General features: G+C 39.3%; 3 protein-coding genes, 2 non-coding genes and 2 pseudogenes across 8 annotated transcripts; 3 read left to right on the forward strand and 4 right to left on the reverse strand.

Annotated features, from left to right (window-relative positions):
• Nucleotides 1-34644: 34644 nt before the first annotated feature.
• Nucleotides 34645-34785, reverse strand: LOC135277897 (U4 spliceosomal RNA). The gene has a single exon (XR_010345464.1). It is a non-coding gene; the product is annotated as a U4 spliceosomal RNA (small nuclear RNA).
• Nucleotides 34786-51930: 17145 nt separating this feature from the next.
• Nucleotides 51931-56803, reverse strand: LOC105732470 (large ribosomal subunit protein eL36-like). The gene is made up of 2 exons (XM_064383748.1): nt 56786-56803; nt 51931-52371 (listed from the first exon to the last, which is right to left on the reverse strand). Exons 1-2 carry the CDS (start codon nt 56801-56803, stop codon nt 51931-51933), a joined length of 459 nt encoding a protein of 152 aa, XP_064239818.1.
• A 9310-nt stretch (nt 56804-66113) lies between these two features.
• LOC135277757 (large ribosomal subunit protein eL8-like) lies at nt 66114-66975 on the reverse strand (annotated as a pseudogene).
• A 31193-nt stretch (nt 66976-98168) lies between these two features.
• LOC135277805 (kelch-like protein 2) lies at nt 98169-216876 on the forward strand. Of its 4 annotated transcripts, XR_010345408.1 has the most exons (16): nt 98169-98255; nt 110150-110275; nt 121944-122050; nt 132293-132414; nt 155849-156011; nt 188069-188178; nt 191173-191289; nt 193055-193204; nt 199478-199595; nt 203872-204069; nt 204483-204584; nt 206199-206327; nt 206981-207121; nt 211331-211474; nt 215063-215126; nt 215761-216876. XR_010345408.1 is itself a non-coding variant. In XM_064384062.1 (15 exons), exons 1-15 carry the CDS (start codon nt 98230-98232, stop codon nt 215074-215076), a joined length of 1767 nt encoding a protein of 588 aa, XP_064240132.1. In that variant the 5' UTR covers nt 98169-98229; the 3' UTR covers nt 215077-216876. The 4 variants fall into 4 exon arrangements, 3 of the variants coding, with proteins under 3 accessions (XP_064240132.1, XP_064240131.1, XP_064240133.1); XM_064384062.1 differs by having other exon boundaries at nt 215063-216876; XM_064384061.1 differs by lacking the exon at nt 215063-215126.
• Nucleotides 145678-145808, forward strand: LOC135277904 (U4 spliceosomal RNA; annotated as a pseudogene).
• Nucleotides 187166-187347, reverse strand: LOC135277884 (U2 spliceosomal RNA). Its single transcript, XR_010345459.1, has one exon. It is a non-coding gene; the product is annotated as a U2 spliceosomal RNA (small nuclear RNA).
• Nucleotides 216877-221448: 4572 nt separating the features above from the next.
• LOC135277806 (methylsterol monooxygenase 1) lies at nt 221449-238436 on the forward strand. Its single transcript, XM_064384064.1, has 7 exons — nt 221449-221580; nt 221810-221906; nt 227343-227628; nt 231827-231975; nt 232997-233123; nt 235582-235736; nt 237125-238436. The coding sequence occupies exons 3-7, from the start codon at nt 227374-227376 to the stop codon at nt 237318-237320; spliced, it is 882 nt and encodes a 293-aa protein (XP_064240134.1). The 5' UTR covers nt 221449-221580; nt 221810-221906; nt 227343-227373; the 3' UTR covers nt 237321-238436.
• The last annotated feature ends 23264 nt before the right edge of the window (nt 238437-261700 follow it).

Here is a 261700-nt window from a genome sequence, read left to right on the forward strand (position 1 = left end):
CCACTTGCATCTTTTAAGAACATTAACTTTTTTTCGGTCTTGCCTAATTTTTGTTTGCAGACACAGCTCTACGCCTAGGTAGAACCAGCGGTAAAATCCTACTCCACCAGCAGAGGGACAGGAGCAGAGTAAAGATACCAGTTTCCATGACATGTTTACAGATTTCACTAATGGGAAAACAAAGCAATGTTTACGGCGTTTGTTTATTTGTTTATTAAGACAGAGTCTCGCTCTGTTGCCCACGCTGGAGTGCCCTGGCACTACCACAGCTCACAGCAGCCTCGAACTCCTGGCCTCCTGGCCAGTCCTCCCACCTCAGCTTCTCAAAGTACTGGGATTACAGCTGTGAGCCACTGCGCCGTTGTTTCTTTTTAAATGGAGTTTTAAAAAGAAAAAACTTCAATGAAATTTTCAGAAAAATACATGATTGTAAAAATGTAAGCAAAGAAAGAAAGAAATTTTCTGTTGTTACCAGCTCTCAGAGAGAACCTTGGTATCAGTTAGAATATATGCACTTTCAGCCTAGCGTGGTGGCTCACTCCTGCAATCCCAGCACTTTGGGAGGCCGAGGCGGGTGGATCACGAGGTCAGGACTTCAAGACTAGCCTGGCCAACATAGTGAAACCCGGTCTCTACTAAAAATGCAAAAAAAGGCTGGGCGCGGTGGCTCATGCCTGTAATCCTAGCACTGTGGGAGGCCGAGGTGGGTGGATCACCTGAGGTCAGGAGTTCAAGACCAACCTGGCCATCATGGTGAAACCCCATCTTTAAAAAAAAAAAGAAAGAAAAGAAAAAAAAATTAGCTGGTTATGGTGGCACGCGCCTGTAGTCCTAGCTACTGGGGAGGCTGAGGCAGGAGAATCGCTTGAACCCAGGAGGTGGAGGATGCAGTGAGCCGAGATTGGCCTCCCAAAGTACAGGGATTACTGGCATGAGTCACCACTCCCGACCAGCAATTTTTTTTTTTCTTCAGCTTGAAATTTTTCAAAATAAAGTCTAAAGGGAAAAGATAGGCTAAAGGGCTTGCTTACGCTTTAGGGTAGGAATAATCTGTGATTACTCAGTATAAGCCAGAAGAAAGAAATGATATCAGGAAATAGAATTCTGAACTTTGCAAGGTTTAATAGAAGGAGATTGGTGGAGTTGGGGAATGAGGTTGTCAGGCAAGGAGGTACACTTTAGTAGGAGACCTTGACTTCCAGGAAAAAGATGTTCTCTGGAAAATCAAGAGTGACTCTGCTGAAGGAAGAAGGGGAACACGATCCAGCTTGTCTTACCGTTTGGTTTAGACCTTGCCTTGCAAGAATAGGTGCTATTTCATCTTTAGTCTGTCCAGGTGAAAATTAAAGAAAAGTATATAATTGCCACTAAAAGTCATCCATATTCTTTCTCAGGGAATATATGCAGAAACAATGGGTTAGGTGTAGGAATAGGATTATGTGGAACTCTGTCCAGTATGTACCACTCCCTGCAATGTATTTTATTTTATTATTTTTTTTTTGCAATGTATTTTTATAGTATTTCAGACATAGATTATACACAGGAATTAAAACTTAGTCCTCACAAGGAAATAGTATTAAAATCTCAGCCCATATAATGCTTTAATGACTGTTAAAGCAATTTATATAAACATAGACCTATAAATAAATTATTTTTATAATGTATCTGACACTTCATTTTTGTATGACTAAAGATCTTGGTGAATATTCTTGCATTTATTTGCCTATGAGGAATAAGGAAAGGAGTAGAGAAACTGTTTTCCTGCTGTTGGGGCTCAGAAGATAGTATTGCCCAGGCACAGTGGCTCACGCTTGTAATCCCAGCATTTTGGGAGGCCGAGGCAGGCAAATCACCTGACATCAGGAGTTCGAGACAAGCCTGGCCAACATGACGAAACCCTGTCTCTACTAAAAATACAAAAATTAGCCAGGCATGATGGCATGCACCTGTAATCCTGGTTACTCAGGAGGCTGAGGCAGGAGAATGGTTTGAACTCGGGACCCGAGATTGCACTGCTGCACTCCAGCCTGGACGACAGAGCGAGATTCTTTTCAGATTTAAAAGTTTAAAAATGCAACCAGCCTGGCCAACATGGTAAAACCCTGTCTCTACCAAAAATACAAAAATTAACCAGGTGTGGTGGTGGCAGGCGCCTGTAGTTTCAGCCACTCAGGAGGCTGAGGCATGAGAATTGCTTGAACCTGGGAGGCAGAGGATGCAGTGAGCTGAGATTGTGCAACTGCACTTCAGCCTGGGCGACAGCAAGACCCTGTCTCAAAAAAAAAAAAAGAGGATGGATAGTATCACAAAGTATGGTGCTTTTACATCCTGAGTGCTTGAAGTGAAGGACACGTTGGCAGGGCCTCCGAAGCAAAGTTTCTCTATGACTTTCCCCTACCCTCCTGTCTCCTGCTCCCCTTTCTCTCCCAAGGCAAGATATAGAAACTAGAATTCCTCTTCTCCAAGGCCTGTCATAGAAACTAGAAATATTACTGTAACGTTCCCCTACCTTCCTGCGTAGGAGCTGGCCGTAAAGAAATTCCATGACCTACCTTGTCATAAGACCTTTATTCTAGAAAGGGTCCTGCCTTAGTACTAAGCATTACAGTAGATGCTTGTAAATTCTTGTCCCTATATTGTACTGGAGCGAGCATAGAAAGTCAACACCAAGACAAAAGTATGCCAAATTGCAGGGCCTTTATTGCCGGCGGCCACGGAGGACTCTCATCTCTCCAACCCATGGCCCCGAAAGGAGGGTGTCAAGACCTTTTATGCCCGTAAACCACCTCGGGGGTGAGGGTGAGGGGTGGGGGTGGGGGTGAGGGGCATCAGACATTCCGAGGGCCAGTGGATTCCGTAAATCACCTCCTGGGCGGAGATGAGGGTGAGGGGCTCTGGACATTCCGATTGTTACTTAAGTGGTTCACAGAAGTCAAGATAAGCGTTAGTTTGCACAGTGCCTGGGTAGGGTGGAAATTACAGACCTTAGTTACTTATTACAAGTCGCCGGGGCCAAGACGGCGTGGGTTTGGACTGCTTGCCTGTCACACCTACTCGGTCCATTGTCATTTAAATCATTCCCTTTTTGTTCAACTACATTTCTACATAACTGCCCATTCTTCATTAAACCCAAGCATAAGAATAGACAATTTTCCCTGAGTCTTTGGGTCTTTATTTCTAAAGGCTCTAGGGTCACTGCTTTTCTCTTGTTAATGTAGATTTGTTATAGGAGTGTCAGCCATGACCCTGTGATGGGGAGGAATCGTATCACACCTTTCTGCCTCTATGCTACCAAATAGTTCACCATTAGAAGATTCTGGACTGAAGCCCCATCTTTCCTTCAAGTGTTGTCACTATCAGCATTTTTCCAGGCACTGTGCTCATTCCTGATCACAAATATTAAATTGTTAATAATATCTCATTGATTTTTTTCAACATCAAAATCTGCCCTTTATTCACTATGACTTCTATTATTCAGCCTAGCACCCCTGGTAACATGTCATACAAACAATAGGTACTTCATTGATATTTTTGTTGGTTTTAAAGCAGGATCTCTTTCACTACTGATATTGATCTTAATCTGCCTTTTAAATGGATTTATTTAATTTTTTGAATAGAGATGGGGTCTCACTATGTTGCCGAGGCTGGTCTTGTTCTCCTGGGCTCAAGTGATCCTCCCACCTTGCTCTCCCAAAGTGCTGGGATTATAGGCATGAGTCACCATGTCCAGTCTAAATTTATTTTTAATTGATAAATAAAAATGATATATATTTATGATGTTCAGCGTGATGTTTCAGTATATGGATACATTGCACAGTGATTGAATCAAGCTAATTAATGTATTCACCACTTACCATACTTACTTTTTTGCTTAGGCTGCCTTTTAAATAAAATTTTAGAATAAGTTGATCCTAGCTAGCTATTTCTACAGCTCTCTTAGGCTACCCTATGCCATTGTCAGAAATGCACACATCCAAAATTCTGTCTTTGGATAATGTTTTGTAGCTAAATCTCTCTTAGATACTCAGAGAGATGCCACTGAAAAATTCCTTTCAATGAAGAGACAAAAAAATGATCAACAGTTATTTTAGTGTATCAAATTATATTCACTTTATGTACTTTTTTCTAGAAATTTTTTTCTAGAAAGAATTTTAATGATATTGCAATCAATTAGAAACATTCCAGTTTCCTTTTATTTGTTTCATAAATGTTTGTACCTTTCCTTTTTTTTATTATTTTTATTTTTTTATTTTATTATTATTATTTTTTTTGAGACAGAGTTTTGCTGTTGTTACCCAGACTGGAGTGCAATGGTGCGATCTCGGCTCACCACAACCTCCGCCTCCTGGGTTCAAGCAATTCTCCTGCCTCAGCCTCCCGAGTAGCTGGGATTACAGGCGTGCGCCACCATGCCCAGCTAATTTTTTTGTATTTTTAGTAGAGACGGGGTTTCACCATGTTGACCAGGATGGTCTCGATCTCTTGACCTCGTGATCCACCCGCCTCGGCCTCCCAAAGTGCTGGGATTATAGGCATGAGCCTCCGCGCCCAGCCTTTTTTTTTTTTTTTTTTTTTTTTTTTTTTTTTTTATAAGATGGGGTTTCACCATGATGGCCAGGCTGGTCTTGAACTCCTGACCTCAGGTGATCCACCCACCACAGCCTCCCAAAGTGCTAGGATTACAGGCGTGAGCCACCGCGCCAGGCCCAAATGTTTGTATCTTTCAAAGCACCTGTACCACAAATAGAATCCAATTGTAACCAAACATTTGAAATCTGAGTGACAATGGACTCTGTCAGAGGTCTCAGGGCTTGTAAAGTTTCAGACTTGATATTCAGTAATTGTTCTCTTATTATTGTTTTCTCCTAAAGTTCTTATTATATCAAATCCTGGCATTTAAAAACACACTTATTTTTGAAGTCAGAGGTTTTTTAAATTTTGGTTTCACTGACTAATTCAGGAAGGAAAAAACAAGTTTGCTAAAAATCTCAAAAATAATGTATGTTTGGATAGACACCAGATATGTGAAGTTTCAGACCAAAACCATAATTTCTCTGAAAGTTTTTAGAAAACACACATCGAAACTCAGGGTTGAAATGGATTTTGTAATCTTCATGAAACTCAAGGCTACTACTTAGTAATTATAGAGCTGACCTTGTCTAATGTCCACTCACTCCTGATTCTTCCTTAATGCCGAGTACCAGGCTCAGGCATCCAGCCCAAGCAGTCGGCAGCATTCTCATGGGTGAATCGCCTTATTTCAGAAATAATCAGAAGATGGGGCTTCAAGTGTTTTGTAGTAATATCTCTTTTAATTAAGTTCTAGATAGTTAAGAAGTAAAACTTTTCTTTTACAATACAATTAATAATTCTGTGTGTTGAGGTCTAAAAGAATATTTGAAGGTATCCCCCAATGACTTATCAAATAATTATTTTGATTCTCCACACTGAGCTGAGCAGTCGCTCGCTCAGAGTGAGTGGCTCTGATTCAGTTCCAAACGATAAGAGGCTTTACCCTCTTTTAGGAAACTCATTCTCCTGAGTCTTGAGTCTTTGCATAACCCTTCTAGGAATCAAAGGGGTCTAATTCCTTTCCAACTTGACTTTTATATTTCTTTTAAAAGCAATCCCCAGTTGATGGATTATTTATTTTGAGACAGAGTCTCACTCTGTCGCCCAGGCTGGAGTGCAGTGGCAGGATCTGGACTCACTGCAACCTCCCCGTCCCAAGTTCAAGCAATTTTCCTACCTCAGCCTTCCAAGTCGCTGGGACTATGGACAATTGCCACCATGCCCAACTAATTTGTTTTGTATTTTTAGTAGAGACAGGGTTTCACCATGGTGGCCAGGCTGGTCTCAAACTGCTGACCTCAGGTGATCTGCCCTCCTGGGCTTCCCAAAGTGCTGGTGTGAGCCACCGCGCCCTGCCTGATGGGTAATTTAATAATGATGTTGAGAAAACCCACCAGCCATTTAGAAGAAAATAAAGCTGAATCACTCCCCATTTCTTAAACCAAAATTAATTACTAATGGTTCAGACTAAAACATAAAAAATAATTCAGTGGTTGGCTGTTGTGGCTCATGCCTGTAATCTCAGCACTTTGGGAGGCTGAGGCAGGAGGATCACTTGAGCCCTGGAGTTCAAGGCTACAGTGAGCAGTGACTGCACCACTGCACTCCAGCCTGAGTGACAGAGCAAGACCCTGTCTCAAAAAAAAAAAAAAATTTTAAAGAAAAGAAAAAAAGAAGAACTCAAACCAAACCAACAGAATTTCTAGAAAAAATATTTTAATATGGTCTTATAATACTTGTCATGCATGACCCCAAATACAGAAACAATAAAGAAAAAGGTTCAAGAAATTTGACTATATAAAAAGTTTGAAACTTTTGCATAAGAAAAAAGAAAATATGCTCAGTCAAAAGCTGATAGAAAAAGAAAAAGAAAAAAGAAAACATAAAGTGAAAATACAAATGACAACTAAAAGCAACCTAAATATTCATTATTTAAGGAATGAAATAAATAAAAAAACTATGGTATCTACACTTAGAAGACCATTCAACCTTCAACCATTTGAAAAACAAGGTAAATCTACATAAATTGGCAAAACAAATAGGTCTTTAATATGTGTGATATGTTACAAAAACAGGTTGCAAAATAATAGCTATGCTTTAATTTTATCCATGAAAAAGAGTACAAGTATAATCCCAAACTCAACTATTTTCATAGGCAAATATATGCTATGAAAGTTTACAGAGCCAGAAAAATTAAGCAAGAAAAAGAAATAAATGGTATTCAAATGAGAACAGAAGTTCTGAATCAAGGACCAGAGGAAAACGAAATAGAAAGGAAGAAGTGAAACTATCTCTATTCATAGAAGACATAATGTTAAATCTAATAAATCCTGGCTGGGCACAGTGACTCATGCCTGTAATCCCAGCACTTTGGGAGGCTGAGGTGGGTGGATCGCTTGAGGCCAGGAGTTCAAAACCAGCCTGGCCAACACGGCATAACCCCACCTCTACTAAAAATACAAAATCAGCCGGGTGTGGTGGCGCACACCTGTAATTCCAGCTGCTCAAGAGGCTGAGGCACGAGAATCGCTTAAACCCAGGAGGCAGAAATGGAGGATGCAGTGAGCCAAGACTGTGCCATTGCAGCAACAGAGAGAGACTCTTTCTCAAAAAAAATAAGATTTTTTAATTGAAAAGATTAAAAACCTGAAAGAATTCATGAAAAAACTATTACAGCTAATAAATTAATTCAGAGAAGTTTTAAGATATATAATCAACACAAAACTTGGAGGACTCCTACTTCCTGATTTCAAAACTTACTATAAAGCTACAGTAAGCAAAACAATATAGTGTAAAGATAGGCGTATAGCACAATAAAATAGTACAAAAATTAGCTGGGCATGGTGGCACAGGCCTGTAGTCCTAGCTACTCAGGAGGCTGAGGCATGAAAATTGCTTGAACCTAGGAGAAAGAGGCTGCAGTGAGCCAAGACCGAGCTACTGCACTCCAGCCTGGGTGACAGTAGGTAGGCTCCATTAAAAAAAAAAAAAAAAAAAAAGAAAGAAAAAAAGAATTGGTACTGACAAAACTGGAGATACACAAGCAATAGAATGAAGTTGGACCCTTTCCTTATTTTTATTTTTATTTTTTTGAGACGGAGTTTTGCTCTTGTTACCCAGGCTGGAGTGCAATGGTGCAATCTCAGCTCACTGCAACCTCCGCCTCCTGGGTTCAGGCAATTCTGCTGTCTCAGCCTCCCAAGTAGCTGGGACTACAGGCGCGCACCACCAAGCCCAGCTAATTTTTGTATGTTTAGTAGAGACAGGGTTTCACCACGTTGACCAGGATGGTCTCGATCTCTTGATCTTGTGATCCACCCGCCTCGGCCTCCCAAGGTGCTGGGATCCTTATACTTTATATAAAAATGACTCAAAATGGATTAAACATCTAAATTAAAGAGCTAAAACTATAAAGCAATTAGCAGAAAATATAAGGACAAATCCGTATGACCTTGAATTTGGCAATAGTTTCTTAAATATAACACCAAAAGGACAGATAGAAAAAAATAAGTAAATTGGACTTAATTAAAATTAAAAGGCCAGGCACAGTGCCTCACACCTGTAATCCCAGCATTTTCGGAGGCAGAAGAATCACTTGAGGCCAGGAGTTCAAGACCAGCCTGGTTAACATAGGGAGACCCTCATCAAAAAAATAAAAAATTTATAAAAACGTATTTATCTACAAAAAAAGTGTTTTTAATTGTCTAGGCATAGTGATACACACCTGTAGTCCCAGCTACTCAGGAGGCTGAAGTGGGAGGATTGCTTGAGTCCAGCAGATGGAAACACCATGATTACACCACTGCACTCCAGCCTGGATGACAGAGCAAGATCCTGTCTCAAAAAAATTATATCTTATATATAATTATATAATATATTATATGTATGTTTTTGGAACTATATATATAATAACAATAAAACTTGTCATTAAAGAGCATAGGAATAATAATAATAAAAAAAACCCACAGGAGTAGGCCAGGCGCAGTGGCTCACACCTGTAATCCCAACACTTTGGGAGGCTGAGGCAGGTAGATCACCTGAGGTCAGGAATTCAAGACCAGCCTGATCTGTATGGTGAAACCCCATATCTACTAAAAATACAAAAACTAGGGGCCGGGCGCGGTGGCTCACGCCTGTAATCCCAGCACTTTGGGAGGCCGAGGCGGGTGGATCACGAGGTCAAGAGATCGAGACCATCCTGGTCAACATGGTGAAACCCTGTCTCTACTAAAAATACAAAAAATTAGCTGGGCGTGGTGGCGCGTGCCTGTAATCCCAGATACTCAGGAGGCTGAGGCAGGAGAATTGCCTGAACCCAGGAGGCGGAGGTTGCAGTGAGCCGAGATCGCGCCATTGCACTCCAGCCTGGGTAACAAGAGCGAAACTCCGTCTCAAAAAAAAAACCAAAAACAAACAAACAAAAAAAACAACAACAAGAAAACCCAGAAGTGGATTTATATCCGTTGATTTGTATGTGCTGCAAAAAAAATATAGCTGTTAAAAATTTAATTTGTAATTATATATATTTGCTTTTGTATACTTGTGAAAGTTTTCTGCAAGCATATATAAAAACTATTAAAGATTATCTCTACTAAGTAGGACTAAAAATGTAGAAAAATATTTTCTTTTTTTTTTCTTTTTACATCCCTACCACAGAGCACTAGAATATGGCTCAGGAAAAATATTTTCATTCTAGTTTAAATTTTTCTACACTCTAAGATTGCTACCATGTATGACTTTTCAAACTTCATTTAAAAATGTTAAATTATACACATAATGCACTGTTACACAGTAAGCAGTCTCATGTGTGTCCTCCTCCTGCCTTTTTCTGTATACTTTTATGCCATACAGTTTCATGTTAAAAATATTTGATTTTTCTGTTACACATACATTTTTCATGGATTAAATTATATCATAGTTGTTTTTGTATACATATATACAAAATTGTATACATATATACATACAAAAAAAAATAGGCCTATTTTTTTAGACAAGGTCTTGCTCTGTCACCCAGGCTGGAGTGCAGCGTCATGATCTCGGCTCACCGCAGCCTTAAGCTCCCAGGCTCAAACGATCCTCCCACCTCGGCCTCTTAAGTTGCTGAGACTATAAGAGTGCACCACCAACAAGGTTTCACCAAGTTTCCCAGGCTGATCTAGAACTGCTGGGCTAAGGGCTCTGTTTCTACCTCAACCTCCCAAAGTGCTAAGAGCTGGGTTTTTTTTTTTTTTTTTTTTTAAAAGATCTACCTCATTTTTTTAAACTGCTGAATAGTATTTAAATTATGAATACTATAGTTAAACCAGTCCTTAAATAATGGATATATGGATATTTAGGCTGCTCAGGTACTTACTATTTCAATAAATGCTATAAATAAATGCACTTTTACTGCCTTTCTGGTATACACTTACCCCTCTTGGTGCATATGGAGAGGTATTTTTTCAGAGTAGGTACATTATTTTATAATTAAAAATACTTTGAAAAAGAATCATGCTTTGCAAAGTTAAAATTTCTTTCAGATATAACTCACCAAAAATATAAATAGAATATATATTTAAAGGGTTAAGCTGTCTCTCTATATGTCATTGGAAAGTAGCCAAAGAAAATAAAATGAAAAAAAAAAGACAAAAATCCACCCCATAGTCTATATGCCTGACACACGATCTTTTTTTTTTTTTTTGAGATAGAACCTTGCTCTGTTGCTCAGGTTGGAGTGCAGTGGCATCATCTCGGCTCACTACCTCACTGAAACCTCTCCCAGGCTCAGGTGATCCTCCTGTCTCAGCTGCCTGAGTAAGCTGGGACTATAGGCTCGCACCACCATGCCTGATTAATTTTTGGACTTTTAGTAGAGACGGAGTTTCAACACGTTGGCCAGGATGGTCTTGAACTCCTGACCTCAGATGATGCATCCGCCTGGGTGGATGCTGGAATTACTGGCGTGAGCCACTAAGTTTTTTTAATTAGTGCACTCAGCTGATTTTTTAATTTTACATACATATAATCAAACTTGGGGATTTGTAGCAGAAGAAATAAACAGGAATGTGGAGAGGAATCCTCAGGGACCCCAGAAGAAGAGGAGTTGGAGGGTGAAGGTTTCCTCAGCTCTGAGTAGGCCGTGACTCAGGGAGAATGGCCAAACTTGTTCATCAGAATCCATGCCGGTCCACACACTCACAGGCAGCTCCAAAATGCCAACTTCCCATTCTGTCCTAACAGTAGCCTTTCTCTTTCACTTGAAAGTAACAGGGGATCCAGGCGCGGTGGCTCACGCCTGTAATCCCAGCACTTTGGGAGGCCGAGGCAGATGGATCACGAGGTCAAGAGATCACGACTATCCTGGTCAACATGGTGAAACCCCGTCTCTACTAAAAATACAAAAAATTAGCTGGGCATGGTGGCGCGTGCCTGTAATCCCAGCTACTCAGGAGGCTGAGGCAGGAGAATTGCCTGAACCCAGGAGGCGGAGGATGCGGTGAGCCGAGATCACGCCATTGCACTCCAGCCTGGGTAACAAGAGCGAAACTCCATCTCAAAAAAAAAAAAAAGGGGGGACGAATTCTGCTGGCCTAGAGGTCTTAGTTCTCGAAGGAGGAACGCTGCCACCAGGAGACACAACTACGATTCCATTGCACTGGAAGTTAAGACTGCCACCTGGCCACTTTGACTCCTCCTGCCTGTAAGTCAACAGGCTGAGAAGGGAGTTACAGAGTTGTACAGTGTTGTGCAGAGTTACAGTGTTGATCACGTCCAGATGATCGACCCCAGCTATCAAAATGGAATCAGTCTACTACTCCACAGTGGAGGTGAGGGAGAGCATGAGCGGAGTACAGGAGATCCCTTAGGGCGTCTCTTGGTATTACCATGCCCTGTGATTAAGGTCAGTGGGAGACTACGACGGCCCAAATCAGGCAAGACTACAAATGTCCCAGACCCTTCAGGAATGAAAGTTTGGGTCACTCCACCAGATAAAAAAACACCCGACCAGCCAAGGTGCTTGCTGAAGGCAAAGGGAATACACGATGCGTAGTAGAAGAAGGTGGTCATCTGGACCAGCTACAGTCACGTGACCAGCTGCAGAGCCAAGGACCGTGACTGTCGTATTTCCTCTTTATTTTGTTAAGAACATGTTTGTGCATACACACACTTGTACTAGGGAAATATCTTCATTTTATTGCCTTTCTTTTTCCTTTATCGTGTGACATAAGATTTATTGACTTTATGTCAGCATTTAAGTCTTGTTAACTTTATATAATAGCATTTAGGTTGAGGATTAGCACGCTTTCAATTGTACAAAGGATAGCTGTGTTATGTTAGGCAGAGTTACAACCTTACTATTGTCTGTACTTGGAGACTAAGTATGATTTCAGGATATGTGTATGGGTTCAAGTTGACAAGGGGTGGACTCATGATGGTTAATATCAGGTGTCAACTGGATTGGATTGAAGGATGCCTAGACAGCTGGTGAAGCGTTGTTCCTGGTGTGTCTGTGAGGCTGTTGCCAGAGGAGCTTAACATTTGAGTCAGTGGACTGGGAGAGGAAAACTGACCCTCAGCATGAGTGGGCTCCATCTCATCGGCTGCTGGTGAGACTAGAACAAAGCAGGCAGAAGAAGGTGGGATACGCTGGCTTGCTGAGTCTTCTGGCTCTCATCTTTCTCCCGTGCTGGATGCTACCTGCCCGCGGACGTCAGACTCCAGTTCTTCAGCTTTTGGACTCTTGGATTTACATCAGTGGTTTGCCAAGGACCCTTGGGCCTTAGGCCACAGACTGAAGGCTGCGCTGTTGGGTTCTCTGCTTCTGAGGCTTTCAGACCTGGACTGAGCCACTGCTGGCCTCTTTCTTCCCCAACTTACAGATGGCCTAACGTGGGACTTCACCTTGTGATCGTGTGAGTCAATTCTGCCTAATAAACTCCCTTTCACACATACATCAATCCTGTTAGCTTTTTTCCTCTGGAGAACCCTGACTAGTGAAGTAACAATCTTAAATTCTTTGAAGGTATTTTTTTTCAGTTGGGTGTGGTGGCTCACGCCTATAATCCCAGCACTTTGGGAGGCTGAGGCAGGCGGATCACCTGAGGTGCGAAGTTGGAGACCAGCCCGACCGACATGGTGAAACCCCGTCTCTACTAAAAATACAAAATTAGCCGGGCATGGTGGCTCATGCCTGTAATCCCAGCTACTCTGGAGGCTGAAGCAGGAGAACTGCTTGAACCCGGGAGGCAGAGGCTGCAGTGAGACAAGATCGCGCCATTGCACTCCAGCCTGGGCAACAACAGTGAAACTTCATCTCAAATAACAAGGAAGTATTTTTTCTCATACCTTACACATATTTAACTGATGTCTATCTTTAATGAGAAATCAGCAATGTTTAAACTAGAGATTCAGAGTTTATACAATCTAAAAGAAAACCTTTAAAACTTTAAAAGTTTTTCTCATCTATTTAAATCCTAGTTTGCAACATTTTTTTCTGTCTGACCCCTAATAATAATTATTTCCTGCAGTCACTAAGACTTTCATCATTCTGCCTCATCAACCAAACTATACTCTAAGGTGTAATCCAGCTCACACAGCCCAGCATTGAATGCACGACAAACAGTGGTTGAATTGGACACAAAGAGAAACGAGGGGAAAGTTGTAAAAATAAGATACTAATGGAAGGTAGGAAGTGAGATCAAACAGAGTAAGAAAAATAGTTTAGAAAGAGAGATATGGCCGGTGCAGTGGCTCACACTTGTAATCACAATGCTTTGGGAGGCCAAGGCAAGAGAGTTGCTTGAGACCAGAGTTTGAGACCAGCCTTGTCAACATAGTGAGACTCTGTCTCTACAAAAAAAATTTAAAAATTATTCAGATGTGGTGGCATGTGACTGTAGTCCTAGCTGCTAGGGAGGCTGAAATGGGAGGATCTCTTGAGCCTAGGAGCATGAGGTTGCAGTGAGTTATGATTGTGCCACCACACTCCAGCCTAGGTGACAGAGGAAGATCCTGTATCTAAAATACATATATACATACATACATACATAAGAAAGGGAGAGAAAGAATGGCTGGGCGTGGTGGGTTATGCCTGTAATCCCAGCAGTTTGGGAGGCCGAGGTGGGTGGATCATCTGAGGTCGGGAGTTCAAGACCAGCCTGACCAAAATGAAGGAACCCTGTCTCTATTTTATTCTTTAATAATAAAAATTAAAATAAAATAAAGAAAGGGAGAGAAAGAAAGAAAGAGATGGAAAGAAGAGGTGTGGCGGAACAGTGAGAAGAAGCCTTAGGGGCAGTGAAGGGGCAGTGAAGGGCCAGCAGTCATGATCTTCATGATTGAGATCAAGATGGCCACAGGAGGATCTATGTGAAACACCAACAGGGCTGTAGGAAAATGCATAGTGCAGCATGCCCAAGGCAAGGCAGGGGAGGCAGCAGCCTCATCCTCAAACACCACTTGCTGACAGTGAGTGGCATGCTGACTCCAGGAGGTGAGCACATGGCCACGTGGGCGACGGGCTCCTGTCACGTTACCAGACCACCAATAGCGGTGGACTCGTATTTGAGCGGGTTTGCTGTGGTTCTTCTCAGAGCCTTGCCACTTTACTCCCATAACGCCCCTGGGTCTGTGGAGGATTTCCCATCCAGGGTACAACCATTCAATCCCAATAGCAATCTCAGAATTTCAGAGTCCAGAGGCAACAGAGGGCAACCGCTTCTCAGGCCACCACCTGATGGTACACCTCACGCCTGAGATAATAAAAAAAAAACAAAGTGTTTTCACCTCAAATTTTAGGGTCTGAATAGAAAAGTCCTTTTCAGGCCAGATGCAACAGATCACATCTGTAATCCCAGCGCTTTGAGAGGCCAAGCACTCTGGGAGTCTGAAGTGGGAAGATCACTTGAGGCCAGGGGTTTGAGACCAGATTGGGCAACATAGTGAGACCTCATCTCTAAAACCAAATAAAAGAACAAAATTTAAGTCCTTTCCAGAATGTCTACAGGACATATTTTCTTTGATCCCAAATTATATGATATAGATATCTGTTCCTTCCATCTCTAAAGGCTTGAATGTCGTCTTATTATTTTAGGGGGTCTGTTTATTCTGAGCACATTTGCCTGTGATGGCCTGTCTTCCTCCCAGAGGTGATGTGGTGTCAGGGAAACAGCCATGGAGTCAGAAAACTTAGCTTGAGCCCCAGCTCTCTAATTTACCCCTCTGATCCTCACTTACCTTATCCCTCCAATGGACAAAATGAAACTTACCTCATAGGGTGATGGTAAGGATTAAATCCCTTACTCTACATGGGATTGGCTAATATGAGGAACTCATGAAATTTTACCTTCCTTCCTGTCACCAACCCTCCCACTTCTGTATATTGTAAACCGCAGGAGAGAAGAGGTCAGGCGCCCACAGTTCTGTGGGGGATCCATCACGGCACAGCAGGTAATTAAATACTTGATAAATGGTTTTTGATTAAGTTCAGTGGCATCATAGCAGGTGAAATCACCTTGCTCAATTGCTCTGATTAGATGTTTTTCCTTGGCAGAGGTTCAGATGGCACCAATGCTAAATTTAGAGTGTTGTTTTGGCAAATCACATAATGATGCTTCAATTCATTTTTCCCCAAGATGGAAGGATAATTCTCTCTCTCTCTCTCTCTCTCTCTCTCTCTCTCTCTCTCTCTCTCTCTCTCAGCTTCTTGTTTTTCTAATTTGGGGAGGTTAGTTATCATACCTATCTTACTACTCTGCTTCTAGGCCTCTGGACAGCCAGATGTCTTGAATTTTAGGGCCTTTGGTCAATAACACAGTTATGGAACATAGAGACAGGAAGCGTTGAAGCTGGGGTTAGTCAGAGGGCCTGAGGAAGTAATGTGCCACTTATTACTGTCACCCGCCACCTCACAGGACGGGAAGAGAGGGGAAGCTACGGAGGTGAGGCTTTCAGAAGGAACCCAGACGGTAGCTGCCATCTTCTCATCCTCCTCCCTTCCCTGCTTTCCACAGGAAACCAGTTTATACCAGGTGTTTGTAGATTCTGCAGGATTTTCTGAGAACCTGGGGAAGAGAACAGGGCCTTCCTCTGTCCTGGTGGCTCAACCTTTTTCTCTCCTTCCCCGGTTTCGTCGTCTTCATGTGACACGCCAGCCACGCAGACGCCGTCCTCGCCGCTGCTCTCCATCCCTGATGACTTCATGCGGTGTACCCCTTCCAACATGGGCCCAGATCTGATGCCTCAGTGCTGAAGCCTCTCGACTAATTATGGAAAATGGACAATCTCGTACCCCTTCCACTTTATTTCTTGCCATGATTGCTATTTTATCATGTCAAACCAATACTCAAGCTCAGGCTCAACCGTTGCCTGATTCTCAGGTTCTTTGGGCCTATGTCCCCGATCCCCCAGTCCTTCGTCCTGTCACCTGGAATGATCCTTCATTTCCTGTCTATCTTAATGATATTTCTGTCCTCGGTTTTCCTTCCTCTGCTCATATTACTCCTCAATCTGCAACTTACTCTTATACGGCTCAAGCTGCCAGTCCTCCCATGTGTTTTCATGCCCCTGCCTTTTCAGATTCTCTTCCATCCACTTCTTTGCCTATTACCCCTTTCAAACCCTCTCCTTACTGCTTTGATTTGGCTTTAAAACAACTTTCTACCTATGAAGGACCTTCTAATTTACTCCCTGGTGAAACTTCCTATTTTCTTCGAGACTGGTCCTTGACTTACTATGGTATCAAGGAATCCTGGAATCTTACTTCTCCTGATTTCCCTGATAAGGACAGACCCCGTTGTTGCCCTACTAACTATTCTTTTGATCCTTCCCCTCCCTGGCATACTTGTTTTACCAAGCGTCAGGCTCTACGATATACTTTGCCCTCTGGCTTTACTTTGTATGACTGGTCTATCCCCATTCCTCTTAGTAATTCTGCCTCTCATTATCAAGTTCCCGGAGGCTGGAGCTCTCCCCTTGTCTCCACTCCCTCTGGCCGCCTGTTCCCCTACCTATGGCGACTTTTTACTGCTTTGGTACCTACTTATCACAAAGTTGGTTCCCGCAGCCCTGCCTTCACTTCTTCCTCCCCTTCTTATCACTATGTTAGAGCTTGTGTTGCTGCTCCTTATGCTCTTCTTTATGGTTCTATCAATATTACTTATGCCTCTGGACAATATTTTATTTCTTGCTCCTCCTGTACACTTACCAATTGTTTGGATTCTTCTGCCTTTCCCACCCCCACCATCCTTGTTGTTCACCAACCACCTTACGTTATGCTTCCTGTTAATATTTCTGGTCCCTGGTATGATGAGCGTAGCCTGCAGATACTCCATCAGATTCGGGACCTTGTCATTCGCCCAAAACGTTTTATTGGCTTGCTTGTTACTGGAATTTTGGCTATTGTTTCTATCGTGGCCACAGCTGCTACAGCGGCCGTAGGCCTTGCTCACAGTGTTCAAACTGCTACTTATGTTAATCATCTTGCTCAAAATGTTTCTGTTTCTTTGGGTACACAAATGGATATTGACAAGAAGTTAGAGGTAAAACTTAATGCTTTAGAACAAACTGTTACTTTATTAGGTGATAAGGTGTATAATATTCAGTCCCGTTTGCTGTTACACTGTCATGTTGACTTTAAATATATTTGTGTTACCAATACGCCCTATAATGACACTCAGTGGAAATGGCCTTTAGTTAAAGCCCATTTACAAGGTATCTGGAGTCATAATAATTTGTCCCTTGATATTCTTAAACTTCAACAGCAAATTCATGCCATTGATTTCTCACGCCAAGACCTCCCACGGGATGATACCATTGCTCGTGATATTGTTAACACTTTATCCTCCTGGACGCATGGCTTTCATCTGCCGTCCTTTTCTAGCATTTTGGCCATTGGCGGCTGTGTTCTTCTGCTTCTCATTCTTCTGCCCTTCCTCTTTTGACTTGTGTTCTCCCTCCAGCATATACAGCTCAAACTCTTTGAGCTACATTTAAAAAATAATAATAATAATGGGAGAATTATGGAGATCACTCCACCAGCATAGAGACCCCTCCGTGTCTCTGCCATGACGGAGTTAGAGCCCGGACATATTCTCCCCACGCTGAGGGCAGTCGAACTGAGGAAAAAAAGAAGGAAGTGATAGAGGCCTGAGTTTGCAGAAGCCTATTCTTGATCCACTGAGCTAATGGCATGTCTGGGTGAGGCCTGCGTGACTACGAGACTATTGTCTCTTGAAGTTCCCATTCTGGGCTGGTTTTATGACTCTGTCTACCTGCATTCACTAAATCCCGTGTTCACTCACATGTTACTAGAAAAATGCTACCCCTCAAATTATTGCTCAACTTGATGTTATTTACTGTAACTGTAGTCATTGATAAGAGGATAAGAATCTTAATAGGATTAGAATCTTTTGTTTGTTTTGGGTTCAGCGATCTTTAGACAAACCTGTATGCTACCCCCTCCCATGCTTACTTTGTAATTTTCTGTTCCCTCCTGATAAAACTTTTGTAATGGGACCTACGTCAGTCACTGTATGAAAAAATGTATATAAGCAACTGTGCACAAAGAATAAATCGCTAATCTGAGCATAGCTCTTATCAGACCTCCAGATCCATTTTTCTATCTCTCTTTTCTTCCGCACACTCTCTCTTCCAGGTATTAGGACCCTCTTGCTGGTCAAGAGATCCCTGGCAGATGTGCCGATCTCACAGACCCCAACAACTTTTCCCTCCTTCTCAAAAGCAAAGGAAATATTTTTTCCTTGATGCATTCATATCCATTCAGGTTTTTTTTTTTTTGTTTTTTTTTTTGAGAGAGACAGAGTCTTACTCTGCTGCCCAGAGTGTAGTGGTGTCGACTCACTGGATACTTGACTTCTTGGGCTCAAGTCATCCTCCTATCCCAGTCTCCCAAGTAGGTGGGACTACAGTCACGCAGCACCATGCCTGGCTGATGTTTAAATTTTTCATAGGGAGTCTCACTGTGTTTTTCAGTGTGGTCTTGAACTCCTGGATTCAAGCGATCTTCCCACCTCAGCCTCCCGAATAGCTGGGAATACAGGCCTGCGCTACCATGTCCGGCTAATGCCTATATCTTTTGTTGCCTGAGCAGGCCTCAGACCACCTACCCTTTCCCCCAAGCAGATTATCAAAATGTTTCTTTCAAATAAGCTCAGAGATCTCCCTAGGAGAAAGTATTCTGTGGCATGAAACTTTCTCCATCTCATCACCCCTTCTTTCTCCTCTGCTCCATACCACATCCCCTACACCACTCTAGCAGCTGCTCCGTAGAGTAAGCAATGAGATTTGGGTAGGATTCAATGCCCGTCCCTATGTTTTTGAGGACTGCAAACCATCTAGAAGCCTTAGGAACTGACTTACCTCATAATAGCTGAAGAGCTTGATTGTGAGGTCCCCCAAACCACGCTTGCATTCAAAGGTGCAGTTCTCAGACATCCCACTGGGTGGCGCTGTTTCTCTTTTTTTGCTTCAGCCATTCATTTGTCAGAAGGAGACGGCGGAACCCGTGTCATCTTTTCTCATCAAATAGGACAAATAGTTAGTGTTTCCGGCTAAGCACTTAGAGATAGATGTTCATGTTTCCTTTTAATGACGTATTTTAAAAGGCTTTATAGCGAATACGAAAGAAGCGAAGCGAGGTATTATTTGAATAGCACTTAGTACGTGTCAGGCATTGTGCTAGGAGGTTGATATATCTAAACACCCAAAGACTGAATTTAAAATATGAGACCTCCACTAATGTACCTCAATTGTCCTCCTCCTCCTCCTCCTCCTCCCGCCCCCCGCTCCACCAATGCCAGACCTCTGAGTGCAACATTAAGCTTTTGCTGTATACCTGTACACACTCCTCTTGGGGCAGGGGGTAGAAAAACGAAGCCACATCGCATAATCAAAATTCTTTAACTGTGAGTTTGAAAAGAGACATTCTAGGCGCCCTTATTTTCTCTTTTTCAAGACGGAGAGCAGGGAAAGGAGATTAATATTTATTAGATACCTACATGCCCACTGTATAGCTATGAGGTAAGTGATATCATGTTCATTTTATCTGAACCAAGGCTCACATAAGCCAGAAAACTTGATCGAAGTCATATAATTATACCAAGGTGTAAACTCCAGTATATGTGACACCAAAGCCCATGGTTTTCACTGCATATACATCAACGATAACAGCAACAGGCCAGGAGCAGAGGCTCACACCTGTAATCCCAGCACTTTGGGAGGCCGAGGAGGGCAGATCACTTGAGGTCAGGAGTTCGAGATCAGCCTGGCCAAATGGCTAAATCCCATCTCTACCCCAAAACACAAAAATTAGCCGGGTATGGTGGTGGGTTCCTGTAATCCTAGCTACTCAGGACGCCGAGGCAGGAGAATCACTTGAACCTGGGAAGCGGAAGTTGCAGTGAGCCGATATCACGCCATTGCACTCCAGCCTGAGCAACGGTGAGACTCCTCTCAAAAACAACAAAAGGAAGGCAGATGTTTCTGGTAGGAGATAATTTTTGTGTTTTCTGAAATTATTTTAAAATTACAAGATTGGGAAACTTAATATTACTGTGTTGTCAAGAAATTGATGTTATACATTCACATTTTTTAAAACAATTTTCTTCAATATTGCCTTTATAGAAATGTCAGACCACTGAAAATTTTAAACTAAATGGGAAGCAATAATAAAACTGTTTCATTGCAGAATTTGAGTCAGTTCATTCTTCTAATTTTTCAGCAGATGTTACATTCAGTGAGTCTGCAGATTTTAGGGAGTTTTGTTTTTTGCTCCAGGGAAAGAGATTAAATAATCTTTACATGCTAACACACCAGCATAATATAGATAAGAGAATAATTTCTCTTTTTTTTGAGATGTAAGTTATTGCTTTGTTTTTGTAGTAGTGTAAGATTTTAAGCTTCACCAATATGAAAAATAAAAAATTTTCTGCGCTATCTTTCACTGCTACATCTGAGAAGTCTCTGCTCAATTCCTACCTACTCTGTGAAGGAATTTCATTTGTCTCTCTGCTTCAGGTTTTCTTCAGCCTATCATCAGAAGTTTAAGGAGGGAATGAAAGCTGTTTCCTCAAGAGAATCTGTCTGATTATTAGAATATTTCCTTCTCTTCCACCATTTTCATGCTAAATTTAGGCACCTGACAAACTTAAGGGTATCTAACACCTGGTTACAGTTATCCCTGGCAATTCTGATGACCTTTTCCAGTACCTACTCCTATTAACTCAAAACAGTGATGAAGGCCAGGTGTGGTGGCTCACGCCTGTAATCTCAGCACTTTGGGAGGCCGAGGCGGGTGGATCAGCTGAGGTCAGGAGTTCAAGACCAGCCTGGCCAACATGGTGAAACCCTGTCTTAAAAAAAAAAAAAAGTTTAAAATTTTTTTATTAAAAAAAAAAAAACCAGTGATGAAATCAACCAGAAGCAAAGTCCCTTAGCATATAGGTATTGTAAATGTTCTATTTTTGCTTCAGATATTTATGAAACAACTTTTAAGATTTCCTGCCGTCTGTTTCTAAAAGGGAAAGGAAAGGGAAATGATTTGCAAGCATTTGAAACATGGTGTTTATATTTAGATTGTGGTTTAATCTCACATTTCTGCAGAATCTTTAGTTGGGGAAAGAAGGCTTCGGTAGTCGGTGTTGGGCCAATTCATTAGGACGTTTCCTCACGGTATTGGAGGAACATGGGATGATTCATTTTCATGAAACAAATATTTTTGAGTTCCTATTGTTTGCAAGGCATCATGCTAGACATCTTTTAGGGTATCAGTGTGTTAGTTTGCTAGGGTTGCCATAAGAAAGTACCAAAGACTAGATGGCTTAAACAACAGAAGTCTATCTTTCTTCAGTTCTAAAAGCTGGAAGTTTGAGATCAAGGGGGTGGCAGAATCGATTTCTTCTTGGTCCTTTTCTTGGTTTATAGATGGCATCTTCCGTCTTCACATGATCTTCTGTGCGGGCAAATGTCTGTGCACGAACACTCTCTTCTTAAAAGGATGCCAGTTATATTGGATTAGGACCCACGCTAAAGACCTCATTTTAACTTTTTTTTCTTTTTTTGAGACAGAGTCTCACTTTATCGCCCAGGCTGAAGTGCAGTGGCACGATCTTTGTTCACTGCAGCCTTCGCTTCCCAGTTTCAAGCAATTTCCATACCTCAGCCACCCAGAATAGCTGGGATTACAGGCGCGTACCATCGCACTCAGCCAAATTTGTTTTTGTATTTTTAGTAGAGACAGGGGTTTCATCATGTTGACCAGGCTGCTCTTGAACTTGTGACCTCAAGGGATCCACCCACCTCGGCCTCCCAAAGTGCTGGGATTATGGGTGTGAGCCACCACCCTCAGCCTGTTTCAGTTTATTCTTTATGATGTAGATGCTGTTACTATTCTTATTTTACAGTTAAGAAACTGAGGCACAGAGAAGTTATGTAGGTCTCACATATAAGTGAGTGGCAGAACAGCCAGGCAGTCTAACTTCAGCAAACACACACTCGATTTCCATGCCAGGGTGAGTGAGACTGTGTAACTGAGGAGGCAGCACGAGAAAGGGAGTGAAGGAGGAAGGTTTGAAAGGAAGGTTGAGGAGAGACAAGAAATTAGGTTTGAGAGGTAGATATCTGGTCAGTAAGGGCCTTGTCACCCAAGTTGTAAGCTGTTTTTTTTTTTTTTTTTTTTTTTAGAGATGGGGTTTCTCCATGTTGGCCAGGCTGGTCTCAAAACTCCTGACCTCAGGTGATCCGCCCACCTCGGCCTCCCAAAGTGCTGGGATTACAGGCGTGAGCCACCGCGCCCGGCTAAACTGAGATTTTTATCCAATAAGTGATGGGAGTCACTGAAGTGAATAAATTTATTTATTTATTTATTTTGAGACTGAGTCTGGCTCTCTGTCACCCAGGCTGGAGTGTAGTGGTACAGTCTTGGCTCACTGCAACCTCCACCCCGCAAGGTTCAAGTGATTCTCCTACCTCAGTCTCACAAGTAGCTAGGATTATAGGCACCTGCCACCACACCCAGCTAATTTTAGTATTTTTGGTAGAGACGGGGATTCACCATGTTGGCCAGGCTGGTTTCGAAGGTCCTGACTTTAAGTGATTCTCCCACCTCGGCCTCCCAAAGTGCTGTGATTATAGGCATGAGCCACTGCACCTGGCCTGAAGTGAATAAATTTAATATAGAAAGATCACTCTGGATTTACCATGATGAGTAGTTTGTATGTTTGTGTATGGGGTAGTAGGCTATGGATGGGGTGTGGCAGGAAATACAACAGTGTGTTCAGGGAAATCAAACAGAAGTCTAGAGCAAAAGTGCAAATTTGAGAAAGTGCTGGCTGATCTACTGGGATGAGTGTCATTAGTTGGATGGACGAGGGATGGGTAAAAGGGAGGTAAAAGGATACTCAGATATTTGAGTGGAGCCATTGATGGTGTCAATCATGAAGAAAGAGATCAAAAGAAGAGGAATAGTTTTGAGAAGCGTGGAAATAACTTCAGTTTTGAACCTGTTAAATTTGGTTACTGGTGAGAAAATCAAGAAGACATGAAGACTAGGCAGTTGGATGTATGCTTCGGGAGCTCAGGAAGAGAGATCTGGGCTAGAGATTTAGGTTAGGCAGGTATCAGTCTATAGATCTTAACTAAAACCATTAGAAAGCATCAGATGGTCCAGGCCCAAATCTTGTTTAAGACAAATCTTGGCCGGTCACAGTGGCTCATGTCTGTAATCCCAGCACTTTGGGAAGCTGAGGCAGGTGGATCACCTGAGGTCAGGAGTTAGAGACCACCCCGGCCAACATGGCGAAACCCCATCTACTAAAAATACAAAAATTAGCTGTGATAGTGGGTGCCTGTAATCCCAACTACTCAGGAGGCTGAGGCAGGAGAATCTCTTGAACTCAGGAAGCAGAGGTTGCAGTGAGCCGAGAGCATGCCATTGCACTCCAGCCTGGGCAACAAGTGAAACTCCATCAAAAAGGAAGAAAGAAAAGGAAAGGAAAGAAAGAAGAAAGAAAGAAGGAAAGAAAGAGAAAGGAAGGAAGGAAGGAAGAGAAAGAAAGAAAGGGAAGAAAGGAAGGAAGGAAAGAAAAAAGAAAGGACGGAAGGAAGGGAGAAAGAAAGAAAGAGAGGAGATGATAAGAGAGGCTGTTTAGAGCCAAAAAGAAAGAGGGCCAAAGATAAACCCTTAGGAATGACCATATTTTAAAAATAGACAAGGAGGCCGGGTGTGGTGGCTCCCATATGTAATTCCAGCACTTTGGGAGGCCAAGGCAGTAGGATTGCATAAGGTCAGGAGTTTGAGACCAGCCTGGGCAACAGAGTGAGGCCCCATCTCTATTTCAAAAAATTAAAAATTATATTTAAAAAGTCAACATGGAATAAAAGCAGCAACAGAGAACTATGCTGTCAAAAAAAAATCGAGGTAAAGTCAGTTAAGTCCAGGTAAAAGAGTGCTTCAGGAATGATTGGTCTATTGTTGACAGCTGCCGAAATTTAATTAGAAGAACCGAGCCACATCTGTCGTACTTAGCAACAAGGAGGTGCGACTGAGGTTAACAAAAGCAATCCAGTGTATCGGTGTGAGGGAAAGCCATATTACTGCTGGAGGAAAATAACCGTAAGATAGAGAACTGGAGACAGTGGAGTGGGGCTACTAGTTTAAGAAGTTTGATTGTGAAGGGTAACAGAGAGACAAGGTACTAAGTTGAAGGAAAGTTTTGTTGATATTTTCAGAAGAAAGAGGCCAGGTGTGGTGGCTCATGCCTGTAATCCTGGCACTTTGGGAGGCCAAGGCGGGTGGATCACCTGAGGTCAGGGGTTCCAGACCAGCCTGGCCAACATGGTGAAACCCCATCTCTACAAAAATCCAAAAATTAGCCAGGTATGATGGCGGGTACCTGTAATCCCAGCTACTTAGAGGCTGAGGCAGGAGAATCGCTAGAACCTGGGAGGCGGAGGTTGCAGTGAGCCTGGGTGACAGAGCGAGACTCCATCTCAAAAAAAAGAAATAAGAAAGAAGATACAGAGTTCACCTGTTCACCTACATGCTGATGATCAATAGGGAGGGAGAGGTTCGGGATACAGGAGACTGAGGAATAACTGATAGAGAAAGATCCTTGAGGTAAACAGAGAGAGAAGAAGCAACCTATAACTTGAATGTAGAGAGAGCCTAGGGGATCAGTGTAGACCTTTACATTGGTGGCTACGTGAGCCACGCCTCTCTTGTGCAGCCCATTCCCACAGGGACTGCCTCGATGCGTGATTCATTTTGGCCAATGGTATGTCAGCAAGTGTGATGCAAGCAGAGGCTGTTTGTACACCAGGGTTTGTGCTCTTGGAACACTTTTTTGGAAGCATCAAGCCGTTGTGTACAGAGGAAAAGAACCACCTCCCTCAGTCCAGCCCCAGTTACAGAATTTTAAGCATATAAATTGTCTTTTAAGTCATGAAATTTTGAGTGGTTAGTTACAATAGCAACTGAACCGAGATCCAGATGGGGAGTTACGCTTCCAGTACATAAGCTAATAGAACAAACCTCCTGCAGATAACAATGATAAACTCTGGAAATAATACAAAAAACAACTATCTGAGGCTCTGATGAATGAACAAAAGCAGTATGTTTTTTACTTTTCTGTGAAGCATGTTGAGAAAAAAAAAAAGAACTGTGACACGGTGTGTTTCTTATTTGCAGCTTTTTTTCTGAGTGAAGGGCACAGTCCCAGCAGAGCACAGCACAGCAACAGCTCCAGCAGAAAGACAGCCATGTTTCTGCTCTGAAGAATAAGCTTATGACAAACAACTGGGTCACGAGACAGAAATACTAGAACGGAAAAAGCTAGTGAAGGAAGCCAAAAATTTTGTACATAAACTTTGCCTTAATCTGGCTGACTCCTGAGCCATGCATGGCCTCGGACTCCAAGCTGAAGTGTAGCTGAATATAAAATACAGAGCTAAGATTTCACCTGCCACCCACAGTAGGTGAGTTAAAGTTTGCTGCTTGATTCTAGCCAAATTAACTGTCTGCTTAAACAAAATTTGATAATTTTGTTTATACAAAATAAACAGAATTTAACATTTATACAAAATAATGTTGATACATCTTTCAGAGAAATATAATAGAATCTAGAATCTGTATAGAATGCACCATGTCCAGAATACAATCCAAAATTTTTCTTTCTTTCTCTTTCTTTTTTTTTTTTTTGAGATGGAATCTCATTCCTTCACCTTGGCTGGAGTGCAATGGTGTGATCTCGTCTCACTGCAACCTCCAATTCTCAGGCTGAAGTGATCCTCCCACCTCAGCCTCTTGAGTAGCTGGGACTACAGGTGTACACCATCACACATGGCTAATTTCTGTATTTTTTTTTAACTTTTTATATTTTTTAAAGATGGGGTTTCACCATGTTGGCCAGGCCGGTCTTGAACTCCTGACCTCAGGTGATCCACCCACCTTGGTCTCCCAAAGTACTAGGATTACAGGCGTGAGCCACTGCACCAGGCTAATTTTTGTATTTTTGAGTAGAGATGGGGTTTTGCCACGTTGGCCAGGATAGTCTTGAACTCCTGACCTCAGGTGATTCACCTGCCTTGGCCTCCCACAAGTGCTGGGATTACAGGTGTGAGCCACTGTGCCCAGTCAAAATTTATTAAAATACAAGGAACCAGGAAAATGTGGCCCATCCTTGAGGGAAAGAAAACCAGCAGAGGTCAGCTATGAGATGACTCAGATGTTAGAATTTAAAGCAGCTATTATTAACTATGCTCAATGAGATAAAGGAAAATATTCTCGTAATAGAGATCTGGATAGGATTTGTAGTAGGAGAAGGAAACAGGGGAGAAAGAAGGGCAACTGACATACACAGGCAAGCTCTTTACTTCCCTCTGTCAGGTCCACAGCAAGCATTTGAATGTCCTTTCACGGTGGCAAGCACGCACCTTGGGAAGGTCAATGTGTATTTTCTTGAAAAAGCTTCTACTGATAGAAAAGTTACTGTTTCAAGGCAGAGAAAAATGGATCACATTTGAGTGGATGTTGTGGGTTGGGAGTAGGAGAAATGGAAAAGCAGCAGCACAATATGGAATCTGAAGAACTAGCCTGAAACATAGTTTAAAGCCGGCAATCGATTATATAACGTTAGACATATTTCTTAACTTTTTTGAGCCTCAAATTTTCTCCTTGCAAAATGGGGATGTTAATGACACTTGCTCTAAGAGATTTGTAGAGACCAATTAAATAAATATAATGTATGTGTAAGTATATTTTGTAAAGTATGTCTTAGAAATGTCAGTTAAACTTAACACTCTAAATTTGGTACAAGATATAATATGATAAGGGTTTTTATTTTGAAGAACATTTGGAAATAACAAAAACATAAAAATAAGTGTGTTTTCAGCTATGTTTTCTGTTGGACTATTTTACTGGAATTTTTTTGTCCAGCTACAAATCCAATTAAAGAAATTTAGTTTAGTTATTGAGAAATATAGTTAACTTTAAATAGTTTAAAAAGATAATTTATGGGTTTTTTGCATATTTTAGGCCAGGCACCAGTGGCTCATGCCTGTAATCCCAGCACGTTGGAAGGCTGAGGTTGGTGGATCACTGAAGATCAGGAATTTGAGACCAGCCTGGTCAATATGGTGAAACCCTGTCTCTACTAAAAATACAAAAATCAGCCAGGCATGGTGGCTGGCACCTGTTGCCCCAATTGTCCTAGCTACTCGGGAGGCTGAGGGAGGAGAATCGCTTGAACCCAGGAGGCAGAGGTTGCAGTGAGCCAAGATCACATAACTGCACTCTAGCCTGGGCAGTAGAGCGAGACTCTGTCTCAAAAAAAAAAAAAAAAAAAAAAAAGTCTGACTTTAAAACACTAAAAAAAAATTTGTGTGTGCCCCACCCTTACCTCTAAAATGTTTTCCATATACTATATTTTTCTCACATATAATGGTATGATGCTATGATTTTCATCTTTGTGTGTTTCCTTACAAAGTTCCACCTGTGAAACATTAACTGTTTCTCTCCCTCTTACCCATAGTAAGAAACTAATGACATTCATTGAGTATAAGGAAGTAAGTTTAAGACAAATCTTGACCAGTAGCAGTGGCTCATGGTACTTTGGCTACTAGCACTTTGGGAGGCCGAGGCAGGTGGATCACCTGAGGTTTGGAGTTCGAGACCAGCCTGACCAACATGGTGAAACCATGTCTCTACTAAATACAAAAAATTAGCTGGGCATGGTGGCGTGCACCTGTAATCCCAGCTACTTGAAAGGCTGAGGCAGGTGCATCACTTGAACCCAGGAGGTGGAGGATGCAGTGAGCCGAGACTATGCAATCGCACTCCAGCCTGGGCAACAGAGCAAGACTCTTTTTTTTTTTTTTTTTTTTTAAAAAGACAAACCTTATCAGCTATGTTTAACTAAAACATATTTAATTTAAGAAATTCTTTTTGCAAAGTAGTAAAAGATCAAGACACTATGCCAGGCACGGTGACTCATGTCTATAATCCCAGCACTTTGAGAGGCCAAGGTGGGTGGGTCACTTGAGGCCAGGAGTTCAAGACTAGCCTGGCCAACATGGTGAAACCCCATCTCTACTAAAAATAACCCCAAAAAATTATCTTGGCATGGTGGCGTGTGCCTGTAATCCCAGCTACTCTGGACGCTGAGGTGGGAGAATTGCTTGAACCTGGGAGGTGGAGGTTTCAGTGAGCCAAGATCACACGACTGCACTCTAGCCTGGGAGGCAGACCAAGCCTCTGTCTCAAAAAAAAAAAAAAAAAAAAAAAAAGGCACTAATTGACATTTCTGTAAGTATATCTACTTCTTTAACATTGAGATTATCACAGAACTGATCTTACAGGTACTATACACAGCTGGTTATGTTGTTTGGCTCAAGTAGTACTTAGATGCCTTTTTTTTTTTTTTTAATGTTGGGATCTGACTGTCTTACCCAGGCTGGTCTTGACCTCCTGGCCTCAAGCAATCCTCCTGCCTCTGCCTCCCAAAGTGCTGAGATTACAGGAGTGAGTCTCGGTGCCGAACCAAGATGCCATTTTTATTCATCCCGAAGCGGACTGAGATGAATATTTGAAATTTCACTGTCAGAAAATGGCATAACCCTTTGTTCCTTATTGAAATTAAACTATTTCTAAGGGGAGACTGTTTAACATTTTCATCACAATGTGTAGTTTGATGTGAGTTAGTTCATTAAATCTTTGCTTGAGTACGGAGAAGATGAATGTAATACGGTTCTTCTCCATATCACAGGTTCTCAGACTGTGTGGGCAAAGGCGGCCAAAATGAAATCCAATCACGAATAATATACATAGATATTTTTACAGGCTTCTGTATTTAAACGACAGGATATTGCTTCTAGAGTGTCTAACAGGCATCTCCAATTTAAAATACTGAAAAAAGAACCCTTGATTATTTTTTATCCTTCTCCTCTATTGACTACTCCTTATCACTGGCTAGAAAACAAGAAACCTGGAGGTCACTCATGTTAAAGTCAACAGCAAATCCTATTGACTCTAGTTGTAAAATATATTAAAAATCTATTTCCCAGGCCAGGCACAGTGGCACAGACCTGTAATCCCAGGAGGCCAAGGTGGACGGATCACTTGAAGTGGAGTTTGAGACCAGCCTGGCCAACATGGTGAAACCCTGTCTCTACCAAAAATACAAAAATTAGCTGGGTGCAGTGGCCAGTGCCTGTGATCCCAGCTACTCGGGAGGCTGAGACAGGAAAATCGTTTGAATCCAGGAGACAGAGGTTGCAGTGAGCTGAGACCGAACCACTGCACTCCAGCCTGGGCGAGAGTGACACTCCATCTAAAAAAAAAAAAAAATCGATTTCCCACTACCTCTTCTACCACCTCCCTAATCTAGACCATTATTACATCTCACTCGGACTATTTCAATAGCTTTCTAATTAGTTTTTCTGTTTCAATCCTTATCTTAATCCCAGTCTGGTTTGTTTGTTTATTTGAGATGGAGTCTAATTAGAAAGCTATTGAAATAGTGTAGGTGAGATGTAATAATGGTCTAGATTAGGGAGGTGGTAGAAGAGGTAGTGGAAAATAATTTTTTTTTTTTTTTTTTTTTTTTTTTTTTTTAGATGGAGTGTCACTCTGTCGCCCAGGCTGGAATGCCCTAGCGCAATCTCGGCTCACTGCAACCTCTGCCTCCCGGGTTCAAGCGATTCTCCTGCCTCAGCCTCGTGAGTAGCTGGGATTACAAGCTCCTGTCACGATGCCTGGCTAATTTTTTTATTTTCAGTAGAGATGGGGTTTTACTATGTTTAGTAGAAACGGGGTTTCACCTCGTGATCCACCCGCCTTGGCCTCCCAAAGTGCTGGAATTATAGGCGTGAGCCACCGTGCTCGGCCTTATTTTTTTATTTTTAATTTTTTTTGAGATGGAGTCTTGCTCTGTTGCGCAGGCTGGAATACGAGGATGCAAGCTCAGCTCACTGCAACCTCTGCCTCCCGGGTTCAAGCGATTCTCGTGCCTTAGTCTCCTGAGTAGCTGAGATTACAGACATGTGCCACCACGCCCAGCTAATTTTTGTATTTTCATTAGAGACAAAATTTCGCTATGTCATTCAGTCTTGTCTCAAGTGATCCGCCCACCTTGGCCTCCCAAAGTGCTGGGATTACAGACGTGAGCCCCCGCGCCTGGCCCCCAGTTTGTTTTATACATATCAGTCAGAGTAATCTGTGAAAATAAAAAACCAAGTCAGGACACTCCTCTGTTCAAAGTGCTCAAATGGCTTGCCATCTCACTCTGAATACAATCAGAAATCTTTACCATAGCTTTTAGGTAACGAGAGTAGAACATCAGAGCTTACGTTAGTCTGAGAGATTCTAGATCTACACCCACAGAATTCATAATTCTAACTGTCCTGGGGCCTTTGGACAAGGCATTTACAGTAACATAACCTAACATCGACAAAATGAGACAAAACCCAGAACCTTCATTTTAACACTGCAAGGAGAACCTCTAGGGAGGAGGCATAACTAACTAGCCCACTTGCTTTTTTTGAATTTTACTTTAAATTTGGGGCCCCCTTGCAGTTTTTTGTTGCTGTTGTTGATTTTGCTGTTGCCACCACCAGGCTAGGACCTCAGTTTCCGCATTTTGTAAATGGGGTATTAATTGTATCTATATCATAGGGTTATAAAACTTTGAACGAGTTAATAAATGTAAAACACTTAGAACCAGTTCTGGTACACAGTAAACACTCAGCATATTTTAGCTAACATTATCAGAACTGTATCTTAGTCCCTAACCATAACCATCTCATTCAGTCATAATTGGTCTTAACTCAAGTAGTAGCTAATTTCACTTACCTGTCATCAGTCATTGGCAGTTCATTTACATGGGCAAAGATAAAGGCTAAGACAAATTTATCCCAAAACATTTTTTTTTGTTGTTCGTTTGTTTGTTTTGAGATGGAGTCTCGCTCTGTTGCCTAGGCTAGAGTGCAGTGGTGTGATGACTCACTGCAACCTCCCCAGATTCAAGCAATTCTCCTGCCTCAGCCTCCCGAGTAGCTGGGATTACAGGCACGCACCACCACACCCGGTTATCTTTTGTATTTTTAGTAGAGACGGGGTTTTACTTTGTTGCCCAGGCTGCTCTTGAACTCCTGACCTCAGGTGATCCACCCGCCTCGGCCTCCCAAAGTGCTGGGATTATAGGCGTGAGCCACTGCACCTGGCCAGTAAATATAATTTCTAAATGATTAATTTTCATTGTGTTTTCTTAAAAGATTCTTTGTCTGGAATAGGGCCGACTTAATGAGAACTTTAGTACTTGGCTGCCTGTGAAGTGTAACTCAGACTTTCCTATCACACTGCACTTAGGAAACTCCATCCTGTCATTCTGTAATATGGCAAGAATTCGAAACGTTCTTCATGCACCACTTGGAGAACAAAGAGAAGTGTAAGCTGTGTGTTCAGCAGTTAACAAGCAGAGAAGAACAAGGGTGTTGTCAGAAAGATAAAAGGTCCTTTTTGTTTTAGGGACCATTAATCATTCAGTTTTGTTCTAATATTTGTCTTTGACATCAATTTCTAGAGAAAGTGCAGGATTCTAGAGAGTAACAGCCTCGCTGTACTTTGAGGGCAGTTATAAGGGACGTAACATGTGGCGTGAGTACTTTTCTACTCTCTGAGGACGTCCATCCTCCAACACGCAGCTGCTCTCCTCTCCTTTCTTCTCCTCTGCAATCCAACCCCTTACCATTCTATCATAGACTCCAAGCACTAACGCTACCCTCTAGTTGTCCAGGACTTCGAATGGCATATCCCATTCCTTGACTATTGCCCACCTCTTGCCACTATCCCTTTAGCCATCAACCACCCACCTCAAGGAGAACTTTTCCATCACATTTTCTCTCCTCAAAGCCCTGACAGGTGACTGCTGCTCACCAGACTAGTTAGCCAAAGGCGTGAATAGACAATATTAGCTTTTTTTTTTTTTTTGAGACAGAGTCTCATTTTTTCGCCAGGATGGTATGCAGTAGCATGATCTCAACTCACTGCAACCTCCATCTCCCAGGTTCAAGCGATTCTCCTGCCTCAGCCTCCCAAGTAGCTGGAACTACATGTACAGGCCACCATGCCCAGCTAATTTTTGTATTTTTAGTAGAGACGGGGTTTCACCATGTTGACCAGGATGGTCTCGATCTCTTGACCTCATGATCCGCCCGCCTCGGCCTCCCAAAGTGCTGGGATTATAGACGTGAGCCACCGCGCCTGGCCAAACATAAATTTTTATTGATTTTTAATTCGTATGCCCAAAAAACACTAAAATTTTACCCAAATCTTGAATTTGGTCAAAATTCTGTTTTCTTAGTATATTTACAAAGTTGTGCAACTATCACCACAAATTCAAAAATGTTTTCATCATCCCAAATAAGGAGATATTTTTAGAAAAAAATGTTTCAAATATTTATGTCTTAAAACATGCCTACCCTGTAAGATTGTGCCTAGTTATAAAAAAAAAAATAGATAAAATGTCCTTTAGAAGTTTAAGAACTCTTTTGAGTAAGAGGAGTATCCAAGGTAATTATACAATGACATCTTCCTGCAATTAAATTGATTATATTTATTAATTGAATTGATCGGGTTTTTGATTAAATTGATTATATAAGTAAAAGTGAATAGTTTGCAAGTATTTTGGTCTGTCTGCTAACGAAAAGAGAACAGTGTAATGGCATGCATGTTTCCTTTGAACAGCAACAAAAAAAAAAAAGAAAAGAGAACAGATGGAATAAGGGCAGTAAGAGAGAAAATATGTCCTTTCTTCAACAGTTTAAAATAGTTTAGTTATTTATTTTCAGGTAGCATGATAGAAAAAGGGATTTGAGTGTTTCATTTCAAATTATCTTGTCTGCAAGCAGTGGAAATGAGCCCTGGCCCACACTGCGCTATGGAGAGAGGAGGAAATGCGGGGGTGGGGGGCATCCCCCGAACAGACTGGAACGGGAGCCTACAGCATTGGAATGCAAGAAACGGTTCTTGTAAGCAACGAAATATTCTGAACCATTTCTCTCCACTTGCTGACCAATTTTCTGTTTCCCAAGGCACTCTGCAAAAAACTTGATTGTCAAAACTTCCTAAATTTTTATTAGCCTACAGTTTCAGCCACCTAGTGAGAACATTTTCCACTTCCCAAGGATTGGGATTGGTCCATTTGGAGACAGTTGGCCTTAGTAGGACCAATCCATTGCTGATTTTTTAGACAAACTTCAGAGGTAAGAGTGGGAAAGAGTTCCCAGAGGAAGAGATTTGGGCAAATAGATTTTCACTACAGTCACCTTTGATCTTTGTGGTATTATTCATCTAAATAATATTGTTACTGTTTGAAATTACCAGCACTAGCCAGGTAAAAAAAAGAAATGTACTGGCTACCTTGTTTAGAAATTAACTCCAGTCTACACTTCTCATATCCAATATTTTCTTTCAAACTTGAAGAAAGCAGTGGAACTTCATCATACATGGCAGAAAAATATGTAATATGTCCTCTATTCAAACTAGCCTTTGGATGAACTGTGATGAAAGCTAACTAGGAAATAGCAATCGGGAGATGATAACAAAGGCTCTGTTACTGACAGGCTCAGATATCCACGAGAGTTTTCCATCCCATCATTTAAATAATGAAGAGTCATTGGGAGTTGAAGCCAAATGCCTCCATTACCCAGCCATAATCTTAAAACAGAACAAAGCCATCTCTTGCAGAAAGTATTATTTCCGGGGTTCTAATAACAGTACTTAAAAATAAGTTTCTGTGTTTGTCATATTTTATGTGAAGAAGAGTTAAAATGTTTTCCATGAAAAACAAATGGCCAATAAAAAGTGTAAAAGTGTCTGCCCGGCATGGTGGCTCCAGCCTATAATCCCAGCATTTTGGGAGTCCGAGGCAGGCAGATCATTTGAAGTCAGGAGTTCAAGACCAGCCATGGCAACATGGCAAAACCCCGTCTCTACTAAAAATACTAAAGAAATTAGCTGCCCGTTGTGGCGCATGCTTGTAATCCCAGCTACTTGGGAGGCTGAGGTACGAGAATCTCTTGGACGTGGTAGGCAGAGTTTGCAGTCAGCCGAGATGGCACCACTGCACCTCAGCCTGGGTGACAGAGTAAGACTGTCTCTAAATAAATAAATAAATAAATGAAACTTCGTAGTAATAATATTGGCTATTTATTAAGTACTAACTGAATGTCAGGCACTTGCTTTGACAGGCATTATTTCATATAATTTTTAGAATAACACTATGAGATAGCTTTTTATAGAAGGGAAAACCGGAGCTTCAAAAAGTTGAGTAACTTCCCCAACATCACACAACTAGAGGGTGACAGGACCATATTTCAAACGCAGATCTGTTTCAACTTCAAAACCAACAGCTACTATACATGGCCTGATCTGCCTCTAGCATTGACCACGTTTTGCACTTTGATTGTGCAGACCCTCGTATACGATCCCTTCTCCCTGCAGCCCCACCCTCACGTTGGTAAATAATTGGATCTGAGTGGCCAGTGTTGTACTTTGTTTTTGTTTGTTTGTTTTTTATTCACTCCCCATAAAGACTGTCAAAAATTGCCAATGCTGACTGTATTGCAAGCCATCATGGCGGGGTATTGGGAAAAGTTTTCAATTAGCAATAATCACGCCTCGGATAAACCTCACTGGCTACGATACTGCCACTGTGCAAAGCTGCCAATTTTGTACTTGATGAGTAATCATCGGTTCCCTTTTAAGGCCAGGTTTATCTCTGCTCCTGCTGGCCATTTCTCAGCTTGCCATCCACCTTGCTTCCACCATACCTGGGCAGCTAGTTGACCACTTGTCATTCCTTCCGGGTTTTTTCTGTCAGCCTTATGGGGATGGCCTTGCTCGTGTCCTCTTCCCTACCCTTTCTTATTTTCCTTTTACTGTTTCTTTTCTTTTCTTTTCTTTTTTTCTTTTGTGAGATGAAGTTTCACTCTTGTCGCCCAGACTGGAGTGCAATGGTGTGGTCTGGGCTCACTGCAACCTCTGCCTCCCGGGTTCAAGCGATTCTCCTGCCTCAGCCTTCTAAGTAGCTGGGATTACAGGCATGTGCCACCATGTCCAGCTAATTTTCATTTTTATTTTTAGTAGAGACGGGGTTTCGCCATGTTGGCCAGGCTGATCTCGAACTCCTGACCTCAAGTGATCCACCCACCTTGGCCTCCCAAAGTGCTGGGATTACAGGCATGAGCCACTGCACCAGGCCTGTTTCTTTTCTTATTTTCTTTAGACACAGGGTCTTGCTGTGCTGCCCAGACTTGTCTCAAATTCTTGGGCTTAAGCAATCCTCCCACTTCAGCCTCCAAGTAGCTGGGATTTCAGCTGTGCACCACCATGCCCAGCCACTTCTTTTCTTAAAATGTTTATTTTTTTCTCATTTTTTTTGCACTTAACATGATGCTATGCACATAGTAGGTAGTTATTAGGTATTTCTTCAATTAAATGAAGTCTTCTTTCTGTAACAATTGTCATTCTATAATTTTATTTCCTTGCAGTGTTACTATTTCTCTGTGGCCTTCCATTGGGAAGCCTTATCAACAACTTTTCCTTTTTTATTAACTTTTATTTTAAGTTTATGGGTACATGTGCAGGTTTGTTACATAGGTTAATTTGTGTCATTGGGGTTTGTTATACAGATTACTCCACCACTCAGACATTAAGCCTAATACCCGTTAGTCATTTTTTCAGATCCTCTCCCTCCTCCCACCTTACACCTTCTGACAGGCCCCAGTGTCTGTTGTTCCCCTCTATGCGTCCATGTGTTCTCATCATTTAGCTCCCACTTACAGGTGAGAACATGCAGTATTTGGCTTTCTGTTCCTTTGTTAGTTTGCTAAGGATAATGGCCTCCAGCTCCATCCATGTCCTTGCAAAGGACATAATCCCATTTCTTTTTATGGCTGCATAGAATTCCATGGTGTTTGTACACCACATTTTCTTATCCAGTCTATCACTGATGAGCATTTAGGTTGATTCCTTGTCTTTGCTATTGTGAATACTGCTGCAGTGAACATACACATGCATGTGTCTTTACAATATAATGATTTATATTCCTGTGGGTATATACCCAGTAATGGGATTGCTGGGTTAAATTTCTGGCTTTAGGTTTTTGAGGAATTGCCACACCGTCTTCCACAAAGTTGAACTAATTTACACTCCCACCAACAGTGTAAAAGCATTCCTTTTTCTCCACAACCTCACCAGCATCTGTTATTTTTTGACTTTTTATTAATAGCCATTCTGACTGGTATGAGGTGGTATCTCATTGTGGTTTTAATTTGCATTTCTCTAATGATCAGTGATGTTGAGCATTTTTTCATATATTTGTTTGCTTCATGTCTATCTTCTTTTGAAAAGTGTCTGTTTGTGTCTTTTGCCCACTTTTTGATGGGGTTGTTTTTGATGTTTGTTTTTTTCTTGTAAATTTGTTTAAGTTCCTTATAGATGCTGGATATTAGACCTTTGTCAGATGCACAGTTTGCAAAAGTTTTTGCCCATTCTGTAGGTTGTCTGTTATTCTGTTGAGTAACAGATTCTTTAGTTTAATTTGATCCCATTTGTCAATTTTTGATTTGTTGCAGTTGCTTTTGGTGACTTCGTCATGGAATCTTCGCTCATGCCTATGTCCTGAAATGGTACTACCTAGGTTGTCTTCCAAGGCTTTAATACTTTTATGTTTTACATTTAATTCTTTTTTTTTTTTTTTGGAGACGGAGTTTCGCCCTTGTTACCCAGGCTGGAGTGCAATGGCGCGATCTCGGCTCACCGCAACCTCCGCCTCCTGGGTTCAGGCAGTTCTCCTGCCTCAGCCTCCTGAGTAGCTGGGATTACAGGCAGGCGCCACCATGCCCAGCTAATTTTTTGTATTTTTAGTAGAGACGGGGTTTCACCATGTTGACCAGGATGGTCTCGATGTCTTGACCTCGTGATCCACCCGCCTCGGCCTCCCAAAGTGCTGGGATTACAGGCGTGAGCCACCGCGCCCGGCCTTACATTTAATTCTTTAATCCACCTTGAGTTAACTTTTGCATATTGTGTAAGGAAGGGGTCCAGTTTCAATCTTCTACATGTGCCTAGCCAGTTATCCCAGCATCATTTATTGAATAGGGAATCCTTTCCCCATTGCTTGTTTTTGGCTGGCTTGTTGAAGATCAGATAGTCGTAGGCGTGCAGTCTTATTTCTGGGTTCTGTATTCTGTTCCATTGGTCTATGTGTCTGTTTTTGTACCAGGACCATGCTGTTTTGATTACTGCAGCCCTAGAGTAGCAGTTTGAAGTTGGGTAGGATGATGACTTTAACTTTGTTCTTTTGGCTTAGGATTCTCTTGGCTATTCAGATGCTTTTTTGATTCCATACGAATTTTTATTTCTAGATCTTTGAAGAATCTTAATGGTAGTTTGACAGGAATATTGAACCCATAAATTGCTTTGAGCAGTAGGACCATTTTAGTGATATTGATTTTTTTCTATCCATGAGCATGAAATGTTTTTCCATTTGTTTGTGTCATCTCTGATTTCTCTGAGCAGTGTCAACCGCCTTTTCTTTCCAGCAACTTGGCATTTATCTTTACATCTACACTAACATTACCCTTTCTCATCACCAGGGATTTCCAGAGTAATAAATAATCATTTTTGATGTGTTCTTATCCTTTTTGATCTTTTAGCTACCTTTAATAACATTTTTATGTTTCACTTTACCTTAGCTTGAGATCTAACTACTAACATGCTATTATTTTTTCTTTTCCTTCTACCTTCCTCTTCCTTTCTCTTTCTTCTTCACTAATATTTCTCTCGTTCTTTAACAGTGAACTATCTCTTAAATGTGGCCTTTGGCTTTGGTCCCTTTCATAATCACCTTCAGAATGAGTTATTCCAATACCCTGCCTTTCTCCAGTCACCTCTTCATAGTCATAATGAATATATATATATATATATTTTTGAGACAGGGTCTCACTCTGTCGCCTAGGCTGAGTACAGTGGTGCAGTCGTGGTTCACTGCAGCCTCAACATCCTGGGCTCAAGTGAGCCTCCTACCTCAGCCTCCCAAGTAGCTGGACTATAGGCATGCACTACCACACCTGGCTAATTTTTTATTTTTATTTATTTATTTATTTAATGAATGAGAGGTTCTTATGTTGCCCAGGTTGGCCTTGAATGCATAGCCTCGCCTCCTCAAGCCCCAAGACAACTGGCCTGAGCCACCGCAGCTCTAATTTTTTATTTTTATAATGATGGGGTCTTGCCATGTTGCCTAGGCTGGTCTTAAACTCCTGGCCTGAAGTGTTCCTCCCACCTCTGTTTCCCAAAGTGCTAGGAGTACAGGTGTGAGCTACTGTGCTTGGCTCATCATAAGTAGGGTTTATTTTTCTTTTTTCTAAGACAGAGTCTCACTCTGTCGCCTAGGCTGAAGTGCAGTGGCATGATCTCTGCCCACTGCAACCACCACATTTTCGGTCAGGCAATTCTTCTGCCTCAGCCTCCTGAGTAGCTGGGATTACAAGCATGTGCCACCATGTCTAGTTAATTTTTGTATTTTTGGTAGAGACAGGGTTTTGCCATGTTGGCCAGGCTGGTGTCAAACTCCTGATCTCAGGATGATACGCTCGCCTCAGCCTCCCAAAGTCCTGGGATTACAGGCCTGAGCCATCACACCCAGCATAGTAAGTAGTTTAAGCATAGGATTGCTTCCACTGAGTAAGAAGGTGGCAAAAGCAAAGAGGATATTTATTTGATTTCAACTTCTGCTGTGACACCAGAGTTTACCATGGTTCATGAAACTGTTTGTAGACTTGCAGAACTTATTGGGCAGATTAACAATCCCTATTTCCCCTTCCTGGTTTGGCTGATGCTGTGTTCGCTGAAACCTTTGCTACCTGATTGATCCCTCCTGCCTAGCCAGAGGTTCCCTTCTACGTACATCTGGGCGGACCTGTCAACACCTCTTTTCTTACACAAGATCAACTCTCTGTTCTCTATTTTCTCATCCCTTTTAACCCTCTATTCTCTAATGATCACCTGATTAAATGACTTGCAGATATAAAGGTCTAACCTCATTTCTCAGTTTTCTCCAGATTTGTACCACCAATTCCTTATGAGAGTCTCACTTGATTATCAACACCCGAAGCTTTACTTATCTGTCATCGGCTGGGTCATCTCTAGTCACTCTCTCAAAATCTCCACCAGTTACTAGCATCACTGTCAGTCTGGTGTACTTGGTATAAAGTCTTCATGTATATTTTTTGACTCATTCCTATTTTGTTTTTGCTTTTTGGGTCTCGTTCTGTTGTCCAGGTTGGAGTGCAACGGCATGATCTTGGCACACTACAACCTCTGCCTCCCGGGTTCAAGTGATTCTCCTGCATCAGCCTCCCAAGTAGCTGTGATTACAGGCGCTTGCCACCACGCCTGGCTAATTTTTGTATTTTTAGTAGAGTCCGGGGTTTCACCGTGGTGGACAAACTCCTGACCTCAGGTAATCCACCCGCCTTGGCCTTCCAAAGTGCTAAGATCACAGGCATGAGGCACTGCGCCCAGCCGCTTTTGATTCACTCTTCATTCACAGGTTGAATGGTTCTTCTTTCTTGGGCCTTGACAATCTTGCTGCCCTTGATGTCTCAATCTCATCACTTTTTGATGTATGGCCCTAGAATCCTTGTTTCTAATATACCTTTTTTTTCTCATTTCCTTTTATGCTGAATTCTTCAAATAATTTCTCTGAAACACAGTTTTCATCATGCCATTTCCCTTTTCAGAGCTCCACAGTTGCATTTTGTATGCCTAATCATAACAGATAAAAAACCTCCCAACTACATTAAGACTGCTCATTCACTTCGTTTTTTACATGCCTCGCCAAGCTGATTTTCTATCCCAGGTCTTATGCTCCATGCAAAACTTCTTACTTGCCTTCTCTTGCACCAACATAGAAAGATTATCCAAGGAAATCAAATATATTAACTCTCTCTGCCTGGGCAGAGAGTTGGCACCAGAGTTGGTGAAGAACATGTGAGTCAGCAGACATAGATTTACATCCCAGTTATGCCATTCACTTGTGTGACCTTGTTGAAGCAACTTCTTTGAGCTTGGATTCTTCACTTATAAAATAAAATCAATGGTACCAGGACCAGGTTTGTCGTCGTGAGAACCGCCTGAGATAATGTGTGAAAAAGTGTTTTATAAACCACTGGGCAATTGGCAAAAGTGAGGATGGTCAGTGAAATGGACAGCTGGAGGTTCAGAAAGCTGCTGGGTGCAATATGATTTTGTTTGGAGCAGCATGTACAATTTTTTTTTAATTTACAAGTTTTTTTTTTTTTTAGACCGAATGTCACTCTGTCACCTAGGCTCGAGTACAATGGCACAATCTTGGCTCACTACAACCTCTGCCTCCCGGTTTCAAGCAATTTTCCTGCCTCAGCCTCCCAAATAGCTGGGATTACAGGCAACCACCATCACAAACACTTAATTTTTGTATTTTTAGTAGAGATGGGGTTTCACCATGTTAGCCAGGCTGGTCTCAAACTTCTGACCTGGTGATCTGCCCACCTCATCCTCCCAAAGTGCTGGGATTACAGGCGTGAGCTGCCGTGTCCAGCCTGCAGTTTTTTTTAATAAGAAAAAAGACAAGACTCTTGAATAAAAAACATCAGACTTGCAGATGTCATTCTGCTTTGTCCCCGCCTTTTTCTTGAGAATCTGTTCTCTGCTCAACATTTTGGTTCATCATGACAAGGAATCCTGGCTCCTTAAAAGCTGGCAAGCAAAACTCTTGTCTCTGAAGATATTTAAATCTTTCTTGGCTCTTGATCGTTTCCTCTTGGGTGTTGAAATGAAACGATGCCTTCCAGCTTCTCTGAAATAGAGCTGGAAGACTCGTGATGCTCTGATTTTGATAAAATAATCTTCATAAATCACAGAGGTAATGGGCTGTGGTCACAGTTAATGGCTCCTCAGGTCTCTCTCTTCTCCTACTTTGGTTTAGATTCCAATTATTTGGATTGGAAATAATCTTTTCCAATAATATTTTCTACCTCTCTCTTCCCTTTCTCTCTCAGTTTTAATTAACTGAGGATATTGACCTGATACATTTTCTCTGTTATTTTCCCAATGCTTGCATTTTTTCTTGTTAGTTCTGACAGACCATCTGTCAAAATTTTGCTGGTTTCACAGCAGTTCCATGCTGTTTTTTTTTCTTTCCATCTTTTAAGAATTACACAAATGATACACAAATAAATTCTCATTGCAAATGGTTCAAACAATAAAATAATTTATAGAATAGTATTGGAGTTTCTTTTCACTCTATTCATTCCTAATTCCCTTACCAGAGGTAACCACCACTGTTAAACAGTTTGATTTATAACCTTTACTTTGTTTTCCATAAATCTGTATTATGGACATATACATCTTCTATGGATCTATGATGTGTGCTTTTTTAAAAAAATTTAATGTATCTTATGGAACTTTTTATGTGAAAATAAATGTGTCTTTCTGAATCTTTTAATGGCTGCATAGTTCTACATACCAATATGCTATCATTTCTTTATCACTTGCCTATTATTGGATGTCTTCAATGTAGAAAACCACTCCAGCAAATACCCCTGTGCCTATGTACATTTAAGCATATATCTGTAGAACAAAATCTTATAGGCAAAAATGCTAGGTTAGATGCATCCATTAGCATATACACTTGGTGATGGCAGGGATTTTAAAAATATATATGTTGGCCAGTGGCAGTAACTCATGCCTGTAATCCCAGCACTATGGGAGGCCGAGGCGAACAGATCACCTGAGGCCAGGAGTTCGATACCAGAGATTGAGACCAGCCTGGCCAACATGGCGAAACCCCGTCTCTTCTAAAACATACAAAAATTAGCTGGGCCTGGTGGCACATGCCTGTAGTCCCAGCTACTCAGGAGGCTGAGGCAGAAGAATCACTTGAACCCAGGAGGCAGAGGTTGCAGTGAGCTGAGATTGCACCATTGCGCTGCAGCCTGGGTGACAGAGCAAGACTCTGTCTCAAAAAATATATATATACACACACACACACACACACACACACACACACACACATATGTTTTGGGCCAGTCATAGTGGCTCATGCCTGCAGTCCCAGCACTTTGGGAGGCCAAGGTGGGCAGATCACTTGAAGTCAGGAGTTCGAGACCAGCTGGTCAACATGGCGAAACCCCATCTTTACTAAAAATACAAAAATTAGCCAGGCATGATGGTGGGTACCAGTAATCCCCACTACTAAGGAGGCTGAGGCAAGAGAATCACTTGAACCTGGGAGGTGGAGGTGTGCAGTGAGCCAAGATCATACAACTTCACTCCAGCCTGGGCAACAGAGCAAGACTCCATCTCAAAAAAACCACCCAAAGCAAAACCAAATATATATATATACACGTATGTATATATATGTGCATGTGTATATACGTGTGTGTGTGTGTGTGTCTGTGTATGTGTTTTGTTCACCACTGAATATCTAGTGTCTAAATTAGGAGCTGGCCCATGGAAAATACTCAAAAAATATTTGCTGAATCGTATGAAATAGTAGTGACATTTTAATATAATAATGTCTATTATATAGAGAGATTAAGGTAGAAACTCATATGCTTAATAAATAATGAAAAACATTTGATAAAATGTAACACACATTCTCGATTTCAAAGCAAGAATTAAAACAAAAAATTTAATATTTCTTCTTAGTTTGATAAAGAGAATATACCAGAAAACCGTAGCCAGTGCTGTACTTAATAGTAAAATAGTAGAAATATTTTATCTAAAGTCAAGAACCAAAATGAACCTGCATAATCAGTAGTACTATTCAACATTTTACCGGATATTCTAGCCAATTCAGTAAGACAAGTGAAATAAGTGAGGTGAAATTACTGGAAAAGGAGAGACAACCCTGTCACTCTTGGCAATTAATATGATTCTCTCTCTAGACAACCCAAGGTAAATCATAATTCACGAGAAAACAGAAACCATCAAACTTCAACTTCCTCATTTTCCTGTCACAAAACTACACACCTGCCTATGTGGACCTTCAATTTTTCTTTCTTCCATTTGGTTACAATGGAGTATCTATCCTTCCATCATCAAAAAGATGATTGACATGTATGGTACACTAAACTCAAGATGGGCACCTCCCTTCCTTCCTTCCTTCCTTCCTTCCTCCCTCCCTCCCTCCCTTCCTTCCTTCCTTCCTCCCTCCCTCCCTCCCTCTTTCTCTCTGTCTCTCTTTCTCTCTTTCTTCCTTTCTTTCTTTCTGAGACAGGGTCTCACTCTGTCACCCAGGCTGGAGTGCAGTGGCGTGATTTCAGCTCACGGCCTCCTCGAGCTTCTGGGCTCAAGCAACCCTCCTATCTCAACCTCATGAGTAGTTGGGACTAGGGCATTTGACACAATGCCAAGCTAATTTTTTTGTATTTTTAGTAGAAATGGGGCTTCCCAAGTTGGTCTCGAACTCCTGGCCTCAAGTAATTCACCCACCTCGGCCTCCGAAAGTGCTGGGATTATAGGTGTGAGCCATTGTGCATGTTTCTTTAGCTGAGAGATTTCCCTATCTATGCTTCCAATTGAAATGGAAATAATTTTTCTTCTTTTTTTTTTCTTTTTTTTTTTTTGAGACAGAGTCTTGCTCTATCGCCAGGCTGGACTGCAGTGGTGCAATCTCGGCTCACTGCAACCTCTGCCTCCTGGGTTCAAGCAATTCTTCCGCCTCGGCCTCCCGAGTAGCTGGGACCACAGGCACGTGCCACCATGCCCGGCTATTTTTTGTATTTTTAGTAGAGACGGGATTTCACCATGTTGGCTAGGATGGTCTCGATCTCTTCACCTCGTGATCCACCCACCTCAGCCTCCCAAAGTGCTGGGATTACAGGCGTGAGCCACCGCGCCCGGCCTTCTTTTTCTTTTAAAAAATTTTAGTATAATCGAATTCTTGGGGATGGGACTAGGGTCTTTGTAGACAAATCTGTATTTTATCTCTGTGGTAACTGGGCAATTATCATAGACTTCTGTATTGGTGTATAGTCATGGGGTGTTTTAATCCATCAAGAATCTGGATATGTTCCACTAAAACTTTCTGTAGCTATAATTTGCCGAGTTAAAAAAAATCTTGGACTATAAGTCTCCGTAGACAGGCCAAGGTGTCTGAGAATTGCATGTAATGCTATTAGAGGAATAACTAGCAGTAATTTGAATATGGAAGTATGATATAATTCAATTGCGCTTTTGTCTCTTATGAAGTGATTCTATGGAGCACAGCAGAGTCAACAAAAATAAAACAATTATTCTAAATAAACTTTCTAGGAATAGAATTATCTAACTATTCCATTTAATAAAGTTTCCTAATGATTTTGGCTATAATTTAGTTTTATTTTCAGATTAGTTTTCCTAGTTTGGATAATTGGGTTTTGCAAGAGAGAGATGATAGTTCGGTATCCAAGGACTTCTGAAATTGGAAGTCAGCCCTGAGACAGCCTTAAAATAAATGAATACACAAACAAACGAGCATATTGTTTGTTTGGCACAAGCATTAAAAAAAGGAAAAATCAACTCAAAAAGAGGAGGCTAGAGAAGCATTGTTTAAAAAAAATGAACAAACATGGAGAAGCAGATATTATTATCTTCCTTAAGTGTCCATTGATTGATCCTACTTATCAGGCTTGGTTGGATTTGTCGTGGTTCCTGAGGGAGGATGGGTTTGTTTATCTTTTCAAGATAGATGGAGTTTCTGGTGATGCTGATAAGGGGGCAGGGAGAGCCTTCTGGACTGGCCTGGTGACCACTGAACAGGCCCCAGAGACAAAAACTCCTTATTGAGAGGCAATTCCAGAATACCTGGGTTGAGGATTTTTAAAAAATTAGAATTATAATAATTGTTAGAAGAATACTAAGAAGTTTTAAGGTATAACACAATAATTAGGACATGTGGTTCAGTACGACAGTCTATAATATGGCATGTTAAATTTAGTGTAAAATAGAAAGTGGAAAAATGACTTCTCTTAACAGAGCAAGACAAAGGTGAGTTAGGAGGAGATAAATTGAAAACATTAACGTGAAATCATTGTTTGTTGTTTTTAGGACTTTACTGCTGTGAATGCAGTAATGAGTAGTATCTTGTCCGATGTCGTTCTGCCTCCTTCCAACAGTTGTGTAAAACAATCTCATATACTCCAATGCCCAATTCGTTTTTTTTTTCTTTTTTCCCTAGTATTGTTCTCTGTTAAAACAAACAAGGGATTTTCAAAAGATCTGATCCTATGTCTTGGAGCAGGAAAAATTAAGATGAGGCTAGAGCCTTTGTTTTGTTTTCCAGAAAGCAAAAATACTTTCAGAGGCATCTGAGAATTTATTGATTGATTCGTTATTGTTCTTTCTCCTGCCCCATTTGAGAAGCACTTGGATATTTAAGAAGTAAAGAGGCCACCCTGAAGAGAGGACTCTTAATGACAACTTGGAGAGTAAGGAGAGCAAAAAATCACCTGGTGACCTCGGAACAGGCCCCAGAGACAAAAACTCCTTATTGAGAAATTTAAAAGGGAGCAAAGACCACCTGGTGACCATCAAACATGCCAGCTGGGCCAGGAGAGGTGGCTCACCCCTGTAATCTCAGCGCTTTGGGAAGCTGAGGCAGGTGGATAACCTGAGACCCAGGAGTTCAAGACCAGCTTGGCCAACATGGTGAAACCCCACCTCTACTAAAAATATAAAAATTAGCTGGGCGTGATGGCACGTGCCTTAGTCCTAGCTCCTCTGGAGTCTGAGGCATGAGTATTGCTTGAACCCGGGAGGCAGAGGCTGCAGTGAGCCAAGATCGTGCCACTGCACTCCAGCCTGGGCGACAGAGGGAGACTCCATCTCAAAAACAAACAAAAAACCCAGACCATCCAAAGGCAAAACTCCTTATGTGGGGAAATTGGAAGTAATCAGACTTCCTTATTGTTGTTGTTATTATTATTATTATTATTATTATTGAGACTGAATTTCTCTCTTGTAACCCAGGCTGGAGTGCAATGGCACAATCTTGATTCACTGCAACCTCTGCTTCCTGGGTTCAAGTGATTCTCCTGCCTCAACCTCCTGAGTAGCTGTGATTACAGGCACCCACTAGCACACACAGCTAATTTTTGTATTTTTGGTAGAGACAGGGTTTTACCATGTTGGCCAGACTGGTCTTCAACTACTGACTTCAGGTGATCCACCCGCCTCTGCTTCCTAAAGTGCTGAGATAACAGGCGTGAGCCACTGCGTTCAGCCTCAGACTTCCTGGTTATCTAAAGCAGGCAGATTTCTTTCCTCCGCAAAATGTATAAGTAACTAGAATTTCTGTACATCTCTGAATTCCATGCTGAAACTCTTTGTGCAACCCTTGCTGACATTAAGGCACTAAAATGTCTACAAATGTAATCATTTATCATGACCCGTGTGGCTAACATGGTTCAAATTACCCTTAAGCTCTGGCCTTAAGATCCATAAATGCTCCTAAGGAAAAATCCACTGCAGGGTGCTCACTCCTTGCTCACGTACCCTGGCTGCAGAAGAGTGCACTCTTCTGTTCTTCTTTCTTTCTTTCTTTCTTTCTTTTTTTTTTTAAGACGGGGTTTCACCATGTTGGTCAAGCTGGTCTTGAGCTCCCGATCTCAGGTGATCTGCCTGCCTTGGCCTCCAAAATGCTTGGATTACAGGCATGAGCCACCATGCCCATCCTCTTCCTGCTTTCTAATAAACTTTCCTTTTTAAACCTATACTGTTGTTGGTAAATTTTTTTTACCAACCTGCAAGTCGACCACTTCCCAGTCCAGAAAAGTCTTCCTCAGGAACTAAACCACAAATACAACATAGGCAGCCAACAGAATATGTGGAATCAATAGACACTTAATTAAAGCTAATAAAATAAAATACTTAAGAATATAACTAAACTGCTGGGCACAGATGCAAACGCCTGTAATCCCAGCACTTTGCAAGGCCGAGGCAGGCATATCACCTGAGGTCAGGAGTTCAAGACCAGCCTGGCCAAAATGGTGAAACCCGGTCGCTACTAAAAATACAAAAATTAGCCAGATGTTGTCATACAACTACTACTCAGCTACTCACTCAGGAGGCTGAGGCAGGAGAATCGCTTGAACTCGGGAGGTGGAGGTTGCCATGAGCTGAGATCACACCACTGCATTCCAACCTCGGTGACAAAGCGAGACTCTGTCTCAAAAAAAAAAAAGAATATAACTAACCATCAAGGAGGTGAAGTGAAAGATCTCTACAAGGAAAACTACAAAACACTGTTGAAAGAAATCATAGACAGCACAAACAAATAGAAACACATCTCATGCTCACGGATGGATCGAATCAATGTTGTGAAAATGACCATACTGCCAAAAGCAATCTACAAATCAAATGCAATTCCTATCAAAATACCATCAACATTCTTCACAGAACTAGAAAAAACAATCCTAAAATTCAGATGGAACAAAAAACACCCCTCATAGCCAAGGCAAGACGAAGCAAAAAGAACAAACCTGGAGGCATCACACGACCTGACTTCAAACTATACCACAAGGCTAAAGTTACCAAAAGAGTATGTGGGTACTGGTATCAAAATAGGCATGTAGACCAATGGAACAGAATAGAGAACGCAGAAATAGAGCCAAATATTTATAGTCAACTGATCTCCGACAAGGCGAACAAAAACCTAAAGTGGGAAAGGACACCCTATTCAACAAATGGTGCTGGGATAATCGGCAAGCCACATGGAGAAGCATGAAGCTGGATTCTCATCTCTCACCTCATACAAAAATCATCTCGAGATGGATCAAAGACTTCAATCTAAGACCTGAAACCATAAAAAATTATAAAAGACAGCATCAGGAAAACTATTCTCGACATTAGCTTAGCCAAAAAGTTCATGATTAAGTATCCAAAAGTAAATGCAATGAAAGCAAAGTAGACAAGACCTAAGTGAATGAAAAAGCTTCTGCACAGCGAAAGAAATAATCAGCAAAGTAAGCAGACAACGCACAGAGTGGGAGAGAAAACTCACAAACTATGCATCGGACAAAGGATTAATATCCAGAATTTATAAGGAACTCAAACAAATCAAGAAGAAAAAACCCAAATAATCCCATCAAAAAATTGGCAAAGTACATGAATAGACAATTCTCAAAAGAAGATATACAAATGGCTAACAAACATGAAAAAATACTCACCATCACTAATTATCAGGGAAATGCAAATCCAAACCACAGTGAGATACCACCTTACTCCTGCAAGAATGGCCATAATTAAAAAATTAAAAAATAGCAGATGTTGGCATGGATGTAGGGAAACAGAAACACTTTTACACTACTGGTGGGAATGTAAACTCGTACAACCACTATGGAAAACAGTATGGAGATTCCTTAAAGAACTAAAAGTAGAACTACCATTTGATCCAGCAATCCCACTACTGGGTATCTACCCAGAGGAAAAGAAGTGATTTTATGAAAAAGACATCAGCACATGCATGTTTATAGCAGCACAATTTGCAATTGCAAAAATATGGAGCCAACTTAAATGCCCATCAACCAACAAGTGGGCAAAGAAAATGTGGCATACATATATATAACATGGAATACTACTCAGCCATAAAAAGAACAAAATGATGGCATTTGCAGCAACCTGGATGGAGTTAGAGACCATTATTCTAAGTGAAGTAACAGGAATGGAAAGCCAAGCATCGTGTGTTCTCACTTATAAGCGGGAGCTAAGCTATGAGAATGCAAAGGCATAGAGTGATACAATGGACTTTGAAGACTTGGAGGGAAGGATGAGAGGGGGTGAGGGATAAAAGACTACACACTGGGTACAGTGAACACTGCTCTGGTGATGGGTTCACCAAAACCTCAGAAATCACTAAAGAACTTTTCCATGCAACCAAATACCACCTGTTCCCCCAAAACTACTGAAATTAAAATGAAAAGTTTAATAAAATAAAGATAATAATATCAGATAAGTAGATTATTGGTTCTGAAAGTTTTATTTAAAAAAAACCAACACTGCTCTTGTCTTCTCCTCTTAAGTTGATATTCCCTTCTACTTTTTCCTATATTGTCTTTTCACATTCATCTACTTTAAGGTGGTTTTGATGCTGAATTCCAACTCCCAAGTCCAAGTTTGTACATGAACCTTGACTATCTGTTGATAGTTAAAGAGATCAAGATAATTCAAACCATGCTAAAAGGTCATTGTAATTCACTCTTATTTTCAAAATTTCCCACAAAGTGTTAGGATTGAGTTACCCAAGTTACGTGAATTTTTAATCTCAAGGTTAAAACGGAAAGATGTATCTTCTTTTTCCAAGGGATAAAGATAAACGTGAAAAGTGAGAATATCCTGTAGAAAGTGGGATGATACTAAATGGATGAACTCAACAGAAAACTGTAGCTCAGATGCTATTAAACAGAAAAATGTACTAGAATGTAGTGAAAAGCAAATTAACTAAAAGATAAGGGAAAAAAGTTTAATGTAATATAAATCCCAAGTAGATTCTTTTTTACAAGAAGATAAAATTTAACAATTATGTGAAATAAATGAATTTAACTGTTATGCGAAATAAATGAATTTAGGAACTGATGATAGAGTTAAATAATAAGGGGAAAACTGACATTAAAATATATGAATACAAGTAATATTTTAGAAATGAATGTACTTAAAGGAAAAACAGTGAGAAAAACAAGAATAAAACCAGCATCACTGCAGAGAAGGAACTCTGGCCCAGGAGGAGCTCTGTGCATTTGCCAAACCAGCCTGGAATCCCTCTCCTGGAGCTCTGGGTAAGCTGGTCTTGACAGCCTGTTCAGCCAGTCACAAGGGGACCTAACGCGGAGAGGTGTAAGAGAAGCCAACGATGCTTTAGGAAAATCAGAGCTTAAAAACTGCAGAAAAAGAAGATAATGTCTTGTCAAAGATTTGGGGGAAATGACCTCCATTCTAGTTTTCCCACCATGGCTGCCTCTTTGTGAACATGATAATATCAGAAAGGCAAAAATGTTCATTTTATGTTTGCTGAATTATATTGTTCTCTCCATTCTTTTTTTTTGGTAGAGATGGGGTCTTGCTGTGTTTTTCAGGCTGTTCTCGAACTCCTGGCCTCAAGCAGTCCACCTGCCTCGGCCTCCCAAAGTGCTGGGATGACAGACATGAGCCACCACACCCAGCCCTATCTCCATACTAGTCAGTGGTCATATGAAAATAGTAGTCTTGCTGCTCAAATATTACAAGGATTCTCCAAATGTTAAGACTCAGTTCATTGTGTTTCAATGTTTTCCATGTAGTCCTGACCACTATTTTGATTTCTATAACTCGTATCACACACACATCATTACATGAATATTAACTACCTATCTAAGAGAAGTGTTGAGCAATTGTTTATCTGGTGAATAAATGCATATTTGAAACCAATTGGTGTAAACTAGTAACCATGTTGTACTTTAGAAAATATATTTTTTCTTCCAAGTTATTTTTGGGGGCTTGATTTACTTGAACAATGCCCTAATCCCTCCATTCTTCCTGACTAGATGATCTGAGATAGATTATTGAAAGCACAGGTGTGGATGAGGTTCTCAGGTTAAGGGTGAACTTTGCTGAATTGGTAGGATCTGTTCTCATTTGAAGGAACACAAGCCAAATATAATTGTTTTGATTCACTGGTCTCTGGCTAGATTTCTTGCATAAAAAATAATAACAGAAGGCAATTAAACATATGAACAGACTGAGTAAAACTGTAGTGCATTCACCCTAAAAGTCAGCACACCTAAAATGCCATTCCCATGATTGTGAGATCTCATCACGTGTTCACAAGGTCTTGCAGATGTGTGTCTCTCAGAGAAGATGGTTTAATTTCATAAACAAACTGAAATCATACATGTATATGTAAATTCAACACATTCATGACATTGAAGCACAATTTTCACATATTTTCTATTTCCAGACAACATGTAAAGAAATTAAGAGGTAATGACAGTAAAAGGGTAATAATACATTCTACATTTGGCAACATAATTTTTTTTTTAACTAGAATTTCTTCTTCTCTTAACTAGAATTTTTTTCCCTTTGGTATTATTCTTGGTTGTTGTGCACTGAGTAAACTCCATAGAGATTTTTCTGGTTTTAACTATTACGTAAACAATTCACCTGGCTTTAAAGCCAGGAAAATAATGGTTATAATCAGAGTAATATGATCCTCTAGATTTTAACAGCAAAGTACTTGAACTGTAGTTTGTTGTATAAAATTAAGAAGCCCAAGATCTCAAGGATCAGAGAGGCAGACCAAGTCTAAGTATGGTTTTTCCAAATGTACCTATCCATCCTACCTCTGTGTACCTCTGCCTTGTTAGTTCTAGGCATATTCATTTCTTTTTTCTTTCTCTCTTTTTTTTTTTTTGAGATGGAGTCTCACTCTTCACCCAGGCTGGGAGGCATTGGCACAATCTTGGCTCACTGCAGCCTCCACCTCCCGGGTTCAAGAGATTCTCTCGCCTCAGCCTCCCAAGCAGCTGGGATGACAGGTGCGCACCGCCACACCCAGTTAATTTTTGTATTTTTAGTGGAGACGAAGCCTCATCATACCGGTCAGACTCCAACTCCTTGGCTTAAGCGATCCACCCACCTCGGCCTCCCAAAGTGCTGGGAGGATAGGCGTGAGCCACCGCGCCTGGCCGTGCGTGTTCATTTCTAGATCCGCCTAGATTTTCTTTAGACTTATTTCTCTTAAAGTGTAAGCTTGGTGACTATTTTTCTTTTTCTTTTTTGGGGGGTAGGGGGTCGAGCTGTTTACTTCAGGGAGAGGGCAGGGGAGCGGCTCTGTCTTTCTTGGCAGCGGCTTTGCTCCTGGCGGCCAGGACCTTGCTCAGCTCCTCCCGCTTCCTCTTGGCGCGGACGTGTGTCCCCACCCTTTTCCTGATGAACCTGAGGGCCCGTTCGTCCTTGGAGACCTGCGGTAACTCCATGGCGCGCAGCTCGTACGGGGCAAAGCCACACGCCTCCTGGATCGTGTCCCGCACGAACGTGGTGTGTTTGGTCAGACGCCCACGGCGGCGGCTGTGCCTGGGCTTGCTCACGTTCTTCGTTAGCCTGTGGCCCTTGTTGAGGCCCGCGGCCACAGGATAGCGAGGAGCCGTGGCTGCCGCCCTCCAATGGCGACCGTGGCGGAAGGGCTGGCGCCGCGCGGAACTCTGGGATATCTCTATTATTTTGCTTTTTAATTTTCCTGTGTGTCTCTAAAATGGAACTAAGGGCAAATGCAATGAAAGGAACATATTTTCCATCTTCCGACTCTTATAATGAGGGTTGGCAAATAACTATGTGGTACACATTTCAATTTAAAATGTTGTAAACAGTCAAGTTTATTATTTTAGTTTTTGATGCAAACTAAAATACACTTACATTTGCCTACTACTGGGCTTCTTTATATAAAACTGTTTATTGCTCTATATTGTCAACACATCAGTAAAGATCTTAAAACATATATTTTACTTGGATCATTTGCAGAGTAACCATGTGCTTCAATATGACTATCAAGATTGAAATAAAATTGGCCTCAAAAAAGGAGAGTATAATCTATACGTTTCTATCTCTCTTTCCACATATTTTCTATTTCCAGACAACATCTAAAGAAATTAAGAGGTAATGACAGTAAAAGGGTAATAATGTATTCTACATTTGGCAATGTGATTTTTTTTTCCTTTTAAAACAGAGTTTGAAAGAGTGTATTGTTTTATAAAGCAACTCAGATCACCTGGAATTTGAAGAGCTGCTATGAATACATTATCTAGAAATAATTCATTTGCCAAGTTGATGTGATTTCTATTTTTCCCCTGAGCTGGTTTCATCTCAATTCTTGACTTTCCCTTTTTTGGTAACAGTAGATCTTCTTCTTTAGTAACTAAAACATTCATTTTGTTATTTTGAACTATCAGAGACTTGGCTTATAGGCATAATAATTCAAAAATTTTAATTAAAAATTTTTTGATGGGGTAATGGGGAACATTGCCCAAATATGTGATAAAGACAAAAATATTTCCTCTTCTCTTTTTTGAGACCGGGTCTCACACTGTTGCCCAGGCTGTAGTGCAGTGGTGCAAGGGTCTCACCCTGTAGCTTAGCGGGGAGTGCAGTGGTGTGCTATGGCTCACTGCAGCCTTGACCTCCTGGGCTCCAGTGATCCTTCCACCTCATCAGACTTCTGAGTAGCTCGGACTACAGGTGAGCACTACCATATTCAGCTGAATTTTTTATTTTTATTTTTTGTAGACAGTTTTCACCATGTTGTCCAGGATAGTCTTAAACCTGGCCTCCCAAAGTGCTGGGATTATAGGCATGAACCACCATGCCGGGCTGGGACAGAAATATTTTTAAAGGGCAAATCACGTTTTTTTGTTTCTTTTTAATTATGTAAATACTTGACATTTCTAATTCCAGGATTCTAAGCAAGTAAAAGTATATTGAAAGACTGGGCTCAATGGCTCTTGCCTATAATCCCAGCACTTTAGGAGAGTGAGATAGAGATATCACTTGAGGCCAGGAGTTCGAGATTAGCCTGACCAACATCGTGAAACCCCATCTCTACTAAAAATACAAACATTAGCTGGATTGCTGGTGTGTGCCTGTAATCCCAGTGACTCAGGAGGCTGAGGCAAGAGAATCGCTTGAACCTGAGAGATGGAGTTGCAGTGAGCAGAGATCGAGCCACTGCACTCCAGCCTGGGGCAACAGAGTAGGTAAGACTCTGTCTTAAGAAAAAAAAGTATATTGAGAATGCTTAAATTTAAGCATTTCTAGTTAGTGACAATTAACATATTTATAGTAATCATCACTCCATTTACAAAGATCTAAGTTTTACCAACCATTTGCTTTACCTTGCAAACCCATCTGTCTCAGTCAGCATCCAAGGCAGACTCCGAACCAAAGGAAAAGCTAATTTGACCATCCTAAGATTCTTAAAAAGTAGTAGATTCTATATTTCTACAATATCTAAACTATGTTTTGTTGTGTTGTTTTGAGACAGAGTCTCACTCTGAGGTGCAGGCTTGAGTACAGTGGTACCATCTTGGCTCACTGCAAACCCCACCTCCCAGATTCAAGCAATTCTCCTGCCTCAGTCTCCCAAGTAGCTGGGATTACAGGCATGTGCCACCACACTCAGCTAATCTTTTAGTAGAGAGACAGGGTTTCACCATGTTGGCCAGGCTGGTCTCAAACTCCTCACCTCAAGGGAATCGCCCACCTTGGCCTCCCAAAGTGCTGATGTAACAAGGGTAAGCCACCTCACCTGGCCTATGGGTTTTCTTAATGCCCTTTTGTCCGCTAAATCCACATCTTTTTTACTGCAACACTTTTAGAGCTGTTAGAGGTGTTTATAGCTTCTCTGAGGACTTAAAATTAGATAAACTACCCCTGATTTCTTTTAATATCATTACTTCCTTCTTTTACTTCCCAAGATTACAACCAATGTCACCTTTCATATTTACTAAACATTTATGATATACCAAAAACTACAAAAAAAAAAACAAAAACAAAATTTCTTCTCTTGAGGTATTAGGTTGGTGCACAAGTAATTGTGTTTTTTGCCATTTAAAGTATTTGTGCACCAACCTAACAGTAACTTAAAGTATTACCTTACTTTGATCTTAGTGTGAGTATCTGGGAGATGTTTTTCTCTATCACATGTACACATATATATGTATTAGCAGTAACTACAGGAGTTGCAATCCACAATTTATATATATATATAAGCTAAATGTGGTGGCACGTGTCTGCAATCCCAGCTACTCAGAAGGCTGAGGCAAGGGGATCTCTTGAACTATGCTTGCGCCACTGCGGTTTTGCCTGGGTGACAGAGCAAGACTCTGTCTCTTAATTTAAAAAAAAGAAGAAGAAAGAAAAAGAAAAGAAAAGAAAAACGAAAAAAGCAGCTCTTCATAGCTGGGAGCTGAGCTGGTACTAGCAACTTCGCTTTAGGGCCGAGGCACTTGCGGCTAAGCTATGGATTCCTCCTGTTGAACATAAACAATCTCTTAGAGCAGTTAGGTGAGATCACTCTGTGTCCATGATGAAGTGAAACCAAAACAAGACCACTTTGTAACTGTGTTTGAGTGCAATGAAGAAAATCAAGGCCACTGTAAAACCAGAAAAATGATCAAATGCCCACTCATCCAGTAGAGTAACTGCCAGTTTTCTACCAATTGAATTTAGTCCTTTTTAATTTCTCCTGCCTTCTAGATAAAAATTATGATGATACCCAATAATGAAATTATTCCTGTTTCCTGACAGCACCCAATTCGTAGGTAATGCCTACTTTCTTGAACCCTTCCCCATAATACCTAACAAGCTGAATTCCTTGAGAAAGTTTCTTCTAACTCTGAAAGCAATGCCGCCAAAGTTCCCCATGGTGTGTGGTCTCTCTGGTTGCAATGAGCCAAGCCAGTGAACTCAGATTAGTTTGACTGTAGGTGTGTTACCGGTGGTCTTTGGCTGCAGCACATCAATGAGAGGCAGGCCCAGATTTCTATATATTTCTGTATATGTCAGATTTCCTATGTATTGTCTTTTCTGAATGCATCAGAATCACCAGAATCTGCGTTTAGAAATGATTTCTGGGGTCAACCCTAGATCATCTGAACCTCTGCTGAGGCACAGGACCTGCATTTGAACAAGGTCTCCTGGTAATTCTTATGTGCATGAATGAATGTGAACAACTGCTTGATATATTTTCAAAGCAGGCTGAAGAAGTGTACATCCAAGCAAAGCCAGAATGATACTATGCCCCTTACCCAAACGTGTACCCATCTTATTGGAGGATCACTTCCAAACTCCGCCAAACCTAAAAATACAATTTAGTAAATACAGTCGATCCTCCTCATTGTGCAGATTCTATATTTGTGAATTCCCCTACTTGGTAAATTTATTTGTAATCCCTCTAAATCAACACTTATGGTACTTTCACAGTCAATTGCTGACATATGCAGAGCATGGAAAAATTTGTCGCCTAATACACGCATATCCAGCTGAGGTCAAACAAGGTGACTCTGTCTCGTTTCGGAGCTCATGCTGAGGGCCAGAGCACGAGGCAGTGCAGGGTAGTGTGAAAGCTGCAGCTGTGGGCCAACTGGAACCGGTTAGAAAGCCAGCTCTCATTCACCTGTTAGCTTATTTGTGACGCTGCATCAGGCAAGTCACTTAACGCTTTCGAACTACGTTCATTCTCATTCGCTCTCTCTTTTCCCCCATCCCCCGCCCCGTGATTTTCTCTTACTTTGTTAAAATATACATAACATACAATTGACCATTGTAACTATCTTTAAGTGCACAGTTCAGTGGCATAAGTACATTCACAAAATTCTGCGACTATGACCACTATCCAATTCGAGAACGTTTTTCTCATTCCAAGCCGAAGCTCTGTATCATTAAATAATAATTCTCCATCCCCTCCTCCCTGTAGCCCCTGGGAAACTGTATTCTACTTTCTGTGAATTTGCCTAGTCTGGAAAACTTATAAAAATGAAGTTAGAAAGTATTTGTCTATTGTCTGGCTTATTTCGCTTAGCACAATATTTCAAGTTTCATCTATGTTGTAGCAAGTATCAGAATTTTATTCCTTTTTACAGATGAATAAGATTCCACTGTATGTATTACCACATTTTCTGGACCCATGCATCTGTTGATGGACATTTGAACTGTTTCCACCTATTGTGAATAGTACTAACATGAGTATTGGTGTACACGTTCTGTGAATTCCCTTGTTTCGATTTTTCAATTCTTTTGGGTATATATGTAGGAGTGAAATTGCTGGGTCATATGGTAATTTTGTGTTTTAAGTTTTCTGAGGAGCTGCATAACTTTTTTCCATAGCAGCACATCATTAAAGCATTTCCATCAGAAATGCACGTGTTCCAATTTCTCCATGTACTTGCAAACACTGTTTTCCATTTAAAAAATAATAATAACTATCCTACTGAGTGCAAAGTGGTTGTTTTCTCTTTTGTAAAATAAAGAAAGTAGAATCTATCAGAATGTCTTGCTTTCAGGTTTTAAGATTATACATGATGTGAGATACGCATACACACATGTACCCCTCCAATCCCTAGAAACTCAGTATATATGTCTTAGGAGCAATGGCTCAATATTTGCTAATTCAATGTTCAGTAACTACTTTATAGAACACAACTGCTATGAATAATGAAAATCAACTCTAAAATAAATGAATATGCATAAGAAGCTATGCAAGGCAGAACATGCCATCTGATGAACTCAGAGTTAATTGAGATTTCTCCTCTTTGAGGGATTTTTGCTGTCTGAGTAACAGTCTCCTATTAGTAAAATGAGAATATTTACACCAACATATGTTAATAATGTAGCACAAGGTCTGGAGTGTAGTGCACAGTGGAAATATGAGTTCCTATTAACACCCCAGGAATAGATCCACAGATACAGGCCCAATTACTACTGCTTTTCAGAGTGAATAAGCAAAATGAGTTGGAAAAAAATGTTAAACTACCTTTTTAATTATTTCCATACTAACCAATACAAACTTGTACAAAATATAAAATAGCAAATATCCAGACTGTTGCTACCCAAGATGATTTTATTTGTTATCAGATGAAAACAAACAAAAAAAAAATTTTTTTTTTTTTTTTTTGAGAGGGTCTCACTGTCTCCCAAACTAGAGTACAGTTTAATGATCTTGGCTCACTGCAACTTCTGCCTCCTGGGCTTAAGTGATTCTTCCACCTCAGCCTCTTGAGCAGCTGGGACTACAGTCATGTATCACCTGCCTGGCTAAATTTTTTTTAGTTTTAGTAGATATGGGGTTTCAGCATGTTCCCCAGGCTGGTCTTGAACTTCTGGACTCAAGAGATCCACCCACCTTAACCTCCCAAAGTGCTGGAACTATAGATGTGAGACACTGTGACTGGCCTAGAATTTTTTAAGAAATGAAACGTTATAGGTAATGTTGAAATGCTCCTGTCTCCCTCTCTCCAGTCCTATTTATTTCCCTCTGTTTCCAGACGCAACTACTATAATGAATATGGTGTGTTTCCAGTTAATTACTACGTATTTGTAATGCACATACAGAATTATAACATGACCATTAAGGACACTGACCCTGAAGCCAAGATATGAGTCTTTGCTCTACCACTTTCCAGCTATGTTAGCTTAGGATAGTTCTTGAACCTCTTTGTGTCAGTTTTTGTATCTATAAATGGAGATGCATTCGATTGAGTCTTCCAAAAAGTATATTCTAAGATGACATTAGACACCCAAACGATTTATTGGGGGAACACTTGTGAGAGAAAAAGAAGATGAAATTTATTGTCTATTGCTGCATAACAAATTACCCTCCGGAAGTTAGTGGCTTAACGCAATATGCATTTATTATTGCAGAGGTTTTGTATGCCAGGAAACTGGGAGTGACCTAGTTGAGTGCCTCTGTTTCAAGGTCTCTCAGAAGGCTGCAATCAAGATGTCACCCAGAAGTCTTGTCTCTTCTGAAGCCTAGAGTGTGGAGGAGCCACCTCTGATTTCCCTTACGTGGTTGTTGTATGGCTTGAGGACTTCATGGGCTATTGGACAGAGAGCCTTAGTTCCTACTAGCTATCCTACAAAGTCCTTCCTCATTTTTTTGCCACATGGGCCTCTTCAAAGAGTAGCTTATAGCATTGCTGCCTTTCCTCGCAATTCTTTTGTTCTTTTGAGACAGAGTCTTGCTGTGTTGCCCAGGCTGGAGTGCAGTGTGGTAATTTGTTATGCAGCAACAGACAATAAATTTCATCTTCTTTTTCTCTCACAAATGTTCCCCCAGTAAATAGTTTGGGTGTCTAATGTCATCTTAGAATATCAGCTTATTGCAACTTCTGCCTCCTGTGTTCAAGCAATTCTCCTGCTTCAGCCTTCTGAGTAGCTGGGATTACAGGTGTGCACCTGGATAATTTTTGTGTTTTTAGTGGAAACAGGGTTTCACCATTTTGGCCAGGCTAGTCTTGAACTCCTGACCTCAACTGATCCACCCGCCTCGGCTTCCCAAAGTGCTGGGATTACAGGCGTGAGCCACCGTGCCCAGCCCAACTTACCTCACAGTTAAGGAGAAAGCTAAGCGCTAGAGTGTGTTGAAGATGAAAACCACAGTGTTTTTGAAACTGACTCTCAGAAGTGGCATTCCACCTCTTTACTGCATTCTACTTATTAGAAGCAAGTCTCTAGGTCCAGCTAACACTCAATGGGAGGGTTACACAAGGGTATGGTTACCAGGAGGTAGAGATTGTCTGCCACAGAGCTAGTATATTCATGTATACATGTAGGGGACTTTAGAAGACCTGGCAGCCAGTGACGTATGTCTGATCCCTGAAGGGAAGAGGAAAGGAAGAGTTGAATTGCACAGATTCAGATGCAGCATAGTTTTAATAATATTTTAGCTAGATTGCTAGACCAAAGTCACCCATCAGAGGAGTCTCCATATAACCAGAAGAGTCTTGCCTTTAGAACCCTGCAATACTCAGTCGTTGGCCTAAAGCAGCATGTGGGAAATATTGTCTTAGAGTGAAAGAAGTGATGGAGTCAGCATAGAGTAGCTGGGTGATCAGTTAATTACACGCCCAGCAGCAGATCTGAGTGGCATATTTTCATGGCTGCAACAGGGAATAAAAGTAGTACCTCCTTCAGAGGGCCAGGGAATTAAACAAGTAGGCTATTTGAGGGGCACATAGAATAGTGAGGTCACATAGAATATGAGCCCCATATACACTCTAGTTATTTATTATTACTACCTCAAAAATATAGTATTGCTTTTTGTAGTTTACATTTTTGGTATTTCACTGTATATAATATCCTGCAGCTTGCTTTTATAATTCAGCATTATGCTTTTGAGGTCTCAGATTATTTGTTACATATTATTCTTTTTTTTTTTTTTTTTTTTTTTGAGACGGAGTTTCGCTCTTGATACCCAGACTGGAGTGCAATGGCGCGATCTCGGCTCACCGCAACCTCCGCCTCCTGGGTTCAGGCAATTCTCCTGCCTCAGCCTCCTGAGTAGCTGGGATTACAGGCACGCGCCACCGTGCCCAGCTAATTTTTTGTATTAGTAGAGACGGGGTTTCACTATGTTGACCAGGATGGTCTCGATCTCTTGACCTCGTGATCCACCCGCCTCGGCCTCCCAAAGTGCTGGGATTACAGGCTTGAGCCACCGCGCCCGGCCCTACATATTATTCTTTTGCAAACATTTTCTCCCCATCTATCACTTGTCTTCTCATCCTCTTGACATTGTCTTTTGCAGATCAGAAGTTTTTCACCTTACCAGTATGATCCTAGAGACAAAGCACAATCCAAGCAATAGCTACCAAGAGGGAGAAGTGGGCCCGTCAAAGCAGTAGTGGGTGGGTCAAGAGTGAAAGTCATGGCAACAGTTTATTTTTGTTAGATGTTCAAGGCATTTTGCTTGTTGACATTCTGGAGGGCCAAAGAATGATAACATCTGCTTGTTATGAGGGGGTTTTGAGAAAGTTAGTCAAAGCTTTAGTGTAAAAATACCTGGAAAAGCTTTCTTTTGTTTTTGTTTTTGTTTTTTGGAGACAGTCTTGCTCTGTCTCCTAGGCTGGAATGCAACCTCTACCTCCTGGATTCAAGCGATTCTCCTGCCTCAGCCTCCCAAGTTACTAGGACTATAGGTGCATGCCACCACACCTGGCTAATTTTTGTATTTTTAGTAGAGATGCGGTTTCACCATATTGGTCTCGAACTCCTGACCTCGTGATTCACCCCCTCGGCCTCCCAAAGTGCTGGCATTACAGGCGTAAGCCACCATGCCTGGCCTTGGTAAAGCTTTCTAAATGTGTTTAAGGTATGTATGAGTTCACGTGTCTTGGGTACATATACATTTTATTTACATAGTGTTATGTGTGAGTTGTCTCATTTTGTTTCTTGCTCTTTTCAGTCAGTACGTATTGTTGGGATAATCCACATTGTTATGCATTTATCTGGCTTTTTACCTCTAATTGTGATACTTCAAGTTAGGCATCTACTTTAGTTTGCTCATCTGTTTCTCCAGTGATGGATATCCAGATGACTTCTAACCACCTCCATCATCATCAGTACTGCAATGAATGGACTGATGCATGCCCTGTCATGGACCTGCGTGAGGATGTCTTTGGTATAAACATCCAAGAGGGAGACCGCCAGGCCATATATTATACTTGTGGTTGATTTGACTAAGCATTTCCAGACTCCTCTTCAGAATGTACATGAACCTATCTCCCATCCGTAGTGCATAGTCCTACAATCTCTTCAAAATATTATCCAGCTTTCTCATGTTTGCCAGTCTAATAGCTGCAAAGTGATACCTCATGGTTGTTTTAGTTTACTTTAGTTTTTAATGAATTTAAATGGCTTGTATATGTTTGTTAACCTCTTGGGGTTTCCCTGTTGTAAATTCCTTGTTCGTATTCTTTGCCCATTTTTCTACTAGGATTAATTCTTTCTCCTGTTCATTTGCAGGATTTCCTTGAAGATTCTAGATTAATTATTCTAGGTTAAACCCTTGTTGAATTCGGCATTGCAGTTATCTTCTCCCTGTCTGCTATGTGTCTGTTAATGCTGCCCATTATGTTCTTTTTTAAGTAAAAATCTTTTAGTTTTTGTAATCAAATTTATCAATATTTTGCCTTATAATTCTTGCTTTTAAAATTTGATTTTTTCCCCATTTTGAGGTTACAAGGATAGGTTTTTCCTCTACTAACTTTATAGTTTTCACCTTTTCCATTTAGGTCATTAGTCCATCTGGAGTCCATATTTGTATGCAATGCTAGGCATCCAGTTTTACATTTCTCCATTTGGCAAAGCACTTTTCCAACAATCTTTAGAAATAGTTTCTCTCGGCAGGGCGTAGTGGCTCACGCCTGTAATCCAAGCACTTTGGAGGCCAAGGCAGGTGGATCACCTGAGGTAGGAGGTTCAAGAGAAATAGTCTCTCTCTTTTAATTTTTTTAAACCCCTAGAGATTTCTAGCATATTTTGTTATCTGGTGGGCAAAATGCTCCTTTTTATTCTGCTTTATAAAAATTAAGACAATTTTTAAAAAGCAGATTACTGGAAAAATTGCAAAAAAAATTAAAACAGTATATATTTTTAAACTTAAATTTAATTTTATTATGATTATTTTTTGAGATGGAGTCTCGCTGTGTCACCCAGGCTGAATTGCAGTGGCTTGATCTCGGCTCACTGCATCCTCCACCTCCCAGGTTCAAGAGATTCTCCTGCCTCAGCCTATTGAGTAGCTGGGACTATAGGCATGTGCCACCATACCCAGCTAATTTTTGTATTTTTAGTAGAGATGGGGTTTCACTATGTTGGCCAGGCTGGATTCGAACCCTCCTAACCTTAAGTGATCTGCTCCCTTCGGGCTCCCAAAGTGCTGGAATTACAGGCATGAGCCACTACACCTGGCCTAAAACAGTATATTTTGAAATGTAAGATACACATACATAAAACAAAAATATAATTTCACAAATTAAGGAAAACAACTGTGTAATCAAACTAGGTCAAAATAAATTATCACTAGTTCTCCAGTATTCTTTCCCAAATATAAACTTCTCCCTCCCTTCAAAGAGCCATTCATATGGTTTGAATAGTGATATTTTCTTTGCTTTCCTTTACAGTTTTACTATCCACATATCAATTCCTAAACAATAGAATTGCTATTTTTTTTTTTTTTTTTTTTTTTTTGAGACGGAGTTTCGCTCTTGTTACCCAGGCTGGAGTGCAATGGCGTGATCTCGGCTCAACGCAACTTCCTCCTCCTGGGTTCAGGCAATTCTCCTGCCTCAGCCTCCCAAGTAGCTGGGATTACAGGCACGTGCCACCATGCCCAGCTAATTTTTTGTATTAGTAGAGACGGGGTTTCACAATGTTGACCAGGATGGTCTTGATCTCTTGACCTCATGATCCACCTGCCTCGGCCTCCCAAAGTGCTGGGATTACAGGCGTGAGCCACCGTGCCCGGCCCTTTTTTTTTTTTTTTTTTTTGAGACGGAGTCTCGCTTTGTCACCTAGGCTGGAGTGCAGTGACATGATTTTGGCTCACTGCAACCTCCTCCTCCCGGGTTCAAATGATTCTCTGCTTCAGCCTCCCGAATAGCTGTGATTACAGGTGCCTGCCACCATGCTTGGCTAATTTTTGTATTTTTAGTAGAGACGGGGTTTCGCCATCTTGGGCAGGCTGGTCTTGAACTCCTGACCTCCTGATCCACCCACCTCAGCCTCTCAAAGTACTGGGATTACAGGCATGAGCCACCTCTTTTTTTTTTTTTTCTAAGTGACAGGGTCTCATTGTGTTGCCCAGGCTGCTGTACTAGAGTGCAATGGCACGATCACGGCTCACTGAAGCAGCTTCAACCTCCTGGGCTCAGCTATTAGACAGCTAATATTTTAGTTAGGTTTATAAGTAAAATGGGCCTATGTCTTTTAAATCCTTGACTCTTCTTTATCTCATTTTGAAATTAAGAACTAATTTAGCCTCACAAAATCAGCCATTCATCTTTTTCTCTTTGTGCCAGCCAATTGCCTGTTTGCTTTCAGCTCCATTTCTGTCCTCCTATGTGCTCTGCCAGTACCTGGTTCATAGTAGAGACTTCATAAATATTTATTATGGGCCAGGTGCAGTGGCACACACCTGTAATCACAGCACTTTGAGATGCTGAGGTGGGAGGATCACCTGAGGTCAGGAGTTTGGGACCAGCCTGGCCAACATGACAAAACCCCATCTCTACCAAAAATACAAAAATTAGCCGGGAGTGATGGCATGCCTGTAATCTCAGCTACTGGGGAGGCTGAGGCAGGACAATTGCTTGAACTTGGGAGGTGGAGGTTGCAGTGAGCTGAGATCATGGCATTGCACTCCAGTCAGGGCAACAAGAGCGAAACTCTGTATCAAAAAAAATATGTGTTATGTGGAATGGGAATGCCATCAAATCAAAAGCGGGTCAAGCTTGAGTTGTTTGGGAGGTTGGCTGGCATTTCACTGACCTCACTCTTCTCGTCCTTGTTGCCTATTCATCTATTATCTGTCATCTTGCCTCCAGAGCACCAGCAAGAAAGGAAACTCATAGTTTCTGTGTATTGCCTTTTGGTTTTCTTGACTGTATCTTTTAAACATCAGAAATTTTTAATTATGATGAACCCCAGTTCATCAATTTGTTTCTGTTTTGGTTTGTACCTTTGATGTGCTCTTAGAAATCTTTGTCTAACCCAAGATCACAAATATTTTTTTCTACGTTTTCTTCCAGAAGTTTTAGCTTTTACATTAATTTAAGTTAAAATTTTTAAATTTTAGTGCATATGGGTTTTTTCATATAGAGATTCAATTATTCCAATGCTGTTTGTTAAAAAGACCATGCTGTAATCCCAGCACTTTGGGAAGCTGAGGTGGGTGGATCACGAGGTCAAGAGATCGAGACCATCTTGGTCAACATGGTGAAACCCCATCTCTACTAAAAATACAAAAAATTAGCTGGGCATAGTGGCGTGTGCCTGTAATCCCAGCTACTCAGGAGGCTGAGGCAGGAGAATTGCCTGAACCCAGGAGGTGGAGGTTGCGGTGAGCCGAGATCGCGCCATTGCACTCCAGCCTGGGTAAAAAGAGTGAAACTCCGTCTCTAAAAAAAAAAAAAGACCACGCTTCCTCAACTAAATGGCCTTGACATTTTTGTTGATAATCAATTGACCATATACATGTGGATGTATTTCTTTAGTTTTTATTCTGTTTTATTCCTCTGTATCTATATGTCTCTCCCCATTTCAATATCATGCTCTCTTGATTACTGTAATATTATAGTAAGTCTTAAAGGCAGGTAGGGAAAACCCTTTCCCATTCTCCTTTAAGTCTAGGCTTTTATCAGTAAAGTTGATTATTAAGTAATTTGGGAAATAAGCACCCTTCTCTATATATGAGCCTCAAAACATCTCTGTTCCTTTGCCTATCACTGAGCTTCACTGAGTTCAATGAGGTTAGAAATGGATGAGGGGAGGGATGGTGACGTTCCCATCCCTGTTAGTTGGCAGACCCAACCCGAAGCACAACCCCAATCTACCCAACCAGTATCCTCCATGTGTCCATGTGATCTATTTCTGACTAATAAGACATGATATTTCAGCTGTCACATCTGTCACACAAATACTTCCCTTATAAGAAAATCTTGGCAAGAAAGGGAGAATAGGTCAGTACAAATTCATCTCTACTATAGGAAAGAATCTTAAAATTTATGTCTATTAATAGTAAATAAATAGTGACATTTTCATCCTTGAGGACATATTTTATAACATTTTCCCCCACTGTGATTCCTGTTCTTATAAGAAATGCTACTAAAATGCTACATAAAAATGTGATCGATTACCAGGAATTCTATGGTAATGAATGATAGAGTTCAAGGGTATTGTACAAGCGTATGTCTAGCCCTACATAAGTATCATTTTACTACTATTACCAGTAATGACCTGAAAGTAGCAGTAATATAGTTCTGTACAGTTTATAAAAAAACAAACATTCTTCATGTGGTGATTGTTTCTCAAAGCAGACCTGTAAGGCAGATACTGAACTATCACAACTGTTAGATCACAAAAACCCTTAAAATGATATTTCAAAAATTAAATCCAAGTTTCTCAAAGACATATGGCTGCATACACAGTGATTGCAGGTGAGGGCAAACACAGAGGTAGAATTTTTCCTGTGTGAGAATTAAAATCAGTGCTACTGCGCCCTACAGTATTATAATTTCCAAATTAGTCAGTGTTCATTAACATACCCTATCAAATTGGGAATTCAGTATTAAACACAGACTTGATTATGTTTTTCTAAAAGATCCCCAGACCAGACTCTGACTGCCTGAAGTAACATGATCTTCTAGACAACAAAAACAAAAAGGTAACTTGGGTTTTCATTGGTGACTTGCGTGAGTTAGTGTGTTGTTGTTTTTTTTTTAAGAAAAATTTGCATTGTTTTAATTATTTGTATTTACAGAAAACTCAGCAGTGTACATTTAACCCAGTTTTGTGGCAAGTTCTTTAGCCTTTGCCTTTTCGAGCTTGGCGATGTGAGCCACAGACTTGGGACCCAGGACATTGCCTCCCCAGTGACAGTGGATCTCATCATCTCTGCCATTGTAATTGGTGCAGATAGCTTCTACCAGCTTAGCCAAAGCACCTTCGTCTTCCAAGTTAACCTGTGTGAAGGCGACAGTGGTGCAGGTCTTCCTGTGGACTAGACGTCCCAGTCTTGCCTTCCCCTTGATAATGCAGTAAGGGACTCCCATTTTACGACACAGGGCAGGCAAGAAGACAACCAGCTCAATGGGATCCACGTCGTGTGCAATCACCACCAGCTGAGCTTTCTTGTTCTCCACCAAGGTGGTGACGGTGTTAACTCCTGCTCCAAGGACAGGTGGTCTCTTAGTGGGGACATCCCCTTTGCCAGCAGCTTTCTTCTCAGCCCGGACCAACAGCCTCTGCTTCTTCTCTTGCTTTGTCTCTGGTCTGTACTTGTGGGCCAGCTTAAGCAGCTGAGTAGCTGTTTGGCGGTCCAGGGCCTGGGTGAACTGGTTAATCGCAGGAGGCACTTTCAGCCGCTTATAGAGGATGGCTCTCTACCACAGCAATCTGATATAGCGGGGCCATTTCACAAAGCGGGTGAGGTCTCTTTTGGGCTGGATGTCCTGCCCAATGCCAGAATTTTTAGGCCTTTTCTCAAATAGTGGATTCACCACTTTCTTGGCCTCCTGCTTCTTCACGACAGCGGGGGCCGGAGCCACCTTCTCCCCCTTGGCCTTCTTTCCTTTTGGCATCTTGGGCGGTGGGAAGAGAGAGAAAAAGCGTTGGTGTGGTTTTTAAGGATTGTAGTGATGAATGAGTGTCTCAGGATGGTTTTGGAGTCTGACAACAGGAACTACAGCCTTCTTAGGAAGGGCATGAAGCCTAGACAACACTTTTATGGATGAGAACACCTTTCTCTGACAAACAGGTCACTGTTCTCCTACACGCCTTCCTTTGCCTTTTGCACATCCTTCCTACCTGTCCACCTCCCAACCCATGCCAGCAGTTTTATCACCTTTGCAGTCAGAAAGACACAGAGAGTCCACTGGACTTGTGCAAACGTATTTTAAATTTATGTCTTCCAAAATGTAAAGCCCTTTGTTAGGAAAATTTTACAGATCAAGAATATTATTAGTCTGTCATTCTCTGGTGCTAATCCATGGTTTTTGGCTGGAAACTCCCATACATTTCTCAGTTTGTATAACAGGTTTAGAGTGTACTTTGCTCCTTTTGAAGCAAACTTCTGTTTTTAAGAAGGAATTTCAAAATTCTTAGGCTAGCCTTTGGAAAGAGGGAGGAAAAGGAGTAACTACTTCCCATCTGTGATGGTTGATTTTGGGTGTCAAATTAACAAGAATATGGGATACTCAGCTGGTAAAGCATTATTCATTCTCAATGCTTCAGTAGGCACTGAGCTTGTTTTTCCTCTGCTGAGAGGCAAACCCAAGTAGGTTTGCTTTTGATTAGAATGATTAGGCTGTTCCAGGGGTGACTGTGAGGGTGTTTTCAGAATAGACTGGCATGTGAGTCAGTGGACTGAATAAGAGAAGATCCACCCTCAATGTGACCTGGCAGCATCCAATCAGCTGGGGATCCAGATGAACAAAAAGGTGGAGGAATGGGCTGGATGTGGTGAGAGGCTGAGGCAGGAGGATTACTTGAGCCAAGGAGTTGGAGGCTACCCTGGGCAACACAGTAAGACCCCAGACTCTTTCTAAAAGAGGGGTTGGGGAAGAAAGGATGAATTCTTGCTCCCTCTCTTCCAGAGCTGGTATGCCCTTCTTTTCTTACCTTTGGATGTTAAAATTTGAAGTTCTCTGGGACTCAGACTAACAGACTCTCAGGCCTTCAGTCTCACACTGAGAGTTACATCAGCTCTCTTGGTCCTAAGGCCTTCCAACTTGCACTGAGCCATGATACCAGTTTTTCTGGTTTCTCAGCTTGCAGACAGCCTGTTGTGAGACTTCTCAGCCTCCATAATCAAGCGAGCCAATTCCCTAAACCTCCCTTCTCATATACCTCTCTATATGTGTCTGCTATCAGTTCTGTCTCTCCACAGAATCCTGACTAAAACACCATCTGTAACTCCTTTCCCCTCATTTAATTTTTTAAATGAGAGTTTTATTGAGATATAATTTACATATAATGAAATTCAGTCTTTTAAAATGGGTGATTCAGTGATATTTAGTATATTCAGAGCTGTGCAACCATCACCACTATCTAATTTGAGAACATTTTTATCAACCTTAAAAGAAATCTTGTACCCATCTGCAATCATTCCCCATTTCCCCACTCCCCTCAGTCCCTGGCAACAGCTAGTCTGCTTTTTGACTATGGATTTGCCTATTCTGGATGTTTTATATAAGTGGAAGGTGTAGGCTTTTGTGACTGGCTTCTTTCATTAACATATATTTTCAAGATTTTTATCCATGTTGTAGCATGTGTCAGTACTTCATTCCTTTTTATTGCTGAATAATATTCCATTGTCTGGATATAACACATTTAGTTTATGTAGTTATCAACTGATAGACTTTAGATTGTTACCAATTTTTGGCCATTATGAATAATGCTATGAACATTTATAAACATATTTTTACATGAACACATTTTTTATTCTCTTGGTTATTCATCCATGACTTCAAAATTTTATTGTAATTAAACTATTGTTTAAACAAAGTCAGATAGACTGTTTCACTCTCTAAGGGTGAATTCACATGTGATTTTTTCCATTTTATAACACATAAAATATTTTAAGTTAATTGACTACTAACTTACTCTTAGAAGTTGGACCAAAAAATGGTGGGACTGAAGAATTAAATGTTATAATACACTGTTTACAATGGAATTATAAATATAAAAATAATATTGAATATCTTGAACAGAAGCCAGAAGCACATTAAAAGACAGATATTCCATGGCCAAGTAGGATTTATTCCAGAAATGTAAATATGGCTTATAGCTTTAAAAAACCATGAATATAATTCACCATATTAATAACTCACAAAAGAGAAACCATATGATTATCTTGATAGATGCCAAAAATGCATTTAATAAAATTTAGCATTCATTTTTAAAATTCATACCCATTGGTTATTGCAAACATTCATTTTCTTTCTTTTTCCTTTTTTTTTTTTGAGATGGAGTTTCACTGTTGTTGCCCAGGCTGGAGTGCAATGACTTGATTTTGGCTCACTGCAACCTCCATCTCCCGGATTCAAGCGCTTTTTCTGCCTCAGCTGGGATTGCAGGCATCTGCCACCATACCCAGCTAATTATGTATTTTTAATAGAGATGGGGTTTCACCATGTTGGCCAGGCTGGTCTCAAACTCCTGACCTCAGGTGGTCCACACACCTCAGCCTCCCAAAGTGCTGGGATTGCAGGCATGAGCCACCAAGCCTGACCACTTTAGTGGTTTTTAAAAACTCATTAATGTCAGGAATAAAATAGAGGGGCTGCTAATATATTAAGTGAAGGAATCAACTAAGAGCTGGAGGTCTCAAAAGATTATTTTTCAGGTGATTTTTGAACAATATATACAAAATTAATAGTCTGATTATACACAATAAAATTACCTAGTTAGAAAACATATTGTAAGAAAACACACTAATTTATAATAGTGACTAAAATGTAACTTACATTAGAAAACCTTGACAAGAAGTGTTATGTAAAGAAAGCAATCAGGGCTGGGCCTGGTGGCTCACTCCTGCAACCCCAGCACTTTGCGAGGCCAAGGCAGGTGGATCACTTGAGGTTAGAAGTCCAAGACCAGCCTGTCCAACATGATGAAACCTTGTCTCCACTGAAAATACAAAAATTAGCTGGGTGTGGTGGCACACACCTGTAGTTCCAACTACTCAGGAGGCTGAGACACAAGAATCTCTTGAACTCAGGAATCGGAGGTTCCAGTCAGCCAAGATTGTGCTGTTGCACTCCAGCCTGGGTGACAGAGATTCCATCTCAAAAGAAAAGAAAAGAAAATGATCAAATTCTATCTATCTGATTCCAAATACAATTCTGTCTGATTCCAAAAACAATCACCATTGTGGATATATTTATACATATTCACTTATATGATAAAGGTAACATTTCAAAAAAAGTGGTAAAAATATTGATTATGCCATAAGGGTTTTGGACAACAGGTCAGTTATCTGGAAAAGATAAAAAAGATGAAGATTTCAACTCCTGAGTAGACTTGTGGTTATCAGGGGCTGGTGGTGGAGTAGAGTGGGGAGCCCTTGGTCCAGGGATACGAAATTTCAGTTAGACTAGAGAAATAAATTCAAGAGATCTATTGTGCAACATGTAACTACAGCTAATAACAATGTATTGTATACTTGAAAATTGCTAAGAAAATAGATGTTAAGTGTTCTCACCACTTAATAATGATAAGTATGTGAGGTAATGCAAATTAGCTAGATTTAGCCATTTCACAAAATATACATATTTCACATCAGGTTGTACACCATATATATATATATATGTTTAGTTGTCAATCACAAAAAAGATTTCAATTCCTTACACACAAATGTCTTCTAGATGAATCGTGGATGCAAGTGTGACTGATGAAATGTCAGAAGTGCTAGAAGAAAAATAATGGATATTTTCCCTTTAAGGGATGGCAAGCCTTTTAAAACAATATCACCAAAATTTGGGAACCAAAAAGAATAAGATTGATAACTTTGACTTTTTAAACTTCTGTGTTGCAAACAATCAAACAAAAAAGAAACTCACAACTCACACTACAAAGAAGAAAGAGAGAAAGAGGACAAATTGAGAAATATTTTTGCAGCATGGTCTATAACAAAGGGTTAAAAATATTTTAAAAGATAGTAACATTCAGAGCTGGAGATGGTCTCAGGAAATGAATACTTTCTCATCCAATTGGTGTAAATGTAAATTGGTATATTACTTCTAGAGGACAGTTTGAAAATATGCATAAAAATAACCCAAACTGCTACATACAGGAGTTAATCCAAAAGGAATAACTGAATACATGAGAACAGCTGGAACCATAAGGATACTCACTGTGGCTTTGTTCATAATAGCAGAAATTCAGAATCAGCCCAGATAATTAAGTAAATTATGGTACACACATTCAGTAGAATATGCTGCAGCCTATAAAAGAGAAAAGTAGCTCTGTACTGATACACATGGAAAGATGTCTGGGACAAATGATGGACTGAAAAGAAGCATGTCTCAGAACAGCATGTGCAGTATGATTTCATTTATGTAAAATTATGTTTGTCTATAAATGTGCATACTTGCATAGAGAAATGTTTAGAGGATATTCACCACACTGATATCAAGCTTTCTCTATGGTGATAAATTTTAGGTATATGTTTACATTCCTTTTTGTACTTTTCTGTTACGTGAGATTTTGTTTACATTGAACATGCATTATATTTAAAAAACAGTAAGTTGGTTTTAATATATTGCCCTACATGTGACGCCTTTCAATACGGCAGTGCATGTGTTAGCAGTCTGGCACAGACACGAGAGCAATGACCATGTCAACAGTATTTCTCCCCCAAAAGCTCACTTAGTCAGTCCTAAAGGAAAATGTAAAAAAAAACTCAGTGGCCAGAGGAAATACTAGAAGGTACCCAGTACACTGAGAAAAAAGGTCGTTCATATAGAGTCAGATAACTCCATTCCCTAGAATGTGGCCTCAAAGAGTTCAGGTAGCATTCATTTTTTATTGTTTGTTTATTTATTTATTTATTTATTTAGAATAGAGAGAGTGTTTTGCCACATTGGTCAGGATAGTCTTGAACATGGTGAAACCTCGTCTCTACTAAAAATACAAAAATTAGCCGAGTGTGATGGTGCACTCCAGTAATCTCAACTACTCGGGAGGCCGAGGCAGGAGAATCGCTTCAACCCAGGAGGCAGAGGTTGCAGTGAGCCGAGACCGCACCACTGCACCAGCCTGGGTAACAGACAAGAAATCCTCCTATCTCAACCTCCCAAAGTGATGGAATTATAGGCATGAGCCACCGTGCCTGGCTTCATGTATCCCTTTGAAACATTCTACCACCAAAATATCACATTTATATTCAAAAGTGACATTCAGTGTTCAGAAACTTAAGTTTTCTGAATTTGCAGACATTCTTGTGGTGAAATATTAAAAGGTAGTATATCACAAGACCAGAAAAGGCATTATTGTAAAGCATCATTGGCTCCCGTGAGAAAAATAAATCTGCAGCCAGAAGCCAAAAAATAGTATCATGGCAAAGCCAAGTACATTGCACATCATTGCCAGAAACATGTTTCTGGCAAAGAAACAAGAATTGGTAATTGAACTATCAAATATATTTGAAGAGGTTATTTTATGTTCCAGAGAAAATTGAATACCTTTAGAAGAACATTTCATCTCATTTTCCCTGACCTGAAGCATGTCCAAACACCAACATCTGCACGCAAGATTTCCATAATATTGAATGCAATAAATAAGTTCTTTATATTTCTTATAAATTTTTACATATGCTTACTTAGGAGGGTTTTTTTTGTAAAATGATGCCAACCGACATCCTCTAAAGAAAATTTTATCTTAAGTAAGTTTCCTTGAAACCATATAGAGTCAACAAAATTTTTTATTCTATTAAAACATGATTGAGAAATTTTAGACCCTGCCATCTTGAATTATATTTCTACCTGCAGCACTGTTAGCTTGAACAAATTTCTTTATTTCTAGATTCTGTCAGCCAAATTAAAAAAATTTAAAAAAAAAGGGTGGGGGAGAGTGAATTATTGTACTTCACAGGGAGTAGTAGGGCTATAATGAGATAATATTGATAATTTATTTTGATGAAAAAGAAAAAATACTATGAATAAACATTGCATATTGATAACTAAAAGTAAAAATATAGTTCCCAATGAAAAACATGAATAAACTTAATTATTTTCAATGTTTCACGTTCATAGGTGAATCCTAGCTCAGTGCCTTGCCAAGGAAGATTGAAAAAAAAAGTCAATTTTAGAAAGCTTGAAGTTCCCAAAGTCAGAGAAACGCACACAGAATCAAGCTTACTCCATTGTTCCAATTTGTTCAGCTTTATCCCTCAGTCCATCACTAACTTCTGGATTTTATTTTATTTTCCAGTACTGTGCATAGGCCAATTTAGTATGAGAGTTACAATGCAGAACCACATATTTTGCAAAGCAGATTGAAAACAGAAAACTTGTTTAAACTAGCCAAACAGCTCTCTACATCTTCTTTATCATGGATGGAAGCACAAGGATTCTGATGGGCTGTTAGTTTTTATTAGAATCTAAAGTCATTATTGTAAAGTTCTAGTATCAACTTAGAACTTAAACGTTTTCCCCAGGGACCAGCTACATCCCTATTTATAGCCCAAACTTTTGGTTTAATGCAATTTAGAATACCTATAACAATAACAATTTCTCTTTAGGATTTCCTTCTCAATTTTGACAGTTCACTAGTCAAGCTCCAAAGAATGGTACAGTTGGTCTGGTGATTCTCAAAGAGGGCCATGCTGGAAACTGGAGAGTCAAACCCCTCCACTCAGGATGGATGAAAGGAAAATAATTCAATATTGTATTTTTATGTTTTTGGAGGAAACACTTTGATTTTTGTAATAAAACTATAGAAAGCAAAACTTTGGGGAAAAACTATGTATATATGTTGAAAATGATTGAGAAGCACTAGCAAATACTAATAATTACTGTAAATCAGCTGGAAGCTTAAGAAAATTTTTGGCCGGACATGGTGGCTCATGCCTGTAATTCCAGCACTTTGGGAGGCCAAGGCAGGTGGATCACCTGAGGGCAGGAATTCGAGACCAGCCTGACCAACATGGCGAAACCCCGTCTCTACTAAAAATACAAAAATTAGCCAGGTGTGTTAGTGCATGCCTGTAATCTCAGCTACTCAGGAGGCTGTGGCGGGAGAATCATGTGAACCCAGGAGGCAGAGGTTGCAGTGAGCCGAGATCGCGCCATTGCACTCCAGCCTGGGTGACAGAATGAGACTCTGCCTAAAAAGAAAAAAGAAAATTTTCTTGGTGAAAGAGGTGACAGAGGGATGAGTAGGATCATGCAGTACCCAGAGTGTTCCGTTCCAGTTTCCTCCTTCATTCCATACTTGTCTAGTTCATGAGCAAGCTGTGAATTTGGATGGCTTAATCTGTGACTTGATTAGCTTGATTAAAGGCCGAGTTAAGTTGAAATATTTGGCAACGAATTTCAGAACTGAAGATAAACATCACCCTTGCCAAGAGGCAGTTTCAAAAGTTCATGGGTTTTGTTGATTGGGGCTAGAGGTGATTGGGAAAGTAAAGAGAGGGAGATTTGGTAATAAGGAAGGTGTGGGGGTGGGAAGCACTTAGTGACAGACAGAAAATTAAGAAAAAATGTACTTGATTTTAAGTTTAAAAAGTACCACAGAATCACAAATAATAAATCATCGTAAAGTTGGATCTATGGTAATAAGCAGAAAATGCTGTTCACTATAATGCACAGGGATTTAACATTTTGGGATAACAAGTCCATTGCTGCCAGAAACTGGAATTACAAAATAATCAAAAGCATATATAATTTGGAAGCAAATAACACAGCAAACATGAACGTTTTCACATTTATACCCGTCTGCTTCATAATAACTATGCTGAACTATTAGAGAAGAAATACATTCTCGAGAGAACAAATAGGGACATTCCGCCTGTATTCCATGGAGGAAGACTTATCTCAAGATACAAGCAGGGCCACTTGTGGAAGGATACTGCTCCTACCTTTGCAGGTTTTTCATGACCTTTCTCTTCAGGCAATGTATTGCATTGGGTCCCTTAATATGCAACTAGGTTTGTCTGGGCTGACTTATCTGGGTTAAAATATTAGATGTAATTCTCCATTTGCTATCCTTTCCTTTCCAAAATGCTTTGTTAAAAGTTATCAGTAGGTAGGTAAAATAGCTTAACACAGTGAAAACTCTAATTCAGAATAATTATCTGAAAGGCTCAAGTGAATTAAAGTCTGATTTATAAAGTTCTTTTTGATATCTACGAGTTTGTATTTTTAAGTTATCTTGGAATATGAGCTGATTCTCAGAAATTTCCAAGGGGAATTCATTTTGGACCTGTTCTAACAAACAGGTAAAATTCATTTTTAATTAGTTCATCATTCCATATGCAAATAAATGCTGCCATGGAATTTCAAGACTCCCTGAAAGGACTTCCTAAGGAAAGCGAATAGTTCGCTCATGATTTTTTTTCTCATTTATCATTTATTTAGCAAACACTTTCTTTGAAAAAGTACAAAGATAGTGATCTTACCCATGCTGGAATTATCTCAGCTTGTTAAATACAGTTTATTTAATGAGATTTTACTGAAATCTTCATCATTAGTCTTAACACACAAGAATGGTAATTGTATTATGTGTATAAACCTTGCAGAAAACATTCCAGATGTCAATTCCTTATGGTATGATTTTAGCTATTTATAGGACATTTATTTTAACATTAAACAGGATTCTGGAAAATTTTGTGGATTTTGTGTTGATTTGTCTAATGAATATTTATCTGTATCTTTTTCCTCATAAGCAACATCTTGGGAGATGGTATAGACAAAGGTAAGGGTCCAAATCATCAGTTGAAAGTGACAGTGAAAACAAACCACAGCATACTAAGGTTGGAGGCTGAAGCAGGCCACCCAGCAAAGTCCAGGCTGGGTCAGTGTACTTATTTGTTTTCATGCTGCTGATAAAGACATACCCAAGGCTGGCAATTTACAAAAGAAAGATGTTTAATGGACTTACAGTTCCACATAGCTGGGGAGGCCTCACAATCATGACAGAAGGTGAAAGGCACATCTCACATGGTGGCAGACAAGAGAAGAGAGCTTGTGCAGGGAAACTCCCCTTTTCACAACCATCATATCTTGTGAGATGTATTTACTATCATGAGAATAGCATGGGAAAGACCTCCCCCCATGACTCAATTACCTCCCACTGGGTCCCTCCCACAAGATGTGGGAATTCAAGATGAGATTTGGGTGGGGACACAGCCAAACCATATCATTCCACCTGTGGCCCCTCCCAAATCTCATATCTTCACATTTCAAAACGAATCATGCCTTCCCAACAGTCCCCAAAGTCATAACTCATTGCATCATTAACTCCAAAGTCCACAGTCTGAAGTCTCATCTGAGACAAGGCAAGTCCTTTCCATCTATGAGCCTGTAAAATCAAAAGCAAGTTAGTTACTTCCTAGATACAGTGGGAGTGCAGGCATTGGCTAAATACAGCCATTCCAAATGGGAGAAATTGGCCAAAACAAAGAGGTTAAAGGCCCCAACGCGAGTCCAAAATACAGTGGGGATGTCAAATCTTAAAGCTTCAAAATGATTTCCTTCCAGGTCAAGCTGATGCAAGGGGTGGGCTCCCATGGCCTTGGGCAGCTCTGCCCCTATGGATTTGCAGGGTATATACCCCCTCTGGCTGCTTTCACAGGCTGTCGTTGAGTGTCTGAAGCTTTTCCAGGTGCATGGTGCAAGCTGTCAGTGGATCCACCAATCTGAGATCTGGAGGATGTGGCCTTCGTCTCACAGCTCCACTAGGCAGTGCCCCACTAGAGAATCTGTGTAGGGAATCCAACCTTACATTTTTTCTTCTGCACTGCCCTAGCAGAGGTTCTCCATGAGAGCCCTGCCCCTGCAGCAAACTTCTGCCTGGGTATCCAGGAGTTTCCACACATCCTCTGAAATCCAGGTGAAGGTTCCCAAACCTCAGTTCTTGACTTCTGTGCACTGGCAGGCTCAACACCACATGGAAGCTGCCAAGCCTTGACACTTGCACCCTCTGAAGCCATAGCCTGAGCTCTATATTGGCCCCTTTCCCCATGGCTGGAGTGCCTGGGATGCAGGGCACCAAGTCCCTACCTGCACACAGCACAGGGACCCTGAGCCTGGCCCCCGTGACCACTTTTTCCTCCTAAACCTCCAGACCTGTAATGGGAGGTAAGACCTCTGAGATGCCCTAGAGACATTTACCCCATTGTCTTAGTGATTAACATTTGGCTCCTCATTACTTATGCAAATTTCTGCAGCTAGCTTGAATTTCTCCTCAGAAAATGTGTTTTTCTTTTCTATCTTGTTATCAGACTGCAAATTTTTTGAACTTTTATGCTCTGCTTCCCTTATAAAACTGAATGCCTTTAACAGCACCCAAGTCACATCTTGAATGCTTTGCTGCTTAGAAATTTCTTCTACCAGACACCCTAAATCATCTCTCTCAAGTTCAAAGTTCCACAAAAATCTGGGGCAGGGGAAAAATGCCACCACTCTCTTTGCTAAAACATAACAAGAGTCACCTTTGCTCCAGTTCCCAACAACTTCCTCATCTCCATCTGAGACCTCCTAAGCCTGAATCTTACTGTTCACATTACCATCAACATTTTTGTCAAAGCCATTCCACAAGTCTCTAGAGGTTCCAAACTTTCCCACATTCTTCTGTCTTCTTCTAAGCCCTCTGAATTGTTCTGACCTCTGCCTGTTATCCAGTTCCAAAGTTGCTCCCACGTTTTCAGGTATCTTTTCAGCAACACCTCACTCTTCTGGTACCAATTTACTGTATTGGTTCATTTTCACACTGCTGATAAAGACATACCAGAGACTGGGCAATTTACAAAAGAAAGATGTTTAATGGACTTACAGTTCCACCTGGCTGAGGAGTTCTCATAATCATGGCAGAAGGTGAAAGACACATCTCACATTGTGGCAGACAAGAGAAGAGAGGTCCTGCAGGAAAACGTCTCTTTTTACAACTATCAGATCTTGTGAGACTTATTCACTATCATGAGAACAGCATGGGAAAGACCTGCCTCAATGATTCAATTACCTCCCATCAGGTCCCTCCCACAACACGTGGGACTTCAGGATAAGATTTGGGTGGGGACACAGCCAAACCATATTAGTAGGATACCCTAGAAACCCGTGAGTGTGAGAAGTAATGTCAAAGCCAGTATACCATGGGGGGGTTAAATGCAGCATAATCATGGCAATGGCTGACAAACATATAAGTGGTGACTGTTTCATTATTAACTTAAAGAAGATAAATGGGAATAAATTAAGACAAAAAGAAGTGTTATAAAGACAAGATAGGTGGAAAAGATCTTGGTCAAGATCCAGGCAAATGTCAGCCAACTTTCAATTGAAGTCTGTATTGCACACTAGAACAGAGATGAGTTCAACTGAAGTCTATATTGCATACTAGAACAGAAATGAGTTCCATTGAAGTTTATATTGTATGCTAGAACAGAGATGAATTCATTGGAAGTCTGTATTGCATGCTAGAACAGAGATGAGTTGTGGGGGCGGAGGAACTTCCAGATCCTCAAATTTTCATTTATAAAGGAAAACTGAATCTCAGGGAGATGGAGTTACAAGCTCACCCCATGGCAGAAGTACGTCATTATTTTTCTTTATCTGTCATCTCTGCAATGGAAATCCTACCCATCCTTCAAAGATCAATTCAAAAGCCGCCTCCTCATTACCCACTTCCCTGTTTTTCCTAACTAAAAATGACCTCTTTCACTTCTGAATTTTTGCAAATGTTAGTAGTGTCTATATAACACTTTCTACTTATATTTTGGTCATTTATATGTAATATCTTAACTCTTGTAGTCTTCAGACTGTATGTACCATGTATGTGACAACGATAAACTTTTATTGATATGAATAAATGAATGGACCAGGCACAGTAGCTCACTTCTGTAATCACATCACTTTGGGAGGCCAAGGCAGGAGGATCTTTTGAGCCCAGGAGTTTGAGACTAGCCTGGGCAACATAGTGAGATCTTGTCTCTACAAATAATAAAAAATTAACCAGGTGTGGTGGCATGTGCCTGAAGTCCTAGCTACTCAGGAGACTGAGGCAGGAGGATTGCTTGAGTCCAGGAGATAGAGGCTGCAGTGAGCTATGATGGCACCACTGCATTCCAGCCTGGGTGACAGAGTGACATATTGTCTCAAAAATAAATAAATAAATTTAAAGACCATTTAATGGGCAGATTCCCTAACCGTGTCTGAATTTAAAAGCAAAACCGTTTTATCTTGTTTTTCTTGGCTTACTACCCTGTTCCTGTTGCAGGCTGCTTGAACTCAAAGAGACAGGTTCACTGATGAGTATGCAGGCAGGGAGGGCCTTCAACAGAGTATGCCTTCTTGCTGGAGAGAAAAGAATAGGGAAAAAAAAATGAAATGTACCCTGTCCTCATCATTTTTTCTCTTTTTCAGTAAACGACCTTCATGAATTCTACTTATTTCTCCCTATTCCTATGAAACCAGGAGGTAAGTTTTTTTAAGGTTTCTCCTCAGAGCATTCTATTACCTCTGTGCTATGATTCCAATAAATAAATAAATTCTAGGGACCTTTGGTAGACCAAAGGCTAGATGATGTCAGCTTCTCTCTGCTTTCTACTTTGAGTGACAGTCAGGTAGCAACAAATGCAACCCAAACAAGGCTAGTGTGGTGTGGGCAGCTAACTGATCATTTCAAAGTAAGAAAGGATGGATTTAAAACTTTTTCTGTTATTATGGTGATGGTAAAAGAGAAGTCATGAAATTACATTAAAAGCAAAGAGATGGTTTATACCTAAAGGAGGAATTAACAACTTGGAAATAGAGATGTTTTTTCCCTGTCAGCGAGCTCTTGTGAATTTAGAAACCCCAAGGAATGAGTCACTGAAAATGTCCCAATAGATAACATATTGTTAATCTTTTTCTTCTCCTAGAAAATTCGATGTGAGAGACTAAAAATCTAAAATAAAGTCCACTGCCTATCAAGTATCTGAAGAAACTAATGGTAGAACAGTGATCAAAACAAAATAAAACAATCAGCTGAGCCTGGAAAGCAAAGCAGATGGTCAAATTCTTAGCTACTTAAGGGCAGACCTGGGTTTTATTTTACCTGTGAATTCCCTTAAGCACTCAGCGGCACAGAGTAGGTGCTTGGTCTGTGTTTGCTGCAGTAAAAGTGTTGAGCCATGCTTGGTATAGCAGAGGCAACCATGTCCCTACGTTAGTTATCTCTCATATCAAGCATTTCTGAGTCTCTGCCAATCTTTTCTGTTCTTTGTACTTCACAAATTGGTGACAGAAGAGCAGATGCCCTTAGTCTTTTGTACTATCTGTTCTAAGCCTGGGTTTCACAGTTACTTCTTTCCTGTTTTGTGTGTGTGCTAGTGAAAAAGTGATGACTTTTCTGGTAAATGATATATGTCTCCACTGCCTCTAAAGATGCTACATCAAAAGACTTTCAAGACCCCTATTTTTCATGCCTAGCAACTATTATTGATTGGATTTGGGTCTCAGAGTTTAATAATTTCATTCCCAAATCTCCGGAGTGTAGAGAGCTAGGCTGGGAGGGGAGGTCCACGTTTGACTGAAATATCTGTCCCTCTTCTTCCCACTTAGACTTGTTTCACATTAATGAACCAGACAGCTCTGTCTAGAGAGCCTATTGCTTTTTTTAAAAAATTAAGTTTCTTGATCTCAAAAGCATATATTTTATTGTTAAAAAGTGATTGCAGAAAACTGTATGGAGTAAAAAGGGTGAGTGTTCCAATCCTTTGCCATCCTGTCATTGAACCCTTTCACTAGAGGTCACCGATGATAACATCCTGACCTTCAGAGATTCAGACAGATTACATCACTGCCAATGTTTGAAAAAAAAAAATCTTAGATTCAAAATAATTCTGTCTGCATGCCTTCCAATAGTTCACTTTACAGTTTTGATGAAACTCTGGTCAGGTACTATAAAGGATATGAAAGTTATTACTCCTAGTACATCCTGTGTGTGGTACAGACTGTCAAACGTACACCTTATATTATTCTTCATACATCCTGGATTCCTGGGGAGAGGGTGTATGATGTGGGCGTGTTTCGTGTGCTTGATATCTATAAATATACTCAGAGGCTGCTCAAAGCTGCTCACTGTTATTTCAGCACATTCACTATTCCCGGTTTTTACATACACCCGCACCCTCACAAAAAAGGAGTAAAACTGAATTTATTTCTGCTATCATGACCATGATTCCAGATAAATTGCTACAAAACTAGTCATCATTTTCTAGGTGTACCTCACCCCAAAGAGGCAAAATTAACTTCTCATTTTTCAGCAGCAATGTGTAGAACACTCTGTTTCTAATCATTTTCTTGACCTCCTTCAGGGCTGACTTCTGAGATACTGACTTCTATTTATGCCACTACCTGCCTTCTGCAGTTTGACTCAGGGATCATCTTCTTTTAGCTCGTGACTCTGACTCCATTTTTCCAATGAAGCTTTTCCCTTTTCTTTCTCTAGGAATTGCAACCCACAAGTCTTCCACCCACTGCTGCCTGTACCTTCCCCTTGCAGTATGCACTTATCTGGATGATGGGACCTTGACAGTGTTCGTGGTCCATCATGATCTGCCCCTATTCACCCAGCTGGTCTCACCTCCCACGGCTTTCTCATATGTAACATAGTAGTTAGGAGCGTAGATTCAGGAGCCAGCGTCTGGGTTCAAATCTTGGCTTTGTTTCTTATGAGTTATGAGTTACTTAACACCGTATGAACTTCATTTCCTTATCTGGAAAATGGGGATCTTTGTTCAGTTACCACATCACAGGGTTTTTATAAAGACAGTAAGTGGACTGTTGAAATAAAATGGCAACCCCAATGAATCATGCCCCCCTGAAACTACGCTCTGTGAAGTCCCCTTTGACATTGATTTTGTTTTGGCCATGTAGCCTGCTTTGGCACAAGCAGATATTTGATATGGGTTTGCAAGTTGAGTTTTGTACTCATTGGCTTACTATGTTTTGGAACTCAACCACCACCTGAAAAAGCTTAGAGTAGCCTGTTGGATTCTGAGAGATGCTTGTCTCAACTGACTCCATTCCCCCAAGTCAACTGAGACATGTGAGGGGTGCATCTGGGACTAGCCAGGCCCAGCTAACTTGCCAAGTGATTGCAAATACATGAGTAATTCCAGCTATTATATGGAGCAAAATGATGGACTTTACCAGCTCAAATTGCCAACTCACAGAATCTTGAGCTAATAAATGGTGATGGAGTCACTAAGTTTTGGAGTGATTTGTTAACCGATAGAAAGACAAGTGAGTTTTTACTTGGCACAGGCAAAGTATTTAGAAAAGTGTCTGACACATGGTATGTCAGTAATTGTTTATCATTTATCATTAGCTTGAGTCATAGGGGTCATCCTGGAAACTCTGGAATAGGCTGAGCCTTCTTATGCTTCCATGCCTTTGCATATGATTGGTTTCAAAAATGCATTCACTGACTGCCTACCTCCTACTTGTCCCTCAAGAAGGGGGGATATTTAAAATATTTAACAATTAGTATGGATGGGTACCATTAATCAGAATCAGGTGTGTACCACCTGAATGTCAGGTCTGCCTTCAAGACTCAGATGAAGCATCACCACCATCTGTCACCTGGGTTATTGTAATACCTCATCAGATTTCTCTGCTTCTCTTCTTATATCTCTCCATCCTCACCCCGTAGTTTGCTCTAAACATGGTTGTCCTTTTTCAGAGGAAATGATCCTTTAAAAATATGTCAGATCATATCACTATGCAGAGAATCAAAGCTGCAATGGTTCTTTGGTTCACTCAGAGTAAAATCTAAGGTCCTTGCAATGGTTCACAAGTCCTGCCACATCTGAGTCTTCTACTTCTGTCCCTTACCTCTCTGATTTTCTTTCCTTCCTTCACTCTGCTCCAGCCACACTGGCCTTCTTGTTCTTTCTCAAAAATCCTACCTTAGAGATTTTGTTCTAGCTGTTATTTCTGCTTGAAATGCTCATCCTAAAAGAACAGACTTGCCTAACTACTTTACCTTTTCCAAGTCTTTGCTTAAATACTTCTCAATGAAACCTAAATCGACTATTAATCTGCAACCTGCTCCCTAATGCTACCCTACACTCTCACTCCTCCTTTTACTCTTGTCACCTTCTGTATTAGTCAGGGACCCCCCAGAGAAGCAGAACCAGAAGGAGATACATATATATATATATATATATATATATATATATATATATATATATATGAATATATATACACAGAAGGATGTGTGTGTGTGTGTGAGTGTGTGTATACATATAGCCTTGCAAGGAACTGGCTTATGCAACTGTGGGGGCTGGCTAGGCAAACCAAGATCTGCAGGGCAGGCTGTCAGAAAAAAACAGACTGAACTCCTAAGCGCAAGCGAAGGCTGCAGTCCATAGGCAGAATTATCTGTTCTTTTTTTTTTTTTTTAGGGAAACCACAGTTCTACTTGTAAGTTCTTTCACCTGACTGGATCAGGCCTATCTGGATTATCTAGGATAATAGTCACAGCAACACCTACATTGGTGTTTGATTGAATAACTAAGGACTATAGCTTGGCCAATTGGCACATAAAATTGGCCATCATATCTTCTAATATACTACATAATTTTCTAATTTCTTATGTCTATCATCTTTCTCCTTCACTAAAATATAAGTTCCATGAGTACTGGGGATGTTTTTGTTTGCTGGTACATTTCATAGTAAATATTCAATCGACGTTTGTTGAATTAAATAAAACATTACATCCCCAGGAAGTCTTTTCTGACTACCCGCTGTCCCCAAAATAGACACCTGCCTACCCTAAGTTAGGCCACTCTTCTTTCTACCTCCTAGTTAGCTAAATCCATCCACTTTAATTAGACTAATCTAACCTCATTTCAAGAGATTAAGTAAAGCACCAGAAATAACTAAGCATCTTATGGTTTTATTAATTTAACTTACTTATCTCTTTGCTCCCATTAGCCTCCTGTTTTGCCTCTATTCCTTTAGATTTCTTCTACTTCTTTCTTCTATTCTACTTCGAATCATTGGGAAAAATAAAAAGGAGGATGTATTACAATGAAATTTATAAAAAGAAGCTTTACACTAAAGGCAGTGTTGAGTTGTTTGATGTCTCCACCTGCAGAAACAGTCTTTCAATTTAACAGCATGCCTCTATTTTACCAGCACTTATTAAGCACCAAATATGTCAGACATTGTATAAAGTACTGAGACCACAGAAATGAAAATCATGATCACTGCCTTCAACTTCGGTATAATCTTTAGTAATCACTAATTATCATATATTATCAATCATACAATTATTAATCTTATCAATTATTTACTATTCATTAATTAAGCCTTTATTAATTATTAGTTCATTATTAGTATACACAATGTTTGATACTTAAATTGGCTGTCGACATTGAAAAATTAGGCTGGGTGGGGTGGCTCATTCCTGTAATCCCAGCACTTTGGGAGGTCGAGGCTGGTGGATCACCTAAGGTCAGGAGTTCGAGACCAGCCTGGTTTCACATGGTGAAACCCCATCTCTACTAAAAATACAAAAATTAGCTGGGTGTGGTGGTGGGTGCCTGTAAACTACTTGGGAGGTTGAGGCAGGAGAATTGCTTGAACACAGGAGGCGGAGGTTGCAGTGAGCTGAAATCACACCATTGTACTCTAGCCTGGGTGACAAGAGGGAAACTTCATCTCAAAAAAAATTAAAATATTAGAATATTTTAGATAAAAATAAGAACTTCTAGCTTACCTTGAAATATGAAAAGATGTAACAAAATGGCCTGCATTTTTACATAGCATAAGCAGCTCAGATTTGAGTCATGAGGTCTCCATTTCTAATTCACCGTATTCACTACTATTATGTATTGCTTCTCAACAGTAAGGTCAGATATCAGTTGCTATTTATCACCTTATACCTGGACTGGTTAGTTATTTAGCTACTCTCCTGGCCTCCTGCATGCATTTGGTTTGTGGATCCCTGGTCTAGTGTGTTGTATTTGATAATAACTGAACACTTTTTAACTCTGTAAAATAATTCTGTTTCTATGATATAATTTGATGTTCACAATAAATCTAAGACAAATCTAAACCACTCTAATTTTGCATTACCTTGTGTAAAAAAAGTGGCTCCAATTTTTATACAAGGTAATGCAAAATTGGAGTGGTTAATTTACTGATTTGGAGTGTAGTGGTGGTTCTAGAATTTACATGTCCTCATTAGCTACCTTAAGTCTAAAGAGTATTGCAGAGGGATCTCACTCCCTTCCTCACTTCCTCACTACAAGATTTTAGACTGAAATATGTCCAAGATTGGGAGGGGCAGAAAAATAAACACAAAGTTAAATTTGGATTTTTTGTTTGTTTGTTTGTTTGAGACAGAGTCTCAGTCTGTCTCCCAGGCTGGAGTGCAATGGCACCATCTCTGCTCACTGCAACCTCCACCTCCCGGGTTCCAGCAATTCTCCCGTGTTCCAGCGATTCTCCCGTGTTCCAGCAATTTTCCCTCCTCAGCCTCCTGAGTAGCTGGGACTACAGGCGCCCACCACCATACCTGGATAATAGTTTGTATTTTTAGTAGAGACGGAGTTTCACCATGTTAGCCAGGATAGTCTTGATCTCCTGACCCTGTTATCTGCCCGCCTCAGCCTCCCAAAGTGCTGGGATTACAGGTGTGAGCTACCGCTTCAGGCTAAATTTGGAATTTTAACTACTACTTAAGACTGCGTTGTGGCTTTTTAGGATTAAGTGGCTGAAGGACGTTTCATTATCTGAGAGTCATGGGCCGGTTCAATATTTCTTCTTAGGATAGAAAAAGATCACACCAATGAATACATGTGTAAAGGGACAATGGAAGCAAAAATTGAATTTTTCTATGCAATCAAAATGTGTCATATTTATTCAGCTTACCAATTACACACAAGGTGAACACATACCACACACACAGATACTTTTTTTCTTTTACATATATAGGCTCATACTATATACAGTATTTTTTTTTGTTGTTGTTCTTAAGACAGGGTCTCACTCTGCCATCAGGGCTGGTGTGCAGTGACATGATTACGGCTAGTTGCAGCCTGGATCTCCCTGGGCTCATGTGATCTTCCTACGTCAGCCTCCTGAGTAGCTGGGACTACAGGTGCATGGTACCACACCTGGCTAATATTTGTATTTTTTATAGAGACAAGGTTTCATCAAGTTGCCCAGGCTGGTAGTATTTTCTAACTTGCTTTTTCCTTTCAACAATATGTCATCTTTTTATGACATTAAGTATTCTTATACTGTATCAGTTTTAGTGGTCCCATAGTAGTTTACTATACGGTGGTTTTATAAAATTTATCCAGTAACCTGTGGGTCAATTTGGGTTTCCAATGTATTATTATATAAATAAGTTGCACTAAATATTCTTGTAGCTGACTCATGTACATCTCTGAATATTTCTTCTTCTCCTTCTTTTTTTTCTTTGGGATGGAGTCTCACTCTGTTGCCCAGGCTAGCATGCAGTGGGGTCATCTCAGCTCACTGCCACCTCCAACTCCCAGTTTAAAGCGATACTATTGCCTCCACCTCCCAAACAGCTGGGATCACAGGCATGTGCCACCATGCCTGGCTGATTTTTGTATTTTTAATAGAGATAGGGTTTTACCATGTTGGCCGGCTGGTCTTGAACTCCTGGCCTCAAGTGATCCTCCTGCCTTGGCCTCCCAAAGTGCTGGGATTATAGGCATGAGCCACCGTGTCTGGCCATATGATTACTTCTTTAGGATAAATTCCTAGAAGTGGAATTGGTGTGTCACAGGATACATCTATTTTAAAAATTTTGATGTACATGTAATGACTCCTTAATCAATGCCCTTCCTTCCTAAATCTCCTAACTCCTAACTAGGTCTGACTACTTCAGTCAGATAAATCTCACTAAAATCATACTTGAATATTGTACTCCCTTGTTAAAAAGCCTCAGTGGTTTCTAGCTTATTAGATAAATTTAAGAGCTATGGGGAGGCCCTGGGAAAATATCTTGTCTTAACCTCTTCAATCTCACTTACTGCTCTTCAATTCCAGTTAGGGTTGACCTATAATTTCTGCCAGGTCCAACATTTCTATTTTGTTTTTCTTCCCTACATGAGGAAGTTGCTTCCTTTTCTCCTCTGCTAATCTGAATCCTATATGTTCCCTGAAGTCCAGATCAAAATATGCCTCTTCCAGAAACTGTTTCTGGAATAATCCCACCCCCAAATTATATTTGCAACCATAAATCATATTCCTCTGTAATTTTAGTATGTATATACTAAAATGTCTTCAGGGTGGGCAAGCTGTTTCTGGGCAGGTTATATTTTGAATCTGCCTCCACAGCAAACATACTGCTAAGTTCTGAATCTTGAAAAGTACCGTAAAATTGTACAATGAGGGCTGGGTACAGTGGCTCACGCCTGTAATCCCAGCACTTTGGGAAGCCAACGCGGGTGATTCATGAGGTCAGGAGTTAGAGATCAGCCTGGCCAACATGGTGAAGCCCTGTCTCCACGAAAAACACAAAAAATTAGCCAGGCATGGTGGCGGGTGCCCATAATCCCAGCCACTCTGGAGGCTGAGACAGGAGAATTGTTTGAACCCAGAGGCAGAGGTTGCAGTGAGCCGAGATCACGCCACTGCACTTTAGCCTGGATGACAGCGTGAGTCTCCGTCTCAAAAAAAAAAAAAATTGTACAATGAGTTACTGAAGAAAGTTTTTGAATATTCTCTGAATGCCTTTAAAATTGGTTATACACCAGTTTGAAATTAGGTAAATGGACTAAATGAGTTTTCAAAGAGACTTCAGCCATATTTTTCTAAGAGTATAAATAATTTTCAGCTGGCCCCATGGAAGATACCTTCACTTCCCAGCCAGGCACGTTGGCTCACGCCTATAATCCCAGAACTTTGGGAGGCTGAGGCGGGCAGATCACCTGAGGGCAGGAGTTTAAGACCAGCCTGATCCAACATGATGAAACTTCATTTATGCTAAAAATTCAAAAATTAGCCAGGTATGGTGGCAGGCACCTGTAATCTCAGCTACTCAGGAGACTGAGGCAGGAGAATTGCTTGAATTTGGGAGTTGGAGGTTGTAGTGAGCTGAGATTGCACAACTGCACTCCAGCCTGGGTAACACAGCAAGACTCTGTCTCAAAAAAAAAAAAAAGAAAGATATCTCCACTTACTCACAAAAATTATTTGGTATAAATCTCTCAAAGATTATTTAATCACCACAATTACCAAAGCAGTTGTTGGTGGTCACATGATGGATGTTGAAAACCACATAAGTGAGGTTCCATTGTATAAAGATATTTTTATTCGTAGCTTATGATATAAAACTGAACCAATGAATTTTAAAATTATCCTAGATACTGAACATTAAGACAAACTGATTCATTTAAAATACATAAATTACTTTCATTTCACCCACCCCAAAGTATGGTACTTCACTGTTCCAAAAATACTACACATTCAAATAAACTGTAATTATGAACACATATAGCTTCCCACAGTTAGAACTTTAAAAATGAATTGTGCCAAATAAAATGCATGTTGTTGCAATATTTAAATATGCTTTAAAGTAAATCATTATTATAAGTAGGTATGTAATTACTACGGCTTTAGGAAGGTTTAACTGGGAACTAAAACACAAAAGAATACAATTTCTAGAGCATTTGACCAAAATACAATGAATAGATACCCACCATAACTCAGCTCTCTAATCCCTCATTCCAGGTCTTCCTAGACAAGTTAATTGGAATGAAAAATGATAGATAGAAAAAGTAAAAATTGTAACAAAAGATAAGAAAAAATACAAATAGAGAATCTAGAAATATTAAGAACTTCAGGCAATGTAAAATCCATTTTTTTAAAAAAACTAATCTTTACTAAAGGAACAGTGGCTTTGAATCTTTCTCCCTAAGGATTAGATCAAAAATAAGATTTCCAAAAGAGCGAGTGTGTTTTGGTTAGAATGGAGGAGGAAGTCGTCTGTGGCACTAAGATGCAATGCAGTACCCACCTGGCACTGTACTATTTAACCTAATGCATTAGTCAACCTTCTAATGTTCACATTTTTTCCTAAAATTTGTATCCTTTTAACTCCTGGATGTACTGGCAACTGGCAGCTGAGCTCTCCCTGCCTGGGTCTCCCACAGCTACAGCAAATTGGCAGTAAGCCTTCCTTAGCAGCTGCTAATGAGCTGAAGGTACCTACAGCATGATTCCACTTATGTGAAACAAATACAAACCCACCTATTTCTATGTGTACCACATATGTATATGACTACATAGAAAAATGTTTGAAAAGATACACTTAAAACTGTTAACATGTGCTACTTCCGTTGAGGAGATTATGGGAAGGATCAATGAGAACTTTCATTTTATGGTTTGAATTTTTACTATAAGAATGTAATCATTTTCTTCCCAGTGGGGGAAAAAAAAGAATGTAATCATGTATTATTTGCTTTAAACTATTTTAAAAATTAGCAATCAAGAAAGCAGCACTGGGACACCAGCCAATGCCCAGAGCAATGTGAAGAACAATGCAGTTGGCCACAGAAAGCTGCATTACCAGTTTCTTCAGGGGCCAGTAACTTTATGAGAGTGAGTCTATCTTTGTACCAGGTGCCCTTGATCTGGTTAAGCTACAACTTCCTGCTGGACATTTTACTGGGATATCTTGAGGTTACTGCAAACTCTGTAGGCCTAAAACCACACACATCATCACCATCTAACCCATGTGACTTTCTTATTTTTACCAGCTTTATCATCGTATTTTCAGGCTACTTCGTCTTCCTTGCCCCCCCATATCAAATTAGTCACTGAGTCATGTTTATTCCACCATTGCCATTTGGCTTCTTTTCATTTATGCCAAAGTACACTACACTGCTTCATGCTTTTATCACACCAGGGATAAACTTTTGAGATGAAGTCTCATTCTGTTGCCAAGGCTGGAGTGCAGTGGCACCATATCAGCTCACTGCAACCTCTGTTTCTCAGGCTCAAGCGATTCTTATACTTCAGCCTCCTGAGTAGCTGGGATTACAGGTGTGTGCCACCACACCAGGCAAATTTTTCTATGTTTTAGTAGAGACAGGGTTTCACCATGTTGGCCAGGCTGGTCTTGAAATCTTGGCCTCAAGTGATCCGCCCACCTCAGCCTCCCAAATTGCTGAGATTATAGGCCTGAGCCACTGTACCCAGCCCACAGATAAACTCTTGTAATAGTTTCCCAACTAATTTTCCTGTTTCCAATCTCTCCCAGCTGTCATTAATTTTGTAAAGCAATGCCAGATTAAAAATCTTACAAGTAGAATTTGTTTATTCTACAACCTGGACACACACACACACATTCCTCCAATAATTGTCTGCTTACTCCACATAAAGCCTGAAAGGATTTATGGAATCTGATCTTAAAATGAACAGCTTAGCTTTATTTCTTAATTCCATTCTTGTGATCATTTGCCTGAAATCCTCCTTTACTATCCACTGAACATATTCTCTTTTCCCACTATGTACTTTTCTCTTTCTCAAGTGCTCAAGTCAGAGTTTATCTTACTTGTGAAGACTCTGTTGTCTAGTATTTTTGTTTAATTCATTTAATTTTATTTCATTAAAAAAAATTTTTTTTAGATGGAGTCTCACTCTGTCGCCCAGGCTGGAGTGCAGTGGCATCATCTTGGCACACTACCACCTCTACCTCCTGGCTCAAGCTATTCTCCTGCCTCAGCCTCCCAAGTAGCTGGGATTACAGGTGTTCAACATTATGCCTGGCTATATATTTAATAGATACGGAGTTTCACCATGTTGGCCAGGCTGGTCTCGAACTCTTGACTTCAGGTGATCTGTCTGCCTCAGCCTCCCAAAGTGCTGGGATTACAGGTGTGAGCCACTGCACCCAGCCTAGTTTATTTAGTTTTTAGAGACAGAGTCTGGCTCTGTCACCCAGGCTAGAGTGCAGTGGCACAATCATAGCTCACTACAGTCTTGAACTCCTGGGTTCAAGCAATCCTCCCACCTCAGACTCACAAAGTGCTGGGATGATTAATTTTATTTAAAATTTGGATTTATTTTTATGACTGAAGTTAATTACAAGAATCTTAAGGGGAGAATCCTTGTCCTAAGTTTCATATTACTCCTAACTACTGCGCCAGACTGACTCATCTATAATAGTGTAATCATCAAAGAGGGCATTCAATAAATTTGTGGGCTGATTGACTGATTGAAATCAAATAAACTTTCTCTGTGTCTTCTTTATTTCTGGGGACCATTGTTTATATGCTTCCAAAAGTAAAAAAGAATAAATTTGATAGATTGATGTAGTATTTATCTATTAAAATACACATTGCCTGAATTTTGAGTTGGAATACGTGTTCCTGGAGGTAAATATTTTAGTTGGTGCCAGTTCATTCATTCAACAGTATTTGTTGAATACGTGCCAGGTGTTTTGCTAGGTCCTGGAGATACAGCAGCTCATGCCTTCACAGAGCTTACGTTCCAAAGGAGAGAACAGACAATACATGAAATAAATAAGTAAAACACAGAGTTGGTCAAATTGTGTTAAGTGCTCGGGGAAAAAACAAATTAGAAAAGAAGTTTAGGGAGTGTTGAGGGTGCAGGGGGAGTGCTAGTTGCAATTTAAAATAGGGTGGTCGGTATTTTCTGTATGTGACATAGAAAAAAAGTTGATATACATATCAACTTTTTTTCTAAATGTAACACCATCAAGATTGGCTTGAATCAGTTTGCCTCAGAAAATATGACTTGGAATATTTTTCTCATGATTTAATTTTAGTTGGCTTTTAACAAAGACTTCAAAATGGCAGCTCAAGTTCATTTTTAGTTCAATGAAGAATAGTTCTCATACATATGCAGCCTGGATTTAATTCTATTTCTTGGGTTGGATTATTACCAAGATCTTAACAAGGAAAACGAAGAAATATGGATGCCTCAGGAATTGACTAACCACTTATATCCTGCATTAAACATGCTTCTCTGCATCCAGAAGCTGACTAGTACCAGATTAAGAACTAGAAAGGATTTCTTGGCAAAGGACCCTTTCTTGCAAAAATAATTCCAAGACTTGGGCTGAGCTCAAATTTTATGATTTATGTGGAAATTCAAGACTTATCTTTTTATATTACCATGTGAACAATTTAAACAAATAACACAAACTCTCTGAGGTATGGTCTCAAAAGGTCTAGAGTTTAAGAATAATATTTTTTTATCTCCTATCCTCTGCATTGTCCCTTATCAAAGTAAAGCATTCATTTCACAGTGTTATTCAGTAATACCTCTATTAATGAAAGACACATTTAAACATCACAACTTGTAAATAATTTTGTGATTAAAATAATATAGATGACATTGGAACGCATTCTAGGACGGAGAATAGGAGTAGGGTATAAAGATATTATTTAGCTCAAATAATACAAGTGTGGGGTTACCCCATGTCTAAAAGCCATTTGTTTTAAAGTGTAGTTCACTAATCATTCTGTTGGCTGATGTCCGATCATTTCTAAGTTTTGATTAGGGATGGAGAGAGGACACTGGAGATCTGTAGGTGACGTGAAAGGTGAGAGAAGTATTGATGCTAACATGAAAAAAGAGAACAAAATGGGAAAAATGAGAACGCCAAAATAAACTTATTTCACAGTTTTGTTTAGGGTCTGTGGTATTAACAGTCAGCTGTAACGGACAGGCAGAAGCTGTAGGGAGAAGTTTTTGTTTATGTGCTGATGCATAATTTGAGATAGAATGACAACAAGCTAATAATGCTTTGCATAATTTATCAAGAATTTTTACATGCTTTTTCTTCCCCCCAGCATTGCTGACTGTGTAGAAAGATGTTCAGTCCTAGATAATTCTATAATGAGGTATTACATCACCAGACTACATAAATAGATACCATAAAGCTATATACAAGTAAAAATAGATTAAGTAAATTTCCTTTTCTTAAAAAAGCACAGAGAAACTGCTTACCTGATATACATTAGTGTGAAATCTATTTTTGGATACTTCCTGTACCAGTTCCAACAGATTTTCAATTAAACTTTGCAGCAAACAATTTGCATTCATTTCTCCAGGAAGCTCAGATAGGATAATGGGGAGGTGTGCTGTGTTGGAAGTAAAGTTGATATATTAAAGACTACAAAAACAGGGAGGCAAGCATTTGAAGAGTAAATTGGATTCATGGAAACAAAGGACTCCATCAATTAAAGATTTTCTATTCATCTGGAGCACAAGACTCATATCACCCCACTTAACACCACAAAGCTTGTAATAAATATTTTAATGTATTGACAAATCCACTTGCTAAACAGCAAAGTATCACAAGAACATTTTGAAATGCTTCACAATATATTATGCATAAGTTTCTTCTAAATCAAAATATTAAAAGCAAAACCCCTAATTTAAAATTAGTAAAGCAACTTAAACTAAGTCTTTAGGATAGAAAATGAGACTTTTTAGAAGGCCTTTATCTTCTTTAGTATCTAATTTTGAATGAGTGAATCTTTTTGTACTTGCCATCTTTGCACTGGAAGGAATTACAAATATAGCATCTAACAGTTTTATATTCTTCAGTGAAGTTAAGTCTTTTCTTTACAGGAGTAATTCTCAGCTCCCAGATTCTTGCCATGAGATGTGTTTGTGCCTGCCATGTCATGTCATTAGTTCTATTGCAACATCTGATTTCAGCTCAATCTAAGAGATTTTTGCCACCAGGTACTGTCATGGACTTGTTCATCTGCATGTTTCCATTTTCTTTACAAGTGATACATTTCTATTACTTACATTAGCTTTAGATTAGGATTAATAATATGGTTAAGGAATTGTTCTATTTCAACAGTATAGCAGACAGATGGACTTTTGTAAGATCTCATCCCTCTGCCAAGGGTGTAAAGGGCTCAGCTAAAGAATGATGAAAATGTGGGTGGAGGTAATAACCTAAGCAAGGGGAGGCGAACACCATTGCATGTTCAGTCAGTCCTTACGTCAAGGGAAATGAAAAAGAGAAGACTTTGGTGGCCTTGGATAGCTGCTCCTAATCCTTAGTGTCCTTTACTCGAGAAGATAGTGAAACTGAGAGTCAAAGGAAGAAGTATTAAAAAATTTCTTCCCCACTGTAGCGTTGGATTTGGGCTCAGCCTGTCAAGCATTTTTGTTTACTTTCTCTTGTGAATGGAGAGACAAGGTTAAAGGTGGGGGCTATAACTGGCTGAGGTTACTTGGCCACATAAAGATGAAAATGGAAACGTTGGCCTTGTAAATTGCTGCTGATCTTAGGCAGGTCTGCTTATGTCTGAAAGCCAAGAGTTCTGTCACTGGCTTTTCAGAAAACATCAAAGACTCAATGTGGATTAATATTTTCAAATTGCTTTAAGATCTTTAGTGGAGATAATGGATTAAATCTTAGCCTGATCTAGATTTCAGGGTCTGGGTTCTGCTCTTCCTCTTCTCTGCAGGGAATGGGGTCTGGAGCACAGATATGGATTAAGATTGTCGACTGTCTTCATATCTACTTGATGTGATCACACTGGGAGACTAGAGCTTGTGATGTGACATTTAACTCCAAGTAAGGCTGAATTGTATGTGGGTAATGTACTTTCTCAGTCTACTTGTGAAGCCTACAAATGGGGGTGGTTGTGAAAGAAGAAAGGTTTGGGTTGACATTTAGCATGCTAGATGAGTTGGACCCCTTAAGCAGAGAGTTATGATAGACAAAACCAACCCAGAGGAGGGTGTGAGAGGGGCTATGGTTTGAAGATATGTGCCGATTTGTCAGATGAACACATCTTAATTTTTTAGTATTTATTTGTACACATATTTTGGGTGGGAAGATACAAAAGCAATAGAAAAGTCCACCTCCAACCCCCCCACCCCCTGCCTCAAAAGAGTTCCTGAAATGGCTGATGAGTCAGTCCTACTCACGGAGCTTGCATGCAGAAGGAAGTCAGGTCAAAGGTTTGGTAAAACCTAAGTTAGTATCTCCGCTCTAGGACCTAACCCAGTTCCTAGCTGAGTCAGGTAAGACTGATGGCCACAGAAATTTACAGAAATAATAACAGCAACTAACATTTATTAAGTGCTTCCATTATATATTTATGTGCTATATACTTTACATAAATTATTTCATTTAATTCTTAAAACGACTTTGTAAAGTAGAAAGTTTTATTATGGCTCTGAACAGAACTATCATACAGAGGAGTTAGCTCATGCTAAAGCATACTAAGGTTTTTAAATTTTTTTCCTGGAACCTTTAACTAGGCTACCAAGACACTTTCCTTGGATCTCTTTCTATTTCCCTGGCTGTTCCTTTACCATCTCCCTTGCTGAGTCCTCTTCCTCTTCTTTTTTAATGTTGGAGTGCCCCAGGACTTACTTCTTGTTCTACTTCTTTTCTGTAGCTACATAATCTAGTTTATCTCAATACCATCTGTATGCTAACAACTTCCAAATTTATATCTACCCCAGATACATATATCTAATTGTCGACACCTATCTTCACATGAATGTTTAATAGATATCTCAAACTTACTATATCTAAATCAGAGTTTACAAATACAATCTTCGTTCCGCACCCCCATATTCCTTTCTTCTCTATCTCCTCAATCCCCGCAAAGGGCAACTCCATTCTCCCCAGAACTCTGAACAAAACCCTTAGGACTATCTTTCTTTTATACCCTAATCTATCAGCTGTTCCTGTGTTCTTTACCTTCTAAACAGAGTCAGAATCTGACCATGTCTCTCAATCACTCGGACTCTAATCCAGGCCATCCTTACTTTTCATTCCAGCTAAGCTCATCTTCTTGCTTGCTCTCTTGCCTCCCTACTCATGTTGCCCACACAGCAAACAGTCACCTTTAGAAAAAAAAAAAAAACCTTTGTATTATGAACTTTTATTTATTTTGAGATGGAGTGTTGCTCTGTCGCCCAGGCTACAGTGCAGTGGTGTGATTTCAGCTCACTGCCACCTCCACCTCCTGGGTTCAAGCGATTCTCCTGCCTCGGCCTCCTGAGTAGCTGGGATTACAGGCGCCCACCATCACGCAGGGCTAATTTTTGTATTTTTAGTAGAGACAGGATTTTGCCATGTTGGCCAGGCTGGTCTTGAACTCCTGACCCCAGGTGATCTGCCCGTCTCTGCCTTCCAAAAAGTGCTGGAATTACAGGCGAGAGCCACTGCGCCCAGCCTATTATGAACTTTTAAAACATACACATAAACACACATAAATGATGATCACACCCCCATCACAAATTAACATTTTGGCCGGGCGTGGTGGCTCATGCCTATAATCTCAGCACTTTGGGAGGCCGAGGCGGGTGGATCAGGAGGTCAAGAGATCGAGACCATCCTGGTCAACATGGTTAAACCCCGTCTCTACTAAAAATACAAAAATTAGCTGGGCATGACACGCCTGTAGTCCCGGCTACGCGGGAGGCTGAGGCAGGAGCATTGCTTGAACCTAGAAGGCGGAGGTTGCGGTGAGCCGAGATTGCGCCATTGCACTCCAGCCTGGGTTACAAGAGCGAAACTCCGTCTCAAAGAGAAAAAATAATAAAAAAAAAATAACATTTTATAAATCTTCATCTATTCACTTCTCTCTACTTTTCCTGGGATATTTTCAAACAAATCACAGAAAAGTCATCCTTTTAATGATCAGATCAACCTACTCACCACTTTCTAATTGCTTCTCATTTAGTAAAAGCCAAGTCCTTTATCATGGCCTACAAGGCCTGGGTGATCAGTGATTATTCCCCGCCACACCCATTCCTGCCGCTGTCTTCCTGACTTCACTCTGCTTCATTAGAGGGTCTCCCACCCTCGCGGCCCCAGCCAGCATCATCTGGAGAGCTTGTTAAAGCACAGGCTGCCGGGCCCCACTCCCAGAGTTTCTGGTTCAGTAGGTCTAAAGTGGAACTGGAGAATTCATAGCTCTAACAAGTTCGCAGGTGCTACTGCTTCCAGCGGGCATACTTGGAGAACCACCAGCTGCATTGTTCTCCCTCCGGTTCCTCAACAAGGCAGGCAGGATCTTGCTTAGCAGCCTCCACGCTGCTCTTCCCTCTGCCCTGGGCATTTTTTGCATTACTCAAAGCCCACGTTATTCCATCTCTGTTTAACTCACACCTTTTGAGAGTCCTTCACTGACCACTCCTTCTAAAATCTCTTCCCCTCTCCTCATTCTCATGTTCCTTGTTGGCAAGCATCGCTTGTTTCTGTCACCCCGTCTAGATGGACAGCTCCACAAACAGAGTCTTGGTTTTACTGTCGCATCCCCAGCACTAAAACCTTGCCTAGCAGGTGCTCACTTCACTTGTCCAAGGAATGGATGGCATACTGGAGGGAGAGCCAGCTTCTTGCTTGGGACACTGGACAGGCAAATCATTTCTTCTCGCCTCAGTTCCACCATCTGTAAGGGCACTGATTGGTCATGCCTACCCTTCTCATCTCCCTGGGTATAGGCTCAAATGAAAAGAATAACGTGTACAGACGCCCGCGAAGCAGAGCACTAAGTGGATACCGAGCGTTATTACGCCGTGCGTTCGGCCGCCCTTTTTCTGGACGGAGAACCCCCTCCGCTCCCATTTTCCAGCGCCCCCGTCCCGGTGATCCACAGACCCGCTGTGGGCGGCCGCCGCCCGCGTCCCGGCCTGCGGGCCCGCGTCTGGGCACGCCCGCCCCGCTCCCGGCTGGCGCCCGCCCGCCTCCAAAAGCAGCAGCGGCAGCAGCGGCAGCAGCAGCAGCAGGAGGAAGAGGAGGCGCCGAAGGAGGGGTCCTCGGCCGCCGCGGGAGGCCGCATAGCCATCCCGTCACGGCGTCAGCGCCGGCCGGGGCCGAACCCGGAAGTGGCCGAGCCCGCGCGCCCGCCCGTCCCGCCGCCGCCGCCGCCGCCGCCGCCGCCGCCGCCGCCCCGCACTCGGGCGAGCGCGGGAGCCGCGCAGTAGACGGAGCGCGCCCGGCCGAGCGGGCCATGGCCGCGGGGGCCGCCGCCGCAGGTGGTGGCGCCCGGTGAGGCGAGCGCGGCGCCCCCTCCGGGGCGGATGGAACGTGGCTTGGCGGGCGGGCAGTGCCGGCGTCCGCGGCTGGAATGGTGCTGGCGGCGGCGGTCGGTGCCTGCGTTCTGAAGCCCGAGAGGAGCCACAATGGAGACGCCGCCGCTGCCTCCCGCGTGAGTGAGCTGGCGGGCGGGCGGGCTGTGCCGCTGCGGATAAGCGCGCCGCTGCGGCGCGTGTCGCCGGTCGCGGGCGCAGCTTGGGGTACGGCCGCCCGGAGCCGCCGGGGCCGGCGGGAGGTGAGAGATGCGGGGCGTGACGAGGCGCGGTGCCCGCAGTCCTGAGCGGACGCGGACGGAAACTCACCTTCGCCAGGCGGTGACTTAAAACGCTGCCCAGGATTTCTAGGGAAGGGTCTTCCCCACGCCAGGCGGATAGAAGATTTGGGGTGGGGCTGCGCATGGGGGACCCTGCTGGTCCTGTGTGTACCTCCCTGAAATGCATGGGCAGCTGGTGCCCAGCTTGCCCACCCCTTTCTAGGGGATCAAGCTAGGATGCACGGAGTCCGTTGAAAAAAGGAAACTGGAAAGTACCAGTCGTCCACTGTCTAAATGAATTGATCTTAGGTTGCTTGATTCCCCGAATTTCTAACAAAATTAATATCTGAGGAGCTTTTACAGCACTCTAAAATGAGCGGCGGCTGTTCAGGGCATGTGACCTCTTTTACCTGGCACGCAGAACGTTTTATCCAGAAATCAGAGCATCTTCTGTTTCCTTAGTACCTCGGGCAAATTAGTAGCGTATCGACCTGCCAGGCACAGGTGTCTTTTTTCTTTGGTACCCAAGTACATTCAAGATCACTGGCAACAGAATTATTTTCTAGAAATAATAGCTGAAACATGTAGAAGACGTTATTGCATTATTCAGAACAAGTTTTTTTTTTTTCTTTTTTTAATTTTAGTTTTTAGTTTTAAAAACATCTTGGTAAAAGTGGACTGTAAATACCCAGGAGTTTTGAAAATTTCAATTGTGGTTCCCTCTTCTCTTGGGAAGGAATAAGAGTCCTTTGAATCTGACTTTTTAAACTAGATACAAAAACCTAATCCTGAAGAATGGTGTACCTTTTCATGAGAGCTTATTTATGGAGGCTTGTCGTTCTCCGGTTAGATTTGGCAAGCTTCAACTCCATGGCACTTGTACCGCACCAGCCTCTTGTGGTTATTTGGCAGAATTCCAGCCAAAATAATAATGTTTGGCTTGGGTTGAATAATTTTTTGATGTTCAGCCCTTTTGGGAGAGCTAATGGGATTCTGGAACAACAGTTTCTAAAGGTGTGTTTCAGAATGTTTAGCTTGAGTGGAACAGGTCTTGGAAATGTAGGGGTAGATGATAAGACTCGTGGATTGGCCCTCTTGGGCTGACAGAAGCAAGGGCTTAGCCGCCTCTCGATAGCTGTGACTTTGAGGGCTCTGAGATTTAGTCATGTTCTTCAGCAGGCTGGAGGAAGGCACTTGAACCCCTAGGAAATATGATGGTGGATGGTTAACATCAGCAGAATGAACACATGGGGGTCTGCCCAGGCTCAGAAGCACTTGAGGCAGGATATGCTAGCTGTATTTAGACAACACATGGTATATAATATGTAACATGTAGGTATGTTATCTGTAGTAAACCTGCCTTCTATATATCAGTTCTTGCAGTTCCTTTTTACTTTTGGAACAGAAAGAACTAAAGGAAAGAACAAGGGAATCTTAGAACGCAGGTGAAAGGAAGGATGTGGAAAAGCAGGCAGGCTCTGGTGGAAGGGGATAGAGACACAGATTATTTAAATTGAAATAATAAGAAATGAAATTGATGTATGCATGCAAACACTGATAAACTGACTCTAGAGTAGATCAGCTAATCGTAATTTTGATGACCAGCACCATTTTTTTGGTATTGAGATTCCATCAATAGTGCTGGAACAATGAGAGGCTGAGATATAATGGAAAACCTGGAATGCCAGCATGGATGAAAGAATTGTTAAAACTCCTTTCAATCATGGGTGGCTAAAGTTGGTGAGACTTTTCCATTGGTTCTATTTAATTATAAATACAAATGGGTTTTTATTTTCATTTGATTCTATCCAGGATTAACCCTAATTCTAAAACTCATTGTTTGCCTTTCTGTGGATCAGAATTCGTTTTTTTCCTTGCCACCCCTTGGCCTGTTTGCCTCCACTCCCGTTAACATCCCTCCACCATGGATCACATGTGCTAGATTTGAGACATGCAGGCAGTATCTTTAGGAAGGAACTTTACTGGGCCTCACTGCCAGAGCTGGGCGAGGACAGAGGCCAGTGGAAACTATTAGGAAGACTCAGCTTTTCATAAAGTTAGATTTTTAGCCTGAGCTTTAAGGCAAAGAAAGATGTTTGACCTGGACTTAAAGTACCTTAGATGGTGTGGTTGGAAGCAGGGCCCCAGATTATCTTTGGGTTAAGTGTCTGTTTATTAATTCATTCAATCTGCAAATGTTTGAATGCCTGTCTCTGCCTGACACTGTGCATGGTGCTTTTGCTTATGCTTCTCTTTTAACATCAAGATTTACATTGCTCTCAGATCCCACCTCGTACTCCATTGGCCTGTTGGCACATTGTCTTGGAGGGATATCAGGCATCTGTACCCACCTTCCTGCTTCCTTCAGGATGGACTTCTTGGAATTAGCTTTTGATCTCTTGTGCTTTTTCTGTTCCTTGCCTCCAACTTCTCATCTTTTTTAATTCTCATATAATTAAAAAGTGTCATTGGACTATATATTTCTGCATATTGTTTTTTGCAACCTTGAGTCTATGTGGCATTTAGATTCTGTTGCATTTTGGGGTTTGGGTGATATTGAGACTGTGTTACATTTGCTTCTGCTCAAACCTTAAAGATGTGTAACTGAAAAATTAGATGTAGATTAGTAAAGGAATTTCAGATGGTAAACTGAGATGTGCGAAAGGAAATGTAAATTGACCAGCCCTGACCTCAGGAATGTATTTTACAGTCTGGCTTTTATAGTTATTTGTGTAAAGATTTTTACAGTAAGTTGAAGGAAGACTGAGGTATAGGCCTGAGTGCATTCCTTCGATCTTCTCTTACTGATCAGTTTTCTTAGCACTTGTTTTCTTTACTGACTCCATTTTCACAAGTTGGCTTACTCTCTATAAGCCTTGATTTTTTTGCTTTTCTTTAACAAAACAAAGCAAACGTCCCTCAGATATAACCATACCCTTTTTTCGGTTGATGATTCCACATCACTTAGAGATTTGTCATCAGAGGTGTTCATGCATAGGCAGACAAACAACTTGTTGACCGTGTTCTAAGGCATTTAGGCAGCAGAAGATTGGTTGGATTAGAGCAGAGGTTCTCACATTTTTGAATTTCACTGACCTGTAAAATTAAAAAAAAAATTGAAGTCTAGCAGAGAATTGCTGAGTTTTTTGTTTTGCCAAGTAAAATAATTATCTATGAAACAACAATGATCAACTATCACCATCTTTTTATGACAGAAAAAAACATTTTAACATCCTTCTTCAAACATAAGGAAGGATGTAATCTGACTAAACTTTTTAAATTAAAAAAATTTAGCTTTATGAAAACTTATTACATTTTCCTCATTTTGTCATAGAGCAGTAAAAAGTTCAATGAAGCCTGACATTTGCAGTCCACTGAACCAGATGATCTTTATTGTTCTTTCTAAGATTCAATTGCTATGAATTTGGAACCTTGCTATGGGTTACCCCAGTATTCATTTGTTTGTCTGTTGTAGTGCATTGGTGTGTATTCTTATTTTTGTTTAATTAAATGTACATTGGACATCTCTCATATCACAGGCGAATCTCCCCAGTGATAAAGATGTTTAAAATATTTAGGAGTAATAATGGCACACAAGTTAATGGTGAAGAAGACGTGGATCAATGTGTGTTGAAGGAAGTGTTGCATATAGGGACAACTTTTGAGGTGCATCTGGGAACTTGAGAATTGAATTCTGGAAATGGGTAGCATTTATGTAGTAGTTTAAAAAATTTCTGATACTGGGAAATCACTCTACCTACTCCCCGCAAAATGCCCCAAACTTTTGTTTCTGATGCACATGGTAGGTATTCAATAAATATTAGTAAATGTGCTTTTCTGAAGATGACTGTAAATTTACTCGTCTATGGCTGTTACGGATTTACACTAGGAGTACTTATGAAAACCTCTGAACTTCTTTCTTAAGATCAGGCAGGTTTTTTCAAGATGATCCAGAGAAGGAAATACACTTTCAATTGCATTTCTGTAGTGCTCTACCAAATCCAAATGTATTTACTGTTTATAATGAGGCAGTCTGAGATTTTAATTTATATTTATTGAGTGCCTACTATGGCCAAATTTTGGGGATTTCTCAGAAAACAAAGTTCCTTTTCCTATGATTGAAACTAATAGCAAGCAAATATGTAATATTGTTAGTAGTAAGTTCAATAAATAAAAACGAAGCAGAATAAAAGGGTAGAGAATAATAAGAATAATAGTTCAACTAGGATCAGTGTGTCTTTGACAAGGTGATATTTTAGCACAATCCAGAGGGGGAATGGCATTCCAGGTAGAATAGCAAGCACAAAGGCATTCTTGAATTCTTCTCCTGATGAGATAATTGCTGCAGTGAGTGGGTCAGTATAGTTTTTGTGTGTTATGCACTGTACTTTCTTACATTTCAGATATTGGCATTCGCTAAAATATTCCTTTGATCAGTTCCATTCTCTGATTTTACCTTGAAAAACAATCCCTGCATTTTATGACAGCACCTTTTCTTGTTTTCCTTCTCTGGTTTTTAGGTTGCTAAATGTTATTTGCATACTTTATAACTTTATCTCAATCTTGTCAACAATATTATAGTGGTAGGTGTCTTATTTGTCAGCTGAAAAAGTAGAGTTTAAGTTACTTTCTCAAGCTCATCAAGTATTAGAAAAACTGGGATTCTAATCTCGCTGTTGAATCACTTTTTTCTGTCTTGCATAGCTTCTCTTCTGTCACTGTTTGCGGGCAGTATTTCCTTGCAGAAGTAGGCCTCGGCCAGTTCTTTTCAATCAACTGTTAATCTCTAAGTTATAGCTCCATTTATATCTTAAGTCTGGGCTTTAGGTCTGTGCTTTGGTGTGGAATTTTGAACTTCTCACGTCTCTACTCTTAGCTAATACCTCTAAACTCAACATATCCAAAACTGATGTTTGTTCACAAACTGACTTCTTTTTATAACATTTCCACTTATTCAATGGGATAACCATTCTTCTGGTCCCTGATGACCAAAACGTTGGAATAGTCTTTGATTTCTCTCTCTTTTTTCATCTCCCACATCTTATCAGTCCCTAGGAACTGCAGTCCTGGTTTCAAGTGTCCATTCTGGCTGCTACTTTTCTGATGAATGGATTTCATTACTTGATACCTGAATTTTTTCACTGGTCTCCTGTTGAGCTCTGTGTATTCTCTCCTCACTCTTCAGTCCACATGCTGTTTTAACTGTCCCAACATCTTAGTCATGTGAAGTGACTTATCAAAACCAGAGACTCAGGCAGGCACAGCCTTCCATCATTTTATCTTATCTTATATGTCCAATATCATCATGTGCTTCCTCCAAGGTCCCATTGGAGCTTTGTCTCCTTCACAGAGTCTTTCCTCTTTACTCCAACTCATTCCAGCTCATCGTTAACATTTCTATAGTGTTGGTCACTGCACCTGTGTACTGACTTGTTCCATTCCTTGGTGGTTTCCCATGTATCTTCCCATTTAGATGGTAACTGGAGGAAGATCTCAGTTCAGCCTTTGTAATGTTTCTTACCCTTCTTAGTACAAGGTATGCAGTGGGCATCTAGGGAGCACTTAAAACAAATAATTTATTAGCTTTGGTCATTTTGAGTATTGCTATTAACTGAATTGAATATTATAATTAAAAATGAAGGCCCATAAGAGCCACAAAAATATATCTGCATATTCAGTTTAGCTCCTAAACTCAATTTTCTTCTAAATTTTGTTTATATTCATATAGTGCCTAGTGCCTATACAGCTACCTGAGATAAGATATTATTTTTGGCTTTCATATTACATTTCACATCAGACATATTTGTGAAATAAATTTTATGAGTAGTCTGAAGCCCAGAGAGGCTAAGTGACTAATCCAAGGTTGCTTGGTTAGTACTTGGCACAGACAGAACTACAATTTAGGGCTTCCTTCTGATTCTGGTCCTCACCTAGTACCTCTTCATTCAAGTGCTAGAAAATATATCCCAGTCAACTGAATTGCCGAGTCATATTGCTGCCCCCTTACCAATCAAGTGATGGCAATACTAGGAAGAGGGGCAAAAGAAACGTCAGAAATATAAGTGATAAAAGAAATGGAAATGTTTGAAATGTATCATCAACCTCCTTTTCCCTATTTTAGCACCTCACAAATATCCCACTCTGACAATGCTTTGTTAGTTGTTTACCAAGTTTTCCTTAGGAGATTGATCTTGCATAAGACATGCTTTTACCCTAGTCCTTTTCCTGGTAATAGTTGCTGTCAGGGACAAAAAGTGCCTGATTGTGTTCTGTTTGTCATGTAGGTGGGAGGGAAAGAGGGAGAGAAAGCTGAGTTGAACTGAAGCAGAGCTTTTTACAGCTCTATTGTTCTACTATCAGAGAGCAATTATACTCCAACTTCCATCAACCTCTCCACCTCAGACATCCCAACCTCCTCCTCCTGCCAGTGCTTCCCCACATGCTTAACATAAAGCCGCACAACCGAGTTCTGCAGGGAGAAAAAGGGTGCTGTTTAATACCTCCCTCTGCCTTTCAGTGAGTTCGGGCTCTGGTTTTTAACTGTTAATATATTTTAGTAAAGTTTGACAATTCAGACTTTTCTAGATGTTTCCTTTTCAGCTCTAGAAAATTGGAAAAATAATTTTTAACAATACATCTATATTTAAAGTATTCAGTGTCATTATTATGATATTGTCTGAAAGGTATTCTATGACTTGATGCAGGATCGGAAGTTTCTTTTTCTTGGATAAACAAGTAATAGAAAAAAATAGAAGTTTTTATCTCACAAGATGCTGCATATTCAGTTCTAAGGGTCTACATACTGAAGAACTAATCCAAGTTCTTACCTGTCAATAGGGCAGATGTTAACATTTTTAAGAAGCTGTATTTATTTGGTAATATGAACATACATTTGTAGATTAGTTAATCTACTGGTTCCATACCTAATAAAACTTTAAATTCCAGACACTTGAAGAAAATTTGCAGTGTGTCTCTTTGCCTTAGCTAACTGAAAAAATTGAAATCACAACCCTCCCATAGACCCAAATGTGTTTCCAGTTGAGAATGTCCTCTACCTTCACAGCCTCTAAGTAATATAGTGGTTATTTGTTTGAAGGATGTGAGAATATTTTGTTGAAAAACTATAGAATGACATAACAAATTTTAGTTAAAATATTAGTTATGGTTGACTCTCTACTTCTGATATCCTGGATTTGTGTATGAGGGCAATGCTAATAAGATGCCTACTTCTGAATGCAAATGTAGCTGGGAATACAGAAGAGAAATAGAAGAAATAATATAAAGTAGTGGAGAAACCTCAAAACAGTACAGCATGGATGTTGACTTTGAAAACAACAGCTGCTGACGCGAACTTGGCAGATAATTGTGAGTAATGGTGGGTGACTCATTGCAAGCAGGGGAGTCTTGCAGCTTTTGAGGTGAACAGTGAGAGGGGAAAACAGTGATGGTGGCCACCCAAGGGCCAAGTATTTATGTCCTAAATGTGAAAATGTCTTTGGTCCCCTGCTAAACTTTGCAGCTGCATCATTCATGTGAATTATTGCTTTTTTTTCCTACCAGAAAACTCTAGAAATATAAACAATCCGTATTTTCTAAAGTATTTAATCTGTGATGATTCTGGGGTGGGAGATAAGTTGGTGGTGGGGCATGTTATATGACTTGTGTTATTATTATTGTTTTTAAAAATCATGCGTTGCTGCCTTTACCCTTTTCTTTTTTACCCCTGGAGATGCCATCATATACATATACCTAATTCTAAAAAGGGCTTGTCTGACTCTTCATATGAGAAGGGGTGATTATTTGTGGCTTGCAAAAACTGCTTGGGTGATTCTGATCTTTCTCTTTCACTCTACTGAAAACCATTATTCCAAAGCCAATAATAAATATCTAATGAAATTATACCTCATTTCTGTGGTGTTCTCAGAATTGTTAGAGTAGGTTTAAACCTTTGCCTGGTTTGGAAATCTTGACTATTTGAGGGAGATGCCATGTTAGAGTCTTTATTTTCTTCCTCTCTGGGAATTCAGCTGTCATCAATAGTGTATTCTTAGGCAGAGTTAGAAAGTCACCTCATCTGAGAAGCCAACCTTTTTCAAAGCTGGGAATTTGCAGAAGTTAGTCACTGAAGGAAGGCTTTAGGATATCTATTACAAAACATAGCAGTACACTGGGATTCAAACCCTGCGAAACCAACTATTTTTAGAGTATGTGTTGATAACAGTAGGCTATTGGATAATTGCAAGACTACTTGAGGACTGTAACAGTTGAGGAAAGACTTAAAGGTGAAAGGAACTTGAAAAAAATACCTTTGTCACATATTTTAAAGAAGACAGTTTTCAGAATTGGAAGCTTTTTCTGGAAAAGGCTGCACTTTGCTTCAGAAGGGAAGCAGGGCAAAGGTGTAATTCTGGATTTAATGTGGTACAACCTGAAGGGCAAAACCTTTACCTGTCACTTAACCTCTCACTTAACTGGTTGTTCCTAGTATATGTACGTTTCTCTCATCTATAGTTTTAGACATTATGCATCGTTTTCTGTTCTGCTTCTGAATGAGAAGCCACCTAACACAAAGCCACATAGAGGGAGTGGAAAATTATGGAAAGGGCATTAGTTTTGAAAATAGACGTGTGCAGAAGGGGTGATGTATTTGTAAGAGGCTCTCAATACAGAGAACACTTAAGAAAATTCAGCATTTTTTCTTATTCCTTTAAGCCTTTGAATAAAGTCTTCTTTGTAGAGTTCCTGTAGTACATCAGAAAAAGCAGGAGCTGAAAATAGGTTTAAGAGAGCACCAATATGGGCATTGATTGTTGTATGGCAGCTGTCTTAAAGTGAATTCTCCAATGCAGGGATTTTTAATTCCTAAGTTCTTAAGCAAATATAAACACTCCTGATTCTTAAACAATGACATTCTTTTTTGGGGCAGAGTTCCTTTTGCTTCTACTTTCAGCATTGAAAAATTCTTTTATGATAGTTTTGCTAATCCTCAGCATACCATTCTTCCTTTGTGTCACCTTCTAAATTATTAAACTGGAAGCAGATATAGAAGAAGTGTTACCTTGCTATAGTATATGGACATTCAGTGTTACATGGTCAGGAAGTTTGCATGGGTTGCATATATCTATGCAGTTTCCCCTTTCCCTGGTTTCCTATGTAAGTAGAATGAGAGTATCTGTCTTAAACTATAAAGTGTTTCCTCAGTCCTCTCCCTCTAGATGTGAATGTTCTTCCTTCTTTTTGGCTTCTAGGCTTACCGATGCTTTTCCTTTCTTCGACTAGGTGTAACTAATTCTTCACACATACACCTTCAAGAGGCCTTAGGGAGTGGAGTGGCACCTCCTTATTTTCCCACTCCAGCTGTCGGCTTTCCCTCTGGAGGCAGAGTCTTGTGCTCCTTCATTTGTTAGGCCCCTTGAAAAGTCTCAAGTGGTGAGGAAGTAGAACTGATGTTCACTTGTAGTAGGCAAGCCCTCAGAGAGTCAGGTGCTTCAACTAGTGCTGATGCTGGGGCTTAGGGTTTGGTTAATTTTAGAGGTTATCTTAATGTTGAGTACCTGTTTTGTGACATCATGTACCATTCATGTAACCAATGATTCCCACATTTCTGCTTCCAGCTAAACTTTTCTCTTCAACTCTAGACTCCAGTATTTATCTGATGATTTGATGCCTTCACTTGGATGTTTGATATTTCAAAACTAGTATGTATAAAAACAGCTCTTGATCTTCCTATCTCAAACAGTTTCCACCTGCAGCCTTCCCCTGCCCAATGAACAGAAACTCAGTCCTTCCTCTTGTTCGGGCCAAAAGACTTGGAATCATTCTGACTTTCCTTGACATGTCATATGGTTGTGTCAACATATCTTGTTGGCTGTGTCTTCAGAATGTCCAGAACCCAGCCAGTTTTCATCACCTCCGCTGCTGCTACCCTCCCTAAGCCACAGTCATCTCTTACTGGGTTACTGTAATATCCTTTTAAATAGCTGCCCCCTCTTAACTTTTGACCTGTGTAGACTGTTCTCAACCAGCAGCCAAAGTGGTCTTTGGAAAACCTATGTTGGATTGTGTCACTCCTTTGCAGTGTCTCCCTATTTCACTCAAAGTAAAAGGCCTTTGGATGTCCTAAAAGGCCCTACATGATCTGCACTCCCTTCCCCTGCTCGGTCCCAGCCTTTTGCTCAAGCTGCATGGGTCACAGTTTCTGGAACATACCAGGCCCATATTGGCCTTTGCTGTAGGTATTACTTCCAACTGGATGTTCCCACACCCTCTAGTCTTTTGTTCAAATCTCAGTTCTCAACTAGGCCTTCCCTGAGCACCCTATTTACTGCAGATTACACCCCTCCACCATCCCCACATTTCTCACTCTCTTACCTTGCCCTGCTTTTTCTATTTCCATAACACCAGTTTCTAACATGCTGGTTGCTTCCCTGACTTGTGTTGTTTTCCCCTTTCCCCCACCAGACTCCAAGCTCTGTGAGGAGAGGGGTCTTTGTTTTATTCACTGATGTATTGCAGGTGCCTTAAGAATAGTGCTTGGTACATGGTTGGCACTAAAAAAAAAATTGCTGAATGAATTAATGAACGATAATGTTTAAAAATGAATCATCCTTTTAGAAACGGATCAGGAAAGGAAGAGAAGTGCAGCAATTAATAATGATGTTTGCTTGTTCTTTGATATATATACAAGTATGATATTTTTAGATTTCATTTTTTAAGCCTGATTAAAAAATTGGTGCCCTGATTTTTTGTAATAGCTTCATTGAGGTATAATTTACATACCATAAATCCACCTATTATAATTGTGCAATCCAATGATTTTTATTAAATTTATAAAGTTTTATAACCATTACTTCAAAAATTTCTCTTGTGTCTATTAATTTGCAGTTAATTCTCTGCCCCCCTCGTTGTGGGACCCTGATTTTTTTGGTTGATTTTTTGGTCCTAAGTCTTGAAAGAATAATTCATGTATCAATGCTAGTATAGCCTTGTGTGCTTAAAAATGTAACTAAATATTCATTGTTCAATGTAGGAAATGGTACTGAAACATTAGTGAAAAGAACAAGATGGAGAATCAGACTGGCTGTACTCTTACCCAGCCCTACTATTTACCAAGTTACTCAGACTATTCTCTTCATCTGTTAAATGGGGATAATAATAGTAATTTGCTCAGAGAGTTGTTGTGAGGATTAGCCAAATAATGAAAGTAAACTACTCAGCACAGTGGCTGCCATATGGTAAATACTCAATAACTTTTAACTAACATGACTAATCTCTTGTGAGTGTAGGTCCAAAATCTATGGAGTAAATATATCCTGGCAGGTGGAGAGCAAAATTTAAGTCAGATTCTCAGTTTCTGAAGTTTGTGTAAAATGTGATCCTGTTCTGTCTTGGTTTGTTAATAACGTGACTATAAAAGGTTGTAAAAACAAGTTAATTTCCAATGGAGATGATCGTTTCTCAACAGTTTTATTTGGAGATATCTGCTAAACCACTTTTACTGAATATTCTGTGTTCATCTTTGACAGAACTTTGACACCGGGGAGGTAATTATGAACTTTTTAATCGAAACCATAGCATCCATCAGAAAGTGTTCTGCATTGTCTTAACCTTACATTGGGATATTCTGTCCTAAGACTTCCTCTACATAAGTAAGGGAAGGAGACATTCATTGTATCTCTTGTAGCTTGATAAGCTGAACTAAATGATCTTTAATAAGATCTTTTTCTGTTTTTGTTCTTTTATTTTATGTACAGATGCACAAAGCAGGGTCATCAGAAGCCTCTCGATTCAAAAGATGATAATACCGAAAAACACTGCCCAGTGACAGTGAATCCTTGGCATATGAAGAAAGCTTTTAAAGTCATGAACGAATTAAGAAGGTATCATGATACTAATGTACATGCAACCATTGGTTTCTTTATTTTTCAGTCATTTGTAGTGAATATATAATCCACTTTCCATTGTTGCTTTGCCTGGTATAGGGAACATTAAAAGTTTTTTCTGCAAGTTTTTTAAAGGAAGAGAGCAAATAATTTATCAGAAGTATGGATGGTGTGGGGCTCCTCTATCACTGTGGTAGCCACTTAGCCACATACAGCTAGTCTGATGAGATAGTTTGGAGGTAAAAAATACACAGGTGATTTCTAAATACAAAAAAGAGAAATGTAAAATATTTTGTTAATATTTTTAAATATATTGATTCCATGTAGAAATGGTAATATACTAGATATTTTATATTAAAAAGAATATAGTAGGCCAGGCACAGTGGCTCATGCCTATAATCCCAGCACTTTGAGAGACTGAGGCAGGAGGATCACTTGAGCTCAGGAGTTTGAGAGCAGCCTGGGCAACACAGTGAGACCCTGTCCCTATTTTCTTTTTTTAAAGTTTAAAAAAAAGAGAATGTATTATTGAAATTAGTTTCTTTTGTTTCTTTTTACTTTTTTAATGTGATTACTACAAAATTGTGACTTATATTTCTATCGGATAGTGCTGGTCTAGGGCTTCTAATTTACCATTGCAAAGAATGTGCAAAGAAACTTTTAGACAGAGAAAAATGTAACCATTTTTTGGTGGGAATGGTTGTAGTTTTGGGGGGTAGTGACCTGCCTATTGCTGAGGTAATCCTCAAGTGTACCTAGAATCACTGCAACTTTTAAGTAGTATTAAAAGTTGATTGAAAAATGAGTAGCTTTTTCTTTTTAAATTAAAAGCCTAACGTATGTATTAATCATCTTGGTTTTATTTTCTTAGCACTTTATTAAAGATCCGCTTTTCTCCACCATTCCCTTTGTGAAAGTGCTCTACGTGTATCTATCTGAAATGCTGAAAGCCTGGCTAAGAAGGGATTAAACCTTCCCTTAATCTTTCTGTGCTTCCTAACAGCTCTCCCTTTTAGGCCCATCATTTGTTTGTTTCTTCTTTAATTAAATTAGTGATTCAATAAATATTTATCTGCTAGGTACTGTAGGTACAATGGTGAGGAAGAACAAATATGGTTGCCACCTTCGTGGGCCTTATGACTCACTGCAGGATGCAGGCATTCATCAAAGAGTCACAAAAATAATATATTCTAATGACAGTAAGTGCTGCAGAGGAGGGCTGCTCGTGCCAGGAAGGTGGGTAACAGTGGTCAGGAAAGGCTTTCTTGAGAAGACGGGAATAATTATGCTGATATCTAGAAGGAAAAGAAGATGAGGGGATAAAATCAGGATCAGAGTAGGGAGAGAGAGAACAGTGTTCCAGGAATGGGGAAAGCTGTGCCACATCTTAGGGTAGGAAGGAGCTGGCCTCACTGGAGGAACTGACACTGTTGCTGCAGTGCACGTGGCTGTGGAATCACACAGGAGAGGCAGCTGAGTTGGCGGGAGGGGCCATTGGACTGAGGTCCAGAAATTTTGGTCTTGATCAAAAGTTGCCTTGAGAGGAAGCTATTGGAGAGTTTTAAGCAGGAATGTGACCTGATCAGATGTATATTTTGAACACATTGGCTGCTGGGTGGAGAATGGATTGGAGAGCGATAAGAGACAGTTAAACTGAATATTGGATCATTTGATTTGCTTTCTGGTACCGCTTTGACAACATTTTCAAAATGTGGGTTTTCATTTATTCTTTGGGAGAATATATAGCTGGGATAATCCAGCAAGTCTGAGGGTGCTGTTACAGGTTTTTAATCCTGTTTTGACAGTAGTTATTAGAATGTAAAATGCATTGGTTACTAAGTGGAACTGCAAGAAAAGTAAGAAAAATAGTCTGGTTATTTTAAGACTGGGATCTTTAATGGCTCTATTTTCTCTTTGAGAAGGCTAAAAAGACTGACTTTTAATAGGACTGTTCAGATGTTCTTTTTCCCCACTCCTGTGGGTGGGGCAGGGGTAGCCTTGGCTTTCTGCTTGTGTTAATGTGAGTGGGTCTCTGTTGACCTGGGCATGACTCACTAAACTGCAGGGAAAGTAATACTTAGGTGCTCCTTCCCTTGAGGTGAACGACCTGAGTTTTGGGACAGACTCTCTGGTCTCAGGCCAAATGTTTTACTTCTTTGAGCCTTACCATAAAATGAGAGGAATGGACAGGATGGTGTCTAAGGTTCAGTGCTGCTCTGACATTCTCTCAGCCTATGAGACTTTTTTTCCTGCTTACCTGCAAGCCCTGTGGTGTCCTCGCCTGGTCCCAGGATTATTTAGCTCCAGTCTTCATTCAGCTGTTTGCCCCTTTTTGGATGTGAACTCTATTAACTGTGAAATAGTACCTTCTTGTTCTTTGTGTGGCACCCTTTCAGAAGCTAGTATGTCACTGGGCTGGTAGTTGAGGTTGATTTTCAGAACAAAGAATGACCTTTGAGTGGCCAGAGTGTTGGCTGCTGGGTGTTGGCTGCTGGGTCTATAATCTGTTTTTCTTTAAACCTGATTGTTTTAAGGAAAGCGCCAACCAACGGTATTTTTAAAAGTGGACTGTCTTTGAGGTTCATCAGACCTTTTTAAAAATATCATTCTCTTCCACTGTTAAATCTTAGAGCCATTTTGGGTAATTCTTAAAAACAAAAATCTCTGAAGAGGCCTATTCCTTATACAGCTGAAAATCATTAATTATTTCCTGTCATTTCGTCAACTTCCTGTTGCCAGAAAGGGTAGCTGAGAGTGGTTTCCTGACTTCTGGGAAAGGAGAACTTCCTTGTTCTCACCACTTTGCCCTTGGGCTCTAGCCTCAAAGTGGTAGAACAACGGCTGTGCACTGGAGAATGTTAATGTGAACCTTTGACTGATGGAAGCAAAATTTTAGGAGTAAAAGTCACTTTCAATTGTGGTTGATGTAAGATGTGGTTGTGGGAATGGGGGTAGGAAGACAGTTCTGTAAAGTTGAAGTTACAGAATTAAAATTGTTTGATAGAAAAATAAATAAATAAATAAATACTTTGTCACTGTAATGTTTATAGTATCCTAATAAACTTAATTTCTTCTGTGAATGGCTTACATATTGTTAATGACTGAGAACATTCTTATTCAATGTTAGCTTAATAAAGATCATGATAAGTAACAAAGTTAAAAAAAAAAAAAGAAAAAGTGCATGACATTTTATTGTTTTCTTAAACTAATTGTTTTTAGATAGGAGGCCCAGAGACCTAGCTTTATATCCCAGCCTGGTAAAAGCTTGAATATCTTAAAACTATCTGGTTTAAAAACCCTGCAGTCACATGTAAACAATGTATTCAACGAGTATTTGTGAGCACCTAATCAGCTAATATGCCTGAAAGGCTACGTGGGAGAAAAATCAGTATCAGACTTGGCCCATGCCCTTTGAGTGTCTAGAATGACATACAGAGAAGAAGATGAGGCAGTGAAAAAGTGTGCAAATCGTGGGTGCCCAAAAAGATTCTCATGGGAAAATTGGCACAGCTCACAGAGGTGGGCTTCAGTTAGGCCCTGATGGGAATGCAGCAGGATTCACTGAGGGGATGGAGTGGGAAGGTCTTTCCTGCGATGATTAATTACACAAGCCATGGAGGGAATAAACATCATCTGCTGGATAAAGTGAATCAAGGGTTCATCCTGGGGAGTCTTTGCAGAAAAGGTTAGGAAGCAAGAGAAGGGCAGAATTGTGGCAGGCTTAAACAGTATGATGAATTTGGACTTAATCCTCTGGGCAGTGGGATTCACAGAAGCCTTTTGAGAAACAGAGTATTATGCTAAGATTAATGATGTTAGAGTTGTAAAAAGATGGCTTTTAGGTCAGCAATGCATCACTGGTGGGAAATTCAGCTCTTAACTCTAAATTTCCCAAGCGTGGATGGGTGAAATTTTTCAAAACACCAACATTTTTGAAATCAACTCAATAGATCTTCACAGAGTGCTTATAATGTACAACACACCGTATTAGATCTATGGACGGGACAGAGAAGCAGACTGTACCCCAGATAAGTTTTTTTTTTTTTTTTGAGACAGTCTCGTTCTGCCACCCAGGCTGGAATGCAGTGGTGCATTATCAGCTCACTGCAACCTCCACCTCCTGGGTTCAAGTGATTTTTCTGCCTCAGCCTCCCAAGTAGCTGGGATTACAGGTGAGAGCCACCACACCCAGCTAATTTTCTGTATTGTTAGTAGAGACAGGGTTTTGCCATGTTGGCCAGGCTGGCCCAGGTAAGTTTTATTGACAAAATTAGATTGCTAGCTTTTGGAGATGACCAAAGAGTATCGAAAGGTAGCATTTTGTCTTTAAAATAAATTAAAAAAAAAAAAGAAAACTACTGTTTCTTAGGATATAGGATAAGACTGTACTTGAGCTTTAACTATTTCAATGAGTATTAGTGGTGGAGGCACAACGTATTAGCTTTATTTACAAGAAACAAGTCTGATTCTTAATATTTAGGAGTTGAAAGTGTTCAGTGAGGATGAATCATACGAAGCAATTCAAATGTTCACCTTTATATCCTGCATAATCCATAAATATTGAGTTGTTCATTCATAACAGCAGTTCTTAACATTCCACAAGCTGTCCAAGCAAAATAACCTGACATGCCCTCTTAAAGGAGTGATTATTGTGTTTTCCCTCCAGCATTTTAGACATCATGGACCTATATCACTACTAGGATTAGATTATCTGTTGTGTATCCATGAAAAATTTGATTTGTGGCTGTTGAGTTGTGGCTGAATTGTTACATGTGACTGCAGGGTTTTAAAACCAGGTAATTTTAAGATATTCAAGCTTTTACCAGGCTGTGGCTATTGTATGAATTCATACTTTGTTACTTAGATGGCAAGTGAATTAAACTGAACTTTTCTTCATAGCTTGCTTTATGTATGTATGTATATATGTATGTATTTTTATTTTGAGACTGAGTGTCACTCTGTCACCCAGGGTGGAGTGCAGTGTCTTGATATTGGCTCATTGTAACCTCTGCCTCCCAGGTTCAAGTGGTTCTCATGCCTCAGCTTCCCAAGTAGCTGGGATTACAGGCACATGCCACCATGCCTGGATATTTTTTTTTGTATTTTTAGTAGAGACGGGGTTTCACCATATTGGCCAAGTTGATCTCAAACTCCTGACTTGAAGTGATCCACCCGTCTTGGCCACTCAAAGTGCTGGGACTACAGGCGTGAGCCACTGTGCCCAGCCTCTTCATAGTTTTATAGAACCATTTTAAAAAAGGATTTTAAGAAATTACATGGGGTGTGAATGTTTTTTATTGCTCTAACGTTATGTATTTTTCTGAAAACATCATCAGGTTCTTTTGTTTTTGTGTTGCACTAAGTAGAATATAAGACATTCCTTGAAGGACAGAGTAGTTGGGAAGAACCCTCACATCCAAAGCAGACTTGCTTATTTGAGAAAGTTTGATACATTTTGAAACCTACAGCCTCAATTTAACTGGTAATATTCTACAGTACTTTGGAAGCATTCTTGATTGATTTCTTTTTAAGTGGTGTTTATTGAACATGGATAGAATCATTAAACATTGCACACAATGTGAAGAATGGATAGTAGTGAATGAATTTACTAAACCAATCTCCTTTTCTTCTTCCCTTTCTCTGTGGTGCCGAATACCCACCGCATGTGAGATACTGTGCTGCTGCAGAGATGCTTTCAGCATCACCTCTTAGCTTAAAAAAATCAGAGTTTACTTTGGCTATTTTCTTTTAGATTATTATAGTTAAGACTATCTACTCATGATTTATTTCACCAAGTTAAAAAAAAACTTAATAAGGAAGTTTGTACATATTTTATATTTTCTTTTCTTTTCTTTTTTTTTTTTTTTGAGACGGAGTCTCGCTCTATCACCCAGGCTGGAGTGCAGTGGCACGACCTCAGGTCGCCGCCACCTCCACCTCCCAGGTTCAAGTGATTCTCCTGCCTCAGCCTCTTGAGTAGCTGGAATTACAGGCACCTGCCACTATGCCCAGCTAATTTTTTTTTTTTTTTTGTATTTTTAATAGAGACAGGGTTTCACCATGTTGGCCAGGCTGATTTTGAACTCTTGACCTCAAGTGATCCCCCTGCCTCGGCCTCCCAAAGTGTTAGGATTACAGGCGTGAGCTACCGCGCCTAGCCCATATTTTATATTTTCTACTAATATGATCAAGCTTTTCTCCCACACGTTCAGAAACTCACCTCTGCATACTGTTTTCCCTCTGAAATCCTTTTACATTCTCATCTCTCTACTCTGCCTTCTCCCCACTCTTCTTTCCCTGTCCCAAATATCTTCTTTCACCTTACTTCTAATTATTTTTATCTTTTCCTTCTCTCAAATGTGACCCACTCGCTGTTCTTGCAAGTCCTCAAGTCTGAAGGCTTCCCTTCCCTGCCGACGTTCACTGATGTGCTTTCCCCAGTGTCATTTGTGGCTCTGTTTTACCGTTTTTTACTCTTATTTTGCTCTCTTGATCCTATCTGAAAACAGATAGATTTCTCTATTCTGGGACCCTTGACTAGTTTAAAGCGTTACCTAAATCATTGACTAAAGTAGGTTTTCCTATGATTTTCCAAGCTGACTGTCAGCCTCTTCCTGCTTTGTGTTTGAACATCTCAGCAGGTATAAATCTGTTGAGGGGTTGTGCTTCTTTTCAGGACTCTTACAGTGGTGGTGCATCTTAAACTCACTGTCTAGATTTTCCCTCTGCTTAACTGCTGCAAAATTCAAAGATGCTACCTACCACCATGGGTTTAAGAAGAAAAAGACAGCAGTGACCCTTGCTATGTGTTCTCTGTTTTTTTTTTTTTTTTTTTTTTAAATAGAGGTGGGGTCTCACTGTGTTGTCCATGCTGGTCTCAAACTCCTGGCCCCAAACTCTCTGCCTGCCTTGGCCTCCCAAAGTGCTGGGATTACAGACATGAGCCACCACACCTGGCTGACCCTTCTTAGGAGTTCTGTTGCTCTTTGAGGTTAGTGACATTTTAGCTAGTATGCCTTGTCTATTAAATAACTATGTCAATTAAATGTCAGTTATGGGAGGTTTGGTTAAATATGACTAGTTTAAATCTGTAGTCAGGAAGCCTTTTACCTCAAACAACTTGCCTCCCTGTCCCACCTCCCTAAGCACCGAGTAGTAACTCTTGGGGTGATACAGCCGTGTCCTGAGCAGCAGTGCCACATCTGGCTCACCTTCCGCTTCCTGACCAGTTTTCATTTCCTTGGCTTCTCACCTCCTCTCTCCTTTCTTTTTATGTCTTGCTCTTACATCTTTGTTCCAGTGCCTGATGCTGGTCATCTGGTACTCACTTTGGATACCTTCCTAGGCTCTGGTTTATATTTGCCCTGGGGACTCAGGCTCACAACTCATCTCACTAGCCCAGCTGCTCAGGTGTTATTCTAGTTCTGTGCCATGTGCCAGGAAGTGCTTCTAGGTTTTCCTAGGCACCTGAAGAAGAAAGGTAGATAGATGCCAAGTGTCTCCTCACTGTCCCCACTTTTACTAGAAAGTAATTCTTGTTTCATATGACTACTAATTATTTTTGATGTCTCAAAGCCTGATGGCACATTTTACTTTAAAAAAATTTTAAATTTCTGTGAGTACATAGTAGATATATATTTATGGGGTACCTGAGATATTTTGATACAGGTATACAATGTATAATAATCTTGTGAGAGTAAATGGGGTATCCATCACTTCAAGCATTTATCCTTGGTGTTATTAACAATCCATTTATACTCTTTTAGTTATTTTTAAATGTATCATTAAATTATTATTGACTACAGTCCCTGTTGTGAGGCATATTTTACTTTTAAGAAGATAGGCACTGTGCATTTTAAAAGCAGTGACAGGTTTTTAATTCATTCATTTTATATCGGAAAACCCAAGGATGTCTTAATATGTTCAGGAATGTTTCATGTTTTTTCAAAGCAGTTTTTTTTCTGTCCTGAGAAGGACCAATTTTCATGATATAATTTTTTTTAGGAAATGGAGTGCCTTTCTTTATTCTGTGCTATTTGAATTTTACATTAAGCCTATCTAACTCCTGTTCTTTTCCCTTTAGGTTTGAGCTTAGAAGCCACTTCATTCTGAAGCTTTCCCATAAGGTTGGGCCTAGCCTTTCCTGTGCATTTCCAAATACCCCATACTTGCCCCATCTTAATAATTGTGGGTTCATTTTATAATCACTTATTTCCTTGGCTCTCTCACATGGCTGTAGACTTCATACTGTCATGGCTTTTATCTTGTTTATTGTGGTAAGCTCACATAGTGCTTGATGAATGAATGAATAAATGCAAATTTTGCTAAATAACAACTTTATTTATTCCATTATTTTGAAGGCTTTCTTTTCCTACAGTTTATTCCCTCACTAGATTTCAAGTAATAAGAACATAAACTCAGAAATTCACTATGGAAGACTTTGCATATGGGCTGCTAAAACAAGTTTTTCTTATTTTTAGTGCCAGACTTTTCATTCATAGCTCTCTCACTCAAAAGTCATTCAACTTCTTGTAAGCATGCAAATTTGGAAAGAGGTAAGGGCCAGACTCAATGTACACGTACTGATACACACTCATTGTATACTCAGTGACACAAACTAGTAGGAGTTGGTCGGATCTCTCATCTCTGAATGCTGTTTTAAAATAATGTTATTACTGAAGACAGATAAAAAATTGAATGCTAAAACTAGGCATGTCCTTAATTTGTAAAGTGGCTCTGAGACCTAACCCAGGATGTGGCTGCATAATATTTTAGCAGTGTTTTAACCTTATTAGTTATCTAACATCAATTAATAAGCCAGTAAGGCCAAGTTAATTATGTAAGTGACAGCCAGCAGGTATTATGTTAGAAATTTGGATTAATGAATAATTGTAATTGAAGCCAAATGTAATTAATGGTGTGATTTTTTAAGGTGTTCAAGTGTAATTCCACTTCGGTTCCATATAAAGCACTAGGAGGGATTACTGACAAAAGGAAAACAGGCATAAAGATGCACTTGACTCGTGTTTGAGTTGTGTTCAAATCCCCAGGTCACAAAGGAGACACCTGCATTGCTTCATTCTAGAGAGACCATGCATGCTCTGCTGACCCTGCTCACCTCCCTCCAGAGTTTCTTTGCTCCTGTCTTTCTCTCTCGCCACTCTCTTGGCCCACAGTTGCACATTCTGCTTTACTGCTTCAGGTCTCCATGTAATAGTACATACTGTTATCTTTGGGATTCTTTTGCTCCTTCTTGATCCAACTAACTCTTACTTGTTTTTAGAACTCAGCTTAAGGTCAATAGCTGCAGGAAGCCCTTTCTGACCCCCAGTCTGATTTGAATGCGTTCCCCGCCCGCCCCACTTTCCATAACATCTTTATTATGGTGCTTTCCACTTTATTCTATAATTTTTCTGTTGCCAGTCTTTTTCTGCTGGTCTTCTTAACAGCAGAGATGGTCTTGCAGTACTTTGTTGAATGAATGAACAAACGTTTTAAAAAAGTATTGTGTAGATGTAGTGCTAAAAACCCACTAAAATTGGGCCTTTTATTAGCTATATATAGAACTTAAAATTATTTTTTAGTATACAGGATGTCAAAAAATAAATTGTTGTTATTTATAATTTATTACTTCTCTTTCCTGTTTTATTCAAACTTTAACAGATCTTAAAACCGTATAGCTTTAGGTTTTGTGTAGTGGAGGCTCTGGAGTCAGCCTGTGGATTTGAAACCTGGCATTGCCATTAGTTGGAGAACTTTAACCTTGGTTTCCCCAGCTATAAATTTGGGGATAAAAATAATACCTTGTAACATTGTGGTGGGCACTAAATGAAATAATACATGCAGGTAAAATTCTTGCATAGTACCTTCCTGAAAACACTACTGACACCACTGACTTTTCCCACCCTAGTTATGTGTGAACCCGTAGAATGCATAGAATTGCAGAACGGTTTTATATTCTCAGAGCAGATGGTAGACTTTGTCAGGGCTCCACAATAATCTGGAGGAATTATAAATTAGTGACACAGTGCCACCTTTTATGACTTGATATGAGACCTGCCTTATGTCTCATACAGCATCATGTGCCATTAAACTGGTAACGCACGAGCCATGCTATAATCTAAATGGCATAGCAAACTCATTGGCAATGAGGCCCTGGGATGCAGTCATCACTAATGCTGAGGTACTCTTTTTTTTTTTCCTTCCATTTCTCCTAAACTGGAAGGAGAATATTTACCAGTAGTCTCCAGAAAGTTTGGGCATGAACTTTATGGGAATAAGTTTGTAAGCAGTATGGACAGGTAGAAAACTTCATGGACTTGGTCAAGCTCATGGAAAATGTTGTTTATAAGCTACTAGAAAATTACGGAAGCAGGCAGGCCACCCTTGTAGGAAATATAGAACAGTGGAGGAGGGTGCCAAGTGTGACCTGCATGCGCCATGCACATAGACATAAATTCAGTGCTTGGTTATGTGAGGTGTAGAAGGGACGTTTGCTTTCACCACACCCATTTCAGTCATTCATGATATGACTACTGGCAAGGCAGGTTTTAGGCTTTGGAGCCTTCTTGCTTGTTGTGGAATAAGCATCAGCACTGTTTTCTGTTAAAAATATTCTGTGACATTCTTACTTACCTGGAGAGTATGATCTGGCACCACATATTAAATGTCAAAAATGCTTATCACATGTTTTTGGGTGAATTACAATGGATGTTTTAAAATTAGAAATATAATAATTATGGTTGCTAAATAATGGTTTGTTTTGAGGTAACAAAATGCTTTTTTTGGAAACAGAGTCTTACTTTGTCACCCAGGCTGGAGTGCGGTGGTGCAATATTGGCTGACTGCAACCCCCGCCTCCCAGGTTCAAGTGATTCTTCTGCCTCAGCCTCCTGAGTAGCTGGGATTACAGGTGTGGGCTACCATGCCTGGCTAATTTTTTTATTTTTAATAGAGCCTGGCTTTTGCCATATTGGCCAGGTTGGTGTCGAACTTCTGGCTTCAAATGATCTACCTACCTTGGCCTCACAAAGTATTGGGATTACAGGCATGAGCCACTGCACTTGGCCAAAATGCTTTTTAACTTTAGATATAGTATTTTCTGGCCTTGAAGTATGAGATATTTTGCACTGGTAAAATGTTATGACTAAGTTAAGCTTCAAATTCCCAAAGCCTTTTAAGCAGCAGGTATCATTGGATATAATTTTACCATTGCTTGATGAACTAGGGTCTTTTAGAATATTTTTATTTTTTTTGTTGGGGCAGTATTTGACCCAATTGAGTTTTCAGCATGTGTTTATTTCTTCATCTTCATGTCAGACTGCCACCTGCCGCTTCTGCTGCTACTTCTTATTCAGACAACTTCTTTCGCAGTCCACTGATGGTTTGCTGTCAGTAATTGCCTTTAGGTTGAGAAATCAGTAATCAAATTTAGGAAGATTTTTGTGTTAAACAAAGGCAAGATTCTGAACGAGGGCATGTTGGGCCTTTATCACAGCTATTTTCTGTGTACTTCATGTTTAGGGATCGTGTCCCAAAGGATGGCTGCCTTTTAAGTTAGTCTCAACTTGATGAGAGTGGGCTTTACTGTAGTATTTTTGCATAGGATGTTCAATACATTCATTGTTGATATTATTTAAATTTTTTCTCTCTGCTTTTTACACAGTCAAAATTTGCTATGCGATGTCACAATTGTGGCAGAAGACATGGAAATCTCTGCTCATAGAGTGGTGCTGGCCGCCTGTAGTCCTTATTTTCATGCCATGTTTACAGGTATGAAATACTTTAGTTATGGGCATTTTAAAAAATGTATTCAGATCTGAGCTTTTCTTACCACGTTTTCTTTTGTTATTAACATTTTACTTTTACGAAATGAAGAATTATAATGGAAGAAAATGTTCTTGCTTTGTTCCAAATTCCTCCTTGTCTTTGTTTTTCATTGTTGGGGATCAATAAGCCTATACATATGTACACTCACAATTTTACGCTTAGCTTTCTCCCTGTAAGTTAAACTTATGTATATTAGTTCTTGCCATTTATAATAGCTTTTTGGCACTTTGTTATTTTGACAAAAGAAAATTTTACATTTTAAAAAGTGATTTTCACATTTGTTTCATCTAGTCTTACATTGAACAAAAAGATATTTATTTAATATCCTTCATTTGGAAATATAAGACAATAGAGTGGTTTATTTACAAGGTTAGATTTTACTTTGGCAACTGTGAAAATATATGGAATGATTTTAGTACTTCTGGAAAAGAAGTAATTTATGTCTGTCACACTTGAACCCTTTACCCTCATTCTTTTTAAAAATATACTGTACAAAGAAATTGAAGTTTTTATGTGTTACATCAGTGAGCTTATAATCTTAGGGTATTGGTATGCCGAATAAAAAATACAAATAAAAATGTAGTTATACCAAAAAGCAAACATACAAAGCTCTTCTTACTTTAAAAACTCTTAAGTATTTCTGGTGCTACCATTTTACTAGATACTTCAAGGAATGCAAAAACAATGTGAACATGCTTCCTTCCCCAAAAGCTTCCTGTATAACTGGAGAGATGGGTGTGTACCCTTTAATAGGTAACAGTGTATGGAAGATCTGAGTATCCACAGTAGTGATGAGACGTTGAGGACCATGATGGGCAGCACTGAGAGAAGGGTCTCTGACATATCCCCAGACCTGATGGATTAAGGGGTTTACACAGATGAAGATGAGTGTAGAAGGTCAGATAGAGAAAATGGACTGAGTGAAAACTTTCTGTGTGTCTTGGGAGTAGCTGGGCGACCAGAGGCCCCTTCAGTTTACAGTGTTTTATGATCTTGCTGTTCCAGAACAGAGTTAAATCATAAGGAATGAAGAAGGATAGCAGGTGTTCTGTGAGCCAAGTTGAGGAGGTAGTTTTGGAGGGTAGCCTTTCAGTTGAGGTCGATCTGCAGTCAATACCCATTAAGTGAATAGTCAGATTTTTATGTCTTCGGGTTCACTTTAGTCTTCTTGATTTACATCTTATTTATTACTCCTGGACACTTTTTTCTTTTTTTTTTTTTCTTGAGATGGAGTTTCGCTCTCTTGGCAGGCTGGAGTGCAGTGGTGTGTTCTCGGCTCACTGCAACCTCTGCCTCCTGAGTAGCTGGGACTACAGGCACACCACCATGCCCAGCTAATTTTTGTATTTTTAGTAGAGATGGGGTTTTACCATGTTGGCCAGGATGGTCTCAATCTCTTGACCTCATAATCCTCCCATCTCGGCCTCCCAAAGTGCTGGGATTATAGGCGTGAGCCCCGGGGCCCAGCTCCTGGACACTTTTCTAGAGAGAGAGTCTCTAAGGCTTGTAAGAGAAGGATTCGATCTGGAATGTGTTGGCCTTCTTTAGGATTTCTTTTGTAAAGTGCTGTTCCCCCCTTGGGGGCCCTCCTTCAGGTGACACTGCTGTTGCCACTTACTTGTTGGAACTACTGGGTCTTTGGAAAACTTGATCAATCTGTGCTTCAGTTTCCCCATTTGGAAATGGAAATCATGATATTACCCACATCCTAGAGTTTGTGTAAAGATTAAATGAAATCATATGTGTGAATTTCTTAGCACTTGATACATAGAAAATGCTGTTAATTTTGGCAGCAATTACTATGGTCATCATCACTACTCTTTTTTATTCTACATTCCTGAATTTCTTAATATTCTATACAAGACTGGAAGGCTTTAAGCTAGGCTCTTTTTTGGATAAATGTTTTATTCTCTACAAAGTGACAACAGTAGAGTGATTAACTTATACCTGTAAGATCAATGTTAGTTTCCTTTCCCCTCAAAAGGCTTTGGAGACTTAGTGTCTTCACGTTCCTTGGGCCTTAGACATTCAGAGGAACGGATGCTAGGTAGAGACAGGAGAGCTTATTATGTCTTTAGCTCTCTTTTTTGTTTGCTTTATCATCTAAACTGCATTTTGGTTTCCCTCTTTTGTTTTGGTCTAATGGGTCTCTATGCTTCATGATTTAGCTGACATATGATTTATGAATATGTGAGCTTTGCCTAATGAAGGGAATGAGGCCCTGCAGACGTTCTGATTCTACAAGTATTTCTAGTGTATCGCAGCTAACTGGTAGGTAGGTGCTTTTGTAGTTCAACTGGTTTCTGCCTGAGAATACATTACCTTCTGTGCTTGGTCAAATTTTAGATGGCTGTGTGCTAGCTAATACAGCCATCTAAAATAGGATGAAAATAGGAATACTATTTTAATATCTGGCACATATACAAAATGTGAATTGAGTACCTAACTTGTATTTTCTTTACTAGTTTATTGAGGCATATTTTATGTATCATAAAATTTACCCATTTCAGGGCTGGATGCAGTGGCTTACATCTATAATCCCAGCATTTTGGGAGGCTGAGGCAGGTGGATTGCTTGAGCTCAGGAGTTCAAGACCAGCTTGGGCAACATGATGAAACTGCATCTCTATCAAAGTATAAAAAATTAGCTTAGTGTGGTGGCACTAGCCTGTAATCTCAGCTACTTAGGAGGCTGAAGTGGGAGGATCATTTGAGTTTGGGAGGTAGAGATTGCAGTGAGCCAAGATAGCACCACTGCACTTCAGCCTGGATCACAGAATGAGAAAAAAAATTACCCATATTAAGTGCACAACTCACTAATTTTTAGTAAGTTTACTGACTTATGCTGCCATCACCGTAAATCAGTGTTCTCACACAATGTTTTTGAGGTTCATCCATATCATAGATATTTCAAAGGAAGGTTTGCTTCTTCTTATTGCTAAATAGTATTCCTTGTGGACAGACCGCTTTTGACTTTCCATTTACCAGTTGATGGATGTTTTTGTGTTGTTTCAATTTTTGGCTATTATGAATAATACTGCTATGAACATTCATGTGCAGTTCTTTGTGTGGACATGTATTTTTATTTCTCTTGGGAGTAGATATCTAGGAGTGTAATTGCCGGCTCACATGGTAAATTTATACTTTAAAAATTCTGCTAAGCTGTTTTTCCAAAGTTACTGCACCGTTTTACATTTCTGCTGGCAATGAATGAAACTTCCTGTTTTTCTACATTTTTGCCAACACTTGCTACTGCTTTTTAAAAAGTTATAGCCCTTCCAGTGGGTGTTGAAGTAGCATATTATTGTAGTTTTAATTTGCATTTTCCTAATGACCAATGATGTTGAGCATCTTTCTATGGGCTTATTATTTAGGCTAAACTTTTAGGGTTTTTCACCAGTAGATGCTATTTTACTTTCTGGCAATCTTTGTACTTTGTATTTTTTCTACTTTTGAATCTACTGTTTAGCCAACAAGTTGGCAGAGATTAGATAAAAAAGATAAAGGCAGGGTGCAGTGGCTCGTGCCTGTAATCCTAGCACTTTGGGAGGGAGAGGTGGCAGAATTGCCTGAGCCCATGAGTTCTAAACCAGTCTGGGAAAAACAGGGAGACCTCATCTCTAAAAAGATTTTTTTAAAAACTTACTGATCATGGTTGCATGTGCCTGTATTGTCAGTCCCAGCTACTTGAGAGGCTGAGGCAGGAGGATTGCTTGAGCCCAGGAAGCAGAGGTTGCATTGAGCTGAGATCGTGCCACTGCCCTCCACCTGGGCAAGAGAGTGAGAATGAGACCCTATCTCCAAAAAGGAAAAAAAAAGACATGGAGATTGGGTCTAGGTAGTTTAGTGTATGTATACCCATTTAAGTATTTGCCAGAGTATGGTATTTTATTTCTTTGTTTTCATGGTCTGAAGCCCTGTTAAGCCTTTTTTTTGGTAAAAACTGTAGTGAGGCTAACAAGTAGACCTTTGGATGCTTTCATTCCACCAAACATCATGTACATTTTCATTCTCTTGCTCAGGGACAGGGAGTTGCCCTACTCTTTTGTTTTCCTGTGACTATCTAGGAAATGGGTAATATGCAGAGGTTTTTTTTGGCTCTATTAATCTCATAAACTGTAGATGAAGTTTTCATTTAAATGATATCACTTAAGAAATAATTATGTTACTCATCATAGTTCCAAGTATTTGAGTAAAGAAGGGAAGTGAAAAGTAATTTGTGATGTAGTCACAGGGTTTTACTTTGTGAAGTATGGGCCTATTTAGAGCAAGGCCAGGTTGTTTATTACTTAAGAAAGAACATACCAAATTGGGTTCTTGTGTTTTTAGATTACTTGTTGGTTACAAATGTGACATTTAGAAAGCTGTTTGCTTAACAAATACTTGTGAGATTTATTTGTGCTGCAGGCTAACATTTCTGAAATCTGGTGGGAAGTACTGAATACTGAATTTTTATTCTTAGCCTTTTTTTGGTGTACTTTTTGATTTCTTTTGTCGTATTGAACATGATTCAGTAAAATAAATTAGAATAGGAAAAGACAGATTATTGTTTGAGTGATTAAGAAGTGAGATTTTAAATAGCTGTATACATGGTTATGTTTGTCTAAGATTCATGCTTTTATTCATCAAGGAATATTTATTGAGCATCTTCTCTGCTAGGCATTGTCCTAGGCTTTGGGGCTTATAGTGATGAATAAAACAAGTAAGTTTCTGTTCTCATGATTCTAGTTAGGAAGAAGAAGAAAGCTTAGACAGTAAGTAAACACACAAAGAAAAGATAATTTCTGGTATTGATGATGGCTCTGAAAATAATTAAATAGAATGGTACACAAAGAACTTAAGTTGGAATATTTTAGGCTGCTTATAACAGAAAACTTCACTCATACTGGTTTAAATAGTAAGAAAGTAGGCTGGGCACCAGACATGATTGGATCTATAGCTTGAGAATTTCATCAAGAATCTTCTTCCTTCTGTCTCTCTACTCTGCTATCTTCAATAAAAATATCCTATGGTTTGTTCCCCTCCTAAATGAAAGATACCTACAAGAGTGGACCCAACATCTCAAGGAAGGAGGACTCTCTTTTAGGAGCTAAGAATCCTTTCTCAGAAGTTACCCAAACCAGACCAAAACTGGCAGGGCAATACATTTACCATGATGGCATTAGATTAGCTGTAGAACTGGAGAGTTACATACTCTGACCACCGTAGAGAGTGGCTGTTGGGGCACCCAGGTCAGCTTGCCAAAAAATGCCTGTATGTCAGTAACTGCTCTGTAACCCACGAACAAAAGGGTGGTACTGATTAGAGTAGATGACAAGTGAAACTTGCAAAGTAGGAATAAAAGTTATTAAATGTAGCTATAACTTTGTTATTTATTTTTTAGGATTTCAGCATAGTCAGAGTTTCTGTATTACACTTTTATGGTTTTTTTTCCAGATTTTTCATGTGCTAAATAACTGAAATTAGAATCCTAGAATTTTTTAAATGAAATGAATTTTAGTGTTTGTCTTTTTAAACCTATTCACTTTTTATGTATTCATTGGATAAATTCATTTCACATCATCCATTGATGAGTGAAGTTACCAATTTATGTAGGACTTCAGGAGTCCTGATTAAAGGTCCTTGAGTTGGAATATTTTTTTCTTTTGAGATGGAGATTCACTCTTTCGCCAGGCTGGAGTGCAATCTCACCTCACTGCAACCTCCGCCTCCTGGGTTCCAGTGGTTCTTCTGCCTCAGTCTCCTAAGTAGCTGGGACTACAGGCATGTAAGATGGAAATGTTTTTAGCCATTTATATGTTTTTACACTTTTGAGATTTGGAGGACTTCCTTTCTTTTCTCAATAAAAGTAGATATGAGACTGGGTGCAGTGGCTCATGCCTATAATCCCAGCACTTTGGGAGGCCAAGGCGGAAGAATCATTTGAGACCATGAGTTTGAGACCATGATGTTCAGTAAATGTTTGTTGAGTGAAATCCTTTATAGCTAGAATATCCATGTTTAAGACTAATTTTAAAGTGCCATTAATTATGTTAAGTAAAAATGCTGTATTTTATTTTTATTTATTTATTTTTTTGAGACAGAGTCTTGTTCTGTCACCCAGGCTAGAGTGCAGTGGCACGATCTTGGCTCTCTGTAACCTCCACCTCCTGGGTTCATGCAATTCTCCTGCCTCAGCATCCCAAGTAGCTGAGATTACAGGCACATACCAGCATGCCTGGCTAATTTTTGTATTTTTAGTAGAGACAGGGTTTTGCCGCATTGGCCAGGCTGGTTTCAAACTCCTAACATCAAATGATCTGCCCATCTCAGCCTCCCAGAGTGCTGGAATTATAGGAGTGAGCCATTGCGTCCAGCCAAAATGCTACATTTTAAATTGGCACTTGCTTTACATTTTATTCATCTAGTCATTTACTTATCCAACCAGTATTTATTGGGTATCTACTATATGTCAGGCATATTATGCAGAGATAAGAAACGTTTCATCCCAGTTCTTAGGGAGCTTAAGAATTCAAAGGACGACTAGGTAAAGAGTTGATTATGACAGAGTGGATTTGCTTGAGGTACCCCACTGTACCTAGAGTGAGACCATTAATCCAGCCTTCGGTCACCAACAGATAAGGCCACCTAGAGAGGTTCCAGTGTAGATTAGCCTGGGAAATGAGAGGTGGGGCGACAGAGAGGACGATGCTCAACAGCAGCATCAGGGTAAGACATTGCTTGGTGTCTATAGAAAACAATGAACAGCTTCTTATTAATGTATATCAAGTTTGGAAATGGCGGTGGGAGAGAGAGAGAGAGAAGGCTAGACAGTGAATCAAGGGCTAGACATATGTGCTTGGACTGGGAGAAACCAAAGGATTTTTGAGCTTCATGGTCAGATTTGTGGAGTCAATACTGGAGGCAGGAAAATAATTAGGAGGTTGCTACGTTGGTGTTAGCAAGAGATTATAGGACCCCCAATGGCAAGAACGTGAGACGATTTATTTGAGATCTATCCGAGGTTAACTCTGCAAGTTTTGGTGAACTGTGGGATTGGTGGGTAAGGAAGAGGAGAGAGTCAAGGATGACTCTCACTTAGGTTTTTAACAAAGGCTTTGTGTGGATAGCGTAATGCAGTTTCAGAGTTCTTTTATAGCTTCAGAGTTACGTGATCAAAACATAGACAAGAAACTCTACTCTCTAGAGAGACTATGGGAAGTTACAAATGGTAAGGATAAACTATGTACAGTATCATTGGATAGACTAGCTTTTTTTCTGTTTGTTTTAAATGGGACAGAGTCTTGCTATATTTCCTAGGTTAGTCTTGAACTCCTGGGCTCAGGCGATCCTCCTGCTTCAGTCTCCCTAGGAGCTGGGATTACAGGAGTGAGCCACAGCACCAGACTCTCATTGGATAGTTTTTAAAATGCATTATCAAACATAAATCTCACAAAGCCATAGTGTTCAAAGATTTCCTCTAAAAACACAGCAAAGGGCAATAACTAAGGTAATATGTAACAACTGGAGTTAGATATAAATAACTTTTACAGTTCTCTTTAGTATGTGCTTTGATTCATAGTAATCAGAATTTTTTTTTTTTTTTGAGACGGAGTTTCGCTCTTCTTACCCAGGCTGGAGTGCAATGGCACGATCTCGGCTTACCGCAACCTCCGCCTCCTGGGTTCAGGCAATTCTCCTGCCTCAGCCTCCTGAGTAGCTGGGATTACAGGCACGCGCCACCATGCCCAGCTAATTTTTTGTATTAGTAGAGACAGGGTTTCACCATGTTGACCAGGATGGTCTCGATCTCTTGACCTCGTGATCCACCCGCCTCGGCCTCCCAAAGTGCTGGGATTACAGGCTTGAGCCACCGCGCCCAGCCAGTAATTAGAATTTTTAAACCATTAATGCAGTCATGGCAAGTTTTTTTCCTTACTGTTTTTGTAAAATAAAACAGATTAAAACGTTTTCAAAACAGTATAATTGAGATTGAATTTATTGGAAGCAAATACAGTTTTCTGGGGAGAAAAATCTTAAAAATGACACATAAATATTTGAACTAACAAAATGCATCTTATTGGCATAGGACTAATTATTTTTCAGTGATACATGTAAATTAAAGTCCCACTTTGTTTTGTATAAGCTAAGTCACGCCTGACTGAGTACCGGCTGCATGACTTTGTGCTCATGTTACCCCAGGCCCTGAAGGGCTTTGCATGTTATTGGGGCCCTCTAGATGAATTGGTTATGGCCTTTGTCTAAAGTCCAAGTGGGAATCACCAGAATGTCTTAACTTTTGGCATAAAAGAGTCTTCAGATTATACAAACCCCAGCTAGCCACAGGATCCAGCAGGAATAGGATAGGGGAAGGCTCCTTATATGCGGATGAAGACTTATTTTTCTGTATTCCTTGACCTTCCTTTTTCCCGCTTTCTGCAAGCAGAGGAAAAAAATTTGCTGTAGCAACAGACATATAACTCAGTCCTCTTTTTTTCCTGCTATGTAGGTGTAGGTACATCTTTCTCGTTAACTCTCCTAATACAAAGAGGTATTTTTCTTCCTGGGAAGTAGCAGGGTAGTTTTTGATCTATTTTAGCCCTGAGGTGAACAGCTTCTTTCTGAGATCTTGTCAGAGAGAATCTCCAGGGAAGCACAGAGTTAAATGTACACCACCATTGTTATTTCTCTCCTCCCAGGGTTTGTGTTTACAAAGGGATTTTGTGTAATTATGATTTTCCATAGACTCTTCTGATAGTTTGTGGTCGCTGACAGTGCATTGTATCTGAAAAAGAAGTGAGCTTTCAAGAAATCTTGAGGCCATGTTATTTTTTAACAGTAGATGCTAGGTTAAAGTGAAGGTGATAAATGGTGGCATGTTCTCATGCTTCTTTTATTTTTAAAACCTAGTGAATTCTAGAGCCGAATCTTTTTTTCCCATGGCCTTCAGCATTACTCTTGGACTGCCCTTTTTTTTTTCTTTTTTTATTTTAAGAAGGAGTTTTGCTCATATTGCCCAGGCTGGAGTACACTGGCAAGATCTCAGTTCACTGCAACTTCCACTTCCTGGGTTCAAGCAATTCTTTTGCCTCAGCCTCCCGAGTAGCTGGGATTACAGGCATGTGCCACCACGCCTGGCTAATTTTTGTATTTTTGGTAGAGATGGGGTCTCTCCGTGTTGGTCAGGCTGATCTCGAACTCCTGACCGCAGGTGATCGGCCCACCTTGGCCTCCTGAAGTGCTGGGATTACAGGTGTGAGCCACCACCTGGGCGGACTGCCTTTTTAATTGAATTCCTCCCTACCCCCATTCAGTTGCTTGTGTCTCCTTGCATCATAGTATGTGATCCACACCTAGGTGCTTAAACCTACCTCCTATTCTCCCAAGTCTCTTTGGCTTAGGGACCATCTCTTCTCTTTTCTCCTTCCCTATTTCTTTCCACAAGTGGGTATTAGGAAGGAAGTCTTGTACTGTTTTTTTTAGCTGGCAGTTTTGTAGAAGGATACCTGGTTTTATTAATAAAGCTGGTATGGAAATCACTTCAGCGTGCAGTTGCTGCAGATGACAAACAGGAACTGAACCTGAGCTAGAAGATATCTGTAACAAGCTTTGTTACTGACTAACTCACATGTGATTCCTCTTTTGCCTTGCATTCCCTCCACATCATAAGTGATTTGTTTTCTCATTGTCTCCTACATGAGGGTTGTGACCTCTCACTGAGGGTGGAGCCTCTGTGTCTGTGCAGTCCATGCATGCCCCAACAGGCATCTGTGTGTTTGTTGAAGGAGTAATGCTAACCAGGTGGGTCCTTTTCAGCAGACATTCATTGCCATTAGCCAAAGGCAGTAATGTGGTTACTCTTCTAGTTGTGGCTAGAAATCCGTAAAGACAACAAATGCCCAAAAGCAGGAACAGCCTCAGTTACTGATCCTACAGCCGCAAGAATAGTTTATGCAGCTGGACATATGGCACATTCCTTGTTGTGATAACGATTTTCAGGTACAAGTAGGTAACAAAAGTACATTTTATGATTTGCTCAGATAAGCTTTTGGAAGAGAAAGGGGAGTGTTTTCAGCCTGCAAAAAGTGGCTGATTATGCTGCCTGTTGAGTACAGTGAGGGGCAAGAAGATGTATCTATCTGTATTGGCACTAGAACTTCCACAGCAGTGTCTCGTGTAACATCCCTCTTGTTCTTTTGTGTTTTAGGTGAGATGAGTGAAAGCCGAGCAAAGAGAGTTAGAATAAAAGAGGTAGATGGCTGGACCCTGAGGATGCTAATTGATTATGTTTACACTGCAGAAATTCAGGTTACAGAAGAAAATGTACAGGTAAGAGTAAATACTTTACACCATTTAGCTCTTTATGCGTACAGTTTTTTAAATAAAAAAAAAGCGTACCCACACAGTATACATTTTGCACCAAAATAATAGGATTCATTGTTAAAATTGTATCTCTAAAAAATATTTGGAATGATTACATCTTTTTAGTAATGTTTTTGAGTTCAGTATCTTTTATATTCTTTAAGTTCTAAGATACACATCCTTTAGTCCTCTGAAAGATGCTTGTTCTTTCATGGAAACAGTGTCATATTCTTTTATAACTGTTGATTGATGCTGCCCACAATTTTTCTTTATTCTTTTGAAGGGTATAGTCTACAAAGAATGTTTTTGACTGCCAATATTCTTTATTTCTCTCTCTCTCTCTCTCTTTTTTTTTTTTTTTAGATACGTGATCTTGCTCTGTCACTTAGGGTGGAGTGCAGTGGCATGATTATGGATCATGCAACCTTGACCTCCCAGGCGCAAGTAATCCTCCAGCCACAGCCTCCCAAGTAGCTGGGACTACAAGCGTGTGCCACTACGCCCAGCCAATTTTCTTAATTTTTGTAGAGCGGTCTCACTATGTTGCCCAGGCTGATCTCACACTCCTAGGCTCAAGTGATCCACCCTCCTTAGTCTCCCAGAGTGTTGGGATTATAGGTTTGAACCACCATATGCCCAGTCTATTCTTTCTTTTACTATTTGAGCATCCTCTTTAAGTGATTCTGGAGTTTAGCTAAAAGTTGACATTGCGTCTTATTTTCTATAAAGAACAAATGTTTTATGTGTGTTACATAAATGTTTAAATAATACAGGTGGATGTGAGTAAAAGGTGAAAATCCCTCTTTAAAAAAACTGCCCTTCTCTTTGAACCTACCCCAGTCCACATACATTGATTTGCTCTTCTTCCCTAGAGGGTCACTCTTCTTCCCTAGAGGGTAGCTTCCGTTATCTACCGTAAATCCCTTCAGACCATTTTCCATGCATTGATTCACACAAACATGTACACACAATTTTTTTACATAAGAAATACTATACTTGTTCTGAAACTTGCTTTTTGAACTGAACAGTGTCTTAGAGGTCTTCACACATTAATATTTATGGATCTAACTCATGGTAATCAGCTATATGTATGTATGATTTTTCACCTTTATAAAAACAGTGCAATCTGTGGACATTTTTATATTTGCATCCCAAAATTTTATAAGCTGGATTCCTCTAAATGGAATTGGTGAATCAAAGAGTGAGTATATATTAATTTTTTGATAGCAATGCCAAAGTGCCATATGAAAATGTGTGTTTATTTATATTCCTTCCAACAGGGACACTGTGTTTTGAGGACAACAAAAATAACTAGGACTAAATTCTTAGGAAGTAATCTTTACATTCTACTTGTACAAATAGGAAATTGTGGGCCCAATCTTTATCTCTTCTAACTAGTTGAAATATGCTACAAAATGAATTCAGAGACTGAAATCTTTGTACTTTAACTTGTTAAGACGTGCTATCGATTGTTCCATGTGAAATATGGGCAGTAGTAAGGCTTCCTGGTCATCTTTCCCAGATGGCCTCATTAGCCTTTGCTTGGAAGTTCCAGTTATGAGGTAAGGCATTTGAAAAACCTTGGTCAGTATTGGGGTTGTTTCTCAATGTGTGTATCAGATGCTAGAAGAACATTATTTTAACGTGGGAGAAAGTATTTGGTATATGTCATGAGGTCACTGTACTAATACGTCATCTTATTCTGGTCTTTTAGGTATGTTTAGACTATTTGTTAATTCTGGGGCATTATTTTCAACAGGAGTTTATCTTGGTTTCTTTTGTTCATTCTCTTTATTCATTTTAGAGCGTGGACCTCATTATGCCCTTATAGTTGACTTTCAACAAATGAATTACAGATTTCTTTGATTCACATAATGGGTCACATGGGAGAAAATTGAGAAAAAATCATTTAGGTCTTAGAGACTAAACTGTGTGAATTCAGCCCTGAATGCTGTTTGTAGTAGTTGTGGTGGTGGGGACATTGGCCTATTAGGAACTAGGAGAATGCCTCTCACGTTTCTTTTAATAACTATCATATTCTAGTCCTGAAATATTAGTCATCACAGACAGCCTTTCAGAAAACTTCTGCCATGCTAATTTGCCTCTTGGGTATATTACTTAGCTTTTAGAATATGCAGGAACACATTCTAAGAGATACATTTGGCAGACTTATTAAATGCTTAACATTTGTATAGTTTTTGTTTGTTTGTTTTCAAGAGTGGGAGGGATGTCTCTTTAGCATAGGGGTATCCTGGTATGTAAAGCTTTCTTTTATTTTCCATTGAAAAATATTTGTTTTGGAAAAGGCAGTTTAGAAATAAATTTGATTAAAATTAGCTACTTTTTCGATAACAGGTGTTTTTCAATGAAATATAAAATAAGACTATATATATCAAGATACACCAAACTCTTCTATTTTTTTTTTGGTCTATCTATACTTTGTTGAATCTTTCTTGTAAAGTACTGTCCACCTTAAAGAAGCAGTATGGTGGAGGTGTCTAGTGTTATTCATGTTAAGCTGAAGTTTTAAGTGGCCCTAACTGCAAACCATGCTCTGAGTTTATATGCCCTGAAGCTGCTGACAGTGGGAACAGAACTTTGAATTCATGTTTCTTGTTGGTGGTATATTTTTCTCACTAGACCTAGACTCAAATCTTTCCAGGTGACCTCTCTTTTGTAAGTTTCTGTTTTAGCAATAAAGTACAATCTTGGGCTAGAAAGTATCTTTGGGATTGCACGATTTGATGTAGAATCATTGTGCCATAGAACGCTGAGGTACAGCCTTTTGTTGGCAGTCAGTTGGTGACAGAACAGGGCTATAATCCTGGTTTCCCAGATTCCTAAGGTAGGGTCTCTTCCGTGATACCATATGGTATCCTTATTACACTAATTTTAAGCAATATAATAGATATTTGAGGTGAAGGTTGTTAACCTGGAGTCAGAATGAGGGCATGAGTAATTTAAAAAATTAACTCCAAAGAAGAGACTACTGTTATTATAGTCCCTTCTGATTTATACAAGCAGTAGGGCTTTAATTCTTGTCCATTCCAGATTTCCCAGTTTTTTGTGTGTTTGCCTGTGCTGCTGCTGTTGTTTCTTTGTTTGTTTAGGTTTTCAAACTTTGGTTTCAAGTTTGGATACTTGGTTTTATTTATGGCAAAGTTGGGGGATAATTTGAGCTAAATGAATTTACAGGGTTTTTTTTAAAGGGAGATAAAAGGAGAACCAGTATTTTACCTATGACTACACTTGTAATTCAGCTTTTTTTGTTGTTGTTGCTGTTGGGTGAATTAAAATTTAACTTGTGTCCAGAGCTTCAAAGTAAACTTTATGAACTGTGTAAATCTAGGAAATAGAGAAAATACAGCCCAAGGCTATTGAAAAGTACGCTCTTAGACATTTGGTGGTTATGGGCACCTTTGAGAATCTGATGAAAAACTGTGGACCCTTTCCTCAGGAAAGGGCACATTAGCTTATCTACACAAAGTTTTGCATACATTTTCAATACACTTTCAGATAATTTGTGTACCTTACTGCTTGCCCCACCTCCTACTTTTAAGAATACTTGGCTTTATTTTTAAATTTTTAAATCTTTTTATTTTATTGAGACAGAGTCTTGCTCTGTTGCCCCAGGCTATCGTACAGTGGCATGATCTTGGCTAACTGCAACCTCCGCTTCCTAGGTTCAAACAGTTCTCCCACCTCAGCCTCCCAAGTAGCTGGGACTACAGTCACGCACCACCATGCCCAGCTAATTTTTGTATTTTTAGTAGAGATGGGGTTTCCCCATGTTGGCCAGACTAGTCTTGAACTCCTGACCTCAAGCAATCTGCCCACCTTGGCCTCCCCAAGTGCTGGGATTATAGGTATGAGCCACTGCTCTCAGCCAAGAATACTTGGCTTTAGATATAAAAAATGTAAATATGTAAGTGTGTGTGTGTTTCTGTCTGTGTGTGTGTATGTGTGTGTGTATAAAGGATTTTCACATGGGTATATCTCCAGCTATATGCTAGGCATTTTACATGTACCTCATTTGATATTTTTGCCTCCATATAAGGTAGATATTACCCTAATCTTGTGATTGAAGACATAGGCTTAAGAAGTTTAACTAATTTGTTCAACATCACATGGCAGCTATTAAATTGTCATTAACTAGTATTGCTTATAAAGAATTTATAAATTCAAAAATGTAAATGTCTTTATAACTGAAATTTTTTTTCATGATCCAAAAATTATTCAAAATATATGTGACATCATTAGATATATCAGTTAATACTTTTGGAGAATCCTAAAGGATCTTGAATTTCTTAAAGCATTTACTTCATTGCTAAATTTGTAGTTTTGTTATATGAGTTTGACTGCTCAGCTTTTGGGTATTTGGTTGGGTTGCTAAAAGAAGGTAAGAGTTTTTCACTTGACGTAAGTGTTGAAACAAAGGTGATGATGTTAATAAACAGTGCCCATGAAAGTAACTGCTCTCATTCCTAAACTGATATTGTGAGTATTCATTTACAGATTCTATGTTATAACTTTGTCATCTAGAAGAAATTGAGAAACATCTGATCATTTTGATTGGATGGGTTTTTAAAAGTTCATGAAACATGTGTTGGATGAATTGGAATTATTTGAGACAGTAAAATAAAACAATTTAAATGAGAGTTTTTCAAGGGATATCTAAAATCAATTATTACTAATAGACTAAATGTTTAACACAATTTCAGTATAGTAGAAAATTCAACATAGTGTGTCCATTTTATTGGTGGCGTAGGGCAGGTTGTTTTTATTTTGCTTCACACCAGAGCTACTAGGAGTATGCTGTATAGACAGTGTTTTACTCTGCATGTTCCCAAAAGAGGGACATCACACGGGGGGCTGACATGGTACCAGGCCTGTTGACATAGTTGAAAAGGTTTTAAGTTGGCTTAATCATTAAAATGCCTGTCAAAGTAGAGAAATCACCAAAACAGAATACATGTGTACCCTAAATATTTTAACCTGAAACACGTAGTTTTAGAATTGTATGCCAATCTTTGTTTGTAAAACTACGTATGATCAGTTGTTTTGAGAGCCTCATGTCCTTTTTTGCAAAAACTACACCGTAATCATGCACCAACTATAATTTTCAGGCTTTTTTTTTTTATTTTAGTGCAGCAAGAAATGAGATACTTGAAAAGAAATCTCAGTGCAAAATCTTCTTTGAATTATACAGTTTCTCTTTCATTCCTCCCATGTCTAATTGGATTGAAAACATTTAATTTTTTTTCCAGTAACACATTGATCAAGCCACTCCAAAGCAGCCAACTTAGTTTTCGTAGAAAGAGCTCTTTTTACATTCATATTTCATTGAATTCATTTACCTAAATTATGTAGTTTCAATAAGTGCAAGTGTCATAAACAGATGTGGGAGCAAATCCAACATGTATGAGTTGGTAAAATGCATCCCAGCTGGAGGAACAGACATGTGCAAGCACAGTAGAGTGTTCTTACTGATGGCATGGAGAGAGTTGGTTCATCAGCTGAGTAGGTAAAGTGGAGGTTGGTGAAGAGTGCTTTTGCTGTGTGTATGTCTATATTGTGTGGAAAAACATTTAAATGAAATTCCCATTAGGTGGAGATTTGGTTCTAAAAATGGATGTTTAAGACAACCTATCAGTTAAACAGACATTGATGGAGTATCTGATAAGTACTCAGTCCTGGTGCTACAAAAAAAAATGAACAGGGAAAAATGCCTAATAAATGAGTATATACTTAGACTGGGTTTGGATCTTGGCTTTGCTATTTAAATGCCATGTGATCTTGTCCAAGTTGCTTAACCTCTCTGACCCTTATTTCGTTGTGTATAAAAGGTGGATAATGCAATTCTTTCTTATCTAAGAGCTGTGGAACATCAGTCATTAGATAACTTGTTTTCGTAGAAGTGAAATGTGCTGGGATGTCACTAAAAGCCCGATTGACATTGGGACTTGAGCCAGAGATGAATGGGGCTAGGAGTAGGAGTACTGACCTGAGGGAACAAGCACTCAACGAGTATTTTTTTGTGTGTGTGGTTTTTTTTTTGTTATTGTTGTTTTTGTTTTGTTTATGGCATTTTTAAAAAGTAAATTTTAAACTGAGGGTAGGCTAGGCATCAGTGGCTCATGCCTGTAATCCCAGCACTTTGGGAGGGAGGCCAAAGGGGGCAGATCACCTGAGCTCAGGAGTTCAAGACCAGCCTGCCCAACATAGTGAAACTCATCTCTACCAAAAATACAAAAATTAGCCAGGTGAGGTGGTACGCACTTGTGGTCTCAGCTACTCGGGAGGCTGAGGCAGGAGAATCACTTGAACCAGGTGAGTAGACATTGCAGTGAACCAAGATTGTGCCACTGCACTCCAGCCTGGTCAGCAGAGTGAGATTCCATCTCAAAATAGCAACAACAAAAAACTGAGGGTAGCTTGCAATCCAAACTGAAATGTTTAGATGTGAGTTACAAATTCAGATCTGAATGCAGTGCTGCAGAGATCCTGGCAACAGGACTTTCGTGGTATTGGTAGTGGTGATGGCATCTACTATCAGGCTGACAGCAGTGCCTTTATCCAGGAAGAGCTGCCCTGGGTGAACACTCAATCCTGCAGCTCTTAAGTTTCTGGCTTGTCTAGAAAGAGACTTGGTAAGGGCTGAGCAATTGTAACGACCGCAACCAAGTAAGTTTGAGATTGTGGAGGGTCTGTATTCCCATAGGAAACTGGGTAGCAAACCCAGGATCTGGGGCTTGTTATGTGGGGCATTAGGACTCACACTGTGGTTTGGCAAGTATGAGGGTACTTGGGGAGCACACCACATTTAGGGCAGCAAGATTAACGCCAGTTTGTAAACACTGATTAGGTGCCCAGTAAGCTTTGTGCTATCGGTCAGGATTAGTTTAGGATTGAATTGAACTATACTTGGAAGATGTAAGAATTTTAAGATCTGTAGCTGGATCAGGCCAGATCAGGTAAGGATGAAGAGCCACTTTACTGCTTTGTATACATGGCTTGCCCTTTCCCTTCCTTATATCTAAGCTGTTGAGCTTGCCTCTTTTTTTCACTGCTGGTATTGATCCTGATGAATTCCATCTTTCAGTCAATAGTTTATTAAATATTTATGGGGTATCTGTTCTGTGCCAGACACTGTTCCAGCCATTGGCATTACAATGTCCAGCAGGACAGATGAGGTCCTTATCTTGAAAGGCTTTACATTGTAGAGGAGGGATAGGGACGAGACAAATAATATACCCACAGATGGAGAAACAGGTGAATTTTACATTATCATTCTCTGGGGAGGAGTCATTTGAGCAGAGACATGAGTGAAGAGAAGGGAGTGATATAAAAGTAACATTCCTAGCAGAAAGAGCAAAGGACATGAGATGCAAATAAACTTGGCATGTTTTATAGGCCAGAAAGAAAAGGATGATTATTATTTGAGCAGAGTAAAATGAGAGAGTGGAGAAGATGAGATTAGAAAGGTCGATAGGGCCAGATAAAGCAGGGTTTGTAGACTATGATAAGGAGTTTTGATTTTGTTCCAGTTGTAGTTTGGGCAGAGAATTTATTTTTTAGATAGATTCTTCCCCTTTCCCATCTGCTGTGTGGAGGTTGAACTGTGGGGGCAGTAGAAGAAGTTGGAGGCCCTTTAGATACATGTTGGGATAGGCTAAGTGAGAGACTGGTTGCTTGGACCTGGGTTGTTGGCCTGAGATAGTGAACAATAGATTTGGGAGATATTTGGAGGTAGGGCCAATGCAATTTACTAATGGATTTGCATGATGGGATGGAGGAAGAATGATCAAGAATGGCTCCTGAGTTTTTGGCCTGAGCAACTGGGTAGATTATGGTGCTGTTGTCTGAGATGGTGAAGACATGGAATGGGGACACATTTTTGGGGTGTTAGGAATTGTTGGTTCTATTTTGGTTAACTTTTACCAGTTGGACTTATAAGTGGAGATGCTGAGTAGGTTGGTTCTGTGATGGGAGGGGTCAGGTTGGAGAGGTAGATTTGGCATATTGGTGGCATATTGAAGTGGATTAGGTTGCTTTGAGAGGTAGTGTAGATAGAGAAAGCAAGCAAGCCAAAGACATACTCTGGGGCATTCCAGATTTTAGATGAGCAGATGAGGGAGATGGAGTAGCTGGTGACATAAGAGGAAAACCAAGTGTGTGTGGTGTGACAGAATGCTAGTTCTAGAGAAGAAAGTGCTTCAAGGAGAAGGTGTTTGGTTGTGTCAGATGTTCCTGATAGGTCAGGAAAGTGAATTGAGCCTTATCAGTGTAGGTGCCTGAGACAGTCTCATTTTATGCCTATTAATCTGGTGTCTGATTAGTGTTTATTTTACTCAGAAATGTTCCAATGTGGATGATAAATTATATGGTCACACTGGTCATTAGTGACCTTGGAAAAAGCTGTTTAGATGTGATGATAAGAATGAAAACTGGTTTGGAGTTGACTGAGAATAAGTGGACTCAGTACAGACAGTTCCTTCAATACTTTTTGCTATGAATGGGGAGAGAATGTGCTGGCTGAAGGGGATGATGAATTTAAGGGTGTTGTTTTGTTTCATTTTGTTTTTTGATGGGTAATATTTTAAGGCATGTTTATATGTTAATTAGAATAACCTAGTAGAAAAGTGAAAGTTGATGTGACAAAGGGGAGAAAGAAAGAAGGGGTATAATTGCAAAAGTGAGAGAGATTGGCATCTGAAACAAAATGAAGGGGTTTATCTTAGATGGGAGCAGGAAAACTTCTCCGATTGTTAACCAGGGGGAAGGCAGACTGTGTTGTCAGATACAAGTTAGTGGCTTGGATGGTGGAAAGGTAGGTATTTTATCAGCTTGTATATAATTATAAAGGCTGTGGCAGGTAATCAGACAAAAGGAAAATGACGAAAAGGGATGCTGGAGATTAGAGCTAAAGATGTTAAATCCTTGTCTTGTAAAGGATGAAGGTGAATTTACTAGTGAAGTGTAGTCGAATCGTCAGGCCATGTTGGGTGATTTGCAGTCATAAATATCAGGTAGAATGGTTGTATGTTTTTCTTCAGCCACGTTAAACCACTTATACTTAGGTATAAAGATGATGAATGTGTTAGTTAGCTATTGCCACAAAAATGCCACAGAACAAAGTAGCCAAAGCTCAGTGGCTTAATAAAAAATCATTTATAGATTTGCAGATTGGCTGAGGATCAGCTAATCCAGGCTGAGGTTGACTGGGAGATTGGCTTTACTCCATGTTTTAAAAATTATTCTGGAGTAAGAAAGTCTAGAACAAGACTACATGAGTGGGTAGTTGAGAAAGAGTGGAGGAGGAAGAGGTAGTTGGAACTCAGGAAACTGAGATGTTCTATTTGGATATTTATGTTATCAAAAATTGTCAGAAATTGTGGTGGAGAGAATGGTGATTTAGGTTTTAAAAATTCTCTCTCTCTTGTGTGTTTGAATTGTGAGCATGGAGACAGCACTCTGGGGTGATTATAGTACCATACTAAATCTTTGATTTAGAACCACCTGTACCATCTTGGTATATTAGAGGAAGTTGGCCAGGAAAAAAAAAGTCATCTGTAAATGAGTAGGAGTGACTGAGGTGTTGTTAGATAGTCCCAACAAGGAAGGTGAGAGGATATGTGCTTCCAAGGATCGGAGGTTTTTGGAGAAAGGAGAAAGGAAGTAGCACTGTGGAGCTGCATCTCCAGGCCTTATAGCAGCATTTTTGGTTTTCACGTGTGGATGGTGATCAACTAATGAGTCAAGAAATAAACTTAGTAGGTCATTAATAGCATTTAAGAGAAAAATTAGAGGCAAGAGTAGGAAATGCTATTCAAGCCTAAAGTCTATTTCAGAAAATAGCAGATGCTAGCAAGTCTGCATGTTTTGTGAAACTTTGAGTTCTAGATTGTGAGGTAAAAAGTCTTACTATGTAGTGTGGTCAAAAGAATTGGAAAATTTAGCTGTAAGTTACTGGAGTGTGAGAATGAAAAGTTTCATAAATAACAGAGATGTGACTGAATATATGTTATTATGCATAAATACAGTGATTTCTATGTTATTTGTGTATATATTTTATTTTTCTAGACTTTATTTTTAGCATGCCTTTCTAACATGGAAATACCCAATAGATGATTGATAGATGTTGACTGCTTGGATACCAGGAAGACATAGGTACTCAGTGGTAATCCAGAAAGCGTGCTTTGTTTTCTACGCTGGCTCATGGTGCAGCTCCTGGAACAGGGTACAGAGATTCAGATGGACCTGCTTGAGATGGTGAGCAACGAAGGTGATGTCACAACGGGAGTTAGACATTGCTTGTCCAGTCTATTTCTTGGCTTTGCAGGTCTAGAAACTATTTTGTTAGCTCCTTCAGAATTGACCAGACTTTTGGTAAATAACTCAGACTAGCCAAAATCACAACACTAATACATGTACCATAATGATCTTAAACTGATTTTCAGTGAGGTAACAGGTACTATGTTTATCCATGTGTGTCATTCCCAGGATCTAGGTACCTAAATGATAGAATTAGTAATCAGAGTGTCATTTGATGAGCAGGGAATCACAAGGAAAGGCAATTTACTTCAAAGGGATAACAGAGCATCCTATTAAACTGGCATTCCACTGCAAAACATACCTTTCTAGTGATTTGAGTATTGATTACATACTGTGAAATCCAGTATCTCCTTACCTTTCATGGTACTGGGAAAACTCTGACAAATAATTGCTCTTGGGATAACCCATTTCTGAATTTTTTGTAATCTAGTAGTTGTAGTTTTCTGTCTCTAAGCACTTGAGAATGTGCTAAACTCCACTATACGTAGTGGTTCATTGACTCAGAGATTCTCAACTAGAGGGCAGAGGGCCCTGATATTTTTATTCTTTTTTTTCTTTTATTGCATTTTAGGTTTTGGGGTACATGTGAAAAACATGCAAGGTTGTTGCATAGGTGCATACTTGGCAGTGTGATTTGCTGCCTTCTTCCCCTTCGCCTATATGTGGCATTTCTCCCCATGCTATCTCTCCCCGACTCCCCACCCCCTGCTGTCCCCCGATATTTTTATTCTTATTTATCTCCTTATGGAGTTTGAATAATGTGGACCATTTTAAACCTCATGTTAAAAATAATTTCTTCTGACAGGGATTATAACTACATATTCGATTATGTTTTGAGCTTAGTTGCAATCATGTTTCAGACCCACTTCCTCAACACTGCCCTCCATCCATTTTGAGTGGATGAGGATGACCATGTTTCATTTGCAGCCACACATTTAGATGTTGCGAAGTAGCAAGGAGTTCTGTAGAAAGTTCATCTTCAAGATGAACAGAAACATCTACTGAGCAGATTTTCAAAATGTTGTTAATGACTTCGCAAGATAAAATCATTTAAATTACACATATAACGCTGGATATTTACATTAATGTGAAACAACTCAGAACATAAGAAGAAGCCCTTAGGCTGACTCTCTGCTGGTAAACTTCATGGGCCAGTGGATTTTGGCTAATTATTGTATTGAAATTCAGAGCTCAAATCTTGAATTTATTACTGATTTCAAGAATGGCCTTGAGTAAGATATTAACCTTTCTGTTTCTCAGCTATTAAATGAGGCCAATAATGCTTTGCCACTGCATTGAGATGGTGTAAAAATATACCAGTTAAAGCTTGCAAAAATATCTAAATGCTCTATAAGTGTTGAGCAGAAATAAGAGATGGGCAGCAATAAAAGACTTGAGACCAAGAAAAAGAATAACTCATTAAAATTATTTGGGATCATTGGGTAGAAAACGGCTCATATGACTTTTCCTTCCCTCTTTATATTTGTGAATCGGGACAGACTAAAAATGTCCCTAATTTGCTATAGAGTTCTTTCTCTGTTTTGCATTTGAGTTGGCGTGGAGACAACACTCAGGTGATTGTAGTACCATGCTAAATCTTTGATTTAGAATCACCTGTTCCATTGGTTTAACATGTAGTGACTGGAGAAAACGTTATGTATCTCCCAGCAGTATCTGTGGAAGGCTTATTGCTTTTCCATTCGGTTTTCTTTCTCTTATGAGATAGAAGTCCTTTGTGAGTAATAGGGTTTGGCAGATGATGTACTTGGAAAACACAAGTTAAAACTTAAAAAAAAAAAAAAATACATAAATTCCTGAATCAAACCTTCAGGATTAATGATTGTTTATGATATAACCATGGGAACTTATTTAATTTCTAGTACCTAGAAGTCTGTTACATTGGTATTTTATCACTTTACCTGGTTAGTACTAATTTTTTATTATCCAGAGACAAAAGTTTTAATTTACCATTTCAGTTTTGATGTGAATTGTATTTTATTATATTTTAAGTCTGAATTTGGTAATCCTCATAATTTTAAACAAAATATTAGACCAAGTAGAACATCCATTCTCTAGTCTAGTTATTTTTATTCAATAAAAATATAGAATAAACAAAAGTGTATTATTTAAAATTTAATATGGAAACGCCATTAAGGTCAGCTAGTTTAAGAAAACCTATAAACCTTATTATAAGAGCATCTTATAAAACTAAATGGATATGAAACTCAAAGTGCTTTTTTAAAAATTTATTATTTAGAGCAAGGCTAGGTACTCTAGAAGCGTTAGTAATTGAGTTACTTGTGGCTTTGTATTATTAAAATATATAGTCCTTGAAGATGTCTCCACGGTTGAATCATTTTGAGATTCATGGTTTAAGTAGTTTCATGTGGTATATAAAAGGCATTTATCTTGATGAACAAAAAATGACTCCATCCTGATTATGACTGAGCATCTTATAATAGTGTCTTAGTAATTTGAACTAGAATGAGAAAAACAGAAATAAATTAAAGCCCTTGTTAGAAATAAATCCAGTTCAAAGTGAATTTTTTTTTCTTGATTTGTGATGTTTGGAGGTATGGAGGCTGTGTGTGGGATAGCACAGTTGTGTCAGGCTGGTTGTCAGAGTTCAGGGTACATCTCTCCAATCCAGTCCAGCTGGTCACAGTCTAGTGTTGTTAAATTCTGTGTGGTTCTGGCATGTTTGGTTAGAGACCAGCCAAAGGTTTTATAAACCCTAGCATTATTGACATACAGTTTTTAAAAATATTATTACCTCTTGGACCTTAATATTTTAATCTCATTATTAGGTTAGTAAAATTAATGTGCTTCTGGTATTATGGTTTAAATGTATTGTGCCTTTTCTTAGGATATATAATTTATGAAAACTTTATTTCTAGCTTTGTGCAGTGGCAGTATCATAGCGAATGAGGTTTATCCGAGGCACGATTATTGCTAATTGAAAGCTTTATTTCTTGTGAAAATAGAATATAGCTATATCACTAACACTTATGCACAAGCTACTGTTTTAAAATAAGTTTATCAATGCTAGTGTAGAAATTTGGTCACGTAAGTGCATTTTTGGGGGGTTGCTTCTTCTTTTGGATTCTATCAGGTAGGATTATTATTTTCCATTTGAAAATTTATTTGATGGCTTATAAATCCTGTCCATTGACCTCTGGTTAATCTGTTAGTATGGATTTAAAGTACAGTTATCTATCCCTCAGTATCCATGGGAGGTTGGTTTCATGACTTCCCTTGGGTACCAAAATCCAAGCATGCTCTAGTCCCTGACATAAAGTGGCATAGTATTAATATTTACATATAACCCCTGCACATCTTCTTGTATACTTTTTTGTTTTTTGAGATGAAATCTCGCTCTGTCACCCAGGCTGCAATGCAGTGGTACAATCTCAGCTCACTGCAACCTCTGCCTCCTGGGTTCAGACAATTCTCTTGTCCCAGCCTTCCGAGTGCCTGGGATTACAGGTGCCCATCACCATGCCCAGCTGCTTTTTGTATTTTTAGTAGAGTCAGGGTTTCACTGTATTGGCCAGGCTGGTCTTGAACTCCTGACCTCAGGTCATCCACCACCCTTGGCTTCCCAAGGTGTGGGATACAGATGTGAGCCACTAAACTCAGCCCTCCTGTATACTTTAAATCATCTCTAGTTTATGTACTATACCTAATACAGTGTAAATGCTGTGTAAATAATCGTTAATATGGCATCGTTTAGAACATGACGAGAAAAAAATTGTACATACTCAATACAGACGCTCTATTTTTCCTGAATATTTTTGATCTGAGGTTGGTTGAATCCACAGATGACGGAACCCACAGATATGGAGGGTTGACTGTACTTGATTTGTTTTTCCCCTAGTGGGATATAATTTACATACCATAGATCTTAACTGTATAGTTTGCTAAGTTTTAACAAATGTACACACCTATTAACCCACACCCAAATCAAAGTATTGAGCATTTACAGCCTCAAGTCTCTTCCCAATAAATCTTCCACTCCCTTGCCAGGCAACCCCTGATGCGATTTCTGTTATAATAGATTAGTTTTGCCTGTTCTTGAACGTTATGTAAATAGAATCATACAGAATCTATTTTTTTAAGGCTGACTTCTTCCTCATAACGTATCTGTGAGAGTCATCTATGCTGTTGTGTACCTCAGGAGTCATCCCTGTTTATTGATGAGTATTGCATTGTAAGCATTTACTACAGTTTAGCATGTTAATGGATATGTGTCTCTGACTAGAGACAGGATGGGATCCACATCCAGTGCTGCCAACTGTAGGGGTGAAGGATGCAAGGGCAGGAGCCAAGCTGTCATTAAAAAGACCAGTAGAATACTTTCTATACTGTGTCCACTCTGTGTTAAAAATACTTGGTGTAGAAATGTTTAGTAGTTTGTTCTGTTTGTGTCATGTTAACATTGTTTTATTTTCTAAGTTTTCTCAGATCAGAGGAGCTTGTTGTCTATTAAGTTTTTCTAATATGATGATAAGTTAAAGCTGTGTGCCAAGTCCGTGTAATTTTATAATAGGATTGTTTGTTATAGCAAATACTTTAGAAATAGTAGTTATTTTTAAAGCCATTATTGGTCTTTATTATTACTGATTATAACATTTCATCATATGGATTTACCATAATTTACCTTAATTGTTGCCATCTTGTTAGATCTTTAGTTCTGTTTTTCTTTTTTTTTTTTTCCTACTCTTATAAGTAATGCTAAAGTAAAAGTCACATACATATTTTGTTCCATTTTTTTGAACTTTTTCTTGGGGTAGATTTTTGGAAACATAATTCTAGGGTCAAATGTTCTAAATGTTTATTTTTTTTTGGTATCTATTGATCAATGCTGCTTGTTTGTTTTCTAAGAGCTGATTAGTTTACAGTAACAGCAAAAATATGCTAAGGGCCAAGGCTTACTGTACTTTAGTTTGAATATATATTGCCTGAAAACATTTTGTTGTTTGAATTGGGAGGTGCTAGAAAGAAAAGTAAAAACATTTAGTATCATAGTTATAAAATGCTCTCTGATTGTTTTATATTGATTTGATAACTAATGAGGCATCAAATACATTTCTCATTGTTGTATGCTATGTTCCTTCTTTTGCAAATTTTCCCGGATTACATCTTTTATATTGAGAATATTTGATCCAAAAAGGAATCTACCTATATTGTGAATGATCTGGGATAAAACATCATCTTATGAGGGAGAGAGTAAATCTTGCTATTCCACCATCATGGGGTTGAATGTTAAATCCAAGAAAAAAAGCCTTGAGTCAGAGCTGATGTGCTGCATTGTCATTGCCATGCATTGTGTTAAATGGTTAACCGACATTTAATTTTTCAACAACCCTGAAAGGTAGGTGGTGTCTTCATTATTCATTTGGGCCACTGTCAAATAAATTGGACTTTTAAGAGAAACCTTGGGTTAAAAGCAGTGGAAGTAGCAACTGAAAAAAGGATAGTGTAGAGAGAGATGGCTTTCAGTCTGCCTGAGACCGCACTGCCCCCAAATTTCTTCTCTCCAAACTACCTTTGCTTTTCAACTTCATTAATTATAACATTGGAAATTCCACCAATTGCAGTTGTATTCTGCTTAAGAGTCTACCTCTCTTAAAATCATAAAAGCCCCTAGAAGGGATTTATTCTGGAAGATCTTGTGTTATTAGCCATTAATATGAGCTAATAGCAAGACAGGTTTTTGTTTTTGTTTTTTAAACTGCCAGGCATGGGAAGTGTGGGGAGGAGGCAGGCGAAGTTGCATATGGGGTGCAGGAAAGAAGGAGGAAGAAAGTTTCCTTCCTCTTTCTGAGATGTAGGGGGCTGGTCCAGTGCGGAGTTTTGACATAGGAAATGTTTGTCCTTGGCATCCTGCCATCTCTTTATTCACACTTCTACATCTCAAAACCCCACGCCTTGGCCGCAAGACCCAGTGCTCTGCTATGTGCACCCAACCGTGGCTCTCCACTCAGATCTGCTTTTCTTCATCACTTAAGTGTTTCATCTTCTAAACACATCAACCTTGCCTGCCTCCTCCCCCGACTTCTCCCTAAGCTCCACCTCGTGGGATAGCTGCAGCCAGCAGAGTCAAAAACAACAGCAACAACAAAAGCTGTCTTTTCATGCTTGCATGTTTTCTTAGATATCTAGAAGTTTTATATATGAAGCAACCGGACCCCTTGCTAGTCTCTTCCTAATAAACAAACTGCTAATGGCTCAGGATTTAAAAGACATACCACATAAATTATTTCCCCCTGTGGAATAAATGCCCAAGCTGAAAATAAACTAAAGATCCTAATAACCAAGCAGAAGGAGTATACTTGTCTAAGCGAAACATCTTATATGTAATTTGGCTTGTCAAACAATGTGAGGTAGGATGAAAGCATCTTACTTTAAAATGTGCAGCTGGTGTGAGAGTGTCACACGGATGCTCATTGTTTGGCTAGGGTGTCTTCCGTTTCTCTTGCTCTATGTGTCTTGACTAATCAGTAGTGGATTATCCCCCCCAATTCTTTGTTCATTGCAGAAGGCATCTCCACAGTATAAAATGTACAGCCTTTTATTTGTCTCCATTTGTTGGAAATCAGCATATCCAAATAAAAAAGTTTTTTTTTTCCTATTTTACAAAATGACAGCATTTTAAGTTACATTTATTTAATCAGAGGGCTCATGTCCTTCTACTTCATGTTTGTCCAAACACTTAAAGCTGTTGTTGTTCACACAAACAGGAAGAGTAATGTGTAGAGCCTGTTTACTGTTCTACAAAACACTGGCTTGATAATCAAAGGCCTTTCAGACTTAGAACGTGCCAAAGTGAGGCAATCTCAACTGACTGGTGGGTAATAGTTCCTAGAGAATCCACAGTCCATATATAGCTCCCCTTAATTCTTGCTGTATTTGCTAGCATTGTAGAGATCCAGAAAGACATTCCTTTACTTGCTTTTCCCTTTCTTTTAAATAATATTTGACCATTTAAATGGTGCATAGAAAACACACATTTAACAAATACATAAAAATAAATAGAAAACATTCATACCACACCTAATCAGAGAAACCCTATTAACAATTGAGGTATAGCCCTCTAGTGCTGTCTGTTGTTATGTACACATGTGTTTACCCAAAAAAGGGGTCATACTGCATATTCTTTTGGAAACTAGCTTTTTATACTAAATGTATTAGAAACATTTTTCTAAGTCATTAAATATTTGTCTACTATATCTCTTTTAAGAGCTGCAAAATATTCAGTTTTATTGATATTATAGAATTGACTTCATTTTTCTCTTGTTATTGGACATTCTTTTCATTTTTTTATATTTTAAATAGCACTATAATTAATAGTCCTATAGCTAAAACTATACACATTCACAGTTTGTTCCATTGTGTAATATAACAGCTTGGGGTTCTTCTGGAAGTGATCCCAAGGAGCCACGGTCGGTAGATGGAGAACTTGAACTGGAAATGAAGGAAAACCAGTTCATAGGTGCAGTACAGATCTGGCCATTGCTACATGTGACAGGACCTTTAAAAGCCTTATTAAATGTGTCTCAGAACTGTCTTCTAGGAGAGTACAAGGGGGAAGCATTTCTGTTCCTTTGATCTATTCTCTGCTAGTCGAGAGTGGTCCCACAGCATTATTTCCCACATGCTTCCAGATTGTGTGGGTATGATCCCAGTGCATCACTGAAGTCCTAGGATGAGAAGCCAGAGAGAGGTATGGCTGGGGGCTGCGGTGAGGCCTGATTACATTATATCTTCAGAAAGGTGATCAAAGCCTGCTTGGGCCTGGTTGCTGCGGTGGTGGCCTAAGCAGGTAAGGCAGAGAGGATTTGTAGTAGGCTACAAGAAGTGTCTGGTACACATAGATTCCTGGAAACAGAGTCTGTAATTTTGTCTCAAAGAACATGTAGAATTATATCTCTTAAAATACAGATACACATGAGTTTCATAAAATTATCTTCTGGTTGATTCATTTATGAGGTACATATTCTTCTAAGACCTGAGGATATGACAGAGAGTAAAACAGACACGATCCTACTGTCACAGAGCTTTTTGCAGGGAAAGAGACAATAAACATGGGAACAAATACATAAGATCAGTGCTGACAGCAGTAGGTGCTGTGAAGCAAATGAAATGAAGCAGTACTGTTAGTAGTGACTTGAAAGGGACTGAGCCCTTGGTAAGAGCACCAGCGTTCTCATGATTTAGATGGCACACAGATGAATTCAGAATGAAGAGACTCTGGGTTGATGGAATAGAACTAAAGGAGAAAGATGTAGGAAGGAGGGGTGAGGGCCTCTTTACATTCACTGTCTGCTTTACATTTTTCCTAGAGGCAGATGTACCCAAGAGAGATATTTTGGCTTTTGGAGTGTGGCCTTCCTTCAGTATATACTATATTGAATTTAATCACTCTTAGATTCTTAGAAAATATCATTAACATTCAAAATATATAGCAAATTATAATTGCTTCATCTTTGATGTTTTGGAATATACTTCAGGATCATAGAGTACCTTAGGGTTATTTTTAATCAGTCTCAGGGTTAATACTATGCATCACAAATAGATGGAGATTTTCCATTAGAGGGTGGCTGGGGGTTTATTGTATCAATGAAATTCTACTTCATATAAGAAGCTGCACTGTTCATCTGCTCCTTTGCTTTAGAGAGCTCAGAAAATACAGTTTCAAAGACATAAATTTATTCATTGGTCCTTTTAGTTACAATGCCCAAGATATTTTTGTGACCTAAATAGCAAATTAAGAATTCACCTCTTTACATTGCTAGGTGTTTCTTACATTTGTTACCAGTAGTACAATTTATCCACTTCAGTAGAAAATAAGCCATGGGATTATGATAGCTCCAGATTAAAAGCACATTCTTCTTTTTCAGTGATATGTTAAACCACAGAATCAGAATTATATTAGATATTGAAAGATTAGAATATTGGGCCGGGCGTGGTGGCTCAAGCCTGTAACCCCAGCACTTTGGGAGGCCGAGGCGGGTGGATCACGAGGTCAAGAGATCGAGACCATCCTGGCCACCAAGCCCGGCCTGAACCTATATTCTTTTTTTTTTTTTTTTGAGGCGGAGTTTCGCTCTTGATACCCAGGCTGGAGTGCAATGGCGCGATCTCGGCTCACCACAACCTCCGCCTCCTGGGTTCAGGCAATTCTCCTGCCTCAGCCTCCTGAGTAGCTGGGATTACAGGCACGCGCCACCGGGCCCAGCTAATTTTTTGTATTAGTAGAGACGGGGTTTCACCACGTTGACCAGGATGGTCTCGATCTCTTGACCTCGTGATCCACCCGCCTCGGCCTCCCAAAGTGCTGGGATTACAGGCTTGAGCCACCGCGCCCGGCCTGAACCTATATTCTTAACTATTAATCGAAGAAGTTAATCTGTATGTCATCTAAAATCATTATGCACATTTGGTTAGTACTGCTTTCATAGCAGGTGTGTGACCTTGAGCAAGTTACCCAACTTCTCCTACCCTCCGTATTCACTTGTGTAGAATAGATATATTATTGCCTGACAAGTGTTTAGCACAGTGCCTGCTGTAGTAATTACTCAGTAAATGGAAGCAACTGCAAGAATGCATTGTTGAACTGGTTGTTTTCTTTATTATTCTTGATGAAAAGGACAGTATTGGAGGTTTAGAAATTATACAAATACTTTCATTCTGCACCTAAACTTGGGTTTGAAGGTATTAGAACAGTAGACCAAAGAGTTGACCAATGTGATTATATCCCTAGTTTTCCATGACTGACTGTATGACTTGGTCAAGCCATTTAACCCTTTTAGGGTGTGGTTTCTTCATCACACAAATTAGGAAGTTTGATTTGATTTGATCTCAAGACATTCAGCTTGCAGGGTGCCAACTGTCTTGAGTGGTTCTGATCATGGGATGTGGTTCATCTAAAGTCATAGCATTTTTAATTTTGTTTTGTTTTAAGTGGCTATTTGACACACAAATAAGCTAGGAGTTGATGTGGCTCCAGCTGTTCTCCTGTTTTCATTATGAGTGACTGATGGTCACCAGGCGTCTTGTTAGCAAGCTGGGTCAATTAGTAATTGCTTTTGAAGCTGTATATAATTAATTACATAATTATGAGCTATTGAAGTTTAGTCCTAGTAAAACTGCATCATAAAACCAAGGCAATTTCAAAAGATTTACTGACAAAGAAAAATATGGATAAACTTTTTATACATTTGACTCACATTTATTTTATATAATATATATTTGTCAAGCATGGAACCACTTATCACTGCCATCAGTAAAAATTATATGTGCATATAATCCAGCCACATGGACCATTGTTGAAATAACTTTTATATTTTTAATTAGATGACTTGTTATACCCCTTCCAGATAGGAGAATCTATAATTTTATGAATTTCGGTCTTCTAATAAGGTAGAGCTGGCTTTGTAATGATTAAGTTGAACTCAGTAAAGCAAAATAAAATTTAAGAAGCCTGTTACAAATATATATATAAGTGTGGGTGTATATGTTAACATAATATACTGATGACTGATTTTCTTTTTACTCAAGAATATATTTTAGAAATTCTCTCATTTATATAGTTTCTTCTTTCTTTTGAATGACTGCAATAGAATAGATGATTACCATTATTTAACCAATCTCCTTCTGATGGACATTGAGGCTTTTTTCTAACTTCTGTTACCCACGATAATGCTGTAATGATTATCTTGCACATGTGAGATTTTGTGCGTAAGTTAGCATATCTGTAGGTTAAATTTCTGGGTCAGAGTATATATGCATTTGTAATTTTGAATTTGAAATAAACAAATTGTTTTCATGGAGGTTGAACCAATATGTACTCCTGCCAACAGTGTGTAAGTGAGCCTGTTTTCTGCCCAACCACTTTTTCCTCATCTTTCTGTGTGACCAAACAATTTAAATAGTACACTGTTTCCTCTAGGAATATGCTAATTAGAGGGGTGATCATACTGTGGTGCAGATTTCATAGAGATTGAATATTACACTGAAGACCACCTTCTAAACTATATGTATTTGCTGAATTAAATGACTGTACTGTTAAGCATCTTGGAATGCACTTTATGTTGCTTCAAAGAGCAATTACACTGACTTAGAAAAACCTACAATTTGAATATTATCAACAAATTAAAGCCTTCTGTGGATATTCATTCTCATAATAAAACCTACTATACATATCATGCAAAAGTTTGGCTATAATGTTATTTATACTCTCTTTTCTTTTTTTATTTTTTTTGAGACGGAGTCTCGCGCTGTCACCCAGGCCAGAGTGCAGTGGCGTGATCTCGGCTCACTGTGACCTCTGCCTCCTGGGTTCAAGTGATTATCCTTCCTCAGCCTCGTGAGTAACTGAGACTACAGGTGTGCACCACCATGCCCGGCTAATTTCTGTATTTTTAGTAGAGACGGATTTCACCATGTTGGCCGGGCTGGTCTCAAACTCCTGACCTCAAGTGATCTGCCTGCCTTGGCTTTCCCAAAGTGCTGGGATTAACATGAGCCAGCATGCTTGACCTGTTTTTTTTAATCTTCCTTTCAGAAGGAAAAGGCCTTATGTCTAGATAATGTTTCTATTTTTTCTTGAGCCTTAAGGTTCAGGAGTTAAAGCTTCTTTGCTTCCTTTAAGAAAATGAGAAGTTTGTTACGGAGAGATATGAATGATGTCTTTCTTTTCTATGTTTAGGACTTACCACATAGATTTAGGAAAGTCATAACATATAGTCGTAAACCACTGCTATTTGGGCTGCAGTGTGGCATATATGAAAGTCAGTTTCTGAAGAACTTAGATCTTTTTTATGCTAATATGATCATTTCTAAAATTTACCATTGTTCTAATAGTTGAAGGTGTTTTGTGGAGTTTGTTTGGCTTTCATAAAGGATCACCAGATATTCAATAACTTTTTTTTTGAAGTTTTTCCTCCTTAATTTGACTTTCAAATATGGTCCTTTATATAGCACTGTAATAATTCACTTACAAGGAAAAATGTTTCTATTATTGACTTTCTTGAAAAGCACTTGTAGTGTTGGATGTAGTATTTATATTGAGGATAGTGGCTCAATCCCACAGAATAACCTATAATTAATATAAAATTGCTTGGCATTATTCAAATGAAAATACAAATTAAAAAGTTATTAGATAATCACCTATTACATTTTCCTTGTTAGCACATATATTGCATTCTAGAGAAACTGTCTGCTTATAGGTAGAGACTGTTGTTGAATTTTAAATTGTTTTACCCCATAAGGAAAGCAGTTGTATGTTACTGAAACAGTGGAAAAACAGGCCTTCAGCAAAATGAGGCTTTGATGTGGTATGGATTACTCTGTGGCCACCCCTTTCCCCCAAATCACTGAAACTCATGATTGCTTGAGCTAAGAGAACAAAACCATTTTTATTGAATCATAGCACCCCCTAGCATCCTAATTTATGTTTTTATGTTTTGTTTTGTTTTGTTTTTTTGAGATAGGGTCTCACTCTTTCACCCAGGATGGAATGCTGTAGGGTGATCACAGCTTACTGCAGAGTCGACCTCCCTGGGCTCAAGTAACTGGCACTACAGGTGCATGCCACCACATCAGGCTAATTTTTGTATTTTTTGTAGAGATGAGGTCTCGCTATGTTGCCCAGGCATGTCTCAAACTCCTGAACCCAAGCAATCTTCCTGTCTTGGCCTCCCAAAGTGCTGGGATTACAGGTGTGAGTTACCATGCCCAACCAATAATTTGTGTTTTAAGAAGTCAAAGCAACAATTTGTTTATGCTTATAAAACAAACCATTAATCTAACAAGATCTGATATCTCGTATTCTTCGGACCAAGGAGAAGAGACCTTTGAAAGATTCCATGGAAATTATGAAGAATGTGAAGAGTCATCATTGTTTTTGAAAATAATTGTTACTTTTGGTTTATGTGGAATATGGGGGTATCGACGCAGATTGTAAACTATGGCTGAACCTCTTGTGCCCTCTTGTAGAAGTGGTCAAATAGACAGTGTTTTTCCAGCCAATTTTCTAAGAGTATTGATGTGTGTGTTGCAGGTACTTCTTCCAGCAGCTGGTCTCTTACAGTTACAGGATGTGAAGAAGACCTGCTGTGAATTTTTGGAATCCCAGCTTCACCCTGTCAACTGCTTAGGAATCCGGGCTTTTGCTGATATGCATGCATGTACCGACCTTCTAAACAAGGCCAACACCTATGCAGGCAAGTGGAGTAGACCTCAACTGAATTGGGGAGGAAACTGGAACTCTTGATTTTTGATATGATTCCACAGTGGTCTCTGGAAAGTCATGTCATATATCTGGATCTGGGCTTTATAAAAATACACTTAAAATCTTATAATGGTAACACTGTATAATTGAAGCATACTCATAAAATTCTGAACTTAAAAAACAAGCAACTATACATTGGGATTGGGCCTGAATAATAGAAGAGCTAGATTTTTTTGTTTTTGTTTTTTTGTATTTTTTTTTAGGCAGAGTCTTGCTCTGTCACCCAGGCTGGAGTGTGGTGGTGCAGTCTTGGTTCATTGTAACTCTGCCTTTAGGGTTCAAGAAGAATAGCTGTGTGTATTTTTCTCTCAAATTGTTAAATGAATAGACATATGAGAAAGTGTATGCATGTGAAATTGTTATTTTAGCTCTGACTTTTACATTCTTTTTTTTTGCATCTATGAATACAATTTTGTGGCTTAAAAAATCTTCAAAGCAGTGAAATATAGATACGTTTGGTGGAGTAGAAAAGTAGACCACCAATAGAAGCAGCCCACTCCTTGCATGCTGGTTCCATGGCCTACTGCTGGCATCTCCCTGTGGTGGAGGGAGGGCCTGTTGCTGTTTTCAAGGAGCCCTCACTTTAGCTGCTTTCGGGCCCTTCAGGACCCTCATCTCTGCAGTTGGGGAGGGAAGATTGTTATAGCTTTGGATGTACATAAAGGTCACAAATGTAATCTGTATTTTATTGAGTTTATAAGCACTTAAAGATATGTATTAAGAGTGATTATTAGGATATTTATTTTCTTTTTTTAGTTTCTTTGTGCTTTTATTTAATTGTTAAATTCTTTTTTTTATTTCAATAGCTTTAGGAGTACAAATGGTTTTTGGTTACATAGATGAATTGTATAGTCACGAAGTCTGGGATTTTAGTGTACTTGTCACCTGAGTAGTAGACATTGTTCCCTAATTGGTAGTTTTTCATCCTTCACCGTCCTCCCAACCTCCTCACTTCTGAGACTTCCATGTCCATTATACCACTCTGTCTGCCTTTGCATACTGATAACTTAGCTCCCACTTATAAGTGTGAACATATAGTATTTGGTTTTCCATTCCTGAGTTACTTCACTTAGAATAATGCCCTCCTTTTCCCTCCAAGTTGCTGCAAAAGAAATTATTTCTCTCTTTTTATGGCAGAATAGTATTCTATCTCATATATACACACACACACATGTGTATACACATATGTATATATGTATATCTAAATATACATGTATGTATGTGTGCATATATACATATGTGTGTATATATGTGTGTGTATATATATAACATTTTCTTTATCCACTCATTGGCTGTTGGGCACTTAGGTTGGTTCTGTGTCTTTGTAATTGTGAATTGCACTGTGATAAACATACACATTCAGGTGTCTTTTTGATATAATGGTTTCTTTTCCTTTGGGTAGATACTGGTAGAAGTTACAATCCACCAACTGCCTGCAAGATTCTGCTTTGCATCTATGAGACTCAATAGGAATAGTTCCTATGGAAGCTTCTATGTTCACTGCTCCTTTAATAGGCTCTAGAACTGCAACCTCCCCCAGCCTTCAAATGCAAGAGCCCTTTGTCTAAACTCTGTTTCAGTGTGCTTACTTTGAGGAGTAAGGAAGCTTTTGGTACATAGATCTAGGTAAGGGTATATACATGTGCATATGTATGTGTGTCTCTGCAGAGAGCATTGGAGAGTAGTAGTCCTAGAATCCCTATTTCATTTACCAAATAAATAATGGTTCAAAGTGGTTAGTTGAAAAAACAAAAACACAGTTCTTCACTAAAGCACATTAGTTTCAATAAATTTAGACTTTATTGATTTCTGTGGGGTGGCCTGATGGCCTAACTGCCCTTTAGAAAATTATTTCATGAAAATATGTGATCTGAGTTCTAGGAAGCTGATTTACAGATGAGCTTTTAGAACACAACCCTTCTGTAAGTTGGGGAATGCCTGTAATGTGTAACAATGTTCATGCAGCCTTTTTGAGTAGAATGAAGCATGTTATGAAAAACCAAAGATGAGTATCAATTTATTAATGTATTCCAATGCAACCAATTCTGTTCAATTAAGTAGAAAATATTACTTCTAAATTCAGACTCCATTAACTGCTAGACTTAATGCACCTGCTATAAGTGACTTCTATTAGGAAAACCAAGAAGGCTTTTGTATTTTTAGGTATTTTTTGCTGCATGAAACAATCACTGTTCAACATTATATCTTATATCTTATATCTGGGCTGCAGTTGTCTCTATAGTGCTTGGTAAATGTTACTGGCTGCTAATGATAGGAGGAGGGTCAGTGCCTGGGGAGAGAATGAAGAAAGTTGGATTAATACACAGGATATCCAGACATAGTTCATATGCTGTACTGGAGCTCTTAGTTTTGCTTGTATCAGAAGCAACTCATTTACTGTGTTTTTAGGGGATCATTAAATTTTTTAAATCTTTCTCTTATTTAAAATCTTAAATTTATTTAGTATACTACAAAATATAAAAAATTTTCCACCAGAATTAGAACACCTCTATATCTTAGTTTATAGTGTTCTCCTTTGTAATTATGCCAAGAATTTTTCATGAAAAATTAGTCACTTTCAACAAAATTATAAAGAAACTTCGATTCTTCATTTTTAATGCACTATATTTTGCATCCGAATCTATCTTTAAAGGATGTTCTGCTTTTATACCATGCTTCTGAATCTTGTATTTGCTTGAGTTTCTTAGGTTTTAGGTAACATTTTAAAACATCTTTCATTATGAAAAATTGCAAGCACATACAAGAATAGAATAGTTCTTTTCATCCAACTTCAATAGTTGTCAACTCAGGGACAATTTGGTTTTAATTATAATGCTCATTACTCCCCTTCCCTTTTTTTATATGCAAACATTTTACTGAAGTCTAATGTACATATAGAAAAGTGCACAAATCCACAAATCATGTCTACAGCTTGAGGAATTTTATACATCCTCTTGTATTATCTTGAAGCAATTGTCATGCTTTACCTATGTATTTCATCCTTATATTTTAAACAAATGCCATTACAAAGACCTTGCTTGTATAATGAAGCAATTTCCCTATCTTTGATGTATTGATAACTAGTTGCAACAAACTTTCCAAAATAATCCAGAATAATACTACAAAACAATTTGATATGGTTTGGCTGTGTCCCCACCAGATCTCGTCTTGAATTCCTTTGTGTGGTGGGAAGGACCTGGTAGGAGGTAGTTGAATCATGGGGGCAGGTCTTTCTTGTGCCGTTCTTGTGATAGTAAGTCTCATAAGATCTGATGGTTTTAAAAATGGGAGTTTCCCTGCACAAGCTCTCTCTCTTTGCCTGCTGCCATCCATGTAAGACGTGACTTGTTCCTCCTTGCCTTCCACCGTCATTGTGAGGCTTTCCCAGCCACGTGGAATTGTAAGTCCATTAAACCTCTTTCTTTTATAAATTGTCTAGTTTTGGGTATGTCTTTATAAGCAGCATGAAAACAGACTAATACACAGTTGTTCTTCATAGTGAAACTATCTGATTGCTGTGGATGTTTTAAGCAAATAGGAGGTGGGGAGATAAGGAGTCCATGTAGTAAGATGTCTACAGCTCCTTTTCTATCATAAACAAATAATTGTTTTTTAGATGATTTGTCTTTAAGTACTCTATTTGTCCAGAAAATTTACCCAAACCTTCAAATTACTTTCAAGTCAAATCATATAGCATGTGAAAAACTCCAAGAAGGTGATGGGACACAGTGGCAGTAAAGTTAATATTTTTCTTTTTCTTTTCCCTATCATAGGCAGTACGACCTGTACAGGCTTTTCTAGGTAGGAAAGAAAAGGAGGAAGAGAAGAAATAAATAGCAATAGAAGACTCAATACATACATACATACATACATATATACATGGAAAGCAGAAGGGAGGAGAAAGAGAGGCTGAGGAAGAAAAGGATGGGTAAGGAGAGAAAGCCTGCAGGACCTCAGGGTACTGTCTGGTCCATGGTGTGACTGCATATAAGGGCACTCTCTATCCTTTGAAAACTCTCCAGAGATTTTGGACTTAAGAACTGCTTCATTTCTTTCTCTTGCCCATTGGAAACAAGCTTTCTAGAATTCATTATAATTAAATTGTGCAGGTATATTGAGAGAATTACAGTGTTCCATGGCGATCTCTTCTGTGAACTCATGCTTATTTTTAATAACATCAGCATCTTTAGGGAAAGTAAAAATGTGAATAACCAAATGGGTAGGTTAGAGAATGAGAGTAGGGGAGGACGTAGAATCCACGCTGCTCACCCTGAGATGATCTCGTGGCTTCAACAGCGTGATGCTGGCAGTTACAGCCTGTCACACTGACCGCACTGCTTCTCCAAGGCACAGAGTGACAGCTTAGTGTGAGCAGACCACCCAGGTTAAATGGCCTGCCTGCTGAGGCATGGTGTTCTGGACTATGGTCATCCTTATGTTCTTGAAGGATTTTTTTTTTTTTTTAGCTTAAAAAGCTGTATGAAATTATTTTTTGTATCGTATCTTAAAATGAAGTTTTTCTCAGTTAACCCCAAGTATACTGACTTATTCAGAGAGTGCTAGTTTCTGGACTCTTCTCATGTTTTTTGGGTGGTATCTATATTTTAACCATTTCTCAAATCATTAGCACCTTCTTTTTTAAGCATTTTTTGGCAGGCCAAAAATATAGAGAAGAAAAAAATTGAACTCATCAGTTTAGATGCATATTAATAGTTCTAGCAAAAGACTCTTTGGAAATTGGGTTTTAATTATAACTTGAAATATGAATTTTATTCAGTATTCTTTGTTGATAGCCAAGCACATTTAAGGGAAAAAAAATGTTTCAGATTTTTAGTCATTCCTATACCTCACCACTTCCCATACTGAAAATTTGAGAAACTACTTAATTCTAGTTCTAACTGATCTTTGGGGAAGTTTGTGGTATCATTTCCTTTTTCTTTTTTAAAATAGAGATGGGCTCTTGCTGTGTTGCCCAGACTATTCTCAAACTCCTGGCCTTAAAGCAGTCCTCTTGCCTTGGCCTCCCAGAATCAGGATTACAGACGTGAGTTACCACACCCAGCCTAACAGTATCATTTTTAAGCTAGGACTGTAGCTGAAATTCTGGGCTTGGTAAGCACTCAGCATTCCTCAGTAACAGGACTACCTGTGGAGAAGTCCTCCAGAGTCAGGCATAGTGGCCCACGCCTGTAATCCTAGCACTTGGGAGGCTGAGATGGGCAAATTGCTTGAGGCTAGTAGTTCAAGACCAGCCTGGCCAACATGGTGAAACCCTGTCTCCACTAAAAATACAAAAAATAAATAAATTAGCCAGGCATGGTGGTGTATGCCTGTAGTCCTAGCCACTCGAGAGGCTGAGGCATGAGAATTGCTTAAACCCAGGAGGCAGGGGTTGCAATGAGCTGAGATCGCACCACTGCACTCCAGCCTGGGTGATGGAGTGACTCCATCTCAAAAAAAAAAAAAAAAGTCCTTCAGTCACTGATGTGCTTTCATTTTATTTTCCATTCCCTTGCTACTTTACCCTGGCTGTTCAGGCACCCCTCACTGTCCTGTCCAGTAGACACATAAAATGATCAAACTTTTTTATATGCCCAAATATTTTCATGTGTGTCCCCTCTGTCTTTGTCATAAATGAAACTTTGCCTTTCCCCCAAAACTGTATGTCATGGGCAGACTTCTCAAAGGGATTGCTCCCCACAGCTCACTGGGTACCCGGGTAGAAGGGTACCACTTCCAGACCATTGCTCTCTTGCTGCCACCAGTCTCACTTCTTTACCGGCTGGCTGGCAGGCTACTGCATTCTCTCTGCAGCTCATTTTTCTCTTTTGGCCTCTAGGCATACTGCTGTCTTTTACACTGAGATTATCTTTCCCTGTGTATTTTATTTCTCCTGCCATCAACGCCTTCAGAATCTATACTGTTGGCTCACGTGAGACTCCTTCTTCATAGTTCCTTGTGATCATGATCTTCCCTCCACAAACCCATTCTTCACCTTAGACTACAGTTCCAGGATCTGTTGGACCTTTCTGGTATTTAGAACTCTGAGGCCTCCACCTTTATGTGCACTATATGTGTGCCTTCTCATTCTCTTGTATTTCTTCATAAATCTGTGCTCTCTGGTCCTTATTCTTCTAGCTAACTCGGCTGTTCAGCCTAGATCCAGTAGTCAGTCATTTCAAAGCTACTCTCTTTGTGTATCTGGCATTGTCCACACTGTTGTGGGTGATAGATAACAGGCTCAATACAATTTAACCCTTGTTTATAATCTAACTTTATAGCCCAGTAACTATAAACTTACACCCCGACTGTATTCGGAATATGCCTTATTCTCTGTAAAACCAGTGTTTGTAACATTTTCTTCTACAGAAAATTTACTTCAGTCATTTGCCCACCTTTCTACAATTTAGGCTAGGAATCACTGCTTGGAATAAACATCAGAATAAGCTCATGATTTGAATGCTGCCCTCTTGAAAGAAATTTGTGTTGAGTGAGTGATTTTAATAATGGTATTACTAGCCTTAGCAATGGGATATGCATACCAAAGAATAGATTCTGATTATTCAAGGCTCTACTCCAATGCTAATTTACTGATACAGAAGATTCTTCCTTTGGAGAACTGTGAAAGCACTTGATATGCAGCACTTTTTAGCTAAAGTCATGCCAACTCAAATGACACTTCTTAAAAGAGTTAATCATTTGTATATTCATGCATTCATTATGATCCTCTTTATTCCTTAGTAAATTATATGCAGTCTCTGCTGTGCTTTGCTGACAGTTTTTTTTTTTTTTTTTTTTAGCTCACACGAGTTAACTGTATTCAGGTTCATGAAAACTGCCTTATGTTAATAGAACAGATGGAGATGTATATGATTTTTATCTCCTAAAGATTAATAGTGTTGAAAGTCAAAGAATCATGGAGTATTAATGTTGTAGCAAATCTTAGCTATCTAGTCTAACACTTCAATTTTATTAATTAAGAAAATGAAGACCAGAGATATTTCTATTTTCCCAAAACACTTTTATCTATTAGGGATGAGCTGCTTGTGGATCTAGGATACTATTGTTATTCCTACTCTTACCCTCATTTCTCAAATGAGATTCTGCATTGAGTATAGAGGAATTATGGAGACCCGTCACAGCATTTAATTTTGTTCAAAAAGGTGCTTAGTGTTTCGAAAGCAAATACAAAGGGAACTTTGTGTCTTATTACAGGTTACAAAAGAGAAAAAGTAACACTTGGGACTTATATTGTTGATTTTATTACACTTATTTGGGATGAGAATCCTAGCCTGATGATCTCTCTTGACCTGGTATGGCAAATTCTATGGACTGTCTTTCATTTCATGATTAGCTTATTTTATTTGCTGGAGGGAAACAAACAGAAAAGTTTAGCTACTCTAGAGAGTGAGGGAGAATCATTACATATATATGGAAGGATGAATATGTATATTGTACATTATATGTGTATAGTTTATGTGTTTAATGTATATAGCATACTGATTCTTTACTACTCGGAATTGTGCCCTATTGCAGTTATGGTATTTGTTCAGAGAGAAGAAACTGATAATTAAATGTTAATTTAACTATGTTGGGCTTTATTCAGTGGCCAGTGGTGACCTACTGAAGGCAAATCACTGTCACGAACTATGATCCATAAACAGAATGACCTGTCAATATATGGGTGAAAGGTTTGGAGGCAGTAATTGAGGTTGGTAATAGGGTTAGAACTAGGGTAATTAAGATAGGTGAATGAAGCAAGATCATAGATACGGGAACTAACTCTGAGTATAAGTAGAGGAAACAGATTAAACTCTGATATGAGTTGGTCTTTTAGCATTACATTTTAGGTAAATTCTTTGTGGGTACATTTTAGTGTGTGCATATTTATTGCCAGTGTGCAGTAGCTGCTGATTTTTACTATACCTTACTGAGATACGGTAGGCTGAAAAAGAATTTGTTCACTGAAAAGGAAGAATTTTTCACTTTGGCTGTGTTGTGTTAGGCTTATATTAACCAAAGTAATGCAAAGATATTAGGGTTTTAGTTGATGGTATATTCAATGGAAATCAATTATGTAATCGTGTCCAGAAAGGTGTAAGGTGATTAACCCATTCTATTCTGTCCAGATCCAACCATAGCTATGAAATTTAGTTTATTTTTAGGTTGAGTGTTTTTAGAGAGATTGATGCAGTAGAGCCCTGAATTTATAGCCAGGGTGATGCTGAAGACTCCAAATCATGTTGTGCAAGGAGTGGTTGAAGGACTTAGGACTATACAGACCATAGAAGGATAATTTGGGAAAATATAATGCTCTTTGTAAGATTTTGAGGAATTTCATAAGAGACAGATTAATCTTGTTCTGTTTATTGTGGTAGGCAGAATTATCAGTGTTACAAAATAAGAGTGAAAAAGATTTTAGAGTAACTCACAGAAGAACTTCTAATAGTGTTTGTGTTAGTCCGTTTCCATGCTGCCAATAAAGACATACCCGAGACTGGGCAATTTACAAAAGAAAGAGCTTTATTGAATTTACAGTTCCACATGGCTGGGGAGGCCTCATAATCATGGTGGAAGGCAAGGAAGAGAAAAGTCACATCTTATGTGGATGGCAACAGGCAAAGAGAGCTTGTGCATGGAAGCTCTTGTTTTTAAAACCATCAGGTCTCGTGAGAGCCGTTCACTGTCATGAGAACAGCATGGGAAAGACCCATCCCCATAATTCATTCATCTTCCACTGGGTCGCTCTCACAACACATGGGAGTTATGGGAGCTACAAGATGAGATTTGGGTGGAGACACAGAACCAAACCATGTCATTCCACCTCTGGCGCCTCCCAAATCTCATATGTTCACATTTCAAAACCAGTTATGCCTTCCCAACAGTCCCCCAACGTCTTAACTCATTTCAGCATTAACTCAAAAGTCTACATTCCAAAGTCTCATCCGAGACAAGTCAAGTCCCTTTCGCCTATGAGTCTGTAAAATCAAAAGCAAGTTACTTACTTCCTAGGTACAATGGGGATACAAGCTTGGGTAAATATAATCATTCCAAATGGGAGAAATTGGCCAAAACAAAGGGGCTACAGGTGCCATGCAAGTCTGAAATCCAGTGGGGCAGTCAAACCTTAAAGCTCCACAGTGATCTCCTTTGACTCCATGTCTCACATCCAGGTCACACTGATGCAAGAGCTAGGTTCCCATAGTCTTGGGAAGCTCCGCCCCTGTGGCTTTACAGGGTACAACCTCCCTCTTGGCTGCCTTCATGGGCTGGCATTGAGTGTCTGTGGCTCTTCCAGGTACACAGTGCAAGCTGTCAGTGGATCTACCGTGCTGAGATCTGGAGGATGGTGGCTGTTTTCTCACAGCTCTCCTAGGCAGTACCCCAGTAGGGAATTTGTGTAGGAGCTCTGACCCCACATTTCCCTTCTACACTGCCATAGCAGAGGTTCTCCATGAGGACCCTGCCCCTGCAGCAAACTTCTGCCTGGTCACCCAGGCATTTTCATACATCTTCTGAAATCCAGATGGAGGTTCCCAAACCTCAATTCTTGACTTCTGTGTACTGGCAGGCTCAACACCATGTGGAAACTGCCAAGGCTTGAGACTTGCACCCTGAGAAGCCACGGCCTGAGCTCTGTGTTGGCCTCTTTCAGCCACAGCTGGAGTGGCTGGGATGCAGGCCCTAAGTCCCTAGGCTGCACACAGCATGGGGATCCTGGGCCTAGCCCACAAAACCACTTTTTCTTAGTAGGCCTCTGGGCCTGTGATGGAAGGGGCTGCTGCAAAGATCTCTGACATGCCCTGGAGACATTTTCCCCATTGTCTTGGTGATTAACATTCTGCTCCTTGTTAATTATGCAAATTTCTGCAGCCAGCTTAAATTTCTCCTCAGAAAATGGGATTTCCTTTTCTATGGCATTGTCAGGCTGCAAATTTTTCAAACTTTAATGCTCTGTTTCCCTTTTGAAACTGAATGCCTTTAACAGCACCCAAGTCACTTCTTGAATGCTTTGCTGCTTAGAAATTTCTTTCACCAGATTCCCTAAATCATCTTTCTCAAGTTCAAAGTTCCACAAATCTCTAGGGCAGGGGCAAAATGCTGCGAGGCTCTTTGCTACTACATAACAAGAGTCACCTTTGCTCCAGTTCCCAACAAGTTCTTCATCTCCATATGACACCACTTCAGCCTGGATTTCATTGTCCATATCATTATCAGCATTTTTGTCAAAGCCATTTAACAAGTCTCTAGGGAGTTCCAAACTTTCCCACATTTTTCTGTCTTCTTCTGAGTCTTCTAAACTGGTCCAACCTCTGCCTGTTACCCAGTTCCAAAGTGGCTTGCATGTTTCTGGGTATTTTTTCAGAAGCACCCCACTCTGCTGCTACCAATGAATTTATTAGTTCATTTTCATGCTGCTGATAAAGACATACCCAAGACTGGGTAATTTACAAAAGAAAGAGGTTTATTGGACTTACAGTTCCACATGGCTGGGGAGGCCTCACAATCATGGTGGAAGACAAGGAAAAGGAAGTCACATCTTACATGGATGGCAGCAGGCAAAGAGAGCTTGTGCAAGGAAACTCCCATTTTTAGAACCATCAGATCTTGTGAGATTCATTCACTATCATGAGAACAGCATGGGAAAGACCCGCCCCATAATTCAGTCATCTTCCACTGGACCCCTCCCACAACACATGGGAATTATGGGAGCTACAAGATGAGAGTAGGCTGGGGACACAGAGCCAAACCTTATCAGTGTTCAAAGATGATATGCTGTCTTGCTATTTCTGGATGTGTGCAAAATGTAGCCAGATAACCATTTATTGTGAAAAAAAATTTTTTTTTTTTTTTGAGATGGAGTTTCGCTCTTGTTACCCAGGCTGGAGTGCAATGGTGCGATCTCGGCTCACCACAACCTCTGCCTCCTGGGTTCAGGCAATTCTCCTGCCTCAGCCTCCTGAGTAGCTGGGATTACAGGCACGCACCACCATGCCCAGCTAATTTTTTGTATTTTTAGTAGAGACGGGGTTTCACCATGTTAACCAGGATGGTCTCGATCTCTTGACCTCGTGATCCACCCGCCTTGGCCTCCCAAAGTGCTGGGATTACAGGCGTGAGCCACCACGCCCGGCCTTATTGTGAAAATTTTTGAGGTTACGCATACATATTATAAAAGCTGTGTCAGGTGACCTTTCAGATCCTTTATACCATTAAATCTTATGATTTTTATGGCATTACTGAAAAAGAACTAACAGGGTTTATGAAACAATTCACATTAGGGATTAAAAAAGAGTGGGATGACAAGGGAATGGGGTAGTTATTTAATGGATATAGAATTTCATATTTGCAAGATGAAAATGTTAGATCTTTTTCATAAGTGTGAATATACCTTTTTTTTTTTTTGAGACAGAGTTTCACTCTTGTTGCCCAGGCTGGAGTGCAGTGGTGCAATCTTGGCTCACTGCACCCTCCGCCTCTCAGGTTCAAGTGATCCTCCTGCCTCAGCCTCCCGAGTAGCTGGAATTACAGGCATGCACCACCACGCCTGGCTAATTTGTTGTATTTTTAATAGAGATGGGGTTTCATCATGTTGGCCAGGCTGATCTCAAACTCCCAAACTCAGGTGATCCACCCACCTCAGCCTCCCAAAGTGCTGGGATTACAGGTGTGAGCCACCCACCCCCCAGTGTAAATATACTTAACACTATTAAACTGTATGCTTCAAAATGGTTAAGGTGGTAAATTTTATTAGTTTTACCACGAAATAAAAGAGAGGGAGGGAGGCAAAAATGACTGTGGCTAAGACTTCAGTCAGCTTTGGGATCAGAGTAGAGCCGTTAAGACACAAAGGGAACATGGGAGGTTCAGCAGGTGTCTGGAGGAAGGCACTGAAACTGTTTGAAATGTAGGTATAGCTTCATCTTGTTTGCTTGAGGAAGAGCCAGAAGTGACATGCAGTATCAGTTTAAATGTTCTCAGATTGGGCAAGATATTTAACAGTAGCCACAGTCAACTAGGCCAGAGGAAGAACTTGATTTATTTTGAGAGGAATATCAACAGACATAGTCAGAGAATCCTTATCAAGTATCAGGCCAAAGAGTGAAGCAAACCATCAGTGGAAAAATGCACAATGATGAAAAGTCAGACCATAGAGCTCAAAACAGGCCAAGGTAAGTGGCCCAAGGTAGTAATTAATGTGAGGGTTTTTAGAGGACTGCTAGTGTGTGATACTGGTTTCATGGTGTGTGGGTGACTCTGACTTGTTTAAAAGAGCCATGACGATTAGATCATATTCGTGTAGAGACTAACAGAGATTCAAACATTGGGGTTTCAGGGAGAGATTGGATCTGGGAGCAACAATATTAGGGTAATAAAGATAACTGGGGATTGTAATGTAGATGAGATAGTTAAAACAGAACTAGTGGAGAATCAAAAGGGGCTTAAGGCAGGCAGGACTGTAGGTAATACCTAGTTTTAGGGAGATGAAGCAGGCAGATTGAATGATCAGAAAGGTAGAAAAATATGTAGAATCCTAACCAGTAGAGAGGGTCATTAAGGTTAAAATCAGCAGAGAGATTGAGAAGGACTGATACCAAGAAAAAGACTTCCAAAGAACTACTTCAAGGTGAAATTGAGCCAGAGGCTATGTCATAATATAAAGATGTGAGCATGCATCAGCATGCAGAGGCTTCAGTATTAAGATCTGTTCTTGAGAAGTCTGGTGTGAGGCTGACAAGGTAGGGCAGTGGCAGAGGTAGCGATGGTAAACCAGTGATCTTTCTTTTTTAGGATAGCAGTTATTTGTCCACTGAAGTCAAGACAATGACATGCATTGACTGTCTATAGCAACACTTTCTTTCTCAATAGGGAAGGAAAATAGTTGGGTCTAGTTGCTTGTTTTGTTTTTGTTTTTTAATTTACATCACCAGTGTTTTCACATGATTATAAACTTTTAATAAAATTTGTGATTAAAAAAACATATAACATGAAATTTATCAACTTAACCATTTTAAGTGTTCCATTCAGTAATGTAATGTGTAAGTATTTGTTTTGTTGTGAAACAGATCTCCAGAACATCTTCATTTTGCAAAACTGAAACCCTGTACCTTTTAAGCAACTCTTTTCCATTTTCTACTAGTCCCTGGCAAGTTATTATGCTTCCTGTTTCTATAAATTTGGCTCCTCTAGATACCTCATATTAGTAGAATCATACAGTATTTTTTAGTTTTGTGACTGACTCGCTACACTTGGCATAATGCTGTCAAGCTTCATCCATGTTGTATCATGTGACAGGATTTCCTTCCTTTTTAAGGAATGGTATGTATATATGTATGTATATTGTATGTATATACCAATTGCATTTATCCATTCATTCGTCAGTGGATACCTGCTTCTGCCTTTTGGCTATTGTGAGTCATGCTTCTGTGAACATGGGTGTGCAAATATGTCTTCAAGACCCTGCTTTTCATTCTTTTGGATGTATACCCAGAAGTGGGATTGCTGAATCATGCGGTAGTTCTACTTTTAATTTTTTGAGTAACCTCCATGCTGTTTTTCATAATAGTTGCATTATTTTATAATCATACCAACAGTGCCTGAGGTTTCTAGTTTCTTCACATCTTTGCCAGCAATTGTTGTTTTCTGGTTTATTTGTTTGTTTTGTAGTAGCCACCCTAATGGGTGTGAGGTAATATCTCATTGTGGTTTTGTATTTTCTCTGATGATTAATGTTGAACATTTATTCATATGCTTATTGGCAATTTGTATATCATCTTTGGAGAAATGTCTATTCCAGTCCTTTGCTCATTTTAAATTGGGTTATTTGATTTTTGTTGTTGAGTTGAAGATATTTTTATATTCTGGATATTCACTCTTTGTCAGATACCCAACTTGCAAGTATTTTCTTTTCTTCCATAGGCTGCCTTTTCATTTTGTTTACTGTGTCCTTTGATGCACTAAACTTTTAACTTTGATGTAGTTGCATTTGTCTGTTTTTACTTTTGTTGCATGAGCTTTTGGTGTCATTTCCAAGAAGTCATTGACAAATCCAGTGTCATGAAGTTTTCCTCTGTGTTTACTTCTAGGAATTTTATAGTTTTGAGTCTTATATTTAGATCCTTAGTTCATTTTGAATTAATTTTTGTGAATGGTGTATATGATCCACCTTCATTCTTTTCCATGTGGATATCTAGTTTTCCCAGCACCATTTGTTGAAGAGACTGTTCTTTTCCCATTGAGTGGTCTTGGCACTCTTGTCGAAGATCATTTTTCCATATACATGAGGACTTAAAAGTATTTGAAAGGAATACATTGAAAGAATCTTTCACCGTTGTTCCTCATTTGTCTCCTCCATAAAGATAATCACTGTTATTAGTGTCGCAGTTTTGTTTTGTTTTCTTGCATGGAGAGGTTAAGTAATCCATTCACATGGTTCATATAACAGACTATCCACTGAAAAAATGTGTTCCCACATCTGTCCTACTTCCTTTTTAAGCTGAGACTATTTCCTAAAGCTTTTTTCATATTATGAGCTTCCTTGTTCATTTTTACAAATGCAGAATATTCCATTGTGTGGAATAATTTTTGTATGTCTACTGATTAACTCTTTTCTGTAATTATTAAAAGCAGTGCTACAGTGAATAACTCAGAGTGTGTCATTTCATGAGTGGTCAAGTATATTTGTAGGATGAGATTTCAAAATTGCTCTCTGTAGAGCATGTGCTAATTTATACTCCCACCAACAGTATGAAATAGCATACTGTTTCATAATAGAGTTGTTGCTTTTTTTTTTTTTAACTTTGATCTTAGTGGTTTTGTGGTTTGAGGCCAGGGAAGAAATGTTCATATTATATTATTTTTCTTAGTACTAGTGGTAATACAAGAGCATTTAATGTCATGAACTAAGCACCAGAGAGACTAATAGTGATTTGCATCAAGAAGATGTAAAATAACAGGTGAGCTGCACTAGCCTTTTTGCCTTTCTTCCTATAGAATTTTTTCATGCATGCCTTAGAGTGACTTTGTCAGTCATCTAGTCCTTCCTGACTGCGTGAAGTATTGGGTCCTTAGGAAGTGTGTTATAGATTGCCTATCCGTTAATGCTGTAGAACACTTGAAGAAATATACAGTTAATATAAATAGAAGAAAGGCAGGCCTTAAAGTAAACTAATTTACTCCACATGTTGCCAAATAGTGCCCTTCATATTTAGTAATGCTCCGTATCTATTAACCACATCCTTTCCAAAGAAAGCTCATAAGAGTGTAAACATTAGATAACAATACTGAAAGATTTTTTTAAGGAAGAGGGATTGTTCCAATAGAAAATAGAAAGTATTTGAGAATTGGAAATATTTAAAAACATGTATATGTTCACAATGAAAGTTAGTTTTAATTTGAACATTTCCTCTTTACTTTTCCTTAAGACTATTTTTTTTCTTTCTTTCTTCCTTTTTTCTTTTTCTTTTTTCTTTTTTTTTTGGTAATTGGTGAGGGGGTGGTGTTGGTTTGAGTGACAGCTGTGTTATGGTTTTGCCAATACCGTTGTAATAGTTGACTATTTTCCTTGCCCTCTTAACCTTCTTTGATACACTTGGAATGATTACACAATGAATTTAGATCCCAGACTTGGTTTTGGATAGAGCTTACTAATGCTCTTCTACATTTATGTAATTGCTGACTTTTAAAAAATCACCAAGTTGGTTGTTTAGCAAGTTCATTTTTTCTGATCAGTGAAGCAGAGACTATGAGAATATGTAGTCACAGTATGGGAAAAGTTACATTCTCTCAGTTATGTTTGTTACCACTGGAGAGTTCTTTCCCCTCATGAAAAGAATAAGGAAGCCAGCAATCTCTTGCTTTGATTCAGATTTAAAATGTACAGAAGAAGCTTCACTCAAAATCACTGTAGACATAAATTTGGAGGTGAAAATATTTTTATAATGGGTGGAAAGAGGTTTATGTTAGCTTCTTTTTTGTTCAGTGGCTACTGTGTTTTATGTTTGAATTTCCAAGTTGGTATACATAAATGTTTTTAAATTTATATGCTGTTTGCCAGATTGTCATTAAAATGAATTTATTTCTCAATATTTTTGAACTCTTTTGTATTTTGTTTTTTTTGAGACAGGGTCTCACTCTGTTGCTGAGGCAGGAGTGTAGTGACACAGCCGTGGTTCACTGCAGACTTAACCTCCTGGGCACAGGTGATCCTCCTACCTCAGTCACCCAAGTAGCTGGGACTACAGACACGCACCACCATGCTCAGCTAATTTTTTGTAGAGACGGTGTTTTGCTATGTTGCCCAGGCTGGTCTTGAACTCTTGGACTCAAGTGATCCACACCCCTCAGCCTCCCAAGCTGCTGGGTTTATAGATGTGAGCCATTGCACCCAGCCTACTTTGGAACTCTTAATATAAAGAATCTTTTTTTTTTTTTTAAATATGTTCAGTCTTTACAAAACAAATTCAATTATTGAAAAAGTTTTTCCTTTTTTCCTAGTGTATAAAGAAAACTTTCTTAGCGTATATATTTTTTTAATATATAAACTTCCGGTAAAGTCAGGATTTAGCAGGATTATATTTTAGATATAGAAAGTACTTTTGCAATTAATCATGATGGCTTTTTAATATCTATAATCCGACTGGGAGCAGTGGCTCATGCCTGTAATCCCAGCACTTTGGGAGGCTGAGCCTGGCAGTTAACCTGAGGTCAAGAGTTCAAGACCAGCCTGGCCAATATAGTGAAACCTCCTCTCTATTAAAAATACAAAAATTAGCCAGGTGAGGTGGCAGGCACCTGTAATGCCAGCTACTTGGAAGGATGAGTCAGGAGAATTGCTTGAACCCAGAGGGTGGAGTTTGTTGTGAGCCTAGATTGCACCACTCACTCCAACTTGGGTGATGGAGTGAGACCGTGTCTCAAAAAAAAAAAAAAATCTGTAATCCTAAATTCTATAAATCATTCTTTCATACTAGGTTTTGAAGTACCATTGTGCTATAAGGGTATCTCTTCAAAGTGGATATTTAAGTTTAATGTTTAGTTTGCATTTTTAAAAAATATCAACATGGCTATTTTTTCTAGTTTGACTTTTGATCAATTACAAATTCAATCACAAGTTTGTCATTCATATTACTCTTTGTTAGTGCATTCTTTTTTAACTACTAGACTTTATTTTTAAAGGAGTTTTAGATTACAGAAGTATAGTTCTGTGTACCCCCTTACTCCCATCTGCCTCACCCACAGTTTCCCTTGTTGGCATCTTACCTTAGTATGGCATGTTTGTTACAATTAATGAGCTAATATTGATACATTACTATTAACTAGAATCTGTCCTTTATAGTAAGGTTCACTCTTTGTGTTGTATATACTATAGGTTTTGACAAATATATGATGATATTTATCCACCATTATAGAATAGTTTCATTGCCCCAAAACACGCCTGTTCATCTCTCCCTTTCTTTCTGCAGCAGACCGCTGATAACACTGGTCTTTTTACTGTTTACATAATTTTGCCTTTTCCAGATGTCATGTAGTTGGAATCGTATAGATGTGGTCTTTTCAGATTGACTTCCTTCACTTAGCAATGTGCATTTAAGGTTTTTCCACATATTTTCACGATTTAACAATTCATTTCTTTTAATCACAGAATACTATTTGATTGTATGATTGTACCACAGTTTATCAGTTCACCAATTGAAGGACATCTTGGTTGCCTCAAGGTTTTAGCAATTATAAATAAAGCTGCTTGAGCTTAAAACCTAGGTGACAGGTTGATAGGTGCAGCAAACCACCTTGGCACATGTTTACCTGTCCAACAAACCTGCACATGTATCCTGGAACTTAAAAAGTTGGAAAAATACAAAAATGGAAATAAAAAATAAAGCTGCTATAAATATTTGTGTGCAGGTTTTTGTGTGGCCATAGGTTTTCAGTTTATTTGAGTAAATACCAAGGATGCTGAATTTTATAGTAAGACTATATTTGATTTTGGAAGGAACTGCCAAACTGATTTCCCACCAACAGTGAATGAGAGTTCCTGCCATTCCACATTCTTGTCAGCATTGGTGTTGTCAGTGTTTTGAAATTTAACTTTTCCAATAGGTATGTAAATGGTGTCTCATTGATGTTTTAGTATGCAGTTCTCTAATGACATATAATATTGAGCATCTTTCCGTGTATTTATTTGCCATCTATATATGTCTTCTTTGGTGAAGTGTCCATTGAGATCTTTTTGCTCATTGTTTAGTTGAGTTGTTTATTTTCTTATTGTTGAACTTTAAGTGTTCTTTTTATATTTTACATAACAGTCCTTTATCAGATATGTGTTTTGCAAAGATATTCCCCCAGTCTGTGGCTTTTCTTTTAATTTTTTAAGAGTGTCCTTTGCAGAGCAGAAGTTATTAATTCTAATGAAATCCAACTTATCCATTTTATTTTTCATGGATAATACTTTTGATGTTGTATCTAAAAAGTTATCACCATACCCAAGGTTAGTTAAATTTTCTTCTGTGTTATCTTCTAGACGCTAAGTTTTGTGTTTTACATTTAAGTCTCTGATCCACTTTGAGTTAATTTTTGTGAGTGGTGTGGTCTATGTAGATTTTTTTGCATATGGATGTTCAGTTGTTACAACATCATTTGTTGAAAAGACTGTTCTTTCTCTATTGAATTGCCTTGGCTTCTTTGTCAGAGATCAGTTGAGTGTGTTTTTTTGGGGTCTATTGCTGGGCTGTCTATTCTGTTGCATTGATCTACAGTCATCCCTTGGTATGTACATCTGTGGGGTATTGGTTCTAGGACCTCCAACAGGTACCAAAATCCACAGGTTCTCCAGTCCCTTATATAAAATGATATAGAATTTGCATACAACCTACACATATCCTCCCATATACTTTATTATATTTTATTTTTATTGTACTTTAAGTTCTGGGATACATGTGCAGAGCATACAGGATTGTTGCATAGGTACCTACATGGCAAGATGGTTTGCTGCCTTCCTCCCCCATCACCTATATCTGGTATTTCTCCCCATGTTGTCCCTCCCCACCCTCCCTATCCCCCGCTATCCCTCCCCTAGTCCCCCCACAACTGACCGCAGTGTGTGATGCTCCCTTCCCTGTGTCCACATGTTGTAATTGTTCAACACCCGCCTGTGAGTGATGTGGTGTTTGATTTTCTATTCCTGTCAGTTTGCTGAGAATGATGGTTTCCAGATTCATCCATGTCCTTATGAAGGACATGAACTCATTGTTTTTTATGGCTACATAGTATTCCATGGTGTGTATGTGCCACATTTTCTTTATCCAGTCTATTGTCGATGGACATTTGGGTTGGTTCCAGGTCTTTGCTATTGTAAACAGTGCTGCAGTGAATATAACGTGTGCATGTGTCTTTATAATAGAACAATTTATGATTCATTGGATATATACCCAGTAATGGGATTGCTGGGTCAAATGGTATTTCTATTTCTAGGTCCTTGAGGAATCGCCACACTGTCTTCCACAATGGTTGCACTAATTTGCATTCCTTCCAACAGTGTAAAAGTGTTCCTGTTTCTCCACATCCTCTCCAGCATCTGTTGTCTCTAGATTTTTTAATGATTGCCATTCTTACTGGTGTGAGATGGTATCTCAATGTGGTTTTGATTTGCATTTCTCTAATGACCAGTGATGATGAGCATTTTTTCATATGTTTGTTGGCCTCATAGATGTCTTCTTTTGTAAAGTGTCTGTTCATATCCTTCGCCCACTTTTGAATAGACTTGTTTGGTTTTTTCATGTAAATCTGTTTTAGTTCTTTTTAGATTCTGGATATTAGCCCTTTGTCAGATGGGTAGACTGCAAAAATTTTTTCCCATTCTGTTGGTTGCTGGTTCACTTTAATGATTGTTTCCTTTGCTGTACAGAAGCTCTGGAGTTTAATTAGATCCCATTTGTCTGTTTTGGCTTTTGTTGCCATTGGTTTTGGTGTTTTAGCCACAAAGTCCTTGCCTATGCCTATATCCTGAATGGTTTTGCCTAGGTTTTCTTATAGGGTTTTTATGGTGTTAGGTCTTATTTAGATCTTTAATCCATCTGGAGTTAATTTTAGTGTAAGGTGTCAGGAAGGGGTCCAGTTTCTGCTTTCTGCACATGGCTAGCCAGTTTTCCAATACCGTTTATTAAACAGGGAATCCTTTCCCCATTGCTTGTTTTTGTCAGGTTTGTCAAAGATCAGATGATTGTAGATGTGTGCTGTTGCTTCTGAGACCTCTGTTCTGTTCCATTGGTCTATGTCTCTGTTTTGGTACCAGTACCATTCTGTTTTGATTACTGTGGCCTTATAGTATAGTTTGAAGTCAGGCAGTGTGATGCCTCCAGCTTTTTGCTTAGGATTGTTTTGGCTATGCGGGCTCTCTTTTAGTTCTATATGAAGTTTGAAGTGGTTTATTCCAGTTCTGTGAAGAAGTCATTGGTAGCTTGATGGAGATAGTGTTGAATCTATAAATTACTTTGGGCAATATGGCCATTTTCACGATGTCGAGTCTTCTCAACCGTGAGCGTGGAATGTTTTTCCATCTGTATCCTCTCTTATTTCACTGAGCAGTGGTTTGTAGTTCTCCTTGAAGAGGTCCTTTACGTGCTTTGTTAGTTGTATTCCTAGGTATTGTATTCTCTTTGTAGCAATTATGAATGGGAGTTCACTTTTGATTTGGCTCTCTGTCTGTTACTGGTGTATAGAAATGCTTTGATTTCTGCACATTAATTTTGTATCCTGAGACTTTGCTGAATTTGCTTATCAGTTTCAGGAGATTTTGGGCTGAGACGATGGGGTCTTCTAAATAGACAATCATGTCATCTGCAAATAGAGACAATTTGGCTTCCTCTTTTCCTAATTGAATATCCTTTATTTCTTTTTCTTGCCTGATTGCTGTGGCCAGAACTTCCAATACTATATTGAATAGGAGTGGTGAGAGAGGACATCCTTGTCTTGTGCCAGGTTTCAAAGGGAATGCTTCCAGTTTTTGCCCATTCAGTATGATATTGGCTGTGGGTTTGTCATAAATAGCTTTTATTATTTTGTGATATGTTCCATCGATACCTAGTTTATTAAGGGTTTTTAGCATAAAGGGCTGTTGAATTTTGTCAAAGACCTTCTCTGTATCTATTGAGATAATCATATGGTTTTTGTTTTTGGTTCTGTTTATGTGATGGATTATGTGTATACACCTGCATATGTTGAACCAGCCTTGCATCTCCAGGATGAAGCCTACTTGGTCATGATGAATAAGCTTTTTGATTTGCTGTTGCATTCTGTTTGCCAGTATTTTATTGAAGATTTTTGTGTCGATGTTCATCACGGATATTGGCCTAAAGTTTTCTTTTTCAGTTGTCTCTCTCCCCGGTTTTGGTATTAGGATGATGTTGGTCTCATAAAATGATATGGGAAGGATTCCCTCTTTTTGTATTGTTTGGAATAGTTTCAGAAGGAATGGTACCAGCTCCTCTTTGTACATCTGGTAGAATTCGGCTGTAAACGCGTCTGGACCTGGGCTTTTTTTAGTTGGTAGGCTATTAATTGCTGCCTCCACTTCAGCCCTTGTTATTGGTCTATTCTGGGTTTCACCTTCTTCCTGGTTTAGTCTTGGGAGAGTGCAAGTGTCCAGGAATTTATCCATTTCTTCCAGATTTACTGGTTTGTGTGCATACAGTTGTTTGTAGTAATCTCTGATGGTAGTTTATATTTCTGTGGAATTGGTGGTGATGTCCCCTTTATCGTTTTGTATTGCATCTATTTGATTCTGTTCTCTTTTCTTTTTTATTAGTCTGGCTAGCAGTCTATCTATATTGTTGATCTTTTCAAAAAACCAGCTCCTGGATTTGTTGATTTTTTTTGAAGGTTTTTTTTGTGTCTCTATCTCCTTCAGTTCTGCTCTGATCTTAGTTATTTCCTGTATTCTGCTAGCTTTTGAATTTTTTTGATCTTGCTCCTCTAGCTCCTTCAATTTTGATGATAGGGTGTTGATTTTAGACCTTTCCTTGCTCCTCATGTGGGCATTTATTGCTATGAATTTCCCTCTAGACACTGCTTTAAATGTGTCCCAGAGGTTCTGGTATGTTGTGTCTTTGTTCTCATTGGTTTCAAAGAACATCTTTATTTTTGCCTTCATTTCATTGTTTATTCAGTTGAGATTCAGGAGCCAGTTGTTCATTTTCCATGAGGTTGTATGGTTTTGAGTTTGTTTCTTAATCCTGAGTTCTAATTTGATTGCACTGTGGTCTGAGAGACTGTTATGATTTCCGTTCTTTTGCATTTGCTGAGGAATGATTTACTTCCAATTATGTGGTCGATTTTAGAGTAAGTGTGATGTGGTACTGAGAAGAATGTATATTCTATGGATTTGGGGTTAAGAGTTCTGTAAATGTCTATTAAGTTCGCTTGGTCCAGCTCTGCATTCAAGTCGTGGATTTCCTTGTTGACTTTCTGTCTCATTGATCTGTCCAATATTGACAGAGGAGTGTTAAAGTCTCCCATTGTTATTGTGTGGGAGTCTAAGTCTCTTGGTGTAGGTCATTAAGGACTTGCTTTATGTATCTGGGTGCTCCTGCATTGGGTGCATATATATTTAGGATAGTTAGTTCTTGTTGCATTGATCCTTTTATGATTATGTAATACCCTTCTTTATCTCTTTTGATCTTTGTTGGCTTAAAGTCCATTTTATCAGAAACTAGGATTGCCACCCCTGCTTTTTTCTGCTCTTCATTTACTTGGTAAATCTTCTTCCATCCCTTTATTTTGAGTCTATATGTGTCTTTGCACGTGAGATGGGTCTCCTGAATACAGCACACTGATGGTTCTTGGCTTTTTATCCAATTGACCTATCTGTGTCTTTTGATTGGGGCATTTACCCCATTTACATTTAATATTTATATTGTTATGTGTCAATTTGATTCTGCCATTTTATTACTGGTTGGTTGTTTTGCCCTTTGGTTGGCGTAATATCTTCATTACGTCTTTGGTCTTTACCATTTGGTTCTTTTTTTGCAGTGGCTGATACTGGTTTTTCCTTTCTGTGTTTAGTGCTTTCCTCAGAAGCTCTTGTAGGGCAGGTCTGATAATGACAAAATCTCTCAGCAATTGCTTGTCCATAAAGGATTTTATTTCTCCATCACTTATGAAGCTTAGTTTGGCTGGATGTGAAATTCTGGGTAAGAGATAAGCCATTACCCAGTTGCCCAGTTGCCCAGGCTGGAGTGCAGCGGTGTGATCCTAGCTCACTGCAGCCTCAAACTCCTCTGCTCAGGCAATCCTCCTGCTTCAGCCTCCCAAGTAGCTGGGACTACAGGTGTGCACTACTGTGCCTGGCTAATTTTTAAATTTTTTGTAGAGACAGGGTCTCTTTTTGTTGCCCAGGCTAGTTTTGAACTCTTGGCTTCAAGTAATTCTCCTGCCCCAGCCTCTCAACATGCTGGGATTACAGGTGTGATCCACTATGCTCGGCTTCCCCTATACTTTAAATAGATTATTCATAATACCTAATATAGTATATGTGCTATGTAAATAGTTGTTTCGTTACTGTATTTTTTTTCGAATCTTTTTTATTTGAGATTAGTTGAACCTGCAGATGTAGAACTTGTGGATATGGAGGTCCAACTGTATTTGTCATTTTCATCTTCAATTTCATATTTATTTCAGTGAAATACCTTGCTTGGTCAAGTCTGAGTTTCAAACAATTGTGTGTCAAAAATTTTTGAGTTTCAAAAACTTTTGTAAATACAAACATTTTAGAGCTGCTTATTATTTTTATGGTTATCTTGTGGTGAACTTCTTTTTTTTTTTTTGAGACAGAATCTTACTCTGTTGCCCATACTGGGATGCAGTGGCATGATCTCAGCTCACTGCAATGTCTGCCTCCCAGGTTCAAGCAGTCCTCCTGCCTCAGCGTCCCAAGTAGCTGGGAGTACAGGTGTGCACCACCATGCCAAGCTACCTTTGTATTTTTTTTTTTTTAATTGCATTTTAGGTTTTGGGGTACATGTGAAAAACATGCAAGGTTGTTGCATAGGTGCATACGTGGCAGTATGATTTGCTGCCTCCCTCCCCTTCACCTATATCTGGCATTTCTCCCCATGCTGTCCCTCCCCAACTCCCCATCCCCCCGCTATCCCCCCTCCCCCCCAACAGACCCCCGTGTATAGTGCTCCCCTCCCTGTGTCCATGTGTTCTCCTTGTTCAACACCCGCCTATGAGTGAGAACATGTGGTGTTTGATTTTGTGTTCTTGTGTCAGTTTGCTGAGAATGATGTATTCCAGGTTCATCCATGTCCCTACGAAGGATGAGAACTCCTCGTTTTTAATGGCTGCATAATATTCCATGGTGTATATGTGCCACATTTTTCCTGTCCAGTCTATCATCGATGGGCATTTGGGCTGGTTCCAGGTCTTTGCTATTGTAAACTGTGCTGCAATGAACATTCGTGTGCATGTGTCCTTATAGTAGAACGATTTATAATCCTTTGGATATATGCCCAGTAATGGGATTGCTGGGTCAAATGGAATTTCTATTTCTAGGTCCTTGAGGAATCGCCACACTGTTTTCCACAGTGGTTGAACTAATTTACACTCCCACCAACAGTGTAAAAGTGTTCCTATTTCTCCACATCCTCTCCAGCATCTGTTGTCTCCAGATTTTTTAATGATCGCCATTCTAACTGGCGTGAGATGGTATCTCAATGTAGTTTTGATTTGCATTTCTCTAATGACCAGTGATGATGAGCATTTTTTCATATGTTTGTTGGCCTCATGTATGTCTTCTTTTGTAAAGTATCTGTTCATATCCTTCGCCCATTTTTGAATGGGCTTGTTTGTTTTTTTCTTGTAAATCTTTTTTAGTTCATTGTAAATTCTGGATATCAGCCCTTTGTCAAGACGGGTAGGCTGCAAAAATTTTTTCCCATTCTGTTGGTTGCCGATTCACTCTATTGACTGTTTCTTTTGCCGTGCAAAAGCTGTGGAGTTTGATTAGGTCCCATTTGTCTATTTTGGCTTTTGTTGCCAATGCTTTTGGTGTTTTGGTCATAAAGTCCTTGCCTACGCCTATGTCCTGAATGGTTTTGCCTAGGTTTCCTTCTAGTGTTTTTATGGTGTTACGTCTTATGTTTAAGTCTTTAATCCATCTGGAGTCAATTTTAGTGTAAGGTGTCAGGAAGGGGTTGAGTTTCTGCTTTCTGCATATGGCTAGCCAGTTTTCCCAACACCACTTATTGAACAGGGAATCCTTTCCCCATTGCTTGTTTTTTTCAGGTTTGTCAAAGATCAGGTGGTTGTAGATATGTTGTGTCGCCTCTGATGCCTCTGTTCTGTTCCATTGGTCTATATCTCTGTTTTGGTACCAGTACCATGCTGTTTTGATTACTGTAGCCTTGTAGTAGAGTTTGATGTCCGGTAGTGTGATGCCTCCCGCTTTTTTCTTTTCGCTTAGAATTGACTTGGCTATGCGGGCTCTCTTTTGGTTCCATATGAAGTTTAAGGTGGTTTTTTCCAGTTCTGTGAGGAAGGTCATTGGTAGCTTGATGGGGATAGCATTGAATCTGTAAATTACTTTGGGCAGTATGGCCATTTTCACGATATTAATTCTTCCTAACCATGAACATGGAATGTTTCTCCATCTGTTTGTATCCTCTCTTATTTCGTTGAGCAGTGATTTGTAGTTCTCCTTGAAGAGGTCCTTTACGTTCCTTGTTAGTTGTATTCCTAGGTATTTTATTCTCTTTGTAGCAATTGTGAATGGCAGTTTGTTCTTGATTTGGCTCTCTTTAAGTCTGTTATTGGTGTATAGAAATCCTTGTGATTTTTGCACGTTGATTTTGTATCCTGAGACTTTGCTGAAGTTGCTTATCAGTTTCAGGAGATTTTGGGCTGAGGTGATAGGGTCTTCTAGATATACAATCATGTCATCTGCAAATAGAGACAATTTGACTTCCTCCTTTCCTAATCGAATACCCTTTATTTCTTTTTCTTGCCTGATTGCTCTGGCTAGAATTTCCAGTACTATATTGAATAGGAGTGGTAGGAGAGGGCATCCTTGTCTAGTGCCAGATTTCAAAGGGAATGCTTCCAGTTTTTGCCCATTCAGTATGATATTGGCTGTCGGTTTGTCATAAATAGCTTTTATTATTTTGAGATACTTTCCGTCAATACCTAGTTTATTGAGAGTTTTTAGCATAAAGGGCTGTTGAATTTTGTCGAAGGCCTTCTCTGCATCAATTGAGATAATTATGTGGTTTTTGTTTTTGGTTCTGTTTATGTGGTGAATTACATTTATGGACTTGCGTATATTGAACCAACCTTGCATCCCCGGGATGAATCCTACTTGATCATGGTGGATAAGCTTTTTGATGTGTTGTTGTAATTGGCTTGCCAGTATTTTATTGAAGATTTTTGCATCTATGTTCATCATGGATATTGGCCTGTAGTTTTCTTTTCTTGTTGAGTCTCTGCCGGGTTTTGGTATTAGGATGATGTTGGTCTCATAAAATGATTTGGGAAAGATTCCCTCTTTTTGGATTATTTGGAATAGTTTCAGTAGGAATGGTACCAGTTCCTCTTTGTATGTCTGGTAGAATTCGGCTGTGAACCCATCTGGGCCTGGGCTTTTTTTGTGTGGTAGGCTCTTAATTGCTGCCTCGACTTCAGACCTTGTTATTGGTCTATTCAGGGTTTCTACTTCTTCCTGGTTTAGGCTTGGGAGGAGGCAACTGTCCAGGAATTTATCCATTTCTTCCAGGTTTTCTAATTTATGTGCATAGAGTTGTTTGTAATAATCTCTGATGATGGTTTGAATTTCTGTGGCATCTGTGGTGATATCCCCTTTATCATTTTTTATTGCATCTATTTGGTTATTCTCTCTTTTCTTTTTTATTAGTCTGGCTAGTGGTCTGTCTATTTTGTTGATCTTTTCAAAAAACCAGCTCCTGGATTTATTGATTTTTTGTAGGGTTTTTCGTGTCTCTATCTCCTTCAATTCTGCTTTGATCTTAGTTATTTCTTGTCTTCTGCTATGTTTTGAGTTTTTTTGATCTTGCTCCTCTAGCTCTTTCAATTTTGATGATAGGGTGTCAATTTTAGTTCTCTCCTTTCTTCTCATGTGGGCACTTATTGCTATATATTTTCCTCTAGAGACTGCTTTAAATGTGTCCCAGAGATTCTGGTATGTGGTGTCTTCGTTCTCGTTGGTTTCGAAGAACATCTTTATTTCTGCCTTCATTTCAGTGTTTATCCAGTCAACATTCAGGAGAAAGTTGTTCAATTTCCATGAGGCTGTGCGGTTCTGGGTTGGCTTCTGAATTCTGAGTTCTAAGTTGATTGCACTGTGGTCTGAGAGACTGTTTGTTATGGTTTCCGTTCTTTTGCATTTGCTGAGGAGTGATTTACTTCCAATTATGTGGTCAATTTTAGAGTAGGTGTGATGTGGTGCTGAGAAGAATGTATATTCTGTGGATTTGGGCTGGAGAGTTCTGTAAATGTCTATTAGGTTTGTTTGTTCCAGGTCTGAGTTCAAGTCCTGGATATCCTTATTAATTTTCTGTCTTGTTGATCTGTCTAATATTGACAATGGTGTGTTGAAGTCTCCCACTATTAATGTGTGGGAGTCTAAGTCTCTTTTCAAGTCTTTAAGAACTTGCCTTATGTATCTGGGTGCTCCTGTATTAGGTGCATATATACTTAGGATCGTTAGCTCTTCTTGTTGCATTGATCCTTTTACCATTATGTAATGTCCTTCTTTGTCTCTTTTGATCTTTGTTGCTTTAAAGTCTATTTTATCAGAGATGAGAATTGCAACTCCTGCTTTTTTTTGCTCTCCGTTTGCTTGGTAAATCTTCCTCCATCCCTTTATTTTGAGCCTTTGTGTATCCTTGCATGTCAGGTGGGTTTCCTGGATACAGCACACTGATGAGTTTTGGCTTTTTATCCAATTTGCCAGTCTGTGTCTTTTGATTGGGGCATTTAGTCCATTTACATTTAGGGTTAATATTGTTATGTGTGAGTTTGCTCCTGTCATTTTGATGCTAGGTGGCTGTTTTGCCCATTGGTTGATGCAGATTCTTCATTGTGTTGCTGCTCTTTACCATTTCGTGCGTTTTTGGAGTGGCTGGTGCTGGTTGTTTTTTTCTATGTGTAGTGTCTCCTTCAGGAGCTCTTGTAAAGCTGGTCTGGTGGTGATGAAATCTGTGAGTACTTGCTTGTTCACAAAGGATTTTATTTTTCCTTCACTTATGAAGCTTAGTTTGGCTGGATATGAAATTCTGGGTTGAAAGTTCTTTTCTTTAAGGATGTTGAATATCAGCCCCCACTCTCTTCTGGCCTGTAGGGTTTCTGCTGAGAGATCTGCTGTGAGTCTGATGGGTTTCCCTTTGTGGGTAACCCGACCTTTCTCTCTGGCTGCCCTTAGTATTTTCTCCTTCATTTCAACCTTGGTGAATCTGATGATTATGTGTCTTGGGGTTGCTCTTCTAGAGGGATATCTTTGTGGTGTTCTCTGTATTTCCTGGACTTGAATATTGGCCTGCCTTGCTAGGTTGGGGAAGTTTTCCTGGATAATATCCTGAAGAGTATTTTCCAGCTTGGATGCATTCTCTTCGTCACATTCAGGTACACCTATCAAACGTAGATTAGGTCTTTTCACGTAGTCCCATATTTCTTGTTGACTCTGTTCATTCCTTTTTACCTTGTTTTCTCTAATCTTCCCTTCTCTTTTTATTTCATGAGTTGATCTTCGACTTCTGATATCCTTTCTTCTGCTTGGTCAATTCGGCTGTTGAAACTTGTGCATGCTTCGCGAAGTTCTCGTGTTGTGTTTTTCAGCTCCATCAATTCACTCATATTCCTCTCTAAGTTGTCCATTCTTGTTAGCATTTCGTCAAGTCTTTTTTCAAGGTTCTTAGTTTCTTTGCATTGGGTTAGAACATGTTCTTTTAGCTCACAGAAGTCTCTTATTATCCATTTTCTGAAAGCTGATTCTGTCATTTCATCAAACTCACTCTCCGTCCAATCTCGTTCCCGAGCTGGTGAGGAGTTATGCTGCCTTGTAGGGGGAGAGGTGTTCTGGTTTTGGGTGTTTTCATCCTTTTTGCGCTGGTTTCTTCCCATCTTTGTGGATTTATCCGCCTATTGACTTTGTAGTTGCTGTCTTTCTGATTTTGGTAATTTTAAGTCTGCAGCAGCTGAACTCATAAACCCCCTTTTCTTCTCCCCAGGTGTTCTGGCCGAGGGGGTTAGCGCTTTATGCTTTTCAGCTGTGTTGCTACCGTTTTCCCTGCCCACAAGGTGGCAGTCTAGTCACACTCAGCCTGCAGAGGCTTCGCCGAGCTGTTTTGGGCTCCGCCCAGCTTCCGTGTGAGCTTCCCTGCAGTCCTGTGGGTGTAGTTAGAACTGCTTCCGCTATGCTGGCCCGCCCCTGTAGTGACGGAGTCTCTGTAGTGGCGGGTTGTCTTGGTTACGGAAAATTGCCCCGAGAACTGCAGGGTGTTTCCCGATGGAGGACGCCCCTCCCCCACAGAGCTGGACCGTCCTGGGTTCAGCCGTGTTTCCAGAGGGGCCCTCTTTGCCCGGTAATCTCTTGGCTTGCCTCCTTGCCACAGCTCCCCTTGCTGGCCCAGAGGGGACACAGTCTTGTTCACTTTGCTCAAGGAGCCGCTGCTCCCCGCCCCCGGTGCAGGCCGAGCGGCTGCTCTGGTCCAGTCAGCGGCGCTGGGAACCCGTGGAGCTTCTCCGCCTGTGAATCTCCTGGTCTGTGGGCAGTTAAAATCCGCTGCCCTGTGTGCCACTGCGTCAGCTGAAGCAGCGGCTCTGAGATTCGTGGCGCTCCCTTGCCCGGGGTCTCCTGGCTTGGCTCCCTGCTTCAGCTCCCCTTGCTGGCTCAGAGGGAACTCTGTCTCTCTCGCTCTGCATAAGAAGCCACTGCCCCTCGCCCCAGGGCGTAGGCTGAGCGGCCACGCCACTCAAACCAGCGGTGCTGGCGACCCGTGGGGCTTGTCCTCCTGTGAGTCTCCTGGTCTGTGGGCAGTAAAAATCCGTCTGGAAATGCGGCGTCCACTCACCCTCTGTGCCTTTTCTCGGAGCTGCAATCCCGACTTCCTCCTAAGCGGCCATCTTGGATCCTCCATACCTTTGTATTTTTAGTAGAGACAGGGTTTCGCCATGTTGGCCAGGTCTCAGACTCCTGACCTCAGGTGATCCACCCAACTTGGCCTCCCAAAGTGCTGGGATTACAGGCCTGAGCCCCCATGCCTGGCCAACCTTTTATAAATGGAATAGTTTTTCATGACATTTATGAAAACGCAGATTTTATTTTTCAAATTTTGTTGAAGGGGAAGCCAATCATTCCTTTTTGTGGTATGTTGAAATACATATTTGAAATGGATCTTTTATTTCACCTTATAAAATCCCTTTATAAACCCTTTTTTAAGTTAAATTTAATTTTTTTATTATACTTTAAGTTTTGGGGTACATGTGCAGAACATGCAGATTTGTTACATAGGTATACACATACCGTGGTGGTTTGCTGCATTCATCACCCTGTTATCTACATTAGGTATTTCTCCTAATGCTATTCATCCTCTAGTCCCCCACCCACTGCTATCCCTCCCCTAGCCCCCCACCCCCTGACAGGCCCCAGTGTGTGATGTTCCCCTCCCTGTGTCCATGTGTTCTCATTGTTCAACACCCACTTATGAGTGAGAACATGCATAAACCCTTTTTTAAATAAGGGTTTTATAAGGTGAAACAAATATGGTTCATTGTGACAACCTAGAAATTAACCTAGATTTTCTAGCAAAATATTACTTTAGAATTTAGAATATTAACCTACAGCTAAATTATTGAATTCTTACTCTCTACAGACACAGTTCTAGGTGCTTTGTAAACCACTAGCTTATTTAATCCTCATAGGAGTCTTACTATTTTTATTATTCTCATTTCATAGATGAGGAAACCAAGGCTTAGGGATATTACATAACTGCCCAAGGTTGTGCACGCTAGCACATGGCAGAGCTGGGATTCAACCCTGGTATGTCTGACTCTGCAGCCCAAACCACCACATTCCCTTGTGAGCTCATACTCTATGAGAGATGGATTTGCAAGAAAGATTATTTTATAAAAGATTCGTTCTTTGTAAGTTTTTCAATCATTACACTGATAGTCTTTCCACCCTTGGTTAGAGGACATATCAGATATTAAACTGATAAGAACAGATACTACACTTGATCTTAGCCAAAAGGCCAAGAAGTGATCTATATTCCCGCCCCCACTTGGGAAGAGTGGCCATATTTGTGAAATCAAGGAAAAAATTTTTTAAGTATTTAAGAATTACGAATTTTACAAGTTTCTGGATATGGATTGAGACATAAAATCATATCATTTGATCCTAAAATAAACTATTTATTTAGAATTCAGAGCTGTCTATATCATAAAGCAATTCTGTCTCTTTTTAAAAAAATATTGGTCATATATTCAGATTGACCAGCATTTAAGATTTCTTTAGTTTCCGAGTAAAGCAGGGCTTTCTTCCTTACTCCTTAAGAAACAACCCTCTAATGTTTTACATGATAGGTTGTAGGATATGACAATATAATGTCATGTTCTTTATCTAACTTCTGTAATCAAAAGGCTTTACAAATTTAAGTACTCAGAGTGTCGTACCACATAAGGAATAGATATTTTAAGCCTAAAATACCACCATGTAAAACAAGAGTGATTCAGCTAAGTGCATGTATTTTAAGGCAACTTCCCTACTTATGCTGCTACTGTGCTGTAGTATAAACAAATCACTGAAGGTACTTCCCCAGGTATCTCTGAGTTTTTTTGGGTTTATCTTGTTAATTCTTGCCTAGAGGTGTGCAATTCGTTTTCTCCTTAAGTTAGATTAAATTAAGAAAACCCTTTTTAAAGCAGCTTGAAACTATTATAATGGAGTGTTGATGTTAATGGATTTTCTTCTTAATTTCCAAACAGAGCATCATTTTGCAGATGTCGTACTTAGTGAAGAATTTCTCAATCTTGGCATTGAACAAGTGTGCAGCTTAATCTCAAGTGACAAACTTACCATTTCCTCAGAAGAGAAGGTAAGGATATTTTTCTTTTCCCAGCGTGCAGTGATGTTTCCTTTTTTTTTTTAATTTCACTTTGTTTTGTAGCTTTGTGATCCTGTATGTGTAGTGGCAGCCAGTGATGCCTAACTCTGAAAGTTAAGAAACTTAGCTAGTTACTTCAGGAAAGGATTCTGGAGGAAAAAAAGAAACTCAGGACTTGTTGATTGTCTATGTAAATTACTCTGTGTCTTCACTTCATGAGAGGTTCCCTACATTTTTAGACATTAGAGTTTTGTACTTGACCTCCACAGCAAGAGCTTGTGCACATTAAACTATCTGAAACAAATGCTCTTTTGGAAACCAGTTTCTTCCTACAACTTGATGTATATAGGAATTATGATATGAACACAGTATTTGTTACTAAAGTAGTTTGCCTTCTTCTGAGTTGAAAGAGGTTACCTAGGATGGCAAAGTTTTGGTAGTTCTAGACTGAACATTCTTGATTGTCACCTTCCTTTAGGTTGGTTGATGGTCACCTTCCTTTAAGTTGGTTCCCTATGACATAATATCTCACTTTGCCAGTCGGTCCATCCTTCCTGCCTCCCTCCCTTTCTCCCTCTCTGTGCAGCTACTGCTTCTGATTGTAGTCTTTTGTCTCTCCACATTTTGGGTTGCCTTTGTCAGCCACCTGCACTTTTCATATAGCTGGAGATAGAAGCTCCTCTTAGTGGGCTGTTTTTCTTTGGGTGAGTTTTGTAGCACATGGAAATCAGAGCACAAAAGCTGTGAAAACATTGTGCTTAGAGAAAATGAAACTTGAGTTTCTCCTTTATGTGCTTTGCATTTAAAGTTTTGTAAACTCTGATTCTCTTTCTCAAGGATATTAATTTCATCTGGGGGTAAAAGACACATTTACTCTAATATTTACAGTATTAAAAAATGTGAAAGTGTTTGTGAGCTATATAATATTAACATACTAGAAATACAGAGGATGATGACATTACTATTCACATTTAATAGACATGTATTGGGTGCCTGTTATGTACCAGACACTGGCATGGGCTCCTAGAGAAGGGAAGATTAGTAAAATAGAATTTGTTAACCATAGACTAGTGGAACAGCCAGTAGGGTAAATAATTGATTACAGAATGCTGTAAAGGGTACCGTGGGAGTATTTGTTTTTTCCAGGGATGGGGATAGGGATGGGGATGATAGTTCAGCTTGGTACAGATATATATTTCAAGTCTTTTAAAAATGAATCTCAGTTTGTCAGAGAAATAGGGATGGGTGGGAATGCAGAGGGCATTCCAGGTAGAAGAAGCAGAATATACAAATGTAAAGAGGTGTGAAAGAATAATTGTATTCAATGTGTTCAGTATGATGGGAATTTAGAATATGACAGAGTGGTGGAAGATAAAATGGGAAGATGATATAATAAAATATCTTCTCAGTTATGTTAGAGAAAACTAACTTTATTGTAGTGATGAAGAGCCTTAGAAGAGTTTTAAACAAGGGGAGAAAATCATGCTAAAACCTGCATTATAGAAATATCATGAGGGCTGCTGTGGTTTTCTGCTGCTACCTAAGTCATTACAAAATGTAAAAACATAAACAATAACCATTATATTATGCTGACAATTCTATGGTCAAAATTCATGCAGAACAATAGGAACAGCTTGTCTCTGCCCCACAGTGTCTGAGGCCTCAGCTAAGGTGACCCAGATGGCTGGGGATAATCTGGCATCGTTCTATTGGAGCCATCTGGAGCTTCAGTTCTTCTGCACGTGGCATCTTATGGATCTGTAATGTCCAGTCTGGCTCCTCCACTCACTTTTGTCTGGCTTCTGGGCTCAGGGTTGATTGGTCTCTCCCTAGGTCTCCCTCTCTCTCCCCTCCCTTTCTTCTCTGTAACTTGCTTGGGTTTCTTATGGCGTGGTGGTTTCAAGTAGCCAGACTTCTTACGTGACATTTGGCTTCCTTCAAATGAGCATTTCAGGAGACCAAAGTAAAAGTAACAAGGCTGCTTAAGACCTACCTTCAGAAATCACAGCGTCACTTCCTCCACACTCTACTGGTTACACAGGGCCAGCTTAGATTCAGTGTGGAAGGTTACTATATAAGGATATGGATCTGGGAGATATGGTTTATTAGGAGACTGTCTTTGGAGACTAGCTGTCGTGGTGGTGGGCAGAATGGACCAAAAATGAGATGAGGGCCAGATAAGAGGATGTTGAACTCATACCAGTGAGCAGCAGGTTTTGATGTGGGATAGTAGAAGCAGCAGGGGGTAGAGAAGACAGAACTGAGAAATATTAAATAGAATTGCCAGAAAGCAAACTCTCTTGTTCGCTTAATCTCTAGCACCTGACACATAAGAGACACTTGATAAATACTTGTTAACAGAATGAATTAAAAAGGGGTGTTAATTTTAATGTGCATTATTTTTAGTTTATTGCTTTATTCCTGGATCAAAATAACCTATATTTGGTCTCAGCCATTTGCATATTGTCAAACATTTCTTGCAAACCTTTAAAGAGTATTAAGTGATATATTCATCAGTTGAAAAGGAAATATGTAGACAGTTTCTTCATATTAGCTTATTAGCTTTCTCACAGTTATGTATCGTAAATAATGCCCTTATTTTTTAATTTGTAAAAAAAAATTTCAAAGTACCACATTTTAATATATTCTACTCTTACAGTCTATTCCTCAAGCCCTCGATTTATGTGTGTAGTCTAACATTTGTTTGTAAACCTGAAAAAAAAGCCAAACCTGACTTATTTATAAGTGTACATGATTTTCATTCCACAATATCACTTTGCTTTATTATTTTGGGTAAATAGAAAAGAAATAGGGTGAATGGCTTTGTAAGTACATTGCAAGTCAGGATTTTGAAAACATTTGAGCTGTGAATTAAACTTGGATGTCTTAGCGAGAGTTGTATATAAAATGTTGTTTCATAGTTTATCCAGATGCCTTGGTATACAATTCATTTCTTATTTTTTCTTATCCTGTATTTTCTGCAAGGTATTTGAAGCAGTAATTGCATGGGTGAACCATGACAAGGATGTGAGGCAAGAGTTTATGGCCCGACTGATGGAACATGTGCGGTTACCTTTGCTTCCTCGGGAATATTTAGTTCAGGTAAATGTGTATGCAAAACATAAAAATCCACATAGCACCATGTCACTGGCCTGACAGCATGTAGATCCCTATCAAGCAGTAATAAGAGCTGTAGAATGCAGTTCTGTGGAGTACAGGACAGAAGACAGTCAAGGACCTTGCAGGCTGGAGTGCAGTGGCACTATCTCGGTTCACCACAGCCTCCACCTCCCCGGCTTAAGCAATTCTCATACTTCCGCCTATGGAGTAGCTGAGACTACAGGTGCGCACTACAGCATTGCCTAATTTTTGCATTTTTAGTAGAGATGTGGTTTTGCCCTGTTGGCCAGACTGGTCTCAAACTCTTGACCTCAAGTGATCTGCCCACCTCGGCTTCCCAAAGTACTGGGATTATAGCCATGAGCCTCCACATCCAGCCGCCATTCCCCGCTCTTAGAAGTTTGCTTCTGCCCCTGTTTTTGATTTGGGTAAGTAAGCTCTTGAACTTATCAAGGTAGTATTTGTGGTCATTTAAATACATGCAAATAAATGTCCCTGTGGCAGTCACTGCTTTGCATCTTCTTTACTGTTTTTTCTTTTTATAGCCTCTTCTGATTCCCCTGCAGACCTGGAATTTTGAGGTCTGACCCAAATACTGTTTAATTTTACTTCATAATTTAATAGTGGCATGCATTTGATTTCTGTCTTTATTTCTAAGCTGAGGGAAAATGTTATTTGAAATAAATATGAATAAATGATTCTTTAGTGGTCTCCAAATAATTTTAAATTTGCTCTTTTATTATTGGAATCCTAGTAGGAACATTTCAGCATTATTTTAATAGTTGAGACCATTGGAAGAATCATTTATTAAGAGATTAGGTTTGAACATTTTAGGATTTCTTGAAACCTCATTACTTTTTGTGATCTGTGTATTCATGGGTCTTCTGGTATTAAGAAAATGATCCAAAAGGCTGGATGCAGTCAATGGCTCACATCTGTAATCCTAGCACTTTGGGAGACTGAGGCAGGCAGATCACATGAGGCCAGGAGTTCGACACCAGCCCGGCCAACATGGCAAAACCCCATCTCTATTAAAAATAAAAAATTAGCCAGACATGGTGGCAGGCATCTGTAGTCCCAGCTACTCAAAAAGGTGAGGGAAGAGAATTGCTTAAACCCGGCAGGTGGGGTTTGCCAAGATTGTGCCACTGCACTCCAGCTTGAGCCACAGAGTGAGACTCTATCTCCAAAAAAAAGAAAAGAAAACGAACCCAAAAGCTTGTCCTGCATTTGATGTCAGGCTAGGCAGTACAAGGCTTATTTGTGGTATAGGCACATTGCTTTAAGATATTTTTAATTTCTTTTCTGGATATTTTACTGGCTCACTTGTGTTTCAAAAAGGTATCATTAACTTATTAGTATTGCCTTCTCCACCTGAAGGATGCATTATCTAAATTTTGTTTCTTGTTTTTCTTACTTTTTGGCTTGATGGTTAAAGTTAAAAAACAGGAGATTATAATATCTAAAGAGTTCATCATATTCTATAGCTAACATTCAAGTTTATCATTTTTCATTGCAGTTCTTCTCTTTATTACCTAAATATATTATTCTCTTCAGACCAGATACTTAAGCATGTTTGGTTTTATTTTTCTCGTAGTTGTATTTATAAACTTTTTCCTCATTTACACTTAGACTAAAATAAAGGGCATAGTTACTGCTTTTATCCTCTCCTTTACTTCTTTTTCTTCGGCAATTTAATTATGAAATAGCTCTACCTTCAGGGGGTGTGTATGATTTCTTGTTACAGAGGGTTGAAGAGGAAGCATTGGTCAAGAATAGCAGTGCTTGCAAAGATTACCTCATTGAAGCAATGAAGTATCATCTGCTGCCGACAGAGCAGCGTATATTAATGAAGAGTGTCCGGACCCGGCTGAGGACACCCATGAACCTTCCCAAAGTAGGATTGTTGCTCATGCATGTTATTACCTCATGCAAAAGGCTTGTAGTGAATCTGTTAGTACTTTGCTCATCTGAATTTCCATGATTCATTCTTTGTTTTAGTTTCCCTTCAAGAGAAAACGTGACTAAGAATGCACTGTAGTGTATGTAATTCAACCTCTATTGATTTTATATGTTAAGGGTGGAGATTGTTTGGTTCATTTAATTTTTTCAAACTGCATGATGTCACTCTTCTGGAACAGAAGACAACTGGTTTTTGTCCCCTGAGTTTTATTAGCTCTAATTATAGTAGAAAGCTCTAATGATAGTCTAAAGAAAAAAACCAGACCAGGTAGAAAGATTTCTCTGTAAGCCGGGGGTGCTGTGGTTCTGTAATCCCAGCACTTTGGGAGGCTGAGGCTGGTGGATCACCTGATCAGGAGTTCAAGACCAGCCTAGCCAACATCATGGAACCCTGTCTTTACTAAAAATACAAAAATTAGCCGCGTGTGGTGGCAGACACCTGTAATCCCAGCCACTTGGGAAGCTGAGGCAGAGGCTGAGGCAGAGGGACCCAGGAGGTGGAGGTTGTAGTGAGCCGAGATCGTGCTACTGCACTCCAGCCTAGGCAACAGTGCATGAGGCTCCATCTCAAAAAAAGGAAAAAACAAAAAAGAAAAATTTCTTTGTAAGCTAGGTGTTTATTTAATAACTGAAAACCCAGTAGTTGCACAATTACACATTAGAACTACGGATGATGAAATAGCTTGTTCAGTTCATCTCATTGCTGTTCCCTGTTGTATACCATTTGATGGTTTCCTGCACATCATAAGTAGCCATTTCAGTGTAGATTCTCACGTCTTCCCATGTCTCTTGTGTTCATATTTTCCTATGTAAATGTTTATATTCTACTTTTGTCTTTTTAGCTGTGGCCATTGATGTTTTACTGATTCAATTTTTCTTACAAAATAACCCCTCATTTCTGTCTCTATTGGCAATTCCTTCTGCTGTGTTTACATCTTTATAGTACGACCAATACTTTAAGCACCATTTTGTGCGTGATCTGATCAGACTGATTCATAATATAAAGCCTTTATTTATGTATTTATTTTTAACACTTGTGTATGTTTTGGGCAATGCTGAATGAAGAAATAAGAATGTTATCTCCTGTTTTCTTATATCATATTTAGTTATTACTCTATCCTTTCCATTGAATTATGTTTTTAAAATTCTTTCACTTTAATACTTTTACTTAATATTTTTCTAAGTTTTACTTTAGAGTCTACATGTTTAATTGCTGCAAATCTGTATTGGTATTGTTTTTCTGTTTTGCCTATTACCAACAACAGTTCTCAGTTTAAAACTAACTGCAGATTTGCCAGGGTGCTACTGACTTATTTTTCTAGATCGGTAATAAATATTTTAACTTAGAATTGATCTCAAAACTCTCTTGGTGACATTTTGTTAGAAGTATCCAGCCACTGACGCAGTCTTTTTATAGAAAGTTTTATTCTATATGATTATGTTTATTATCTAAGCCAAAATAAGTAATTTAGCGTACAACGTCTGATGAGGTTGAGGATCAAATGGATTCAAATTTGGCATGACTTTTTAAAATATCCTTCTGTGTGTTATTTTATTGGCCCCTAGAAGTTCAAATTCTTTTCTCAAAATCTTCTAAATTTTTACTCAGAATTATTATTAGTTAAAAAAGTGTATTTACAAGCCATTCACTTCCTATCCTGGTTTGAAAATTGGTGTTTGCTTTCTTTAAGTTTTCTGATCTCTCCTCAGTTCTCCCAAGATTTTTCAAAAATAATTATAAGTGACTCAGTAAGTACATTAGCTAGTTCCCCTAATACATCAGTATTGATGCCATCTGAGTCTGCTGATTTTATACATGTTTACATTTTTTAAATACCCTTACACCTGATTTTATAAGTACCCATCTTTTAAGTCTTCATTAATTCATATTTGTTCATCTTATTTGGTGTCAGGTTTTGTTCTTAAAAAAAATCCATTCATAAAAATTGCTCAGTCTTGGCAGTAAATTTAAGGTTGCCATTTATTTTATGCTAGTCTTTTCCAATTCCTTCTAAATAATGTTATATCTTTAATACTTATTAAATACTTCATATTTGTGAAAAAGAATTTCTTCTTGCATATTCCTTCTTCTGGCATCTTTAAACTTTCCTATCTTTAGCTATGCTGCAGAGATCTTTAGAGTGAAAATGAATTCACTTTTGATTCCTGGACTAAGCATGTCATTTTTGAAACCTTCTAGAGTGTTTGGTGAAATCCTATCAAGTACTTTACTTTCTGTTTTGTGGTGTTATGGTCATCTATTCAGTTTGCATTTTTTCTGGGCTTCTCTGGTTGTGGTTTTGGAGTAGGGCTCCTATCGCTGTGTTATACTTTTAGATTTCTCAGTTCTCTAGCTGTTATTTGTGGTGGGCATCTGGGGCCCTGTAGGTTCTCTTTCATTCAGCTCTATCAGTGTGGCAGGAGGGGCACGCAGGCCTGCTGGATAGCAGTGAGCAGCCCTGTTGCTTTGACTTTGCATGTTCACTTGCATAATCCCTTCTCAATGTGTTTGTTATCCACACATATTTTCAAAACGGTGCTGGTGATTAACGATTTTCCAACACAACTTATTTATCATTTTAGAGTTGTTATGTTCAGATTAATTCTAAGGATTTGGGTAAGAATGAAGCAAAGATTAATTTCTTATGCTTGTTATTTCATAGTAATGATGCCTTTTATCATAATAATGAGTCAAATTGAACAAAATGTGGTAGTCATGCTGAAGAAATTATTGTAAGGTTTTGATAATATTTTAACATGAGAGTGAATTAGTACTTTTTATATTAGGCTCTGATTTTGTAAATTCATACTACTTTGCATGATTGATTCTTTTTATATATCAGACATTAGTTTTGGCTTCTCAGTAAACAGATCATATAAGGCATCCTTGGATTTGTACAACATAATGAAAGTTATGTATGTTTTGCTGCTTTTGTATTTTGTTACCTGTTCTCTTTGGAATCTATATTTTTATACGTGCTGTCATACTTCTGGGTATATGTTATATTTTAAAAATATTTTTACTCAGCATACTTATTGAAATTTTCTTTTTTTTTTTTTTGAGACGGAGTTTTGCTGTTTGCTGTTGTTACCCAGACTGGAGTGCAATGGCGCGATCTCGGCTCACCGCAACCTCCGCCTCCTGGGTTCAAGCAATTCTCCTGCCTCAGCCTCCCGAGTAGCTGGGACTACAGGCACGTGCCACCATGCCCAGCTAATTTTTGTGTTTTTAGTAGAGACGGGGTTTCACCTTGTTGACCAGGATGGTCTCGATCTTTTGACCTCGTGATCCACCCACCTTGGCCTCCCAAAGTGCTGGGATTATAGGGGTGAGGCACTGCGCCCGGCCTCCTATTGAAATTTTCAATTAGAAACTTGACTTTTCAGGAGTTAATTTTCAACTAATATTTAATAGACAAATAAAAAGAACAAAGTTTAATTGACCTACATTTTAGGATGATTACTTGAATTTGTTTAACTTCCTACCCCTTGACCTCTTCAAATATGTTACATTTAACTTTTCCCTACAAAAGGTCTTCTTTTCTTGTTCCTTCATAGCATGGTGTTCCTCAAATATCTGTGTCTTTTACGGATAACTGGGTGTCAGCATTATGAGCACACTCTTTTAGTAGCCATACAATGACTTGTGGCACAGTCTCTTGGTTTTATATAGATATTCCTGCCTTCTTGTCCCCTCATTGCACATTCTTCTTGTCTCCTTAATCTCTGATTCCTGGAGACCCAAATCCTCACTCCATTTTACCTCTCTTGGGTGAGTAAAGGGCAGATATTACTACTGTTCTGTGTAGATAATAGCACATTTTCCTTTGCATCTTTATTTTAATGTGTAAAAGTGAACTATTGCATGGAAATGGAAATCTTATATTCAGAGTTTGAGGATTATAAAATCTATAACTCAGTATTGTTTCTCAAAAAGTTTAAAAAGTGTTCCCTTCTGAAATTTTAGAAAAATTAGTCTTCATCAGATATATCATCTAAGACTCTTTTAACTATTGTCTGTTGGGTAGTTTTGAAATTTTGACCAGAACCTGAAATACAAGGTTTACCTTAACATGCATCCCAACTCTGTGATTTTTACAACCTTGCTTCCCTACCTTTTTTCGGTGGTCAGAGGGGAGGGTATTGCATATTTTTATTATTAATTATATTTATTTTATTTTATTTATTTTTTGAGACAGAGTCTCACTCTGTCACCCAGGCTGGAGTGCATTGGCATGATCCTTCTGCCTTAGCCTCTCAATTAGTTGGGATTACAGGTATGGGCTACTACACCTGGCTAATTTTTGTATTTTTGGTAGAGATGAGGTTTCCCCATGTGGGCCAGGCTTGTCCTGAACTCCTGACCTCAAGCGATCCACCCTCCTTGGCTTCCCAAAGTGCTGGGATTACAGGAGTGAGGAGCCACTGCGTCCGGCCAACCAAAATGTTGATTGGTTGTTTGTGAGACAGAGTCTCACTGTGTTGTCCACGCTGGAGTGCAGTGGTGCAATCTCAGCTCATGGCAACCTACAGCAACTGCTGCCTCTCGAGTTCAAGTGATTCCTGTGCCTCAGCCTCCCAAGTAGCTGAGATTACAAGCACACACCACCATGCCCAGCTAATTTTTATTTTTTGTTATTTTGTTTGTAGAGACGGGGCCTTGCTGTTAATCAGGCTGGTCTTGAACTCCTGAGCTCCTGATCTGCCCAGTTCAGCCTCCCAAAGTGCTGGGATTATAGACGTTAGCCACCACACCCAGCAAATTTTGTTTATGTATTTATTTGAATTCAACAGTAGAAGAATAACAGACCTGAAAAAAAAACATGTAGTTGGTTTATGTTAAGTCTTCTTTTAAGATTTTTAAGATTTGTTCTGCTCTCCAGTTACCAAATAAATAAAATAGGCTTCTTTTTGGAAACAGGGTTTGCTGTCTGATTCAGGAATCGTTTTATACTATGTACCCACCTTTCTTTAGTTCTAAGTACAGGTAGGTCATTGCCTAGTCAAGGTTGCAAACCTCCTGCTTTTATATATATGAGTTACTCCATATTCTGTTTGTTTTTATATTTTGTTTCTTTCTAACACCTGTTTTTCCAATCATCTCATCTTTTCCTGAAGGTCCTTGCCATTCTTTATAGTTTTCCATTTGAGACATATTAATGTTTATGTTATTCTGATTTGACGGCTATATTTTCACTGTTGCCAGAAAGTGTCTGTGTATACTCGGTAAAAGACAGACACATTGATTTCTAAATTCTATCTATTTATCAAGACCATAGATCAGGTTATAGGAAGCTTTCACTAAATTATGGCAGCTTTTTATTTTCTGATCAGCAGTAGCAATTATGTCTATACTAATCATGTAATTTTTCTATCATATGTAATTGTATATTGTTCTTGAGTTACTTCATAAGTCTTGTCTCCTTAGTGAGATCTGTAAAGTCTTGAAGGGTAGAGACTATGTCTTATATTTCTTATGTATAACACCTAACATAATCTGGACACATATAGATGGTAGGCATTTAGTAAATAGTTGTTGGTTGAGTTGAGGGAATTTATAGACCTCATTTATTCTCAGAAGTAGACTATTAGGTATTTGTTTTTTAAGATATCTAGCATCTCCATTACCTGTCCTGTTGGGTTGTTTTATTTGTGGGGCTTCAGGAAAGGTCTCTTTACTGGAGATTTGGTAATCTGTGCTCTTGTGAGTTCCAATTCAGTTACCCCTCCTTTTTCAATATCTTTTTCCTTCTTCCATCTTTCATTTAATATCTACTATCCCTTTCACCTCATCTACCCAGTAACATATGTTTCAGTTGTATCTTCTCTCCTGGATTGTGGAGATCTAATGCCTGGTCATTGCAAAACCAGGATCTAGTTTATAGCAAGCCCTGTGACATACTGCAGCCTTGCCAGTGATGACTGGCTGCTCTTTTTTCACTTAAATAACTGCTTTTTCTTAAAGGATCAGAAACTTATTTTAGTGTCTGAAGTCCTTATTTTTGACTAAATGTGCTGGTTGATAGAATTGCAGTTCTAACATGTGCCCTCTTTGTTGATGTTTATTAAATGGTTAGATGGTTGTATTCTCCAGTTCACCCTACCATCTTCATCCTAACACTTTCCACACCATTGTCTTTGTAGGACATTTTAAATCCTGAGTATGTAATAGACATTTGTTCAAGTGCTTACATTTCTGCCCTTGCAGTTGATGGTGGTGGTTGGGGGCCAAGCACCAAAGGCTATCCGGAGTGTGGAATGCTATGACTTTAAAGAAGAAAGGTGGCACCAAGTAGCAGAGTTGCCTTCCAGGAGGTGCAGGGCAGGTAAGCATGATGTATCATGGTCAATTCTCTACTCCTGGGTCATTCGGAGCTTTTTTTTGAGGTCTTATTTTATTAATTAGAAAAATTTCTATTAGAAAAGCTTTGAATAAAATAGCTATATAGTTAATAATTCAGAGGCCTCATACATCTCTCTTAAGACATTGATGGGAATAGCTACTCTCTCCATCTTTACATATCTTTCTGATTGTTTAGTGTCAGGTGGAAGAGCTAGTAATTTGCTGGATATTTCCTAATTACCTTTGCCTGAAGTGTTGAGAGGGAAATTCTTTAGGTTGGGACCCTTAGTTCTAGGAGATTCGCTCAACTATAAGGTAGAGTTAAGCTCCTCAGTTATAAGGCACAATTGCCTTCTTCAAGGCATCTGTTTTACGAACATTTGTTGAAATATGCTTTCATATAGCCAAAACTGTGATCAAAAGAAGCAGTTATTATACAAACTCAGGACTTTTCTTGGGACTTAAGCATGGGTCCATAATTTCTGTCTCCTATAGCAAAATGAGTTCTGAATGTAATGAAACATTTCTATGATGTTAGCACTTTAACAATACATCTTGGAGATTGTTACATATCAGCATATCTGGAGTTACCACATTCAGTAAGAGCTGTCTAGTATTTTATTTTGGTCTAGACATAGTTTTTAATCGAGCATTAAAAATGTTTTTAATCTTAATGTTATTATAAACAGTGCTACAGCAGATCTCTTATACATACATCATTGTGTACATGTGCTAATATATTTTGGCAGGATAAAACTCTAAAGCTAGAATTACTGATTCAAAGGATGTCCTAGGAAGATAAACCAATTATTACTCCTGCTAACAGTAAAATATGAAGATGCCAGTTTCCCTAAACTCCTGACAGTACTTTGTAATTAAATGTTTTGAGCTTTCCCAATCTGGTGGGTGAAAAATACCTTAATTTGGACTTATGTAATTGTGAGGAAAGTTAAATATCTTTTTCTTTGAGTTGTCTGCTTATGATTTTTGCCATCTTAATTGTTTTACTGATGTCACAGCTACAGTTGTATGTTAAGGAAAGTATGCTATATAGCACATTCAAATGAATGGAGACACATAAGTCAATAAAGAGTATTGGGATAACTAAGTAACCATTAAACCATATATTCCTCCATTCATTTTTGTCTGTGCTATATAGCGTGAATATTTATTTGTATTAATCTTTTATCTTTTGACTTTGTGCTATTTTTTCCATGTAAAAACTTTATCTTTTAACATAGTCCTGTATACCAAAGTTTTATGTCTTTATACTTAAAAATTTGTTTCTTGCATAGAAAAGTCATATGCCAAAATTATCTATATGTGTGTGTGTGTGTGTTTGTATACACACACAAACATCTTTTAGAAAAACTTTATGTGGAAATAATTTTACTTACAGAAGAGTTGCGAAGATAGAACTAAGACTTCTGGTATATTCTTTCCCCAGTATTAATATCTTACTGTGATACAATTATCAAAACTAGAAATTAGCCTTGGCATATTAACTGAAATACAGACTACATTTATATTTACCAGTTTTCCATTAATTCCCTTATGCTGTTCCAGGATCCTACTTTGCATTTAGTAGTTGTATCTTCTCATCTGAGTTAGTCCCATCATCTTTCTTATCTTTTATGCCCTTGATTCTTTGAAGAGGACTGGTCAGATATTTCGAAGAATGTCTCTCTAGTTGGATTTATCTGATATTTTCCCATGGTTAAATTGACTTATTATTTCTTGTGAGAGTAACCTTGTTCACTTGGTTAAGGTGATATCTGCCAGGTTTCTACCCTGTAACAAAATTATATTTTAAAAACATTTGTTGTTCTAGTACCTTTACAGTTTTATTTATCAATATATATTTAAGACATCTGGGCTTTATTTTAGTATAAGATGTAAGGTATAGATTTTGTTTTTTAATGGTTACTTAGTTATCTCAATACTCTTTATTGACTTATGTGTCTCCATTCATTTGATGAAATGCTGCCTTTATTATAAACTAAATCTCTACATTTACTTGGCTTTGTTCTAAATTTTCTGTTCTTTTCCATTGATTGATTTGTCTTGCCTATTCATGCATTAAGACAAAGCAAATTTTAGTTACTGTTCTTTATATATAATATGTTTTACTGTGTTATGAAACTAGTGATAGGACTCCTATCTTCTTTTATATCCTTCAGTAAATTTTTAATGTCTCCTTCCATTGGTCCTCTGTATTTCTTGGCAAGTTTATTTTTAGGTATTTTATCTTTATTGTTACTATTGAAAATAGAGTCTTGTATTCTATTTACTAACTGGTTTCTTAATTCATATCTGATTCCTAGTATAGTTCCCTTTTCATTGGGGTCATAAGTCATTTGACTCAATTTATTGCAAAATGTATTGTTTACTTATTCGGTAACTATGAATACATTTTATCTTTATCATGCCCTCTTCCCTCTCCTTTCTTCGGATTAGAGCCAATATCCTTAACTGTGTCATCTTGGCCAAATTTTCATAAACTGTGTAATTAAACTTCTAGGTACTTCAGTTTCCTAATAACTTTTGGAGGTTATTATACTTCTTTTAGTTCATTCCCTTCTCCAGACCAGAACTTTTGTAGGGGGCACTTTATAGAGTAATTCATTTATTTTCTTCTTCTCTATGACCTAAAATTCCCTAAATCTTGGTAAGCATACTATATTACCACTAAGAGATGGCATATTTGTTGTGTTATTTTGTGTATAGAGAAAGAAAAATGAAAATTGCAATGGGTAAAATTCCTACAATGAACATTCCATGGAGTTAGTTATGATTTTGGGATACAGGATTGTTTTATGCTGAAATATGCTGCCGATTCTGTTGCTGCTCACTGGTCTCCAGGCCCTCTTAGGAGGTCTGTTACATTCTGTGCTAGCAGGGCCCAAAACAGGCAATTTCATTTGAACTGGAAAGGTCTTGCTGCCATATGGAGGTGTGCATTTCCATGTATTTTTATGGGGCTGGGGGAGTAAAGCACCAGAGGGTAAGACAATAAGGGGTAGAGGTGCATCTCTTGCCTGATGCCGTCTGTAAAACATTGAGCTAGTCAGACATACCTGGTGATTCCAGTTCTCCCTACAGGAATTCAGAGAACTGTGAGCCACATTACGTGCCCTCAGGCTGGCACAGGGACATAAACATTACAGAACTAAAAACAATAAAAATTTGAACAATTTAAAGTAATTATATTATAGACTGTAAATTTATTAAATCTCAAGTGCACTCTATAGATGTTATTTGCTATAGGGGTTCAGGAGCTGGACATAATCCATTTTGGGCCGAAGTGGACTGGGAAGGCATCCTAGAGAATGTGGAATTTTAACTGGGGATTCAAAGTTAAAGAGAGCAGAGTGGATGGTGATAGGAGCCTCTCCAATTAAGAAAGCACCATCAACAAAAGTTGGGAAAAGGGAAAAGAAGGTTGAATGCTTTAGTCTAGCAGTCCAGTTTCTCCATTCACTGATTCTGTAATATCTCTTTAGCCCAGGGGTCAGCAGACTTTGTCTTGAAGGACCCGAGAGTAAGTATTTTAGGCTTTGTGGTTATATGGTCTCCGTCACAGCTTCTTATCTACCGCTATAGTGCAAAACCAGCCATATGTAAGTGAATGGGTGGGGCAGTGTTCCAATAAAACTATATTTATGGATGGTGAAATTTGAATTTCATATAGCTTTTTATATGTCATGAAATATTATTCCTCTTTTGGTTGTTTTTCAGCCATTTAAAAATATAAAAACCATGCTTAGCTTATGGGTTCTACAGAAATAGTTAGTCGGCCAGATTTAGCCTGTAGGCTGTAAATTTGCCGACCCCTGATTTAGCCCACTAACATGATAAACTAGGAGCACATTATGCAAATAAAACATATAGAGTTTCATTCTAAGAATATCCACTAGAAAATCCAAAATTGAAAGCGATGGGAGATGTGTACAGGTTCAAGTAGTTGGAAGATAATAGCTTATTATTTAAGCTTGTAAATTGATATTTGAAAAAAATCAAGAATCAAAATAGCACTTTAGCCTATGCCATTGCATTTTTTAATAACCTCAGAAAGAAAGACAATTTAGCGATTATATGTTCACAAATGATTAGCATTTTCAAGGATTTATTTAATTAGGCTCCTCCTAAGAGTAGCATGTTCTGACAACAGCTATAGACTTAGTAGAAAGCAATCTTTGGACATTGGTGGTAATTGAGTTGCATGTTGATTTTTTTTTAATCTTGAACTCCTTTTGCAGGGATGGTCTACATGGCTGGACTTGTTTTTGCCGTTGGTGGCTTTAATGGCTCATTAAGAGTTCGCACTGTAGATTCCTACGACCCTGTGAAGGACCAGTGGACCAGTGTTGCTAACATGAGAGACCGGAGAAGCACTTTGGGAGCTGCTGTGTTAAATGGGTTGTTATACGCTGTGGGAGGCTTTGATGGGAGTACAGGTAATTTCCTTTGCATTCTTTTACATTGCTGCTAAAATTAATGTAGTAACCATGTTTATGGAATAAGTTGTGGCAACATTATGGCACATGTGAGGTTTTAACTGACAATAAAGATAAGTTTAAAAATTTTATCAAAAATTTCTTTAAATGATGAGTGCTGAGTATACAAATTTTCTTTCTTTTGCATAGGTATCAGTCATCAAGTTTTAAAAGTTTGTAAATGTCAGTAGCTTAGGTAGGAGCCTTCTGGAAAACAAGCTGTTCCTGTTTCTCATGTAATTGACATGTCTACATTCCACCATTTTCTTCTCTTAATTTTAGCCCAGTGTAACATACCTGAAGTATTTTTCCATATATATGAACTACTGACTTTTTTTAGAGGAGGAAATGAAGACTATTGTGCTTTATTATAGGTTTATCATCTGTGGAAGCATACAACATAAAGTCTAATGAGTGGTTTCATGTAGCTCCCATGAACACAAGGAGGAGCAGTGTTGGTGTGGGTGTTGTTGGAGGTAGGTACTGACAGTTCTTTCAGGTACACAGGGCTTTTTGATTTTTGAGAGTGGTTCTTCCAATAATCTCAACACTAGTTTTCTGAATGGGCAAGCTAATTAGCATTTTAAAAAGAAAAGCCATAATTACTGTAAAATTTTAATTATCCTTTTTAAAATTAGCTTGTGTATATAAATCAACCTCTACAAGGCCTTTCTCTCCCTCTCTGTCCCCCTCCCTTTATCTCTCCTCCTTTCTGTTTCTCTCGCTCTGTGTTTGTGTGTGTGTGATTTATAGAACAGCAGTCCCCAACCTTTTTGGCACTAGGGACCGGTTTTGTGGAAGAGAATTTTTCCATGGACAGGGGTGGGTTGAAGGGATGGTTTTAGGATGAAACTGTTCCACCTCAGATCATCAGGCATTAGAGTCTCATAAAGAGCGCACAACCTAGGTCCCTCCTGTGTGCAGTTCAAGATAGGGTTCGCACTCCTATGAGAATCTAATGCCGCTGCTGATCTGACAGGAGGCAGAGCTCGGGCAGTAACACTTGCTCATCTGCCACTCATCTCCTGTTGTGCAGCCTGTTTCCTGATAGGTTCCAGACAGGTAGTGGTCCACGACCTGGGGTTTGGGGACCACTGCTATATAAGACTGTCAACTGATTTTAATACAGTTGTTTAGGGGAACAAATCAGGTGACATAAACGTGTAATTTCGTATATGGAGAACAGCTGTTTAACATTTAGGGGATAGATTGCCACAGTTATTTATTTATATCCTACTTTGTCTCCCAACAAAAGTTAAGGAAGGCTCTAAGTATTATTTTTTGGTTTTTTTTTTAATTGACTTGGGCAAATTTGCAGGTTTCCACCCTCTCCTTATCATAGGTGTAATTCTCTGCACTTAGAAAAAAACAGCTTTATTGAGATATAATTCACATACCATACAATTTACCCATTTCATGTATACAGTTCATTGTGGATCCATCACTACAATTCATTTTAGAACATTTTTATTATCCTCTAAAAGCAATCCTGCTTCCCTTAGCTCTTACTCCTGTCCTCTCCAGCTCTCAGTAACTACTAGTCTGCTTCCTATCACTTATAGATTTGCCTCTTCTGAACATGTTTCTCATACAGTATGTGATCCTTGGTGACTGACTTCTTTTGCTTAGGGTGATGTTTTCAAGGTTTATTTATACTGAGGCATTTATTAGTACTTCATGCCTTTTTATTGCCAAGTAATATTGCATTGCATTCTGTGATATTAATTTCTGATTTAACCTTTTTTCCAGTTTCCTGAGATAATTTGGTATTTAATTCTATCTTACAAGATGTTGTTCACTTATCAGATAGTGTTATCTAAAGACGTAATGAGTGTGCTTTCTATTTTATCAGTCAGATTATTGATGAAAGTATAAAATTAACATCATCATCTATACCCTGCAGATTTTCATAATATGATTTGATGACTCCATCTGTCACCATTAGGCAAGACCCTAATATAGTTCGTAAAAATCAGTAGCACTTTAAGGGGAAACTCTGTTGCCGTGGAGGAAAATATACTAATATTTTCTGGCTTGACAAAAACAGTGTTTTTTAATAAATTTGGCTTTCTTTGTGATTTTATGTGTAGGTTTGCTCTATGCTGTAGGAGGTTATGACGGAGCATCACGTCAGTGTCTTAGCACAGTAGAATGCTATAATGCCACAACAAATGAGTGGACCTATATAGCAGAAATGAGCACCAGACGGAGTGGAGCAGGTACATGCGAACCTATTTTAGCAACTGAAGCACAAAAGTGATGGAAAATAGTTAAAGTAAAATGATTCATTGGCATCACTTTACATTATCTGAAAATATATGATATGCTGATTTTAATGGTTCTGCTAAATGTCTTTTGAATTGTGCAGGTAATGGGAGGTAGCTGCACTTTTACTTTGTAAAATATAATGTCTGAGTGCTGTAGGCATTTCTGTTTCATCTATATATTCACATTGTTTAGCACTCCTTTTAGTGTTTTGTTTTAGTGCTTACTGGGGAACTTGCTTAATAATCAAGTCTTTTCATGTATATTTCTTAAATTTTTGTGCTTTAATATGGGGTTATTTTATTATGGATATTGATTTCAAAAGCATTACATTAAAGGACTTTTTCACTCCTTGTGTTTCACCTACATATTATTGATATTTTTATTTTGTTTGACATGCCTCTTTTTTCAGAATAATAGTTTGTTGAGATGCTTGTTTAATCATCAATTCTATTCATTTTCATTTCTTAAACTGTAGGCTATAATATCAGCTTGCTTTTATTACAAGTTATAACTTTAAAAGTTTTGGTTACAGGTCATTGAAATCTAATATGATATAAATCTCTTGTTCTTTTTGCCCCTCTATTTGGCTGGTTGTTTTTTATAGGTGTTGGTGTGTTAAACAATTTATTGTATGCTGTAGGAGGTCATGATGGCCCTTTAGTACGAAAAAGTGTTGAAGTATATGATCCCACGACTAATGCATGGAGACAGGTTGCAGATATGAACATGTGCAGAAGAAATGCAGGTATCTGTCAGTTTAAGGTTATGAAACTTATGTTGAATTTTATTTTAAGTTTCACTAGTATCACTGTGTTATTTCCATTGTTCTTTTACTGATCTGGGTTCCCTGATAGACTTTAAACTCTTTAAAGGCAGAAACTTATATAATAACCTATAAAGTGAATGCCTACTGTAATCTCTGGAACATAACAGGTTGTTATGACACTTCAGTAAACTTATTTCTACTAGCTGCTACTTTTTGGTGATAATTGTGGAGACTAATTAATTAGGAATAGACCCTTTATTAGATATTTGAATTCATTCATTCTAACCACAGATAATTTTGTGTGCCTGCCATGTATCTATCACATACCGAAGATCCTACTTCTCAGGGAATTTAGTCTAGTTGAGTAAATATTTATAATAGGTTAAAAAGCTAGTTGATTATCTAAATCTAGAGGGGAAGTCTGAAGATGTAACCCTAAGTTAATACAGTTCAGGATTTCCAGAAAATGGAAAAACTAAAGCAACAACAACAACGAATACTTTTAAGAAAGTAGAGAACTTCAAGATTAGGGAACTAACTACTTAAAAAGAAGAATCAAGGAAAGGAAATCCAAATGGAAAATAGACTCAGGATAGCTACATAGCCTTTCAGGAAATGCTAGGCTTCTTCAAAATGCCATTATCTCCATGTCATTCCTCATAGTGTAAAATAAGTTCCTGTTGAGTCTCAAACTTACTGTATACCATTAGACACCCCCGCTCCATCAGTGCTCATCTTAGTTTCTCTTTAAATGTGGTTACTAAGAGAGACCAAGTATGTGGGACTGCAAATACTGTCAGCAGCAGACCAGAATTTATCATTAATTCTGTTTGGCCTTGCATATCATCTAGTCAGTTGTATTTGGTATTCAGAATGATGATAAGGCCCTCAGATCTGGCTCCTTACTAGAATAAGTGACTCTAGTACACATTAAGTTAGAAAGCCACAGTGATTTGTGTGTGTGTCTACCTGGATTAGGAAACTTAGTTGCAATTTGAGCTTTTTATGAATATTTTCTTAAAGGTTAAAATAATCTACTCCCATAATCCCAGCACTTTGGGAGGCCGAGGCGGGTGGATCACGAGGTCAAGAGATCGAGACCATCCTGGTCAACATGGTGAAACCCCGTCTCTAAAAAATTAGCTGGGCATGGTGCTGCACGCCTGTAGTCCCAGCTACTCGGGAGGCTGAGGCAGGAGAATTGCTTGAACCCAGGAGGTGGAGGTTGCGGTGAGCCGAGATCAAGCCATTGCACTCCAGCCTGGGTAACAAGAGCAAAACTCTGTCTCAAAAAAAAAGGTTAAAATAATCTTATTTTTTCTCTGTATGTGTTTCTTGTTTTCCTATCAAAATTAACTCATTTATTTTAGGTAGAAGAATAAAGAGATAATTTGTATATGTAGAGCTATCATTATCCTGTTGTTCAAAAAATTGTGGTAGAAAGGGTGGGATTTAGGAAAAATCTTTAAGTCTCTGTTGAAAAGTTGTTTCATACTTTGATTTGGACATTACTTGAGTTTATTTGATAATGAAGAAGAGAGAACTCTGAAAGCTTAGTTTTCAGTTTGTTTTTCCTTCTCAGTCAATTATGTTTATTTTCTGTGCAAGTAACAGAACTTGAATTATTTACTTCTGTAATTTATAAGATACAACATAATCCAATTGAGCATATATTTTAAATTATTTATAAAAGTTCATAAGAGTATTTTAAAATCTCACCCTCATTCCATATTCCTGATAATCTGAAACAAACTTCTGATAAGATCTGTTCAGCTCTTCCTTTTTAATAACCTAGGCTAAGGACCTCATTTAAGCATCTAAATTGGGAAGAAAGAACTAACCTGGCAAAGAGTGGAAGACATGTATTCAGTTTTAAATGGGGAGAGGTGAAAGCATCCATGTAAACTTGAAACAGCAAGCAACTTCTAAGTCAGATTTCAAAACTTTTCATAAGCGTGGTAAATTATGACACCAAGAGTAGAGTAAAAATGAAATCAATTTGAATTAGATGATTATATAAAGACTTTTAGTACCTAGCACATCTGTAATAGGGTCTCAGTTTGAATTTGATTATGTTGAAGTAAACTGAATAAACTGGAACCATCAAACACTGCAGGAAACTGCATTCTTTTGGCAGTGATTTGGCTCTGATTGCCTAAAAGGAATCTGGTGTTCTGAGTTAGTGGATTAATAAAATTGATGTCTTTTGAATGTATACTAATATATTGAAATGGGTGTATGGACCAACCTCCCTTTCTGCAGTAGGATGCTCTTTAATCTGTGAGCCCCTTGTAGATATGATTGAGAAAGCTCTTTAGGACAATATAGCCTCCTTATTAATGTCTTCTATCATAGCAGGGCCATTTTTTAGATCATTTTGTCTCCCACAGTCCTGTGTTGCAAACACATATAACTACTGTGAGAGCTTGTGTGGCAGTAGCATTTCGCTCTTGCTTTTAAGTATTTGAACAACTTTAAAATGGTATGAGCTTTTTTCCTGCAAAGTTTTGTAGATTTGGGCAGTATTTTTCTGGATTCTTTGATGCCCTCTAGTGCAAGTTCATAGTAGCACTAAACTTTTTATAAGATATTAAATATACTTTAAAAAATTGAAATAAAGAGCTTTTTAAAAGCATTTACCATTTGACTCAGCAGTTTTCTTTCTAATCATTTATATTAAGAGAAATTGCTCTAGTATTCAACACACTATTCAGGGGATCTTTGTTCATTGCAACATCATTGGTAACAGCAAAAAAATCAAAATTACTTAAATATTAGTAAAAAATTATTAAATAAACTGTGGTATTATCATACATAAAAATTACATTTATATTTATTAACTTGAGGAAATGTCCAGGGTATGTTGGTTGGCCAGGGAGGGTAAGTAATAAAGTAGCATGTGTCAGGTGAGCTACTTTGGGGTTAAAAAAGGCAGTATCTGAGTATATATGCATCGAGAAAAGTTAGCCAGAGTAGAGATCAAAATTTTAATGGTCATTATTCTAAATGACATAAGATTCGAGGTCATCTTTTTTTCTTTATACCTGTCTAAATGTTTTGAATTTTTGCAAAGAAAAGATTTATTCTAATAGATAAATAATATTATTTTCCCTTTTAAAGAGAGATAAAATAGCTAACCATTCAGTATAATAATTAAAATTAAGACAATTTTTACCTTTTACTAACATATATTTTCTTCCTTGGGATTCCCTAAGTAGTTGACTTTGGGAGTGTTACTAAACTTCTTTGATATATTTTTTTTTTTTTTTTTTTTTTTTTTTTTTTTTTTTGAGATGGAGTTTCGCTCTTGTTACCCAGGCTGGAGTGCAATGGCACGATCTTGGCTCACTGCAACCTCCGCCTCCTGGGTTCAGGCAATTCTCCTGCCTCAGCCTCCTGAGTAGCTGGGATTACAGGTACGCGCCACCATGCCCAGCTAATTTTTTGTATTTTTAGTAGAGACGGGGTTTCACCATGTTGACCAGGATGGTCTCGATCTCTTGACCTTGTGATCCACCGGCCTCGGCCTCCCAAAGTGCTGGGATTACAGGCGTGAGCCACTGCGCCCGGCCTTGATATATTTTTTTTTAATAAAATGAGGGTCAAAATAGTTTCTAACCTATAACGTTGTGAAAATTGAATAGAATAATGCATATATAATGCACCTACTGCATAAATGACACTCAGTAGAAGCTTAGAAGCGGTATTAGAGTTTCCTAGTATAAAAGGAATTCTTTCTTTTTTTTGAGATGGAGTCTCGCTCTGTTACCCAGACTGGAGAGCAGTGGCGTGGTCTTGGCTCACTGCAGTCTCTGCTTCCTGGGTTTAAACGATTCTGCCTCAGCCTCTGGAGTAGCTGGGACTACAGTCACGCTCCACCGTGCCCAGCTAATTTTTGTTTTTTTAGTAGAGATGGGATTTCACCATGTTGGCAAGGCTGGTCTGGAACTCCTGACCTCAAGTGATCTGCCCACATCATCCTCCCAAAGTGCCAGGATTATAGACGTGCGCTACAGTGCCTGGCTATCCTAATATAAAAAGGATTCTTTACATGTTCCCTATTTTCTCTTCTTGCCTCCTTTCAAAGAAATTAATGTCTCTGGATTATCTCACAAAACATGTACAGTGATACTCATATTCATCCAGATATTTTAAATAATCATTTTCTCTCTGTATAATTTTTTAAAGGAGTTTGTGCAGTTAATGGTCTATTATATGTTGTTGGAGGGGACGATGGTTCCTGTAACTTGGCGTCGGTAGAGTATTATAACCCAACAACTGATAAATGGACAGTTGTGTCATCGTGTATGAGCACAGGGAGAAGTTATGCAGGTAACAATTGTCTCTAAAGTCCATTATAATATAAAAAGATGACATCATTATAATTTTTGTATTAATAAAATTTTTCTGTTATAAGAATAATGTCTTTTCTCAAGGTATAGTTTATATCTTATTCTTAAGATGATTAACATTGGCTGTGTATATTCTGAAATAAAGCACCAGTACACTTTTGTCATTCTATAGTCATTTGTATTCAAAATCCCAAATCTTTGATATACAAAATCATATAATAAAATTTAATGTTGCTAAAGTCAGTATGCCAAGGAGAGGAATTCACTATGTGGCAAGGCTTTAATTCCTGAGATATCCAAGAAATAGGATAGGATTCCTACATCTCCCCATGGTGAGGCTTCATCAGATAGTATTATAGTGAGGCTGTGGAATAATTTTTCTTTCTTAAGCATAGTACTGGTTGAATTATAAAATGTTATTTTTTCGTCCATTATATTATTATGGTGCATCTTTAAACTATGTTATATATTATTTATTTCAGTGATATTTATCTTGCTTTTAATATTGTAATATTTCTTTAACAAAATTGATCTACTAGTGGAGGAAAAAAATGTTTATCACTGTTGCTTATGTATCATTCAAAACAGCACTTAGTAGAAGAACTATGTACAGTAGAATCCCAGTATAACATGGCTGAATATTAGATGAATTTTAAAACAACTTAATTGAGGTATAAACTGGCAGAATACATAGCATACAGTTGACCCTTGGACAACACAGGTTTGAACTGTGTATGTCCACTTATATGCAAATGTTTTTCAATAATTATGTTGGAAAATTTTTATAAAACTCAGATGAACTGCATAACCTAGAAATATTGAAAAAATTAAGTAAAAGATATGAACACATAAAATATATGTAGATATTAGTCTGTTTTATCATTTACTACTACAAAATATCCACAAATCTATTACAAAAAGTTAAAATTTATCAAAATGTATGCACATTTTGATGTTCCTGAAACTCTTACAGGAACAAGCACATACAGACCATATATGGTGTCATTCACAGTCCAGAGAATTGTGAACAAACCACAAAGATACAATATTAAATCATAACTGCATGAAATTAGCTGTTATATGTTACTGTACTACTATAATAATTGTATAGCCATTTCCTGTTGCTGTATTGGTGAGCTCAGCTGTTGTGAGTAGCCACTTAAAAAGCTGTGGGGCACTAATCATCTTTGAAAGAGCAATTTGTCTCTTCAGCGATGTGTATCAGTAGAAAGTGATCTCTCATGGTTCTGCCTTATTTTTCATCATGTTTATTGCAATATCTTAAACCTTGAATAACACCACGGGACCCGTACAGAGTGCCACTGATGATGCTGGGAAGTGCTTCAATGAAGCAGAAAAGAGTCATGACATTATAAGAAAAAGCTGGCCGGGCGCGGTGGCTCAAGCCTGTAATCCCAGCACTTTGGGAGGCCGAGGCGGGGGGATCACGAGGTCAAGAGATCGAGACCATCCTGGTCAATGTGGTGAAACCCCGTCTCTACTAAAACTACAAAAAATTAGCTGAGCATGGTGGCGTGTGCCTGTAATCCCAGCTACTCAGGAGGCTGAGGCAGGAGAATTGCCTGAACCCAGGAGGCGGAGGTTGCAGTGAGCCGAGATCGCGCCATTGCACTCCAGCCTGGGTAACAAGAGCGGAACTCCGTCTCAAAAAAAAAAAAAAAGAAAGAAAGAAAAAGAAAAAGCTGAATTGCTTGAGATATACCATGGATTGAGGTCTGCTGCTACGCTTGCCCACCATTTTAAAATAAATGAATCCAGGGTAGGGATCATTGTAAAAAAGAAAAGGAAACCTCAAGAAGCCGTTGCTGCAGCCATCCCAGCAATTTCGAAAACTTCACACTTTTTGTGAAGTCCCTTTTTATCTTGTGTTGAACATGCAGCTTTTATGTGAGTGCAGGACTTTCTTTTTGAGTTAGAATCTGTCACACAGGCTGGAGTGCAATGTTGTGATCTTAGATCACTGCAACCTCCACCTCCTGGGTTCAAACGATTCTCGTGCCTCAGCCTCCCCAATAGCTGGGATTACAGGGGTGCGCCACCACACCCAGCTAATTTTTAAGTTTTTATTATTTTCTATGTTTTTGTTTTGTTTTTTCGCGGGTGCAGGATTGCTATAAGAAAGGTATACCTGTCAACTCTAATAGGATTTGAGAAAAAGCAGTCATTTTATGACAAAGCAAAAGGAAGGTAAAGGATCTAATCTGAAGAATGTATTGCCAGCAAAGGATGACTTGATAATTTTGGAAAGGGGTTTGGCTCAAAAAATGTCAAGATAACAGGAGAAGCAGCTTCTGTTGACCAAGAGGCAGCACATGAGTTCCCAGATGCCATTAAGAAAGTTGTTGAGGAGAATGGATATCTGCCTGAACAAGTTTTTAATGCAGACAGGTGTGCCTCCAAGGACACTTATTAGGAAGAAAAGTGGGCACCAGAATTTAAGGCAGAAAGGGATAGGCCAGCTCTGCTATTTTGTGCAAATGCAGTTGGGTTTATGATTTGGACTGCTCTTATATCAAAAGCTGCTGACCCCTAATACTTGAAGGGAAAATATAAATACCAGCTGCCAGTTTTTTAACTGTATAACAAGAAGGCCTAGACAAGAACTCTTTTCCTGGATTGGTTCCATCTCTGCTTTCTTCCTGAAGTCAGGAAGTACCTTGCCAGAAAGGGACTGCTTTTTAAAGTTATTTTGATATCGGACAGTGCCTTTGGCCATCCAGAACACTGTGAGTTCAACACCAAAGGCATAGAAGTGGTCTACTTGCCCCTAAACACAGCGTGTCTAATTCAGCCTCTAGATCAGGGCCCATAGGAACCTTAAAGGTTCATTACAGATGGCACTCTATGGAAAAAATTGCTAATGCTATGGAAGAGAATCTCAACAGAAAACATGAAAGTCTGGATGGATTACACCATTGAATATATTATTATTGTTATAGAAAAAGCTATGAAAGTCATCAAGCCTAAAACAATAAATTCCTGCTGGAAAAACAAAAAACTGTGTTCGGGTGTTGTGTATGACTTCACAGGAGTTATGATAGAGCCATCAAAGAAATCATGAAAGAGATCGTGGATGTGGCTAAAAAGGTTGATGGCAAAGGGTTTCAAGATACAGATCTTGGAGAAATTCAAGAGCTAATAGATACCAAATCAGAGAAGTTAACAGAAGATGACTTGATGGAGATGACTCCTTCTGAACCGCTGCCAGACGATGAAGAAGACATAGAAGCAATGCCAGAAAACAAATTGACATTAGACACTCTGGCAAAGGGTTCTGGTTATTCAAGACTGATTATGACTTATTTTATGAAATGGGCACTTCTATAATATATGCACTGTAACTGAAGCAAGTGGTGGAAGGAGGATTGGGATTGTATGGAAACGTTTTTAGAGAAATGAAAAAAAAAAGACAGAAATTACAAGGTATTTCCTTAAAGTTGCACGAAGTTTGTCTGCCTCTCCTATTTCCCCTGCCTTCCCTTCCACCTTCTCCACCTCTGCCACCCTTGAAACAACAAGACCAACCTCTCCTCTTTCTCCTCCTCAGCCTACTCAATGTGAAGAGACAAGGATGAAGACCTTGATGATGATCCACTTCCCCTTAATACATAGTAAATATAGTTCCTCTTCCTTATGACTTTTTAAATAACATTTTCTTTTCTGTAGATTACTTTAAGAATAAAATATATAATATAACATGTATAACATATTACATGTAAAATATGTGTTAATTGACTATCAGTAAGGCTTTTGGTCAACTATAAGCTATTAGTAGTTACATTGTGTGAGAGTAAAAAATTATACATGGGTTTTTGACTGCGCAGAGGGTCAGCACCCCTGACCCCCATGTTGTTCAAGGGTCAACTGTATATTTAAAGTATATAATTTTATTACTTTTGACATAGTATATATTCACGAAACCATCACCACAATCAAGATAATGAACATATCCACCACGCTTAAAAGTTTCTGTGTTCCATTTTCAGTATTTTTTCAAAATTGTAATCACAAAGAGGAAAAGACTAGTTCTGGATTAAATAGTCTTAAATTAGTCCATAACTAAACAGAGAATTCACTGTCCTTTAGATTAAAATGATACTACTACTAAAGTTTAAGAAAGAGATTCTGAAACATGATTTGTATGGCCCCACTTGCCTTTGTATTATAATAAAGAATTGAGTTATTTCTCAGAGATACAGAATGCTGCCTATGACTTCTTTTTGATCTCTTCATTTCTTTGCTCAGGGGTCACAGTTATTGATAAACCATTATGAGCCTGAAACACATTTTCAGCATATTTATACATGAGAAACAGTCTTCAACAAGTATTTCTGAAGTGACTGAGAATCTAGCACTTCTCCACTTGGTAGCTGCACTTTAAGTCTCAGCAGAAGATAAGATCGTCTGCCTTTATAGGCCTCGGATACTGAAGATTATTTTTGGTAGAAGCACCGTGTAGGCTTTTTCTGCAATGAGCAGCAGCTGACTGAATTTTCATAAGAAACTTGGACTGCAGGACTTAATCTGTAGTCTTTAGACAACAGTTGTTTTCATAAAGACTAGTTCTTATCAACCTTGAATGACTACGGATTATTTTGTGAAGGAGGATGAAGTCACGTGTGTTCTTATAAAATTAATTTTATCTTTATTTCTCTAAAAATCTGTATACCCAGGAACTGAAAATCTTTGAACAGATATTAAAATCTACGTAAGTATACAAACTAGTTGAGGGATAAACTGTTTGCTTTTATAAAATAACTTTGATTACATGAATATAATAAATTATGTGCATATAAATGTGTGTCTATATGCTTTCCTTTAAATATGTTTGAAAAGATGTTTGAAACTTGATTATACTATTTATAATTGGCACAGTACTTTGAATTATGCCAGTACTACATTGTAAAACAGAGTTGTATTTTTTGATATTTAACAATGCTTAACACTTTAAATGCCACTTCTGAGGAATGGACCTGGTGCAACACACTTGAATATGTGTGATGCCAAACTTTTTAAAATAAAATATAAATTATGCTTATTTATTATTTTCTTTAGTTTAATCTTGGTCATGTTTTGGTGTGTATTTTTAATTTTTTTCTTAAAGTAACACTTTGGCATGAACATTACTGCAGGTTTTTGATGAATATAATGAATGTATGGAATTCAACTGAATTTGCATGGTCTTAAGAATTTTTTCTGTGTGTATAAATTTAGCTGCTATTAACAGAAGAGAGAACTTTCTGTGAGTAGCCATGTGTGTTGAACAGATACAGTTTTTCTGAGATCTTCAATTAATCTCACTTTAAAAATGACCAAAACATGTCTTTCTTGAATTATCTTTGAATAAAAGTTTGTATATTATTTGTTTCACAGTGTCCTTGATTTTTATCTATTTAGTTTTGTGTTACTTTTTGCTCCTTTATAAAGTTTGTATTTTTTGACTTCACAAATCTGTATTTTTAATTTGTTGTCAAAGTGACCTGACCTATGAGACAAGACTATTAAGTGAATAACTGAAGTCAATAAAAATGGTTCTCTTTCCAAGAAAAGTAACCTCAACTATCAAGGAAAGGTCTGTCAAGGATTGGTAAGATTTACACTTTTTATGTTTCTGCGTTCCTGATATGGGGAAGGACATAAGAATAAAACAAGTAGCATTAGACCAAAAAGTCAAAGAAAAAAATACCTACTCCAAAGTAACTGAGAAATAAACTGTGGTTTTGATACCAAATAAAAGGAATTGAGGAAACAGGAATAGAGGAGTCGGGTAGGCAGCTGAGGTGGTGGACAGCAGAAGAAGGGAAGAGGGGGAAGGAGGAGGTGTGGGATATTGTGACCATTTCTCGGGAATTTAAAAAGTTGGCATGAGCTGTTGCTGGAACAGTTGATAATCAAGAGGAAAGATCGTTACGATAACATTTCAATTCAAATTTCAACATGGAACCATATTTAATACTTAGTTGAACTTTCCATTATAAATGAATTTAATCAGAAAAAGCCTATGCTCAGTTGATGAAAACATGAATTTCTGCCTTAGTGTGGCCTTAGAGACATCATCGTCAACAAACATGTTGATGGTCTAATGAACTTGGAGTACTGTTGGCTGTTTCTGAGAGAGGCATGAAGAAAAATGTGTGAGGTCTCTGTCCTTACTGATCACTTCCAAACACTAATGTTCCATGAAACTATAAATCTATCAAAGATTTATCCGAAACATTTTAAAGCTTTTCTTAAAATATAATCTCTATTAAAGTAACAAAGTCTTAACTACTTAGTTTGTTAAGTACCTCTGTCTTTACTTTCTTAATCTTTGAAGCTTTAATAGCTATGCTGTAGTTTGCCAAGGTTTGTCAGTAGTTGGATTCATATCTATGATTTCAGAGGCTTTAGACATACCTCCTTCCCCTATGCCAATGTTTGTATTTCCAGTTTGAATTTTTTTTTTTAAGGCATATGGAAGTGTTCTCAGCCTGTTCCATTGCTGTATGAAAAATAAGTTAAGGCTGAGAAGTGTCTTAGAAATCCTGACAAGAAAGCAGCCCCAGGTTTGAGCAGAGTTCAAGGCTGGTTCCACATACTTCCGTTGTGAAGCAACTCTTCTGCCTGCTCTGTTTGGATCTATGTCTCCTTGGCTGAAAGCAGTGATGGCTAGGGTTAAGGTGAATGGTGTATGTACTGTCAGAAGACTATCAGTTCTCTCCCTGTTTCTGATGAAGTTAGTCCTGGTATTTATTGTCTCTTTATTGTTCCTTATAGCATGAGGACCCAAGTATTTATAATCCTAACTGCTGGTGAGCTATGAGACTCATTTTATCAGGTGTAAAAGGTCACATGATATTATAGAGCAGCGTGCTGACACCGTGTTGTTTCAGTTTTGTCTTAAGCAAATTGCCTCCTACTGACTTACATGGCTGCCAGTGCCTCATTTTGGAGAGAAGTCTACATTGGAGAATAGAACCACACTTTGAGTCAAGATTCTGGGGTTCTAATCATGGCTTTAAGGAAAAAAGCAGTGTGGTGTATTGGAAAGCCCATGGGCATAGAAACAAAAGGGCTCTGAGTTTGCAGCCCCCTCTATCAATTTCTAGCTGTGACTTTTAACACATTACTTATCTTATGACCCTTATTTTGTTTTTAAAATGGCAATAATAGTGTCTGTGTCACAAGGTTATTATTGTGTTTGAAAGAAACAATGCATGTTAATATGCTAGAAATTCAGAGGGCCCTCAATAAATTACAGCTATGGTTTCCTGAGCCTCCTGTTAAATCTTCATTGTAGGAAAATAAGTGAGGTGGGGTGCTGCATCAGCATTTCTTTCCAGCTCTAAGTCTTTAAGGTTTAAAATAATCTGACCCCTCCATATACCTATACGTGCTCTGATTGAGAAATGTAATACTATGGTAGAATTCTAAAACAGAAATAATTACTGACATTTACTGATCACATCTTGTATGCCAGATACTGTGCAAAGGGCTTTACATACATTATCTCATGTAATCATAAATAACTCTTTGAGGAGTAGGTATTATTACAATACTCATTTTACAGAAGTACCAGATAAGACAGAGAAGTAACTTGTCCACTGCTAATAAAATGCCAAACCTAGTAAGTATGGCCCAATAGTGTGTGCTGTTGATGCTTACCTGATAGAGGATGGCAGGTTTGGGCAGAAGGAAAAGTTGGGCGGCAGTGCAGTCATCACACAACCAATAGGACGGGGAGCTCTGGAGCTGTGATGGCCAAGAAAAGTAGCTCTACACTGGGGTAAGGGGTTGGGCTTTTATACCCCTGTATCAACCATACTTGACTTGAGCTGTTCCCCGGAAAGCAGGTATACCCGTGGGGAGAGGTGTTTCTCTTTGGCAGTACTCAGCAGCGGGAGGAATGCCTGCTTACATCTTGAAGAGGGGAATCTGGGTGGTGTGCCACAGCATCCACTACAGGACAGACAGATTCATATACCCACTGCACAGTATACACTGAGACAGCAGTGTTTGTAGCAGAGAGTTTAGTGATGGCAGAGTGCCAAGAGGAGATGGGAGGAGACCCTCAAATCCATCTCCCTGAGGAGTTCTGGGCTGGAGTTTTTAAGGGGGTCTTGGAGGGCAAGGGGCTGGAAAATTGGGATCGTTGATTGGCTGGGGGAAGGGGGATGAAATCATCAGAATGTGGGAACTGCATTCAGCTCCTTGTGGTCCTTCAGACCAGCTGAGTTTCATCTGTGTGAAATACCTGAAAGATTATCTCAAAGCGCAGACTTAGCGTTTCATAATATTCAAGTTATAGAGCAGCTTCAGGGGGAACTATAACCTTGTGACAAGGTCCATATGATTCTGAAGCAATAGGCAAACAACTTTGAGGAAGGGGTCAGATAGCAAGCTGACCTAATGTTCAAGTTGTTGTCTACAGAGCAGTTAGGGGGAGCTATATAACCTTGTAACAGGGTCTTCATGATTCTGAAGCAGTAGGCAAACAGCTATGAGGAAGGGGTCACACAGCAACCTGGTATAATGAGTCATGCTCAGTGTGCTGCAAGCTTGGTTTATTTTCGTTCCCCCAACCCCCCTTCTTTCCTGATTAATTTTATAAAGGATATAGGGACGGTTTCTGACGCCACTCTAACGGCATCCTAAAAACAGGGCTCTGACTCTGACAACCAAGGGACAGATCCCATTTCTTTTCATTTGATGTGACCTTTGTCATGATACTTTACAAAGAATGTGTTTGCCAAACACGAAGGATAGATGAATGAGTACGGGTCACAACCTAAAAAAGACACTTTTCGAGAGGGAGCTTCCTCAAGGAGATAGTTCCTGAATTGATGGGGTGGAGTGGAGATGGCTGATTATTCCAGGCAGAAAGGCCAGTTTGAGCAAAAACATGGAGGAGTTAAACAATAGTATTCTGTTTTCAGAAGCTATAATCAAAACATGATGTATGCACCGTAAGCACAATTTTTATTTGTCAAGTATACCTTAATAAAGCTGGAGGAAAAAGGGCCTTCACTAGCCCAAATGATGCCCCTATGCATTTTTTTAAAAGGCATCCTTTCTGTTAAGTGAAACTTTTAGTATATTATCACATCTGTACAGTTTTATTATACCCCAATACACAATATTTTAATGTTGAGAGATGGCGTAAAATGAGCTTAGAGCTGCAAAGACCTGTATCAAGCCCCGCCCCCGGGCGCTTAGCGTCAAGCACAGCAGTTGCAACACCTGGACGTTCTCAGTCCATGTAGCGAGGTCAAGGTCTTAACGCCGTGGGAGCCGAAATCTCCCTTGATGTCCAATCTTTTTAAATCTTTCCAAGCCTCTATTTCTCATCTGCAAAATGACGATAATCGCATTTGAAATTCTCCATTTTTAAAATATAAGGATTTATTAAAGGATACGTAGGCTGGGGAAACAAGGGAGACGAAAGATCTAAATCTAAAAGGACAGGCCAGAGAAAGGCAAGGCTGTCTAGAAACACGAAACAGTCAATATAGATTTTGAGACTCATTTACACTCTTTTCTTCCCGGGTTTGGGCGCTTCACATTTGAAATAAAAGTTCTGGGACGGCGTCTGCCGCGACCCTCTCTTCCCTGCACAGCGCAGGCTCTAACTAGGAATCCGCGGGGGCCGCAGTTGCCAAGACGACTCCGCGCGGCAGGGCGGGGCGGTGGTCCGTCGGTGCCCTCCCCCTCACGCCGTCACGCGCTTTCACGCTTCCCCGCCTCCAGGAGCGCTACGGAGTCCGCCATTGGCTAGACCTGCAGGTCTCACTATCCTCACTCCATCCGCGGAACCAATGGCTGGGACCGCCAGGGGCTCGTTTGCGCGAGTCACACAAGGCCGGCAGGAGCGCAGACCAATCAGCGCGCCGAGAAGGCGGGGCGGGAGCCGTCGCAGGCCAATAACGACAGGAGGGACCGGCCTGGTCCACCCGGTTCCACCCCCAAGCCGGGAGAGGCAGGGTCTGAGGTCGCAACACCTGGCCGATCCTGGGTGTCGGTGGCCCGCTGTCATCTCGCGGCCGTTCTGGTGAGGAGGCCAGAGGAGTGGCTCGTGAGCGAGGCAAGGTGAGCAGGCGGGCTCCCACCTGGTGCTCCGTGAGATCTCGGGGAGCGGGGTCGGGGAGCGGATGCGCGCGCTGGGCGGGACGCTGGCTGTGGTACCCGAGACGGGGTGGACGGAGACTGGAGTGAAAGTGGGGGCCCTGGGAAAAGGTGGGTGCTAGAAAGGAGGGAAACGGATGAAAACGGAGTGAAATTCTTAAGTGATGGAACTGCATGTTTCTTGCCTTTAAAGAGTGTTGTCTTCGGGAGACGGGACGTAGAAGACAGTTGAGCAGCACAGGGTGATAGAGTGCTGAAAGTTATACAAAAGCAGGAAACACGAGAAGGAGGTAAGATTAATGATTTTAATAAGAGTGAGATGTAATATGCGTTGGGAGTAGTGGGGTTGGGAAGGGCGTCCTAGAGGAGGTTACTGAGGGATGACTAGGAGTTCGATGGGAGGACATCACCTATAAAGGAACGGTATTTCCGTGAGCAGACAGACATGAAGCAGTAGCAACCATGAATGATCAGATACTGCAAAAATGTGAAGTGTGGGTTGGCGAGAGTGTAAGAAATGTCAGGAAGGGCCTCATGTGCATCGCAGTGGGCTTGATCTTTCTTTATCCGTAGGGAATGCATTCCCTTGAACTTTGAGTGTTTTAAGGAGATTATCTCTGATGTTTAGATAGATCCTGGCATTGCCTCTTAGAGATAGGGTTTAAGAAGGGCAAGCCTGGAGGCAGGGCAGGTCCAGAAAATGAAGGAGGTGGTGAAATCTGGGTTAAAGTGCCAAAGGACAGAGACTGGCTGACAGCTAAACTTCAAGGTTTCTGAGAATCCACAAATAACTAAATTTATCTACTCAGCCTCCTCCAGAGCAGGCTTCCAGTCATTTAGGTTGACCAGGAGTGAGAAAAGGAAAAGGAAATTCAATTCTCCAAGACCTTGTTTCCCCTCTCCGCTTTAATTCCACTTTGTTTTCGTTCAGTTAGCAACGATATATCCACTTCCTCGCTCCATTGTGGAAAGTAAATTCCTGAATGTTAACTAAACCAAGTATCTCTGCATTGGGTGAGAGTTTGAAGACTTAAGGCAGTAGAGATGGGAGAGACTTAAAACATTATGTCTGAGAATTAGGCATTAAAGGAGGTATGTGGGCAGGGGTTGTGAGGAGCACGTACCGAACCTTTGCACCTGTTGAGTGAGTTTATATGCCTCTGAACTCTCTGATTGGATATGGCCAGTAAACTTGGATAATCAGATCCTGGAGTTTAGGGAAGAGGGCTAGAGATAGACAGGATGGATATCAGCGTATTTTAAAAACAGAAAAAAGTTAAGATCACCCAAGAAAATCTGGAATAGTTAGGAAGGAGTAAGGAAGGCATTACTAGGAAATTTCCAACTTCAATTCTCATATTCTGTCTAATCTCCTGGCTGAGTCTTTGTAGTTGCTGTTCTCTCTATGCAAAACACCTCCCTTGACCCCCTCTCTCTCTCTGCTGTTTCAATCTGTCACCTCCCTCTCGTGTTCTAGGTCTCAGTTTAGATTGCACCTTTCTCTAGAAGTTCAGAGCACTGTATATTCCTCCCTTTATTGTTTTTAATCACATAATTTTTGATGATTTGGACACTAGTTGATATTCCTCACTAAATTTTATGTTTTGTGAAACTCAGGGGTAAGGGCAGCAGCTGCACAGTGAATGCACAATACTTTTCAGAGTGAATGGATGTGAGTTCCAGGAACCAAGGAAAGGCAGTATTTCAAGAGGAGAAGAATCACATCTTCCAGATTAGTCAAGTAAAACAAACTCCACAAAAAGATTTATTGGATTTGGCAGCTGGAGATCCTTAGTGATTTTCATAAGAGTACGTTCAGTGCAGTGATGACAATAGAATGCAGACTGCAGTTGCTAGGATGTAAACAGGAAATAAGAAGATAAAGACAAGTCATGTGTCTGAAAAACGAATACCTTTTTCAGAAGGCTTAGGTAAACTATAGGAATTCTTCTTGTACTCTAATACTTATTGTGGATTTTATTTATAAGTATAGTATAGTATAATGGATGAGTGCCTGGGCTTCCCCAGTTAGCGTTTGTGTGACTTTGGGCAAGTTGCTTAATCTTTCTAAACCTCAGTTTTTAAATCTATTTTAAAATGGGGATAAAATGATACCTACCTCATGAAGTTGTGGTAAGGATTAAAGTTAAAATGTAGAGAGCATGTAGCATGCTTTGAACACAATCCTTTTTTTTTTTTTTTGAGACAGAGTTTCACTCTTGTTGCCCAGGCTGGAGTGCAATGGCGCGATCTCGGCTCATCGCAACCTCCGCCTCCTGGGTTCAGGCAATTCTCCTGCCTCAGCCTCCTGAGTAGCTGGGATTACAGGCACGCGCCACCGTGCCCAGCTAATTTTTTGTATTTTCAGTAGAGACGGGATTTCACCATGTTGACCAGGATGGTCTCGATCTCTTGACCTCGTGATCCACCCGCCTCGGCCTCCCAAAGTGCTGGGATTACAGGCGTGAGCCACCGCGCCCGGCCTGAACACAATTCTTTACACAGAAAGTGCCTAACAATTGTTGGCTTCTTGTAGCTATTACATGCCAGGTCCTGTGCTAAGCGCTTTATATACATTATCTCTTGGACTCATTGGAAGACCTATTGTTTTAATTTTTGCTGATGATGAAACCCATCACAGAGAGGTAACCTAATTTGTCCAAGGTCACAGGACAGGGCTAGTAAGTAGTGTTGGTTCATTATTGTCAAATTTGCTAATCACCTTGAGAAAAATTAAAATTAGATGGTTGTCTTATTTTACAACTTAGAAGATGATTGAAGACATTTTGGTGTAATTGGGGAGCCAGATTGCAGTTAGCCCAGTGAGTTGTGTAGGTGAGTTAAGCAATCTTTTTGTTTTTTTTTTTGAGACAGAGTCTCAGTCTCCCAGGCTGGAGTGCAGTGGCACCATCTCAGCTGACTGCAACCTCCGCCTCCCGGGTTCAAGCAGTTCTCTTGCCTCAGCCTTCTGAGTAGCTGGGATTACAGGTGTGTGCCACCACACCCGGCTAATTTTTGTAGTTTTAGCAGAGACGAGCTTTCACGATGATGTTGGTCAGGCTGGTCTCAAACTTCTGACCTTGTGATCCACCCATCTTGGCCTCCCGAAGTGCTGGGATTACAGGTGTGAGCAAGCTCACCCAGCCTAGTTAAGCAATCTTTATGTAGAATTCTCCTTTGAGAAAGAAGTTGGTTGGTTCAAAGAAAGATAAATGGGACAGTGGCTTGGAAGAAGTAATAGAGGTTAGGAAGGTGCTTATCAAGAAAGGAAGATGTAGGCTGGGTACCATAGCTCATGTCTGTAATCCCAACACTTTGGGAGGCTAAGATGGGAGGATCACATGAGCCTAGGAGTTTAAGACCAGTCTGGGCAACATAGGGTGACCCCTGTCTCCATGAAAAATAAAAATAAAAAGTAGCCAGGCATAGTGGCGTGTGCCTGTGGTCCCAGCTACAAGAGGCTGAGGTGGGAGGATTGCTTGAGCCTGGGAGATTGAGGCTGCAGTGAGCCATAATTATGCCACTGTACTCCAGCTTGGGTGACAGAGTGAGGCCCTGTCTCAAAAAAAAAAAGAAAAAGAAAGGCAGATGTGAATGTGTTTTTTTAGACTTGAGGGAATGGATTCTGTGCAAGGGAGAAGGATGAAAGATGAGAAAGGATAAGTGATGGACAAGTTCTTGAGGGAAGATAACAAAAGAAGACTGATCAGTCTTCGAGGAAAGAATGAATGAGCAAAGAAATTTTGAGGCTTCTAATGACACAGAATGGAACGTTATCGTCACTGTGGTGTAAGTAGTTTGAGATGAGTAGGACAGAAGAAGGAGGACTTGAAGTGAATTCAGAGGCCTGAAGAAGTTGGCTAGGTTCTCATTATTCCTTCTGTAGAATGGGATAAAAAGGTCGATTTGAGAAGTGTTGGAGGAGGGGACTTTTATGTACTATTTAGAACTCTTCTAAGACTTTAAAATACTCATTTTTGAAGTGGTCCAGCAAAATTCATAAACTAGAAGGAGGAGTGGTGAGCATTTTTAGGAAAGTGGCTCTTGAAAAGTTTCTCTATTTTTTGGTTGGTGACCTATTGAGCTTATCGAGCTTATTTATTATGTAAGTAGAACATGCTCATTTAAAACGTTAAAATTGTGCAAAAGACATAAAGTCAGATTTTTCTCTCTCTTCCATTACGCTCCTACCCCGCCACACACCTCTATTTTCCTAGAATTCACCATTCTAAATTGTTCCCTTTGTATCCATCTGTACATTTTCTGTTTGTGTGTGTCTCTGTATGTACATATGCATAAAAGTGCATAAATAAAATACATTTTTTTTTTTCAAAAAACCTAAGTGGGGCTCTTGCTATACATATTTGTGACCTGTTGTTTAGATTAACACTCTTAGACATCTTTCTATGTAGAGCATGTAGCTCTTCCTCATTCTTTTAAATGGCTGTATAATTGTCTATGGAAGGAATTTATTTAACTCATCTCTTGTTGATGGCTTATTTGTGTTTTGCTTTTACTTTTTTCTCTTTGCTTTCGCTATTACAAGCAATGCTTCCTTCCATCTTAGTGTGTCTATCTGTCTTTGTACCCTTGAAGGAGAAAATTGCTGGGTCAAAGGATGTATTCATTAAGATAGGTGTTGCTGCCGGGCGTGGTGGCTCACGCCTGTAATCCCAACACTTTGGGAGGCCGAGGCGGGTGGATCACGAGGTCAAGAGATCGAGACCATCCTGGTCAAAATGGTGAAACCCCGTCTCTACTAAAAATACAAAAACTTAGCTGGGCATGTTGATGGGTGCCTGTAATTCCAGCTACTCAGGAGGCTGAGGCAGGGGAATTGCTTGAACCCAGGAGGCGGAGGTTGCGATGAGCCGAGATCGCGCCATTGCACTCCAGCCTGGGTAACAAGAGCGAAACTCCGTCTCAAAAAAATAAATAAATAAATAAAAGATAGGTGTTGCTAATTTTTCCTCCAATGATACAGTGATGTATCCCCCCCACCAACAATGTGTGGTCATACCTGTTTTCTCACCTTCTTACCAGTACTGGGCACTAGGCATAATAAACTTTTAAAGATTTGCTACTCAGGCTAAAAGTATCATTTCCTCATTTGAATGAAGTGAAGCTTCTTCCTTGTTTGGTGACCGTTTGCCTTTATTATTCTGAGAACTGCTTGTGAATGGCATTTGTCATTTTTCTATTGTGTTTTTAGGTTTTTTTTAAAGCGCACTTTGTAGGCCTTTGTCATAAAATGTTAGAAATATTTTTCCCAGTTAGTCATTTTATCTTTGAGTTTGTTTATGACTGTTTTTCTATTCCCCAGTAATAAGTATTTAATTTTCATGTATTCATATTTGGCAGGCTTTTTCTTCATAGGCTCTTTTGACGTTAAGTGATACTTTTAAACCCAACTATTGCTCGTTTAAATTAGAAGCTTTTCCATGAGAACCACACTGATGATTTCCTTAAATATGGATTGAAAAAATTTTTCACCTATTGTTTTTTCAGCTACTGTTCTTGAAAATAATGTGTTTTTTAGAGGAATATCTATAAATGGAAATGGTGATGATATCCAGCAAATTTTTTTAAATGGTGTAAAGCCTGAGAAGTTGGTACTCCTTTAGTAGTTATCATTGTAAAAATGATTAGAGGATGCATTTTTTAACTGTTTTATTTTTTGAAAGCTCATTGTTTAACTTATTTGTTATATATATTCATTTCTACAGAATTATAAGGCTGTCGGCAGAGATTTGAAAAATGGCAACAAATGAAAGTGTCAGCATCTTTAGTTCAGCATCCTTGGCTGTGGAATATTTAGATTCACTTTTACCTGAGAATCCTTTGCAAGAACCATTTAAAAATGCTTGGAACTATATGTTGAATAATTATACAAAGTTCCAGATTGCAACATGGGGATCCCTTATAGTTCATGAAGCCATTTATTTCTTGTTCTGTTTACCTGGATTTTTATTTCAATTTATACCTTATATGAAAAAATACAAAATTCAAAAGGTGAGTATAAGGGACTCGAAATAGAATATTATCATTAATGTTGCTGAATATTTTAAAAGTAAATACAGCTTTGTTTTGAGAGGCTAAATCAGTGATATCCAATAGAAATAAAATGAAGCCACATATGTAATTTTAAATTTTCTAGTAGAATACATAGAAAAGGTAAAAAAGAAATAAGGAAATTAATTTCATAATGTGTATTATTTAACTCAATAATTGTAAACTATGCCTGGGTGCAGGGTTCATTCCTGAAATTCCAGCACTTTGAGAGAACAAGACAGGAGGATTGCATGAGGCCAGGAGTTCAAGACCATCCTGGGCGACATAGCAAGACACTGTCTCTACAAAAAACTACAAAAATATCCAGGCATGGTGGTGCACACCTGTAGTCCTCGCTACTTACGAGGCTGAAGCAGGACTGCACCACTGTACTCTGGCATTGGCGATGGAGTGAGACTTTGTCTTGAAAAAAATAAGACATAAACTATTATTTCAACCAGTAATCAAAATCTAAAAAATTTGTAATGAGATATTTAATAAGTCTTTGCAATCCCGTGTGTATTTTATATTAACTTTAGCCTGTCTCAATTTAGACGAACTGTTTTTAAAGTGTTTGGTAGCCACGTGTTACTAGTTGCTCCTGAATTGAACAGCACAGTCCTAAGTCATTACTGATAATATTTCAAGAATAGTTTGTTAAATTGGCCGTTAAGTAGATATGATGTTTATCTAACTTAAGTTTCTAAATCTTAATTATCTAAGCTAGCTGGAAAGGAAAGGTATGGTGATTCGTGCATATTTTGCAGTTCACCCGAACTCCTGATGTTCCAGCAAATCTAAGTGACTGTTAATACACTAAGACCTTGGATCAGGGCTATTCAAGATTTTTTTCCTCTAAATATATAGTAGATCGTTTGGCAGCATTCATATTATCCCAAATAAGGAGGTGAAGCTCCTTGTTTCTGGATATTTACTTCATTGCACTAAATGTCAAGAGATTGCTACATACATGACAATGTGAAATCTAGTATGTTGCCTATGAGCCTGACATGAGAATTTGGAGTAGCTTATTAGAAAGATGAATTATTTGTCAGCATTTAGTAAACCGATGATAGTTTCTAGTGTTTGCTGTTTACTTTTCATAAAAGGTCATTCCAAACTAAAACTCAAGGGCATGCAGTTTTGGTAGAAAGTAGACCATTGAGAGTATTCATCTATGGAAAGTAATTTACATTCACTCAGTACAGTTCATCCTCCATATCCATGGGTTATGTATCCATGAATCCAACCAACTGCAGATCAGAAATATTCAGGGGAAAAAAACTGTCTATACTGACATGTACAGTCTTTTTTCCTTGTCATTATTCAAAATAATAGCTATTTATGGAGCATTTGCATTTTATTAAGTATTATAAGTACTTTAGAAATGATTTAAAGTATAAGGGAGGATATGTGTAGGTTATGCCAAATAGTGTGTCATTTTATATCAGGCACTTGAGCTTCTTCAGATTTGGGTATCTGCAGAAAGTCCCAGAACCAATCCCCCAAGGATACTAAGGCACATCTGTATATATGTTGGATGGTAATCTGTACACGTTCTCTGTTATCATTTTGTTAGCTTCACAGCCTTTCCCAGTGAGTCTCACTTTAAGAAGGTATTAATATTAATCTTCTCTGGGGATAATGTAGGGGTCAGATGACTGCGGACTCCAGGCCAAAGGAGAAAAGAGCAACGGGCAAAGGTGAAGGAAATAAAAAATAATGTAACCCAAAAGAGAGTACTCTGTTACCTTCAATTAACATCACAGAAGTTCAAAAGTGCTTTTTAGAAAAGCACCTGCTTTGAAAGGCAGAATTAAGTTTGGATGTCAAAGTTCTAATGCACCTTTAGGGTGATTATGGCTGCCATGTGTCTGTCACCCAGTGATTTATTTATAGGGCTGATTCATTGTATGGCTGGCCAGGCACAAGCATTCTTTTTCTCCTTCACTGTACTTTGCAGCCGACTCATTGGTTAGAAGTAGAACCTTTCCAGAGAAAGGAAATGTTTTTTCAGTCAAGGGTTTTGAGCAGCTTTAAAATATAGTGTAGCAAAGAAAAGAAGCTGTAGTCTAGTTGGTCTGAACTAGTTGTTTATAAACAGATTGAAAGGCTGGGTAATAGGACTTCAAGTCTCTACTTAGCGAGTCTTCAAGTTTCATAACCATTAAAGTCCATGGTTTGAGCATTTTTGATTCAAAAATAAATTGTGATGTTAAATCAGTACCAGTTTTCACAAGTTAAAGGTGTTTTAAAAGAAACCAAAATATTAGTACAAATTAATTACAGGTTTATGCATTTTGAGCAGATACCTTAAAGGTTATCAGTTGTTTAAGGTAAAATTTTACCTTAACATTGAAAGTATCAATGGTTTAAGGTAAAATATTTGAGAATCATATTTAACATTTACAATAAATGTTTTTATTCTTAAAATTGTCAAAAAGAAAAAAAAGCTGCTGGTGGTGATGAAATAGTACTAAAGACTTTCTGCTCTCAAACAGAATACACAACTGGAGAAGTTAATGCATGTGCTTGCTAGTTTGGGGAAATTTCACAGGAATGAGAATCAAGTAGACTGCAGGATCTATAAAAAAAATACATCTTAATTTTTAAATTACTTTTAAAAAATCATACATAAATATCTTAGTAATTTTCCAAAAATTTTCCTCAAAGATAAATGTACTAAAAATATTATTTCTGAAGTCTGTGGCCTTGTAAAGGTATTCCTTCATATTAGGCACAGTTATGCATAAAGAAAGTAAAATATGGTAAACTTTCATATTGTACTAGGTATGATTTTTATTGCTGTCTTTTTAACTAATTTATGTGTACTTTAAATGGTATAGCATGTGATTTTATTATAGTTGATTAAACTTTGTAATTTCTGTAACTGCCTGGATATCAGAGTCTACCCAGGAAATTAAGTCTATTAAGCATAGTTTCTGTAGGAACAGTGCCAATTGCCAACTGAAGCCTGAATGTTTCATTTATTTCGTTCCAGTTTAGAGGAGTGGGGTTAGATAATGCTCAGATTAGAAATACAAAGGCCAGTTGTCAAATCCTCTCATTTTATTGTTGAGGAAACAAATAAGTTGTAAATGTCACAGAGCTAGTTAACTGGTGAATAGCAGCCCTTGGTATTAGAGCACAGGTCTCTGGATTGATTCTTAGTTCAGTGCTTTTCCTATTTTTGTCAGGAAGATAACCCTTAAGGAATTTTAAGAACAGAACTGGATCTGAAGGCCTAGAATTGTTAGTCCAACTTCTGCTAATAACTGTGTGTGTGACTCTGCCCAAGCTGGCTGACCTCTGTGAGCTTCTGCTAATACACAGTAGTTCCTGTACTTTGGATATTGTGGCTCACTTAAAAGCGTTTTGTTGGCAGGTTCCTGCATTTTTCAGCAGTGACATTTAAAACAAAGCAATAACTAATATTTATTGTCACCATCGTTTTGTAAAACCCAAAGCACTTTTTTATATGTTAAATGCAGTCCTGTAAATTGAATAAATTTAGGTTTTTGTGTTTTGTTGTTGTTTTCTTTTTAATAATGGCTTGCTTAGCAAATGGATATCCTGATGAGGTTTTAGGAACACTTCATGTTGCTACAACTTTTCTCATTTTGACTTGAATCTGTGAACTCCATCATCAAGACACAGCTCTGTACTCCTCAACTCAGAGAGTTTATAATTCTGTCATTGGATATGAACAAAAGTGTACTCACTTGTTTATTGGAATGAATACCACTGAATGCCTGGAAGCATCGATTTACCTGTATAAAAGGCTTCCAATGCTTTGTGTACACCTTCTTCAGTTGCGGACGCCAACTGTAATCTTAGCATATCATCTGTCTTCTCTGAAACTTCTGGTAAAAGAAGTGAAGTGAATGATCTGTGGCAGCAAAGACTGGAGAGTTACTCATTCTGTAGTGTTTTAGTTTGAGATCGTTATGGCTGGGGGCATCTGTTAGGTTTCTTCACCTAAAGTAGTGATAGTCGTTGTCAAGAATTTAGAAGGCAAAGATTCCTGAGTCTTAGCTACTATAAAGTTAACATAACTGACATAGAATTAAGGTCCAACATAAACATTAGAGAAAAAATTAGGTCAAGTTAAACTGTGATAGCAGAGACTAATACTAGGTGTTGTGATTTTTCTCCGTAGGATAAACCAGAAACATTGGAAAACCAATGGAAATGTTTCAAAGTTCTTCTCTTTAATCACTTCTGTATTCAGCTACCTTTGATTTGCGGAACCTACTATTTTACGGAGTATTTCAATATTCCTTATGATTGGGAAAGAATGCCAAGATGGTATGTAGATCAAAGTTTGGCTTTCGCACCCAGTTGTGGCTTATTATTCAATTAAGTTATACTTAATGTTTACCTTTTTTCTTAATCTTAGTTAATGTTCTAAACTTTGGAAGTAAATAAACAATAGAAAAGTAAACCATAGTAAACTCCTAAAATGTTTTCACGTTTACATCTTTTTAATATTTTATTGGAAGGTGAGCTTCTAGTATCAGAAGTTTCCATAACGTCTTTTGTATGTTTATATACATATAGAAGTGCTTATGCTGACGGAAAATATATTGCATTGTAAGTTTAAAATGAATGAAAAATACGGGAATCATTTGTGAGGTTTATAGAAATTGTGTTCATATAAACAAAAATATGTATGTGTATATATATACATATATAAAAATGTGTGTGTGTATATATATGTATACACACACACATACATATACTCGTATCACTTAACAGGGATACCTCTTAAGAAATGTGTCTTTAGGCTGGGCGTGGTGGCTCACGCCTGTAATCCCAGCATTTTGGGAGGCTGAGGCGGGTGGATCACGAGGTCAAGAGATCGAGACCATCCTGGTCAACATGGTGAAACCCCGTCTCTACTAAAAATACAAAAAATTAGCTGGGCACGGTGGCGCGTGCCTGTAATCTCAGCTACTCAGGAGGCTGAGGCAGGAGAATTGCCTGAACCCAGGAGGCGGAGGTTGCGGTGAGCCAAGATCGCGCCAGCCTGGGTAATAAGAGCGAAACTCCGTCTCAAAAAAAAAAAAAAATGTGTCTTTAGGCAAGTTATGCAAACATTGTCATGAAATGGAATTGGTATAGTGGGCAATCTCTTTAACCTTATATCAGATTATATCATGTAGCTGGATCTAGTTTTGAAAATTTATTTATGAATATATCCAATTAGGTCAACCTGGTAAGTGTGTATTTTGTTTAATGTAATGTCTCAAGCAGTGACTCCAACTAAAAGTCTGGACTGTTTAAGTAAAAATTATTTCTTACACATTATAACATTTTTATCCTAAAGGTATTTGCTTTTGGCAAGATGCCTTGGCTGTGCAGTCATTGAAGATACTTGGCACTATTTTCTGCATAGACTCTTACACCACAAGAGAATATACAAGTATATTCATAAAGTTCATCATGAGTTTCAGGTATGTTAGAATTATGTTTAATTCTTTTTTTTTTTAGTATATTTGATTGCATTTTAGGTTTTGGGGTACATGTGAAGAACATGCAAGATTGTTGCATAGGTACATACATGGCAATATGGTTTGCTGCCTTCCTCCCCATCACCTATATCTGGCATTTCTCCCCATGTTATCCCTCCCCAACTCCCCACCCCCTGCTGTCCCTCCCCTATTTCCCCCCGACAGACCTGAGTATGTGATGCTCCCCTCCCTGTGTCCATGTGTTCTCATTGTTCAACAGCCGCCTATGAGTGAGAACATTCGGTGTTTGATTTTCTGTTCTTGTGTCAGTTTGCTGAGAATGATGGTTTCCAGGTTCATCCATGTCCCTACAAAGGACACGAACTCATCGTTTTTTATGGCTGCATAGTATTCCATGGTATATATGTGCCACATTTTCCCTGTCCAGTCTATCATCGATGGGCATTTGGGTTAGTTGCAAGTCTTTGCTATTGTAAACGGTGCCACAATGAACATTCGTGTGCATGTGTCCTTATACTAGAACGATTTGTAATCCTTTGGATATATACCCAGTAATGGGATTGCTGGGTCAAATGGAATTTCTATTTCTAGGTCCTTGAGGAATCACCACACTGTCTTCCACAATGGTTGAACTAATTTACACTCCCACCAACAGTGTAAAAGTGTTCCTTTTTCTCCACATCCTCTCCAGCATCTGTTGTCTCCAGATTTTTTAATGATGGCCATTCTAATTGGTGTGAGATGGTATCTCAATGTAGTTTTGATTTGCATTTCTCTAATGACTAGCGATGATGAGCATTTTTTCATATGTTTGTTGGCCTCATAAATGTCTTCTTTTGTAAAGTGTCTGTTCATACCCTTTGCCCACTTTTGAGTGGGCCTGTTTTTTTCTTGTAAATCTGTTTTAGTTCTTTGTAGATTCTGGATATCAGCCCTTTGTCAGATGGGTAGATTGCAAAAATTTTTTCCCGTTCTGTTGGTTGCTGATTCACTCTAGAATTATGTTTAATTCTTTCTGTTAGAGGCAAAATGTCTATTTCAATTGCCTGAGCATTTTTCTAAAATTGTGGGTGACATTTTTATTTTCTTTTCTTTTGTCATGATTATTAAGAGCAACACACATATACAAACAAGCCAGTTCTATGTGTTTTCTTCAGTATTTAAATTTCATGGTAAATTGAAATCTGAAAGAAATATATTACATGAAAGTTTCGACTTCCATCCTTGTGGACAGAGTGCTGTACTGACACAGCTAGATACTCACATTGCTAACTCCCACAAAAACAGTGACTTTTATTAGAACAGCTTTTTTTTTTTCTTTTTTTATGAGTCGGAGTTTTGCTCTTGTTGCCCAGGCTGCACTGCAATGGCATGATCTTGGCTCACTGCAACCTTTGCCTCCTGGATTCAAGCAATTCTCCTGCCTCAGTCTCTCAAGTAGCTGGGATTACAGGCATGCGCCACCATGTGTGGCTAATTTTGTATTTTTGGTAGAAACAGGACTTCACTATGTTGGGGTCAGGTCTCAAACTCCTGACCTCAGGTGATCCACCCTCCTCAGCCTACCAAAGTGTTGGGATTACAGGCGTGAGCCACCATGCCCAACTGTTAGAATTGCTTTGATGAAGCTTTATCAAACTGGCCATGTGAGTATGTTTTGCATTGATCGTGATTACATGGTATGCCAAATCAAGCATGTCTTTATTAGAAGAACAAATATAAATTCATAAATCAAAATTAAAATTCAAGTCAATTATTTAGTGCCTTTATCTTAAACCATCAAAGACAGTAAGATTTTTATACCCCTAGACCTTTTGATGTTTAGTAGGGACAAAAAAGTATTTTTATTAAAAATTACTATTATTTATAAGTGTATGGCTAGATCGATCATCACTACATATAGAATCAAAATAACTTTGTAAAACGTCATGCATAAATAGAATATATGTATTAGTGAAGTTCTCCAGCAAAGCAGAATCATTAGTGTATATGTGCAGAGAGGGAGGTTTATTTTAAGAAATTGGCTCATGCAGGTGTTGGGGCTTTCAGGTCTGAAATCTGTAAAGCAGACTACAGACTGGAAATTGAGGTGAGAATTGTTGCAGCCTTGGGTCCAAATTCCGTGGAGCAGCAAGTTGGAAACTCAGGCTGGGTTTCTGTGCTGCAGTCTTGAGAATTCTTCTTCTTCAGTAAACCTCAGCCTTTGTCCTGAAGGCCTTCAAGTGATTGGATGAAGCCCGCCCTGTTTATGAAGGATAATCACCTTTACTCAGAGTCTACTGATTTAAAAGTTAACAACATCTAAAAAATACCTTAACAACAACATCTAGACTGGTATTTAATCAAACAGTTGGGCATCATAGCCTAGCCAAGTTGACACATAAAATTAACCCCATCACAATAACTAAGAAACTAAGAATTTCTTATCTGTTTGTTTTAGGCTCCATTTGGAATGGAAGCTGAATATGCACATCCTTTGGAAACTCTAATTCTTGGAACTGGATTTTTCATTGGAATCGTGCTTTTGTGTGATCATGTAATTCTTCTTTGGGCATGGGTGACCATTCGTTTGATGGAAACTATTGATGTCCATAGGTGAGTATTGGTTTCTGTTCAGGTATAAAGTATAATGAAATATCTTTATTTTCATGGTAATAAGATTATCATATTTCTAAGTAGACTAATAGAGAGTTAATGTTATATTAAGAAAACACAATTTTTGGATAAAAGTTTAAATAATAGATGTTTTTACATTCTAGCCTATGCTATTAATAATTTTTATAGTGATAATGTATTATTTGGGCAAATATATATTTAGAACAAGCAATTTCTTTATCCTTCTGTGATAAACCTAAACCTAACTCATATTTGAAAAAAAATCAAAGCATTCAGCCTTCATTGAATAAGACTATTTCTAGTCTCCACTATTCAGCACTGATAAAAGAACTTAATAGATGGAAGTACTGCTTGTAACATACACACACATATATATATATATATATTTCAAATGCATCCTTTCTGTTGATTGGAAGCCAATTTGTGGTAAATTATTTACATTGAATGCCTTCTTAAATGCTTATCCTAATTGTTCATTCTCTTTAAATTATATGTTCATTGTATTTTGACTTGGGACTTACTTCTGTACCTGTGAATGCAGAATATCAAATTGTAAGAATTGTTTTCAAAGTGTTAAAGTAGGAAAATTGATGCTTCTAGTCCTAGGCAGAGAATGTTCTTCTGTAGAAAAACTGTAGTTGATATTTCTTTCATTTTTTTCTATCCATTGTTTATTTCTGCCTAAGCTCCTCAAAAGAAGAGAGGGTTAGAGTGATTCGGACGAGTATAACTGGATGTCTGATTGTAGATACATAGTTAGAAATAGAGGCGCGCACTCTAAATGTGACTCTTTAGAAGCCACTGTCTTCTCCCAACTAAAGAAAAGAGAGAAGAGCACGCTGGTATTTTGATTGATTGTGGTCCGTTTGATTCCATCTTGTCATTGCCTAAAAAAGTAAACGAAGTTACTATACAGGGATTCATGGGTCTGCCCTTTTTAATACTTGATACTAATTTTATGTGACTTTTCCTAAAAAACATATGTAGTATTTTAGTATTTTGGGCTTTATTTACAACTATTATAGATTATGGTAAGAAAGCTTCCTCTGAAGCATAAAAGAAAATTAATTCTTAAAAATCTGTTTTAAAGATTCATTACTAAAACCCCTCTCTTCCATCATTTACACATTTTATCATAAAGTGAATGATTTTCATAAATCTTTTAAGGATTTTTTTTTTCTTAGAGTGGTTTCTAGAATATGCACCATTTTCTGTGTTTGCCGTTTGTGAACATCTTAGAAATAAAGTGGTCTAGGCAAAGTGGAATGTTATGTAGATTGGTTAATGCGAGCACATGATTATTAATCAAAATGACAATTATTTGAGATGTATTTATTCCTTAATAATCTTTATCATTTTTGTTTCAGTGGTTATTATATTCCTCTCAACCCTTTAAATTTCATCCCTTTCTATGCTGGTTCTCGGCATCATGATTTCCACCACATGAACTTCATCGGAAACTATGCTTCAACATTTACATGGTGGGATAGAATTTTTGGAACAGACTCTCAGTATCATGCCTATAATGAAAAGAGGAAGAAGTTGGAGAAAAAGACTGAATAACTATCTCACGTAAACCTTCCTGAAAGATAAACATTTTCTTGAATTGAAACTAGTAGCTAACATTGCTTCTGGAGAGCAGAGATAAGCATGTCTTCTGGCTACTGAGTGATAAAAAGAACATTAACAACCTTTAATTACCTTCCTAGTGGGAACTTTTTCTACTTTACCTACAAGTTCTGTATATGTAGAAATGAATAAATATATATTTAAGTACAGTTTTCATGAGGAAGTTTTAAAGGCCATATTCCTAAGCTTCTGAGAAGGTTTTGGATACTAGAAGTATTAAAACTATGACTTTTCTCCCAGTAAAACCATAGGCCTGAAGTTGACATTGGTCTTTAAATCTTTTAGATATGTACTGGTCATTTCAGAAAATTCTTCTTATTGGTTGTGTTGGCCTTATATTTAACTTTTTTTTTTTTTTTTGAGACAAAGCTTCACTCTTACCCAGGCTGGAGTGCAGTGGCACAATCTCAGCTCACTGTAACCTCTGCCTCTCAGTTCGAGCAATTCTGTCTCAGCCTCCTGAGTAGCTGGGACTACAGGCACATACCGCCATGCCCAGCTAATTTTTGTATTTTTGTAGAGATGGGATTTCACCATGTTTGACAGGCCTGTCTTGAACTCCTGACCTCAAGTGATCTGCCCGCCTTGGCCTCCCAAAGCACTGGAATTACAGGTAGAAGCCACTGCGCCCGGCCTTTTTAACTTTAAACATTTTTTAGAATTTGCCTAAAGATCAAAATGTCATGGATTGAACCACATCGATTGATAGCAGTGAGTGACTGAAGCTTCCAAATCAGGAAAAGCCAACACCAAGAACTTCCATTCTAAATTGGAGCTAACCAGTCTGGGCTGATTCTGTCTGAACAGTCCTTCTTGATTGCAGTGCAGTACTGGCATTTCTGAATTGATGTAAGGGGACTATTTTAGTAAGTTTTTCAGGTTACTCGAATTTTTTTTAAAAATTGAGGAGCTTTATTTCTGGACTATTTACCCTTTCTTTTTTGGATATCAAATTTCCATTGTCATTAAAAACTGTATCTTGAAACTTTGTGAACTGATTGGCTGTATTTGCACTTTGAGCTCTTGAAATAAATGTGATTTCTGTCTGATTATCTGGTTTCCAGTTTTAAACATTGACTGTCACCTTTTATTCTTAAAAGCAAAAGTACAGAAATAATTAAATTACTAAGTTTTACAATAAAATGATTGGTTTCTATGTTTTTTTTAAGTGCTTCCTTTGTGAACTGTTTCCTGGCTGTTTGAACATGAATTTATCAGGCTTAAGTACTGTGGGAAATTCTCTTGACCTAGTAAAGTGATACATATTGAAGCAGCTCTTTGCCCTGCTTAGATAATGTGTGTTTTCTGTATAGTTGAAGAACAGCTAAACTTTTCAGGGTTGATATAATCTCAAGTATTTAGGTTATAACTCATCAAGAGTTGGTAATTCTTAGTATATGGTGGTAATTATTTTTATTTATTTATTTATTTATTTATTTATTTTTGAGACGGAGTTTCGCTCTTGTTACCCAGGCTGGAGTGCAATGGCGCGATCTCGGCTCACCGCAACCTCCGCCTCCTGGGTTCAGGCAATTCTCCTGCCTCAGCCTCCTGAGTCGCTGGGATTACAGGCACGTGCCACCATGCCCAGCTAATTTTTTTTGTATTTTTAGTAGAGACGGGGTTTCACCATGTTGACCAGGATGGTCTTGATCTCTTGACCTCGTGATCCACCCGCCTCGGCCTCCCAAAGTGCTGGGATTACAGGTGTGAGCCACCGCGCCTGGCTTATTTTTGTATTTTTAAACTGTGGACTCATTTTCTGGTAACTTACTTTTTTTTTTTCTTTTTTTGAAAACTTACCTAGTAAAAATGTCCAAATAAGGGATTTATATACTTAAAACTGAGAATGTTTTGTAGGTCATGGTTTATGCCTGGTATGTGGTTCATGTGCCCACTGTGTGTGTGTGTGTGTGTGTGTGTGCATTTGTAAATTTGTTACAACCCTCAGGCAACAAATTTGGGGCTGGGTGCAATTAAAATTGTGCGGTTCGCTACAAATAGAGCTACCATATGATCCAGAAATCCCACTACTGGGCATTTATCCAAAGGAAATGAAATCAGTATATGGACAAGACATCTGCACCCTCAAGTTTATTGAAGCACTTCACAATAGCCAGGATATGGAAACAACGTAGGTGTCCACAACAGATGAATGGATAAAGAAAATGTGATATATATACACACACAATGGAAAACTCAGCTATAAAAAAGAAACTGTCATTTGCGGCAACATGGAAGGAACTGGAGGATGTATTAAGTGAAACAAACCAGGAACAAAGTTAAATACTGCATGCATGTTCTCACTTGTGGAAGCAAAAGAGTTGATCTTAGGAGTCAAAAGTAGACCAGTGGACACTTGAGGCTGGGAAAGAGGGAGGACAGGGATAGGGACAGATTTTTAAAAAGAATATAAGTTAGAAGGGAGAGATACTAATGTCCTGTACCACTGTAGGATGATTATTGGTAGAAGGAGGATATTGACTGTTCCTAACACAAATGATAAATGTCTGTGAGATGATGGATATGCTAATTGCCATACATTATATGCATTGAAACATCACTGTGTACCCCACAAATATGTACAACTGTATGTCAATTAAGAGTGTGCTGGACTGGGCACGGTGGCTCACACCTGTAATCCCAGCACTTTGGGAGGCCGAGGTGGGCAGATCACAAGGTCAAGAGAACGAGACCATCCTGGCCAACGTGGTGAAACCTCATCTCTACTAAAAATACAAAAATTAGCTGAGTGTGGTGGTGGGTGCCTGTAGCCCCAGCTACCCAGGAGGCTGAAGCAAGAGAATCACTTGAACCGGGAGGCAGAGGTTGCAGTGAGCTGAGATCATGCCACTGCACTCCAGCCTGGTGACACAGTAAGACTCCATCTCAAAAAAAAAAAAAGGGGGGAGTGTGCTATTACTTTGGGAGGTCGAGGCGGGTGGATCACCTGAGGTCAGGAGTTTGAGACCAGCCTGACCAAAATGGTGAGACCCCACCTCTACTAAAACACAAAAAATTAGCTGGGCATCGTGGCAGGCACCTGTAATCCCAGCTACTTGGGAGGCGGAGACAGGAGAATCTCTTGAACTGGGAAACGGCATTGCAGTGACCCGAGGTTGCACCATTGCACTCCAGCCTGAGCAAAACTCCATCTCAAAAAAAAAAAAAAAAAAAAAAAAAGTGCTGTTTAGCCATACCTGTAAGAATTATTTTATCTTCTACCTTTTACTCCCTAATACTCGTGGAATGCACAGCATCTGAATTAGCAATAAAAGGCGACTCCCTTTCAGCACTCGGGGAGAGAGTGACACGTGCTGCTGGCAGCTGTGCTAAACGTTTTAAAACACGTTGGTACATTCCAACTCATGCTTCATACTACACGCTTATCAAGCACTTTCTTTGTGTCCTGAATTGCGTTATGTTTACTGTGCTGTGACTTTAATGCATGTTCTCATTTAATTTCTGAGGTAGCTGCTACTTTCTCTATTTGATAGATGAGAGAAATGTCTGAGAGGTTCAGGTCACAGGACTTGCCTTTTCACTTTTGAAGCAGCACTGGAGAGCTGCATCTTCTATAAAGCTTTTAGGGAATACCTTTAAAAGTGATATTTGAAGAGAAATAAGATTTTAAACCAGTAGTCATCCAGGAAGTGACAAGACACATACTCACAAGTATGTTGGTACGGAGTAGACAGATTTTAAGCTAACTTACCGGCCAAACCTTTCTTTTAAAATTACGTAAATTACACTTCTAACTACACTGGCATTTGATGAGGCAAAAATCAAATAAGTATGAAGACTAGAACACAAAACAGAGTACATAACTCTGATTCTAGCAAATAATTGACAATAGATTTTTTTTTTTAAGACAGGGTCTTGCTCTGTTGCCCACTGGAGTCCAGTGGTGCCATATTGGCTCACTGCAGCCTCCACCTCCAAGTGATCCTCCCATCTCAGCCTCCTGAGTAGCTAGGACCACAAGTGTGTGCCACCATGTGCAGCTAGTTTATGTTTTTGTAGAGACAGGGCCTCACTATGTTGCCCAGGCTGGTCTTGAACTCCTGGCTCAAGCGATCCTCCCACCTCGGCCTCCCAATAGTGCTGCCAGGATTATAGGCGTGAGCCACCACACCCAGCTGACAAGAGATACTCTTTGTTTCTTGGATTGTCTATTTAGATTTTACTAACTGATTGAAAGTTTAATGTTATAATTAAAAAGTGTAGAGTTTGATCAGAATTATAATGGTATAATTAACTAGTATTTTGCTCTTTGCTACGTATTTAGCTAAAGACATTTAGACCTTTGGACAAGATTGGTTCTGTGGAGACTCTTACCCCAACTCCTAATTCTCTTGCTCTTATGTAAAACCTAGTAGGGCTTTTTAAATTCCACATTTAAATTCTGTATTTCCATAGAGAGAGATGGTGTCTAAGCTCTTCATGAAGAATGAGCACCTTGCCTCTGAAGGTTTAGCTCCTAATCCATTCTTGCAAAGGAGTAGACGTTTTTAGCCAACGTTGGAAAGAGTAGCATGCCATTAGTATATTGAAGGCTGTGTCTGCAAGTGACTGTCAAATGCTGACATTCCTACGTGAAATCACCAGTGGGCCATGGCAAAATGTCTTTAGAACATATGCTTAGAGGTCTGTCGAGTTCTATAAGTCTAAAGAAAAAGGACATGAATGGCTAGGATCTAAGATATGAAATGTTACTTTCAAACAATTCAGGAAACAAGTAATTCAACTCAGGGAACACACGTGGCTCATTGTGAATTCACAAAAGGAAAGGGACCATGACAGAATGAAAGCCTGGGAAAACTCACCTACAGGCTGCGCATAGGAGGCTGAAACCAACATTGCAGGGATAGTAACAGGAGAGCTGCCTGTATGCCCTGCTGGCGGGTCTTGCTCCCCTGCGTTATGAAACTCCTTTGCGCCTGGTGATTGCCTCACTTCCTGAACAGCCTTTTCTCCTCATCTCCCTGGAGAGCTATTTCCTCATCTATGAAATGAGAATAATAATACTTCATGAGGGGTTTATGAGGATTCAGCAAGACGCACCATGTGAAGTGTGTGATGCGTGTAATGAATGTTAGCTATTTTTTTTAAAATTTCCTACCTTTATTTAAATATCCAGTTCAAGACTCACCGCACCACTCCATCAGCCCCACTCTTCTTTCTGAGGTCTTCTTTCTACTTCAGATAAGAGAAATCTCTCCCATTCTCCTCAGTCGGAGTTCTGTAACACTCATCTCTACCACCTCTCGGCATACGACACCTTGTATTTTCTGCTCCAGCCAGAGACCGGAAGATTTTTTTTTTTAAGCAACCCAACCCAGAGAAAACTGCTTACAAAGTTTGAAAAGATTGACTTGCGCCGGGCGCGGTGGCTCACGCCTGTAATCCCAGCACTTTGGGAGGCCGAGGCGGGTGGATCACGAGGTCAAGAGATCGAGACCATCCTGGTCAACATAATGAAACCCCGTCTCTACTAAAAATACAAAAAAAATTAGCTGGGCGTGGTGGCGCGTGCCTGTAATCCCAGCGACTCAGGAGGCTGAGGCAGGAGAATTGCCTGAACCCAGGAGGCGGAGGTTGCGGTGAGCCGAGATCGCGCCATTGCACTCCAGCCTGGGTAACAAGTGCAAAACTCCGTCTCAAAAAAAAAAAAAAAGAAAAAAAGAAAAGATTGACTTGCTGCTTTACAATCACATTTGCAAATTGTATTGCCACCTCTTTTCAGCCAAAGGTTTCTCTTTTGCACTGTGTTTGTTCATTTTTCTGCACTTTTGCTCATAACCTCAGCCAGGGAAGGTTATTAATATGGTCAAAGGTACGTAGGTGGTTCGTGGCGAAGCTGACTGCAAAGCTGAGATCCTCCCACGCTGTGTGTATTTTCTCCCTTGTATCCTTTATACACCTGGCACCTTGCCTTGAACCTGGTAGGAGTTCAGTAAATATCTGTCAATTAAAACAAAGAGAGGACATTGTAATAGCATCTTGATACAGGAGCAGCAATTAAGCTGCCATTTTAATAATCAGTTCAGAAGGTTCTTAGTAATTAACAGCAAATGATGGGGCAGGAGGGGACAAGGAAAGAAGAGGGTTCTTGAAATACAAGGCAGAGCCAGAACCAGCTGTGGGGGTTGCTGGCTTCAACTGAAGTCTGGCTACATTCTAATGCTTTCGCATCGTAAACTTTGATTTCACTGGTGCACTTACTTGTATGATATGCAGCTTGATATGCTCTTTGAGGGAACAAATTATATATAAGAGCGCATTCATGTCCATTTAAGTCCATGTCCAGCTAATAAAGAAACTTTAGAACTATTTAGTCTGTTGGCAGATTGCAGTCAGACTTCTTGTATTCCCATGAAGTTTCTCTGAGCTTTCTTTTGCTATAAAATAATTCATCTGATAATAATAAAATATCATGATGGTATAGAGGAAGGAGAATAAGGAGGTCACTGCCCAGGAGGAGGTAGTATACCATTAGCATATTAGAATGGGAGGCTGAGCTACCTAATTCTTGCATTTCTGTGTCACAGGAAAACGATCTTCAAGTTGGAAAAGGAAACAAAATAGCTCTGTTCAAAGGGATCCAAATCTCAAAGAGAGGAGGAAATTCTTAACAAAGTGTTTCATATCTTTAAATAAACTTTTAAGTCTCCAAGATCAGATAACTTGCACTCCAGGTGACAGAAAGAATTTGCAAATGTGATTGTAAAACTATTTTAGACGATCAGGCAGCAAGTCAGTCTTTTGAAACTTTGTTAAGTATTTTTCTGTGGATTTGCTTCAGTTTCTTCAAAAATCTTCCAATCTCTCTCTGGGACAGAAACTGCTCATACATCTTCATGCTGGGAATTATGTGTGGGAGGAGACGGGATCTGACAGATGAGCGGGTTTCCTTTCACAGAATCCCTCTTCTGCCACCTGCCCACCTCAAGGCCTCCTCAGCATCAGGAAAGTCCAGAGCCTCTTCTGCTCAGTTTCTCCAAAGAATAAATCTGCCCCTTGGGAGGCGTGGCTCTATAGAGTTGGAAAAGGGACCTGTGGCCTAAAGGCTTTGTAATAGTGTTATAAAGTGAGATTGAAATGCTGGCTTTTAGTATTATACAATACCATGGTATTTAATTTTTTTTTTTGAGACGGAGTTTCGCTCTTGTTACCCAGGCTGGAGTGCAATGGCGCGATCTCGGCTCACCGCAACCTCCGCCTCCCGGGTTCAGGCAATTCTCCTGCCTCAGCCTCCTGAGTAGCTGGGACTACAGGCACGCGCCACCATGCCCAACTAATTTTATTTTGTATTTTTAGTAGAGACGGGGTTTCACCATGTTGACCGGGATGGTCTCGATCTCTTGACCTCGTGATCCACCCACCTCGGCCTCCCAAAGTGCTGGGATTACTGGCGGTATTTAATTTTTAATGAAACTACATCATATAAACACATCAGAAAAGCACACAGCTTGATGAATGATTATATCCTCGTAATCAGTACACAATCAACAGCATGACTACTTCCTTTGTCAGTCGTCCACTTTGGACCAGAAATGTAGGTAGAGTCTTACCTGGTTCAGCAATTGAATCCGAATTCTCTTGTCCAAGGGGAGTTTTTAGTGTTGTGACTTGAGGCTTTGCCAGTAGCCTTGTCCTGTGAAACATGTTTATCATTGACCCGGATAAGGCCGCTGATGCCAAGCTTATCGAATTTAATACTGAGGCCCAGGAAAAGCAGCAGCTGACACTCTGCTCTACATGACAGAATCAAGATCCTACGAAACGTTTGCCTTGATTTACAGGTTCGACTGCACAAAGGGAGGAGGGGAGACACAGACCAAGTTAAGAGCGATATATACCTAAGAACTGTAAGGATTTCAGTGGACTACAAGTGATCATTTCCCTCCAACTTAAGACAATGGTAAGCTAAATTATTAAAGGCAAGCCTAAATTACCGAGAAGACAATGTTCTCCTTTTATTCTGCTTTGACTGGTCACAGGTGGAAAAACACATTATTCTTAGCACGTCATATATGACTAACACCCACAGGAGACAGGAGAGCGATCAGGAATTTTTGTTGTTTTATTTTCGTTTCTGAGACAGAGTCTCACTCTGTTGCCCAGGCTGGAGTACAGTGGTGTGATCTTGGCTCACTGCAACCTCTGCCTCCTAGGTTCCAGCAGTTTTCATGCCTCAGTCTCCCGAGTAGCTGGGATTACAGGCGTGCACCACCACACCCAGCTAATTTTTGTATTTTTAGTAGAGATGGGGTTTTGTCATATCATCCAGGTAAATCTTGAACTCCCGGCCTCAAGTGATCCACCCACGTCAGCCTCCCGACATGCTGGGATTACAGTCATGAGCCACTGTGCCCAGCAAGGAACTGCTTGAGGTCTAGCAGTAATTACACAAGATAATTTAAGGAAACATAGAGGGATAGTCTACAGCAGCTCTTTCAAGTACAGTAGTCAGGAGCTGATATGGCCATTGACATCTCTGAGTACAGATTACAGAACATTTCCATCATTACAGAAAGTTCTACTAGAACTGGTCAGAGAAAAGAAGACTAAATAGAAATATCAAAGGTGTGTTCAAATATCTGAAATGATATTATGTAAAAGAGGGTGAGGCATTTATTATTGCCCCAGAAAGCATAAGTGTATCCAGAAATAAAGTTCTAGGTGTTTGCTGTTTAAAAATTCAAACTTTGGAAGAACTTTCTTAAAATTACAGCTAGTTATTTTCTCCTTCATTGACGGTTTAGGCAGCAACTGTAGGATTCTTAGTATATAATAAATGAGATCCTTAAAATGAGGATGAACTTCTAAAAATAAATTTTATTTATTTATTTGTTTAGAGACAGAGTCTCGATCTGTCGCCCAGAGTGCAGTGGCACAATCTCGGCTCATTGCAACCTACGCCTCCTAGGTTCAAGTGATTCTACTGCCTCAGCCTCCCGAGTACTAGGACCACCGGCATGCACCACCACACCCGGGGCTAGTTTTTATATTTTTAAGTGGAGACGTGGTTTCACCATGTTGGCCAGGCTGGTCTCAAACTCCTGACCTCAAGTGATCTGCCCGCCTCAGCCTCCCAAAGTGCTGGGATTACAGGCATAATCATTCATTAAAAATGAATTTTAATTGACACATAATAATTGTATGTATTTATGGGATACAGTATGATATTTCATGATATAGTTGTGTACAATTTGTAGTGATCAAATCAGGGGAATTACCGTATTCATCACCTCCAAAACTTATCACGAAATGAGGATGAATTTGAACTGGGTTATATCTCTTTTTTTTGAGACAGGGTTTCACTCTGTCCTCCAGGCTGGAGTGTAGTGGCAGGATCACAATGGCTGCAGCCTCAAAGTCTCAGGGTTAATGATCCTCCTGCCTCAGTCTTCTGAGTAGCTAGGACTCCAGGCATGCACCACCATGATCAGGTAATTAAAAAAAAATTTTTTTTGTAGACTTGTGGTATTGCTGCGTTGCTCAAGCTTGTCTCAAACTCCTGGCCTCAAGCTAACCTTCCATCTTGCCTTCCAAAGTGTTGGGATTACAGGGATGAGTCACCACACCTGGCCTGAACTGGATTATTTCTAATGAATCTTTCTAATGAAATTCAGCTACCATTGTTCTAATGTAGATATTTTATAGTTTATTGTTACAAACATTTTAAAATAAGGGTTACAAGGTTTTTGTTTGTTTGCTTATTTGTTTTCAGATGGAGTCTCTCTCTCTTGCCTGGTCTGGAGTGCAATGGGACCATCTCTGCCTCCCAAGTTCAAGCAATCCTCCTGCCTCAGCTCCTGAGTAGCTGGGAGCACAGGCATGCAACACCATACCTGGCTAGTATATATAGAGATGTGTGTGTGTGTGTGTGTGTGTGTGTGTGTGTGTTTCAGTAGAGAGGGTTGCAGCATGTTGGCCAGGCTGGTCTTGAACTCCTGACCTCAAGTGATCCACCCACCTCAGCCTCCCAAAGTAGGTTTTGTTTACATCAATGCTACTTGCACCACTCCAGCCTAATTCATATTTAGCTGCTTAAGTTCCTGCAGAGAGTTGTGTCTCTCTGACTTCTTGGCATTTTCCCTTTCTCTTTATGATACCTAGAACAGTCTTTCCTCTCCATGTGCTTCTGCCCCCTTCACCTGGCTAATTCCCACACATCCTCCTGTCTTGGCTCAGATACCACTTCCGGTGATCATTTTCCAGTGTGTTCTCTCCATGTCTGGCTGAGGTACCTCTCTGATGTACTCCCATAACACCGTACTTCCCCGATCATGGTACTTAGCACCTGGATTATAAGGCCAGTTTACCTGTCTGTGTCCTTCACTAGATTATAAACTACTCAGTTAGTGTCAGAGTGTGTATTTCATTCACTTAGCTTCCTCAGTTCCTACACAGTGACTGGGGCTTCCTAGGAGCGCTAAGTAAAAATAAAAACATGGCTACTTTGGACCGAAACCAGAACAGGCTGACAAAAAATAGTCTGAGAGAAAAGTGATTTTACTATTTATTGAATGAATACATGTTCCATCAATTATTGTTGACCAAAATCAGAATATCTATAGGTATGTAGACTTTTCATGAAAATGAAAACACTTGGCAGTGACCCTATAGATAAAGAGAGAGAGAAAGAGACAGTCAGGTAGAGAGACAGAGAAACAGAGAGGGTAGCAATTGTTTAAAATTCAGTTACCATTCATTCTGTAAGACCAGTATTACTCTGATACCAAAACCAGAATAACAGTACAAGAGAGGAAAACCAGAGACCAATGTCTCTTGTAAGTTTGGACACAAACATTCACAACAAAATATTTGATAAACCAAGTCAAGTAACATATAAAAAGAATTAGACACTATTACTAAATGGAATTTATTTCGGAAATACAAGGTTAGTTTAATGTCCCAAAATCAAATAATGTAATATACCATATTAACAGAATAAAAGACAGAAACCATATGATCATCTCAGTACATGCAGAAAAAAGCATTTGACAAACACTCTATTGTGATGAAAATTTTCAGCAGACTGGAAATAGTAGGGAACTTTTTTAACCTGATAAAGGGCTCTAAAAACCTACAGGTAACATATTTAATGGTGAAAGATAGAATGTTTTCCCCCTAGGATCAAGAACAAAACAAGGATGTCCGTACTTACCACTTTTAGTTATCATAGTAATGGGGGTTCTAGGGCAAGAAAAGGAAATAAAAGGCATTCAGTTTGGAAAAGAAGAAGTCTTCTATACTAAAAAAATCCTAAGAAATATATTTTTAAAACTATTAGAATGAATAAATGGTTTCAGCAAGATTGCAGAATACAAAGCCAATATACAAAAATAGTATTCCTATATACTAACAATGAACATCCCCCCTCCAAAAAAATAATTCCATTTCCAATGGCATGAAAAAGAATAAAATACTTTTAACGTTTATTTATTTTTAAATTTTTTACTTTTTTAAAAGTTTTAGGGGAAGAGGTGGTGTTTGGTTACATGAATAAGTTCTTTAGCGATTTCTGAGATTTTGGTGCACCCATCAACCAAGCAATGTACACTGTACCCAATGTGTAGTCTTTTACCCCTCGCCACCCCCACCCTTTCCTCTGAGTCCCCAAAGTCCATTGTATCATTCTTATGCCTTTGCATTCTCATAGTTTAGCTCCCACATATGAGTGATATCATACGATGTTGGTTTTCCATTCCTGAGTTACTTCACTGAGAGGAAGTCTCCAATTTCATCCAGGTTGTTGCACATGCCATTATTTCATTCTTTTTTATGGCCGAGTAGTATTTCATGGTGTGTGTGTGTATGTATATATATATATATACACCACATTTTCTTTATCCACTTGTCAATTAATGGGCATTTGGACTAGTTCTATATTTTTGCAATTGCAAATTGTGCTGCTATAAACTTGCATGTGCAAGTATCTTTTTCATATAATGACTAACTTTACTCTTGGTAGCTACCTAGAAGTGGGATTGCTGGATCAAATGGTAGATTTACTTTTAGTTCTTTAAGGAATCCGTACACTGTTTTCCATAGTGGTTGTACCAGTTTACTTTCCCACCAACAGTGTAAAGTGTTCTCTTTTCAGTGCATCCACACCAGCATCTATTATTATTATTATTTTGGTTATGGACATTCTTGGAGGAGTGAGATGGTATTGCATTGTGGTTTTGATTTGCATTTCCCTGATGATTAGTGATGTTGAGCACTTTTCCATGTGTTTGTTGGCCATTTGTGTATCTTCTTTTGAGAATTGTCTATTCATGTCCTTAGCCCACTTTTTGATGGGATTTTTTTTTTCTTGCTGATTGGTTTGACTTCTTTGTATTATAGATTCTGGACATTAGTCCTTTGTCAGACATACAGATTGTGAAGATCTTCTTTTACTCTGTGGGTTGTCTGTTAACTCTGCTGATTATTTCTCTGGCTGTGCAGAAGCTTTTTAGTTGAATTAAGTTCCATCTGTTTATCTTTGTTTTTGTTGCATTTGCTTTTGAGTTCTTGGTCATGAAATCTTTGTGTAAGCTAATGTCTAGAAGGGTTTTTCCGATGTTGTCTTCTAGAATCTTCATGGTTTCAGGTCTTAGATTTAAGGCTTGGATCCATCTTGAGTTGATTTTTGTATAAGGTGAGAGAGATGAGGATCCAGTTTTATCCTTTTATATGTGACTTGCCAATTATCAGCACCATTTGTAGAATAGGGTGTCCTTTCTCCACTTTGTTTTTGTTTACTTTGTCAAAGATCAGTTGGCTGTATTTGGCTTTATTTCTGGGTTCTCTATTCTGCTCCATTGGTCTATGTACCTATTTTGTACCAGTACAATGCTAGTTTGGTGACTATGACCCTATAGTATAGTTCAAAGTCGGGTAATGTTCAGATTTGTTCTTTTTGCTTAGTCTTGCTTAGGCCACGCAGGCTCTTTTTGGGTTCCAAATGAATTTTAGGATTGTATTTTCTAGTTCTGTGAAGAATGATGGTGGTATTTTTATGGGAATTGCATTGAATTTGTAGATTGCTTTTGGCAGCATGGTTGTTTTCACAATATTGATTCTTCCCATCCACGAGCATGGGATGTGTTTCCATTAGTTTGTGTCATCTGCGATTTCTGTCAGCAGTGTTTTGTAGGTTACCTTGTAGAGGTCTTTTGTATCTTTGATTAGATATATTCCTAAGTTTTTTTTTTTTTTTTTGAAGCTATTGTGAAAGAGGTTGAGTTCTTGATTTGATTCTCAGCTTGATTGCTATTGATGTATAGCAGAGCTACTGATTTGTGTACATTAATTTTGTATCCTGAAACTTTGCTGAATTCACTTACCAGTTCTAGGAGCTTTTTGGATGAGTCTTCGTGTTTTTTTAGGTGTATGATCATATCATCAGCAAACAGTGAGTGTGATTTCCTCTTTACCAATTTAGATGCCCTTTATTTCTTTCTCTTGTCTGATTGCTCTGGCTAGGACTTCCAGTGCTATGTTGAAGAGGAGTGGTGGGAGTGGGCATCCTTGCCTTGTTCCAGTTCTCAGAGGAAATGCTTTCAGCTTTTGCCCATTCAGTGTTATGCTGGCTGTGGCTCTGTCATAGATGGCTTTTATTACATGGAGGTGTGCCCCTCGTGTGCTGATTTTGCTGAGGGTTTTGATCATAAAGAGATGCTGGATTTTGTCAAATGCTTTTTCTGTGTTGATTAAGATGATCACGTGATTTTGGTTTTTAATTCTGTTTATGTGGTGTGTCACATTTATTGACTTCTGTATGTTAAACTCTCCCGGCACCTCACTTGATCATGGTGAATTATCTATTTGATATGCTGTTGGATTCAGTTTGCTGGTATTTTGTTGAGGATTTTTGCATCTATCTTTGATATGGTTTGGCTGTGTCCCCACCCAAATCTTATCTTGAATTGTAGCTTCCATAATTCCCATGTGTTGTGGGAGGGACCAGGTGAGAGATAATTGAATCATGGGGGCAATTTCTCCCATACTGTTCTCCTGGTAGTAAATAAATCTCATGAGATCTGATGGTTTTATAAGGGGAAACCCCTTCACTTGGTTCTGTTTCTCTCTTCCCTGCTGCCATGTGAGATGTGCCTTTCACCCTCCACCATGATTGTGAGGCCTCCCCAGACACGTGAAACTGTGACTCCACTAAACCCCTTTTTTGGCCAGGCACGGTGGCTCACCCCTGTAATTCCAGCACTTTGGGAGGCCGGGGCGGGTGAATCATGAGGTCAGGAGTTCCACTGCACTCCAGCCCAGCGACAGTGACTCTGTCTCAAAAAAAACCAAACCAAACAAAACAAAAACCAAAAAAACACCTCTTTTTCTTTATAAATTACCCAGTCTCAGGTTTATCTTTATCAGCAGTGTGTGAACGGACTAATATAATGTTTCTCAGGGATATTGATTTGTAGTTTTTGTTTTGTTTTTTCGGTGATGTCCTTCTCTGGTTTGTGTATTAGGTTGATACTGCCTTCATAGAATGATTTAGGGAGGATTTTCTCTTTCTCTATATTTTGGAATAATGTCAATAGGATTGGTACCAATTCTTTGAACGGCTGATATAATTCAGCTGTGAACTCATCTGGTCCTGGACTTTCTTTGTTGGTAATTTTTTAATTACCATTTCAATCTCACTGCTTGTTATTGGTCTGTGTGGAGGTTTTATGTCCCTCTGGTTTAATCTAGGAGGGTTGTCTATTTCCAGGAATTTATCCGTCTCCTCTAGATTTTCTAGTTGGTGTGTGTAAAGGTGTTCATGGTAGCCTTGGTATTTCTGCAGTATCAGTAGTAATATTTCCTGCTTTGTTTCTAATTGATTTTTATTGGATTTTCCCTCTTTTTTTTTTTTTTTTTTGAGACTGAGTCTCACTCTGTCACCCAGGCTGGAGTGCAGTGATGCCATCTTGGCTCACTGCAATCTCTGCCTCCCAGGTTCAAACAATTCTCCTGCCTCAGTCTCCCGAGTAGCTGGGATTACAGGCTCCTGTCACCACCACACCTGGCTAATTTTTGTATTTTTAGTTGAGACAAAGTTTCACCATGTTGGCCAGGCTGGTGTCAAACTTCTGACCTCAGGTGATCTGCCCGCCTCCACCTCTCAAAGTGCTGGGATTACAGGCGTGAGCCACAGCAACCGGCCTTCTCTCTTCTTTCCTTGGTTAATTTCACCAATGGTCTATCAATTTCATTTACCTTTTTAAAGAACCAGCTTTTTGTTTCATGTATCTTTTGTATTTGTTTGTTTGTTTCAATTTCATTTAGTTCTTCCCTGATCTTTGTTATTTCTTCCCTTCTGCTGTATTTGGGTTCTCCAGTTCCATGAGATGTGACCTTAGACTGTTGATTCGTGCCCTTTCAGACTTTCTGATGTAGGCATTTAATGCTATGGACTTTCCTCTTAGCAAGTTTGCTGTGTCTCAGAGATTTTGATAGGTTGTGTCACTATTCTTGCTCAGTTCAAATAATTTTTTAATTTCCATCTTGATTTCATTGTTGACCCAACAATCATTCAGGAGCAGGATATTTAATTTTCATTTATTTGCATGGTTTTGAGGGTTCCTTTTGGAGTTGATTTCCAATTTTATTCCACTGTAGTCTGAGACAGTACTTGGTATATTTCAGTTTTCTTAAATTTACTGAGACTTGTTTTGTGGTCTATCACATGGTCTGTCTTAGAGAACGTTCCATGTGCTGATGAATAGAATGTATCTTCCCTAGTTGTTGGGTAGAATGTTCTGTAAATATCTATTAAGTCCATTTGTTCTAGGGTAGAGGTTAAGTCCATTGTTTCTTTGTTGACTTTCTGTTTTGATGACCTGTCTAGTGCTGCCAGTGAAGTATTACAGTCCCCGAATATTATTGTGTTGCTATCTATCTCATTACTTAGGTCTAGTAGTAGTTGTTTATAAATTTGGGAACTCCACTGTTAGGTGCATATATATTTAGGATTGTGATATTTTCCTGTTGGATAAGGCCCTTTATCGTTATATAATGTCCCTCTTTGTCTTTTTAACTTTGATGCCTTAAAGTCTGCTTTGTTTGCTCTTGTTGCCCAGGCTGGAGTGCAATGGCATGATCTCAGCTCACTGCAACCTCTGCCTTGCAGGTTCAAGCAATTCTTCGCCTCAGCCTCCCGAGTAGCTGGGACTACAGGTGCATGCCACCATCGCCTGGCTGATTTTTGTATCTTTAGTAGTGACGGGGTTTCACCTTATTGCCCAGGCTGGTGTCGAACTCCTGACCTTGAGATCCACCTGCCTCAGCTTCCAAAAGTGCTGGGATTACAGGTGTGGGTCACCGTGCCTGACCAGCTAGCTCATCCCATTCTCTAAGACAGAAGGAAGATTTTTTTTTTTTTTTTAATCTCTTCTTAGCTTGAACACTTATCTGGGAGGCAGTGAGCTTATTTCTGAGATAGGCAAAGACATTGCATAATAATTCTGTGTCCTCAATGACCTTAAAAGTCACTCAGTTATCTACTCAGGGTTTGAATCTCCTTCCTGTGACAGACAGACTTTTTTTTTTTAAGGGGGCTGTGAGCTGAGACCACCGGAGAGCAAATTCACCATTCGGCAATAGTTTGCTTGCCAGCTGGTAGCAGTATTTTGCTTGAAGCTGTGAGGCCAAGGACTGGGCACGGGAATTACTTGGACCTGGGTGTGGAGTCAGGCTCTGCCATTTACTGTGTGACTTACTTGTGTGCCCTTAGACAAGTCACTCAAGTGAGTCTCTGTTTCCTTGTACATAAAATGGGAATAATGATGCTCATCTTGCAAATTTTTAAGAATTAAAAAGAGCCCCCAAAAAACCACACCAAACAGCAGAGTGCCCACTCATAACAGAAACAACAGCAACAAAAACCAACAACTTAGCAAATGATGCTTAATTTTCTGAATTACTAATTAGTATTTTAAAAATAGACTGCCAGCCAGTTGGGCCCAAGAAAATGGAAAATCTGAGAAGCAGTACAGATCTTTTTCACTGGAAACTATTACTTTCCCATGTACACATTGATTATTACAGGTTCGCCAACTTTTTCCTATAAAATGTGATGAGTAGATATATGCAATATAGAAAAATAATTTGATACACCTACCAAACACACATCTAATCTTAAAATATCCATTAGTTCACAGTATACAACTTCTAATGATTTTGTTAAGAACAAAAACTTTCACATTTTTTTCAATTTGGGAATTTTACATTAAAGTGATCTTTATCAGCTATTTTATCAGTTTTTCTGATTTTCATTCAAAGGCATCATCTCTTGTCATGTAACATCTCTTACAACACCTCAAAAATGAGAGTGATTTTCCTGCTGTGAGGAGTATTATGCTGGATGGAAAGCATAAATAACCCTGGAACTAAGTGGTTTAGGTGACTTTTCCCCCAGACAATTTAGGTTACTCGAATGATCTTTTCATGGTTTTGTTTTTTCATTCTATTCCAGTTTATTTTTACCATTTTTTTTTTTTTGAGAGTCTCACTCTGTCACCCAGGCTGGAGTACAGTGGCATGGTCTTGGCTCACTGCAACCTCTGCCTCTCAGGTTCAAGTAATTCTTCTGCCTCAGCCTCCTGAGTAGCTGGGGTTACAGGCATGTGCCACCATACCCAGCTAATTTTTGTATTTTTAGCAGAGATGGCGTTTCACCATGTTGGCCAGGATGGTCTTGAACTCCTGACATCAGTAATCCATCCGCCTCAGCCTCCCAAAGCGCTGGGATTACAGGCTCCCCTTTCCCCTCCTCCTCCCCTCCCCTTCCCTCCACCTCCCCTCCCCTCCCCTTCCCTTCTTTTCCCTTCTTACTTAAGCCATTTAAATTCAGTTTAGTTGCAACAAACCAAGTCCTGACTAATTCATCTACTCAGGACTTCAAAGTCAGTACAGCTGCATTCCAGGTTCCTTTGGTTACAACCCGTATTTCCATATAAACTGGCAGGAGTAGGTAGTAGTGATCGGTTCAAGCTCAGCACGAAGCTCAGCAACACTTCTCTCGTACCTGCATAAATCCACAACCACCAACTCTTTCCCGCAATTATGGAAAGGGTTGCAGCTTAATGAGTGTAAATTTTGAGCAAGTTATTTTTGAATCGTTGAAGTTCGACTTAAATGGCAGCATATCAGATGTCAATTGAGGAGCATAGCTTGATCTCTTTAAGAATTTATTTATCCATTCATTCAATCAATAATATGTACTTAGTTTTCCATTATGTATCAAATGCTGCTAGGCGCTAAGATATACTAGGGGCCATGAGAGACGAGATTCCTGTCTTCACACAGTTTATAGTACAAGGGAGATTATGGGCACTGAAATAAGTAGTTATTAAAAACCTCTGAAAGGTGAGAGAGGCTCTAGGAATTTTGAGATCAAATAACAATAGTATCTTTTTTGCTTGATGGAGGCTGTTAGAGAACGCTCCCAGAGGAAATAATGTGTACCATGAGACCAGAGGGACAACTAAAATGTGACCAGAAATGAAGGGGGACAGAGGGGAAGAATGATCCAAGTAAAGGTAACAAAATGTGCTACGATCTGCTGGCAAGGCAGAGAATAGAATAAACCAGATACCGAAAGGAGGTCGATCGCATGATTGGCGAGGAGGCAGAGATGGTGGGACAAGTTGGAGAAATGAGCAAAGCTAGGTCATGATCTGCTTTAGAGTTTGTTTCTTAAGCTTTTTAGACAAGAGAGGCTGCTCTGCTGCAAGGCTGTGCACAAGAAGCAAGAGAAGTGGAAGGGCGACCATGGGGCTCCTTGGCTTGTTTCCATCAGCCCACCTGTGACTCACCCTCACCTGCCCTCTCTTTCCTCTCCTGCATAATCCCATCAGTTCAAGGTACCAGTTGTGCCATTTCTTTATTTACTTATTTATTGAGACAGGGTCTCTCTCTGTGACCCAGGCTGTAGCGCAGTGGTGCAATCTCACGTTACTACAACCTCCACCTCCTGCGTTCAAGCGATCCTCACGCCTTAGCCTCCCAAGTAGCTGAGATTACAGGTGCGCACCACTATGCCTGGCTAATTTTTCTATTTTTTGGTAGAAATGGGGTTTTGCCATGTTGGCCAGGCTGGTCTCCACCAAGTTCAAGCAGTCCTCCCACCTCAGCCTCCAAGTAGCTGGGAGTACAGGTGTGAGCCACCACGCCAGGCTACCTTTTGTATTTTTAGTAGAGACGGGGTTTCGCCATGTTGGCCAGGTCTTGGACTCCTGATCTCAGGTGATCCTAATTTTTGTACCCAACTACACAGTATTAATGACTCATTGTGTTTGGTAACACTTCTTGCTGTAAGTGGATTCCCAAGGAGCTAGGGTGTGGTGTGCTCTGAATCTGTCAATTCATTAATTATTTAACTAACAGACATTGTACAATTAGTCCTCACATAATGTCATCGGTAGGTTCTTGGAAACTACAACTTTAAACAAAATGACATGTAAAGAAACTAATTTTACCATAAACTAATTGATGTAAAGAAGAGTGAAGTTCCTATGGCATACTTCTGGTCATAAAACCACCACAAACTTCTAAACAAAGACCCCAAACACTTCTAATATTAAACATTGAAAAAATTGTGAGCTATACATACATTTAGGAAAGATTAATTTTAAAAAGTAAGATTATTTACATACTTATTGCATTTCAGGGTCATAGGTGGCTGGAGGCTGTCCCAGTAGCTCAGGACATAAGACGGGAAGCCACCAGCCAGGATGCCATTCCATGGCAGGACACACTCATACACACACCCACACTTGCTCGCGCTGGGACAATGTAGACACATCAATCAAATCAACATGCACATCTCTGGGATGTGGGAGGAAACCGGACTACCCAGAGGAAACCCACATAGACATGGGAAGAACGTGAATCTCTTTTATAGACTAGGCTTTGGTGTCACCTTCCATCAAGAAATGAAAGCAACGCAAGTAAAGAAACAATATCACGGCTGGGCTCAGTGGCTCATGCTTGGAATCCCAGCGCTTTGGGAGGGCAAGGTGGGTGGATCATGAGGTTAGGAGTTCAAGACCAGCCTGACCAATATGGTGAAACCTCGTCTCTACTAAAAATACAAAAGTTAGCCGGGTGTGGTGGTGCGTGCCTGTAGTCCCAGCTACTCGGGAGGCTGAGGCAGGAGAATTGCTTGAACCTGGGAGGTGTGGAGGTTGCAGTGAGCCAAGATTGTGCCACTGCACTCCAGCCTGGGTGACAGAGTGAGACTCCATCTCAAAAAAAAAAAAAAAAAAAAAAAAAAAGAAATAACATTTTGTGAGGATGTAATGAAGGAAATAAACAGGAAGATATGATAAATAGTACCTGGAGTACCTACTTCACAAGAAAGCCTGGGAGAGCCCAGTGGTACTCAAGGAGAGGGAGAAGCAGAACAGGAGACAGATCCTCTAGGACTATGAAAGCCATGGTGAGAAGTTGGGAACGTATTCCGGGTATGTTGGAAAGTTGCTGGAAACTTTTAAGCAGGGAGGTGATACAATCTGATTTACATTTTGAAAATGGCTTGCTGTGTGAGTAACAGATTCTAGATGGACAGATGTAGAGGTAGGGAGACCAGTTAGGACGTGATTGAAATGATCCACGTGAGACAAGTCAGTTGGTGGCTTAGCTTAGGGTAGTGGCCGAGGTAAGGGTGAGGAGTGGGTAGATTCCATGTATGAAGTAAAGATAGAATTGATAGAGATTGCTGATGTGGGTTGTGGGAAAGGGAAAGATCAAGATTGCAAATGAATTTTGTTTAACAAATATTGAGGCTATTTCTGACATCAAAAAAAAGACTGGGAGAAAAACAGCGTGGGTTTTTTTTTTGGCAGGAGGAGGAGACAGGGTCACAAGTTTGGAAATCATATATCATCCAGGAAGATATGACTATTGATTATAATAAAAGATTACTGTACTGCTGTACACATCTGTGTCACTTTCCGAGCTACCACTATAGATCCCTGAGTAACTTAACACATACCATAAATAAAGAGGCTGATCCGCATCTTGTAGCTGAAGAACAAATCAATCATGCTTTGTGATATTTGTCTGAAAAGAGCATACCATGTGATTTTCATTTTGGCCACTTCATTCCCAATGGGTATGTAAGAGAAAATGCACTTTTAGCATTTTCTGAACATTGTATTAGTGGACTATTAATGCCTCACGTAACATTTTGTAAGTAGGCTGTTGTAAGTAACATCTTTTTCTAATTAATTAATTAATTTTTTAAAATTGTATTTTAGGTTTGGGGTACATGTGAAGAACATGCAAGATTGTTGCATAGGTACATACATGGCAGTGTGATTTGCTGCCTTCCTCCCCATCACCTATATCTGGCATTTCTCCCATGCTATCTCTCCCCAACTCCCCACCCCCAGCTGTCCCTCCCCTATTTCCCCCTGAAAGACCCCAGTGTGTGATGCTCCCCTCCCTGTGTCCATGTGTTCTCACTGTTCAACACCCACCTATGGATGAGAACATGCGGTGTTTGATTTTCTGTTCTTGTGTCAGTTTGCTGAGAATGATGGTTTCCACGTTCATCCATGTCCCTACAAAGGACACGAACTCATCATTTTTTATGGCTGGATAGTATTCAATCATGTATATGTGCCACATTTTCCCTGTCCTGTCTATCATCGATGGGCATTTGGGTCAGTTCCAAGCCTTTGCTATTGTAAACTGTGCTGCAATGAACATTCGTGTGCATGTGTCCTTATAGTAGAATGATTTGTAATCCTTTGGATATATACCCAGTAATGGGATTGCTGGGTCAAATGGAATTTCTATTTCTAGGTCCCTGAGGAATCACCACACTATCTTCCACAATGCTGGAACTAATTTACACTCCCACCAACAGTGTAAAAGTGTTCCTATTTCTCCACATCCTCTCAAGCATCTGTTGTCTCCAGATTTTTTAATGACCACCATTCTAACTGGCATGAGATGGTATCTCAATGTGGTTTTGATTTGCATTTCTCTAATGACCAGTGATGATGAGCATTTTTTCATGTTTGTTGGCCTCATAGATGTCTTCTTTTGTAAACTGTCTGTTCATATCCTTTGCCCACTTTTGAATGGGCTTGTTTGTTTTTTTCTTGTAAATCTGTTTTAGTTCTTTGTAGATTCTGGATATTAGTTCTTTGTCAGATTGGTAGATTGCAAAAATTTTTTCCCATTCTGTTGGTTACCAATTCACTCTAATGACTGTTTCTTTTGCTGTGCAGAAGCTTTGGAGTTTGATTAGGTCCCATTTGTCTATTTGGCTTTTGTTGCCAATGCTTTTGGTGTTTTGGTCATGAAGTCCTTGTCTACGCCTATGTCCTGAATGGTTTTGCCTAGGTTTTTTTCTAGGGGTTTTATGGTGTTAGGTCTTATGTTTAAGTCTTTAATCCATCTGGAGCTAATTTTAGTGTAAGGTGTCAGGAAGGGGTCCAGTTTCTACTTTCTGCATATGGCTAGCCAGTTTTCCCAACACCATTTATTAAACAGGGAATCCTTTACCTGTTGCTTGTTTTTGTCAGGTTTGTCAAAGATCAGATGGTTGTAGATGTGTGGTGTTGCCTCTGAGGCCTCTGTTCTGTTCCATTGGTCTATGTCTCTGTTTTGATTCCAGTACCATGCTGTTTTGATTACTGTAGACTTGTATAGTTTGAAGTCCGGTAGTGTGATGCCTCCAGCTTTGTTCTTTCTGCTTAGAATTGACTTGGCTATGCGGGTTCTCTTTTGGTTCCATGTGAAGTTTAAAGTGGTTTTTTTCCAGTTCTGTGAAGAAGTCATTGGTAGCTTGATGGGGATAGCGTTGAATCTGTAAATTACTTTGGGCAGTATGGCCATTTTCATGATATTGATTCTTCCTAACCATGAACATGGAATGTTTCTCCATCTGTTTGTGTCCTCTCTTATTTCGTTGAGCAGTGGTTTGTAGTTCTCCTTGAAGAGGTCCTTTAAGTTCCTTGTTAGTTGTATTCCTAGGTATTTTATTCTCTTTGTAGCAATTGTGAATGGCAGTTCGTTCTTGATTTGGCTCTCTTAAGTCTGTTATTGGTGTATAGAAATGCTTGTGATTTTTGCACATTGATTTTGTATGCTGAGACTTTGCAGAAGTTGCTTATCAGTTTCAGGAGATTTTGGGCTGAGATGATGGGGTCTTCTAGATATACAATCATGTCGTCTGCAAATAAAGGCAATTTGACTTCCTCCTTTCCTATTTGAATACACTTTATTTCTTTTTCTTGCCTGATTGCTCTGGCTAGAACTTCCAATACTATATTGAATAGGAGTGGTGAGAGAGGGCATCCTTTTCTAGTGGCAGATTTCAAAGGGAATGCTTTCAGTTTTTGTCCATTCAGTATGATACTGGCTGTTGGTTTGTCGTAAATAGCTTTTATTATTTTGAGATACGTTCCATCAATATCTAGTTTATTGAGGGTTTTTAGCATAAAAGGCTGTTGAATTTTGTCAAAGGCCTTCTCTGCATCTATTGAGATAATCATGTGGTTTTTGTCTTTGGTTCTGTGTATGTGGTGAATTACATTTATAGACTTGCATATGTTGAACCAGCCTTGCATCCCTGGGATGACCTACTTAATCATGGTCGATAAACTTTTTGATGTGCTGTTGCAATCGGTTTGCCAGTATTTTATTGAAGATTTTTGCATCTGTGTTCATCATGGATATTGGCCTGAAGTTTTCTTTTCTTATTGAGTCTCTGCCACGTAAGTAACATCTTTTTAATTCAGTTTTTGGTATCCTGTTTTTAAATAGCAGAGTATACTATTAAAGTTAAATCTGATGAACACCACCATTACATTTTAGAGTTGTTAAAGGCATATCACATTTTATATGTCTTTGGTAAGGACACAAGAATAATAATTTCTAGCTGGGCAAGGTGGCTCATATCTGTAATCCCAGCATTTTGGGAGGCCGAGGCAGGCAGATTGCTGGAGCCCAAGAGTTACAGAGCAGCCTGGGAAATATGGCAAACCCTGTCTCTACAAAAAACACAAAGATTAGCCAGGTGTGGTGGCATGTACCTATATTCCCAGCACTAGGGAGGCTGAGGTGGGAGGATTGCTTGAGCCTGGCAGGTCAAGGCTGCAGTGAGCCATGATGGTGCCACTGCACTCCAGCCTGGGCAACAGAGTGAAATCTGTTTCCAGAAAAAAAAAAAAGAAAAGAAAAGAAAAGAAAAAAAAGAATAAGAATTTCTTTTTAGATAGGAGGAGAACATGAAAATTGAATTTGTTCTTGGCTTCTTTAGGTTTATAGTTGTTCCAAATAGAATCAGCTCGGTTCCA

The sequence above is a fragment of the Aotus nancymaae genome, unplaced genomic scaffold (assembly GCF_030222135.1).
Source record: "Aotus nancymaae isolate 86718 unplaced genomic scaffold, 86718_ANA_hifiasm-v0.15.2.pri h1tg000033l, whole genome shotgun sequence".
NCBI lineage: Eukaryota > Metazoa > Chordata > Mammalia > Primates > Aotidae > Aotus > Aotus nancymaae.

Excerpts from the sequence above, each read along its gene's own strand:
- LOC135277805 (XM_064384061.1), top strand. The coding sequence starts at position 98,230 with ATGGAGACGCCGCCGCTGCCTCCCGC. Across the intron at positions 110,276-121,943 it reads GTCATGAACGAATTAAGAAG|TCAAAATTTGCTATGCGATG; the intron begins GTATCATGATAC and ends CTTTTTACACAG. Across the intron at positions 207,122-211,330 it reads CATGTGCAGAAGAAATGCAG|GAGTTTGTGCAGTTAATGGT; the intron begins GTATCTGTCAGT and ends AATTTTTTAAAG.
- LOC135277806 (XM_064384064.1), top strand. The coding sequence starts at position 227,374 with ATGGCAACAAATGAAAGTGTCAGCATCTTTAGTTCAGCATCCTTGGCT. Across the intron at positions 231,976-232,996 it reads TGGGAAAGAATGCCAAGATG|GTATTTGCTTTTGGCAAGAT; the intron begins GTATGTAGATCA and ends TTTATCCTAAAG. Across the intron at positions 233,124-235,581 it reads AAGTTCATCATGAGTTTCAG|GCTCCATTTGGAATGGAAGC; the intron begins GTATGTTAGAAT and ends TGTTTGTTTTAG.